A 285,000-nucleotide genomic window follows, 5' to 3' on the forward strand; every position below is an offset into this window, starting at 1 on the left:
AAAGAGTATGTAAATGATTAAATGGAATTTCTGAATGGGTATTTAAAAAATTGTATTTGGATTTATTCATTCAATAAATATGTATTTAGAGCCTAATGTCAGGTGTAGCACTAAGTACTGAGAATAGAAGGATGAATTAAACACAACTCTTTCCTTTAAGGAACTCATGATCTGTGAGAGAAAGGAGCAGATATACAACTAATCATAATGCAACAAGATAGCGTTAAATACAATAAATGCAATAGGCACCATAGAGCAACTGAAAAGGAAGCAATTGGTTTTGCCTTGGAATGATGAGGAAATGTCACGAAAGACATAACAGTTGATGTGGATCTTAAATTCCACAGGCAAAAAGTGGAATGAATATTTTTATTTAAAACAAGAACAACAAGGCTCACTGTTGACTTTTCAGATCAGATCAGTCGCTCAGTCGTGTCTGACTCCCTGCGACCCCATGAATCGCAGCACGCCAGGCCTCCCTGTCCATCACCAACTCCTGGAGTTCACTCAGACTCACGTCCATCGAGTCAGTGATGCCATCCAGCCATCTCATCCTCTGTTGTCCCCTTCTCCTCCTGCCCCTAATCCCTCCCAGCATCAGAGTCTTTTCCAGTGAGTCAACTCTTCACATGAGGTGGCCAAAGTACTGGAGTTTCAGCTTTAACATCATTCCTTCTAAAGGAATCCCAGGGCTGATCTCCTTCAGAATGGACTGGTTGGATCTCCTTGCAGTCCAAGGGACTCTCAAGAGTCTTCTCCAACACCACAGTTCAAAAGCATCAATTCTTTGGCGCTCAGCCTTCTTCACAGTCCGACTCTCACATCCATACATGACCACAGGAAAAACCATAGCCTTGACTAGACGAACCTTTGTTGGCAAAGTAATGTCTCTGCTTTTGAATATGCTATCTAGGTTGGTCATAACTTTCCTTCCAAGGAGTAAGCGTCTTTTAATTTCATGGCTGCAGTCACCATCTGTAGTGATTTTGGAGCCCAGAAAAATAAAGTCTGACACTGTTTCCACTGTTTCCCCATCTATTTCCCATGAAGTGATGGGACCGGATGCCATGATCTTCGTTTTCTGAATGTTGAGCTTTAAGCCAACTTTTTCACTCTCCACTTTCACTTCAAGAGGCTTCTGAGTTCCTCTTCACTTTCTGCCATAAGGGTGGTGTCATCTGCATATCTGAGGTTATTGATATTTCTCCCGGCAATCTTGATTCCAGCTTGTGCTTCTTCCAGCCCAGCTTTTCTCATGATGTACTCTGCATAGAAGTTAAATAAGCAGGGTGACAATATCCAGCCTTGACGTACTCCTTTTCCTATTTGGAACCAGTCTGTTGTTCCATGTCTAGTTCTAACTGTTGTTTCCTGACCTGCATACAAATTTCTCAAGAGGCAGATCAGGTGGTCTGGTATTCCCATCTCTTTCAGAATTTTCCACAGTTTCTTGTGATCCACACAGTCAAAGGCTTTGGCATAGTCAATAAAGCAGAAATAGATGTTTTTCTGGAACTCTCTTGCTTTTTCCATGATCCAGCGGATGTTGGCAATTTGATCTCTGGTTCCTCTGCCTTTTCTAAAACCAGCTTGAACATCAGGAAGTTCATGGTTCACATATTGCTGAAGCCTGACTTGGAGAATTTTGAGCATTACTTTGCTAGCGTGTGAGATGAGTGCAATTGTGCGGTAGTTTGAGCATTCTTTGGCATTGCCTTTCTTTGGGATTGGAATGAAAACTGACCTTTTCCTTTTAGTGCTGTCTAAATCAGACTTAAAGGGCTTCCCCAGTGGCTCAGTGATAAAGAATCCGCCTTCAATGCAAGAGACACAGGTTTGATCTCTGGGTCAGGAAAATCCCCTGCAGAAGGAAATGGCTACCCACTCCAGTATTCTTGCCTGGGAAATCCCATGGACTGAAGAGCCTGGTGAGCTACAGTTCATGGGGGTGCAAAAGAGTTGGACAAACTTACAGACTAAACAACAAGAGCAACAGAACAGATTTAAACAGCTGGGTTGGGAATTATTTGAAAGATAACATGAAAAGTTTGTAGTGTTGGGAGTATGTTTTCAGCAGGGAAGACGACATTCTTCAGGTAATATCACTCAGTTCAGTTCAGTCGCTCAGTCGGGTCCGACTCTTTGTGACCCGGTGAATTGCAGCACGCCAGGCCTCCCTGTCCATCACCAACTCTTGGAGCTTATCCAAACCCGTGTCCATGGAGTCGGTGATGCCATCCAGTCATCTCATCCTCTCTCGTCCCCTTCTCCTCCTGCCCCCAATCCCTCCCAGCATCAGGGTCTTTTCCAAAGACTCAACTGTTCGGATGAGGTGGCCAAAGTATCATTAATTTTACCAAAAAGACTGTGATGTTTTATGTTATTTGTAGACATGCTGTAACATCGGAAATATACTTGCATTGACTTAAGGTAAACTAAATTTCACTTAATGGGCAAAGAAACATCACATATGGTGACAGAGTAATATTATTTTTAAAATACTAAAATTTTCCTTTAATATTTTTTCTCTGATTTATGTGACATAAACAAACTACATAATGGTGTGAAGGACTATAAAGGTTTTATTGCCACTTGTTTGGTATTGCCTGAATAAGTTCTGAGTACCAGTTGTGAGTATCAAACTGCCATAAAACATTTATAACATGCCACTCCACTTTTCATACAGACAAAACTTTAGTGCTCAGAAAAATATTTACAACTTTGCTTTATTTATATAGATTACAGATTTCCAGTCAGAAGTAAGAAAAATAAATGTTGTATGGAATATTTGTTACTTCTCTGCAGGGTCTTAGATTATCTGGCAAATTCCTTCTCCAAAGAAAACCACTTTTCAAAGACGTCCTCAGAAAATGCATACTGGGATTAACATAAAATCGGCAAAGTCACTTGTGTCCACACATTTGAATTCATTTGTAAATAACGACTACTCTCTTCCTCGCTTCCCCACCCCGGGACAGGACTGCAGGCAGCACAGGTGACGAAAGACTTACAAAAAAAGGAATGAATAGGAACAAAAGGATGTAGGCGCCAGGAGGAAAACAGAATCTTCCAGGACAAAATTAATCTCAGAAGGAACAGCAGGTCCAAAACCAGGGATTACTTAAATTTAAATTGCTTTTTGCATGGTGATCAGAGTTAATGTATCAGATTTATTGTCTTCTACGATGCCTGTCTGATTTAACTTTCATGTTAAGCTTATCTTGAGGGACAGATTTCTGTACTAAGCACATAAATAGGTGTTAAACCTGTATTGATTTTTTAAAAGGGTGATGGTCAATCAACTTCACTGTTATTAACTTTTACTTTATGCCTTAAGGACCAAATAGTGGTTTCTATGATTCTTGTTTCACTACACATAAGTTACTAGAAGAAACAACAACTCTCACATACAATAGGAAACCGCAAATAATCTTTAATTCCCCTCCTCCCCCAAACAACCTGGACGCCGGACAGGAAACGTTTGGATAGAGTCCTGCTGAAGTTCCAAGCCTCAAACAAAAAACTTCAACAGTTTGTGCACTCTGAGTTTAAATTTATGGTAATTAAAGTCATCCAGATGGCGGCTGTATTAATCAATGAAGGGGCAGTATTCATCTTGGGACAGAAGATTCTGAAACCCAGAATGAGAAAAATCCCCAAGGTGGGGGTGGGGACAGTTAATTAAGAGCCCCCCAGGGAAAGGTCCTTTCAACGAGGGTTGGAAAAGAATACGTTTGAATTTGAATCTCTTTGAATATAAATCTCCCCTAACAGCAGGAAAAGGGTCCTCTAGCCCAGCAAGCTTTGGGCAGGAAGGGAGTAAACGGAACTGTAAAACAGTCTGCTCAGCTGTTTCTGGTTTGGGACGAGGCGAAGAGAAAGGAGTCGCGATCTGAGAACTGAGTATTTGAGTCACTCAAAATAACTCCAAGGGTCAAATAACGAACTCCAGGCAAAGCGTTGACAAGGCTCCCCCGCCGCAGCACCCCGCGCCGGGTTTCCGCTCAGTTTCCCCCTCCCTCGCGGAGGACGCCCGGCAGGCGCGGCCCCTTCCCACGCGGGGCGCGGCGAGCGCCGACCGCTTCCCCTGGAGCAGCCGGGGGCGGGAAGTCCGCGGCTCGCGGGCTACGGCTGGCGGCCGCCCCTACGATTCCCGGAGCTGGCCTGGGCCGGGCAGGCCTCAAGCCTTCTCCGCCCGGGCTGGGCTTCCAGAGGCGGCGGCGGCGGCAGCAGCGGACGAGGAGGCGGTCTCTGGCCCGCGAGCCGCGAGCGCGGGGCGCCGAGGGGAGGCGGGGCGAGGCCGCGGGGCGGAGGTGGGGGGGGCCGGGAGGTGCATCCTGGGAAATCCACCAACATGGGGCGCAGCCACCGCCGCCGCCGCCGCCGCGAGTCCCGGCCACGGATGCCGCCGCTCCCCTGACGCCCAGCTGGGGCCTCGCGGCGCACCGCGGCCCGGCTCCCCCCGGCACAGACCGGCCAGCGCGCCCTCCGCTCGCTCGCCTGCGGCCATGTGAGGGGGCAGCTCCCTCCGCCGCCGCCGCCTCCTCTTCCTCCCCCCGCCCCCTCCCTCCCCTCCCGCCCCCCTCTCACTGGGCCCTAGAGGAGCCCCCACCGCAGCTCGCCCGCCCTCCGCCGCCCCCACGATGGACAGGAACTACGCGACCTCCGGCTTCGCCGACCCGCCGCCGCCGCCGCCGCCCGCGCCCCCCGCCGCCCCCTCCAGCGCCGCCGCCGCACCACCCCCCGCCCCCGCCTGGGCCTACGAACCCCGAGCCGCGGCCGCCGCCTCCAGCAGCAGCGGCAGCGGCGGTAGCAGCCCCAGCCTCAAGGCCAGGTAGGGAGAGTGGGCGGCGGGGGGTCCTGGCGGGCCCGGAAAAGCCGGGGATGCGTTTGGGGCCTTCGCCCCCGTGCAGCACCCCCCGAGGGTTCGGGTCGGCGGGGAACCCCCCCTGCTCGTCTCGTTGCCCTCACCCTGCCGGGAGAAGCGGCTGCTAATTCCTGTGGGGTGGTTTCGGGGTGGGTGGGGGCGCCCGATGTGGGATTCGCAGCTGGGGAGCGTGGGTAAAAGGGAGGCTTGGGCGGGAGTCGTGGGTCCCCGTCACCTCCGCGTCCTGGGCTTCCACATGGTGAAGTTTGGGTTATTGGCTGAACTCGGCGATCAGGGAAACTCGGGACTCGTGCCGGGTGGCCAAGCGGGCCGCCGAGGAGTTCGGGGCAGTGACATTCCATTGTATTGTGACGGACAATGTGGTCTTGGGGGCCCCGGCGGTGAGCGTGAGGGTGGGGGAGGCGGGAGCGCAAGAGGCGCGGAGCCGAGTCCCTGACATTGGGGGACCTGGGGCGGGGGGGTGGTCTGTGCTGCTGGAGAATCCCGGGGACGTGGGGGCCTGCCAGGGGGCCCCGGGGATGCGAACGCTGCGCCTGGGCTGGGTGACATATGTTCGCAGTGGTGGCCAAGATGAAGCTGTTTTTCTTCCATGCGTTCAAACTTACTCTTGGGTGTCCTCCTCTTAACAACAGCAGGAAGTAAGGAATCTCTCTTTGCCTTCTGTGTTTTGGGGTGACTAAGAGTTGGGAAGAAACCGGAGGGAGGGGGGCGGTCAGTGAAGGCCGTAAAGGTTGAAGAACCGAAGCATGCTTCTCCATCTCGTTTCTGAAGCCCCGGCTCATTATGTAGCGTGGGGTTCAAGAGTTCATCTTTGCTCCAGCATGACCAAGGGAATCTAAAATGTTGACTCTTACTAGATGTTTAAGCTCGCGGGAAATGTGTCGTAGTGCTACTCTGTGAAACGGTCCATTTGAATGATAACTGGAAGGCGTGGTTTGGTTTGGAAGATTTGGGAGCGGGGTGTTTTAAAGCTACCTCTGCCGAACAATGCAGAAATCTGGTAGGTGCAGCTTCTGATTACAAGGACCAGGGAATCCTGGGTTGCTAATGACTTCATCCTCAGCTACCAACAGGAAGCTTCGTGGCTTTATGATCTCATCAAATTTTTTTTATTATTGTCACAACAGAAGTGAACTTTTTTTTTTTTTTTACTTTATATATATTACAGTATTCTAGGTTTTCTTCTTTTGTAGAAGTTGCACGTTCATGATTTGGAAAGTATGTGCGAAGAGTGGTCTTTGTCTTAGATAGTACCTTGGGATGATTGTTGAGAGAATGAGAAAAAATTCGTTCAAGAAAAGGAAAATATGCTTTCATAGAAAATTTAATGTCCTTTGTTTAAAAGAGATGGGGTTAAGAATATAATAATGTGATGTGACAATGTGGAGCTAAATAATTAAATGCTGAGACCTCTCAGAAATAGTCATAACTTTGAACTATATACAGTTTAAGGAGTTCATGAAAAATGTTTGGCACTTTTCCCTTTTATTTATTTATTTTTGGTGGTAATTTGACTTATCATTTTACAAGTAGCTTTTGCATATATACCATAATTTACTAATTAAAGTTACTTTCTCTTCAGTGAACAATGATAGGTGTTTATGCAGCATAGTTTATGTTTTAAATGACAAATGTTTTATTAGGTACATGAAACAAATGCTATCTAGTTATTTCTGTTGTTTCTTTTAGCAGAATACTTCTGAGGCAAGAAACTAAAATCTACTTGTCATATTTTCCAAATGTTATTTATCAAAGTAACAAAGAATGACTTCCCAAACACATTTGAAAACAGTAAGTAGATTTATTTGGAACACATAATCTAAAAGGGATTTATTTTGTTTATTGAAAACGATTGATTCTTAAATGCTCAGCCCCTCCCCTCTTAAAATATATTTTGGGGGTGGAGTTAGCTAAATTATAGCATAGAAAATGCAGGCTTTCCCCCTCCCCCATGAACTTGCTTTGTTAACATCTTGTGTTAGGATCAGGCCATCTGTACAGGGCTACACACACTTCTTAATTGTACCTCATTTTATTCTGTGCGAGTGCTCTCTTCAGTTATATAAAAAATACTGAATCTGAAATATGCCCTGTAAGTCTGTAAGTATTGTGTGTTTTCAGAAGACTATTCATATTTTTTATAACATTTTGAAAAGCTGTTTCATAATTCATGTATCAGTTGAATGTTTTTGTTCCCCCTTGTGGCAGTTTTTCTTGAAGGTGCAAATGAATACTGGTTGTGATGATGTGATGTGGATACTTATCCGCAAGGAGTTAGCCTGTCTGTCACCTTGTTTCCAATAACCTATTCAGAAGCTAACAGATGGTAGTGACGTTCAGTTGTTACTGATATGGGATCTAACATTCTACTTTATGTCTTTACTTGGTCCTAAAATGAAACATTTTCATCAGCTGATAGGAAATAGCACGGTAAACATTTTTTCATGAGTTCCAAAATAACACTTTCTTGATATAATGGCTCCACAAGATACTAGGTATTTCCATTGGTTTAACAATTGAAAAATAAAGAACTAATGGGAAAACTCTAGCATTTCACTTTAAATAGAGTGTATAGAGATTTCTGAATGTTTCTAAAATATTTCTTGCTGGGTACATGGAAATTTCAGGGATAAGACCTGATTGTATATACATTTCCATTTATTTGTCCTCTTAGTTTTAGGGACCAAATGAGCATATATCTTCATCTGTCACCATGTGGTTAGAAATGTTCTTTGTGGGGCTATTTTAGGTACTCTAAATACCTTTACATGTTTTTGGATATAAGATGATCATCAGGAAGCTACAGACCTGCATCTTTTCTCTCCCTGACATTTGTGTCTTTGTACAGAATAGGAAGAGACAGGCCGTTTCATCATAGTTATGATAGATGTTGTGTTGGTATTTGAATATACACCAGAAGATGACTAAACAGAAATATTTTGTTTTAAAATAAAATTATATTTGTTTTGCCTTTTTGACTTGAAACAGTCTTTTTTGCCACCAGTTTTTAGAATTTCCTAAATAAATTATAAATTCATCCTGATTTTAGTGTGAATGTAATGAGTGTGATAGGTTGTCCTTCCAAAAAACAAAACAATGGTTAGTTTCTCCAGAAGTGATCGGCTACTGTATTAAGGACATTTTGTGTACACGCTCACTTCCTTCAATCCTGTCCAACTCTTTGCCACCCTATGGATGATAGCCTGCCAGATGAGGTCCATGGGATTCTCCAGGCAAGAGTACTGGAGTGGGTTGCCATGCCCTCCTCCAGGGGATCTTCTGGACCCAGGGATAGAACCCAGGTTCTCCGCATCGCAGGCAGATTCTTTACCACTGAGCCACCGGGGTAAGCCCAAGGACATTTTGAGTAAGTTTTAAATCTAGCATTTTCCTCAAGGCTTTTGGGATAAGACCTGAAAGATCACAATTTGTAAGGAGTTGAGACAATCGCAAAGTAGTGAAAGGTTATTTGGAACAAACTTCTGTTGTTCGTAATTTCCCATAGAAACAATGTTGTAAGTAATTTGTAATATTGTAAGTAATGTCAGTTACTGACAACTTATTTGTGCTAGCTACTGTTTTAAGTGATCAATGCAAACACTATTTAATCCTCAAAGTAATCTTTTGAGGTAGGCATTGTTTATACCTTCTTTTTTAAGAATTGGAAACTGAGACATAGTGAGATTAATAAACTTACAGCCACATAGCAAGTAAGTAGTGGAGCAGGGATTTAAACCTGGGCATGTTTCATTACTGAACTGGACTACTTGGATAGTCTGATACTGTAATCTGCCTATGTAATGGGTTAATGATCGTTTATAACTGGCCTGGAATCCTGACCATCATTAATATCGTTATTTCAGTGTTCTTTATCATTGTTGTCCATCTTTTTTCCTAATTGAAACATACTTCCTTTCATTTCCATAACACTGTACTTTCTGACTTTCCTCTTTCCTCTCTGGGCTACTGCTTTTTCCTGTTCTTCACTAGTTCTTAACTCTTCTAATCTCCACATATTGTTTCCTTAGGGTTTGGGGTTGATAGGATTTCTTGTCCATTCTGCACTTTGTCCTAGGATATCACATCCATGCCCATGACTTAAAATACCATCTCTAGAGATGCCCATATATACATCTAAAGCCCAAACCTCTCCTGAGCACCTAGTTGCGTATCCATCTACCTCTTCGAGCTTTCATTGGCTACGTAGCAGGAATCATCAGTGATGAGCTCATACTTTCCCCATCCACCCCACCTCTGCTTCTCTAGTGAAGCCTTTCTCAGTCACGCCTCTGTCCATCTAGTTGCTCAGGCCAGAACCCGGGAGTTGTGCGTGCTCTGTCACCAAACCTTGCTGACTTTTGTTTCGTCTCTTAAATAATGTCTTGGAATTGTCTACTTGGTGTTTCTGCTGCTCCAGCCTGATCCAAGCCACTATTATTTTTCTCTTGGATAACTAAATAATCTTAAATCTTTCCTTTCCTTCCTTCAGTTCATTCCTTTATTTTTTTTAAATGAAAGTATAGTTGATTTGGGGTTCCCTGGTGGCTCAGATGGTAGAGAATCCGCCTGCAATGTGGAAGACCTGGGTTCAATCCCTGGGTTGGGAAGATCCCCTGGAGGAGGGCATGGCAACCCACTCCAGTACTCTTGCCTGGAGAATCCCCATGGACAGAGGAGCCTGGCGGGCTCCATGGGGCTGAAAAAAGTCAGATGCAGCCGAGCACCTAAGCACAAGCACGTGGTTGATTTACAGTGTTGTGCCAATCTCTGCTGAATAGCAAAGTGACTCAGTTTTACACATATATACATTCCATTCTTTTTTAAATATTCTTTTCCCTTATGGTTTATCCCAGGAGATTGGATATAGTACCTTGTTATTTATCCATTCTAAATGTAATGGTTTGCATCAACCAACCCCAAATTCCCAGTCCATTCCTCTGCCTCCCTCACTTCAGTTTGTTCTGTTCATAGAATTCAGAGTGATTTTAACTTAATTTAATTTTTGGCTGTGCCGGGTCTTAGTTGTGGCACTTGGGATCTTTCTTGCAGTATTTGGGATCAGTTCCCTCACCAGTTATCAAACCTGACCCCTTGCATTGTAAGCGTGGAGTCTTAACCACTGGACCACCAGGGAAGTCCCAGAGTGGTTTTTAAAAACACAGATCTAGCAGTTTGATCATGTTGTTCCTTTGCTTAGTACCTTTCCACTGCTACTCCTACACCTTAAGGTCAAGGTTTTAAAAATCTGAAATGGGTTGTATATGGTCCTGCATTTACTGGTCCATTTAAAATTGCTTGGGTCATCCTAAATTGCTTTCTACCTAAAGCTCTCCTACACCCTGTCCCTTCCACCTATCTCTCACGCTTTTTCTATCTCCCAACCTGACTTTTTTTTTTTTTTAAGTTTTATGAATGTTGTTTTTTTTTTGCATTTTTTAATTTTATTTTTAAACTTTACAATATTGTATTAGTTTTGCCAAATATCGAAATGAATCCGCCACAGCCAACCTGACTTCTTAAGGTATTTCATGTTAGAAACCTCCTGCCTTTCGACCTCTGCTCCCTGTTGTTCTGTGCAATGGTATATACATACTGTGTTTCAGCAAAATTCTTAGAAATGTAATTACATACCTATATGCTTTTTAGGTGGGGTTTCCCAGGTGGCTCAGTGGTAAAGAATCCACCTGCAGTGCAGGAGACAGAAAGGATGCTAGTATGATCCCTGGGTTGGGAAGATCCCCTGGAGGAGGAAATGGCAACCCACTCCAGTATTCTTGCCTGGAGAATCCCATGGACAGAGGAGCCTGTTGGGCTGCGGTTCATAGGGTCACAAAGAGTTGGAGACAGCGGAAGCCACTGAGCACGCATGTATACTGTTTATGTAATAGATGCCTTCCTTTTTAGAATGGAAGTTCTTTGAGGGACACTGTGTTTTGCCTACTGCTCTCTACCTGATATGTAACTTTTTTGTTGTTTAGTCACTAAGTTGTGTCCGACTCTTTGTGAGCCCATGGGCTGTAGCCCACCAGGGGCCTCTGTCCATGGGATTTCCCAGGCAGAAATACTGGGGTGGGTTGCCATTTCCTTCTCCATAGGATCTTCCCAACCTAGGGAACCTGTGTATCCTGCCTCTCCTGCACTGCAGGTGGATTCTTTACCACTGAGCTGCCAGAGAAGATGGTACTCTAGTGCCTGGCATATGAAAGTTAAAGTGGAATCTCTCAGTCGTGTCTAACTCTTTTCCACCCCATGGACTGTAGCCTACCAGGCTCCTCCGTCCATGGGATTTTCCAGGCAAGAGTACTGGAGTGGGCTGCCATTTCCTTCTCCAGGGGATCTTCCCAACCCGGAGATTGAACCCAGGTCTCCTGCATTGCAGACGGGCGCTTTACCATCTGAGCTAGGTATATAATTGTTGTTTAATATTAATACTTATTTATGGCATGAAAACCAGAACTCTGTTTTAGCATGGGAATTGGAAGCCCTTTGTTCCTTGCTGCTGTCTCTCGTGCCATTCCCCACCTTCCCTGTCTACTCTGTAGTCGGGACCAGAATGAAGGGTTAGGGCATTTGTGATTGTCATTGGTAGGAAGCGTGGAGGTACAGGCTGCTGCTTGCTTTCCTCCTTTCCTTGTTATACTCTCTGGAACAGTGTGAGCACTAATGTGTATATAGCAAAACACAGGATTTTTCTTTTTCATTAAACAAATATTTGTGTGCCCAGTATATGCAAGGCACTGTTGCCTTTATCAAGTATATTTCTGCAGTGAAAGCTTGAGAAGTCCAATGTCAAATTCATTCACTCATTAAAATGTACTGAGCATCTCTGAGTTTCTGTTACTAAGCTAAGTTCTACAGGGTACTGCAGAAATGAAGGAGACACTGTCCTGCCTCTTAAAGAACGTGATCCAATAAATGCAGTGTAACCTTTAAAAACAGTGAATCAGTGTATTGTGTACCTGTAACTTACATTATACATCAACTATACTTCATTAAAAAAAAACACAAACTTGTAATTGAGAAAGGTTACAGGATCATATACTTGCTGCCTCAGATCAGATCAGTCACTCAGTCGTGTCCGACTCTTTGCAACCCCATGAATTGCAGCACACCAGGCCTCCCTGTCCCTCACCAACTCCCGGAGTTCACTCAGACTCACGTCCATCGAGTCAGTGATGCCATCCAGCCATCTCATCCTCTGTCGTCCCCTTCTCCTCCTGCCCCCAATCCCTCCCAGCATCAGAGTCTTTTCCAATGAGTCAACTCTTGCCTGTCTACTTGGCTTTGAAATGCTGAAGTGCCTAAGAAGCTTGGCGTTCCATCCTTCTCTTTCTACTCACCCTTGGTGAAGTTGTCATATATACAAAATTATTTTCAAATCTCTATCTCTAGATTCATATCTATCTATCTCCCTGTCATCTCCATTTGGGTACTGAATAACTATTTCAAATATAATATATCTAAAACCTGATTATCGCCCTAACCCCGCAACCACATTCTCCTTTAATCTTCCCCACCTCTGTAAATAATGCTGCCATTTACTTTGTAGCTCATGCCTAAGAGTTTGGCGCCATCTATGATTCATTTCTTTCATATCCACTCCCTCAGTAAATCCTGCTGGTTTGATCTCCATATGTATGTGCTCCCACATGGACAGTTGCGCTGCCTCCTTGTTTCCACTTTAGCCTTTCTATAATAGAGTTTATTAACAGGCAGAATTAACATTTCAACATAGAAGTCAGGTAATGTCATTACCCTGCTTACAACCTCCTTGTGTTACTCAGGAAAATACAGAGTCCTTATCGTGGCCTCTGAGGTTGTAAGTGATCTGAGCCTTGGCTAATTCTCCAACCTAATCATTCCGCTCCATCTACCATCCTTCAGCCACATGGGCCTTATTTCTGTTCCTGAAACATGCTAAGATTATTTGTGTCTTAGGAATTTCGCACTGGTTGTTCTTTTTATCTGGAGTTTCTTTACAGGTTTTTGCTTCTACTTCTGGACATGTAGGTCTTCACCCAGATGTTACCACCTCAAAAAGATCTTCTCTGACTGCCCTCTGTAGAGTAACTTCTCATCACTGTATTATATCACAGAGTTTTATTTTCTTCATTGTATTATCACTCTCTGAAGTAATTTTTTAGATTTATATATATCACTTGGCTTCCCTGGTAGCACAGCTGGTAAAGAATCCGCCTGCAATGCAGGAGACCTTGGTTTGATTCTTGGATTGGGAGGATCCCCTGGAGGAGGGCATGGCAGTCCACTCTAGTATTCTTGCCTGGAAAATCCCAATGTACAGAGGAGCCTGGTGGGCTACTGTCCATGTAGTAGTCGGACACGACTGAGCGACTAAGCACGTATGTATCACTTATTGCTGCCCTTCCCCATTCCGCTAACCACCACTAGTAGAATGCATGTTCCATGAGAACAGTGAGCTGTCTTATTCACATCTGTTGAAGGCAGTTTAGAGAAATGGTTGATAGGATAAGCTCTTAAGTCAGAATTTGACTTAAGGGGGTTGTGTTTTGACTCCACCACTTGCAGTATGATCTTAAAGAAGTCTCTTAATTGTTCTGTTCCTGAAGTTCCCTGTGTGAAAACAGAAAGTTTTTTTGAAGATTAAATGAGAACACAGAAAAGCGTTTAGAATGGTGTCTGGCATATAGAATAGTGTATAGCATATGAGCATTATTGTCAGCACTCAGAACAATATCTGGCACATTGTCAGTGCATGTAGAACATTCAGTGAATGAAAGAAATGACTATAGTCCTAAGCAGAGTACTTGTTTTTTTTAAAGAGGTATAAAAATGCTTGGGGGACTTCTAGGGAAAAGTTATGTTGAGTTCAAGAGGATTAAGGAAGCATTTTTCAGGTGTATTGCATACAGACTGATCTGAATTTTTGTTAACATTGAGTAAATGGCATAAGGTATTAGCGGAAAGAAGGCAGTTCTGAGAGCAAGTGTTCCAAAGTGGGAGGGAGTAGAAGCTGCTGGATTAGTTAAGGGGAGGTCCTTGAACTGGCATAGCATGACTTCTGTCGCAGGTTACTGGTCAGAGCAGTCCTGGGCGCAGTACAGAGAAGACCTCCTTGGAGAGGTCACCAGAGTAATAATACTCTTCCACAGTGTACTGGTACTAGATTTTCGAGGGCTTTTGATGACAGACAATGGAGTTTAGTCTCTACGGCTCAGTAGGGAGCTTTGAAATTCGGATTTTTAACAGGCATGATGATGATGATAATATCAGCCCCAAAAAAGAGTTTTAATAAGATTAATTTGACAGTCAAGTACAGAATGCTTGAAGTATCATTTCACTAAGATGTGAGGAAAGAGCACATGTAAATGTCCTAAGGCCAGAACAATTCTGGTAATTCCCTTTTCTGACTCAGTCTAACCCTAGATCAGTGGTTGTCAAATTTAAGAGTCCTTCAGAATCACCCAGCGGGCTTGTTGAAATACAAGTTGCTGGATCTAACCCCAGAGTTTTTGAATCAATAAATCTGAGGTGGAGCCCAATAATTTGCATTTCTAACTAGTTCTTAGGTGATGCTAGTGATGTTTATCACCTTATCACCCTCTTCTTGCCATTCTTATCTCTGCTTAAAAATCATCTCTTCACGAAGGTGTTCCCTTACCACAAAATCTCAGTGGCCCCACCCAGTTTGTCTTTTCATACCGTTCATGGGGTTGCCATTCCTTTCTCCAGTGGACCACATTGTGTACGAACTCTCCACTATGGTCCGTCCATCTTGGGTGGCCCTACACAGCATGGCTCATAGTTTCATTGAGTTAGACAAGGCTGGGATTCGTGTGATCAGTTTGTTTAGTTTTCTGTGATTGGGTTTAGTTTGGACATGAAACAACTGACTGGTTCAAGATTGGGAAAGGAGCACATCAAGGCTGTATATGGTCACCCTGCTTATTTAACTTATATGCAGAGTACATCATGAGATATACTGTACTAGATGAAGCACAAGCTGGAATCAGGATTGCTGGGAGAAATATCAATAACCTCAGATATGCAGATGACACCACCCTTATGGCAGAAAGCGAAGAAGAAGAAAAGAGCCTCTTGATGAAAGTGAAAGAGGAGAGTGAAAAAGTTGGCTTAAAATTCAACATTCCATGGCAAATAGATGGGGAAGCAGTGGAAACAGAGATTTTATTTTTGGGGGCTCCAAAATCACTGCAGATGGTGACTGCAGCCACGAAATTAAAAGACACTTGCTCCTTGGAAGAAAAGCTATGACCAACCTAAACAACCTATTAAAAAGCAGAGACGTTACTTTGCCGACAAAGGTCTGTCTAGTCAAAGCTGTGGTTTTTCCAGTAGTCGTGGATGGATGTGAGAGTTGGACTATAAAGAAAGCTGAGTGCCAAAGGATGGATGCTTTTGAACTGTGGTGTTAGAGAAGACTCTTGAGAGTCCTTTGGACTGCAAGGAGATCAAACCAGTCCATCCTAAAGGAGATCAGTCCTGAATATTCATTGGAAGGACTGATGCTGAAGCTGAAACTCTGGTACTTTAGCCACCCGATGGGAAGAACTGACTCATTGGAAAAGACTCTGATGCTGGGAAAAATTGAAGGCAGGAGAAGAAGGGGATGACAGAGGATGAGATGGTTGGATGGCATCACCAACTTGATGGACATGAATTTGAGCAAGCACCGGGAGTTGGTGATGGACAGGGAAGCCTGGTGTGCTGCAGTCCGTGGAGTTGCAAAGAGTCGGACACGACTGAGCGACTAAATTGAACTGAACTGAGCATAAGATATGGGAATTTTAGAGATGTTTACCGAGTGCCTGTCATGGCTTTTGGAGCTTGGAATATATTAGTGAGCAAAACCTAGATCCCTGCCCTGATGACTTTTAAACTGGGTATGTGGAGTGAGACAGATGATAAATAATAAACATAACTGTAAATTTTCTGGTATTTTGGTAAGTGATACGAGAAAACACAGGGTAATGAAGAATGGAAGGTGAATGAGGAAGGCAATGTAGATTTAAATCACAGTCTAATTGAAACAGTGATATTTGGTCGTCTTTTGAAAAGAAGTATTTTACATTGAGAAACAGTACTTCAGTAAGAGAAACAGTACTTCAATAAGAGGTTACCCCCACCCCCACCCCCAGTGATGCAAGTGAGACTACAAGCTTTGTTTAAAAACATATTGCCTACTCTTTTGCTAAACTTACATATAAAATGTCTTCCTTCTTTGTGAAATGTTTATCCTTTGTTGCTGCTGCTGCTGTTCTAAATTTTAGGAACATGCTAGATGACTTATTACCAGGATGTTACACAGTTTCTGAATTTCCCTTGGGCCAGTCTAGCTAGGCTGGACTTTTCCCCTCCTAGGCCTTTCTGCAATTAGGTTTTTTTTTTTTAATTTTTGTTCAGTAGTAAGCATGTGTTCAAAAATGTGTAGAAGTACTGTATAACCTGAAGAGGTAAATAGGAGAGCATGGACCTAGTTTTAGCATATCCATTCATTTTTCTTTCATTTTTTTTTTCTGGAATCATGACCACAGATTCTCCCTTGACCTCTGTCTCTTTTATCTCTGAAAAAAGCACACCATTTTCCCATTGTTCCTTGAACAGCAACAAGAACGCTCTTATCTTGGGGTCTTTGGGCTGTTTCCTGTACTAGGACCACTCTTCGCTCTGATGATCTGTCTATAGGGCTTTCTCCCGCACTTCTTTGGGTTCAAAATGCTGCCTTGTTAGGCCCTCGGTGGCTCCCCTGTCCCCATCTGTACTCCACTTCATCACTGTGTCGCTCAGCACCCTGCTTGAAGTTTCTTCGTAGCACTTGTCAGTCCTTGATAGTAAATATTTCTATACTGTTGTTTATCGTTGACTCCTATCCAGTAACCCTTGGATGTTTCTTGACAATCCAAGTTGAGCTGTTTAGTCCTCCCCCCTTCCCTCTCCCTTCCTGAAAATATCTGTCACCTAATAAGTCTTAAATAGATATTGATCTAATAAAGAGTATAGTTAATGCTGGAATACATTCTGCTTTGAGTTATTATCTAATATCTCAGAGTTTAAATTTGGCCTCCGTAAATGTAAGTTTCTTTAGGGATCCTGACCATGTAACTTACCCTGTGTTTGTAGGACTATAGGATATAACTAAATATAAAATAATGAAATTTTCGTATGACTTAAATGCCGTCATTCTCATTACTGTGTGATCACTGATCCTGTTTAAATAACTTGGGACCAGATTTATCTGACCTAGTGAAGCATGATAAACACAAAAATGTGGATATGCTAAAATACTTTTGCTTGGATCTGCCTAAATTAGATGGCTTAACATTTTTAAACATTTCTTATATTGAGCAAACTGAATGTTGATCTGTTAGAACAGCTGGTACTATCTCCTTTTAAACAGACATTAAGTTATTGAAATCAATTTGGTTTGGCTAAAGCTACATAAATAAGGTTTATTGGACAATGCCAAAGTAAGAGTATGAACCATTTGAAAGGATAGGGTTTAAATAGAACAGTGGCGGTACAAAAAAACAAGAGATGGTCTTTTGCTGTTAGTATCTTTGTATTACTTTTTAACAAGAGCAAGTTTGGGCCCAATGACCTTAACTTACAGCATAGAAGATGATGGCTCCAGACTTGCTATTAAAAGCTAATCTAGGGCTTTCCTGATGGCTCAACGGTAAAGAATCTTCCCGCCAATGCAGGAGATGGGTTCAATCCCTAGTCTGGGAAGATCCCACACTCTGCTGAGCAACTAAACCTGTGTGCCACTACTAGTGAGCCTGTGCTGTAGGGCCTGGGAACTGCGACTGCTGAAACCCATGCACCTTTAGAGCCCGTGCTCTGCAACAAGAGAAGCCACCGCAATGAGAAAACGGCTCGTTACATCTAAAGAATAGCCTCCACTTGCCACAACTAGAGAAAAGCTCGTGCAGCAACAAAGACCCAGCGCATAGCCAAAAAAAAAAAATTATATGTATTTTTTTTTTTAAAGCTAATCTAGTATACCAGCCAATTAGCATAGACCTATTGTGTGTACACCTTTTGTCCACTCAGGGCTTCCCTGATAGCTCAGCTGGTAAAGAATCTGCCTACAATGCAGGAGACCCTGGTTCGATTCCTGGATTGGGAAGATCCGCTGGAGAAGGGATAGGCTACGCATTCCAGTATTCTTAGGCTTCCTTTGTGCCTCAGCTGGTAAAGAATCCGCCTGTATATGGGAGACCTGGGTTGGGAAGATCCCCTGGAGAAGGGAAAGGCAACCCACTCCAGTATTCTGGCCTGGATAATTTCATGGACTGTATAGCCCATCGGGTAACAAAGAGTTGGACACGACTGAAAGTTTTTCACTTTCATTGTGCACCTTGGGTTTCCCTGGTGGCTCAGTAGTAAAGAATCTGCCTGCCAAACAGGAGACATGAGCTCAATACCTGGGTTCAATCCCTGTGTTGGGAAGATCCCCTGGAGAAGGAAATGGCGACCCACTCCAGTATTCTTGCCTAGGAAATCCCGTGGACAGAGGAGCCTAGTGGGCTACAGTCCGTGGGTTCGCAAGAGTCTGACGTGACTTAGCGACTAAACAACAGCAGCAAACAGTTGTGCACCTTATTATGGACATTTAGCATCCTCATAAAGTATACTTAGGAATGAGTTTGTCTGTTATTCAGGTTTAATGAACACGTTTATTAAGAAATTTTAAGTTACTTTAGCTTGTAAATTATGACACTGGAATAACATTTTATGGTATCTTTTTAAATTATTGTTTCAAAATGTATACGTTTTCTCCAGCGTTCATTATAATTTCTTCTTCTGTATTCACCTTTGTTTTGGACCAGGGATCTGTAACTTGAATTAGTAGAAGTTGATTTTTCTCTACTACAAACAGCAGCGGCATTTTTATTATGGAAAATTTTAAACCAAACACATTTTAAAGCTATAATGAATCCATATGTATCCATTAGCCAGCTTCTACAGTTTTAGCACATGATCACTCTCCTTTCATATATGTCCATACCAACTTTGTCTCCCTACTTTGTATTTACTTTGTTTTATTTCAGAGTGAATTTCATGCCTTGTGTCTCTTTCAGCCATATGTATGTTTCTGAAAGATAAAGGCTTGAAAATTTGTAACATAACCATAACATGTAGGATATTTTAAGGCAATATATAAATATTCTTCTTTGGTATCTGAAATCAATCTTAAAATAGTATAAATAATATTGTACAATTGCAGTTGTATAAAATACTAGTGGTTTTATTATAAGTTTTTGGTTAACGGGCTTACAAATTTCGGGAAATTTCCTTAAAAAATGTTGAGCATCTGGAAAATTTCTGATTACTTTTTAGTAAAATTTATAGGGCATGCCTGAAACTAACACAACATTGTAAATCAGCTATACTCCAATAAAAGTTTAAAAATTTATAGCAAAAGAAGAAAAAGTATCGTATCAAAATGAAAGTTAAAAGTTTGGATTTTGATTCTCCTGAAAATCTCTTTCCCTCAAAAATGTTGTTTATGGGGTTCTTGTACTAAACCAAAGATGTACAAATGTTTGTCTACAAAATTGTTCACAAGTGTGAATCATTGTGTGTATCTGTAGAAAGTATATATATACTCTAGAATTAAATGTATATTTTCAGGAAGATTTTCCTTACTTAATGCCAGAAATCCTAGACCATGTTAATATTAGTGAACAAAATTATGATGATTAAGAATTCAGCTCTACTAGTTTCTCAAACACGGAAGAAATTTAACTTGGTAAGGGAAAGACTAGGCCACAAACAATAAGATACAATAAAGAAATTAAAAATATTTCATAGTACTTATATGTTTGAATCATGGAGACATGGATTCTATTGTGTAGTATAAGAAGTAACCAGTTCTGTGTGTTCACTTTCAATAATCCCTTCCTAGCCTGAAATGAGAGGACCCACATGTCATTTTTGTCTGCCTCTTAAATGAATGTTAATTTCTGGACATTACAGATTGTTAATACACTGCAGCAGTTCAAATCACAAAATAATTTGCTTTGACAGATGTTATTTCTTTTAAAAGAAAAACATTCTAGAAAAATATTGGGATTGGAAAAAATTGGACCTGAAATGTTTTCTTTGTTCAAAGGAAAAGTCAGTAATGCAGGTGATGACAGAAATAAAAAAGGAAGATGGGATGGAATATTGGAATTGTGTCCAATCAGGTCTTGGTGACTCTTGTCATCACACAGATAGCCAACCACATGCCACATTACTGTCACATTCAATTTATTTCCCGACTGAACAAAAAGCGGAAGCTCTGAGTAGCCTTGACTTTGGCATCGTCTCTCTTGGGCATCTGTTACAAATGCCAAAGTCTGTCTCTCTTTGTTGTGGATAATATTTGGAACTGGTATATTGGTCTTTGAATATGTTCTACTGCTCCACTAGGCAGGAAATACCATACTACTTATTTCACTTTCTTAGTGAAAAACAGAAATACCTTCTATTTAACAAATGTATCATTTATACAACCTGCAGTTGGATTTTTTTGTAAAAATCATTAACGATGTATATAAAATTAAAACATTTACTTAATTCAAGAAATCATATTTGATTTAACAATAACTGGTACAAAGGGCCAGTTGTACCTCCTTTATACCAGTTATCAGTCAGGGTCCTGCATGAAACATCATTTCTCTTAGATGATTTATTTGAGACCACTTCAGTGGTGAAGGGCTCAATATAGTATGGTGAGGAGTAGAATTAAGGGAACCAAAAAGGGATATTGAGACACTGAGTGAGTAACAGCAGTGTGAAGCCACTTCTAGGCCTATGAAGGGACACCAGTTACTAGAGCCCAGATGGAACTGTAGTTGTGAAACGATGCAGCATGGCTGGAACCACGGTTGTGATACAGGGAGGGAATGGACAGGTAACACGCAGGCTTCTCTCTTCTGCTTTCTAATCTCCTACAGAACCTACGTCTAATGGCCCCTGAAGAGCCAAGGTGATGCAGTATACAGAAATTATGCATGTAATGAGATAGTCTTAAAAAAAATTAAGGCCCAAAGAAGCTGTAAGATGATGAGCTCCAATCATTAGAGATAGTGATTGCAAGCCATTTGACTCCTCCAACACTTTCTAAAAAAAATTAACAGTTTTATTAAGATTTAATTTGCATACCATAAAATTCTCCCACATATTAAGTATACAGTTCAATAATTTTTAGTATATTTATATCACCAATGTCACCACAGTCTAATGTTTGAACATTTTCATTACCCCCAAAAGAAACCTCATTCCCCATTCTCAGCCCGAGTCCTAGGCAACCATTAATTCATTTAATGTCTGTAGATTTGTTTTCCTGGACATTTAGTATAAATGGAATCATAAAATAAGTGTTCTTTTGTGTTTGGCTTCTTTGCGTAAGCATAATGTTTTTGAGAGCCATCCCTGTTATAGCATGTATCGGGACTTAGAAATGCTTATGCTAAGTCGTTTCAGTCGTGTCCGACTCTCTGTGACCCCATAGATGCAGCCCACCAGGCTCCGCTGTCCCTAGGATTCTCCAGGCAGGGATACTGGAGCGGGTTGCCATTTCCTTTTCCAATGCATGAAAGAGAAAAGTGAAAGTGAAGTCGCTCAGTCGTGTCCTACTCTTAGTGACCCCATGGACTGCAGCCTACCAGGCTCCTCTGTCCATGGATTTTCCAGGCAAGAGTACTGGAATGGGGTGCCATTGCCTTCTCCAATAAATGCTTATAATGGAATAATATGCCATTGTTTAGATATAGCTTGCTTCCCAGGTAGCTCTAGTGGCACAGAACCTTCCTGCCAGTGCAGGAGACATAAGAGACGCAGGTTTGATCCCTGGGGCAGGAGGTTCCCCTGGAGAGGGACATGGCAACCCACTCCAGTATTCTTGCCTGGAAAATCCCATGGACAGCGGAGCGTGGCGGGCTACATACAGTCCGTAGGGTTGCAAAGTTTCGGACATGACTAAAGCGGTTTAGCAGACTTTGGGTTGTTCCCTAGTTGATGGGCATTTGGTTGTTGCCACTTTTTGGCCCTTGTGAATATTGCTGCTGTGAACATGTGTGTAGAAGTATTTAAATGAAAACATGTTTCATTTTCCTTGTGCAGGAAAATTCTACCTAGGAATAGAATTGTTGGGTCATGTGACAATGGTGTTCCACATTTTGAGGAGCTCTACCAGCCTTTTCTAAAGTGGATGTGCCATTTTACATTCCAAGCAGCAGCGTATGAGGCTTCTAGTTTCTCCATATCCTTGTCAACATTTGTGATTATACTGTTTTTTTGTTGTTGTTGTTCAATTATAGCCATTACTCTCCTGAAAAGTTTACTATTTTTAACACAGAGTTGTCTCTTCTCACATGATACTCTGCAAAGTCAGGTTCAAAGGAAAAGAGGTATCTTCTATCATCGACCACCTTATTATTTTCACTTTTTTTAAACTAAAGGACATCACAGTGGAATTACTCATCAGTTAGTAGCCAACTTCATTAAGGTCTACATCCCTTAGCACTTGTTTTTAAAGCAGTTTTTAGTGAAACTTGGGGCTACTTATATATAGTAATGTTTGTATGAGAGGGCTGTTATGACGATAAAAGGTCTATTTGAGTTTAAGATTTCCTTTGTTTTCAGTTTCAGTTTGGGAACTGAGGGAAGTTTTGTAGCATGTAGCAGCTAGAGTCACCTTTGAAAAGTGTTATTTCTCACCCCCTTGCTTAAAATCCTTTAGTTGTTTTCCATTGCACTTGAAATGCAATAGAACCCAAACTTTTTATTGTACCGCACAGGCTTGTCGCGTTTGCCCCTGCCTGGGGTCACACAGAGTCGGACACGACTGAAGTGACTTAGCAGCAGCAGCAGCTGTCTCTGCAGTGACTGGGTCTGCTGGCACGCTCGTCTTCCCTCAGTACACGCGAAGCATGTTGGTCTTCTTTCAGCTGCTCTATGTACCTAGCTTGCCCACGTCAGGTCACACACAGCTCTTTTCTCTTCCTGTGGTTTGGCACAAGGCTAGCTTACTGCCTGTCCCCTTTCCATGGAGACTTCTGCTGATTGCTGTGTCCTCCGTAAGTGTCCCACTCACTTCAGTCCTCAGCTCATTTCTCAGGGAGGATGTTCTTTGGGCGATTTCATCCAATTTCGTGACTTCAAAAATACCCAGCTGGTAGTAATACCAATTATTGTCAGCTCAGTTTTCTTTCCTGAGTTCCAAGTGGGAATGTTCACTGGCCCTGTTTTGAGTATTTCCCACATTAACTCTTAGAAACATCCTGTGCTGTGCTTAGTTGCTCAGTCGTGTCTGACTCTTTGTGACCTCAGGGACTATAGCCTGCCAGGCCCCTCTTTCCATGGGAGTTCTCCAGGCAAGAATACTGGAGTGAGTTGCTGTTCCCTCCTTCAGGGGATCTTTCCACTCCAGGGATTGAACCCAGGTCCCCCCATTGCAGGAGGATTCTTTACCGTCTTGAGCTACCGGAAAGCCCAAGAATATTGGAGTGGGTAGCCTATCCCTTCTCCAGGGGATCTTCCCAGCCCAGGAATCAAACTGGGATCTCCTGCATTGCAGGCGGATTCTTTACCAGCTGAGCTATCAGGGAACACCTTACCTCAAATTTAATGCATCCTCAGTCAGACTCCTTCAGATTTGTTCAGCCTTATGAGTGGTTCCCCATCATTCACGGTTCCTTCATCTTCCCCCACAAATTGTTGTTGGCCAAGTCTTGTCAGTTCTATTTTTCAAGAGTTCTTAGATGTCTTAACTATTTCCACTGTTCTTTCTGTCCTTATCACTTTTTAGCTAGATTTCTGCAGTAGGATCTTGGCCTTTCTACTTTTAGGCTTCCTCTGTTCTTCACAGTGCTTCTCAGATTGTCTTTCTAAGAGGGATTCCCTCCTCCTGGTATATGGCAGAATTGAGAGTGTATAGTGTGAAAAAAATCCAGAGATGATGCTGATGAGCATCCCTGATTAAAAACCATTCTTTTAAAATACAAGTGTAATCATTTAGCACTGATTAAAATTCTTCAGATGCTCTTCGTTCCCTTGAAGATAAATGTGAGATTCTTATGTTGACATGTAATATTCTATAGTATGGCTCCTGTCTGACTCATAATCCCCATTCCTAGTACAACCATGCAGAATTACTTAAAGGTCTAATGTATCATCTTATTTACATTTCCAGGTCTTTATATTTGGTGTTGTTTTCTTCCTGAAATACTCTTCTTTCCTTGAGTAATTTCTCTTCTTTCTTTCAGTACTCACGTGTCATTTCCTAGAGGTAAGCCTTATATTATGTAATGTTTGTTCATTTGTTTACTTAATGCCTTTTTATTTGTTTCTTCTAGTGCCTAGCATAATGCTTGGCAGTCATTAAATGTCAGTTGTATAAATGCATACCTCATCTTTTAAGTGCAGTAATGATAGCATTGATAGAACATGATGTGCCAAACACAATATTGTGGTAAATACACACACACACACACACACACACATACATACATACATACATATATATGCTGTGTGTGCTCAGTCATGTCTGATTCTCTGCAGTCCAGTGGGCTGTAACCTGCCAGCCTCCTCTGCCCGTGGGATTCTCCAGGCAATAATCCTGGAGTGGGTTGCCATTTCGTACTCCAGGGGGTCTTCCTGTCTCAGGGATTGAACTCATGTCTTCTATGTCTCTTGCATTGGCAGGTAGATTCTTTGCCACTAGCACCACCTGGGAAGCATATATGTATATATATATATACATATATATATATATATATGCTTCATCACTTACAACCTGGAGAGTAATGAATGTGCATGTTGTTATTCACCATAGTTTACAGTTAAAGAAACAGAGACTATCTGGTTAGCCTCAAGAATTTGTAAAGTACGGATATACAGAGCTGGATTTGAATCCTGTGGCTTATTTGCAAAGCTTGTGTGTGTGTGTTTTACAGCTCTTACCAAGTTGTTTCATGGTTCATTAGTTTATTTTTCAAATTCACAATAAATAACTCCTTAATAAAGACTGATTCTTATGCTTCAGGTTTTTTTTTCTTTTTAAATTCTCAGGGTACAATTAGCTAAAATTAAAAAATACATATTTTATCTGACATATAGGTATGAGTGGGACAGACACGCTAGACAGAGTTCTCCATACACAGGGAACTCAGTGAACTCAGGGTTATCACTCTACTGTTTTGAAGATAGATTTTATACTAAGGAGTACTGTGTGGGGCTCTCCTGGTGGTCCAGTAGTTAAGAATCCACCTTGCAATGCAGGGGACACAAGTTTGATCCCTAGTCCAGGAAGACCTCACATGAGATGAAGCACCTAAGCCCATGCTCCGCAACAAGAGAAGCCATCGTAATGAGAAGCCCATGCACCACAGTAGAGAGTAGCCCCTGCTTACTGCAGCTAGAGAAAGCCTGACACAACAATAAAGACTCAGAACAGCCAAAAATAAATGAATAAAAATTAAAAAAAAATACTGTGTAATAGGTGAAGTAAAAATATTTAGTTTAACTCAGAATATTAGAAATACACAGAACAGGGTCTTCCCTGGTGGTCCAGTGGTTAGGACTCCATGCTTCCAGTGTAGGGAGTGTGGGTTTGATCCCTGGTTGGGGACCTAAGATCCCACATGCTAAAAAACAAACAAAAGGAACACACAGAACATTAGGCTTCATAAATAGGAAAACTAGGATTCCATATGCTTTGCTGAAAGTCTTGACGTATGTTATTTACAGAATCAGTACTGGAATCTGGGCCCCCTAACTTCCAAACCAGGGTTCTTATGTTTCTCAACTGTGAAAAGTTAATACCTAGACTAAAACAATATTTTCCAAGTTAAAAAAAAATCTGTTTTTGTTATATTAGAGTATATATATTTTCAATGACCAGGTTCTTTAACACAGAGAAGAAAGTAATGTGACTACTTAAGGCAAAATCATTCATTCACTCTTAAGTAACTTATTACTTGTGTGCAAGTACTGGCTTGTTTACCTGGGATTTAACATATTTCACGGAACTTTTGCTAATTGATTTTAAAACTTGGAATGTGTTTTATTTCTTAAGTATTATGGACATAAGAGCATGCTACCCAAGGAGAATGTTCTTAATATGGGCTTCAGTAATTAAATCCATTGAGTAGTGGCCTGGTTAGATCTCTGCTTTATATTGAAAACTCTCATACAATGCCTAGAATTAATAGAAGTCTCAAAAGTATTCGAGTTTTTTTAAGAAAGGGTTGATCTACTAGCTTAGTCCTTCATTTTTTATTTTCCAAGCTTTATCAGGATGCCAGGCAATCAGGTCAGGCAATCAGAGGTGATTGAGCTGTAACTTATTGATTTCTTTTCTGAAACTGAACATAGATTGTAATTACTTATGAGTTATCTATGATGTGCCAGATACTATTTTGGGTGCTGGGGTTATAGCAGTGAAGAAAGCAAAGGCCCTGTCCTCATGGAGTTTCATTTTAGTGGCTAATAGGCCAGCTAGTAAATAATGTCAAGTATTTATTAGTGCTCTGGAGAGAAACAAAGCAAGAAAACAGAGTCAGGCAATGTGGAAAGAGGACAGAGGAAGAATGTTGTTTTATATCAGATGGTCAGGGAAGTTTTCTGTGAGGTGAGCTTTGAGCAGAGACCTGAGGGGAAATGAGGTAAAACAGCTTTTTATGTTTAAGGAGGAGCAGCCAGAAGACCTGTGTGACTGGAGTGGAGAATAGATAAAATTGGAGGTTTAAGGGAACAACAGTTAGGTAACTTAGTGCATTGAGAATTATAAGAACTTTGGCTTTTACTAGAATGAGATGGGAAGCCATTGGGCAGATTTAAGCGTAAGAGTTTTCATGTTTGGGCTTTACTTTTTTATTTAAACATTATTGAACTTCCAACACTGTTAGTTCCAGGTATATAACATACTGATACAGTGTTTCTGTACATTCCAAAATAGTTACCATCTGTCACCACACAGAATTAATATATTATTGACTATATTCCTCATGCTCTGCATTTCATCACTATGACTCATTTATTTCATAATTGGGAATTTGTACTTCTTAATCTCCCTCATCTGTTGCACTCATCCCCCCTCAAGATGTACAGATGGCCAACAAACACATGAAAAAATGTTTAATATTACTCATCATCAGGGAAATGCAAATCAAAGCACAGTACAATATCACATTACACCTGTTAGAATGGCCGTTGTCAAAGAAACAACAAATAATAAGTGTTGGATAAGCTGGGGAGGAAGGGCAGCCCTTATATGCTGTTGGTGGGAATGTCAGTTGCAACTACTATGGAAAACAGTATGGAGACTGCTCAAAAGACTAAAAATAGAACTATCATAGGATTTCACTGTTTAAGGGAGTGACTCAGCTGCGAGTGGGGAGTGGGAAAGGTTAGGGCAGAAGCAGAGAGACCAAGTAGGAGATTGTGATTATTCCTTGCCTGTTAAAAAAATGATTGAAATTTGCATGGATATATGGAAATAAAGCAAAACAAAAAACCAACACCAGAACCTCCTGATATTTAAATTATCTTGATCTTTATCTTACTTGTAAAAAGGTTTCCAGATTTGACTACGGCTTACAGCTTTTTCTTAGTGTAGACTGTATTTTTGAGAGCCCTTTTAAAAAAAATTTTTTTTGGCTGTGCCTCTCAGCTTTTGGGATCTTAGTTCGTGACCAGGGATTGAACCCTGGCCCTCAGCAGTGACGGCGTGGAGTCCTAACCACTGGACCACCAGGGAATTCCCTGAGAGCTGTTGTAGAGTTTCAGGTAGTACGGGGTTCCCATATACCCCCTTGCCCAGTTTCCCCTATTATTAACTTCTTATATTTTTATGGTGCATTTATTACAAGTAGTAAACTGATACATTGTTATCAACTAAAATCCATAGTTTGTTCAAGTTTACTTAGTTTTTGGGTAATGTCTTTTTTGGTTCTCCAGGGATACCACTTTACATTTCTTTAACATATCTCAGTAGATACTTCTTTGCCATCATAATTTCTCAGACTTTTCCTTGTGTTGATGACCTTTATATTAATAGTTGTGAGATACTGGTCAAGTATTTCATAAAATGCCCTTCTCTTGGAATTTGCCTAATGTTTTTTCATCATAATCAGAATGGAAGTGTGGGTTTTCCAGAGGGAGATGGCAGAGTAAAGTGTTACTTTCATTACATCCTAGTAAGAGTACGTCTTAACATGATTTATCACTATTGATATTGATCTTTACCAACTGGCTGAGGAAATGTTTGTCAGGCGTCTACACAGTAAAGTTACGGGGTTTGTTTGTTTGTTTGTTTGTTTTTTGGTCCTCTTTTCAGTACTGTCCTCTTTGGAAGAAAATTGCTATGTGCAGCCCATTGCACATAGCACATTGCTGTGTGCAGAGTGTGGAGTTATGGTCTACCTCCTTGAATGTAGAATTGCTGCACAAATTATTTAGTATTCTTCAAGGGAGATTTACATTTTTTCCTCTTTTTATTTATTTAATTTTATCAGCATAGACTCGTAGATATATACCACTTGATTTTCTTTGGTCACAATGTTCCAGCTTTGGTCATTGGGAGCTCTGTCAATTTCCCTCTTTGTCCCTATGACATATCCCCATAAATTTAAGGTTTTTTCCCCCTCTCTCTGTTGTTTGGTCAGGAAGAAAATGCAAGGATGCTCAACATCTTTAGGTAAATGAAAATCAAAACCACAGTGAGGTACCTCTTCACATATACAAGGATGGGTATTATAATAAAAATAAAAAAACAGGCAATAACAAGTATCAGCAAGGGTGTTGAGAAATTGCAACTCATTAAATGTTGTTGGTGGAAATGTTAAATAGTATAGCCAATTTGGTTGCTGCTGTTCCTCAAAATGTGAAACATGGAGTTACCATAAGACCAGAATTCCACTCCTAGGTATATACCCAAGAAAATTAAAATTATCCATCTGGACAAATCTTTAATGAATGTTCGCTGTTGTTGGGTTGCTAGGTTGTGTCTGACTCTTTTCGACTCCATGGACGGCAGCAAGCCAGGCTTCCCTGTCCTTCACCATTTCCCAGAGTTTGCTCAAACTCACGTCCATTGAGTCGATGATGCCATCCAACCATCTCATCCCCTGTCATCCCCTTCTTCCTCCTGCCTTCAGTCTTTCCCAGCATCAGAGTCTTTTGCAGTGAGTCAACTCTTCACATCAGGTGGCCAAAGTATTGGAGCTACAGCATCAGTCCTTCCAGTGATTTCCTTTAGGATTGACTGGTTTGATCTCCTTGAAGTCCAAGGGACTCTCAAGCCAGCGCCTCAGTTTTAAGGGATCAGTTCTTCTGCATGTAGCCTTTTTTATTGTCCAGCTATCACATCCGTACATGACCACAGGAAAAACCATAGCTTTGACTATATAGACCTTTGTTGGCAAAGTAAATATCTCTTCTTTTTAATACACTGTCTAGGTTTGTCATCACAACCTTGTCTAATTCAATGAAACTATGAGCCATGCCATGTAGGGCCTCCCAAGACGGATGGGTTACGGTGGAGAGTTCTGACAAAATGTGGTCCCCTGGAGAAGGGAATGGCAAACCACTTCAGTATTCTTGCCTTGAGAACCCCATGAACAGTATGAAAAGGCAAAAAGATAGGACACTGAAAGATGAACTGCCCGGGTTGGTAGGTGCCCAGTAGTTTACTGGAGAAGAGTGGAGAAATAGCTCCAGAAAGAATGAAGAGGCTGAGTCAAAACAAAAACAACACCCAGTTGTGGATGGGACTGGTGATAGAATTAAAGTCTAGTGCTGTAAAGAACAGTATTGCATAGGAACTTGAAATGTTAGGTCCGTGAATCAAGGTAAATTGGAAGTGGTCAAATAGGAGTTGGCAAGAGTGAACATCGACATTTTAGGAATCAGTGAACTGAAGTGAACTGGAATGGGCAGATTTAATTCAGATGGCCATTATATCTACTGCTGTGGGCAAGAATCCCTTAAAAGAAATGGAGTAGCCCTCACAGTCAACAAAAAGAGTTCGGAATACAGGACTTGGGTGCAGCCTCAAAAACGACAGAATGATCACTGTTCATTTCCAAGGCAAACCATTTGATATCATAGTAATGCAAGTCTATGTTCCAACCACTGATGCTGAAGAAGCTGAAGATCAACGGTTCTGTGAAGACCTACAAGACCTAGAACTAACACCCAAAAAAGATGTCCTTTTCATCATAGGGGATTGGAATGCAAAAGTAGGAAGTCAAGAAATACCTGGAGTAACAAGCAAGTTTGGCCTTGGAGTACAAAATGAAGTAGGGCAAAGGCTAACAGTTTTGCCAAGAGAACACACTGGTCATAGCAAACACCCTCTTCCACCAACACGGAAGAAGATTCTATACATGGTCATCATCAGATGGTCAATACCAAAATCAGATTGATTATATTCTTTGCAGGCAAAGATGGAGAAGCTCTATACAGTCAGCAAAAACAAGACCAGGAGCTGACTATGACTCAGATCATGAGCTCCTTATTGCAAAATTCAGACTTAAATTGAAGAAAGTGGGGAAAGCTCTTAGACCATTTAGGTATGACCTAAATCAAATCCCTTATGATTATACAGTGGAAGTGACAAGTAGATTCAAGAGATTAGATCTGATAGAGTACCTGAAGAACTATGAACGGAGGTTTTTAACATTTTACAGGCGGCAGTGAGCAAAACCATCCCCAAGAAGAAGAAATACAAAAGGCAAAATGGTTGTCTGAGGAGGCCTTACAAATAGCTGAGAGAAGAAGAGAAGTGAAAGGCAAAGGAGAAAAGGAAAGATACATCAATCTGAATTCAGAGTTCCAAAGAATAACAAGGAGAGATAAGGCCTTTTTAAGTAAATAGTGCAAAGAAATAGAGGAAAACAATAGAATGGGAAAGACTAGAGATCTCTTGAAGGAAATTAGAGATACCAAGGGAACATTTAATGCAAAAATGGGCTCAATAAAGGACAGAAATGGTATAGACCTACCAGAAGTAGAAGATATTAAGAAGAGGTTGCAAGAATAGAAAGAAGAATTATACAAAAAAGATCTTCCATGACCCAGATAGCCATGGTGCTGTGATCACTCACCTAGAGTGAGACATCCTGGAGTGCAAAGTCAAATGGGCCTTAGGAAGCATCACTACGAAGAAAGCTAGTGGAGGTTACGGAACTGAACTATTTCAGCTGAACTATTTCAAATCCTAAAAGATGATGCTATTAAAGTGCTGAAACTCTGGTACTTTAGCCACCCGATGGGAAGAACTGACTCATTTGAAAAGACCCTGATGCGGGGAAAGATTGAAGGCAGGAGGAGAAGGGGATGACAGAGGATGAGATGGTTGGGTGGCATCACCAACTTGATGGACATGAGTTTGCACATGCTCCAGGCGTTGGTGATGGGCAGGGAAGCCTGTTGGAGTTCATGGCGTCACAAAGAGTCAGACATGACTGAGCAACTGAACTGAACTGAGGTTTGTCATAGCCTTTCTTCCAAGGAGCAAACGTCTTTTGATTTCATGGCTGCAGTTACCATCCACAGTGGTTTTGGAGCCCAAGAAAATCAAGTTTGTCAGTGTTTCCATTGTTTCCCCATCTGTTTGCCATGAAGTGATGGGTCTGTCTGCCATGATCTCAGTTTTTGAATATTGAGGGGTTTTTTTGTTTTTGTTTTTTTTAGTTCTACCAGTTTGTTGCTAGCAACCCATCTCCCTCCACCCTCATGCATGCATGCTCAAGTCATGTAACCCCATGGACTGCAGCCCACCAGGCTCCTCTGTCCATGGACTTTTCCAGGCAAGAATACTGGAGTGGGTTGCCATTTCCTTCTCCATTGAATGTTGAGTTTTAAGCCAGATTTTTCAGTCTGTTGTTTCACCTTCATCAAGAGGTTATGTAATTCCTCTTCGCTTTCTGCCATTAGGGTGATGTCATCTGCATATCTGAGATTATTGATATTTCTCCCAGCAATCTTGATTCCAGCTTGTGCTTCATCCATCCCGGCATGTCACATGATGTATTCTGCATAGAAGTTAAATAAGCAAGGTGATAATGTACAGCCTTGATGTATTCCTTTCTCAAGTTGGAACCAGTTGTTCATGTTTATCTTGGTGTAATTCATAATAGCCCAAAAGTGGAAACAACCCAATGTCCATCTGTTGATGAATAAACAAAACATAGTACTTGTGCTCTGTGCTAAGTCGCTTCAGTTGTGTATGATTCTTAGTGACCCTATGGACTGTAGTCTCTGTCCATGGGATTCTCTTTGCAGGAGTACTGGAGTGGGTTGCCATTTCCTCTTCAGGGGATTTTCCCCAGCCAGTTATTGGACCTGTGTCTCTTAGGTCTCCTGCATTGGCAGACGGTTTCTTTGCCACTAGCGCCACCTGGGAAGCCCAGTGGAATATTATTCAGCCATTAAACAAAGTACTGATATGTTCATGTTGTAACAGGATGAACCTTGAAAACATGGTGAGTGAGAGAAGCCAGTCACAAAAGACTGTGTATAATATAATATGATTCCATTTATTTGTGATGTTGTGAGTGGGCAAATGCACAGAGACAGGAAAGTTAGTAATTGCCAGGGGCTGGGTAGAGGACGATACACAGGAGGTAATGCTAATGGGACAGGTTTAGTTTTGCAGCACCGAAGTGTTCTAAAGTTGGATTATGGTGATGAGTGAATCACCAGATATTTAACCCCAAGTATTTAAAAGGACTCTGGAAAAAAAAAAATAAATAAAAGAACTGATTTGTTCACTTTAAAAGGGTAACCTTTTATATATCAGTAAAAGTGAAAGCGAAAGTTGCTCAGTCGTGTCTGACTCTTTGCCACTCCATGGACTATACAGTCCATGGAATTCTCCAGGCCAGAATACTGGAGTGGGTAGCCCTTCCCTTCTCCAGGGGATCTTCCCAACCCAGGGATTGAACCCAGGTCTCCTGCATTGCAGGCGAATTCTTTACCAGCTGAGCCACAAGGGAAGCCCATATATCAATAAAGCTGTCATTAAAAAAAAATTAGAACAAAATAACAAAAATGAGATACTTAGGGATTTATACTTTAAAGAATTATACGGTAAATGCTACAAAAAAAATTGTAAGAAAAATTAAAGACCAAAATAAAGAGATATACTCATCGATTAGAAGGCTCAGTACTTTTAAGATGGTAGTTTTCCCCAACTGATGTATAGAGTTCATGTACTGTTTTTTTAAATATTGACAACTGACTCCAAAATTTCTCTGGGAATATATCGCATGGCCAAAATAATTTTGAAAAATAACAAAATTCCAAGATTTGTACAGCCTGAATCATTTATCAGACTGTGTGTTAATGACCTAGGAATAGACACTGATCATTGTAGCACAGTAGTTAAGAACAGAACCACAACTATGGCTAGTTGACTTTTTTGGACATGGGTTCAAATAGGTTCTGTAGGTAGAGAATAATCTTTTTATTTTTTTCTTTTGCTTCACTGTGCAGTATCTGGGATCTTAGTTCCCCAACCAGGGATCAAACCAGTGCCCTCTGCAGTGGAAATGCAGTCTTAACCACTGAATTACAAGAGAAGTACCAAGAATAATCTTTCTGATATGTAGTACTGGCACAACTGCATATCCAAAAAAAAAAAAAAAAAGAATCCCGTGCTGTACCTCATACCATGTGTAAAAATGAACTCCAAATGAATCATAGACCTAAATGGAAAAATTAATACTGTAAGACTTCTTGAAGAAAATATAAGAATACATTTTTGAGATATTAGACTTGGCAAAGATATCTTAGCTATGACATCAAAAGTACAATTCATAAAATAAAAAAATTGTTTTGCTCTTCTACAATTTTAGGAAATTTTAGGAAAATGAAAGCCACAGATTGGGAGATAATGTTTACAAAATATGTTTCTGACCAAGGATTTGGTTCCAGAATATATAGGCAACTCCTAAACTTATTAATAAGAAAACAAACAACCAAAAAAAGTTTGAGAAAAATAAGTTGAGTAGATAGTTTACCAAAGAAGGTTTCTGATACTCATCATTGTTAATTATTAAGGAAATACAAATTGAAATCACAGTGAGGTACCACTGCATACCAATTAGAATAGTAAAAAATTTTTTTAAGGAAAGGAAAACAAAGAACTTACAATACTTAGTGCTGCTGAGGATGCAGAGTAACTACACCAGACATACATCACTGATGGGAATGCAGAAAGGTATAGCCACTGTAGAAAGCAGTTTCTCTAAGGTTAACCAAGTTTCCAAGCAACTCAGCCATTCCCCTCCAGTGGTGAAGTGAAATGAAATGAAAACTTAACATCCAGACTAAAACTTAGGTATATATTTTTAGCAACTTCATTCATAATTGCCAAAGCAGAAAAGAACTCAAAGGTCCTGGAACTGAGGAGTAAATTTAAAACCACCAACAACCTTTGGTACATCTATATCAGGGAGTTATACTCCACAAGAAAAAACAATGAGTTGCTGGAAGTGGGCATGCTCTTTGCCTACAGAATGTCAGCTTTTTCCCTTCCAGTGCTTTGTGCTTTGCTGGGAAATTCTGAGAGTCAAGAGGAAGTCATCTGGGACATTGCCAGACAGCTTGCCCAAATAGCATATGGAATCTGCCCGGGACTCATGGACGACCCGGCTGCACATGTTAGGAATGAGAGCCTGTCAGAGGAGGACAGGAGTATCCATTTGTTCAACAGATACAAAGATTGAGTTATGCAAGATGAGTAGGTTCATCGTTCATGAACAGATCTTCTGTACAACATGGAGCACGTTGTTGACAGCACCACATTGTGCACTTAAGTGGGCGGCTCTCGTGTGAAGTGCTCTTACCACAGTAAAATCAGTTGGTTAGAACTTTAACCTGGAAGAAAACATTCACAGTGCATATATCTAACAATATGGATCCAGACTATATTTTAAAAACATCTTAAAACCCAAGATCGCTAACAACGCAGTTTTTTTAAACAGCCAAAAATTTGGACAGACTTCACCAGAGAAGCTAAAAGAATAGTCACATGAGAAGATGCTCCTCATCATTAGTTATTATGAAAATGCAAATTAAAACACAATGAGATACCACTTTACCTACCTAGAAAGGCTAAAATTAAGAAGACTGAAAAGATCACGTGACAAGGATGTAAAGCAAAAATGTAATGTTGATTAATTACTGATGCTAATGTAAAATGGTACACGTACCTACCTAACGACCCAGTAATTCCATTTCTAGGTATTTAACTTGAAGGAAAACATGCCCCCAAAAGACTCGCATACACATGTTCATAGCAGATTTATTCATAGTAGCATGTAACTAGAAGCAATCGACATGTTCATCTGTAAGTGAACGGATAAACATAATTGTGGTATCTTCAGATAGTTTAATCAAAAGGAATGAACTACTTATGTATGCAACAACATGAGTGAATCTCAAACATTATGCTGAAAACTTTAAAAGCCTTGTACAACAGAGAATAGACTATGATTTGGGACAAGCAAGCCTAAATTTTAGTAACATTAGGCTTCTCGGTGGTTATCTGGGGCCAGGAGTGAGATGAAAAATGGATTGACTGCAAAGGGACATGAGAAGCCTTCTGTTGTGATGGGAATGTTCTACAAGTTGGTTGGGATTATGGTTATACTGGTGTATACATTTATCAACAAATGTGTACACACTGAATTGTACACTTAAAATAGGTGCACTTTATTGTATGTAAATTATATTGTACCTTAATAAGTTGATTTTAAAGTTTAAAATAGATTTTAAATTAATCCTAAAATTGAATCTTCAAACTAAAGCAAAATCTAACTCCTATATATCTAATTAATAACATAGCCATACAAGTAATTTACTTAACTTTTGGATCAATATTCTAACTGTGTATACTTAATGGGACATAATTTTTAGACAAAAATATATTGTGAACAAATACTTGATGGTTTTGTTTTTGGTAAAGGTTGTGTTAAAGTATTTTCAGATAGAGCTAATGAGTAAATCTGTGAGTGTAAACTGGGATTCCGACTGTAGGAAAAGGAAAATACGTGTGAAATGGAGGAAGATGAGGAATGCTATATTGGATTTGAGTTGAAGTTGTCATTATGCACTCATCATTTTAAAAAGACATATATTTCTTAGCTTTGTCCACTTAAGGGGCCTAAAAGCAATGACACCTCAGGCATTGAATATACTTGACACACAGATCTTGGTTTCAAAATCTCATTGCCCACTAAAAGACTTCCAGGAACGGTTGACTTCATGTCTGGTACAGAATTTAAAAAAGCAAGATGAACCTGAAACATCTTGTGCTGGAAGGTAAGAGTGTGTCAGCACCATGGAGGACATGTGAAAAGGAAGCAAGATTGAGGGGACAAATTGAATATCATGATGATGATATATTTTTAAGTATAATACATACACATTGAAAAATATATTAGTATGCATTTATATATTATGTATGTGTTTATATAGATAAGCGAGAGAAAAGGGGGAAATGCTCGTTTTTATAGAAGAATGCTAACTTTTAAATATTGAAAGTACTGTAATTAGAGCACTGCTGTTTCTAATCTCCAGTACAATAATTAAAGATCATGAACAGTTGGTGTCTGAAACCATTAGCTGTTGGGACAAGGTATTGACAGTGGCTTAAAAGTTAACACCTCCCAATTGTATATTAATTTTGAAGAGAAGAAATAACTACATTCAGAGGTCTGACAGCACCTTAACCACTTCAAGTTTAACATCTCCAGTAATGAGACAAACTGAGAGTATATGTGTCCTCATGAGATGCAACGATAATTACAAAGCATCTTTATGTACTTCTCATGAAGAAGCAGTCAGACAAATCTGGTATTTGGGATAGTACAAATACATTTCAAGTACATTCAACTGACTTGGATTCCTCAAAATAAAAAAAACCCATGTCATGAAGTCAAGGCAAAAGGGATCTGGAATTAGGGGCAGAGTGGAGACACTATTCTAAATGTAGAGATATAAACAAATATAATCTTGAATTTTGATTGCATCCTACAAAGAGCTTTAAAATTGTAAACATTTTGATAACTGAGGGAAATTGGAATATGACCTCTGTGTTAATCACATGCAATAGTGACAGCATTAAATTTTCTTCAAGTCTGGTAATGATATTTGGTTATGTAGCTGAATGTCCTATTCCTAGGAGATACCACTGAATTATTTAAGGATACAGTTTCATGACATCTGCAAGCTATTTTCAGGTAGATTAAAAGAAAAGCATATGTGTTGTTTATAAAGATAAAACAAGTATAACAAAATGTTAGCAGTCTTCAAATCTTAAGTGACAGGTATATAGATTATTCCTAGTTCTATTTCAGTTTTTCTGTGGGTTTAAAATATTCAAAATAAAAATCAAGGGGAGAAAAATATCTTATTCTGAATTACTCTCAAAATGTATAAGCTTGAAATTTTCGAGGAGAGTTACTGGGAAATAGTGTTAATTACCAATTCATTTGAACTATCTGATATTCCAGAGAATGTTAGAGGGACTTTAGAGATTATCTTGTCTGGGTCCCTTATTCATACAGGTGAAGAAATGAGTCTGACAGTAATAGAGTCACTTACTGAAATCATATGGTAAGCCAGTAGTGGCTCCTGGACAGTGAATTCAGCTCTCCTATTTTCCAGGATATTTGTTGCTTTTCCCACTGTGCCATGTTATTATCTCTTCCCCTAAAAGGACTTTGTTGGAGATAAAGTTAAATTAAGAAAAATACAATGTATCATTTTTTCTTCCTAGTATGTCTTCAATAATTTCCCCTGCATTTTGACAGTGTTATGAGACCATGTTTGATCTCTTGATATATAGGTCAGGAATTTAGTGAAAGATGTATGCTTCTTTTGATAATTGCCTTCCTAGAATTCTTTTGATCATCTGGTTTGAGCCGTGTGTTTTTTGTCATTTATTTTTTTTATCCTCTAGTTTAAGCTATGAAGAAGGACATCCCTCAAACTCTGAAACAGACCTCCTTCAGAGACAGACTTTTGCAGCCTCTCATCAGCTTCCTGGATATGCTGCCACACCTCAGCCAACTGGTAAAAATTCTGCTGTGAAATATACCCTGAATCTGGGTGCATTTAGTGAATAAGAAGGAAAATCAACTTTCACATGTTGGGTTATGAAAGTGTATAGGACAGAATGGTTCCATGGGAAATGTTAGAATGAAAATGAGATTAAAAGCTTTGTCTTTTACTAATAGGAAATAGTTATATAGTTAATTAGTAGGGAAATCTTTTTTTCCCCCCCGCATCTCTATAGATTTTAAATTATAACTATGCTTAAGCAAATTAATACTTGTTTGCAATTCAAAATGAAGCAGTTTAGGGTTGTAGCACTTTGGGCCTCAAATTTCAGAGATTCCTTTTAAAAATAGCATCAGGAATATCCTTTTATGTTAATATATATTTTTACTTTGGGATACATTTTATCTTCAAATGTAGGTCTTTCTGGAATATTTGATACTAGTGTGAACAATGCCAGCACTAACACAAAAGAATCTTCAGTGATGAATTTTCTCTCTGCTGTTGAATCCCGAACTGCTCAGGCTGCTTCTTCAGGAACTACTCTTTTACCACAATTCAGGGCCCCATCCTGGCAGACAGGTGATTCTTTGTTTTCAGAATTTTTAAGTCCTATAGAAATACTGCTAAAAATTCACTTTTTATAGTCTTGTCATGATGGTAGTGTGGCTGAGAGTGGTGTTAATTATTGATTTTCCAGTGAACTTTAAAACCTGGAATTTTTCACTATTTTAAAGTGGATAAAATTCAAGAAATTGTTACTAGCAGAAATTCAGTTTTAGCACTCTGTTGACAACTAACAAGTTGAAGAAGGTAGGTAATTGTTAAAAGGTAAATCCTAGATACAAAGTTTTTACCTGGCAATTTAAGTAGTCACTTATTTACTTGAGAGAAGAAAAGATTAAATTTCTTTTCCTTATCCCCCATTTTACCTTTATAGAGGTATAATTGACATATAAACTTGTAAGATATTTACAGTGTACATTGTAGTAATTTGGTACATGTTTGCATTGTGGAAGAATTCCTCCATCTGGTTAATTAACACACCTATCACTTTACATGTTTATCTTTTTGGGGGAAGTTGGTGAAAGATTAAGTTCTGTTTTAGTGCCTTCAGACTGGATAGGTGGTAGAGTAAAAAGCAACCTTAGAACTGATTTCGTCATGAGTTAGGAAAGTTATCCTTAAGTGAATGGAATAAGTCATTCTTTAATAAAAGCTAGCACAAATTGATGTTATTATATTATGTGCTTTTCTATTTTATTTTTCTTATTTCATTTTTCTGTTACCCCTTGAAATTGTTTGTGTATATTTTTATTTTTTGCAGGATGACAGATTAGTTTTTTTTTTAAGATTTCATCTTAAAAACTATACTTTTAAGTAATAGCTATTGGAAATATTTTATTATTCTGATGTAGATTCCATTAATACAGCTGTCTTTTCAGTATGTCGGAGAAACTTCTGCTTCTAAAGAAACAATGTGTTAGTATGGCATAAAACAATATTTTTTTTAAAAAATTAAAAAATACAATAGCTTTATTTATTGCTTCTTGGAATAATTTTACATTACATATATTTAGTTAATTCTAAGCATTATTTATTGTTTCAAGAGTAACTAGATGTTTTCTGTCCTTGAGTTGTAATACTCTTGATTGCTGCCTGTCTTCTGGGACCTTAGCTCCTCGATCAGTTAAACCTGGGCCCCAGCAATGAAAGATCGAGTCCAAACTATTGGACCACCAGGGAATTCCCACTTTTTTGACATTTAATGGAAAGAAATGAAAGAAGAATATTTTTGAAAAGGGCCAGAGAACCTTTTCCCCTCTATTTTTTCAAAATGGGGGAAAAAAAAATTTTAATGGAAACTCACTAAAAAAATATGTAAATAGACTTAGAGATTGAACTTACCGTTACAGGGGAAAAGCGTGGCGGCGGTGGGGGTGGATAAATTGGGAATTTGGGATTGGCATGTACACACTGCTGTATTTAAAATAGATAACCAGGAAGGACCTACCATACAGTGCAGGGAATGGTGCTCAATATTCTGAAATAACCTAAATGGGAAAAGAATTTGAAAACGAATAGGTACATGTACAACTGAATCACTTTGCTATACTCCTGAAACTAACACAACATTGCTAATCAGTTTTGCTCCAACATAAAAATTTAAGAAATGGAAACAATTAGGGCTTCCCCGGTGGCTTGGTGGTAAAGAATCTGCCTGCCAATGCAGGAGACATGGGTTTGCTCCCTGATCTGGGAAGATCCCACATGCCGCAGAGCAAATAAGCCCGAGAGCCACGACTGTTGAGCCTGTGCTTTAGAGCCTGGGAGCCACAACTGCTGAAGCCCAGGAACCCTAGAGCCTGTGCTCCACACCGAGAGGAGCCACCACAATGAGAAGCCCACGCACGGCAACTAGAGAGTAGCCCTTGCTCCCCGCAACTAGAGAAAAGCCCACACAGCAACGAAGACCCAGCACAGTCAAAAATAAATAAATTAAGAACAAAAAGAAACAATTAAAAGGTATATACAATGAAAAGTGTTAGTTCCTAACATAGTCCTGCTTTTTAGAGAAGAGTTAATAGTGGTTACTCTTTATTGATACCTTTGTGCATCAAAACTTTTTTTGTATTTTCGCCTAAGCAGTGTTATAGCAGCAGTATTATTAGGATATGCCATAATTATTTTACCAGTCTCCTGTTGATGGACATTTAGGTTGTTTCTACCTGTTATTCACAATAACTGTCCTGAGTATCTTGTTTGAATCTTTGTGTCCACTTATTTCCATAGGGTAAATTTCCATAGATCTAAATTTCTATAGGAGCTTTTGGACCATAAAAGGTATACATGGTTTTACTTTGGCTGTAAGTGGCTAAACTGCTATCCTGAAATGTTAACAATCTCTTCTTGACAGTACTTCATTAATTTCTGATCAGCTTTTTGTATAAGCATGCATCTATTGTTATTGGAAGTTGTTCATAGGAAATCAAAACTTGAAATGCAAGGATTTTTTAAAAATACATGTATTTTGATGAAAGAAACTTTGCAGTGTTAACCTCACTATTAGTTTTAGATATATTTATTACATTAAATGTAGGGAATTTGGTTTCAGTTTTAATGTTATGAACATTTTAGTTTGTTCATTGGTGTTTTGCATGGGAATGTCAGGGTAAAGTAATCACTAGAGATGATATATATATATTTAGTATTTTCGTAAGTTTCAAATGATTTATCTGACTATATGTATAATCTCATGTTTATATAACAATAATAGAAATGAATTGCTGATACCTTTGTAGTTTTGTTTTTGCCTTATAAAAACTAGCTATTTTGAAATGTATTTTTTAGAATCTATGCAGAACTAATTTGTCAGAGTTCTCAGTTTTAAAGAGATTTTGGTGGATTAAAGGTTATGTAAGTTTTACAAGTCTGTATTATGAGAACAGATAGAAGTGTTTGTGCTATAACTGCATAAGTGTATTTGTTTTCTTTTCACAGGTATGCATTCCTCAGCACCAACTGAGCTGTTTGTTACTGGACCTTTGCCAACCACTGGAACGCTTCCATCCCCTGCCCTCCCTGCTTATCAGCATCCTACCACCTTCAGCAATAGAAACTTTGCTACCACCTCACCTTTGGTGCTTCAGGATTCAACTTTTAACACTACATCAAATGGAATTTTAAGTTCTCATGATCCTTTGCTTCAAATCAAGACTTCCCAGGGAACTGTTCCAACTGCTTTGACATTTGAGCGCCTGGGCAGTTCTGCGATAAGTAACAGCATACCACCTCAGTCTTCAACGTACCGCTCAGCTCAAGAGTCTGCACCCCATCTTTTACAACCTCAGTTTAGTTTGTTGCCTTCAGCACTTGGTGGAGCCCAGCAAACTCCTCAAGCCTACGGTTCAACTCTCTTTACTAGTTCTACTGCTTCCATTGAAAGAGCTCTTCTCCGAGAATGTAGTGTTATTAAACACCATCAGCGGCCTTCAGGTACCCAGTCTATTCAGGCACAACTGACTGGTTCACAGCATTCCTTACACAGTTATCTATCAAATGCAAGTGGGGTTAATTTTCAGGAAACAAGCAGGCAGTCATCTTTATCCTGTAGCCCAATTGGAGAGTCTACTCAGGTGAGCAATGGAGGATTGCAACAGAAGCCCTCCCAGGTCTCAGTGGAACTTGCTCAGTCCTATTCATCTGCAATTCCATCGTCAGGGTATCCTACTGCAAAAGTAAAAAGCTGTTCTACAAAACAACCACTAGCATCAACCAAGTCCCCCAAACCTCCAAGTATAATTCCTCCTGTGCAAACACTAAGCTATTCCAAACCTTTACATAACCAGAGTTCTGTAATATCAGGCCAAGCACAAATTTATTCTACAGCGCAGCTACCAAGCCTTTTATCAGTTAGTCAGTCTCAAAACTATGGTTTAGTACAGCCGCATAATGTGCCATCTATTGTTCATTCACAGGTTTATAGGTCCAGCAAAGTTGAGAAGTTGCCATCCTTGTATAAAACATTGACTTTCTCTGGCTCGTCTCAGACTATAACCTCTGAAAATTCAACACTTAATTATTCTTCTAATCAGCAAGAGGTGTTGTCTTCGGTTACAAATGAGAATTACCCTGCTCCAACAAGAGATCCGTCTTCAGATAGCCAGTCTCAGAGTTACGCATCTGGTCATTCTCAGGGTTTATCACCAGTTAGCCAGACACAGGTTAGTTTTTCATCTCAGTCACAAGTTTTGTCAGTTGTTAGTCCTTCAGAAAGCTATGCTTCAGGTCAGTCCCTCACGTTAACAGCCCCTTCTCTTTCCTACTCTTCTGCCTCTCGGGCTCAGAATGTGCCAGATGCTAGTCCAACTCAAAATTTTATTTCTATGCATTCTTCCCAAAATGCTCAGACCCAAGGGTCATCATCTCCCCAGTCCCAAAAGTTTTTGCCTGCTGTCCAGTCATCATCTTTTGCGACCTCAACTCACTGTCAGACCTTACAGAATAACCTACCTTCCCCTGATCCAAAGTCTTATGCTGAAAGAAAACTTGACTCAAGTGTTTATACGTCTTCAAAACAAGAGGAAGATTTTCCAATGCAAGAGTTACAGGTATTACAGCCACAAGTATCTCTTGAGTCATCAACCTCAAGGCTGTCTGATGGGGAAATGAACGTTCCAGAGTCAGCTTATAAGGTATCAAAGGCAGATGACCGATATTCTCAGAGCATAACCAGAAGTAATTCCTGTCTTGAAGATCAGGTGGTTGGTATTGCTCTACAAGGGTCTAAAAAAGAAGAAAACATAGTTGGTTCAATGACACAACTTAACCAACAAATTGGCCAAGTCAATAGTTCTGCAACCCTTGATATTAAGAAGACAACTAATTTAATGCAAACTCCGCAAATACGGTTGAATACTAAAGACCTAAACCAGCAGCATTCTCTTATACAGAAGGTACATGAAGCCAAGGTCCAGGAGCAGCATGATCAAATAATTAATGCCTCATCTCAGATTCAAATTCCAAACAATGCTTTGGGGCATGGCCATCAGGCATCTCTTCCTAATACACAGGTCCTTTTAGATTCTGCCTGTGATCTACAAATTCTTCAGCAGTCAATACTGCAGGCAAGTTTAGGACAAATAAAGACATCTTTACAAGTACAGCGTGTTCAGAGTCCTCAACAAATAGTGCATCCTTTCCTTCAAATGGATGGTCATATTATTCGGAGCAATGGTGAACATTCTCAGCAGCAACTCCATCCTCAAAATTCTGAAATTATGAAAATGGACCTTTCTGACTCTTCAAAACCATTACAGCAGCATCTGACAACAAAGGGCCATTTTAGTGAAACAACTCAACATGATTCAAAGAATCATTTTGTTTCTCTTGGATCAATATGTTTCCCAGAGGCAATGCTCCTCAGTGATGAGAGAAATATTTTATCAAACGTAGATGATATCTTAGCAGCTACAGCAGCAGCTTGTGGGGTCACACCTTCTGATTTCTCCAAGTCAACTTCAAATGAAACCATTCCTGCTGTTGAAGATGGTGATTCTAAATCTCATTTTCAGCAGTCATTGGATGTCGGGCATGTGACATCAGATTTTAACTCCATAGCAGTTACGGTAGGAACGCCACCAAATATAAATGATATTTCCTTAAATGGAAATCAAGTTACTGTAAACCTTTCACCAGTACCTACTCTTCAGTCAAAGATGACTCTTGATCAACAACATGTTGAAGTACCTGGTCAAAATAAAGCTTCTAAAGTAACTTCACCAGTGGTCGGACCAGGTCATGAAGTGCAGGAGCAAAGTTCTGGTCCATTCAAGAAACAGTCTGCAACCAGTCATGAACCTGAAGAAGACAGTGAAGTTGCTGTTGATAGTACATTAAATAATAACAGAAATCAAGAATTCGTTTCTAGTAGTAGAAGCATAAGTGGAGAGAGTGCTACATCGGAGAGCGAATTCGCTTTAGGCGGTGATGACAGTGGTGTGTCGGTGAACTCCTCTAGGAATACACTTGCAGTGTTGGCCATGGCCCAGCCTGGGGAGACAGTCAGTGTCAAGATTGAAGAGGAAAACCAAGATTTAATGCATTTTAACCTCCAGAAGAAGAAAACTAAAGGAAAAGGGCACACTAAAGAGGAAGACAACAGTCATCAGAAACAGCTGAAAAGACCTGCCCAAGGCAAACGCCAGAATCCAAGGGGAACAGATATATATTTGCCATATACTCCCCCTTCCTCAGAAAGCTGCCATGATGGTTATCAGCATCAAGAAAAAATGAGACAGAAGATCAAAGAAGTAGAGGAAAAACAACCAGAAGTCAAAACTGGATTTATTGCCTCTTTCTTAGATTTTCTGAAATCTGGGCCCAAACAGCAGTTTTCCACTCTTGCTGTGAGAATGCCTAACAGGACTAGGCGACCAGGAACACAGACCGTTCGTACATTTTGTCCCCCACCACTTCCAAAGACTGCAGCTGCGACACCCACTCCTTTAGTGTCTGAGGCTGGGGCTAACAGTCCATCAGAAAAACTTGATAATGAACTTAAAAACTTGGAACATTTATCTTCACTTTCTTCTGATGAAGATGATCCTGGGGTATGCAGTCATGATATTTACAAAAGCAGCTCTACTACCTTAAATACTTCAGACGCTACTTCTGATAAAAAGAAGAAAACAGGTAAAGTTTTAAATTTGAAGTTCATAATTATGGCTTTCTGTTTTTTTTTTTCTGGCTCTGGAACAAGTTTTATGCTTTCTTAGCTTGAAGCAAGTCTACGGTTTCTCAAGACAGAATGCTTAGGCAGATATCTTAGACGTATTTTTTAACGTTCCTTGCTTCTAGGAAAGTTCTGAGTTTTAGCCTGGGTAGTTCTGGGTTTTGTTCAGCTTTGTATCACATGCAGCATAGTTTACATGGTGCACTGTCCAGATTTTTCTATTCTGAGACATCTTGAAGTGGCTCATGGATATGGGACATTATATTGAGGGCCATGTTGTTATATATAAACTGGCATATTTTCTTTGTATGCTAATTTTACCTAAAAAATTAACATTTTGCTATTAAATTGGTTATTTTGTGTGCAGCATGCAGATTAATATAATTAAGTCAAAACTTTAAAAATTTTGCACTGGTTTCATACTATATGCCCAGATCCTTAGGTGTGTGTTTCACTTTTCTCTGTAGTTAAGGGAGCATTTTAAGGAACTGTTTTGAGAAGCATTGTCTTATGTAAACAATTGTCAAGCAGTATAGAAGTTATTGTTTTAAAGAACATGCTAAGTAAAAAATCCTCTGTGCCAGGAACTATTAGCAGTATCGTGAGATGTGCTTTGTTATCTTCAATATACAGATGATATAACAGACTAAATGAATTGTCCGGGCCCATACAATTAGTAAATGGCAGAGTTGGAATCCATATTCAGGTTTAAATCATACTCAGGTTTATCTGGTTCTAACACCTGTAATCCTGCCTACTGCTTTTGTATGAATAGAGAGTTAAACCTTGTTTTGTGATGTACTTTTCAGCTTCTCTACAGATTTGACCACCTTTTTAACTAATAAAGTGATATGAAACAGCCGATATCCCAAATAATCTATTAATGTAAATGTCTGCTAATACATTTGTCAGCAAAAGTTTTAAGTCTGCTAAAACATTTCTGAAGAATTCTCATTTTGTTATACAGGGAAATTAGCATACTGGAAAATTATTGCCAAAGTCAGAACATAACAGATGTGGCTAATCACAGTAAGGTTTTACATTCTTCTCCCTCAATTCAGAATACTTTGCAATTACTGTTATGTTCCCTCTTATGTTCTTAGAGCAAATCTTTTATAATCTCTGTTATAAAACATGAATCTAGAACTAGTTTTTTCTAGACGACTCTTACTATCTCATTTTTAGTTAAAACCACCACCATCAACCTGATGCTTATTAATAGATCTTTGAAGTTCTCCCTTTATGCGTTGCCTCCTCTTCTGTGAGGACTCATCATCTCTTGCTTGGGCCTATTGCAACAGATTTCTCATTAGAATCCTTCCCACCAGTCTCTGCACCAGTCCATCTTCCATATTGTAATCACATTTATCTTTATAAAAAAGAAGAGTCAGTTCGTTCAGTCACTCAGTCGTGTCCAACTCTTTGCGACTCCATGAATCACAGCACGCCAGGCATCCCTGTCCATCACAAACTCCCGGAGTTGACTCAGACTCAAGTCCATCGAGTCAGTGATGCCATCTAGCCATCTCATCCTCTGGCGTCCCCTTCTCCTCCTGCCCTCAATCCCTCCCAGCATCAGAGTCTTTTCCAATGAGTCAGCTCTTCGCATGAGGTGGCCAAAGTACTGGAGTTTCAGCTTTAGCATCATTCCCTCCAAAGAAATCCCAGGGCTGATCTCCTTCAGAATGGACTGGTTGGATCTCCTTGCAGTCCAAGGGACTCTCAAGAGTCTTCTCCAACACCACAGTTCAAAAGCATCAATTCTTCGGCGCTCAGCTTTCTTCACAGTCCAACTATCACATCCGTACATGACCACAGGAAAAACCATAGCCTTGACTAGACGGACCTTTGTTGGCAAAGGAATGTCTCTGCTTCTGAATATGCTATCTAGGTTGGTCATAACTTTCCTTCCAAGGAGTAAGCGTCTTTTAATTTCATGGCTGCAATCACCATCTGCAGTGATTTTGGAGCCCAAAAAAATAAAGTCTGACACTGTTTCCACTGTTTCCCCATCTATTTCCCATGAAGTGATGGGACCGGATGCCATGATCTTCATTTTCTGAATGTTGAGCTTTAAGCCAACTTTTTCACTCTCCACTTTTACCTTCATCAAGAGGCGTTTTAGTTCCTCTTCACTTTCTCCCATAAGGGTGGTGTCATCTACGTATATGAGGTTATTGATATTTCTCCCGGCAATCTTGATTCCAGCTTGTGTCTCTTCCAGTCCAGCGTTTCTCATGATATACTCTGCATAGAAGTTAAATAAGCAGGGTGACAATATACAGCCTTGACGTACTCCTTTTCCTATTTGGAACCAGTCTGTTGTTCCATGTCCAGTTCTAACTGTTGCTTACTGACCTGCATACAGATTTCTCAAGAGGCAGGTCAGGTGGTCTGGTATTCCCATCTCTTTCAGAATTTTCCACAGTTTCTTGTGATCCACACAGTCAAAGGCTTTGGCATAGTCAATAAAGCAGAAATAGATGTTTTTCTGGGACTCTCTTGCTTTTTTTAGTTGCTCAGTCGTGTCCAATTCTTTGCGACTCCATGGACTATAGCCCGCCAGGCTCCTCTGCCCATGGAATTCTTAAATCAGTTATTAATTCTCTGCTTTTGAAATACTTCTTGGTGCTCCATGGAAAAAAATTAAAATAATGTGTAAAAATTCTCCCTTTCCACTTTTCACTCTTTGCTCACTCTTGCCACTTCCCCTCTTCTGTGACACATGAGTTTCTCATTGTTCCTTGGACCTGTGAATGCCTTTCAGAATCAAGCTCCTTTTGAACAGGTTTTTCTCTCCCTGGGTCCTCCTCAGTTTTTTAGTCCAGTAGATACTTTTTGTTCTCCTTGAAGACCCTCTTCAAAATCACTTTGTGAAAGTTAAGTCCTGGCAGAATTAGTGCTCATATCCTCTAAATTCCCACAGGTCTTAAATCTTTCTAAAGGGCAAAAGTTTTAAATTTCAACAAGTTCTGACTTATCCGTTTTTCCTTTTATGCTTTGTGCTTTTTGTATCCTAAGAAACCTTTGCCTAACCCGTAGTCACAAAAATTTTCTCTTGATTTCTTCTAGGAATTTTAAAGTTTTGCATTTTGTATTTAGGTCTGCTGCTGCTGCTGCTGCTAAGTCGCTTCAGTCGTGTCTGACTCTGTGCGACCCCATAGACGGCAGCCCGTCAGGCTCCCCTAGGATCCCTTTTAATTGGGGGGATGGTGGTATAAAATGTGAGGTATGGGTTGAAGTTTTGCACATGGACGTCCAGCTTTTCCAACACATTTGTTGAAAAGACAGTCCTTTCTCCATTGATTGCTTTTCACATCTTTGTCAAAAATCAGCTGACCATGTTTGTCTTGTTTTTTAAATTATGTAGGTTTTGGGTCCCTCAGTCATGTCCAACTCTTTGTGACCCCCATGGACTGTACAGTCCATGGAATTCTCCAAGTCAGAATACTGGAATGGGTAGCCTTTCCCTTCTCCAGGGATCTTCCCAACCCAGGGACTGAACCCAGGTCTCCCGTATTGCAGACGGATTCTTTACCAGCTGAGCCAAAGGGAAGCCCACTGACCGTATTTGTATGAATCTATTTCTGGACTCTCAATTCTGTCACACTGATCTACATTTTTATACTTTGATCAGTGTGACACTGTCTTAATTGCCATACCACTGTGTGCTTAATCTTTCAGTTCCGTGGACTGTAGCCTACCAGGGTCCTCTGTCCATGGGGATTCTCCAGGCAAGAATACTGGAGTGGATTGCCATTTCCTTCTACAGAGGATCATCCCAACGCAGGGATTGAACTCGCATTGCAGGTGGTTTCTTTACCATCTGAGTTACCGGGAAACCCTTAATCAATTGCCTCATAATTAATTTGGAGAAGGCAATGGCAACCCACTCCAGTACTCTTGCCTGGAGAATCCCATGGACGGAGGAGCCTGGGGGCTGCTGTCTGTGGAGTCACACAGAGTCGGACACAACTGATGTGATTTAGCAGCAGCACATTATAAAAATTCAGTTAAACTTTATATGTTGATCTTAAATTTGCACAACTGATTTAAATATTTTTTAAATGGGAATTCCTGGGCAGTCCAGATGGTTGGATGGCATCACCTACTCAATGGACATGGGTTTGGGTGGACTCCGGGAGTTGGTGATGGACAGGGAAGCCTGGTGTGCTGTGGTTCATGGGGTCGCAAAGAGTAGTTCATGACTGAGAGACTGAACTGAACTGAACCAGTAGTTAAGACTCCGGCTTCCCCTGCAGGGAGGCAGGGAGCACAGGTTCACCCTCTGGTCAAGTAGCCAAGATCCTGCAGTGCAGCCAAAAAAAAAACAAAACCAATAGATTCTTAAAAAATTAGATTCCATAGGGTTGTCTATGGAGAAAATGATGGCAGAAAAAGCATTTAGTTTCATTGATTTTTCTCCTTTGTTGACAGTTTTATTGATTTCTGCTATTTTCATTAATTCCTTTTTCAGTTTGATTTTAGTTTATTATGCTCTATTTTTGTCTATTTTCATATGGCAGAAGCCTAAATTGTTGGTTTGAGACTTCTCTTCTTTTTTAAAAAAGATTTTTTTGATGAGGATCATTTTTAAAGTCTTTAGAATTTGTTACAAAATTGCTTCTGTTTTATGTTTTGGGTTTTTGGCCCTGAGGCATGTGGGATCTCAGCTCCCCAACTAGGTGTCAAACCCACACCTGTTGTATTGGAAGGTGAAGTCTTAACCACTGGACCGCGAGGGATGTCCCCTCTTATTTTTTTCTGCTGCTGCTGCTACCGCTAAGTCACTTGAGTCGTGTCTGACTCTCTGCGACCCCATAGACGACAGCCTACCAGGCTCCTCTGTCCATGGGGTTTTCCAGGCAATACTACTAGAGTAGGTTGCCATTTCCTTCTCCATTCTTTTCTGCTCTAAGCACTTAATGTTATGAACTTCTCTCTAAGCCCTGCTTAGCTATATCCCACAAACTTTATTTTTATTATTTGCTTTTTTTCTTTCAAGTTTTTCAAATTTCTTTTGGTGCTTTCTTTTTGGTCCATGAGTTATTTAGAATCATATTTCAAATTTTTCAGATATTTGGGGATTTTCCAGACACCTGTCCTTTATTGATTTCTGCTTTGTATAATTTCAGTTCTTTTAAATCTGTTAAGGTTAGCTTTATTGCCCAAAATATGGCTGATTTTGATTAATGTCCCAGTGTACTTTAAAAGAAAATTGCATTTTGCCGTTTTGTGGATTGTTGTATAAATTTCAGTTAAAGCAAGTTGGTTGTTAGTGTTGTTCAGATTTTTTATCTCATTACTGATTATCTGTTTACTTGGTCTGTCAATTACTGAGAGAGCATTTCCCGTGTTTCCAAATATATTTGTGGACTTGTCTGTTTTGTTTTTTGTTTCTATCAGTTACTGCTTTGTGTATTTTGAGCTCTGTTTTTAGATGTGTACAAATTTAGGATCGTTAAGCCTTAGTGAATTGACCCTTTTATCAGTATATAATATCCTTCTTTATCCTTGGTAATAATCCTTATTCTGAAGTCTGCTTTGTTATTATAGCCACTCTAGGTTTCTTTTGATGGGCTGCATATATCTTTTTCCATTCTTTGACCTATCTGTGGCATTATGTTTAATGTGAGTATTTTATAGACAGTACATAGTTCACTTTTGTCATTTTTTAAAACGCTAATCTTGTAATCTCTGTCTTTCAGTTAGTTTGTTTAGACCATTTACATTTAATATAATTATTAATATAGTTCAATCTTTCAATCTTTCATTCTTTGTTTCCTGTTTTCCCTCTTTGTTTTTGTTCCTGTCTCTTTCCTATCTTTAAAAAATTATTTGAACTCTTTACTATTTTAAAATTTATCTCTGGGTTTTTTGTTTTTTTTTTTTTTTTGGCTGTATCTTTTCATGTTATGTTTTTAGTGGTTGACGTACTGATTACAATCCACTTAGTTAATATTTTTACTACAGAAAATGCCGAAACCTAAAAACCATAGAGCTCTCTTTACCTTTGCTCTTATATATATTTGTCCTGGTGAAAGCCCTGATAGAGAAATAATTTTTGCTTACAACCATCATACATACTCTAAATAATTTAATAGGAACAAAATAGTCTATTGTATTTACCCAGATATTTATAATTGCTCTTGTACTTCCTTTATTCCTCATACTCCATGTTTCCCTCTGATATCATTTCCTTTCAGCCCAAAGAAGTATTCCATTTTTAAAACTTTTTCTTTGACTTTCAGTCGTGTAATTATTTCTCTGGATAAGGTTCATCCTGTTTGGAGTTTACTGAGCTTTTTGAATCTGTAAAATGTGTATCTTTTCCCAAATTTGAGAAGTTTGCAGGCATTCTTTTTTGTGCACCAAACTCTCTTTCCTTATTGGACTCCAGTGACATGAAAGTAAAATATTTTTATATTTTTCCTCAGGTTCCTGAGTTTCTGTTTATTTTTTTCAATCTTTTCTTCCTCTCTGTTCTTCAGATTTTATCATTTCTATTGGTCTATCTTCAAGTTCTTTGACTTTTTCACCTTCTCAATTCACTACTGAGTCTACCCAGGGAGTATTTTTTATTTCATATATTTTCAAATATTCTTTTCAACTCTAAAATTTGTATTTGGTTTTTTTTTCTAGTTCCAGTTTCTCTGCCGAGAACTTACATATCTCCATTCATTTCAAAAATATGTTTATCTTACCTCAGGGAGCACGGTTATGATAGCTGTCTTCGAGGCTTTGATAATTTAAACATCTGAGTCACCTTAGAGTGGCATCTGGTCGTTATCTTTCCCCTTTGAAAATTGGTCACATTTTTCTGGTTCTTTATATATTGAGCAATCTTGAATTGTATCCTGCACATTTTGAATACAATACTGTAAGATTCTGGATTTTGTTAAAATCTTCTGGAGAATATTGGTTTGCTTTGTTTTAGCAATCAGTCAGACCTTAAGTTCTGTCTCACCTTTGAGTGGTGGTCTGATGTTAGTTCAATTTTGAAAGCCTTTGCTCTGCTTCTTTGGATCTGACTCAGCAGTTAGTCTGAAACTTGGATGCATGGTAGACTTTGTTACAGTTTAGGTCTCAAAGACTTGGCTGTACTAGTTTGGGTCTCTTCTGCATATTTGCAGTTTAAGCATGAAACTAGGATTTGTGTGGGTTCATGTCCAGAATTAGAGGATACCACTCTTCAATTCTCTCTTCTCTGGGAATTTCCCTACATGCCCAACTCCCAGGGTTTCCTTTCCTAGTCATTTGGACTAGAAAGCTGGAATTTTCCTTGGACTTTGTAAAAACTGCCCATGCTTTACTATGATTCTGTGTAACTGGGACTGCCTCTGGGGCAGTGCAATGAGAGAGGAGGAAAAAAAAGAACAGGTAATTTTCCTACACATTGTCCCTCAGCTTTATTGAGATATAATTGACATACAACATTTTCTACTCTTCATGCCATAGGAGCTCGTGGCCCATCCAGGTTCCTATGGTTCTCCAAAAAGACAGGAGTTTTGTCCAGGTTTATGATGTTGGGTTTACTGCTTCTGTGTTGCAGCTCTGTGACTTTGGTTGCCTTTGGGGCAGGGCTGGGAAAGAGAAAGAGAAGAAAAAAGAAATGGCATAGCCTCCACATACTCTCACCTTGCATGGGTCTCCTTTTCCCAGTCCTCTGTCCAAAAAGAGATTTTCTTGGGAGTTTTGTTATCTGTGTCCTATATAGTTCTGCATAGGGGCCATCCTCTAGACCTGCCAGGTGATGAGAGGAAAGAAAATGAGGAAACATCTTTCTCTATATAAAGATTGTTATTTCAATTTGGCCTTCCCTTCCCAATCTGCCTGTAGTTACCAACTTTTCATAGTTTTCTGATAGTTCCGTTTTATGTTTTCTCCAGCGGTTTTAGTTGTAATAAGTAGATCTAATGGACTTATTTGATCTTAGTTGGCACCAGAAACCTTTCATGAATTTTTAAAAATTTATTGTCTTACAAATTACAGTCGTTATTTCTGATCCTCAAACTGTTCTATAATGGGCCAATAGAAGCCCCTTGAGTGTTTTGATTTTGATTGTGATTACATTGAATTCATAATTAATTTTAAGGGAGAATTGTTATCTTTACTATACTGTCTTCTCATCCACTTATGGAATGTAATGTTGTTCTACTTACTCAGATCTTACGTCTTTTAATATCTTACCATTTTTCCACATAGATAATCTATATTATAGTCTTAATAGTATTTTTTTAGTATTTTAAATACAATTTTCATGATACTGTTCTCTCATTAGTTACTGATAATGTATGGCATTGGTTGATTTTCATGTCTTCAATGCGTTTGGTATTTTTGTTTAAATTTATTTTATCTATTTATTATATTTTTGGTTTTACTGCATCTTTGTTGCTGCGCATGGCTCTCTCTAGTTGCAGTGAGCTGGGGCTGCTCTTAGTTGTGGTACGTGGTCTTCTCAGCGTGGTGGCTTCTCCCTGCAAAGCATGGGCTCTAGGCACATGGGCTTCAGTAGTTGTGGCTCGTGGGCTCTAGAGCAGGGACTCAGTAATTGTGGTGCAGGGGCTTAGTTGCCCCATGGCATGTGGAATCTTCCTGGACCAGGGATTCTTTTCTTATCCTGGGAAGTCTTGGCCTTTTTGTTGAATTTTTATTTTGACAGTTTTTCCACCTGATTCTCTTGCATTTTTAAATAGATAATTGTATCTTCTAAAAATAACGGTAGTTTATCTTTCTCTTTCTGTGGGGGTAATTTATCTTATTGGCTCAGGCCTCTGTTGTTTAATGATGGCAAGCATCCCAGCCTTCTCCTTGATATTTAGTAAAATACATAGTGTTGGAAATTATTTGTCAGTTTCTAATGTACTGTACTCTTTAAGAAAATGTCCTTCTCTTTTGAAGTTCTTAAAGTTATTTTTTTTTCCCATTAACAGTAAGCATTAAATTTTGTCAGATGCTTTTTTGAGTTTCTTCTGAAAAATCTGCCTTCTTTTTTCCCACATTAATCTGTTACTTGATTTCCTAATGCTGAACCTCCTTTTTAAAATTTCTGCCATGAACTCTGCTTGGTCATGATGAATCACTTTAGTCCATTGTAGGATTTAAGTTGCTAGTATTTTGTTTGGGATCTTTACATCTAGATTCATAAATGGGATTAGTGTATAGTGTTTTTGTTCACTTTTGTTTTCAGGAATTTGCTAACCTTATAAATTAAATTAGGAAAGCTTTTATATTTGTTTAAATTTGAAAAAGTTTGCTATATATAACTGGGATTTGGTGGAACTTTCTAAGAATACATCTGGGACTTAACAGTTTTTTCCTGATAGTTTGATCTATCTGGGTCAGTTTATTTATTTATTTTCTAGTAAAATGATTTCTCTAATTTAGATTTTAAAATTTGTTGTTATAAAATTGTACATAGTGTTTCCTCAAAAGTTTTCAGTCTCCTCTGTTCTGCAGTTTATGTTCTCTTTCTTGTTTTGATTATTATTTGAGTCTTTTTCCTTATCAATCTGTGGAACAATTGCCTATTTAATGGTTCTTTTTAAAGAACCAGAGTACTTTTTTTTTTTTTTGCTCCTATCACTTTTTACTCACTTTTTCTTAATTTCTGCTTTTATCAGTTCTTTTTCCTCCTATTCCCTGGGTTGAATAATCTCTCATTGGCCAGTGTATTTTTTGTTGCTTTCTAATGAATGGAATTGAAGTTGTAAGTTCCCCCAGCCCGCCACCACACTGTGGCTTTATTCCTCTGGCTTCTTTGTTATGTTTCTCACTCTCCTTTCTAAACGGTTTGTCATTTTAGTTTTGATTTCCTTTTTAACCCAATAATTATTAAGAATAGTGGATTTTTACCTGTTTCCTAGTAGGTTTTTGGAGTTTTTGTTGTTTTTATTTCTTTATTACTATTAATAATTTATAGCCCTGCTGATAGTCCTTTATTATTAATTTATGGCCCTGTTCTATTGTGGTCAAAGGAATATGGCTTAGGTAATGCCTACATTTTGAAATTTATAGAAATTTTGTTAGTAGCTTCCTAAATGTCAATTTTTATAAATGTCCCCTGAGTATCAAGTGCTAATAGATTTTATTGGTAATATTGTTCAAAGCCTTTATATCTTTATTTTTTGTTTAATATAATAAATGACATTAGGTTATTTAAGAAAAATGTATATATATGTTGCAGGTATAATAAATGATAGATCTGGAATTTGCCTTAAACTATCCCAGCAGGTATAATAGGGGTGACAGAAAAATAAAAGAAGTATATCAAAATGTTTATGATTGTTACAGTTGGGTTATGGTATATGAGGGTTTGTATTCTCTAATTTTATGTATGTTTGAACTTTTTAATAAAATTTTTTTTTAAATCCTCCCTATACTTATTTGTTTTTAGATTGCTTGATCTGTTGATTCCTGAAAAAGGTGTGTTAAAATATCCAACTATGTTTTATTGCTTTTCTAATACTGTTCCCTTGATGTTTTAAACCCATATAATTGGGTGCATAAAATTTTACTACAGTTATATTTCCTTTTATCATAATAAAATCTTTTTCCCATTTCTGTTTTTAATATTGCTATAGTAATCTTATTGTTAGCATTTTTAGTGTATTTTCTATATGTCTGTTCTTTCAGAACTTTTTTTCTTCGGAGATATAACTTACGTGTGTGTGAGTGTGCATGCTCAAGTCACTCAGTCATGTCCAACTCTGCAGCCCCATGGACCAAAGGCCCCCAGGCTCTTCTGTCCTTGGGATTCTCCAGGCAAGAATCCTGGAGTGGGTTGCTATTTCCTTCTCCAGGGGTTCTGCTGGACCCAGGGACTGAACTCGGGTCTCCTTCATTGCAGGCAGATTCTTTACCACTTGAGCTGCCAGGGAAGCCCCTCATAACTTATGTATGAAAATACAATACATATAAGGAAAACACACACAAAAGTTTCATAAATTTGAAAATGTAGATATTAAGACATATTCCGTAACCACAATGCAGTAATTTCACAAAAGAAAAGTGGAAACAAAAAAAGGACAAAAAGATTAAAAAGTAAGTTTTTCTTCCTAAAAGTTCTAAATAACTTCTGATAACTTCTGAATAACTCATGGGTTTAAAAGGAAATTAAAACTGAAATGACAAACCTCTTAGAACAGTGGAGCATTATATTTTGAAACCAGTGGAATGTGCCAAAAGTGAGTGAGGCAAAGAAGAAAGTTTACTGTGTTAAATGCTACTCATTGGAAAGTAAGAAAGTTCAAAAATAGAGTATTAAAGTAGATCCAGGTCATAATCTATAGAACTAAACACTGTCTGACTTGGATGGTAATCACTTCCATGCTTTTCTAATTTTACCACACGTGTCTGTATTTTCTTTGGCTCATTTTAAAACTTCTCATAAAGGACATTATATAGTATTGATAAGTTTTTCCTTTCACTAACTTGGAAGCTATTCTTTCTATAAAATATTTTCCTAACTTTTTTATTATGGAAATTTCAAACACAAAGTTATAAAGACTGATATAATTAAACATGTTTATGCATCATTCACTTTCAATAATCAACAACACATGGTCAGTCTTCATTCTTACCCCCTGATGACTGTGATGAAATATTTCTGTTCTTTTCCTGATTATAATAGGGATTACAGTATGCATTTTCACCTCCTCGAAATCTGTTAGTATCTTATTTTTCTCCTGAACAGCATAAAGACTCTGAGCACTAAAACTCCATTTTATGCTCTCACTTTGCCCCACTCTTTTTATTGGTAGATAACCATGTATTTTAATGTTGTTGTTGTTGTTTTTTCCATTTTGGCCATGACACAGCTTGTTATATCGACCAGGTATTGAATTCAGGCCCATAGCAGTAGAAGAGAGGAGTCCTAACCACTGGAGTGCCAGGGAATTCCCCTGTGTGTTTTAATTCTATCCTGTTTTCTAATTAATACTCAGTAAGAAATAGTTTTTAAAATAGTCAATGATTATTTAGTTTTATTTATACATTTACCCTGGTAGCTCAGCTGGTAAAGAATCTGCCTGCAATGCAGGAGACCTGGGTTCAATCCCCAGGTCGGGAAGATCTCCTGGAGGAGAGCTTGGCAACCTACTGCAGTATTCTTGCCTGGAGAGTCCCCGTGGACAGAGGAGTCTGGCAGGCTGCAGTCCATGGGGTCACACAGAGTGGGACATGACTGAGCGACTAAGCACACACACGTGTACCATATTGCCCTCCGTTCTTTCCTGCACCTCGTGTCTTCTCTTTGGGATGACTTTGCTTATGATTAAAGCGTGTCCATTACAGTTTCCTTTTCTGAGAGTCTGCTGGTGGCAGTATCTCTGTTTTTGTTAGATAGCTATGTGATTTGTTTTGCCATGTAACTTAGAAACAGTATGTTTTTAAAATTCAGTGACATTGGTATAGTAAAATCTCCTTTATTCCTTAATTTATCTATTATTTATAACAACAGTGTTTCCCAGTTTTTATATCAATAAAATGAAGGATAAAAATAAAATTGGTTATGAAACCCATGTCAATATGTAATATTCACCCATGAATTCATAAATTAATAATTTTTAAATCCCACATCCACTCAAAAGATGCATTCTTTTTACGTTTACATTTGTTTTATATATTACACTGGAAAAACATTACTTTGGATCTACTGTACAAGCATTATAATGTTAGAAGTGTTTATAATATAGAGATCCTTCTGGTCACAAGGCATAAAAATTTTTTTTTTCCATTTGTGTACATTTTTGATGGGCTTCCCTCAACATGACTATGTGTTGAAATCATACTTTGGATATATTGGATTACATTTTTGAAGAAGAAAGCATGATACATAGTTACAGTAACATAAAAATATATTAGAACAGGGGACTTACCGGGTGGTCCAGTGGTAAAGAAACCACAGTTTCCTTTAAACGCAGGGGACAGGGGTTCGATCCCTGGTTGGGGAACCAAATCCTACGTGCCTTGGAGAACCTAAGCCTGCTTGCCACAACTGTAGAGTCCTGTGTGCCACCCTTAACATTTTGAGAAGGGGCCAAACTGTTTTCCGAGGTGGCTGTACCATTTTACATTCTCTCCATCAAGGTACAAGGGTTCTAGTTTCTCTCCATGTCTGCTAGTATGTGTTTTCTGTATTTTTAGAGCCATCCTAGTAGGTTAGACTGCGAGACTGCAGTTATCTGCTGAAGTTGCATTGATCTAATGCAACTGACTTACATTGTTGGGTGGCCTTTCGTGTGCTTATCGACAATTTATATATCTTTGGATAAACAGGTCTCACTCACTTTTTAAATTGGGTTATTTGTCTTTCTTTTTGAGATTTAAGAGTTCTTTATATATTCTGGATACTAATATCTGGCAGATGTATGATTTATAAACAGTGTTTCCCATTCTGTAGGTGATCTATCCAGTTTTGTGATGGCATCAGCTGTAGTACAAGTTTTCAATTTTGGTCAAGTCCAACTTTTTCTTTCTTTTGTTACTTGTAAGGTCATGAAGCTAAGAGGTTTATAATTTTAGCTTTCACATTTATGACTATAATCTACTTTCAGTGAATTTTTGTATATGGTATGAGGTAGACATCCAGCTTTATTCTTTATTCCTATCCAGTTGTCCCAGTACCATTTGTCAAAAGGCCTTTTCATGCTTCCCCCATGGAATGGTTTTGGCACCCTTGTTCACTGTAAATATAGAGTTTACTTCTGGAGTTTAATTCTAGTCTTCTGATCTGCATATCTATCCTTTGCTACTATCACACTGCCTTAATTACTAAAGGAGCAATTAAGTTTTGAAATTCAATTACTGTGGTATGATTTGGAATTTCTGAAATGTGAGTCCTCCAAATCTATTCTTCGTTTGCAGGATTATTTTGACTGTTCTGACTCTCTTGCTTTTCCATACGAATTTTAGGAGTAGTTTGTTAGTTTCTGCAAAAAAAAAAAAAATCAGCTAGGATTTTCATAGGGATTTTTGTGCTGATTTTTTTTTTTTTTTGGTCATGCTGCACAGTATGGGGGATCTTAGTTTCCTGACCAGGGATCAAACCTGTATCCCTTGCAGTAGAAGCCTGGTATCTTAACACTGGGCCACCAGGGAAGTCTCTGATTAGCTGTTAAACCAAGCATGCATTCCTGTGATAAAACTCACTTGGTCATGATGTATACTGGAGCGGGTTGCCATTTCCTTCTCCAGGGATCTTCCTGATGCGGGGGTTGAACCCATGTCTCCTACATTTTCTGCTTGGCAGGCGGATTCTTTACCATTGAGCCACCTGGGAAGCCCAAATACTTCTTTTGTATGTTGAAATATATTTGTTCATATTTTGCTAGAGATTTTTGTGTTCGTATTCATAAGGGATAGTGGTCTATAGTTTTTTCATGATGTTTTTGTCTAGTTTAAGTATTGGAATAATACTGGCCTTGAATGAGTTGGAAAGTATTTCCTCTTATCTCTTGGAGTTTATGATGGATTGGTATTAATTCTTAACTGTTGATAGAACCCACCTTTGTACCCATTTTGACCTGTGCTTAGCTTTGTGGGATGTTTTTAATTTCTTTTATTGTTTTGTTGTTGGTCTATTCAGATGTTCTCTTTCTTCTTGAGTTCTTTTGATAGTTTGTGTCTTTCTATGAATTTGTCCCATTCACCTCAGTTATTTGTTAGCATACAGTTTTTCATATTACTTTATGATCCTTCTCATTTAGCTTTCAGTGCTCTTTCAGAGTATTTGAGGGGTGTTGTTTTGTTTCCCACATTCCATTGGCTTTTCTTCTTCTAGGCCTTCACAGCTTTGGCTGACCCTTGTCTTACATCGCTTTTTTGTCTCTGTTCTTTTAGAAATATTTTTGTGCTACTTAAAAGGAACTAGGTGTAAGTTTAGGTTGATGGAGGTTCTCTAATTGTCATCCAGATGTTAAGAAGTTAATAAATGCTCTTTTTTTTATTTTGATTTTTTAATTGGTGGATAATTGCTATACAGGGTTGTATTGGTTTCTGCATACAGCATTCTGCATACTGTTGAATCAGTCACACACACACACACACACACACACACACACATATATATATGTATGTATATGTATATTCATATATCCTCTTCCTCTTGAGCCTTCCTCCATCCTCCCACGTCCTGCCTCTAGGCTGTGGCCCGGTGCAGGCTGGGTTCCCTGTGCCACACGGCAGTGGCCCACTGCTCGCCTGTGTCACACACAGTGGTGCATGTATGTCAGTGCTGCTTTCTCAGCCCATCCGCCCTCTCCTTCCCCCGCTGTGGCCGGGTGCCAGGCTGGCTCCTGTGCCACACGGCAGCGGCCCACTGGTCGCCTGTGTCACACATGGTGTTATGTATGTCAGTGCTGCTTTCTCAGTCCATCCCGGCCTCTCGTTCCCCCGCTGTGTCCACAAGTCCGTTCTCTGCGTCTAACAAGCATTCTTTAATTTCATTGTTTCAAACAGTTTGATGGCAAAAATAATAGTCTCTTTGTAAAATGTGCAGATTTTACTCAAAGCAAATAAATGTTTAATATTTTGTATTGCTAATTTGCATTTGCTTGATCTAGTTTCAGAAGCCACACAGGTGGCGACTGCTAGCACAACTGCCATTGCTCCTGGTACTGCCGCTCCTTCCTCCACCGCTGTGGGTGCAGTTAAGCAAGAAACTCTGTACTCCACTCCATCTGCAGTAAAGACCCCAGAAAACATAAACTCTTCAGAGCCCCCAAAGTCCATCGAACTTGACAGTCTTCCTTCAGACCAGTTTGCCAAAGGACAGGACACTGTTGCCATAGAAGGTTTTACAGATGAGGAAGACCCAGAAAGTGGAGGAGAAGGCCAGTACAGAGAGCGTGATGAGTTTGTGGTAAAGATAGAAGACATAGAGACTTTTAAGGTAATGTGAATGTTCCCAGGTCTAAAGGTCATAGTTTAGGGGGTCCTTGCATCTAATTTAAGTTTTGAAGAATTATGAAGTTTGGAGAAAATGGTTATTTATGTAATTTAAAAATTTAAAGAAAATAATAGGAATATAATGTGAAAGTAGCATTAGACTATTTTTTTGTAATTCCAAATTGTAGAATATTACAATTTCGTGTAAGAAATTTTAGCAGTATTAAGAACACTTATTTTGGAGGTTTTGTTTGCTTGGTTTTTTTTAAATTTTAAATTTATTAAATTTTTTAATAGAAGGATAATTGCTTTACAGAATAGTGTTGGTTTCTGCCAAACATCAACATGAATAAGCCATGTTTGCCTGCTTTAATTTTATTTTTTAATTGCAGTGGAGAGAAATGGCATTAAAAAATACAATGAAGAACATAACATTTAAATTATCCGTATTCCTTCCATTCGCAATTGTCTGTTGTTAGTATTAGCATATTTATTTCTGGTGGTTTTGAATATGTATGTACTGTATGTAATAAAATTGCAGAAACAATGTATCATTAGCGGGAAACTTTCCAATAGCTATAGAAAATGGTAGTGGGCTACTTTGTATATATGTACTCCCTGTTTCTGGAAGAATTTAAGCAGAGACTGAATAGCTGATGTATAAGAATTACTGCGAAAGTTCAGTTAGGTAAAAGATAAAAGGTTGAACTAGGGAGTTCTTTAAGATTCCTTTCAGCTCTCAGAGTCTATAAATCTAGAATATAATGCTAGTTTTTATAAATGTCGTTAATTCTTCTTACAGGAGGCTTTAAAAACAGGAAAAGAACCCCCAGCTATTTGGAAAGTACAAAAAGCTTTATTACAGAAGTTTGTTCCTGAAATTCGAGATGGGCAAAGAGAATTTGCTGCTACAAATAGTGTAAGTAAAATGCTTGTTTATGTTAAGCTTCCTATTTTTTGATAGTGATCTTGGGTAAAATACAGAATGATATAAATTTAAATGTATTGTTTAATGTATTTATATTGAGCATCTATGATATATTAATAAGTAGCGTAAAATTTTAACTATAGAGTATATGATGCTCTGATTTTAAAATAAAATTAATATATAAATACCAACTACTTAAATGGCTTAACTCTTTTTTTTTTAAATAATGGAAAGGAATTAACATTAGTGTGGGAAGAATTCTTATGGACCTAGAAACACTTAAATTGATTATTCTGCCAGTCAAATATCCTGATTTACCAAGAAAACTTACAGAATTATTCCTTTTTACATGAGTAGTTGTTTAATAGCATTGAGAAAGTAAGCCTTTGGCGATTAGCCAAAGAAGACTGCATCTATGTATAGGCTTGCAGTTCAGAATGAGGCTGGGATCATTTGTATCGAGGGTGCAATTAGCCTGGCCTGAGCTGCATTTTGAAGGATGACTTTATGACAGTCTGTCATGACAACAAGGGAATATTTTATGTACAGAATGTACAATTAAGTAATTCAAAGTGCTTCTTTCCTTAGTACCTTGGATATTTTGGAGATGCAAAGAGTAAATACAAAAGGATATATGTGAAGTTCATTGAAAACACTAACAAAAAGGAGTATGTCAGAGTGTGTTCCAAAAAGCCAAGAAATAAGCCTTCACAAACTATCAGGTATTTATTATTTTATGTAATATGTTTGTAATAATTATTGGAAAACTTGTTATTGGTGATATACAAAGAATTACATCAATTAAAGAGACTATTTTTTTCCATTATATACAAGTCTGAAAATCATTGCTTAATGTCATAAGTGATTCCTTTTGAAGTAATGAGACAGGAATTATAAAGCCTGTGGCTACCATGGTGGGGTGGATACCTTTTTCTTCCCTGAGTCCTTTTGGTGTCACCCTAGTATAGTGGAAAATAATCAGATTTACAGTCTAAAGATTTGAATCCATCTCTTTATGACCTAGATTAATATAGCATTTCTAGGGACTTCTCTGATGATCTAGAGGTTAAGATTCCATGCTTCCACTGCAAGGATTGCAGATTTGATCTCTCTCTGGTCAGGTAACTAAGATCCTGCACATGGTACAGCAAAAAAAAAAAAAATCGAAAAAAAGATAACCTTGCTTAGTTCCCTTTTTTTAACCTAAAAGTAAAATGAAAATAACAAAATGTCAAATTTAAAATGAGAAAAAACTGTTTAAGGCCTGTACATTACAACTACATTAGAATTGTCATCATATGTTAATGTGACTCTGGCTTGTCTGGAGCATGAATTTGGAAAACCATGAATTTGGAAGTGATGACCCAGCCATATTCTCTTTAATGATATTCTCAATCTAGTGCTCAGAAGATCTAGTTAATGAAGATTCCAGCTTATTGGACACAGCCACTTTATCTCTATGATGGAATTTATCCTCTCCTTCAAATCTCCAAAACCAGGGCACAGCAAATCTTACTTCGGGGACTCTGGCACAGGTGCACCTGAGAATCCATATCAAAACCTGGCACCACCAGAGCCTGTGAGAGTTCTGATGTTCCAAGCTAGATGTGACTAGAAGTCCATTGGTCGTCTGCAATACAGCCTCATAGTCAGGAAAAATGAATTCATAAAGGGAAAGGAATGGAGGGAGAGAGAGAAATAATAGGGGTTGAATTAATATAGTCCCTTACTAACTGAATATGTTGAATGTCAGTGTTAAAGGGTGTATTTCAAGAGAATTTTGGAGCAGTCACCATTGGCCTTGTGTAGGGCTTAGACTTTATTTTGGAGGTATTGGTGAGGTGATTAAATTTTTTTTCACCAATGTTTCTCGATTTTCTGTTTATTTTTAATTAAATTATTTATATAAAAAATTTTATTCTAAATTTTTATTTAATTATTTACTTTATTTAGCCAAGTTGTGTGTCCTGTGGGATTTTAGTTCTCCAACTAGGGTTTGAACCTGCACCCCCTGCAGTGGAGGTGCAAAGGTCTAACCATTGGACCACCAGGGAAGTCCCTCATTAATTTATTTGAATTAGACAAGATTTCAGTGTGTTAATGAAGTCTGTTTGTAACATTGCAGAACTGTTCAGGCTAAGCCAAGTAACAGCAGTAAAACTTCTGATCCTCCAACACCAAAAACTGCAACAACAAAAGCCCCTTCCATGAAACCCAAAGTTAAACAGCTAAAAGTAAAGGCTGAACCACCACCAAAGAAAAGGAAGAAATGGAAAGAAGAATTTTCATCATCCCAATCTGACTCATCTCCTGAGATCCACTCTAGTAGTAGTGATGATGAGGGTGAGTTCTTCATGAAATGAATACCTTGATAATTTGAGATTTGCTGCATTAATGGAGAGGAGCAATGATGCTGACAATGCAAAATGTATTTATTTTTCCTTAATTAGGTAATTTAGCTACCTCATTAAGTTCTGCTTAGGCATATATTTGCCCATGACTAAGCTAAGTAACTGTGCCTTAGTTTCTCTTTTATAAAGTGAAAAGATTGAAATACGTAGCAGTTATCTAACATACTTTTTGACCTTAGAACCCTTGCACACCATTAGAAACTGTTGAAGACACCAATGAGCATTTATGTAAGCTCTTTATATATTGAAATTAACTTCATTATAAATTAAACCTGAGACAGTTGTAAAACAGAAATGTACCAGGAAAAATCCATCAGCCATCAAACTTACTGTGTAGCATTTACAAGAAATTTTCAGCAGTTCAGTAGTCCAGGGCAGAGGCAGGAAGCTCCTACTGGTGGGCTAAATGTGATCTGCAGCCTATGCTTAATAAAGTTTTATTGGAAAACTGGGAATTATTTACATGTTTTCATAAGTTAGTTTCCCCTTACGGTGACCGATTTGAGTAGTTCTTACAGAGAGCATATGACCATTAAAGTGCCAAATATTTACCATCTGGCCCTTTACAGAAAAATACGCTGACCCCTTATTCTAATAAAGTAGTCAGAAAAACATGAAAGGATGACGGAAGGCTGTGTATGCCATGCTAAAGCTAAAAAGCTTGGGATTCTGTAAACAGAGGGGAATCCTTGGAGGGATTTAAGTAAAAAAACAAATGGTAAAATCTGAATTTTAATTATGAGACATCATCTGTCTGTTCAGTCACTCATTCGTGTCTGACTCTTTGCAGCCTCATGGACTGCAGCATGTCAGGCTTTCCTATCCATCACCAACTCCTAGAGCCTTCGAGAAATTCAAGATGTATTCTTGGCAGAACTTGAATGATGAATTGCGTTTTGGGGGTACTGTTGAGGTTGATGTCTAGGATGGTTTCTGGCATTACAAGTATCATTGCCTGGGAGCTGATCTTAGAGATTACTTGGATAGAAATAGAATTATAATAAAAATTCTTTTGTAGCAGAAGTTTGCTTTAAATGTATTATTTTAAAAAGCTACTATGAAGTTATTTAGAAATGTTTGTAAAGTATCAGAATTTGTAAAGAAATTTAGTGCTTTGAGTATGCATGGAAGGCATTATATATAATTTCACAGTTAGCATTCCTGCTTACTGTTTAGAGTAGAGAAGTTTAAGTTCTGCTTTGCACTGTTATTTATACAGCTTCCTCAGATGACAATCAAGTTGAAAATTTTCTTTCACTGATAATCTGAATTACCACTCGGTGTCACTAGTAGGCAAGCATTATTAGTGCTTCTTAAAAAGAAGGAAATACGATAATAAACATAGTTTTTAGGCTGGTGGTTTTTCAAACTATTTGTTTCAAGACTTCTTTATAATCTTCAAATGTATTGATGATTCCAAAAGACTTTGTGTGTGTATGTGTGTGTGTGTGATTTGTATCTATGTATATCACCAAGTATGAGTTAAAACAGTTTTAAAATATTTTAAATAAACCCATTATTACATAAAAGGGACTTCCCTATAGCTCAGATGGTAAAGAATCTGCCTGCAATGCAGGAGACCTGGGTTTGATTCCTGGCTCAGGAACATCCTTTGGAGAAGGAAATGGCAGTATTTCATTAACACTCCAGTATTCCTACCTGGAGAATTCCATGGACAGAGGAGCCTGGCGGGCTACAGTCCATGGGGTCGAAAAGCATCGGACACGATTAAGTGACTAATACACGTTACATATTAATGTAAGTTTTTTAAACAATTGTGTTTAATTAGAATAGGATTTTCATATTCTGTATTAGGTTTTTTATTAGATGTTATTTTGGTTAAAGTATGTGAAGAAGACCTGGACTCACGTTAGGTATGTAGTTAGGAAAGAGGAGTATTTTGATTACTTTTTCAGATAATCATGGATATTTTTCTCTGATACTCAAAGGATTTTATTTTGTAAACTTGACAAGTGGTAGTTTCTTCAACTTTTCATGCTTGTTACGTTAAAATCTGTTTTACTCTTTGAAGTATCTTTCATCCATGAATAACTTTATAACATTTTTTTGGCCATGTGAAAATAAATATTTGTTAGCTCATTGATATTTTTTTTTTCATTTTTTCCCCACATTTTAAAATGTGGCAAAATATATATAATATAAAACTTGCCACTTTTAACCATTTTTAAGTGTACAATTCAGCAGCATTAATTATATTCACAACTGTTGCACAACCTCACAGCTATTTACAAAACTGCTTAATCACTCTAAATAGAAACTTTGTAACCATTAGGTAATAATTCCCCATTCTCCCTTTCCCCCAGCTGCGGATGATCTCTAATCTATTTTCTGTCTCCATGAATTTGCCTCCTCTTCACGTCTCATATAAGAGTGGCTTATTTCACTTAGCATAATGTTTTTAAAGTTCATCCATGTTATATAACATATGTTAGAACTTTTTTAGTTTTTATGACTGAATGCAATTCCATTATAAGTTTATCCATTGTATGCCCTTATCTTTTTATTCTATTGATAGACACTTGGGTTACTTCCACATTTTGGCTGTTGTAAATAATGCTGCAGTGAACATTGGCATACAAATATCTGTTAAGTTTGTGTCCTGGTTTTCCAATTATTTGTATACCTAAGAGTGGAATTGCTGAGTCATATATTTTATATATTTAGCTTTTTGAGGAACTGCCTAACTGATTTCCACAGTGATTATACTATTTTACATTCCCACTAACAGCACATAGGTTTCCATTTTCTTCACATCCTCACCAACCCTTGTTATATTTTGTGTCATGATTATAGGTATTTTAGTAGGTGTAAAGTGATATCTCATTGTGGTTTTGATTTGTATTTTCCTAATGACCAGTGATGTTGAACATCTTTTCAAGATTTGAAAATATTTTCTCCCATTCTGTAGGTTGATACTTTACTTTTTTTTTTTAAGTATATGTGCTGTAGAGGTGAGCCCTGTATTTCAGTTTTTGATAATGTTCTTTGATGCACAAAATTCAAAATTCTGATGAAGCCAAATTTATCTGTTTTTTTTCATCGCTGTTGTTTTTAGTGTCATATTTGTAATCCATTGCCAAATCCTAGGTCATGAAAATTTATCCCTGCGTTTTCTTCATAAGAGCCTTATGGTTTTAGTTTTTACATTTACATAATAAATTTTTGCAGTATTAAAAATAACATTTTTAATATTACCACTAATTTCATCAATGAAGTCTTGAAATGGTCGTCAGGCTCACAATGGTGGAAATAAGTTTTCCGAAATTCTAATTTTCACTTAGAACCTCAGTTTTTATCATTGGCAGCAAATATTGTCAGCTGTTTTCCTGGTAGTGACAGGTTCACTTCTTTAAGAAAATGTCTGCCAAATACTGAACAGGGGTAGGGTATCTGTTATTTTTTAAGTAAAAATGGTATTCCCGTGGATAGGGTGGCTGGTTGATCAAACAATTGAATGGGTGCTCTTCCTGGAGATGACTGTCATACATCATAGCAGAGGTGCTTTATATATACCTCTCATTTCATCACACAGAGTTTTAAGACATTTACTCAAGAGTAAAGACTTAATACAATTAAATTTTTACTGCTTCTTCAAGGATTATTCTTAAGTGAAATCAGTGTTGGGGTTTTTTTCCTTCAAATTCATGACCGTTAGATGACAGTCATGGCAGAGTACTGGCCACTAGTACAGTTTGGGGTCATTGTCTTGGTTCATGCTAGCAAAGGCCCACAGCAGTTTTACCCAGCATTACTTTTACAAATGTCAACAGAGTGACAAAGGTATATAACATCTTAATGTTATTAGGAAAACAGTTTGACATCAGACACCCCTACACCCCTGAAAGGGTTGTTGGGGAAACCCCAAAGGGTTTGGACCAAACTCTTAAGAACCCCTGTTAAAGGTTGTGATGATGGTTCTACATTTGAATACAAAAGTAAAACTTAAGACTCTCCTCTAATCTTGCAGTTCTTACCATTGAATTTGAGTGAAATTTTTTTATACAGATTGTGTTTACATTAAACATTTTAAAATATGTCTTGACTCTAGACCAGAATTTTATAGTAATTTAAGTGTAGAAATAAAAAGAAGAGATATGTATATGTTAACTCATACATTAGGTATTTTATGGTTTCTTTACTAATTAAATACTAGAAAAACCATCCAATTTTGAAGTAGCATGACCTCACAGTGGATGTCTGGTAGGGCCAGGGGAGGGGAAACAGGTCCCTACAGGACAGATGTTTCCAAATGTTGGGCTGGTGTTGGACTTCAGAGGCACCTGGGAACTTTTTTAAAAGTGTAGCATTTAAGCTTCATTACCACTCCAGATTCATTTTAGTAAGTCCAGCAGTCTGGGTTTTTTTGTTTTGTTTTCAAAGCTCTCCAGTGATTGTGATAGGCACAACCAGCTTTGAGAATCTCTCATTCAAAGTGTTTTTAAAAGCAGAGTGGGAGAACCTTGACTTTGAAGAAGTTTTATCTACAACCATTTATCTTCTTGTAGGTAACTTGCTGTTGGGTAACGTGTTTTTAAGTTGTCAGAAAGGAATATTTAATATTTCCTCTTTTCTCCCTCCCAGAGTTTAATCCTCCAGCTCCTTTTGTCACTCGTTTTTTGAACACAAGAGCAATGAAGGAAACCTTTAAGAGTTACATGGAATTGCTTGTCAGCATTGCTTTGGATCCTGACACAATGCAAGCCTTAGAGAAGAGCAATGGTATAGTCTGCTAAGTAATACTTTCTTGGCAGTACTTTCCAGATCTTTCCCATTCTTCTCTGTTACTTATATGTTTAATATGTGGTTTTTGTGATATATCCTATATGTTGTCAGTAAACTGTTGATATATTGGTTCTATAAATACAGCTTTATATTTCATAGGGTCATAGCTTTTCATGAATTGCTTGAATAGTTGAACAATTTTATATTAAATATATTTTTATTGATTTCTACTCATGAGAATACTCGAGTATTCCTGCCTGGAGAGTTCCATGGACAGAGGAGCCTGGTGGGCTATAGTCCATGGGGTCAAGAAGCGTTGGACATGACTAAGTGACTAACCACCAACTAGTTTCTTTAAATCTTGGACTCTTTTTCATCCTCATAACATTTCACTAAGTATCTATATTATGTGGAAGGTCCAGATTTCAATCAGTTTTTATATTTCTGTTTTCTAATAATTGGAAAGATGAAGCATATAACAGTGGTATAAAGATTAAATTGTATATTCATGTCCAGTAAAAGATACATCACAGAGTAAATATTTTCTAATCAGTTAGTAGTAAAACCATAAATGCCTTGAATTATATTTATTAATATTATTCCTTTTTTACTCTTTCTTTAGTTACTTTTTCTTCTGGTATAGTAGGAATGACATTGACATATGAAATAAGCTGATAATTCATATGTCTAATGTTGCTCACTAATATTTACTCTTCAGCTACTATAGCTTTCACCAGGGACAGTTAAGAGAATGAAAGGATTAATGAGCCAGTTTCCATTATCCTTCTATCAGAATGAGTTGAACAAGTGTAAGATCAAAAAGATAGTAACAATGAATAAATAGTAACAATATACTTCAACAGCAGTGCCTAATGATATAAATTGTTTTATTATTTCCATATATACTTTGACATACATAATTCCCCATAATCCCAGAACAACTTAGCCATTTTTGGAGTAAAGACAATGAGGCTCAAAAAGGTTAAGTGACTTGCTTATTAAGAGCTCACAACTTGCAAGTAGCAGAAAAAGGATGAAATCCAAAGTCTTCTAATTTCTAGTCTTGTTTTTTTGATCATATAATCAGAAACAGTAACAAAGAGCCTGCAAATGTTTTCTCTGTCAATCAGAACTCCTTGCATCATAAAATACACATTTCTTAATAGTGGTCATTTCTGGGTAGTTATATTTTAAATGATTTTTTTCCCTATTTAAAAAAATTTTTTTCTCCATTTAAAATGAAGGGTATAGATTTTAATGGTTATATTTCAAAACAATCCACAAATGTTTAAAACTTGTTTTTGTAAAATGTAAATTTTGAATAGACTTAATCACTGCTAGAAAGATAAAATGAAAGCTATCAGGTATGTTGTGGTGACTTTGAACAGTATTCCTTACTGAGGGCTTTTTCTTCAACTTCAGGAAAGTATTCTTTTACTGGTCTCTGTGCTTGTGTTTATTTTCCAGATGTAAAGAGTCATTTTATTTAGCTATGGAATTAGTAACCAGATTCAGAGGGTTTATATATACATTTTCAGAAAGGTCATTAAAGATAATTAGTATTATAAAATGTTGCTATGCTGATAAATTTTTAGTAACCTAAACTATTTACTACAGCACCAAAAGTAATTAATTAATACTCTGAATGTATTTTTTCTTCTAAAATAACTATTTGGACTCTTTCCTTGTGTATTTGAAAGTGAATTTTGACTCTCTTTTCTTGCCCCCTACTTATCCTTTGCCCCATTGTATAGTGAGTTAAGAATATCATACTCAGTATTTTATTTTAAAATTTTTAATGATAATTTTATGATTTGAAATATTATTATTGTTCACTTGGTAAATGAAGTCTGGAGAGATTAGGCAGTTTGACCATTTGTTCATCAATTCTAATGCTGGGATTAAAACCCAGGACTTCTGTTCTCTCATCATAGTATGCTGCTGCTTTCTCAGTTAGCTATTGTAAACTTTTTTTTAAAGCTAACTTTTAAAAAAAACCTTGTGTGCAGTATTTTTAAATCAGTACTTTACACCATGAATTTAATGTCAGTCTATTAATGTTTTGTGGAAAAGCTGTATTTCTAACAGGTTTTATGTTGATAGTTCATCCCGTTACAACAAATTCTTATCTTGTTTTAGATGAGCTACTTTTGCCTCATATGAAAAAAATAGATAGCATGCTGAATGATAACCGGAAGAGACTTCTTTTGAATCTTCATTTGGATCAGTCATTCAAGGTATTTCCTTCACATGGTTTATTAGCAAACTCAGTGGCAATTATAGTCCTTGACATAACAGGAAAGAATATTTTGGAAGCCATTCTCAGTTTTATAAAGTTGTCCACCCAACAAAAATTTGATTTTTATTCATTGTGAGTCTTGTCTGAACATGTCTTTTTACTTTATTAAGTACATTCTTAACGTTTATCATTTGTTTTTCTTTGCTTAAATTCATTTTTCAGGTTTTCATGTTCATCTTTTGTTGTTTTGTCGCTAAGTGGTGTCTGACTCTTTTGCGACCCCATAGACTGTAACCCACCAGTCTCCTCTGTTCATGGGATTTCCCAGGCAAGAATACTAGAGTGGGTTTGTCATTTCCTTCTCCAGGGGAATCTTCCCAACCCAAGGATCAAACCTGCATCTCCTGCACTGGCAGGTAGATTTTTTACCACTGAGCTGCCTGGGAAGCCCTTATATTCATGTAGTATTCCTTATATATAATATTATAATTTTCAAATGTTTTCAAAAATGCTTCCCTTAAACTACTGTATTCCAATCTTGTTTTTCTTTTAAGCCTTTTTTAAAATTTCCCATTTCATTTACACTTAGAATTGGCCATAGCAGTTATCAAAATTCCCTTTATTTGCGTGGTTTACCCAGTGTCTGATGAAAAATTGATCTTCATATAATGGTAGGAGATATTATACATCTGTTAACATATCTTGGCACTGTAAATTGGTTTTTGGTATTACCAGAAATTCAGTTAAGTCACTCAGTCATGTCCGACTCTTTGCAACCCCATGGACTGCAGCATGCCAGGCTTCCCTGCCCATCACCAACTCCTGGAGCTTGCTCAAACTCATGTCCATCAAGTCCATCTATTATCAGAAATAGAGAACAACAAAAAGCTAATCTAAACTCAGAAAATGTATCATGGAATCTACTGAGTAATCAAAACTTTTTCAACTTTTCTTATTCAAAGTGTAACATGTAGCATCTAGAATCATTTGATTACATCTACACTCAAGAGAAGTGTTTTTTAATACATTTGTATAGCTTTTTTATAAACAGTCTTTATTTTTGGAGCAGTTTTAGGTTCATAGCAAAACTGAACAGGAAGTACAATTTCCATGTATCCCCTGCCCCCACACATGAATAACCCCCCGTTACCATCGTCTCCCACAGAATGGTACAGTGTCCCAACTGACGAACGGACACCGACACATCACGGTGACCCGAAGTCTGTGGTTTGCCTTACAGTTCATTCCTGTGCACCCATCAGTTTGGGCCAAGATACCCACTGTCATAGTACCGTACAGAGTAGTTGCAGTGCCCCCAAATCCTCTGCTTTGTCTTTTCATCCCTTTCCCTCCCCTAACCTCTGGCAATGACTGATCTTTTTACTTCTACTCCATAGTTTTACCTTTTCCAGAATGTCATATAGTTGAAATAATACGGTCTGTAACTTTTTCAGGTTGGCTTCTTTCACTTCCTAATACTCATTTAAGTTTCTGCCATGTCTTTTTCATGGCTTAGTAGCTCATTTCTTTTTAGCCTGAATAATACTCCATTGTCTGAATACCCCACAGTTTATACATTCACCTACTGAAGGGCAACTTGGATGCTTCCTAGTCCTGGCAATTACTGCTGTACAATCTCGTGTGAAGGGTTATGTGCAGACATAAGTTTTCAAGTCCTTTGGGTGATTTGTATAGCTTTCTCACATCCCTGTTTTATCTGAACTTCATGTAAAAGTGAAGATCAGTTTCATTTTAGGTAGGTGAAAATTAATGCTCTGAGATTGATTTAGAGGTTGTAGCCAGTTAGTGTGTGTGGGCTCAGTTGTGTCTGACACTTTGCAACCCCAAGGACTGTAGCCCACCAGGCTCCTCTGTCAATGCGATTTCCCAGGCAAGAATACTAGAGCGGGTTGCCATTTCCTTTTCCAGGGGATCTTCCTGACCCAGGGATTGAACCCACATCTTTCAAGTCTCCTGCATTGGCTGGCAGGCAGGTTCTTTTCCACTAGTGCCACCTGGGAAGACCTATTAGAGGTTGCTGCTGCTGCTGCTGCTAAGTCGCTTCAGTCGTGTCCAACTCTGTGCGACCCCAGAGACGGCAGCCCCCCGGGCTCCCCCATCCCTGGGATTCTCCAGGCAAGAGCACTGGAGTGGGTTGCAGTTTCCTTTTCCAATGCACGAAAGTGAAAAGTGAAAGTGGAGTCGCTCAGTCGTGTCCGACTCTTAGCGACCCCATGGACTGCAGCCAACCAGGCTCCTCCATCCATGGGATTTTCCAGGCGAGAGTACTGGAGTAGGGTGCCATTGCCTTCTCCGGATTAGAGGTTAAATGACACCAAATTCTACTAGTCATCCTATAATCTTCACTGACACACACTTCAGTTCAGTGCACTTCAGTCGCTCAGTCGTGTCCAACTCTTTGCAACCCCATGAATCGCAGCATGCCAGGCCTCCCTGTCCATCACCAACTCCCTGAGTTCACTCAGACTCATGTCCATCGAGTCAGTGATGCCATCTAGCCGTCTCATCCTCTGTCTTCCCCTTCTCCTCCTGCCCCCAATCCCTCCCAGCATCAGAGTCTTTTCCAGTGAGTCAACTCTTCGCATGAGGTGGCCAAACTACTGGAGTTTCAGCTTTAGCATCATTCCTTCCCAGGGCTGATCTCCTTTAGAATGGACTGGTTGGATCTCCTTGTAGTCCAAGGGACTCTCAAGAGTCTTCTCCAACACCACAGTTCAAAAGCATCAATTCTTCTGCACTCAGCCTTCTTCACAGTCCAACTCTCATATCCATACATGACCACTGGAAAAACCATAGCCTTGACTAGACAGACCTTTGTTGGCAAAATAACGTCTCTGATTTTGAATATGCTATCTAGGTTGGTCATAACTTTCCTTCCAAGGAGTAAGCGTCTTTTAATTTCTTGGCTGCAATCACCATCTGCAGTGATTTGGGAGCCCCAAAAAATAAAGTCTGACACTGTTTCCACTGTTTCCCCATCTATTTCCCATGAAGTGATGGGACCGGGTGCCATGATCTTCATTTTATGAATATTGAGCTTTAAGCCAACTTTTTCACTCTCCACTTTCACTTTCATCAAGAGGCTTTTGAGTTCCTCTTCATTTTCTGGCATAAGGGTGGTGTCATCTGCATATCTAAGGTTATTGATATTTCTCCCAGCAATCTTGATTCCAGCTTGTGCTTCTTCCAGCCCAGCGTTTCTCATGATGTACTCTGCATAGAAGTTAAATAAGCAGGGTGACAATATACAGCCTTGACGTACTCCTTTTCCTATTTGGAACCAGTCTGTTGTTCCATGTCCAGTTCTAACTGTTGCTTCCTGACCTGCATAAAGATTTTTCAAGAGGCAGATCAGGTGGTCTGGTATTCCCATCTCTTTCAGAATTTTCCACAGTTTATTGTGATCCACACAGTCAAAGACTTGGGCATAGTCAATAAAGCAGAAATAGATGTTTTTCTGGAACTCTCTTGCTTTTTCCATGATCCAGCGGATGTTGGCAATTTGATCTCTGGTTCCTTTGCCTTTTCTAAAACCAGCTTGCACATCAGGAAGTTCAGGGTTCACATATTGCTGAAGCCTGGCTTGGAGAATTTTGAGCATTACTTTACTAGTGTGTGAGATGAGTGCAATTGTGCGGTAGTTTGAGCATTCTTTGGCATTGCCTTTCTTTGGGATTGGAATGAAAACTGACCTTTTCCAGTCCAGTGGCCACTGCTGAGTTTTCCAAATTTGCTGGCATATTGAGTGCAGCATTTAAACAGCATCATCTTTCAGGATTTGGAATAGCTCAACTGGAATTCTATCACATAAAACATTTTATTTTTAGAAATATTTACTACTGTTTCCCATGATAATTTTGATAATTTTAGGAATTTTAAAGCCTTTTGAAGTTAATAGTGTTTTTTTTCTCTGAACTACATTTATTTCCAATCATCTTGAGCATCTTGTTATTAGAGAAATCATTAAATTTTCTGCTTTCATGTCCATCCCATTGTTTCTAAATTTAGAATCCATTTTTGTCTTTAAGTTCCATTTGTTATAAGGAGTAATTCTGGGTCCAGAATTTTTCAAACCTGAACGTGTTTTATATGGAAAGCACAAAAGTGTATAGTAAAAGCACAAATAATCTAAAAAAGAGATGAAGCTAGAAACTAATAGCCCATTCTGATAGAGAATGCCGAAAGTTCTGTTGTTTCTATAAATGAAACAGTTCACGTCTACACTTTTGCTTTAAAAATTAAGTTACTTGTTTAAGAAATGTACTGTTGAGGGGTCACAGTACTAGGAAGTACTAGTGCTTGGGAACCGATACAAAATTTGGAAAAGAGTGACCTTGAAGGTTGAAACTGTTTATAAACAGTTGAAACTTACAGCTGTTCCTTTCCCTTGACTTGACGCCTAAGAGACAATACTAAAAGGAACACTTTGCCTCATTCAGGAGTCCCCACAGTATCACATGCTGTGCTTAACTCAGGTTATAATGTTGGCTCATGTCCAAGGGGTGGGGAAATAGGTTCTGCGTCTTGATGGGAGGAGCTACCAAGAATTTGTGGCCACGTTTAACACCCATGTATGTTTGTGTATGTATGTAGGTATATATTGTATATATTTACCACACCCCATCAGTAACCCCCACATATATTTTTTGTGTATATATGTATCTGTATGATTATACTTTTATATTAAAAAAATAAATTTTCAATAGCTGGAGGTAGTCAAGCTCATGTTGTTCTAACATCAGTTATTCTTGCTTTATTCTCAAGAATGCCTTGGAAAGTTTCCCTGAACTAACAATAATTACTCGAGACTCTAAAGCAAAAAGTGGGGGATCTGCTATGTCTAAAATCAAAATGAATGGCAAAGCTTATAATAAAAAAACTCTAAGAACTTCTAAAACAACTACTAAGTCTGCACAAGTAAGTATATATTGATTGATTGTAATTACAGATTTTTCACTTGTTAATATATATCCTACTTAAGACATTGAAACAGGCAGATTTTTTTAACTTTAACTTTTTTAAACGATGAAAGTATGATAACATGTTTACAGGAGACTTGGAAAATACAGAACAAGGTTGCATATAGTTCTACTATATATGATAATTATTTTTTAAGTAGATAAATTAAGATTTTTAGTTGGAGTTTCAATATCAAACTCTCAAAAATTAATAGAATCAATATACAGAGAAGTAGAAGAATATAGTAGACCTGAAAAGCACTGTGAACCAATTCAACATAATTAAGATTTATTCAGTTTTCACACAACAGAGGATACAAATTCTATACAAGTTCCTATAGGCTATAAACTAGGAGACACTGACACATATCTAGGGACATAAAACAGGGTGCAAAAATTTCATGGTCTAAAGGTATTGAAATCATACAGTTTCTGTTTTCTTATTACTGTGAAATTATGTTAGAAATCAATATCAAAAGATATTTGAAAATAACCCATGTTTTTTCAAGTGCAGTGTGACATTGACTGAGAGAGATCTTTGACTTAGCCATTGAAAGTCTCAATAAAATTGTACTGAGACAACAGGAATTTGCTGTATGGCTCAGGAAACTCAAACAGCGGCTCTGTATCAAACTAGAGGGGTGGGATGGGGAGAGAGATGGGAGGGAGGTTCAAAGGGGAGGGGATATATGTACACCTATGGCCAATTCATGTTGAGGTTTGACAGAAAACAACAAAATTCTGTAAGGCAATTATCCTTCAATTGCTCAAACTACCGCACAATTGCACTCATCTCATACTCTAGTAAAGTAATGCTCAAAATTCTCCAAGCCAGGCTTCAGCAATATGTGAACCCTGAACTTCCTGATGTGCAAGCTGGTTTTAGAAAAGGTAGAGGAACCAGAGATCAAGTTGCCAACATCCGCTGGATCATGGAAAAAGCAAGAGAGTTCCAGAAAAACATCTATTTCTGCTTTATTGACTATGCCCAAGCCTTTGATTGTGTGGATCACAATAAACTGGAAAATTCTGAAAGAGATGGGAATACCAGACCACCTGACCTGCCTCTTGAGAAATCTTTATGCAGGTCAGGAAGCAACAGTTAGAACTGGACATGGAACAACAGACTGGTTCCAAATAGGAAAAGGAGTACGTCAAGGCTGTATATTGTCACCCTGCTTATTTAACTTCTATGCAGAGTACATCATGAGAAACGCTGGACTGGAAGAAACACAAGCTGGAATCAAGATTGCCGGGAGAAATATCAGTAACCTCAGATAGGCAGATGACACCACCCTTATGGCAGAAAGTGAAGAGGAACTCTCTTGAAGAAGGTGAAAGTGGAGAGTGAAGAAGTTGGCTTAAAGCTCAACATTCAGAAAACGAAGATCATGGCATCTGGTCCCATCACTTCATGGGAAATAGACGGGGAAACAGTGGAAACAGTGTCAGACTTTATTTTTCTGGGCTCCAAAATCACTACAGATGGTGACTGCAGCCATGAAATTAAAAGACGCTTACTCCTTGGAAAGAAAGTTATGACCAACTTAGATAGCATATTGAAAAACAGAGACATTCCTTTGCCAACAAAGGTCCGTCTAGTCAAGGCTATGGTTTTTCCAGTGGTCATGTATGGATGTGAGAGTTGGACTGGGAAGAAAGCTGAGCGCCGAAGAATTGATGCTTTTGAACTGTGGTTATGGAGAAGACTCTTGAGAGTCCCTTGGACTGCAAGGAGATCCAACCAGTCCATTCTGAAGGAGATCAGCCCTGGGATTTCTTTGGAAGGAATGATGCTGAAGCTGAAACTCCAGTACTTTGGCCACCTAATGTGAAGAGTTGACTCATTGGGAAAGACTCTGATGCTGGGAGGGATTGGGGCAGGAGGAGAAGGGGATGACAGAGGATGAGGTGGCTGGATGGCATCACTGACTCGACGGACGTGAGTTTGGGTGAACTCCGGGAGTTGGTGATGGACAGCGAGGCCTGGCGTGCTGCAGCTCACGGGGTCGAAAAGAGTCGGACACGACTGAGCGACTGAACTGAACTGAAAACAAGGAAATATTTTACTCTGTTGTTTTTAAATGTGGAGTGTGTTCAGGAGGAATGAGCACTTTCTTGGTGTAGGGAGCAGGGTCTCATTCTTTGTTTTTCTCCATTGCTTAGCACAGTATCTGGCATATAGTGAGTGCTCGCAAATTTTCTAAATGAGACTGATAATTATTCCATGCTTATATTTTTAATATTTTTGTATATCATTGAATATAAATGCATACAGATAAATGAGTATGCACATATTACATAAGAATCAGTATTCCATATCTGTAAAATTATTAAACTTGGAATTCGTTTATTTTCAAACATAGTCTAAATTATTTGCCATTTCAGAAAGCAGTTTAGCGACATAGCGATTACCCATCAAAAATGTGTTTTGTAGAAACATTCATAAATACATAAAACCATATGCCTTTGCTCATTGTAGAATTGTTTGTAAGAACAATTCCAAATACGTATCACCAGTGTGAGACTGACTATAGAGCTACCCAGATAATGTAATACTGTGTACTTTTTAAAAAGAAGAGAGAGATTCAGTCTTTCAATAAAAAATTTTTTACTTCTTATAGCTTTCCAAATATAGTTCTAAGTATTAAGAATACAACAGTGAAAAATGGTCCGAAATCCTTGCCGTCAATTTGTATGAGGGAGTGAGGGCAGTGCTTAATAAAATTGAAAGATAACCAAGTTTTGTTTAGGTTAAAAAAGTTATGAAAAATAGAATTGTGGAATAATATGTACAGTATGATCTCCTTCCCATTATAAAAATTAGTGTTACTAATATATGTTATGCATGGGGGAAGCATGGAAGAATATATTAAATTCTGTTAACATTGTTTTCCTCTGAAATAAGACATTATAGAGTTCTTTTACCTTGTAAGTCATCTTTTATGTCTACTGTTTAAACTTTTCTATAATGTTTAGCTTTCTGGAAATAGTATACTTATGTGCAGAAAAAAATAATAAAGATTTTAAAATATGATTTAAATTCTAATTTTGAATAAGCATCTTGTCCATTAATACATATTAATACTAGCCATTTAAGTCTTTTAAGATTTCCATTGAGAGTTTTGCTGTAACATTTTCATAAAAGTATTCTTAGTTCAGATGCTCCACAAAATAAATGTGTATAAATTCTTTTCTTTTAATAGGAGTTTGCTGTTGATCCAGAGAAAATACAGTTGTATTCTTTGTATCATTCACTCCATCATTATAAATATCATGTTTATCTGATATGTAAAGATGAGGTAATTACTTTTTTTATCTTCTTAAAAAAGAAATGTATGTTTTCCTGAGGTTTAAGAAGATTGTAGCTACAATATTTTTATATGCAATTTTTAAAGGTTGCATTCCATTTACAGCTACTCCAAAATATTGGCTCTATTCCCTGTGTTATACAGTATATCCTTATGGCCTATCTTGTACCCTTAGTTCATACCTTCCACTCTGACGCCTGTATTGCTCCTCCCCCCTCCCACTGGTAACCACTAGTCTGTTCCCTATATCTGTGAATCTTCTGCTTTTGTTGTTAAATGTACTAATTAGCTGTAGTATTTTTTAATGCCTTAAAGAGAATTGTTAGAAATAATTTTTAAAAATATGTGTCTGTGCTCTCTCTGTTAAATGCTGTGCTCAGATTAATCTGAGGCTCATCGCTTCTCATGGGACCTGTGAGTGGTAATGTTTTTGAGCTGTTATATTCGTTTTACATTGCCATGATAAATGGCACTTTATTGCATTTTCTTCTCTCATAATGTATAATCATCCTGTTTAATTAATTCATTTCAGTCACTGCTTTGAATATCTTTGCTGTCCTCTTTATCACCAGAATGACCTTATCCCAATTAATTGCAGAGAAATGGGTGTTTTGTCCCTTGGCGTGAAGAAATGATAGTTAAAATTTAATTGTATCTTTTCAGTATCATAATTTAAGTTGCTTAGAAATTATGTATGACCATACCACTTGATGGATGGAATATAAGGATTAACCTCAGGGGTTAAATGGTTGTACACAGTAACCTTTTTTGACAAGCATTATCAGTTTTTTAATTTAAAAGGGTTAAGTTGGCTCAAAGCTGTACAATCATGAATTTTATAATGATCTGGTATGGGAAAATGTGCATAAATCTAAAATCTGTCTAGCAAAGGAGAAAGTGAATACGGTCACACAGCATATGTTGGCTATTTTTACGATGCTCTGGAATGCAGGAACTGACCCCAAAATTTGTTATTCCACTTTTAACGCAATTGGACGGAATTGAGAAGGTTTGAACCACTTCTAGCCTTCCTCCTTCCGCACTTGGAGCCGACAATGATAGGATTAGACCACTCAAATTTATTCGAGATAGTCATTCTCTGCAGATGGAATTTTTTTGAAAAATTAGTGTTTGGCAAATTTTTAAATCCTCTTTTCATTCAGGATAGAGAAACAGTGAGCCCTTGTGAAGAGCTTATAAAGTGATAAGTATAAACTAATTTGGTATTTCTTTTCCTTTTAGATTTCTTCCGTGCAGAAAAAAAATGAAGATTTAGGACAGGAAGAAATTGTTCAGCTTTGTATGAAAAATGTTGAATGGGTAGAAGACCTATTTGAAAAATTTGGAGAACTTTTAAATCATGTACAGCAGAAATGTTCCTAACATTGCCACAAAAATTCCATCTATTTTCTGGCACTAATGAGATGGCAGAGGCAGGTGGTCAAAGTGGTGGTCTGGAGACCTCAGATAATTGAATGTCAAGCAGTGGTCTTGTGTAGGCACGCCTGCTTTGACCATGAACTTGCATCATGGCCTCTGCTAAAGGACAGTGGTGCTGCCAAGGAAGTCAGTCCTTTGGAAATGAACCTGAATGTCACCGTGTTTTTATCCTGATGAATGATTTTTCTATTTTGTAAACCATTGGGAAACTGAGTTTTATTTTCAGAAATGTTTTTTGACAAATGATGAAGCATGCACTAAACATAATTTTTCTTTATTGCTAGAGAGATAACACTTAAGTAACTTGATTATTTTTTTCCTGACTCTGACCAGAATGAACACCAGAATGAAAGAAAAGTGGCAGAAAGCGTATGTTTATCTTCATGTCTGACCACAAAACGGAAAGTATTGTACATTATGTAAGCAGATCTGGTGTGATATGACATTCTGTATGAGAATTTCATCAGTTTAAAAATGTAAAATTCCGAAACGGCATTCTCCTTTATGAACTTTTACTCTTAACATGTTCAGGAAACTGGATGTGGAATTGGTGCAATTCTATGACTGCTTTTTGTGTCAAATTATATGGTGATGAAAAAACAATGACATACTATTTTCCCTATCTCAAACGAAAAGTATTTTCCTTTATACCGTTTTTCCTTTGGAAAAATTTTCAATTGTACATTTTATTTCACTAATAGTTGTATTTTTCACAAGGAAAATGTTGTGGTTATAATTATGTTTGATGTATCTGTACTACACTTTTCATTATTTTCAGTAAATCTTATTTAGTTATATGTTGAATTTCTATTGTAAATTTATCTTGAGGTAACGCTCTTTTTTTATACAGATTTACTTCAGTGTTTTCCAGAATATGCATTCAGTACTAGAATTAGTTTAGCTTTATAAATGGGGTTGTGTTAGACACTGCAGTCATTTTCTGATTCATGAAAATAAATTTCTTAGTAAACTAGCACTTGGTTAACTGATTTGTCAAGATTAAAATTAACCACATTCTACATTTTGAAGACTAAAACGTGTAATTAGCCTACATGCAGTGTTAAACACAGCCGACCTGACTCTTAGAACTGGAAGTGGTCGAGTCCTCCTTTTGGTGCCTTTCCAACCTTTATACATGCTATTGTAGCTCTCTTTAGTTGGATAGCTAGTGTTTCTTCCAGTAGTTTAGCCGAGACCGTGAATGTATTAGGTTCAACATGACCTTCTGTTTTTATTTGTGTTTGCCAACAGGATGCCTTATTTGTTTGAGAAAAAATTTTTTACTAGTGTCCTTCTAAGCGATCTTCTTTTTTAGGATTCTAAAGAAGTTGTTAATCATCATACTCGTGTTTATTTTACCACCATTTAGTGCCTTAAGTCCTATCAAAAAAGCAGTGTTACTGCTCAGTGCCCAAGTAAGACATGCTTACGTGGCTATTGCTGTTGTCTTTATTTTGAGTTAACAGGCCAACTTCTTACACTTAAAACCTCAGTAAATTGGCAAAGAATTGAAGGTTGCATGTAACTTGATTTGAGAATCAAAGTAGCATTGGGTGGAAATGGAGTATTTGGGTTAAGCTTACATATTTATTTCTGACGGTTATCTTATTGAAAGCAATAATCCTTAATCTAACAATCCTTATACCTGGTGTTAGACAAGATAATCATAGAAATTCCACTCAAGAATTAAATGTTCCATTTCTGAACATTTAGGCAGCTTATTTTGAAAGCAAAAGTAACTTATTAAATTCATTTTGCCTAACTCCAATAAGAGAGAATCATCACTGAGAGCAGCATAAAATTAATTTCACTAAGTGGAGAAGAGTAGGAAGCAGCCATATTTCTTTCTGATACTGACTCTGGACAGAATTGGTTTCTTTCATTTCCAAAGTGCAGAGTAGCGAACTACATCATCTAATGTAGGATTGTAAGTACACGTCTTTATGTTACTTCCCATAGCTTATGCCTGAATCATTAATGATTTAAACATTTTTAAAAGCCATCCTGCCTTTAGGTAACTCTTGAAGTACAAGTTTGAAATCACTAGCCACATTTCCTTCATCATAAGGCCCGTGGAAAACAGAGAGATTCCTTGTTTCCTGTAGAAAATAATTCCATTTCTTTTTCAACTGCAGTTGCCCTTCAGCTGCTTGCAGTTGTATTCATATTAGAAAACAAGTGTTTTCATTAAACCGGAGGCCAAGTCTATGATACTGCCTGAAGGAAACTCAGTTACTTTGCACCATCTTCTCTCATTTGATCCATATAGCATAGGCAAAGACATCAAACTCAGGCCTTAGTGAAGTGGGACTGTTACTATGACATCCATACACAAGTCCTTTCTTTGTATGAAATTGAACAGATACCTAGCTGGTTAGCATTCACATTCCTTCCCAGGGAGTTTGAAATGTGTAATATAGAAATAAGCTTAGGTCGTAGATAGAGTTCAAGAGAGAAAGCACATGTTGCCACAATCCAGGAAAACGTTTTTAAGAAAGATTGGATTTTCGTACCTACAGAAACCTAGACCCAAGTTACTATTTTTTAAAAAATTGTTTTGTTTTGGTATTTACTCCTAGTTCAGATTAGTGGTTAGAGAAGGGGCCTCCTTATTCCCATTTTCATGACGACCTAGTTTCTACTTAATTGACCTAATGAAGTCATAAATTTATAATGACTTATGAATTATAGTAAACAATAGAAACTACCCACTTTTGTATTATACTATTAAATAGAAAACAATGATGAGATAGGAAAATCTAAATTTAAAATGGCTTAGAAAATATTCAGATTATCTTCAAATTTCTAAATTTCATCTTATTTCTAAAACAAAATTATAGGTAAAAATTATAGGTGACTCATATATCCCTTACGGTTTTTCAAAGTCTCAGTTTCCTTTTAATATATGTATTTATTTTTGTTAAAGCAGCTATTTTCCAACCTGTGACTTTGGAGATACACCCATAAAACTAATATGGCAGCAGGGTTATTGAATCAGCTTTGGGTCCCAGAAGTTGCTTCACATGTGCACGTTGTGAATTTTATTGTATCTATAGAATATAATTTTTGTTTTAAACTGTAGTTCCATCTATTTCTCAGAAATAACTTTTCAAAGAGCGAAAAATTCCAGGATAACTACTTCTGTGTCAGTTACACTTGACACATAACTGCACAAATGAACAATGTACACTGTTAGTTGTACATTAACTTACATGTACGACTTCTGGCATCTGTGTTCACAAATGCATGTTTTCGCAAATCACCGTTATTTATAAGTGACAATAATTGAGGTTAAGGTTACAAAGAAACCTGCATTTGTAGTCCAGAGTTTTAAGTGGTCCATAATACAATGTACGGAAATGTGAAAGACAATTTTGTATATTTGTTTGTTACTAACTCAGATCATTAAAATGAAAACAATTTTTTAAACAACAAAATCAGAATGTTCTGGGGTTTGGTTCTTTTGTTTTTAAGAATTGAAAACTGATGTGTTATTCATGTATCATCGTGTTATAGATTGAGTACACATTATGAAGTCCTAAATAATTAGGTGCAAATGGTAAAGGACCCACCCATCATTTTCTCAAATGATTGACTCAGTATTTGAAGAATTATTCAGCTTCAGCTGACAATATCAGAAAGTACTTAGGATTTTCTGTGTTGAGATTTGACTCTTAGCCTTTCTCCTTCTATAAAGAAGTATAAATTCTGTAATTTCTAAGTTTTATTTGAAAACAATGCATAGCTAAAAGCAATTGCTATTATCCAGATACTTTTAATTATCTATGTAAACTGTTGAGTAGGTAAAAAAGGATTTTGTCTTGACTGATCCTTTACTTTTCAAAATAATAATATTTTGCCTTTACTTTTATGTAAATATTTTAAAATGTTAAGTATTTCAATGAAAAACATTGTCAGCATATTTGCTAGGTTTTAATTAGTTTTGATTATAAAGCACTTTTCATTCCTTGGTTTATTTTACACAGTACAGAAATAAGACTTTATCAAAAAAGTTTTAGATGTGTCTGACTCTTTGCAACTCCATTGACTGCTGCACCCATCTTTTTAAAGATACACTTTATATCTCAGAGAAGCTCTCTTAAACTCAGTTATTTAAGGTCACCTTCTCAAGGAAAATGTGAAAGAGGATACTTCTTTGTACACACAAAAAATGAAGAACATGAAAAATATATTTTAAAAAGATATAAATCACTCTCTACTTAATCTTGACATCAGCCTAAAACATATTCTTAATTTTCAGTATGGGCTGGGTCACAGGATTTCAGCCTTTATGGCATTGTCCCTTTTCGGTGGTATGGCTTTAAGTAAATTCCTAAATTTCAGAGACACTCATGTTTAAATAAAAATCGAAAGACACATTCCTAAGTGAAACAAATTATCTGGATTATTGATCAACTTAGGTTATGTATGTATCTTTCTTAGGTTAGCATGAATAATTTAGAACTGACTGGTTTCAAATGAAAGGAAGATACAATTACCTATTAGCCTATTGTTAAGCCTTATCTATTTTGTGATGTTAATCAGTAGTAAAAAAATTGTAAGAATAGCTTATGTTTTACTTAATTTACCTATGATATATAGTATATTGTTTTCCCTCAAATACAGATTTTATTTTGCTCCTTACAGTGTTTAAGGCAAAAATGAAAATCATTTAAGACAGAGAGTTGAAAATAATGGACATAGTGGAAATATTTTCTTAAATTGCAGCCAAAATTATCTTTCTCCTGTCCTTCCCCTCTTTACAGCCTTTCCATGACTTTTCATTGCCTTTAGCCCAGACTATCACAGTTTACAAAGAACAAACAATTGTTTCCCCATTGTGGCACAGGCTTCAGGAACATGTAGGTTTTTCTTGTTCATGTTCCCTCTGGTAAACTATTCATTTCAATCTTCAGATTTCACTTTAACATCATTTTTGTTTAATCAGAGTAGATTGGGGTTTTTTTTGAAGTATAATTTATTTACAATGTTGTATCAATTTCTGTTTTACAGTAAAGTGACTCAGTTATATATAAATCTACACTTTTTTATATTCTTTTCCATTATAGTTTATCCCAGGATATTGACTGTAGTTCCCTGTGCTATACAGTAGGATGTTGTTGTCCATCAACTCTATATGTAATAGTTTGTATCTCCTGACCGCAAGCTCCTAGTTTCTCCCTCCCCCCTCCCCTCCCCCCTTGGCAATCACAAATCTGTTCTCTATGAGTCCGTTTCTGCCTCATAGGTTCATCTGTGTCATATTTTAGATTACATGTATAAGTCATATCATACGGTATTTGTCTTTCTCTTGACTTGATGTGATAATCTCTGGTTGCATCTTGTTGCTCCAAATGGCATTATTTCATTCTTTTTATGGCTGAGTAGTATTCTGTTGTATATGTACATACCACAACTTCTGCATCCATTCATCTGTTGATGGACGTTTAGGTTGCTTCCATATCCTGGCTGTTGTAAGTATTGCTGCATAAACACTGGGGTGCATGTGTTTTCGAATTATGGCTTCTTCTGGATATATGCCCAGGAATGGGATTGCTGGATCATATGGAACTCTAATTTTACTTTTTAGCCTGTAACAATTTACATTCCTACCAACAGTGTAGGAGGGTTCTCTTTTTTCCACACCCTCTTCAGGATTTACTGTTTGTGGATTTTTCTTGTTTTTTTTTTATTTTTATTGAGGTATATTTGATTTACAGTGTTGTGTTAGTTTCAGGTGTACAGCAAAGTCAATCTATTACTCATATATATATGTATATACACACATATATATTCAGTTCAGTTCAGTTGCTCAGTCGTGTCCAACTCTTTGGGACCCCATAGACTACAACACACCAGGCTTCCCCTGTCCATCACCAACTCCCAGAGCCTACTCAAACTCATGCCCATCGAGTCAGTGATGCCATCCAACCATGTCATCCTCTGTTGTCCCCTTCTCCTCCTGCCTTCAATCTTTCCCAGCATCAGGGTCTTTTCAAATGAGTCAGTTCTTCCCATCAGGTGGCCAAAGTATTGGAGTTTCAGCTTCAGCATCAGTCCTTCCAATGAATATTCAGGGTTGATTTCCTTTAGGACAGACTAGTTGGATCTCCTTGCAGTCCAAGGGACTCTCAAGAGTCTTCTCCAACACCACAGTTCAAAACCATCAATTCTTCAGTGTTCAGCTTCATAGTCCAGCTCTCACATCCATACATGACTACTGGAAAAACCATAGCTTTTTAATATGCTGTCTAGGTCGGTCATAACTTTTCTTCCAAGGAGCAAGCGTCTTTCAATTTCATGTCTGCAGTTACCATCTGCAGTGATTTTGGAGCCCAAGAAAATAAAGTCTGTCATTGTTTCCATTGTTTCTCCATCTGTTTGAAATGGAATGATGGGACTGGATGCCATGATCTTAGTTTTCTGAATGTTGAGTTTTAAGCCAGCTTTTTCACTCTCTTTCACCTTCATCAAGAGGCTCTTTAGTTCTCTTCGCTTTCTGCTGTAAGGGTGGTGTCATCTGCATATCTGAGGTTATTGATATTTCTCAGTAATCTTGATTCCAGCTTGTGCTTCATCCAGCCCAGCAGTTCACATGATGTACTCTGCATATAAGTTAAGTAAGCAGGGTGATAATATACAGCCTTGATGTATTCCTTTCCCAGTTTGGAACCAGTCTGTTGTTCCATGTCCAGTTCTGATGGTTGCTTCTTGACCTGCATACAGATTTCTCAGGAGGCAGGTCAGGTGGTCTGGTATTCCTCATCTCTTGATGGGTTTTGTTGTGCTCTAAGGCTTTGGTGTAATCAATAAAGCAGAAGTAGATGTTTTCCTGAAATTCTCGCTTTTTCAGTGATCCAGTGGATGTTGGCAATTTGATCTCTGGTTCCTCTGCCTTTTCTAAAATCAGCTTGACCATCTGGAAGTTCACGGTTCATGTATTGCTGAAGCCTGGCTTGGAGAATTTTGAGCATTACTTTGCTAGCGTGTGAGATGAGTGCAGTTGTGTGGTAGTTTGAACATTCTTTGCATTGCCCTTCTCTGGGATTAGAATGAAAACTGACCTTTTCCAGTCCTGTGGCCATTGCTGTGTTTTCCAAATTTGCTGGCATATTGAGTACAGCATTTTAACAGCATCATCTTTTTAGGATTTGAAATAGCTCAATTGGAATTCATCACCTCCACTAGCTTTGTTCATAGTGATGCTTCCTAAAGCCCACTTGACTTCGCATTCCAGGATGTCTGGCTTTAGGTGAGTGATCACACGATTGTAGTTGTCTAGGTCATGAAGATCTTTTTTGTATAGTTCTTCTGTGTAATCTTGCCACCTTTTCTTAATGTCTTCCGTTTCTGTTAGGTTCATACCATTTCTGTCCTTTATTGTGCCCATCTCCTATATATATATATATATATATACTTTTTTAGATTCTTTTCCCATATAGGCCATTACAGAGTATTGAATAGAGTTCCGTTTGCTATAAATAAGTCCTTACTAGTTACCTATTTTATATATAGTAATGTCTGTGTGTCAATCCCAGTCTTCCCACTTATCCCTCCTACACCCTTACTCTCCCCAGTAAACATGTTTATTTTCTACATCCATTACTCTGTTTTGCAGATAAGTTCATTTGTAGCTTTTTTTTAGATTCCACATACAAGCAGTATCATATGATATTTGTCTTTGTCTGACTTCATTCAGTATGACACTGTCTAGGTCCATCCATGTTCCTGCAAATGGCACTATTTCATTATTTTTATGGCTAAGTAATATTCCATTGTATATACATATGACATCTTTATCCATTCCTCTGTTGATGGACATTTAGCTTGCATTCATGTCCTGGCTATTGTAAACAGTGCTGCAATGAACACGGGGGTGTATATATCTTCAAATTATGGTTTTCTCCAGATATATGCCCAGGAGTGGGTTTGCTGGATCATATGGTAGCTCTATTTATAGCTTTTTAAGGAATCTCCAAACTATTCTCCACAGTGGCTGTACCGGTTTACATTCCCACCAATAGTGTAAGAGGGTTCCCCTTTCTCCACACCCTCTCCAGTATTTATTGTTTGTAGATTTTTTTATGATGGCCATTCTGACTAGTATGAGGTGATACCTTATTGTAGTTTTGATTTGCATGTCTCTAATAATAAGTGATAGTGAGCATCTTTTCGCCATCTGTATGTCTTCTTTGGAGAAGTGTAATCAGACTAGGTTCTAACACTCGGAACCAGATCATATGCCCTGTGACTCCTCTAATGCAGGGTCCACCGCACTGAGTCGTGGTGCCTGATCCCGTCATCTGATACGAGGGCCCTGTGTGTTGTCTTCATCACTGCCTTCCTAGCATCTAGTGCAGTATTTAGTCTAATTAAATATTTGATGAATAAATAGACACATGAAAGGAAGGTTACCGGGAACATTAAGAAGGTAAAAACAAAGTGTACAAATATGTGCAAGAAAGGTATTCATGATCTTAATAAGCAATAGCAATCGCAACAGCAGAAGAAAATTACAGTACCAAGCATTGGTATAATAGGAAAATTGCTGGTATTTTATGAAAAAGTGAAATGTAGCAGCCATAATTTTCCCCATTTTGCCCTCATGCAGAGAGTCCAAGGATGAGGATTTCATGTTCCTGACTTTTGGGCTTGAGACTCTCCAAGACAGAGTAACTAGGGAACAAAGTCCTGGTAAAAGTAAATGAATATTTCTGTGAGATGTACTCATTGTGAGCAAACACCCCTTGGAAGGAAGGTTCATTACTTGGGGAGGGTCAGGGAAGGCTTCATGGAAGCAATAATGATTAACTGGAGCCTCAGAGTTTGGGAGGACTTTTAAACAGAGCTGGCTGAAGAAGGCATAATAGTTTGTATTCAGGAGAATTATTTTGTTTCAGTTCTGCCACTAAACTAGCTCTATCCTCAGGCGTCAGGTGTCAGGTGAAGCCTAATCTGGATGTTTCCTCATCCTGAAAGTAAGATAAGGAAGTCTTCTAAAGCTGTTACTGTTCTTTGATTCTGGATAGAGAGATGACCCGGGTTCGATCCCTGGGTCAGGAAGATCCCCTGGAGAAGGAAATGGCAACCCATTCCACTATTCTTGCCTGGAGAATTCCATGGACCTAAGAGCTTGGTGGGCTATAGTCCATAGGTCACAAAGAGTTGGACCTGACTGAGCAACTAACACACACACACACACACACACACACACACACACTGTAATGTTGGGAGGAATGCAAAGTGCTTGAGTCTGGCAGCACCAAAAGAGAGAGACAGCAGAATAGTGAGAATGGCCTTACTCCATTATTTAGTCTTGTACCAGCAAGACTTCTATCACAATCATTAAGTAGGTATCTTATACACACACACATCTGGCAGTGCTTCGTTCATCTGGTGACACGAGCATAACACTCGGAGAAGGCAGTGGCACCCACTCCAGTACTCTTGCCTGGAAAATCCCATGGATGGAGGAGCCTGGTAGGCTGCAGTCCATGGGGTTGCTACGAGTCGGACACGACTGAGCGACTTCACTTTCACTTTTCACTTTCATGCATTGGAGAAGGAAATGGCAACCCACTCCAGTGTTCTTGCCTGGAGAATCCCAGGGACAGGGGAGCCTGGTGGGCTGCCATCTATGGGGTCACACAGAGTCAGACACAACTGAAGCGACTTAGCAGCAGCAGCATAATACTACATAGAATCGTGTCTGATGTCACCAGTCAGTTGTGAAGTACTTAAGATCTGTATCCACAGTCTTCATCTTGATCTCTTCAATAGCACAGAGACTTTTCCACAATAGGCACTTAATAGGTATGTGTTGAGTAGATGGGTGACTGTATAAATGAGGATTTCTTTGGAATCAGTTTAACGTGTCTTCAAGTTGACTTCTAAGTAGTTCAAAATGCTATATTGTCAGTGATCCATCCCACTTTCTCTATCTTTAAAAGAAAACATCTCATATAGAACACATCGTTTACATGTCACTGAGTTCTCACTCAGTGCTTCTCAACAGACCAGAGTCCATTCTTTTAATTCTTGTATCTAACTTCATTTACTCTATGAAGGGAAATGGGCTATCATCAGAGAGTAGCTGTCTTTAAGCAGTGAAGCAAAAGAAATTAAAAACACTAGCAACAAAACAGAAAGAACCTGGGTTCAGAATGAATTTTTAAAATTAGCCTTGTTTACACAGACTCTTTACCAATGACTGAGAAAACCGTTAATGAGCCAATCAGCAGAAATTCTTTCCAATGCCAGTTGTTCATTGAGCTCATTATAAGATAATGTTATTTGACTAAAGTAGAAGTCAGGAAGGTAAGGTTTTTCATAGCCAACACTAATGCAAATACATTAACATTACCAAAGGAGTTTGCAAATAATTAGCTGTCAAAAAGATTATGTATTAAAGCACCATTCATGAAGTGCTGTAAACCAAACATTTGCCTTTTTTTTTTAAGTATGCCCGTTCTGATTATGAGGCCTTGCCTGGTGGTTCAGCGGTAAAATAATCTCCCTACCAAGGCAGGAGACACAGGTTCAATCCCTGGGTTGGGAATTGAATCCACTGGAGAATGGAATGGCAACCCACTCCAGTACTCTGGCCTGGGAAATCCCATGGACAGAGGAGCCTGGAAGACTACAGTCCATGAGGTCGCAAGAGTCAGACCTGGCTTCACGATGACCACCACTGCTCATGAATGTGCTGCCATCCGAGTGAGAAAGACGAGAAGCCACTGACTGGAGGCTGAGCATCACTGCATTATTCTTGGGCTGCTGTCACAAAATACCATCGACTGTGTGGCTTAAACAACAGAAACTTATTTTTTCCCAGAACTCCCAGATCAAGGTCCAGCAGTCAGTTGCCAGTGAGGGCTCTCTTCCTGCCTTCTCACTGTATTCTCAAATGGCAGTGAGAGCCATTTGAGGCATTGTGATGGTCTTTTATTCAGGCATGGAAACCAACATGAGTGCCCCTCACTTATGACCTCACTTAACATTAATTACCTCTCAAAGGCTCCATCTCCAAATCCTACCACATTGAGGGTTAAAGCTTCCACATATGAATTTGGAGGGACAGACAGACTGAGTCCATAACAACCACTGATGTATCAATGAAGGGACAGAAAAGATGGAAGCTGGCTCTGCAAATAGTCATCACTGATTGTCTTAAACTTGCCTCTGCTCTAGTAGGAAGCAAGAACACAGTTTGTATACACCCTTCTCTTCTGCTGTAGAATCTTCGGAGGTTCACAATGGAACTCCCTTAGCACAGAGATCAAAGACTTGCGTCACTTGAGTCATATTCTTTGAACTTCACACAGGCAATAATATCCTGTCCATTCCTAAACAAACATTACCTTTCTCCAGTTCTCTTCTTCCACTGTCATTTTATTGCTCCAAACCAGCATCAGCTGTCAGGACTACTACAGTAATCTATGAATTGCTGTTTCCACACCCCCTTCCCATCTTGCTTTCCTTCCATCCATTCTCCACAAAGTAGTTACGTCTCCCCTGTGGAAATCCTTCGGTGATGTTCACTGTGGTTAGGATAAAGGCCAACACTTTACTGGCAACCTCCACTTTCAGACATGATGGAGTAACAGGGACCAGATATAACTCTGCCTTATAAAGGACAAAATTATGAAAATGGTTTTTCAAACATTAAACAATAGGCAGCACAGTGTAGTAATCCTTAGGGAAGGGGAAAAAATAAGTTGAGCCCTCTAATCGTCCTAGCTTACTATCTGGGAAGTTTTTAGGACACTACAGGAACAGTGAACCCAGAGCCTGTAAGTCTCACTAAATTAAAGAGAGAAACTTCAAATGCTGGGGAGACCTAGGCAACTAGAATTTACAGAGTAGAATATACCAGAGGAGAGAAAGCAATCTAATATAGATATAGCATTCCCAAAAGAGAAAGGGAAACAAACAAACAAAAAATAAATGATGGCTAAAGTTTTCCACAATTTAATAAAAATTACAAACCCAGGTGGTGCTAGTGGTAAAGGACCTACCTGCTAATGCAGGAGACATAAGAGACAAGGGTTTGATTCCTGGGTTGGGAAGATAACCTGGAAGAGGGCATGGCAACCCACTCCAGTATTCTTGCCTGGAAAATCCCTTGGACAGAGGAGCCTGGAGGGCTACAGTCCATGGGGTTGCGAAAGGGTCAGACATGACTGAAGCGACTTAGCACGCACACACTCACAAGCCCAAGGGGCTTTCCTGGTGGACCAGTGGTTAAGACTCCATGCTCCCACTCTCAGGAGGGCAAGTTCGATCCCTGGTCAGGGAAATAAGATGCTGCATGCAGCACTGCATGGCAAACAAACAAACAAAAAAAAGCCCAGTATTTAAAAAAAAAAAAATGTAGAAACCTCACATTAAAGCACATCATGATCAAATTTCTTAAAGCCAATGATATATGCTGCTACTGCTGCTGCTAAGTCGCGTCAGTGTCCGACTCTGTGTGACCCCCCCATAGATGGCAACCCACCAGGCTCCTCCATCCCTGGGATTCTCCAGGCAAGAACACTGGAGTGGGTTGCCATTTCCTTCTCCAATGCATGCATGCATGCTAAGTCGCTTCAATCACGTCTGACTCTGCGACCCCATGGACAGCAACCCACCAGGCTCCTCTGTCCACAGGATTCCCCAGGCAAGAATGTTGGAGTGGGTTGCCATTTCCTTCTCCATTGATATGATATATAGACCATCTTAAAAGCAGCCAGAGGGAAAAGACACATTACAAAAGAGAAAGATTGATATGACAGCAAAAATTTTGTCAGAAACAGTGAAGTCAGAAAACTGGAATATTTCTAGAGTATTGAAAGTACTGTCAATGTACAATCCTATACCTAGGGAAAACATCCTTCAAAAATAAAGGTAAACATTTTTTTAGACATACAAAACTTAAAAATTCAACAGCAGAAAACCATCCCTACAGGAAAAGTTAAAGGCAGAAGATAGAAATCTGGAACCATGCAAAGGATTGAAGAACATTGGAAGTGGTAGCTATGTAGCAGAGGGAAAAGAACAGGAGATTTTATTAATTTTAAAGTCAGTTTAAAGGAAAATTATTGAAAACAAAATAACTACAATATATTATGGCATTTTATAACATATATAGAAGTAAAATATATGGTAACCATAGCCCAAAGACTGAGGAGAATGGGAAAATTAAGTATGCTGTTGGAAAGTTCTTATACTATACCTGAAGTGATATAAAATCATTTGAAGTTAGGCTGTGATAAGCTAAGGATATACGTTATAAATCCTAAAGAAATCACATACACATACATATATACTTAATAAACCAATAAAGGAAGGGAGACAGAAAGTACAAAGAACAAATGAGACATATAGAAAACAATGGTAATTGATATGTTCATTCTTTGACCACAATGAAGTTAAAAATAATATCAGAAAAGTATCTGGAAAATTCCATACATTTATAAGCTAAATAGTACACTTTTAAATAACACCTAGTCAAAGAAGTGACAAAATATTTTCAACTAAATTAAAAAGATAACATCAAAATATGTTGAATGTAGCTAATGCAGTGCTTCCAGGAAAACTTACAGCATTTAAAACTAGGAAAACTCTAAAATTGATTATCTAAACCTCCTTCCTTCTAATTAAGAGATTAGAAAAAGAGGAGCAAATCAATCCCAAAGTAAACAGAAAAAAAGGAGCAGAAATTATGAAAGAGAAAATAAATAATAAATCAAGGAAACCAAAACTGAGTTATTTGAAAAATGAAATTGATGAACCTCATGCTGGAATAATCAGAGGACAAAGAGAGCTATTAGCGATAATGGAAATGAGAGTGAAGGCAACTCTACAGTAGAGCGATCCTATAGACATTAAAAAGAGTAAGGAAATGATCATGAATAACTTTATGTCAACAAATTATATAAAGTGGACAAGTTCCTAGAATAGAAACTATCAGCTCATTCAAGAAAAAATAGATAACTTGGAAAATAAATTTTTGTGTATTGTGTTTATGCCCTGTAACCTGACAACTTATTTGTTCTTATTATTTTTAATGGATTTCTTAAGATCTTCTATATAAAAGATCATATCATTCACAGACAGTTTTACTTCTTCCTTTATAGTATTGCTCCCTTTGAACACCTAATACAATGCTGAAAGGCAGACTTCTTGTCTTTTCTCTGATCTTAGGGGAAAGCACCCAGTCTTTTACCTTATAATATGCCGTCAGCTCTCGGGTCACTCCTCAGGAAGTGGTTTGGGGTATGCCCCCAGTCATGCTGAGATAACAGTGGTTTTGATAGAGTCGTTTTCCTGTCTTTCCTGGGACACACCCAGGCGTTACACTTCACTAATTTCCAGCAGATGGTTCTCTTGTTGTTAATTTATGACTGGGCATAAATTGCTGTTCAAATTACTCCAGTCAAGGCTCATTTGAAGGGATAGTTTCTGCCGTCAATGTTTGATATTTGTTCTGACTCCAGGAGGGTTCCTCCTGCTTTTTGTTTGTTTGTTTGTTTTAGCAGTACCCCGTGGCACGTGAGATTCTAGTTCCCTAACCCGGGATTGAACCCACACCTCCTGCAGTGGAAGCACAGAGTCTTAACTACTGAACCCCCAGGGAAGTCCCCCTCCTGCTGTCTTCTTTCGGGTTCTCTTCTGAAAATTCACCAGGCTGCAGTTTAGCATGTATCTTGAATCTCTGTATCCCTGCACTGTCCCTGTGAATACTCTTAGCCTTGGTCTTCTCCGTGGTCTGCTGCTAATAAAGTCGGTTCCTTTAGTAATTATTTTTTTATGACCTCCTTCTACTGCCAGACACTGTCTCTGAGCCAGGCATCTGAAAATGGGTGGGGCATGATATGGCAAGCTGCTCTTTAAATAACACCCTCATTCTAGGAGCTGGGTGTTTGTAGGGGTGTGGAGGGCAGCTGCATGGTGTCCAGTTGGCTTGCCTCTCCTGGCATGGGACTACTGCTTTATAAAACAGGGCAAGGATGCTCAGGATCTCAGTGTTGTCTGAATGTCACACTCAAGGTAGAGCCTACATTCCATGAGTGGGAACTGGGCAGAAGAGAGTCCCTACCCCTCAACCACATTCAACAAGGACTTAGCCTCAAAAGAGGTAGTTAGGGACTTCCCTGCTGGTCCAAGGGTTAAGAATTCTGCCTGCGAACACAGGGGACATGGATTCGATCCCTGATCTGGGAAGATTCCACAGTCCTTCGGGCAACTAAGCCTGTGAGCCACAACTACTGAGCCATGCGCCCTGGAGCCCGTGCTCCATAACAAGAGAAGCCACTGAAATGAGAAAACTGCACCCCACAACGAAGAGTAGCCCCGACTTGTCGCAATTAGAAAAAGCCCACCGGCAGCAATGAAGACTTAGCGCAGACAAAAGCAAATAAATAAAAATTAAAAAAAAAAAAAAAGAGGTAGTTAGGGGCAGGATGAGAAACGCTGATGTTTTGCTCCACCTAGAAAACCCTCCTACTGGAAGCTGCAGGGATAGGGAGCCCTGCAGCTATGGGGAGCACTGTCTCTGCCTTGCTGAGTTGGGAAGGAGGGAGTGGTCTTGGTTCAATACCACAGATTCTTGTTTTTCTTACTCAGTTTTCATACATTTTCTTGAATAGATGTTTCTTCTTTTGTTGTTTGTGTTTTGCACCGTTCCTAGAGGCTTGAGGTGGTTGGGTTTTTAAAAATAATTTTCATCAATTTCGCTGGTGAGTGGGTGAGTGGAGCTCCTCTTACTATCATGGAACCTCCAGCTGCTTAAATTTTTAAAAAGATGTTTTTGTGCAAAAATGCAATGGTCCAGAAGAGTCTTTGTATAATGTTTGCATTTGATTAAAAAAAATAATAATTAAATAGGAATCCCTTAGCAGTCTAGTGCACTATTAGGACTCTGCTCTCACTCCTGTGGACCGAGGTTCGATCCCTGGTCCAGGAAGTAAGATCTTGCATGCTATGCCGTGTGGCCAAAAATAAAAAACAAAAAAAGACAAACTTGTAATATAATATTTAAATATAAATTATATATAATGTATGTATAATACAAATAATTTTTTAAATTTAGATTAGGGTTTTTTGAAGGTATTATATACATGAAATAGTAGGAAATATATTTTTCTTCTATCTTTGTTGTACATTAATCCTTTTTTTGCTCCATTTTTTTCTCATTACATTAATATTTACAAATACTAATCTTAATATTTTTTCTCATTACATTAATATTTACAAATATTAATCTTAATAGAAAAGGGGTTTGTAATTTTTTTTAATTCCTTCAACTGTGAATTAAGCATTACTCCAAATACACATGTTGGCATGGTTAGTTTTTTATTATATATTAAGACTATAGGAAAGTGATTTACTAGCTACATTGTATTCAGTTCCTTAAATAAAAGAAATATTTTGTCACTGGATTTAGAACTGCTTGTTCTGAACTTTGAAGTCACAACCTAATTGTCATCCCTAACTCATTGTTTATCTAGCTATGTATGCTGTTAAGGTCCATGCCCTAAGTGCTGTGAGTGTATTTGTTTTATTAAAATAGATGATTAACTTAGGGGGCATACTAAAATCCCATTAATCATAAACAATTTTTTTGATTAACTGGAAAAAAATATTTATAATTCATTACCTAGTTTATTAAGCACGCACTGTGTGTTAGGTGTTCTGCTTTTGAGATATACATAGCAATAAAAAGTAAGTTGAAGATAAGCCAAGATTTATCATTAACTAGTAGTAGAAGTACAAATTATCTGTTCTGGATACTTGGAACATTCATCCTTGGCCCTTTAAATGACTTGGGCGCATAATATAACACACCATAAAGAAGAATGAGATTCATTAAGTATATACTGTATGCTAAACAATTAGTTTAATAAACATATACTTTAATAATGCTTAACAATCTGATATCTCACTTAATCTTTGTAGCAGAGCTATGAAGCAGATACTATTTTGTAAGCAAGCAAACTAGAGAAATCAAGTAAATAACTCAAAGTTATATGGTGGAGCTAGTATTTAAATGCAAGTCTTGTGACTTCAAAGCTAATTGTCTTTTTAAAACTTTTTATTTTATTTTGGAGTATAGCCAGTTACCAATGTTGTGATAGTTTAAGGCGAACAGCAAAGGGACTCAACCATGCATATACATGTGTCCATTCTCTCCCAAGCTCCCTCCCATCCAAGCTGCTGCATAATATTGCAAAGCTCACTGTCTGAACTGTAAAACCAAGGTCCTAATTCAATACTACCCATGATTGGACAAACTCTTGAACAATAATTCGTTCAAATAGTAAGTACCTAGCACTGAGTGAGTTAATATATGACAGGAAATGTCATTGACAGTAACACAGACATATCCTTGAAGATATATGCTACACTAATAATTACCAAGCTCTTCGTATTAGAAATCTTTTTTAAAATTTTCTTGGCTGCATCTTGTGGCTCCCAGGTTCTTAGTTCCCCGACAAAGGATTAAACCCATGCTTCTGCTGTGGAAGCTCAAAGTTCTAACCACTGGACTGCTAGGGAATTCCCCAATTAGAAATATTATGTAACAAAATAAAGGTGATCAAAATATGGCAGTACATTTGTTGCTGCTCAGTTTTTTAGTCATATCCAACTCTTTGTGACCCCATGGACTGCAGCATGCCAGGCTTCCCTGTCCTTCACTGTCTCACTATCTTATGAGCTCAAACTCATGTCCATTGAATTGGTGATGCCATTCAACCATCTCATCCTCTGTCGTCCCCTTCTCCTCTTGCAATAAATAAATATGTCTTAAGGTCATCTCTCACATATATCACTTATACTGAGTACATGTACTGCAAAGTTTTCACTATGCAATGATGATATGATTTTAAGATGAGTCTTGCAAAGTATTCTTTTTTATTAAGATATAACTCACATATGGAAAATTTATCCTTAAAGCATACAATTCAATAATTTTTAGTATATTCATGGGAATTCCCTGGCAGTCCAATGGCTGATACCTTGCCCTTTCACTGCTGAGTGCCAGGGTTCAATCCCTGATTGGAGAACTAAGATGCCATAAGCCATGTGGCTTGGGCATAAGTAAATAACCAGAATGAGAAGTGAGTTTTTGTAATTAATTAATTCACTTATTCCTGACTGCCTTGGGTCTTTGTTGCTGTGCGGGCTTTCTCCAGTTGCAGTGAGCGGGCTACTCTCTGGTCGCGGTGCTTGGGCTGCTTGCTGTGGTGGCTTCTCATTGCACAGAACGGGCTCTAGGGCTCTCCGGCTCAGTAGTTGCAGCTCACAGGCTCTAGAGAGATGGCTCAGTAGTTGTGGTGCATGGGCTTAGTTGCCCACAACATGTGGGGTCTTCCTGGACCAGAGATCAAACCTGTGTCCCCTGAAGTGGCAGGCAGGTTCTTAATGACAGGACCACCAGAGAAGTCCTGCAAGTGACCATCTTCATTTACTGAAATGTCAGCAACAGTCTTTGTCCACACATCCCTGAAGCAGTGACGATAATTTGATATCTGCAGTATCTTGATATCCCAGGGAAAAAGCAGCTAAGTGGCAACAAATTGAGGGTACTGCTCAAGGCTCTCAGGTACAATTGTAGTCAGCACAAGGTTCCTAAACCTTAAATGTAAGCCTCACTGATGTTCTGTTCTAGCAGTTTCTAAATCTAGCAACATTATGAAATCATTTAGGAAGCTTATTGCCAAATGCAAAAGAGATGGAAAATTTTTGTACGTATCTTACAAGCAATTATTAAATTATATAGTCTTTGGCTTTCCAGGCACCAATTTATAACAGGCTGCTGCCAAATTACAACTGAAAAGGCCAAAGGAACTTAAAAACACGAAAAAAAGTCTGCATCAATAAGTAGATAGGATCCAAATTCTCTGAACTTAAAAAAAAAAAATTCTCAGTATTGAACAAGACTAGACTAAAGACAAACATGCCAGAGATGACAGTCAACTTCCCTTCCAGAAAAACCAGGATGTTGGTATGGTAAGTAAATAGAGGAGAGCTTGGCAGAATCCAACTATCAACCTCTAATTCAGTGGAATAAAGAAGTGGCAGAAAGGGAGTTCTTGGTGGCCCAGCAGTTAGGACTCGGCACTTCCACTGCTGTGGCCCAGTGTCCAACCCCTGCTCAGGGAACTGGGATCCACAAGCCATGAGACTCCACCAAAGGTGGGGGTGGGGGGAAATGGCAGAAAGAAGAATGTCACAAGACTTCAGGGGAGAAGTCCAACTTAAGGCCACACTTAAAAGGCCTTTAAAAGCCACAGGAATTGGAAGGCCTCAAGGCAAGCACACGCATACCAAACATAAGCCAGCAGGTGAGGCGGCATTTCCCCACTTAGGAGCAAGTTGCAGCAGGAAAGACACAGAACACAGCCACACCGACTATACGGAATGGTAGTTGGGCCAAATAAGAAGTTAGAAAGCTGACCTTGGTAGTGTGATTTCACCAGACATGAGAAGGAAACACCCAGGATGTTGGATTATGAGCACAGACATGCAAACTGACACCAAAATCTCTCCTGCTTGACTGGAGAGGATGTACTCAACAATAAGACAGTGTACAGTGTGGAGATCCAAGGAGGCTCTCTTTCCTTTGTTTTTAAGCAAATATTAGAGTTGAATACGGAGAAGGCAATGGCACCCCACTCCAGTACTCTTACCTGGAAAATCCCATGGATGGAGGAGCTTGGTAGGCTGTAGTCCATGGGGTCGCTAGGAGTCGGACACAACTGAGCGAATTCCCTTTCACTTTTCACTTTCATGGATTGGAGAAGGAAATAGCAACCCATTCCACTGTTCTTGCCTGGAGGATCCCAGGGATGGGGGAGCCTGGTGGGCTTCCGTCTATGGGGTCACACAGAGTCGGACACGACTGAAGCGACTTTAGCAGCAGCAGCAGCAGCAGACTTGAATAAATCTCTTTTCTTTCAGGAATGAAAAAATACTGAAAAACTCAAAATGGAACCTATGGGACAATTCTGCAATGTAAATGAGAGAACTGACTAGCAAAGAGCGATCTATTTTTCAATCCTAATCCCCCAAATATTCAGAGTGCTTACTGTGTGCCAAACACTGCTCTAGGCACTTGAGGATATTATGTCAATGGATCTTGTTCACATGGAGCTTATACTGGGGGAGAAAGAAGAGACAGATACCAAACAGAGATTTTTAAAAGTTCAGTTCAGTTCAGTTAAGTCACTCAGTCGTGTCCGACTCTTCGCGACCCCATGAATCACAGCACGCCAGGCCTCCCTGTCCATCACCAACTCCCAGAGTTCACTCAGACTCATGTCCATCAAGTCAGTGATGCCATCCAGCCATCTCATCCTCTGTCGTCCCCTTCTCCTCCTGCCCCCAATCCCTCCCAGCATCAGAGTCTTTTCCAATGAGTCAACTCTTCGCATGAGGTGGCCAAAGTACTGGAGTTTCAGCTTTAGCATCATTCCTTCCAAAGAAATCTCAGGGCTGATCTCCTTCAGAATGGACTGGTTAGATCTCCTTGCAGTCCAAGGGACTCTCAAGAGTCTTCTCCAACACCACAGTTCAAAAGCATCAATTCTTTGGCGCTCAGCCTTCTTCACAGTCCAACTCTCACATCCATACATGACCACTGGAAAAACCATAGCCTTGACTAGACAGACCTTTGTTGGCAAAGTAATGTCTCTGCTTTTGAATATGCTATCTAGGTTGCACATAACTTTCCTTCCAAGGAGTAAGCGTCTTTTAATTTCATGGCTGCAGTCACCATCTGCAGTGATTTTGGAGCCCCCCAAAATAAAGTCTGACACTGTTTCCACTGTTTCCCCATCTATTTGCCATGAAGTGATGGGACCGGATGCCATGATCTTCATTTTCTGAATGTTGAGCTTTAAGCCAACTTTTTCACTCTCCACTTTCACTTTCATCAAGAGGCTTCTGAGTTCCTCTTCACTTTCTGCCATAAGGGTGGTGTCATCTGCATATCTGAGGTTATTGATATTTCTCCCGGAAATCTTGATTCCAGCTTGTGCTTCTTCCAGTCCAGCATTTCTCATGATGTACTCTGCATGTAAGTTAAATAAGCAGGGTGACAATATATAGCCTTGACATACTCCTTTTCCTATTTGGAACCAGTCTGTTGTTCCATGTCCAATTCTTTTTTTTTTTTTTTTCCATGTCCAATTCTAACTGTTGCTTCCTGACCTGCATACAGATTTCTCAAGAGGCAGGTCAGGTGGTCTGGTATTCCCATCTCTTTCAGAATTTCCCATAGTTTATTGTGATCCACACAGTCAAAGGCTTTGGCATAGTCAATAAAGCAGAAATAGATGTTTTTCTGGAACTCTCTTGCTTTTTCCATGATCCAGCGGATGTTGGCAATTTGATCTCTGGTTCCTCTGCCTTTTCTAAAACCAGCTTGAACATCAGGAAGTTCACAGTTCACATGTTGCTGAAGCCTGGCTTGGAGAATTTTGAGCATTACTTTACTAGCGTGTAAGATGAGTGCAATTGTGCAGTAGTTTGACATTCTTTGGCATTGCCTTTCTTTGGGATTGGAATGAAAACTGACCTTTTCCAGTCCTGAGGCCACGGCTTAGTTTTCCAAATTTGCTGGCATATTGGATGCAGCACTTTCACAGCATCATCTTTCAGGATTTGAAATAGCTCAACTGGAATTCCATCACCTCCACTAGCTTTGAGCAAACAAAAAAGTTAGTGTATATATTGGAGGGGCTTCCAAGGTGGCTCAGTGGTAAAGAATGCACCAGTCAATGCAGGAAACACAGGAGATGTGGGTTCAATTCCTGGGTTGGCAAGATCCCCTGAAGAAGGAAATGGCAACCCACTCCAGAATTCTTGCTTGGAAAATTCCATGGACAGAAGAGCCTGGCAGGGTACAGTCCATGGGGTCACAAAGAGTAAGACAAACTGAGTGACTAAGCACAGCATAGTAATCCAGGCAAGAGATGATAATGATTCAGGCCAGAGTAGCAGGAATGGAAGCGATGGGACATGGTCATATTCTGGATATAGTTTGAAAATAGAGCCAACAGATTACCCAAAAAATTGGGTAATAGAGCTATGGTTTTTCCAGTAGTCATTTATGGATGTGAGAGTTGGACTATAAGGAAAGCTGAGCACCGAAGAATTGGTACTTTCTAACTGTGGTGCTGGAGAAGTCTCTTGAGAGTCCCTTGGACTGCAAGGAGATCAAACCAGTCAATCCTAAAGGAAATCAGCCCTGAGTATTCATTGGAAAGACTGACGCTAAAGCTGAAGCTCCAATACTCTGGCCTTGTGATGAGAAGAGCTGACTCATTGGAAAAGCCCCTGGTGCTGGGAAAGATTGAGGGGAAGAGGAGAAAGGAGCGACAGAGGATGAGATGGTTGGATGGCATCATGGACTCAATGGACATGGGTTTGAGCAAACTTCGAGATACTGAAGGATAGGCAAGCCTGGTATACTGCAGTCCATGGGGTCGCAAAGAGTCAGACACTATTTAGCAGCTGAACAACAACAACGATAGTGGTCAAGGATGACTTCAAGATTTTTGGCCTGAGCTACTAGAGAGCTGAGGTTGTTATTAACCTAGCCAGAGAAAGTCTGCACAGAAGAGATTTTGAGTGGAAACATCAGGAGTTTGGTTTTGAACTTCTTAAGTTTGGGATGCTTATTGGACATCCAAGTGGAGGTGTAAAGCTGGCAGCCAGATAAATGAGGCTGCAGTTTTAATGAAATGTTTACAATAGAGATAAAATTTGGGAAGCCTTCAAATAGTTTTTAAAAACAAATACTGGGACTTCCCTGGTGGTCCAGTGGCTGAAACTGGGCTCCAAATGTAGGGAGCCTGGGTTTGATCCCAGGTTGGAGAACTACATCCCGTGTGCTGCAATCAAGAGTTCGAATGCCACACCTAAAGATCAGGAGCTCTGAAACGAAGACTTGGCACAGCCAAATATATAAATAAATATTAAAAAAAATAATAGTACTTCTGAGGTAGGTACTATTAAAAAAATAATAAAACCTGAGACTGGCTGATGGAGTGAATGATAGAGAAGAGGACAAAGGTCTGACAGACCTTAGGACACCTGAACATTATTAGTAGTCAGGGAAAAGAGGGTATCAGAGGAAAGGAGACCGAGGAATAACAAGCAGCGAGACAGGGGAAATATTCAGTGTCGTGGCCTGGAAACCAAGCAGTCAGCTTTAGAAATTGTGTATCAGATCCTTTCTAGAAAACAGAAGGAACAAATCTTTCTGTTTTCTATGCCCTCCTCCTCATTTCCCCAACCACTTGGTCACTGAAAATGGGAGTGAATATGAGAGGGATACAATTCCTAAAACACAAAGAGTCTACTACAGCAAATTGGGGGAGAGTGAGCCTTGGTTAAGAATGAGCCTGAAGTCTGATTTAGCTAAAATTTGAGGTGAAAATTTAAAAATTCCACTTTCCATGTTTTAATAGTGACGTGTTAGTTGCTCAGTTGTGTCCAACTCTTTGAGACCCCGTGGAACCCGCCAGGCTCCTGTGTCCATGGGATTCTCCAGGCAAGAATACTGGAGTAGGTGGCCATGTCCTCCTCCAGGGGGTCTTCCTGACCCAGGAATCAAACCTGGATCTCCCTCATTGCAGTCAGATTCTTTACCATTTGAGCTACCAGGGAAGCCCAAATAATTGTGGAAAATGGCACTAAATTGCTATCTCAATAACAAAGGTTTTTCAAAAACTCCAACAGATTTTTATTCATCATTTTTTTTTTACATTTCTAGTTTCCATTGCTAGAGAAAACAGTAGTGCTGGTTATTTGTTTTGAGGTGATTTGGTGTGGTGTGGTGTGTGTGTTTATACAGGATTGCACCAGAACAGTTCTGTCTCCTATCTCTTAATTGGTTTAGACAAGTTAGACCAAGTGAAGTTTTCCCATATGCCAAACATAATATTGACTTGACACATTAGTATGAAAAATAATCAATAAAAATGAAATAACAAAATCAGTAACAATCATTTTAAAGGGATGGGTGAAATTTCATGTCAGAAACTGTGATACTTCTAGATATGATATGAAAGACATTTTTAATGTTTTTCTTTAACTAGAGGTTCCTAAACATTAAATTTAAAAGCATAAGGCTGACATTTTTAAAACCTGTGTATTTTAATGAGGATAATCATTACTATATAAGACATATTCTGTCTGCCTAATACAACAGACACTGAAAAAAATCTAAGCAGTTAAGATATGCTCTGGACAGTTTTCCTAACTTTGTTAGGCAATCAAGATGTGTGTGCTGAAATAATTAGGCAGTATCACTATAACGGGGCCATAAACAGTAATGTATTTGATAAATGCCATGCATCTGTAGAAAGGAATGTAGTGTGCTCAATTGCTCAGTCCTGCCTAACTCTTTTCGACCCCATGGACTGTAGCCTGCCAGGCTCCTCTGTCCACTGGGGATTCTCCATGCAAGAATACTGGAGTGGTTGCCATGCCCTCCTCCAGGGAATCTTCCCAACCCAGGGATTGCATTGTGGGGAGATTCTTTACCCTCTGAGCTACCAGGGAAGCCCAAGAAAATGAGTGGGTAGTCTATCCCTTCTCCAGGGGAACCTGATTCTTTACCAGCTGAGCTATCCAGGAAGCCCGAGAAGAGAAGGAATATATCAATGTAGCCTGGAAATATCTGTCCAGCAATGAAGGTGGAATTTGAATTAGGCCTCCAAAATGTGTAAAATGTGGACAAGTAAAAAAAGAGCATTTCACCAGATAATTCTTTGAAATGTTATATAAATCACCAAAGTAGTCACTGAGGTCACCTGCCTTTTTCAAAAGATGCAATATTAGTGTTTGTCAAGATTTGTTTTCACAAATAGGATGAGCGTTTTATCTACCACGTAGTGAGGATGGACTTGTGCATTCAGTTACACGGTATGGGGTAGATTACAGCTAATTGCTCTGCTGGGTACCTGAAATCCCTCCTAAATGGTATCTTATCTCTGTGAGCAACAGTCAACAGAGAAATGACAAAGGAAATTTTTTGAACAGTGGCGAGACTGGGTTTTACTGCCACCAGGGGGAGAGAGCTCATAAAAAAGGCCAATCCTGGCACCAGTTTCTAAATCGTAGGAGCCCGTGTCTAACCTACTCAACTGGGGTGCCCAGGGTCGCAGTTTCTCGGCAAGTGTTTTTTGATATAACCATATGTATGTATTCTTCTAAGCATTTTGAAGGAACCACGTGTCGGAGCCTTTTCCAATAAGCTAACTCCCATATAAAAACTATTCTGATTTAATAATCTGTTCACACGGGCACCCTCCTTCTGAAAAGATATTTATGTGTGCCAAAGGTTTAAAATGATTGCTAAATCCCCAAATTTCGGGAGTAAAATGGGGGCGCAAGAATTTGGCAACTAAATTATTGGTCTCAGACCACTCACCCGAGGTACCCCAGCACTGGGTCCCTGGATTTCCTGTTCTCAACTTCCCCTTAACAGCCCCCCATTCCCTTCTTTCCTAGCTCTGTCCCTAACCCACTTGACCCAGAGTTATTTTGGAGGCGGCACCGATTTCTTTGGCAGCCAGCCCCAAGGCAAGCCAGCTGCCCTCCTGGACTGTGAACTCTAGACATTGCTCTCCCAGGCCAGATAAAGATTTGTTCTTTACAGGAAGGGATGCGTGAAAAATTCGAAGCATTTATCATCATGACAGAATTTCAAGCACTTATGTTCCAGACCCAGCAACTAAAATACATGAATTAGCTCGTGTAATCTTCATAAAAATATTCCGTGAAGCGGGTACTGACATTGCCCCCGCATCACAGGTGAGGGCACTGAAGCCCAAGACAGTTAAGCAACAGAGCTAATCCACGGTGGATGCGCCTTTCACCGAAGCTGGCTTGAGCCTGGGCGCGTACGCCAGTCTGCGCGTGGGCTGTGCAGACGGCGGCGAGATGCTGGTTGCATGCGGCCGGCGCGGACTCGCAGGGCTCAGCACACCAAAACGCTTCCCATCTGGCTACCTCCAGGGCGGGGGCGGGGCCCCACCTTTCCCTCGCTGGCCGGGCCGCAGGTTACCGTGGGCCGCGGCCGGCACGTGACCGGCGGCGAGCGGAGCGCGGCGGGGGCGGGGCCTGGCGGGAACCCCGCCCCACCCCGGGCCAGTTAACTGGCTGCTCCAACGCGGGCGCCCACTTCGCGGTGCGGTCGTCTGAGGCGGTCCTGTCCCGGCGGCCTGCGGCCATGGCGACGGTGCGGGAGAAGGCGGCGGCGCTGAACCTGTCGGCTTTCCAGAGTCCGGTGCAGAGGCCTCCCGGTAGGTGCCGAGGACCCGGTCCGAAAACGGTGGGGGCCACAGGGCGGGTGGGGGACGCAGGCTGCGATTCTCGCCCGGGCGGCGACCCTGCCGCGTTACAGCCAGGTCTGCAGCGGCCTCCGCGAGCCCCCGCACTGCGGTGGCTCCTTGGACCCGCGCCCCCGCGGGTGGGCTGCCGCGCCGGAGGCTGCTGTCCTCGCAGCCAGCTTTCTCCTAAGTTCCCCAGACTTGAACTTCGCCGCGCGCGAGTCTGTGCGCCAGCTGCCTGCCGGGCATTCTCAGTAGGTCTCCAAACGGGCTCCACATCGTTACTGGTGACTGTCTGAGCCACACACCGTGCTTCCACGGTGTAGCCAGGGGCCGAAAGCCTCTCTTGCCGGCTTTGTTCCCCAGACTCTTCCTGGGAGGGCTGAGAAGTTTCTGTTAATGTAAGTTTAACTTCTGCCGCCAGGAACTTGGCATAAAAAGCATTTATTAGTTACGCTTTCCGGATAAGGAGTATTAAAATGAACAGAAGTTTTTGATTTTCAGTGGTTGCTTGAGATTAGGGGAGACAAGTGATTTTTGCCAGCTTAATCATGTCTTAGAGGGCAGGTTACTTAGAATGTTAGTATGCTACATCTTGGTTTCTTTAAATATCCAAACAATTGAACGGAATCGGATGATCAGTTAAAATTGCTGATATGTTAAAATTCCGATTCTAGTATACCCTACATCTTAGTAGATAGAGTTAAGGAGTCCAGATAACACTTGGCTTTCTTGTTTTCCTTTTAGAAAAGTTACACTCCGCCCCCGCCCCTCTCTGTAGCTGCTATGCAGGATGCTTATAGGATAAGCGTAAGTTCCCTTGTTATTAAGTCTTTCATTTGAACTTATGAGTCCTCCCTCAAGGTGACAGTGGTCAGTGGATCGACGTGGGTAAAACTGGGTACATCTCAGTGGCCCCACTTTTGTGTTTTACTTAGAATTAGAAATGCTTCTTTTAATTTTCAAAATGCTAATGGTAAATTGTGATAGACAACCACTTCTCATTTGTAGTTTGCTAAGAACTATCTTAATATCGATCTTACTCTCCAATTGAAAGGATTCAAATAAGCATCTGATGGGTACATTCAGAATTTCTCCAGTGTTTACAGTGTGAAGAGAAGGGGAATACTTCATCATTTAGGAGTATAACATCAGCAATACTGGAAACAGTCTTGAGAAATCTTTAGGCTTACTTTCTGAGTGAAATTCCCAAATTTTACGTGATTAAAAGCCTTGTCTTCTCTAACAGCCCAAATACCAATTCTGAGCTTTGGTTGTTAGTGAACAGGTTTTTACGATAAGGGAATATGTATTCAAAATTAAATAGATGACTCTCAGAGGAAAGAGTTGAAATGTTGGTTATCGAATTTGAACCCAAGGAGAGAACCACTATCTTCTGCACACAAGGTGCAGTGGGCAGAGAAGGGCCCACTGGCTTTTCTCATTTGTTTCGCTTGCTGCAGTTGGAACCCTACCTGTTATCCTGTGTTAATCCCCCTTCCACTCTTCAGTAGCCTTGTCACAGTCCTGGTGAGCACGGTAATGGGAGCCTCTGGTTCTTGGTTCCTTGCCATTCTCTTTCTGTGTGCTCTGGCAAGCAGCTTTGGATCTGTTTCTCTACCTATTAATAATGCTTCCATAGTTTAAAGGGGCTGTAACAACCAGGGACCTGATTTATGTAGAAGAAATAAAGTCTGTATGCTAACTTCTAGTAAGTCCTTTGAAGATATTTGTCTTTTAATATAGACGAGCAAAAAAGTGGTATGTACCCTGTTATCCCTTTCTAACTGTAACCTAATTCTTTGAATTCACCTGATATCACTTTTCCAGGGAGCTCAAGTACTTCCCATATGCTGTCTCATTAATCTGTATGAATTAAAGCAAGGGCCAGTGCCTACTTTCGTTGCTAGTCTTCTAAACATATTTTAAAATTGTTCTTTATTTATTTTACATAGTTTGCCTGCAGCCTTCTTTTCAGAGGCAGTCAGTCTTGTGTGACATCTCTAATGCTGTGTCAGAGGAAGACAAAGTTTGGGCCAGCCAAAACCAATACACAGTAAAAAGTGCTGCAATATTGATATTGGTGTATAGGAAGTTTTCCCTACTCAGTCGCAGCTGCCTAGTTTAACACCCAAAGCCCAGCTCTCTACATTTATCTATTTTCATGAGATTTTGGTTAATGTCCAATAAATGTAGTTCTTTTCCTTTGTCTTAATTCTGTGAGTAATGTTTTAAAAGCTCTTTTGAAAAAAAGTAATTCTTAAATACAATTGTCCCAATCCTAAGTGATTTTGGATTTTATATACTTATCTTCTGATGAAGAGTTAAATCTTCTGGTATGAGTCACATTTGTCTTCTCATCTGCTGGTGGTCTTTGATTGACTGCTGTTCAGAGCTTGACATCATCATCCAGGTGGTAGGAATGGGTAAAGGGTAAATGAAGGTGGGTTAGTTCATTCCCTTAGTTCAGAGAAAGGAAGAGGAAGAAAGAGACCCTCCTTTTTTTTCACTTTTTAAATAAATTTACAAATTTTTAGAATAGATCTAGATTTACAAAAAGTCATGAAGTTGGTGCATAGAGTTCCCATATACCCTTCACTCAGATTCCCTTATTATTGGCATGTTACATTAGGGCTTCCCTGGTAGCGCAGTGGTAAAGAATCCACCTGCCAATGCAGGAAGATGAAAGTTCAGCCCCTGGGTCAGGAAGAGCACCTGGAGGAGGAAATGGCAACCTACTCCAGGTATTCTTGCCTGGAGAATCCCATGGACAGAGGAGCCTGACGGGCTATACAGTCCATGGGTTGCGGAGAGTGGGACAGGACTGAGCGTGCACACTGACTATTAACATGCTGTTTTATTAGTATAGTACATTTGTCACAGTTAGTGGACTGGTGTTGATATCCATACTTTTACTCAGCTTTTCTTAGTTTTTGCTGAATATCCTTTTTCAGTTCCAGGGTCCTACCTAGGATGTTATTATATATTACTGTGAATCCATGTCTCCTTTGGCATTTCTAGATTGAGACAGTTTCCTCTTTGATTTTTATACATCTGTTAATTGCTGGATATGTGCTAGCCACTTGACATATGTCTCAGATGACCCACACAATAACTGCTGCTGCTGCTAAGTCACTTCAGTCGTGTCCGACTCTGTGTGACCCCATAGACGGCAGCCCACCAGGCTCCCCTGTCCCTGGGATTCTCCAGGCAAGAACACTAGAGTGGGTTGCCATTTCCTTAAGTAGAATTAGCTATGTTTTGCCCCAGAAAAGTTAGGCAGCTTGCCCGCGATTGCGTTATTAGTAATGATGGAGCCAAGAATAGAACCCAGTTCTCTGGGTCTCTAAAACCCAAGCTGTTGTCTTTCTCTATTCACAGAACCCAGCATTAGGCCTGCTGCATTAATGCAACTTTTCATGTCTAAACAGTATTCACTTAACCGAGGGTTTCTGAGCTTCAGCGTTGTTGACATTTTCCTTGTTGTGGAGGCTGGCCTGTCACTGTGATGTTAAGCAGTGTCCCTGGCCCCTCTACCCACTAAACATCAGTAGCACCTCCCTCTCCTTGGCATATAGCAGCCAAAAATGGCTCCAGACATTGCCAAATGTCCGGGACAGGGGATAAAAATCACCCACTAGGAACCACTGTGTTAACCCTTCTTTAAAATATTTTAATAGTTGGCAATAATCTGCAACTAACAAGTACTGGATAATTTGAACCTTTGTGAACTATAAGGAAATTTGAAAGGAATGGACTTCCCTAGTGGCTCAGGAGATGTGGGTTCCGTCCCTGGGTCAGGAAGATTCCCTGGAGAAGGAAATGGCAACCCACTCCAGTATTCCTGCCTGAGAAATCCAACGGACAGAGGAGGGGGTCTCAAAAGCGTTGGACGTGACTCGGTGACTAAACAACAACAAGGCGCTGGCGCACTGTGTAAGTTTTGTGCAAAATATGCTGAACATAAGCTGTCTGAATTCTTGTGTGTGTGTTGGGGGAGAGGGGGCAGTTTAATGCTCAAAAATGAAAATAAAATCGTTACATACTAATTTTGAAGTAACATGTTTTAGTAACATTGTGTATATATTTACCTTACATTGGGATCCAGTATTGGGATCCAGTTTTATAATGTCTGTTGATCTTCTAAGGAGATCTATTAATCTATTTGAAATGATTATAGAATTGTTTTCACCCTTATATTGGTTCTCACAGCAGGGCCGTAGTTAAAACTAACTACATAGATCATGGCTGATACTCATTACCTGCTTGTAACATATGTGTAAATATAATTCCTTGACCTGTCTGCCTTATAACTTGATTTTTAGGGAATTATTACTATAATAACTTGATTATTTAGCATGCATTTTTTATAAGTAAAGATGATTATTCGTGATATTACAAATACATATCAATTCAGTATTAGAAGTGTAACTTTTTGTGGCTGATAAACTTTTTTGGGTAGATTTCAAATACATGAAAAGGATCGGTCTTTGCCTTTGAAAAATAGTTCTTGTTTTCAAGCAGATAACGATGAACCTGCTTGAAAACTGAATGTTAACTAGCCTAGACTTATGTAGTGCTCACAAGCATGTGTAGTATGTTCTAGACCTAGTTTCAAACAATTTCAGAGCCTCTTGATAGCTTCTCAGAGCTTTTTATCTGACGGGTCAAATTTGTTCCCGTGCTTCGCTTCTTATATTTTGTTTGATGTTAAGTGTCCATATCTAAATGGAAAGTGATGTGTTTTAGTCTCTAAAATCCTATAAATCAGTTTAGACTTGAAACATGCCATGAACATAGTGTTTAACTCTTGTATCAGTAAATGAAGGAGCCATGTTATAAAAGTTACATCTCTTACTCAGAGTTGTTGCAGCTGGTCTCTATAGACTTTGATCATTAGGTTATGATGTCTTTACAACATGCTTAACCAAATGGTAAACAAAGAAGCATCATTGTAGATGGTATGAATTTTAAAAAAGTGTCCAGTTCATATGCAAGTGAAGTTTAAGGAAAAGCTGAAACTTAAATTCTGATTGCTAGACTTACATAAAGCATTCATTTTATACTTCCGGTCTCTTGAATCCTGTTTAGAGGTCTCAGTAATTCTTCTTACTGGGCCATGGTCAGTGATCCCAATGTTCATTTCAGCTCTTAGATGATGATAAATATGAAGTTTCAAACCAGTATGTGGGGGATTTGTGTTCAACTGGTGAAGTCAGCATTTAAAAAAACAGGTTATCCTAGTGTGGGTTTTGGCACATTTACTCATCAAGTCCAGGGTATATTATGTTTTAAAGTATCTGTATGAACATGAGCTAGTTTGGGTCTGTGGGTGGTGATGCTTGAGGGGAAATATCCCAGGATGCAATGGTTGCAAATTAATGGTCAGTGAGAACAGAAAGGACCTGAAAGGATTGAATTGTATTATGCCTGGAGGACTCTGGAAACATTGGATGGCTCACAGGTGCCTACTACCCTGCTCTAACCTGTTCTTTAATCTTTTATACTGTGTTATCCAACCTGCAAGACTTCCTGATTTCCCATATTTAAACAGCAAGTTAATATGGGGAAATATATTCTGTATATCCTGTTTTCCCTGTAAAGATTAGCTATTTTCACGTCATTGAGGCTCTCACCCCCATCAGTTGTCTTATTGATCTCAAATTAATACGTGAGTCAGCTTTATCCCTGAGGATTTGTATGCTTCCTTATAGCTCAACTGTTGTTATATATGTTTCATCTTTAGTATTATTACTAGCCCAGAAGTCTGTTTAGTTGGTACTTAATAGGCAGTCTGAGCTCTGCAAGTTTAAACCTTGCTTATTTTCCTTTCCTGTGTACTGTGGATAGTATATCATAGAATTTATGATACCAATCTTTTTTTTAGGATTAATGACTACTGTTTCTAAATAGCTTGGTTAAGGACTTACAAATCTTAAAGTTGTTTGTTGTTTATTTCATCTCATAGGCTCACTTAAAACTCTTTCAGTTAATCCAAGTCTTCAGTGAAAGGTTAATGCTAAAACTATCTGGTGACTTAATATATTTATATTTACATATTAGGAAATCCTAATGTATATTTAGTAGCATAAAATTGAAGGTAAGTTTAATTCACTGAGCCTCAATTTCTTAAAAATAGGACTATTTTTAACTATTTCAGAGAAGTTTATTAGGATTAAATGAGAGAAGGCAGAGCTTGTTATATTGTAAGTCCTCAGATTTTCAGTTCAGTTCAGTTCAGTCGCTCAGTCGTATCTGACTCTTTGCGACCCCATGAGTCACAGCACGCCAGGCTTCCCTGTCCATCACCAACTCCCAGAGTTCACTCAAACTCATGTCCATTGGGTCAGTGATGCCATCCAGCCATCTCATCCTCTGTCATCCCCTTCTCCTTCTGCCCCCAATCCCTCCCATTATCAGAGTCTTTTCCAATGAGTCAACTCTTGGCATGAGGTAGCCAAAGTATTGGAGTTTCAGCTTTAGCATCAGTCCTTCCAATGAACACCCAGGACTGATCTCCTTTAGGATGGACTGGTTGGATCTCCTTGCAAGAGATCCAAGGGACTCTCAAGAGTCTTCTCCAACACCACAGTTCAAAAGCATCAATTCTTTGACGCTCAGCTTTCTTCACAGCCCAACTCTCACATCCATACATGACCACTGGAAAAACCATAGCCTTGACAAGACGGACCTTTGTTGGCAAAGTAATATCTCTGCTTTTCAATATACTATCTAGGCTGATCATAACTTTCCTTCCAAGGAGTAAGCGTCTTTTAATTTCATGGCTGCAATCACCATCTGCAGTGATTTTGGAGCCCCCAAAAATAAAGTCTGACATTGTTTCCACTGTTTCCCCATCTATTTCCCATGAAGTGATGGGGCCAAATGCCATGATCTTAGTTTTCTGAATGTTGAGCTTTAAGCCAACTTTTTCACTCTCCTCTTTCACTTTCATCAAGAGGCTTTTTAGTTCCTCTTCACTTTCTACCATAAGGGTGGTGTCATCTGCATATCTGAGGTTATTGATATTTCTCCCAGCAATCTTGATTCCAGCTTGTGCTTCTTCCAGCCCAGCGCTTCTCATGATGTACTCTGCATATAAGTTAAATAAGCAGGGTGACAATATACAGCCTTGACGTACTCCTTTTCCTATTTGGAACCAGTCTGTTGTTCCATGTCCAGTTCTGATCATTGCTTCCTGACCTGCATATAGGTTTCTCAAGAGGCAGATCAGGTGGTTCTGGTATTCCCATCTCTTTCAGAATTTTCCAGTTTATTGTGATTCATACAGTCAAAGGCTTTAGCATAGTCAATAAGGCAGAAATCGATGTTTTTCTGGAACTCTCTTGCTTTTTCCATGATCCAGCAGATGTTGGCAATTTGATCTCTGGTTCCCCTGCCTTTTCTAAAACCAGGTTGAACATCTGGAAGTTCACGGTTCATGTACTGCTGAAGCCTCGCTTGGAGAATTTTGAGAATTACTTTACTAGCATGTGAAATAAGTGCAATTGTGCAGTCGTTTGAGCATTCTTTGGCATTGCCTTTCTTTGGGATTGGAATGAAAACTGACCTTTTCCAGTCCTGTGGCCACTGCTGAGCTTTCCAAATTTGCTGGCATATTGAGTGCAGCACTTTCACAGCGTCATCTTTCAGGATTTGAAATAGCTCGACTGGAATTCCATCACCTCCACTAGCTTTGTTCATAGTGATGCTTTCTAAGGCCCACTTGACTTCACATTCCAGGATGTCTGGATCTAGCTGAGTAATCACACCATCATGATTATCTGGGTCGTGAAGCTCTTTTTTGTACAGTTCTTCTGTGTATTCTTGCCACCTCTTCTTAATATCTTGTGCTTCTGTTAGGTCCATACCATTTCTGTCCTTTATCGAGCCCATCTTTGCATGAAATGTTTCCTTGGTATCTCTAATTTTCTTGAAGAGATCTCTAGTCTTTCCCATTCTGTTGTTTTCCTCTTTTTCTTTGCATTGATAGCTGAGGAAGGCTTTCTTACTTCTCCTTGCTATTCTTTGGAACTCTACATTCAGATGTTAGCTAGTGTTAATATAATGAAGATTTGAAAAAAGACTAATGAGCAAATATTTTAAGTTCATTTAAATCTCAGCTATAGTCTCTGGTCTATTAGGAAGTTAAGAATTAGTGAAAAAGTGAAAGTGAAGTTGCTCAGTTGTGTCCGACTCTTTGTGACCCCATGGACTGTAGCCTTCCAGGCTCCTCTGTCCTTGGGATTTTCCAGGCAAGAATACTGGAGTGGGTTGCCATTTCCTTCTCCAGGAGATCTTCCCAACCCAGGAATTGAACTCAGGTTTCCCTCATTGTAGGCAGACGCTTTACCCTCAGAGCCGCCAGGGAAGTTAAGAATATTAAGTGATACTCCTCCTTTTATGTAGTCATAGTGACTGAAAACAGTACAGCCACTCCTAGTTCTGGATACCAGGGAAATGACCAGGACGTATTTTGAGATTCCATCCAGTGTGTGATTCTGGCTCTACTCAATAGAGACTAACTGTAGTGCATGCATGCATGTTAAGTCACTTCAGTCATTGCCAACTCTTTGCAACCCTGTAGGCTGTAGCCTGTCAGGCTCCTCTGTCCATGGGGATTCTCTAAGCAAGAATGCTGGAGTGGATTGCCATGCCCTCCTCCAGGGGATCTTCCCCACCCAGGGACTGAACTCACGTCTCTTATGTCTCCTACATTGGCAGGCAGGTTCTTCACTAGCACCACCTGGGAAGCCCAACTAACCGCAGTTCCAGTAGTAAATTTAGTTTCAACTTGATTTCTCTAGTCGAATCTCCCTAATTCAGCTTTTAAAACTACTCACATATTTGGAAAATTGCCATCAATTACTTCCTTCTTTGTTTAGTAATACATTATGAAGTATCTGGAATTTTTTAATGTCTTGATAATTTAAAAGATTCTTGCTGATAATTTTAAACTAGCATCATAATAATGGGTAGACAGTAAAATTGAATGTGAAAAACTGAAAGGTGCTCAGTTGTGTCCGACTCTTTGCAACCCCATGTTGCAGTCGGACACTGGGTAGCCTTTCCCTCTCCAGGGGATCTTCCCAACCCAGGGATCGAACCAGGGTCTCCTGCATTGCAGGCGGATTCTTGACCAGCTGAGCCACCAGGGAAGCCCATAGTAAAATTACCCATCTATTTTTGATATTGGAAATAATACAAACACATAATAAAGGGTTTTTTGTGTTTGTGTGTGTCTCTTAGTAATTTTTATGGTCAGTCAGTGCAGTTGCTCAGTCATGTCTGATTCTTTGCAGCCCCATGTACTGAAGCACACATGCCTCCCTGTCCATCACCAACTCCCGGAGTTTACTCAAACTCATGTTCATTGAGTTGGTGATGCCATCCAACCATCTCATCCTCTGTTGTCCCCTTCTCCTCCCTCCTTCAGTCTTTCCCAGCATCAGGGTCTTCTCAGATGAGTCAGCTTTTCGCATCAGGTGGCCAAAGTATTGGAGTTTCAGCTTCAACATCAGTCTTTCCAGTGAATATTCAGGACTGATTTCCTTTAGGATAGACTGGTTGGATCTTCTTGCAGTCCAAGGGACTCTCAAGAGTTTTATCCAACACCAGTGTTCAAAAGCATCAGTCCTTCGGCACTCAACTTTCCTTATAGTCCAACTCTCACATCCATACATGACTACTGGAAAAACCGTAGCCTTGACTAGATGGACCTTTGTTGGCAAAGTAACGTCTCTGCTTTTTAATATGCTGTCTAGGTTGATCATAACTTTCCTTCCAAGGAGTAAGTGTCTTTTAATTTCATGGCTGCAGTCACCATCTTCAGTGATTTTGGAACCCCCCCAAAAAAAAATCTGCCACTGTTTCCACTGTTTCTCCATCTATTTGCCATGAAGTAATGGAAATTAAAAGACGCTTACTCCTTGGAAGGAAAGTTATGACCAACCTAGATAGCATATTGAAAAGCAGAGACATTACTTTGCCAACAAAGGTCCGTCTATTCAAGGCTATGGTTTTTCTTGTGGTCATGTATAGATGTGAGAGTTGGACTGTGAAGAAGGCTGAGTGCTGAAGAATTGATGCTTTTGAACTGTGGTGTTGGAGAAGACTCTTGAGAGTCCCTTGGACTGCAAGGAGATCCAAACAGTCCATTCTGAAGGAGATCAGCCCTGGGATTTCTTTGGAAGGAATGATGGTAAAGCTGAAACTCCAGTACTTTGGCCACCTCATGTGAAGAGTTGACTCATTGGAAAAGACTCTGATGCTGGGAGGGATTGGGAGCAGGAGGAGAAGGGGACGACAGAGGATGAGATGGCTGGATCGCATCACTGACTCAATGGACGTGAGTCTGAGTGAACTCCTGGAGCTGGTGATGGACAGGGAGGCCTGGCGTGCTGCGATTCATGGGGTCGCAAAGAGTCGGACACGACTGAGCGACTGAACTGAACTGAGTGGAACCGGATGCCATAATCTTTGTTTTCTGAATGTTGAGCTTTAAGCCAACTTTTTCACTCTCTTCTTTCACTTTCATCAAGAGGCTCTTTGATGAAATAGTATGAAACATGAATAGTATGAAAAGGCAGAAAGATAGGACACTGAAAGATGAACTCTCCAGGTCAGTAGGTGCCCAGTATGCTACTGGAGATCAGTGAAGAAATAACTCCAGAAAGAATGAAGAGACGGAGCCAAAGGAAAAACAGCACCCAATTGTGTATGTGACTGCTGATGGAAGCAAGGTCTGATGCTGTAAAGGGCAATATTGCATAGGAACCTGGAATGTTAGGTCCATGAATCAAAGCAAATTGGAAGTGATCAAACAGGAGATGGCAAGAGTGAACGTTGACATTTTAGGAATTAGCGAACTAAAATGGACTAGAATGGGTGAATTTAACTCAGATGACAATTGTATCTATTACTGTGGGCAAGAATCCCATAGAAGAAATGGAGTAGCCATCCTAGTCAACAGAAGAGTCCAAAATGCAGTACTTGGATACAGTCTCAAAAACAACAGAATGATCTCTGTTCATTTCCAAGGCAAACCATTCAATATCATGGAATCCAAGTCTATGCCCCGACCAGTAATCCTGAAGAAGCTGAAGTTGAACGGTTCTATGAAGACCTACAAGACCTTCTAGAACTAACACCCAAAAAAGATGTCCTTTTCATTATAGGGGATTGGAATGCAAAAATAGGAAGTCAAGAAACACCTGGAATAACAGGCAACTTTGGCTGTTGGAGTACAGAATGAAGCAGGTCAAAAGCTAATAGAGTTTTGCCAAGAGAACCCACTGGTCATAGCAAACACCCTCTTCCAACAACACAAGAGAAGACTCTACACAGGTACATCACCAGATGGTCAACACCAAAATCAGATTGACTATATTCTTTGCAGCCAAAGATGGAGAAGCTCTATACAGTTGGCAAAAACAAGACCAGGAGCTGACTGTGGCTCAGATCATGAGCTCCTTATTGTCAAATTCAGACTTAAATTGAGGAAAGTAGGGAAAACCACTAGACCATTCAGGTATGACCTAAATCAAATCCCTTAGGATTATACAGTGGAAGTGAGAAATAGATTTAAGGGACTAGATCTGATAAGAGTGCTTGATGAACTATGGGTGGAGGTTCATGACATTGTACAGGAGACAGGAAGCAAGACCATCCCCATGCAAAAGAAATGCAAAAAAGCAAAATAGCTGTCTGGGGAGGCCTTACAAATAGCTGTGAAAAGAAGAGAAGCAAAAAGCAAAGGAGAAAAGGAAAGATATAGCCATTTGAATGCAGAGTTCCAAAGAATAGCAAGGAGAGATAAGAAAGCCTTCCTCAGCTATCAATGCAAAGAAATAGAGGAAAACAACAGAATGGGAAAGACTAGAGATCTCTTCAAGAAAATTAGAGATACCAAGGAAACATTTCATGCAAAGATGGGCTCAATAAAGGACAGAAATGGTATGGACCTAACAGAAGCAGAAGATATTAGAAGAGATGCCAAGAATACACAGAAGAACTGTACAAAAAAGACCTTCATGACCCAGATAATCACGATGGTGTGATTACTCACCTAGAGCCAGATATCCTGGAATGTGAAGTCAAGTGGGCTTTAGAAAGCATCACTACGAACAAAGCTAGTGGAGGTGCTGGAATTCCAGTCGAGCTATTTCAAATTCTAAAACATGATGCTGTGAAAGTGTTGCACTCAATATGCCAGCATATTTGGAAAACTCAGCAGTGGCCTCAGGACTGGAAAAGGTCAGTTTTCATTCCAGTCCCAAAGAAAGGCAATGCCAAAGAATGCTCAAACTACCTCACAATTGCACTCATCTCACACACTAGTAAAGTAATGCTCAAAATTCTCCAGGCCAGGCTTCAGCAGTACATGAACCATGAACTTCCAGATATTCAAGCTGGTTTTAGAAAAGGCATAGAAATTGCCAACATCTGCTGGATCATAGAAAAGGCAAGAGAGTTCCAGAAAAACATCGATTTCTGCTTTATTGACTATGCTAAAGCCTTTGACTTTGTGGATCACAATAAATTGTGGAAAATTCTTATAGAGATGGGAATACCAGACCACCTGACCTGCCTCTTGAGAAATCTGTATGCAGGTCAGGAAGCAACAGTTAGAACTGGACATGGAACAATAGACTGGTTCCAAATAGGAAAAGGAGTATTTATGGTAGATACAAAATTATCTACCATAATTGGTATGGTAGATAATTTTGGCTATGGCTCACTGCAGTCCTTATGTTTATTTCAACACAAAAGATGAATTTCAAATGACCCACTTAAAATTTATGACTCGTGCACTGAGTTGAGGTTTTTTCCCCAGGCATACCACAAAGTTTATGGGATTTTAGTTCCCCAGTCAGGGATTGAAACCTGGCCCCCCACAGTGGATGTGTGGAGTCCTAACCTCTAGAATGCCAAGGGAATTCCCAGGTGGAGTTTTAATATGCCTCAGAAACGTACCTTTGCTTTCATCTTACACATTCTATCTAACAAAGGAAGGTTGTTTCAAGTAGGAATTTCTTTAATGATAATTCCCCTTCTTCCTTTCTGTTGTGCTGTTGCATGTTGCTTTTCTTTTCTAGACTACTCTAAGGGAAATGAGTCTCCCTGGTAGCCCAGATGGTTGAGAGTCTGCCTGTGATGCAGGAGACCTGAGTTCGATCCCTGGGTTGGGAGAATTCCCTGCAGAGGAGGGCATGGCAGCCCGCTCCAGTATTCTTGCCTGGAGAATCCCATGGACAGAGAGCCTGGTGGGCTATGGTCCATGGCGTTGCAAAGAGTCAGACATGATTGAGGCAACTTAGGATGCTCACACAAGGGAAGTAATCAGTTTTCAATTTCAGTCCAGGTTCGATGCACGATACTGGATGCTTGGGGCTAGTGCACTGGGACGACCCAGAGGGATGGTATGGGGAGGGAGGAGGGAGGAGGGTTCAGGATGGGGAACACATGTATACCTGTGGTGGATTCATTTTGATATTGGGCAAAACTAATATAATTATGTAAAGTTTAAAAAAAAAAAAAAAAGGTATACTGTGTTTCCATAAAAGGAAAGAGCAAGCCAGATAGGCAGCAAGCTGATGATTAGCTAGATTAATTCCATTAGCTTGCTAAAACTTAAGGTCCATTTTCTTTTCATTATTTCTCCTTTTCTTCTTCGTAGCTATGTCAAATATCAATTTATTAAAGTGAGGAAACATATAAATATTTGAAAGCATGTTTTCTTTCTTTTCTATTTGGCTAAATCCTTACTTTATTTCTGTGCTTCTCCTATCTTTGCAATAGTCTCTAAGCTCCTGTTGAGCAGGAACCAAACTGTTAGTTTACAAAGCACTTAATTCATGAGCATGCATAATAAGAAGCTTTTAAAAATTAGTTTATTCCAACAAGCATTATGTGTGAATGTATATCTATAACTATACATCTGTCTGTCTAGTTATCTATCTGACTAGTAAATGCTTTGAAATCATATAGACCATGAACTAAATCCCAGCACCACCATTACAATATAATGTTCAGAAGTTATACTTAACCTCTGTATATCTGTTTTCCATTTCACAAATATGGCAATGTCTGCTTCATAGAGTTGCTAAGATTAGATCATCTGTGTAAGGCATTTAATAGAGTTCCTTAATTGGTAACTGCCACAAGGTCTTATTTGATCTGCACCGCTCACTCCCATTTTCACTCTTCTCTGATCTCACTTCTGTTCTTTTCCTTGGTCACCTGAGTAGGTTGTGGTGGCCTCTCTCCTGTTCTCAGCAGAGCACCTCCCTCCTCCTCAAGGCCTTTGCTCTTTCTGTTTTCTCGGCTTTCCCCTCAGATAACTGCACAGCTTGCCCCCTGATTTTACTCAGGCTTCTGCCAAGGGATCACCTTGTCAGAGAGGTCTTTCCTGACCTCCCATCTAAAATAGCATTCTCTCTCTTACCTGGCTTTACTTACCTTCTTGGCACTGATCTAACATATATGTGTTGTGGATATCTTCCCACAAAGTGTGTTTAAGTCCTTAAGAACAGGGACTTTATTTTGCCCATTCTTTTATCCTAACACATAGAACAGTGTTTAGCGTATAGTAGGCAGTAACTTTTTAATTAATTGCTACTAATAATTTCATATTTCAATAACAAGCTGCCCTCATAATTGTTCCTTATTAATAGCTTTGGAGATTGCTACTTTTTACTTAAGGCTTGCTTAGACCTTATTACAAATGAGCCAGGTGAGTCTGTGATTTTTCCCATTTCAGGTTTCAGTGTAGCCCAGAAGCCATTTGGAGCCACATATGTTTGGAGCAGCATTATAAACACTCTTCAAACACAGGTGGAGGTGAAAAAACGAAGGCACCATTTAAAAAGACACAATGACTGCTTTGTTGGTTCAGAAGCTGTGGATGTCATTTTTTCTCACCTAATGCAGAATAAATATTTTGGTGATGTAGATATTCCGCGGGCCAAAGTGGTAAGAGTTTGTCAGGCACTTATGGACTACAAAGTATTTGAAGCAGTTCCAACCAAAGTCTTCGGAAAAGACAAAAAACCCACATTTGAAGATAGTAGCTGCAGCCTTTATAGATTCACAACGACACCTAACCAAGACAGTCAGTTAGGGAAAGAAAACAAAGTATGTTCACCTTCCAGGTGAGTATATGTTAGATTTTCATTTAATATTGGCAGGAAGAGGCACCTTGTTAGCATAATCAGTCTCAGGATATTGGCAGAGGGGATGTTTACAGGATTTTGTCTACTTTTTAGTGAGATGCTGACTATCTTTTGAAATAGTAAATTAGGCTAAAATCTGGGTCTGTGGGTAAATTTGATAGAGTGAACTTTTATTTGATATCTCCTAGAATTCTTATTGGAAGTCATCAACAAATTTTGATTTTCCTGCTTCAAGTTACAATTATAGTATAAAGAATATTAGAGAGTTTATACACAAAGTGGTATGGAAGACAAACAGGTGGGTTGTCACTAGAATCCAGGAAGTAGCAGCTGTGAAATATGAAAGGAGCCAGAATGCAGAAAATTTATAGGACATGTTAGGGAGTTTGCATGTGATCACACAGATGTCAGGGAGGCCATAGAAAGACTCAAAGTATGATGAGATTGACCTTCAGAAAGGTCATCCTGGCAGCTATATGGACAGCCTAATGGGGAGAGCTAGGTAGGAATCTGTTGCAATACTGTGATCTACAGATGAGGAGGAAGTAGGCAGCAGTGGTGGAGGAGGAGGAACCATTTAAAGGGAGACAACATTGTAGAACCCAGTGACTGAAATGGATATAGGTCATAAGTGCATAGTTAACGTAGTTATTTGTCATGAAATAAAACTTTTCCCTTTTATTCCCCTCAGCTTAATGGTGAGGAGGTGACTGTGTAATTGAAGCTCTTAAAGTTCAGATCTGACCCAAAGTCAGACGTATAGTGTATTGACTTTGAAGTGTTTTTTAATTCTATATGTAAAACATGATAAAACGTACTTCTCTGTATATGAAGGAAGTGGGACAGGTAGGGCATGGTCAGTACTTTCCAAATGGAGATCCCTGTGCTTTATCTGAAACCTTTGGAACAGATGCTTATCGAAATTTGGAACTTTGGAGATTTTAGAAAGCTAATAATATACATATATCATTTACTAGATAACACTCCTAGACACAGGAGACATAGGTTTGATATCTGGGCCAGGAAGATCCCCTGGAGTAGGAAGTGGCAACCCACTACAGTTTTCTTGCCTGGAGAATTCCATAGACAGAAAACCCTGGCAGACTATAGTCCATGGGGTTGCTCAGACACAGCTGAGCATGCATGCAGATAACACTCCTAGAGGGATCTGGGACAGCATCTGGTAATCAAACACATTAATATTTCTGCAGTGAAAACGTTCATATTCACTGGGATAGATATAAAGGCTATGAAAATCTCAAAACAGGTTTTGTCACTGTATGAATTCTGAATAGACAACTTTGAATTTTTCAAAGCTTTTTGGGTTTCAGAATTGTGAGTAGGGGATTGTAGATCCATATTTGATGAGCACTGTCTACCAGAGAATGCCCTGGAAATAGAGATCACTAATAAAAATGATAAGCATAATTAAGTTTGACTATGTCTGATTGTGTTTTAAAATTGGAGACACAGTTTTAGTCATTGAATCACTTTAAGTGCTCAAAGGAGAATTTATTTAGAGTATATATTCAGGCTTGAGAAAGAAGGTGGCATGTCTTATATTTTATCCTCCTCTTAGAATTTGAATTTGTTATGCTTTTGCTGTGGAATACATAAACTGTCTAGACACTCTTAGCTCTCAAATGCAAAAATATTTCTGTGGGCTTACTAATAAAAATTTATGAAATAAATTTGTTGTAGATATGCAGATACATTATTTAAGTCCTCTGACATCAGATCGACAAGTTTAGAGGCTCTGTGGGAAAACCTGAGTTTAAAGCCTGCCGACTCTCCTCGTGTAAATATCTCTGCAACCTTGTCTCCACAAGGTAAGCTCAAGATGATACAGGAAGGAATAGAAGACTAACTTCAAATAAAGTTATTTAAATTTTTTCAGTCTTAACCTTTATTAGAATTTAGATATTCAGAGCACAGAGAAAGAGCACACTGTGTATTAAAGCTGTTTATATTAAGTTTTAACAGAGGTCTATTATCTTTAACAAATAGATCAGTGTTGCAATTCTGAACACTGACTTTTGTCCTATCAGCTGGCAGAGGTTCAAATCTGAAATGATTTGCATGCAGATTTTTAAAAAAATTTATTTAAAATCTGTTCTCTAGCTTTCTCTAAGATTTTATTAGAGTCAGTAAAAAATTGGAAAATTATATTAAAACATTAACAGGATTCTTATGTTCTTCTTTGTCTATGGCCGTGGAATGTGGTTTTAAGGACGGATTTCCACCTTCCCTCCCCCATCCCACTTGTGGAAACCCTGAGTGGAATAATCTGCAGCCAATAGTTTCAGACGAGTTTTCAGACTGAATGACTCATTCTTTCTTCCTCGGTCCTTATTAACATGTTATATGACTTGATCTCTTATCAAGCCATATTGCTTTTTACAGTACAAGAATGAAAAGAATTCCTGTTGTCCAAAGTCTGTTCTCCTACACTTTACAACAAATCTTGAATTGTTGTTCCTTTGTTATAAGAAACCACTTCATAAAACTGACTTTCTCTTTTGTTTTCTTTTTCCACAAATTTATTAGCTTAGACCTGCCTAGGCAGATACTGTGGTGAGCCTGTAGTAACTGCTGTTAACTTTCCCCTTGTCATTTTCCCTGTGCAGTTATTAATGAAGTGTGGCAAGAAGAAACAATAGGGCGACTGCTCCAGCTTATAGACCTTCCTCTCCTTGACTCCCTCCTCAAACGGCAAGAGATGATACCTAAAGTTAGTCAGCCTAAGAGGCAGCTTGACTTGGTCAACAACAGGAACTATCTGGATCGAGGGATTCTCAAGGCTTACAGTGATTCTCAGTATGTGGAAAAACCTGTAATAATTTGAGTGTATTTGTAGGAAGATAATTAGTTTTAAGATAATCTTTTGAATTCTTCTGTCCATACAATCAGATATGCTTTGTCAGTTGATATTATCATTGTTGGGAAAAATGAAGAACAAAATTACCTTGGTCAAAATTAATGAGATTTAAATGTCATTATTTATCATATTCATTTTTTTTCAACATATATCTTACTTGCATATCAAGTGAAGAAAATGATTATGCTCCACCTTCTTTGTTAAAATATAGGTCTGTCTAGTCTCTTAGAGCTGTCTGGTCTTACATTTCTAGTACTTCACCAGTTCTACATTCTAATGAACTATTAATATAGTTGAATGTCAAAAGGTAGCTTAAAACCTTACGTGAAAAAAATAATCCCAACATAAGAATTTAAATTACATTTATACAATTTAAATTAATAGGTGAAGGTATTTTATAATGACCTTAAATTTTAAGTACAGAATCAGAAATTGACCTTAAAAGATCATCTGTCTACATCTTAAGATGAAGCTGATGACCACAGGAGGTGACCTGACCTGGGTGGTGGCAGAATTAGTTGTCCTGAGTCCACAGCAGTGGAAGATATGATTTTTTTTTTAAACTATTTGTTGTTGTTCAGTTGATAAGTTGTGTCTGACTCTTTGCGACCCCGTGGACTGCAGCATGCCAGGCTCCCCTGTCCTTCACTGTCTCCTGGAGTTTGCTCAGATTCATGTCCATTGAGTCGGTGATGCCATCCAACCATCTCATCCTCTGCTGCCCCATTCTCCTTTAGCCTTCCATCTCTCCCAGCTTCAGGGTCTTTCCAGTGAGTCAGCTCTTCACATTAGGTGGCCAAAATATTGGAGCTTCAGCATCAGTCCTTGCAATGAATATTCAAGGTTGATTTCCTTTAGGATTGACTTGTTGGATCTCCTTGCAGTCCAAGGGACTCCTAAGAGTCTTCTCCAGCACCACAGTTCGAAAGCATCAGTTTGGTGCTCAGCCTTCTTTATGGTCGAGTTCTCACATCCATACATGACTACTGGAAAAACCATAGCTTTGACTATATGGACCTTTTATTGGCAAAGTGCTGTCTCTGCTTTTTAATACACTGTCTAGATTTGTCATAGCTTTTCTTCCAAGAAGCAAGCGTCTTTTAATTTCATGGCTGTAGTCACTGTCTACAGTGGTTTTGGAGCCCAAGAAAATAAAATCTGTCACTGTTTCAATTTTTCCCCCATCTGTTTTCCACAAAGTGATGGGACTGGATGCCATGATCTTAGTTTTTTAAACGTTGAGTTTCAAGCCAGCTTTTTCACTCTCCTCTTTCACCTTCATTAAGAGGCTCTTTAGTTCCTCTTCCCTTTCTACCATTAGAGTGCTAGCATCTGCCTATCTGAGGTTGCTGATATTTCTCCCAGCAGTCTTGATTCCAGCTTGTGATTCATCTAGGCCAGCATTTTTCATGATGTACTCTGCATGTAAGTTAAATAAGTAGGGTGACAATACACTGCCTTGTCATACTCCTTTCCCAATTTTGAACTAGTCAGTTGTTCCATGTCCAGTTCTGTTGCTTCTTGATGCACATGCAGTTTTCCCAGGAGACCGGTAAAGTGGTCTGGTACACCCATCTCTTTAAGAATTTCCCACAGTTTCTTGTGATCCACACAGTAAAAGGCTTTAGCGTAGTCAATGAAGCAGATGTTTTTCTGCAGTTCTCTAGCTTTCTCCAGGATCCATTGAATGCTGGCAATTTGATCTTTGGTTCCTCTGCCTTTTCTAAACCCAGCTTGTATATCCAAAAGTTCTTGGTTCATGTACTGCTGATGCCCGTATTAACAAATTGAATGTTAAAAGTTAGTCATTCTATTTCTTAAAATGTAGCAATTTTCTTAAGTTACCCAACTGGGATTTTATTAGAAATGGCTAATTAATATTTAATTATTTTGAAACCCTAACTTGTCTTCCTCTATTCTCTTCTAGCCAGAGTCAGAGATGATAGATCATACCCAGAGCTTTGAAGTAAACCACAGTATATGAGAAAAATGCTGGTTTAGGAATCAGATCTGGGATCTAGTCCTTCCTGGGACCCTGAGCCAGTAATTTAAGAGTTTCTGGACCTCAATAGTAAATTTAAGGAGTGGAATTTGAATTCTGATGTCCTTTTCAGGCCTGTATTATAGTGGATAGCTTCTGTTTTTGCTTTAAAAAAGAGTGAAGACATATTAAAATCAACTTTTTATCTGTGATACATGACCTAGCTATAGAATTATACATATCCATTATACAAGCTGTAAAGAATTATACATATCTTTGGCTTCCCAGGTGGCTCAGTGGTAAAGAATCCACCTGCCAAGCAGGAGACATGGGTTTGATCCCCAGGTCAGGAAGATCTCCTGGAGCAGGAAATGGCAACCCATTCCAGTATTCTTGCCTGGAAAATCCCATCCAACCCTGGCGGGCTACAGTCCATGGGGTCACAAACAATCAAACATGACTTAGGGACTAAACAGCAAATAGCAGCCCCAAAGGTGTATAGAGATTCATCTTAGTGGGAAACTTGAAACAGCTAGTAAATCAGGTATGGGTTTATTGGTTATCCTTTGCTTTTTAAAATAATTCTTTTCTCTCATAGGGAAGATGAGTGGCTCTCTTCAGCAATTGATTGCTTGGAATACCTTCCAGACCAGATGGTGGTAGACATAAGCAGAAACTTTCCTGAGCAACCAGATAGAATAGACTTAGTGAAAGAACTTCTGTTTGATGCCATTAGCAAATATTACAGTAGTAGGGAACCTCTGTTAAATCACTTATCTGATGTTCATAATGGAATTGCAGAACTCCTAGGTAAGTAAGATGTTACTGAATACTAAAATTTCTCTTTGGAGGGAACAGGACAAAGTTTCTTGTCCCAAAATTAACCAAAATGATATTACTTCAGGCTGGGAATGGATCTAGACTAATCCATGGAAAGTATGTTTTTCCCAAAACTTCCATGGTTCATTTGGAAAGCAGCTTTACTGAGCTCTGAAGTCATGCAGGGACTTCTGGTCGCTACAGGTGAATGCTGCTCTCATTCACTGGAAACTTAATAAGCATAGAGCAGCAGTTCTCTTTTTCAGAAAGTGTTACCAGCACTGTCACCATTCTCCAGTCATCCTCTTCACAGTGGCAGACACTCTGCTTTGTCCCTGTGCCAGTGAGGCAGACTGTTCCACGTGGTTTGTTGAAAACAAGTTGCAGATTTCAAAGAATCCTGTTTTTCTCAGAGTTGGCTATATCAGTACTGTATACATAGTGTACCCTTGAAATGTCATGAATTATTGGAAAACATGGGCTGAGAATTTATTTACAAAGTCACATTAGATTTAATATCCTAAGATTTGTGAATGACAAGGACTTAGGACTTGCCAGTTTGAGTATAGGCTTTCTTGATGGTATTGGTCATTCATTTTAATTCCTAGTCTCTTTGTTTTGCTGTTGAACATAATTTTGGATAAGTTTACTGATTAGCTTAAGTTTTAGCTTGACTTTTGTTCCCTTTGATATAGTTGTGTCTGGTCAAAATTAAAGCATTTTTTTCCTTTTGGCAAAAGTGAATGGGAAGACTGAAATAGCATTAGAAGCTACTCAGCTCTTTCTAAAGCTTTTGGATTCCCAAAATAGAGAAGAATTTAGAAGACTGCTGTATTTCATGGCTGTTGCAGCACATCCTTCTGAATTTAAATTACAGCAAGAAGTAAGTCTTTTGTCTAAATGTTAATTGTATTCAGTATCTGTGATACTTACAGGACATATTATTCCATTATCAGCATCAAGTATGTGGAAATGGACAGTAGCTATTAATATTTAACATTGCTTTTTATATTACATTTATTCTTAAAAATAAATTCTATTGGGTATATATTCTTTTACAGAGTGACAACCGAATGGTTGTGAAAAGGATGTTCTCAAAAGCTATTGTTCACAATAAAAATTTATCCAAAGGCAAAACTGACCTTCTGGTGCTCTTTTTAATGGATCATCAAAGAGATGTTTTTAAGGTAAAACTCTGAACGTAAAGTTGAACTTATGTAATAGATCACTAACTTAAAATGCATAATGTTCCATGTGCCTTCTTTTTTTTTTTTGTAAGATTCCTGGAACTCTACATAAAATTGTCAGTATTAAGCTCATGGACATTCAGAAAGGAAGAGATCCAAACAGAGACGCAGGTAATCTGAGAAATACTCCTTCCATGTCTCACGAGGATAAGTAGTTGCATTTTAGCTTCAGCTAGACTCTAACTCATCTTCTCAGAGCTATTCAGACTTAGCAGAGAGCCTTTTTATGTCAGAAAAGCAACCTGACAGGGTTAGAAAGTCAGCAGTGCTTAGCACCTTTACATGCATTTTATAAAGTGGGGGAAGAAAAAAAAATATATATATATACAAGTGGTTTTTTTCTTGTTAAATCTGAGGACTAGATCCATTAACTGAACTTTTTACTTTTAAACTTTAAGGATATATTTATTGCCAGAGAATTGATCGAAGTGATTATTCTGACCATACAAGGAAGACAACCAAGGATGAGCTGTTGAATTTACTAAAAAATATTGATGAGGATTCAAAACTTTCCACCAAAGAGAAGAAAAAATTGTTAGGTCAGTTCTATAAGTGTCACCCAGACGTGTTTATTGAGTATTTTGGGGACTGAGTTTCCAGTATCTGTATATAACTTGTGCATTTTAAGAATAAATTATGTATCCTAAAGATTCAATCATATTGTAATATTAGATGTTCCTCTAAGTATGAAACTGTACTTAATAAAACATTTTTTGTATAACCTTTTGTGAAACTGAGTATTAGGTGGTGTATTGCTGTTAAGTATTGACCTCTCTCAGGTGAGTTGATTTATAATTATTGTGCACAATACTTTATAGAACATCCTGGGAATTTAAATGATGGGACATTGCAGCGTTTATAAAATAAAGTATTAAACAGTTAGGATGTCTGTAATTACAAGTTAATAGGAGTGTGGTTTGTACCTTGAAAGGTATATTTCTTGAAGATACAAGATAGAAATTTAGGCTATGCTAAAATGAATTTGTCAGTTACCATAAACTGTAGACAAGTCAGAAATTGAACTGTCCTAATGCTTTTGACAACTTCAGCATCTTTTAAAGCTTATTGTGTATAATTTCAAACATACATAAATATGGGGAGAATAGAATAATGAGCCCTTCATGTATTCATCATCCAGTTTCAACAGTTGTCAACTCATGGCCAGTCTTGTTTATTCTGGGCTCCCACCTCAGCAGATTTCATACATGCTATCACTTCATCTATAAGATTTCAGTATATATGACTAAAAGATAAGGACATTAAAAACATAACCCCAGTATCATTATTATACACACACAAAGTCACAATTCCTTAATATCTTCAAAAATGCAGTCAGTGTTCACAGTTTCTGATCTCAAATGACGGTGACATTTACGTAGGGATCCCAACAGAGTTCATACATTGCAATTGGTTAATGTGCTTCTTAAATCTTTATAGGTTTTTCTCTTTGTCTCTCCTCCCTTCTTTTCTCTCTGTTTGTTATTCAGTAAACCTGGTCGGCTGTTCTTGAGTTCCCCACAATCTGGATTTAGCTGACTGCAAGCCTGTACTATCCTTTATCATGTTCCTCTGTGTCCTTCATTCCTTGTAAATTAGTCATTAGAACTAATGTCTCAACAACTTTTTATTCAGTTAATAGTTATTTTGGAACAACTGCACTGCACTGACACAATACACTTGTGAAGTAGACATGCAGTATAATACTTGTAACGTATAATACAGTTTTAAATTTATGCATCTTTACAATAATAAAACCAAAAGATTAAAATGAGACTGAATTTTAAATTCACAGTTTTAATGAGGGGTAGGAAAACTAAAATGATGTACCAAATATGCTAGCATGTCAGTCTTTTGTTTTCAAAGATATACTGGCTAGTCTTTTTTTTTTTTTTAATTTATTTTATTTTTTAACTTTACAATATTGTATTGGTTTTGCCATATATCAAAATGAATCTGCCACAGGTATACATGTGTTCTGGCTAGTCTTTAAAAAGGAAAAAGTTGAGGACTCATCTATAGTACGTAATATAATTCTAATAAAGTAAGGAATAGTTGTGTCAGGTGGGTTCTTTTGTGATGTGTATTTTGCTTTGTTGCATAGGCAGGAAAGGAAGGCAGCTCTCTACAGTGAAGTGAAAGAGAAAACAGTTCATGATTTGAGTGAGGAAGTTTTTAGAAACAAACTACTTAAAATGTGGTGAGACCACAGCTGACGGAGCAACAGTGTGTGTACTTCCTGATTTGCAACTTTTATTTTGCACATAATGGAATAAACATCATTATTTGGCAACAAAACTAACAGCTCTCCTTCAGGGGAAGACAGAATTTTTTAGTTATATTCATGGTCCTAGAAGCAGCAGCATTCTAATACAATGTTAATTTCATGGACAATCTAGTAAAACCACAGTTTACCTCAAACTTCATAAGCGTAAAGTTTTAAGAAAATTGGTCATGTTTATGGTAAGCCCTGATCTGAAGGGCTTCCCTTGCTCAGCTGGTAAAGAATCTGCCTGCAATGTGGGGAACCTGGGTTTGATCCCTGGGTTGGAAGATCCCCTGGAGAAGGGAACAGCTAATTTAGAGACTATGGTATATTGGAAGGACTGATGCTGAAGTTCCAATACTTTGGCCACTTGATGTGAAGAGCTGACTCATTGAAAAAGACCCTGATGCTGGGAAAGATCAAAGGCAAAAGGAGAAGGGGTGGCAGAGGATGCAATGATTATATAGCATTACCGACTAATGGACATGAATTGAGCAAACTCTGGGAGATAGTGGAGGACAGAGAGGCCTGGCATGGTGCTGTCCAAGGGGTCATAGAGAGTCACCTTAGCAACTTAACATCAACACCAAAAAGTATATTCGTCTAGACTCTGAAGTGAGAACTGAATGTTTTCTTCCTAAATCTTAGTTCCAGTTAATATCTTATGGCACCCCCCTCCCCCCTCAAAGTGAATCCTCTTCTGAGAACTGTGTTTCAGGAAAAATTCTTACTTTAACGTAGGAATAACTGCCCATGTGTGATCTATTTAGAAGTGGCATTTGAAAGCAACTCCTAATTCCACTCCAGCTTGTTTTGTTCTAGTTATTTAACAAGTTTATAGGCTTCAGGTAAGAGGCTTGATTGTTACCTTCATTTTAAGGCACACATGTTTGATGTTCATTCTTAAAGCATTTTTCAAAAGAACAGATAAAAGTTATGAACTTTTACTTTTGAAGATAGACCCCTCACAACGATTTCTATTCGTGTAGTTTGCTGTCTTACTATACAGGCTGAGAAAAGCATGGTTTTCTTGGATCAGCAACTGTTCAGGGCTGCGACAGCCACGGCCCGGGCACCTGAGACAAAGGGGAAGGAGGCTTCAGAACAAGCTTGTCTTAACACGGTGTGTTTACTTTCTAGAATACATATGGCACATAAAATGCTGAGTGCTGTGTTTCTGAGCTCTCTAAACCGAGTTGAACCCTCGTGAGACGTCTTTGCCTCCTTGCCTTCCATCTTTTCAGGGCGAAGATCTCGCTCTTGCCGTCGACACAGTAGCGACCGCTTAGATAAAAGAGATGACTCAAACCAAATCGAATCTGTGCCGTTAAAATGAAATTTGGCCATCCCGGTGGTGGGCATGACTTTTTTTTTTTAACAACCAAAAACGAGGGGAGGGGAACAAATAACGTGGCTGTAAACCATGATGTAATATTTAAATTTGAAAACCAGGACGGGGAAGGCTTTGCACCGAAACAGCCAATCCTTTCGCCTTCCTCGACTGCCTCCGCGCCGCCTGCCCCGCAGCCCGTTTTTCCGTACAGAAACATGGCGCCGCCCTTCTCTGGGGCGGGGGCCTCCCGGCTCCGAGTCACAGCCCACTGGGCCCCCGCAGCTGGCACCCGGCCGCACCTCCCGCCTTTCCGTAAGGGAACATGGCGACGCCCTACGTGGGACAGGCGCCTCCCGGCTGAGCGCTTCCTCCCGCTACCCGACACTGAGGAGCCGCCGCGCTGGCCGCTACCCACCCGAGCCCGGCGGGGAGGACCGCTCGCAGCGCAGCGAGGGATGCGGCCTCCGGGGGGCAGAGGTTGAACCGGCCCTTCCCGCCGCGCATCCTCCCCGCCTCCGCCGCCGCCAGATCCCCGGCCGAGCGGCAGGAGGGAAGACGCCCACTCCGGAGCAGGTGAGGGAAGCGGATGCGCAGGCTGGCAGCCCTGCGGAGCCCGCACGCCAGGGACGAGATCGAGATTGCAGACGCTGCTTCGCCGTTTTCCGTCGACCGGGGCCCAGTGATGTCGGGTGGAGGCGAGGAAGAGGCAGACACAGCGGGCAGGTTGAGGCTTAGCGCGGCCTTTGTCCCGCCCCTCGAGGCCACCCTCCAGGCGCGCCTCGCTAGCTCCCGGCCCGGCCACTCCCTCTCAGGCCCAAACAGTTGTTTACAACGGAATCCGGACGCTGGGCGTGCGTGGCGCCGAGTGCTGGGGAAAGGGTTTCTCGCCGGCGTTGGACAGAGCTTCTTGCTGTTGCTGAAAGACCCTTTCTCCTGGGGAGACTCTTGAGAGCAGCTTGGGCTCGGCGTGAGGCTCAGACAGTCTTCACGGCAAGTGCGAGGATCCTCCTACCCTCGGTTCCCTTTTTAGGCATGGCAGGAGTTGGGGATTGAATGAATGAGCACACTGCATGCAGTTAAATGGTTCCTCGCTGCGTCCTATATAGCCCTCTAATTATAGTTACCATTTTTGGAAGCCGGTTGTGCACCAGCTGTCGTTATGCACGTCCTGTCATTGACACTTCCCCCAAACCCAGGAGGTAGGTAGCTGCGTTTTACAGATGAGGAAACGGAAGTTAACACAGCTAATAAAGAGCCAGAATTGGAACCCAGGTATGTCTGAGACTAACGCCCAGCCCTCCCGCATAAACTGACTTTAAATAGATGACAGCTATCAGTAAATACTTAATGGGTATCTGTTCGGGGGATATATGTGTGGAGCATATGTGGGGAATGTGGTTGGTCTGGCCTGTAAGAAGTTAAAAATGTAGGTGAAGAGTTTTGTTTTGGGTTTTTTTTTTTATTAAGAAGAACTAGCAATTTTACGATCTAATCCTAACTCATCGCTCCTTTGTCACCTGCTGCTTGTTCTGCGTATTTTCATTTGCCTTTGCTCCTGCCCTTTAAGTGAAACGCCGCCCTTTTCACCTTCTCTTCCTCCAGATGTTTTGTGTTTGATTTTTTTTTTTTGGCTGTACCCGAATGGCTTTTTAGTTCCCCAACAAAGTCCCCTTGCAGTGGAAGTGCCTAGTCCTTAATTACTGGACCGCCAGGGAATTCCCTCCAAATGTTTTTTAATTGAGTGAAATCCTACTCTTTTCAAAAAGACAGGCTCAAATATCACCTTTTCTGGAAGGTTATCCCAACCTCCTTCCGGGAAGAATTAGTTTCTCCTGCTTAGTGATTTCATAATGCCATTAAGGCTTAAGTTTAACTGTATTTCCTTGTAAGAATGTCTCTCGACCATGCCTTTTCATCGTTCTATTCCTATTTAAATTTGCATATTTTGAGTTGTCTTTAAGGCAATGATGAATGCCAGATGTCTAACATCCATCCCTATAGGCGTTCAGAGAAAGGAGCAAACACTGGTGAGGTTGGGCAAGTGACCTGTGAAGGGATAGGTCTTGAACCAAATCTTAGAAAGATGGGTTAGTTTACTAAACTGAATATTAAAAGACCTGGAAATTGCATTTTCTCCTTATTGCACAGAATGAGTTACTTCATCCTCAGCTCATTCCCAACATGTGAAGAGGATAAAATTAGAAGTGTTTTTGTTTGTCCTTTCATAGAAGATGCTGGTAATGTTACCTTTTGGTTCTTGGAGCATTTCCAGAGCCAGACAGGATTTAGGACAGAGGAGATGGGTGTCTGGAGTGGGATGCTGGAAGGTTAAAAAGGAATGACATTAAAGCAACCTTCATATTAATAATACAGGCCTGAAAATGTCAGTTCCAGTAACTTCTTTTTGTTTAATGGGTTTATCTGATGTTCAGATAATTATATCAAGTGATTCTTCTAATGTGCAGAAAGGAGTCTGCCAAACCTCCTGAAAATGGTCAACATTTCTTTTGATCCTTGGATTACCTTCCAGGTGTGTAATAAAGTCTAATTAGTGCTTATGAAAATATTTTGTGGTCTTCAAGTGCTACTAGTACAGATGCTAATTATTTTCAGTATTATAAATGCAGAAAACATTGTGTCTTTCTTTTCCTTTACTAGGAAGCCCATTAGGAATAAAGAACTCAATAAAAAAAATTAGGGGAAAAAAACTTGATAGGAAACATTTATAGTAAATAAGGCCTTTATTCTAGGCCTTTATTAACTAGCCCAAACCAACATGTTAAGCGTTAGTCCTCTTCTAATCAGCACCTAAGACAGTTAACACCCCAACCAACCATATACATTATGGTGGTTTGCAACTTCCTACTTTACTCACCATCTTTTCCTGCTGACTGGCAAGGGATTAATAAAAATATTTGCCCCACACATTTTTCTTAAATGCTGCATGAGATTGTGCCTTCTATTTGTCATCCCCGGGTGTCTTATCCACATAATAGGATTGGGGAACCAACATCTCAGTCCAGTGTATATTTACTTTGAACGCTGGTGAAAAGCATTATTTTCAGAGTCTTCCTTTCAGCTCTCAGGTATGAAAGAATTTAAGAATTAAATCACTGATGGATTAAAATACAAGCAGGCAGTTTATAGTGTTAAGGCCATGTTCTCGTGACATGGTACTCAAATTGGGACAAAATATTCGAAGTTGTTACTCTCTGAAGTATAGGTCCATGAATTTGATAGTTACAAGTGTCATTTACAAGTGATCTGTTTAATCATGGAAGTAGAATATTACAGTGGGATAAGGATAAGATCTTAGCAAGCCCATTTATTTTACAGGTGAGAAATCTGAAACCCAAAGAGATTAAATCATTTGCTTAGAGTCACACTGCCAGTTAGTGTCAGAGCAAGAACATTTTGGTTCATTTTTTTTTTTTCCCTCTAGGAAAGTGAATGAACTTAATTGAGAATGTCTGAAAACCTTGACAAGTCCAATATAAACGAAGCAGGAAAATCAAAATCAAGTGATTCTGAGCAAGGCCTTGAAGATGCTGTGGAAGTTTCTGATGAAGCTTTACAGAAAAAAATCAAGTCGGGCTCTCCAAGCACCCAAAGAGTGCAAAGACCTCACTGTAAGCACATTTGACTTTGGTTAGAAGCCTTATCTTCATTGTTTTTGGATGATATTTTTATTATCCTTCCTTGTACATGTGGCCTTGAGCTAGGTTCTAATAGTATGATAGAATTGCCAATAATTAGCATTTAAGTATAGCAACCGTTTTACAATTAACAGCCCAGTCACTTATGGATTTTCAATTGCATGAGAAACTCACATTTTAGAATAATGTTCAGAATATTGCTGTTTTCCTCCAGCCTCAGTGACATTCCAATTTATCTGAAATGCTCTGAGAAACAGGGTGGAGTGAAAATTGCAGCTTTAATTAAGAGTGTTTTGAAAGGTTCTAGCCAGGTCTGTGCTTGTGCAGGTTAAAAAAAAAAGTTTTTGACTGTGAGTTCACCACACCCTAACTTCACTGCCTGGGGGCATCGTTCCCACAAGGATGAGGGGATTCAGTGTACTAACTGTGTGTGGTGAAGTCACTTCAGATCCCTGGCAGGAAGCAGGCCTTGCCAATGAGAGGATGGCAATTTCCGCAAGTATTCCCAGCAGATGCTCCAACTCATGTCTTTTATTAGGAATACTCAGGGTTTTTGAAGTGAGTCCAAAAATGAAAGTTTTAAGAGGGATTGTCATGGTCTAAGAATGTCAGTGTTGATATTATCTCTTTAAAGTACAAATGATCAGTAATCCTTCATGTTTGCAAAAAGTACAGACATTTGGGAGTTTAAGGTATGTTTCTATTAAAATGGTAAAAGCCCCTCCCAGGTAATTTATTAGTCAACATGGTATTCTTAAAGCAGACATTGGTGGACCCCATTTTATTGTAATTTATCATCGAATAGATTTTGATAAATATACTACTAGGTCACATTGTATTCAGGGAAGAAAACATGCTGTTAATAACAGTCTAATGTGGTTGTGTTACACCTTGTCTCCAACGTATAGTTAGAAAGTTTCATCTGTTTTCTCATTTTTAAAAGGAGGAAAATATGCTTATCTCATAGGGTCATTGTAAAGACTAAATGAATTCATATAAAGCTCTTACAACAGTGTCTTCATATAATAAATGCTTGATAAACACTAGTTGTTAGTACTACTGCTACTAACATACTGCATTTATTTATTATTAAAAAATTCTTTGGCCATGTCATGTGACTTGTGGGATCTTAGTTCCCCAAACAGGGACCCGACAGCCTTGGCAGTGAAAGTGCAGAGCCTAACCACTGGACCACCAGGAAAATCCCTTCATCTGTTGCATTTTAAGATACCCAGGAGATGGCTGTAATATGGTGTTGATGGCCAGTATGGTAGTGTTATCACTTATAGTTTCTGGTAAAGAAGTACCTTTGGATTAGAATCTTCAGTTCTTTGATTAATGGCCTTGCCTATGGCATCTTGTCAGTCTGATGGCATGATTCCAAATTAATGTCAAGCCAGCACTAGACTGTATTAGTTGACATTGTATGTAGTTATGTCCTTAAGGCAGCTTATCCTGAGACCTATGATCAAGTGTTGGGGAATCCAGGAAGAGTCAAAAAGGTGTATCAACGTATCTGTGTATATATATTTTTCTAGAAAGGTCAGAAAAGCTTTCTTTAAATTCTCACAGTTCCATATCAAAATGAGGTTTAAAATCAATGACTAACTATATTGTTTCTGGCTTTCTTGCCCTTTTTTCCTTGAAATAATAGGTAGGAATAGAGCTACGGACTCCAGTGGTAAAACTGCCACCCCGGAGTTTGGGGACCAGGTCAGGAGGCATCACTGCTTGCAGAGAGCATAAAAAAGAATTTATAAAATATGAAATTAGTTATCTGCAGACATTTCTCCCAAACTGTGTAAATGTATAGCTAATGAGTTGAAAGTAACTCTAAAATCACATCTTTGTGTTCAGTGGCTCAATCATGACCAACTCTTTGTGACCCCATAGACTGCAGCACGCCAGGCTTCCCTGTCCTTCACCATCTCGCGGAGCTTACTCAAATTCATGTCCATTGAGTCAGTGATGCCATCCAACCATCTCGTCCTCTGTCGTTCCCTTCTCCTCCTGCCTTCAATCTTTCCCTGCATCACATCTGGGGTTCTACAAATTAAAAGCAAAAAGATAGCCTTTAGACTTGCAAAGTAAAATACAGAGTAATGTTTGAATGATAGAAATACTGTTGGTAACTGTGATGCTGTAATTTATAATGGGAAATATGTTTGGTTACTGGCTCAGAACTTCTAAACTACTTGAATCTCCTGAGTGATGAGAGCTAGAAAGATGTCTTTTGTTACTCTAATGAGGCACAGCCTAACCTAAGGGGACTCAATCTTGAGATTAGAGGGTCGGAACTTTGAATCCTACCCATCCTTCCCTCCCACCTCTGGGGAGGAGGGAGGAGCTAGAGGTTGTACAGTTGCCAGTGGCCATTTATTTTATCAAGTTTGCCTATGTAGTGAAGCCGAGAGAAAACTCCAGAAGGACGGGGTTCCGAGAGCTTCTGGGCTAGTGAGGCCATGGAGGCACTGGAGGAGTGGCGCCCCGCCTCCCCATACCTTGCCCTGTGCTTCTCTTCTATTTGGCTGTTTCTGAGTTACATCCTTTTATAATAAACCAGTAATCTAGTAAGTAAAATGTTTCTTTGAGTTCTGTGAGCTGTTCCAGCAAATTAATCGAATAAAAGGGGGTGAGGGGTTGTTGGAACTTCCCATCCACAGCCAGTCTGTCAGAAGCACAGGTGACACCCTGGAGTTGGGACTGTCCTCTGAAAGTAAGCGGCGGGGGGTGGGGGGGAGGCGGGGCGGGGGGCGGAGTCTTGTGGGACTGTGTCCTTAACCTGTGGAATCTGATACTATCTCCAGGTAGGTAGTGTCAGAATTGCAGCACACTTGTCTGGTATCCGAGAATTGCTTGGTGGTGTGGGGAGAACACCCTCACCCGCTTACCCTGCACGTATAACGTTTAATAGCTGATACAGAATATAAAAAAGGAAAAATGGCTGGCCTTGTCAGAATTAGTTGGCACTGATCTGAGGCGGTTATTTGGTTCTAAAAAAATTAATTCTTTAAACATAGAGATCCTTAGAGTAAGGATCAGTCAACTGTAACTTAATGTTTCCCATAAGTTTCTCTACTTCCAAATACTTTATTTATTTATTTGTGGGAAAAGGGAGGATTTATTATTTGCAGCAAGTAAGGAGAATACCAGGGATCTTTTCCGAAGCAATTTCTCCCTCAACAGCAAAACTAGGGAAATTTTAAGCCAAGGGTACCTCATATTCATGAAGGGGCTTGACCAGAGACTTCTGCATGGAATTGGGATAAAGGTTGCCAGAGCTGAAGCCCCTGATGATTGAAGCCAGGAGGGTCAGAAAAGGTCACCATGGTGACATTCCCTCAGTTCTAACCAGACTTCCATCTCAGCAGATAGTTACCCTCCTCCACCTGGGTTGGGGGCCTTAGTTCCTACAGAACTCAAAGATATCAGATATTGGATCATAATGTTTATCTTACAGAATTACTGAGATTTGCTCAAGGGCAAGCATTGTGGCCAGGCTTAAATCACAAAGTGGCTTAGGTCAAAATGGCTTCTTATATCAAGAGAATCGTGCCTGGTTCTTTTTCTCTGGGACCACCTACCCTATCTGCTTACAGTACTTTTGTTGTTATTGTTGCTGTTTAGTCACTGAGTCATGACTCTCTTGTGACCCCTTGGACTATAGCCCACCAGGTTCCTCTGTCCATGACATTTTCCAGGCAAGAATTCGGGAGTGGGTTGCCATTCCGTTCTCCAGGGGATCTTCCCAACCCAGGAATTGAACCCAGGTCTCCTGCATTGTAGGCAGATTCTTTACCATCTGAGCCACCAGGGAAGCCCTAGAGTGGGTTGCCATTTCCTTGTCTAAGAGTCTTCCTGACCTAGGGATCAAACCTGCATCTCCTGCATTGGCAGGCAGATTCTTGACCGCTGAGCCACTAGGGAAGCCCTGCAGTACTGTGTGACTTTGCAAATATCCTGTTTCTGCTTAAACTTCAACTCACTGATTTTAGCCTTTACCAGTGGATCTGTCTTGCACCAATATTACCCTTTTATTCTAATGGTGATTTTTTGAAAATTGAAGTATAGTTGATTTATTAATACAATATTATGTTAGTTTCAGGTGTCCAGCTAGTGATTCAGTTATATATATATATATGTTTCAGGTTATTTTCCTTGATAGTTATTACAAGGTATTAAATATAGTTCCCTGTGCTAAATAGTGAATCCTTGTTGCTTGTATAGTAGTTTGTATCTGTTAATTCCATATGTGTTGTATGTTAATTGCTTCAGTCTTGTCTGACTCTTTGTAACCCCATGGACTGTAGCCCCACCAGGCTCCTCTGTCCGTGGAATTCTCCAGGCAAGAATACTGGAGTCAGTTGCCATTCCCTTCTCCAGGGGATCTTCCCTACCCAGGGACTGAACTCTCAAAACAAAAATAAAAACAAAAAACCCAACAAACCCACCCCACAACCCTATGATTAGCATGCAATGAATAACCTATACATGTAATATACCCTGGTCATGTCTTAGAATTGCATCTTTCTTGATCAAACACCCTCCATTAATCAGTCTAATTTTTAAGTAGCCTTTAACTTGGACAGGTCCTGAAAACTTTCTTCTTCCTGGTTGTCTCATGGTCTCAGCACTTGGTACAAGCTGTTTTGTCCCACATAGGCCCAAAACAATGAAGATTCACTTGCCTGTAACTGGAAAGAATCTCAGTCTTTTCTAGAACATCCCTCAGTCTTATCTTCTTTTTCCATATTAGGAAACAGTGAGCCTTAAACATTTAAGTGACTTGTTCAAGGCTTACACTGCACAGTCTGGAGAGAGCTGAATTTCTTCCTGACTTGCTCTGTCCACTGCATTTCATGACTAGGTAGTGTATTAACTGCCTTATTTATCAATTACCTAATTTATCAATTACCCAAATGCCTAAAATTGTTGAAAAAAATATGTAGTAAACTTATGAGAGAACATGATATGTTTCTGTGATTTTCATAAATTTAAGATGGTCAGACATTTGAATATTTTTGCAAAACCAAGGTTTAAACAAAACTTGGAAGCCCTGGTGACAGTCTGTGAATTTCTTTATAAAAGTAAAAGAACTCAGTGGAGTTCTGATACTGAGTATATCACAGTGAAAGCTCCATCTTCTGATAAGTGGCAACAGAAAACACTATCTTGAAGAAATTTACTAACAATGTGTGTGTGTGTGTATATATATAGAGAAAGAGAGAGAGAGCGTGCACATGCGCATATCCTTACTGAGTGCCTTACAATTTTCAATCAACTTTATTGAGGTATAATCTATATATAATAAAATTCACCAATTCTAAGTGATGAGTTTTGATAATACATGTACAGTTTTGTCACTACGACCACAATCATGAGCTGCTAGAATATTTCTATCACTTCTCAATATTCTCTTGTGTCCCTTTGCAGTGAATCTTCCCACTCCCCCAGTGCCAGCTCTTAGCAGCCCTAATCTGCTTTCTGTCGCTGTAATGTTGCCATTTTTACAGTTTCATAGAAACAGACTCTCCTGTATGTACTTTTTTGTATCTGACCCTCCCAGGGGCGGTATTTTTCAGACTCATCTGTGTTGTTGCACGTGTCAGTACTTTGTTCCTTTTTTATTGCTGAGTAGTGTTCCCTGGTGAGGTCGTGCGACAATTGTTTATCCATTTTGTGGTTTATGGACATTTTGACGGTTATGAGCTTTTGAGTACAGATCTTTAAATGGCCATAATGTTCTCCACTTTCTTGGGTTAACACCTATGAGCAAGGTTGCTAGATCAGGTGATAAGTGTATGTTTTAGTTTATGAGAAACCAAGAGCCTCTTTTCCAAAGTGGCTGTACCATTTGGCATCCCTACCACTTATGTATGAGAGTGCAGTTATTCCACATCTGTGCCAACACTTGGTAGAATTAGTCTCTTTAATTTTGGTTCATTTAGTAGGTGTGGATAGTGGTATCTGTCTGGTTTTGATTTGCATTTCCTTTATGATTAATGATGATCGTAATGATGTTGACCATTCATGCTCTGACTGGCCATTTGTTTATCTGCTTCGTAGAAATGTTCAAATCTTTTGCCATTTGGTACTGGTTGTCTCCTATTATTTAGTTGTAAAAGTTCTTTATATATTCTGGTTACAAGTCCTTTATCCAATATTTGTTTCATAAATATTTTCTTCCATCTGTGGCATGCCTTTTCATTTTCTTAATATAGTCTTTCACAGAGCAAAAGTTTTAACTTTTGTGTTTAATTTATAAATTTTCTTTTGTATTTTGAGCTTTTTGTATCTTATCTATTTTGCCTATTCCAAGATCGCAAAGATTTTGGCCTGTGTTTTCTCCTAGAAGTTGTATAGTCTTAGTTTTTATATTTAGCTGTGAAACTCATTTTGAGTTAGTTTTTATTTATCATTTGAGGTAAGGGTCAAGGGTAATTTTTTTACAAATAGATTTCTGATTGTTTCAGCACAATTTGATGAAAAAACTAATCTCCCCTTATTGACCACAAATATATATATGTACTTCCCTGGTGGCTCAGATGGTAAAGAATCTGCCTGCAGTGCAGGAAACCTGGGTTCGATCCCTGGATCCAGAAGATTCCCTGGAGAAGTGAATGGCTACCCACTCCAGTATTCTTGCCTGGAAAATCCCATGGACAGAGGAGCTTGGCTGGCTATAGTCCATGGGTGGCAAAAGAGTCAGATACAACTGAGGGAATAACACTTTCACTTTCCATACATATGTATGTGTGTGTCCCAGTCTAGTTTGGGATCCTCTGCTCTCTTCAGTTCATCTGAATATCTTGTGTCATGCCAGGCGCACACAGTCTTTTTTGCTTTTTTTCTTTAACGTCTTGCGGCATATGGCATTTTAGTTCCCCGACCAGGGATGGAACCTGTTTCCCTTGCAATGAAAGTATGCAGTCCCAACCACTGGACCACCAGGGAATTCCCACATGCTGTCTTAATTATTATTGCTTTTCTTTAAATCAGTCAGTATAAGGCCTCCAAATTTCTTTTCCAAAATAGTTTGACCTGTCTAGGTCCGGTACATTTCCATCCAAGTTTAAGAGTCCATTTGGCAATTTCAACAAAAACCTTGCTGGGATTTTGACTGGAATTTCATTTTATCAGTAGATCAATTTGGTAGAAATTGACAGCTAAGTAATACTGAGAATTGAAAAGATCTGTTGGGCCTTGATTTTGGATATTCATTGCATTTTACTGATATCCACAAACTCAATTTTATTTATTATTTTTATTACTATTCTCTGAAAATGCTGAAAAGAATTTTGTGAAGTTTTTCAACTTCCCCTTACATGACTAAAAAAAGATTTTTACCAGACAGGATATGACCAGCTCTTAGATTTGATTCCTTTTTCTGGTGAGCAAATGAAAAAAGGGAAAGAAGGGAGAAAATAACTTTTCAGTGACCTAGCAAGATTTTTACAGCTGTTAAACCATGTGGAAACCAGTGCCATTTTAAGCCCAGATTTATCACCATTGTGTAAAATTAATATAATCATCCTCCAGGCCAGTGCTCTCAGAGTATGGTTTCAGTATCAGGTGGAATCTTCCAAGAAATGTAGTTCTCCAGCCCCGCCCCAGACAGGCTAAATCAGAAACCTGGAGGGGGGCCAGCATAAGCTCTCTCCCTGATTTTAAGTTAAAGATCCTCTGTCATGGGCTTAAAAAAAAAAAAAAAAAAAATAGCTTTATTAAGGTATAATTGATATACCAAAAACACACATGTAGTAATCACTGACTTTTTAAGCATAGGAATTTCCCTGTGTTCCTTGGCTTAGAACACCTGAGGAGATTTATGAGTTTTGTTTTTTTTCTCCCCCCTGGAATTTAAGTCTCAAACTTTATCAAAAGAAAGAGAAGAACAGAAAGCCATTATGAGGGTATTGCCACAGGTGATACAGAAATAAAACTCACTGGACCTGGCTAACAGTGGTGGAAAGGGAGAAATCAAACATAACTGAGGTTTTTGGTTCGTTGGGCCTGCATTCCAGAAATTCTTGTGTCACACGGACTCTGATTTGTTCATCTGTCGATCTCTGAATTCTTATATTGCCCTAGTATCCCAGAAGTAGTTTTAGCATTGTTTAAACAGCCCCTGGCACCCTAAAGTACTCACTGCTGTTTTTATTTGGGGAGATTCATTCATGGCACCAGGGGCTTCCCTGGTGGCTCAGACGGTAAAGCGCCTGTCTGCAATGCAGGAGATCCCTGGGTCAGGAAGATCCCCTGGAGAAGGAAATGGCAACCCACTCCATTACTCTTGCCTGGAAAATTCCATGGATGGAGGAGCCTGGTGGGCTACAGTTCATGGGGTCACAAAGAGTCGGACACGACTGAGCGACTTCACTTCATTTGTGGCACAGTGTTAATGATGGAGTGAAAAGTAAACTGCTAATGGGAACAAAAGAGGAGATCTTAAATCTGGTGTCTTTTTTTCTATTTAGGGTGGACAGGAGGTTTAGGGATTAGAAAATAAATTCTCAGCTTGTTGGGAAAGTGATAATCAGTAACTTTAAAAAGTTTTTCTAAGTTTTCATTTATTGTAATCATTTGCCATTGACCAGTTTTACCAAGGGGGGAAAAATGTTTTGAGTATTGTAAATGATCTCTGCTTTTAGGATTCTAGGTTAAAAGAAAAAAATGAATATGAAATAGGTACAATTCTCTTGTTTGAAATAGCCAGAATATTTTCATAAGTAGAGGCATAACTGAAATTATTAGCTGTTAGCTAGTAGGAGAAACACTGCTTTCTAAAATTAATAAAAATTTTAGGAGAAAATCCTAATTTAGAGGAGCAAACCTCTTACACCAGACTTTTGTTACAGCTAGTCCTCCTCGATTCGTGACAGTAGAAGAACTTCTAGAGACAGCGAAAGGAGTCACTAACATGGCCCTAGCCCATGAGATTGTTATAAATGGAGACTTTCAGATTAAACCCGTTGAGTTACCAGAAGACAGGTAAGGTGGTTACTGAGTTATCTTGTTTAGTAGGACATTGCCATTTCCCAGTTCTGGAAATATTTTCTTCACTTGATGTATATATTCTAAAATATTTTTCCTTTTGTATGTTGCTAAAAAATATTCCTTATCCTTGGAGTTATCAGAGTTTGAAAGTGTATCTCAGGACCACTGATTCTTGACAATGTAAATAAAAGGTCTGGAGGTCTTCCATGTTAGTGTCTCCCCCGTCATAGCATTTAGCTGCCTCCTTTTGTGTGTTCATAGTACTGTTTCCTTCATTTCTTCTTTGTAACTGTCACATTGTACTGTAGTTGTTGGTTTACTGTCTTTCGTTACCAGATTGTAAACTCCTCAGAGACAAGGACTGTACTTTATTCTCTATCCCTACCTAGCACCTGGCCCATATTGTGTTGAATCTGAAATTCTATTGATTGTAAGATACACTGTTAAAAGATGGGTTGTCTCAAGAAGGAAAAAAAAACATTTCCTATTATAATTGTGAAAGTACCATGAAAAACTTGGGTTTCTGTTGACAGAGCAGTGACTGCTGAGTCAGCAAGCTACAGTGTCTCCCACGTGAGGCTTCTAAATAGGACTTTACAAATGTTTCTTGTATGTTCTGCAAGGATAGCACTTTTTCATGTTCCTAGTGAAGAATTACTTGTTTTGCTCTCATGACATAAAGACTGGCTTTCCTGAAATAATATATATAAATTGTTATAATCTGGTACCTAATTAAACAGTTGTCCCATATGTCACATGAGAATAGGGTAATTTTAGGAAAAAAACTTCAAGTTTAAAGTCTTAAACTACTTAATCATAAACATCTTAGGAAATTTTCTGATATCAGGGAACTTAAATGAACAGATCTGAGCTTTCCAGTGTTATTTTTATCATATGGCACTGGTATAGGCTGTTAATTGGACTAATACCACCTATCAAACCAGAAGAAAGTTATTCTCTCCATTGAAAAAATACTTATTAAGAAAGGTACTTATTGAAATAAATCACTAACTAAAAATAAGGTATGTGATTGGTTTAAGTATGTCTGGGAACTCTTTCCTTCATCCAAATAATTTAAAAAATTTCTCACTCTAAACCCATAGAATTTGTGCTTTTGAGAGTGATTTGAGACAATATTTGCTTTTTTTCCATTTGCCTCCAGCTTGGAGAAGAGAGTAAAGGATATTGTCCATAAAGCTTTTTGGGATTGCTTGAGTGTCCAGCTAAGTGAAGTCCCCCCAACGTATGACCGGGCCATCAAGCTTGTTGGTGAGATCAAAGAGGTGAGGCAAAGAGCAAGTCGTGGTGCTTTCCTGGTGTGTTAGGGGTTTTTAAGCCCACCTCTCTGTGTTAGTGTACCAGAAGGCTTTAAAGAAATTGAAGGATGAAGATTTTAAATTGCATGCTGAAATGTGGGTTTAGTGTATTTGTGGCTTACTGCCCTTTAAAAACTTTCAAACAAGCTATGATAACCTAGGGCATTACTCTTATAAATGAAAAAAGGTTCAGGTTTTTAAAAGCAGAATTACTTAAAGAAAAAAAGTTATTTTATAAAATATGATGATTTATAAAAATCTTAACAGATATAAACACCTTCAATATATAAAGACCAGAAAAGTGACTCAGACTTTGGGATAAAGAAAGTGACTCAGACTTTGGGATAAAGACTTTGGGATATGAAGTGGTGGGTAGAACTGTTTTTACAATATCGTTAGCAACAGTTTCTCAAAGAAGTAATATGTCTGGAAATTACTATTTGTCATGGGTTCACAGGCTCACATTAATTAATGTGGTGGGTTTTTTTTTTTTTCACTTTTAACAGTTTTTTTCTTCCTATGTCCAGTTGATTTCTTCCTTAGAGCTTAAATGGAAGCTTAAATAGCTAGTCTAAATGATTTGTAAACATGTTTTCCTATAGATTTGTTGAATAAGAGCTTAAAATATGTGCACCATTACACTAACAGTTGGTAAGCCCTTTTTTGGGTAATTGTAAATTCCTTTACATATGATAAAAAATGCCATCTGCCTAGGAGGCTTTGATGAGTTTGGCTGTGCTCTCTTGTAGACTCTCCTGTCTTTCTTGCTGCCTGGTCACACTAGACTGAGAAACCAGATAACAGAAGTCTTGGACCTGGATCTGATAAAGCAGGAGGCCGAGAACGGGGCCCTGGACATTTCTAAGCTGGCAGAATTCATTATTGGCATGATGGGGACACTGTGTGCGCCTGTGCGAGATGAGGAAGTGAAGAAACTAAAGGACATTAAGGAGATCGTGCCCCTTTTCAGGTGGGTATTGTGCTAATCAACTTCAGGGCACCTAAAACACGTAGCCTGTTTTCAGAGTCAGACTTCCTCAAGTGTAAGTATTCATGCCTTAAAAAAAAAAAGATTAAAAACAGACATTTTGTTGTGCCTATGTCAGCAGCGCATATCCGAAAATGGGAACAATACAGATCCCTTGGCAAGGATGACTTGCAAATCTGTGAAGTGTTCCATATTTTTTAAAATAATGATTATAATTAAAGAAGAAAGGAGGGAGGGAAAAAAGGAAGTGAAGAGAAGGGGAAAGCTTGAAGGAAAAGAGGAAAAGACAGTGAACTTGAGACTCTGGGTGAGGTTATAGTGTGTATACTCTTTAAATGACCGAAGGCAAATCAAGGCAAAGACTGATCATTAGCATATATTTTTAAAAAGTTAAAATTTAAATCTGTTTTTTACTAAAATCAATATAAATCCAATAGAACAAAAACACATGGAATATTATTTAAAAAGCAAACATTTTGTAAACTACAGAACAGTAGAAAGGAAAAAATTCACCCATAATTTGATCACACAAAGGCACAATCACTATTGTCATATTGATATATAAATTTTTTTAGTTTTTTTGCCTCAGCATTTTATTTTAAAAAATTAGAAATCTACAGAAAAATTGCAACACTTATATAACACTTACACAGATCCACCGGTTTTTAACATTTAGTCAGTGTGCTCCATCATACACTGAGGATGTATGCACGTATGTGTGTATTTTTCCATGAACCTTCTGACGGTTAATGTCAGATGTTATATTTCACCCTTAACTATTTCAGCAAGTACTTCCTGAGATTGTGGATATTCTCTCACATGATCAGAATACAACCAGGATATTTAAGAAATTTAACATTAAAATAATCCTATTAACTTTCAGTCCATATTAATTTCCTTTAGTCTTTTGACTGTGTATTTCTAAATATATATGCTGCTGCTACTGCTAAGTCGCTTCAGTCGTGGCCGACTCTGTGTGACCCCATAGACGGCAGCCCACCAGGCTCCCCCGTCCCTGGGATTCTCCAGGCAAGAACACTGGAGTGGGTTGCCATTTCCTTCTCCAGTGCATGAAAGTGAAAAGTGAAAGTGAAGTCGCTCAGTCTGTCCGACTCTTTGCGACCCCATGGACTGCAGCCTACCAGGCTCCTCCATCCATGGGATTTTCCAGGCAAGAGTACTGGAGTGGGGTGCCATTGCCTTCTCCAAAATATATCCAAGGTATGCCTTCTGGGGTGTCTATGGGGGGCATGTCCAGTTACAAGTTACCCCCAGCAACAACAAAAAAAGTTTCCCCACTTGAGGAAATACCAAGTATGGTATCCCATCCAGTATTTGTAGTTCATTATTCCTTTCTGTCCACAGGCAATTTACCAGCCAGAGGTTATTTTCCCCATAAGCAGTGTTGCCTAGTAGTTGTTGGGGGTAACTTGTAACTGGACATGCCCCCCATAGACACCCTAAAAGGCATACCTTGGAGTTGTTATGAGCTTTTAAGCTGGGGGGGGGGCTCCCACATTTCTGAGCTGTCTGCTCGTGGTTGATATTGTAACTCTTCTTGCAAAGGAGTGCTTGGTGTCACCCTGTTGGCAAGCTGTGTGGATAGATGGTGTCAGACCTGTGGTTTACAGTTGTCTTGTGAGTCTGTTCAGCTGAACCAAAGAAGACCTTCCAGTGGGCATTGCAAGCCTAACTTTTTTTCATTAGTATTACACCCTAATTATTTCATTTATTTTTTCACTGAAAGTGTCATTGAGATAATTGTATATTCACATGGAGTTGTAAGAAATAATGCAGTGCACTCTATCCCACCTCTCCCAAGGGTGACATTTCACAAAACTATCATCCTCAGTGTGTTGATCCTGATACAGTCCACTGATCTCATTGAGATTTCCTATATACACATGTATGTGTTTATGTATAGTAATTTTTATACAATTTTATCACCTGAGTTTGCATATCCACCACCACATTCAAGATACTAAATAGTTCTGACACTCCAAGGATCTCTTGCATTGCCCTTTTATAACCAACTATATCACTTGTTTAAACTCCTCATAAGTATTTTCAGTGGCTGCAAAGCATCCTTTTTCATAGATATTATTAACTGTTTCTCTGTTAAGATATACAATTAGATCTTGTATAGTTATTTAGTACTTAACCCTGTAGAGAAAATATCTCTGCACAAAACGTTTTTCTGTATTTTAGGTTATTTTGTAAAGATAGATTCTTAAAATGACATTACTGTGTCAGAGGATGTGAACAGTTTTAAGACTCATTGCATGTTAGCAGGTTCCTTTTCAAAAGTTTTATAAGCAAAAAAAGTTTCATTTCTAGCTTTCTTGACATCATCATGCTATCAATATTCATTACCTAGAAAAACACCCGGCATTGTAAGGTTATCTCAAGGTTTAGATAGAAAATGTTTAAAAGACTGCCTCAAGATAGTTATTGATTTGTTCATTCATTCAACAAGCTCTTACTGAGTACCTCTTATGTGCTAGGCATGGTGTTAGTAGAAATAAGATAGTCAGTAAGAGCCCATAATCTAGGCTTCCCTGGTGACTCAGATGGTAAAGAATCTTACCTGAAATGCAGGAGACCCAGGTTCAATCCCTGGGTCAGGAAGATCCCCTTGAGAAGGGAATGGCAACCCACTCCAGTATTCTTGCCTGGAGAATCCCATGGACAGACTAGCCTGGCAGGCTACAGTCCATGGGGACGCAAAGAGTCGGACATGACTGAGCAACTCAACTTTCACTTTTAAGAGCCATAATCTAGCCAAGTTAAATGCGGAATTCCTTGGAAGAGATCCTCTGGGGAAGTAGCTTGTAGCAAACTCAGATTCCTGCTGGAAGGAGAAGGGCCTGGGGAAACCGGGTGTACACACCTTACTGAAGGAGGCTGCAGTGGCTGCTTAGCGCCAACCGGTGTAGCTGAGATGGAATGTGGGCCCGGGTTGCCAGATCTTTTGATTTTTCAAGAGAAACTAGAAATCCCAGCCTTTAAAAACACTGTGAGCACAAAACTTGTGGGTCACTTCCAGTCAGTGGTCTGCCAGCTGGCACTTTCCAGTAGTCCTTGGGTTCCTGTAGGTGAATTCAGGGGCCTATTGGGAATGCTCAAAGGAGAGGCACAAGGCCCTCCAGAAAGTGGGCTGCCCCGTATACTTGGGAGTGGGACAGAGTGGTGGCGGGGAGAGGCCCCGAATTGTTCCTCAGACCATGTATCCTGTCCCATACGTGATCATCTTGTGTGTGGGTGAGTTCATTCTGTTGTATGATGTCCTGTCAGCCCCAGAGGGCGTCAGGAGACCCTGAGGATGTTTGATCTGACTCTTCCCTCTGTGTAGGGCCACACCGAAACTCCACCTTGGTTCTTCCCCACCTTCTGCAGGTGGTCGCGAGGCAGCAGTGCTGCAGGTATGGGGGGGCATGCTGTGGAAGGCATCTTTGGTATCATGTCAGTTTTGCCCATTGGGTACTTTCAGAGCACAAACTCACAATTATGCTGCCAAAGCCAGAGCATAAAACCTGCCCTGGAATTCAGAGACTAGGGCAGGGGAAGAGAAAGGAGAGAGTTAATTGTCTTTCTCTCCTAGGAAAGGAAAATAACCTGTAAGCTTGGAGACCCCGTGGTGAGCTCTGTGCTCTTAACCTCGGTCTGGGGCCATGGTCTGGGGCCATTCTTCCTCTGCTGCCGTGAGGGCTGACCCAGAGCCAAGGAATGAGCTCTGGGCCAGACAGGCAGTGGGGAAAGTGATGTTTGCCTAGGGGCATGGGTGAGATCAGAGAGCAGCTTAAAAATTTGCAGTCCTTTCTTCTAAATTTGTTTTTCTTAATCTGCTTTCTCATGGCTTCTCCAACTTTTCTTGCTGCCCTTTCCAGGATGAAAAAACTACCTCAAATCAGCTCACTTCATTTTTTTTTTTTTTAACAGCAGTATTGACTTTGCAGTTGCCTAGTGCTAAATCCTCTTATCTCTTCCAGGGCGATTTTTTCAGTGTTGGACCTAATGAAGGTGGACATGGCGAACTTTGCTGTCAGTAGCATTAGGCCGCATCTCATGCAGCAGTCGATTGAGTATGAAAGGAAGCAGTTTCAGGAGTTCTTGGAGAAGCAGCCAAGTATGTTTAGTGTTTTGTGGTACTTATTTGTTGTCTGTGTTTTTTTCATTTTAGTCACTGTAGGTTGTTGCAAAATGATATTTTCAAAACAAAATGAAAATTTAATATGGGAATACGTGCGTGCGTGCTAAGTTACTTCAGTCATATCCTACTCTTTGTGACCCTATGGACTGTAGCCCGCCAGGCTTCTCTGTCCATAGGATTCTTCAGGCAAGAATACTGGAGTGGGTTGCCATGCCCTCCTCCAGGGGATCTTCCAGACCCATGGATCGAACCAGCATCTCTTATGTCTCCTGCATTGGCGGGTGAGTTCTTTACCATTGAGCCACCTGGGAAGCCCAGTATGGAAGTACAGTAGTCTCATTTGAAGACAGAAAAACAAGACGTTAGGCCTTGATAACTTAGTTGACAAGCAAGAGAACTGTAAGTAGATGAGGAGAATAGAAATTTAAAAGAACAATGAAGTCCTAAATTAAATGAATTTTTAACGAAAACATCAATTTGAGGTAAATTGTTTACTTGGCCTTGATTTTTAAAATGTGACAAACTTCTTAGGACTGTTTAGCTCACATTTCTTTTCTCTATGAGGTACATCAAGAAATTTCGCTTTGTTGTGTGTATAGATCTTCTGGTTTCATAATCAGAAAAGGTTTCATTTTTATGAATGTCTCAGATGATTGCTGGGAACGGTTAACTTTGGAGCCAAACTATGTTGCATTGCTAGGGTCCTTTTTTTGGTCTCTGCCTTGGCAGCAGATGGTCTCAGTGAATTGCGGTCTTCAGTTCCAATTTATTACGCGTTCCTTTTAGCCTGTAAATTTGCTGGTCACAGATGAAAATGGCAGTCTCTGGATAGATTGTGTAGTCTGATCAAAGTTGTTAATTCAGTGCCCCTGCTTGAATTGACTATGTACCGGCTTTGCCACAGATGACCTCACAGTAAGCCTAGGAGGTAGACACTATTTTTTAAACCAATTTTACAGATGTGGAAATAGGTTTTGAGGGATTTTTGACCAGAACTTATGACCACAGGGATTTCCCTGGTGGTCCAGTGGTTAAGAATCCGCCTGTCCATACAGGGGACACAGGTTCACTTCCCCGTAGGGGAATATTACACATCCCATAGGGCAATTAAGCCCACTCACCACAACTTTTGAAGTCTGTGCTCCACAACAAGAGAAGCCATCTTAGTGGGAAGCCCTCACACTGCAACTAGGGAACGCCTGCGAGTACAAAATTGACCCACTCAGCTCTTTTTCTCAACCAGTATTGTCCTGCGCCTCAGGAGACAGCAGGGTTACAGTTTACAGGCTGAAGAGCCTTAGAGTAAGGGTCAGGTGCCGGCAGCCGGTCAGAGTCACTCGCAGCATGAAAGCCGAGGTTTCCCAGAGCTGGTGGCCTATAGAATGCTGCCTCCAGAGGCTAAAGGGAGAGCGAAGCCCAGAACCGAGAGCTCGGCGTGATCAGCGTGTGGGCAGGACCAGAGGTGTGTCCGGCTGCAGCCGTGAAGAGCGGACTCCAGCCGTGCCCTCGACTGCCCGCTTGGTGGCAAGGCGGCCTCCACTGATGGGGCTGCAGCCCACTCGTGTCCTGTCAGAGGGTTTTTTTTGCTCAGACAATGTGGACAGAAGCTTCATCTTCTTGCTCTTGTGTCCCTCAGAATCCCGGGTATCTACTCAGCTTAGAAGAGTAGGAAAGCATGCCGGCAGATGGGAGACAACAAGGTCCCCCCGCTGGGGTGGGGGTGTCCCCCCAAATGCCATGCAGTATGTACCAAACAGGTGACAGGACTTACCCCAGCGAGGCTGACCGGAAACCAGATTGATAGGAGGCTGAGATCTAGACAAGGACAAGCCTCATTTTCAGTGTGGAGGGTACTTTACACTGGGAACTCTAGCCAGCATCTCCCCCCATCTGTCCCTGGGCAGGAATTTTCACATCTCACTGAGCTGGACTTACCAGAGCTTCCAGCCGCGTGTCATGCATGAGTGGCTGGGGTGGGAGAGAAAAGAGCAAAAGTCTGCCGAAGATCTGAGGTGGCAAGACCAGGGTGGTGCGCTGCGCCCGCCGTCACGGTCAGCCCTCACAGCCGCCTCTGGGGTGGCGCTGGTGCGTGCATACTAAGTTGCGTGTCGTGTCTGACTCTGTGCGACCCCGTGGACTGTATTTTCCAGGCAGGAATACTGGAGTGGGTTGCCATGCCCTCCTCCAGGGATGCCATGCCCTTCCCGACCCAGGGATCGAGCCCGTGTCTCTTATGTCTCCTGCGTTGGCAGGCAGGTTCGCTACCACTAATGGCACCGGTGCCAGACCTTTGATTATGTTAAGAACCTTGACAGTCAGACAGACTACGACGAACCTAAGGTTACTCAACTGGTAATTGCCGGTCCTGTGATGTAAACCGAGGTCTGTTTGATGCCAAAGTCCATGTTCTGTACTTTACCACACTTCCAGGATGATCTTCCCTAAAGTAATTCTGGGAAGTGTCTGAGAGTGTTCAGTAATGTTCCAAGTCTTGCTTTTTCACAGATTCCCTGGACTTTGTCACCCAGTGGCTGCAGGAAGCCACAGATGACCTTATGAGTCAGAAGTATAAAAACGCGCTGCCAGCTGCGGGAGGGGCCGCCGGCTCTGGGGACGGTCCCCAGCTGGATCCCGTGGCCGTGCAGAATTACGCGTACCTGAAGCTTCTGAAGTGGGACCACCTCCACCGGCCTTTCCCTGAAGTAGGTGCTCCAGGGCAAGCTGACTGCTCATTTCTCTCTTGTACTGCTGAACTTCTGAAGAATAGTTACAACTCACATAGAGAAAGTTGTTCGTTTGTAAACCGTATAATTCCTGGGTTTTTAGTACATTCACAGAGCTGAGCTTCCATTACCACTGTTTCATTTCGGAGCATTGTCATCACCGGAAAGAAAACCCTGGACCCATTAGCGGTCACTGTTCTTCCCCCTTTCTCCCCTCACCCCTTGGCAACCTACTCTCTGTCTCGATGGATTTGGCCTATTCTGGACTTTTTGTTTAAATGGAATCGTACAATATTGGCCGTTCATGTCTAGCTTCTTAGCATAAAATTCATCCATGTTGTAGCATGTATCAGTACTTCATTCCTTTTTTTCAAAATTGTGGTAAAATATATGTAAAGTTTACCCCCTCCCCACGTCTTTTTTCTTTGACTGAACCCTTTGGCCTGTGGGATCTTAGTTCCCTGAACCAAGGATGGAACCCCCCCGCTGCCTTGGAAGGCAGAGTCTTAAACTACTGGGGAAAGTCCCTCCCATCTTTACGTGTGCAGTTCTGGGCATTAGGTGCATTCACATGACTGGAGCCATCACCTCCACCCATTTACAGAGCAAGCTGAAACTGCGCTCTTTAAGCACTCCTCGTTGCTGTCCCCTCCCGTCTCCTCTGTGTTTCTGGATCTGACTGCTCGGTGCTGCATATGAGTGAAATCACACAGTGCTTTGTCCTTTTATGTCTTGCTTATTTCACTTAGTATACTATCTTCAAGGTTCCTCCACGATGTTGCCTGTGTCCGCACTTCTTTCTGAGTCTGAATCTCTTCCATTGTGTGGCTCGCCCCATTTTGCCTCATTCATCAGTTGATGGACACTTAAGTTGTCTCCACTTTTAGGCTCTTGTGAACTGTGCTGCTCTGAATATTTGTGTACAAGTTTTTGTGTAGACATGTGTTCCCGCTTCCCTTAGGTATGTATCTAGGATTAGAACTGCTGGGTCACGTGGTGACTCTTTGGCGCTGCCAGACCGTTCTCCAGAGTATCTGCCTCGTTTTGTAATCCCTCCAAGAGTGTGTGTAGCTGCTAATTTGTGCTGCAGAGCGTCTGTCCTGTTTTTACTCATCCTGAAGAAAACCCTAACTCAGCGATGTTGCTTTTCAGTTTTATCTAAAGAAACTGCTTCTCCTTCCATGCAGAGCCATGGTTTTTTTTTTTTTTTTTTTCTTTGTATGTTTTTTAGAATAAGTGCTTCTAACAGCCAGAATCCCTTAAGGAGATGACTAACTAGGGATTCCCCAGCAAATAGGTGGTTTGGTGTCTAGACTCCCTTTCTTTTTTGAGGGCACTCAGGCTTCTTATCTCTAGCCTTCTCTGCTACTTCTCTAATTTTCTTTCTCAGTTCCTTATTTTTCCTTTTAAGATGTTGTGAGCCTGAGTTTTCACCTCTTGCCTCTGAGTTCCCTGTTTCGTGCCAGACCAAGCTCTAAAGAGGGTGTTGAACTGGGGGTGGGGGAGGCTCCTTCCTGAAGAGTCACAGGCTCTCTCGTCTCTCCTGTAGATGTTTTGCTTGAAAAATTGCTGTGGGGAAAACGGTGTTTTCACTGGGGATAGGTATCCACTCTCAGAATTGATCCTTGGAAATTTTTTTTCCCCCCATAGGTAAGAAGTGGATTTATTTAAAGAGAAACACACTCCCCAGACAGAGTATGGGCCATCTTGGAAGGCCAGAGCAGCCCAGAAATATGGTGTGATAGTTTTTAAGGGCTGGGTAATCACATTGGTTAATGAATGGGAGGATTTACATCCTAAACCCAAGTACTACATACTGCTAGGAGGCTTCAAAGCAAGGACGCTGCTGCCATGTAACAAAGTGAAGTCAAAACAGGGACTGGTAAAGCCTCTCTGTTTGACAGTAGAGGAGTATCAGCCTTCAGAGATGGTTTTTACTTCGCAGAGAGGATTCTGGGCTAAGATTCCACATTGTTAACGTCCTGATTTGGTGCAGTAGTTTCTTATAGCAATACCGGTCCTTAAACTTTATTTGGTTAATCTATAAAAACTCAGATTGGATGTCGTATCCCCCCAAACTCTTCATTGCCCTTTCCCTCACCCCACACAGGGGACTTTGGCCCGGCCAGACCCAGGCCTGTCCGTAACATGGGGACACCGTCAGAAGTTCACTCACTGACTGCTTTCCATGTGGCTTTGGGTTACCTGTCATTCCTGCTTTTCCTATTGACAGTCTTTCTCTTTTTTTATTCACTCCCCATTTCTTGAGAGCCTCCCTTGTGCTGGATGCAGAGGGGGATATTGAGGTGAAGAAATACATCTCCCCCCTCCTTCCCTCCGGTGCCCTGGATAGAGTGGATTTATTGAGTTCTGGCTCTGCCAGCTGCTTTATATACATGGTCTTTTTTCATCTTTATTTATTTATTTTTTACTTTTATTGAAGTATAGTTGATTTACAGTATTGTATTAGTTTCAGGCAAAGTGAATCAGTTATACATACACATGTATCTACTCTTTTTTTTACATTCTTTCCCCATGTAGGTCATTACGGAGTATTGAATAATTAATTCCCTGTGCTATACAGTAGGTCCTTATTAGTTACCTATTTTATATATACTAGCGTGTACATGTCAATCCCAATCTCCGAACTTGTCCCGCTCCCCTTTTTTCATCTTTAAAACAGCCCCATGGAGGAGGAATCCCCATTTTGCATAGTTGTGGGGGCTGTGGCCACACCGCCCTCTGCTGGTCACAGCTTGAACCTGCAGCTCAGGATGATTTCTGTTGTATTCATCGCAGACAGTTTTGATGGACCATTCTCGCTTCCAAGAGTTCCAGCTCCAGCTGGAGCAGCTGACCGTCCTGGGGGCCGTGTTGCTGGTCACGTTCAGCATGGCAGCCCCAGGGATCGCCAGCCGGGCTGACTTCGCTGAGAAACTCAAGATGATTGTAAAGATTCTGCTCACAGACATGCATCTGCCGTAAGTGGCCAAGAGCTGTGGGGGAGGGTCTTCAATGGATGGTGCGAGGCAGAGGGTGGCAGGGAGCAGGCTTGGGTGGGGGGGGTCTGCAGTGTGAGACAGAATCAGGGCCACTCACGAGGGACCGAGGAAATCTGGCTCTCCAGTGCCCTACAGAATTTATTCAGGGTCACACGGTCAAAGTTAGAGTCAACTCTAGGGTTGCTGAACAAGGCTCTGGGACAGTGGCTTTCAAATGTTTGTGACCAGGACGCCTAGTAAAGAAATCCATCTTCCATGGCAACAGTGCACACTTGAACATTCATGTAACTAAAATAAAAACTTCAAAAGTGAAACTTACCCAGCTGTGCTTAATACTTCCTGGTATTTCTATTATATTCTTGCTCCATTAAAAAAAAAATATTGGTTGTTATCCAATGTTACCCTACGTTCACCACCTAACAGTTTTGCCAACACAGCCCTGGGGAAAGGTCAAACAAAAACCAAGTTGCAGTCTTCCAGTGTGTGTGAATGTGATTGACGTTTTCTGCCCTTTGCACACTCCTCATAGACGTTCTGTGCTGAGTGTGAATGGGTTATTTATCAACCAGCAGCAGTCCTTGCTTGTGTGAGGGCAGCGGCTGTGAGTGCTCCTGCAGTGAAGTCAGGTTAGGTGATTTGTGTGGTTTCCACCTTTCAGAATGGTTCTAAATAAAGCTGCTAATGGTAAAGAACCCTCCCGCCAGTGCAGGTAGGCAGAAGAGATGTGGGTTCAATCCCTGGGTCGGGAAGATCCCCTGGAAAAGGGCATGGCAACCCTCTCCAGAATTCTTGCCTGGAGAATCCCATGGACAGAGGAGCCTGGCAGGCTATAGTCCGTAGGGTCACACAGAGTCGGACACGACTGAAGCAATTAAGCACACACAAATAAAACTGTATCTAACGAGGTTCAACTTAGAGGATTCTTCAGGTGGAATGTCCACAAACCTCCTCCTCCTCACAAAGTGGAGAAACTGGCTGCTGAGTTTGCACACAGCCTGAGTGTGTTCAGTGCCACGAGGGGTGTATACATGAGTCCTGACCTGGCCCTCAACAGTCTTGACTCCTGCAGGGTGTTTGCTGAGGCGAGGCCTGGCCTGAGGCCCTTGCACAGGTGTAGCCCTGGGCTGTCGCCTAAGTTCCCCACCAGTAAAACTGCTCTGTCATAGCTCCTGAGGAGTGGGTCCTGTCTGGTGCTCCCTCAGAAGGCCAGCCCCGGTGTGTCCACCCTGGCCCCAGCGTCGAGTCCCAGGGCTCGGACGTTTGCTCTAGATCCAGGAGAGAGGTGATTGCCCTCTTAGAAAACACCCACCACCACGAGGGCTCCCTCCAGAGATGTCAGGGGAGCCCGGGAGCTCTAGGAAATCGAGGTGTGAATTTTAAATTTAAGGTTTCAGTTCTGTTTATTCTTTGAAAGTATTTAATACACTGTCTCAAAAGCCAAACAGATAAAGTGGTGTCCAGTGAAAAGTTTGTCTCCTGCTACCACATTTCTGGTTGTTGGTGTTGCTCCAGAGGTGTCCAGGGTAGGCCTCGGTCAGTTCCAGCCTTATTTCACCACACAGATGTGAGCAAGAAGTTGGGTTTTAGATTGTTAGACCAGGTATAACCTGAGCCCTCCCCTCGCCTTTCTGTAAGAGAGAAGCTCCCCGAGTTGGGTGGACACGGTCTGAGAGGCTTGGGGCAGGGAAGGGTCACAGTTTCCCCCTGAACCGGCCAGTCCACAAATGGGTCGCGGGGGCTGGGGCTGAGGGGACTGTGCACTCGGTTCACGGACCCTCCCTTCCCTGCTTCTCCTTCCCTTCTCTGCTCAAGCTCCTTCCACCTGGAGGACGCCCTGACTGCTGTCGGGGAGAAGGTCTGCCTGGAGGTGAGCAGCTGCCTTTCCCTGTGCGGCCTCAGCCCCCTCACCACAGACAAGGAGGCCGTGCTCAAGGGTCAGATCCAGGCCGTGGCCAGTCCTGACAACCCCATCCGCAGGATCGTGGGTACGTCTTGGGGGGAGTCGGGGCCAGGGATGTGCCTGTGATGGGCTGGCGGACATTGTGGAGAGGAGAGGGATTAATCACCTCCGTGTGGTGAGGGCGACCCCAAGTTCTGATAAGCGGCCGGCAGCCAGCACTGTCCTGAGGGCTCTGGCTTTGGAATCCTGGGTCTTGGTTCAGAACCCTGCTCCAGCACCGTGAGGTAGTGGGAAATATCTGTGTTGGTCTCCTCCTGGTTCCTGGCACAGAGCTCCTGGGACTCTGGTGGTTTCCTCCGTGAGAAGAGCTCTGGGAGCACCTTTTATTCGAATATTTAGTCTTTCCCCGGCTCCTGATCCGGAGTTCCTGCAGCCTTTGGAATTTCCTGGGTCTGGGGAGCGTCTTTTGTTCTGAAGAGGTGACTCTTTGGACTCCTGGAGGGGCTGACTCTTTGGACTCTCTCTTGGGGGCTGGTCCCCCAACAGGCCAAGCCATGATTGGAAGTTTGGAACTTTCAGCCCTACCCTCTGTTCTCCAGAGAGAGAGGAGAAGGACTGGAAATGCCTGCAAGATGAGCCCTTCATGAAAATCCCAGAAGTACAGGGTGTGGAGAGCTTCTGGGTGTGTGAACACAACCGTGTAGTGGGGCGGGTGGTGCGTGCACCCCTGCTGCACGAGAACAGAGGCTCTGGCCCTCGGAATTCTCCCCGCCTCGCCTCATGAGTGTCTTCACTGTTCACTTGTATCCTTTATCAGAGCCTTTATTATATAATATAAACCGGTGAAACCTCCCTGAGTTCTGTGAGCTGCTCTAGCAGATTACAAATCCACGGAAAAGATGCCATGTGAACCTCCGATGTGTAGTCAAGTCAGACAGAAGTGGCGGGTGACCTGGGGACCTACTCCTGTTTGGTGTCTGACGTGGGCATCAGTCTTGTGGGCCTGAGCCCTTAACCTGTGGGAACAGAGGCTATGTCCAGGTGGTGTCAGAACTGAGTAAGATTGTGGGACACCCAGCTGGGGTCACAAACAATTGCTTGGTGGTGGGAACCCCTCTCCCCCAGATCTGGAGTCAGAAGTGTTTTGAGGGGCTTCCATGGTGGCTCAGATGGTAAAGAAGTCTGCAGTGCAGGAGACCCAAGTTTGATCCCTGGGTTGGGAAGATCCTCTGGAGGAGGGCATGGCAACCCACTCCAGTATTCTTGCCTGGAGAATGCTCATGGACCGAGGAGCCTGGCGAGCTGCAGTTCATGAGGTCGCGCAGAGTCAAGCGACTTAGCACGTGTGCCTGGTGGTCCAGTGGTTAAGACTGCACACTTCCAGTGCTTCCACCGCTCGGGGCACAGGTTTGATCCCGGGTTGGGGAACTAAGGTCCCACATACCACAAGGCGCGGCCAAAAGGAAAAGAAACACAAAACAAAACCCAGAAGTTTTTTAGACGTTGTAATGGGGCAAGGGTGAGGAGAAGCACAGCTGTAGGTCGAGACTAAGATGGGTTTTCTTTGCAAGTACTTACTGTGTAGCTTGAGGAAGTGATATGATACTTGAGATTCTTCGTCTCTAAAAAGGGAGTAATACCAGCACCTCTAGGGTTGCTGAGAGGACTGCAGGTGATCATGTTAAATATAAGTAAGGTCCTTCCTGCCGAACCTGGCAGCACATAGTGAGGACTCTGCAACAAGTCGCAGTTATTAAAAATATTACTGCTATATGAGCTGTTCCTTTCCATCATCACTGTTTGATTCTGTTCACTGGTTGATCAAGGAACACATCTAATATTTAATTTTTAGGATTATTGTTATTTGATTGTGAAGTCCTTCCCCAACTTCTTTATGAAATCAGATAGCTGTTCCTCTTATAAATAATGGAAAGTTAGCAGGCTTCAGGCAAAAGCAGAGTGATTCATGGTTATCAGATTCTGAGTAGAGGCTGAACCAGCGATGTGGGTGTGCTTCTAATACTATCACTTGGTTTTCTTTATTCCTAGGTAATATTTTATGATGGAGAAGGAAACGGCAACCCACTCCAGTAGTCTTGCCTGGAAAATTCCATGGACAGAGGATCCTGGTGGGCTATAGTGCATGGGGTCGTGAAGAGTTGGCCGCTACTGAACAACTGAGCAAAATATTTTATGAAAAGAAAGAAAGTCCCTCAGTCATGTCTGACTCTTTGCGACCCCGTGGCCTGCCAGGTCCATAGTATTCTCCAGGCAAAAATACTGGAGTGGGTTGCCATTCCCTTCTCCGGGGCATCTTCCTGACCCAGGGGTTGAACCCAGGTCTCCCGAGTTGACAGGCGGATTCTTTACCATCTGAGCTACCAGGGAAGCCCTGCCAAAACAAGAATGCTGTCAGAAGTGGGATTTATAAAAAGAGAGTTACATGAATCAGTGTTTTTTTAAAATATTAGATTTTTCCACCCCAGGCCTGCCTTAGTTACAGTTTCATCTTTGGATTCCTCAGGGGGAGCCTCCTGATGTTGCAGGGCCCTCAGACCCTCAAGATCATTGTCGTCAAGTGGGGTGTGGATGCGGGAAAGGGCTGTGAGGAGACTGCTGGCTACCAGGCTGCTCCCTTGGTTCTGCCAGCTAAGTTGTTTAGTCACAGCCAGTGGCGGTGTGTTACTGGCACCCAAAGAGTGTAAGTCAGTCACACCTGAGAAGGTTCCCTGGTTGAGGGGGGCGTGAAGTTTGAAAACGCTTATTCGATATAAATGCCCTTGTTGTTTTTGTGATAAAATCTGCAAGGTTGCGGCTTGCACACACTCTTTTTTGGCAGCTGAGGCTGCACAGGAGGGTACAGCACCATCATAGGGGTGAGGGTGGGGGGCTAAGAAAGCAAACGAAGTGATTCCAGGGAGTAGGACAAGCTGCCCACAGCTCCGTGAGCGTCACTGTGGGCTGTGGAGGAGGAGGCTCAGGCGTCTCTCATGGGCTTTGTGGGAAAAACTAGATCACAGGTTAGGAGTGCTGGAATCGTCTTTCTTTCTCCTCTTTTTGGAACTTGTATTTCTTGCTTTGCTTTTCCTCCCACTTTTTTTTTTTTTTTTTTATGTATTTCCTCCCACTTTTCATGTGATCTTCAACAGTGGCTAATGTTGGTCTCATTGCACCCTGCTCCTCTGAGAGCAGAGCCTGTCAGCACCCTAGACACCCTTAATCGTCCATGCGTTTATCCTTGCTTTCCAAGTATGTAATTTGGGACATTGCCTGGAGGCCGGGTCTCATGGCAGGCCCTGGGTGCCAGGGAGAGAGCGACAGACAAGAGGAGCGTGGTCCCACCCCGTGGAGGAAACATTACCAAAGAGATGAATGTTCAGAAGTGGGAGGTGCCCCACTTCCCTTTGAGAAAGGGAAGACTTTCTCAAAAAGGTGATGTTTAGGCTAAAAACTGAAGCATAAACAGAAGTTTGTGAAGTCGCCCTAACTAGGAAACAAACATCTGCTTTCTCTTCAATCACAGATTCCCGAATCCTGACCTTCTTAGACGCCTACCTTGCCTCAAGTCATCAGAAGCCATCGCCCATAGCCCCTGGGGGATTGGGTCCGATTCAAAAAGAGCTGGAGGAAGTTGCCGTTAAATTCGTGCGCCTGGTCAACTATAACAAGATGGTGTTCAGTCCCTACTATGACGCCATCCTCAGTAAGACCCTCGCCAGATCCTAACACGTATAGTCCCTGTAGCAGCAGTATTACTTGCTCAACCTGTTCTCAGCTGTGATGTGGCTTTGGAAAATGGCTATTTAGTACATTTCTGTTTAATAGCACAGATTCCAAAAGGAAGAATATTGTGTATCAATGTTGAGAAGACTTGTTGGAAAATGCACTGAATTCTCTTTTGGGGGTTTGTATTTATGAGCGCAAGTTTACATCAGAGAGGCTGTTGTCCTGAGTTTCATAGGCAGCACTCAGCTTTTAACAGGACTGTCCTGTGTATATCACGGTTGTAGCTGCCTGTCTCTCCCTCAAGTCTGGGACTGCTCTTCTGCCATCTGGGTTGTTTTTCTTTTAGACACCCGAGAGTATCTGCCAGCTACCCCAGAGTGAGAAGCCAAGCCGTGGTGCATTTAGACGCGCCCCTCTCTTGCACAGCCCACCCCTCCTCCCTCCAGGTATTTAAGTTAGAACTTTATAAATCTTACTGCCTCCCGTCTGCCCCCCTCGACCCCCAGTTATTTATTGCTTTCTCCCCTCCTGGCCCAGCCAGAGCCCTGGAATCCTTTCATTCTGGAGGAGTTATTAATACTTGATTTAAAAAAGCTTTCTCTTTTGTACAAAATTACTTCTGAACCTGGATGATAGTGTTTATGGGATGTAGAGAAAGGAAAATTCTTTGATTTTTATGTCTTGAAAGTTGAGGAATCTTTAAAAAAAATATGCTAGTGTAATATAAAAGAAGACAGATATCGGAAGTTTTTACTGAAAAGTTCACCCTGATACAACACCTTGAGGTATTGACTGAATTCGAATTCCAGAATTGGATTTAAGTGTTTTCAGATAAAATAGCATAAGCTCACTTACTTCTCAGGTAATGAAGTTATAGGAAATCTCTGATTTTCGAGCAGTATTTATCTAGGAACTTGAGTGACCAGAGTTCCTGACATACCCTGTGGCTGAAAGGGTAGCTTGGGGTCTCATAGATGACCTGTTTTGTTAAAGAATAAATGTGTATCTTAGGGATGTTATGTGAGAAACCGAACTGTGAAGTCATTGGGGTGATCCCCAGCTGCCAGAACCACAGGGGTGGCGTCAGGCAAGGAATCCCTTCATTCAAGCCCATAAGGGTGGGGGTGGAGCTGAGGACAGGGTTGGGGAAACATCCACCCTGTGGACCATCTAGTGATACCAGGTTCCAGAGGAGCTACTGGTTATACTGGGAGGGATGTGATTTCTCCATCTATTTGCTTCAGACTGCACTCTTAATATTTTTACTTGCAGTCAGAAATGTAAGCTGGGTTCCATGGTCAGACGTCATATTAATAAAGTTTAGTCTCAAGGACAAATCCTCCCTGGTTTCCTGGGAAGAGGTTAAAAGCTCAGTAAGTAGAACTTTTAAAGAACAAAACCACATCCTCTGTAGCGCGTTCAGTGAAGTCACCTCTGGAATTGTTCCTGGAGGTCAGGCTGCCGTGGCAGCTGCGCTCACTGGTCGTAGAGAATGAGGTTCAGTGGGCAGGGCGGGGGGGCACTCTGGCTTGCTTCCACCTCAGTGTTCAGGGGTTCCCCACCCCATCCAAGGATGTAGGAAAGGGGTGTAACCCCCCGATGCAGGGCGAGTCACCACCTCCTGTAGCCATTTTCCCTAAATCTCCAGAGTTCTTCATTCTGCTTCTTTTGCAAGAATTAACTCTTAGTAGATTTTTTTCCCCCTCATGGGTTCCTACATGGATAGAGTGATGTTTGGACAGTTTGAAATCTTGATGCCCATGTAACAGGGAGCTTCACAGACTCCTGTGGCCCCCACTACCTCAGTGTCCCCTGGTGGAATTCTACAAGAGCCAGAATGAAGACAGTAAAGTTCAGAATCATGATATTCATATTGAATCGTTTTGCTGTTGCTCTTTGAAGATATGTGAGCTAGTTTTTCTTCCTGGAATCTCATAGGATTATCACTAAGGGCTAGGAAGATTTGTTTATTTAGTCACTCAGGAAATGTTTGCTAAGCATCTACTTAGAGCTCCCCCAATCCAGGGTATTCTGTCCCTCCAAGACAAAATACCTTTGGCATATAAATTATCCTTCAGAATTGAACTGGTTTTATATATATACTGCATGCTGGTTGGATTTGACATGGTTTCCTGCCCAAAAGGGTTTGTGGAAAACATATCTTTCTGGAAGTGCTAAGTTTATTTGGCAATAGTACTTCACTACAAGTGGGTAGAACTGAGGGCCTTGAGAGCTGGGTTGCGATCAGCAGGTCAGCTTGATTTCTCTGATAGTTTCCTAAATGAATGAGTGAGTGAATAAAGGTCTAGAAGTCAGCTGTCAGTTGATGAGGTGACTAGTGGGTGGCGTCTCACTGTATGAAGTTTTCTTTTTTTAATCTCGTTAATTCTAAAGCAAGCTGTAAAATGTGATTGTTCATGTAATGTAACCCTATAATCCACTTCAGGTAAGAGTTACACTGATATATCTTACTGATTAATGCAGTGGACAGGTATATAGAAACTTTTTCTCTATGAAGAAAAGTTATTAAAAAGTTTGACTCAATAGGCATAAAACGTGCACATTACTGGCTGACAGTTCTGAATGGCTTATTTAGCAGTTCTGTTTTTGTGGCTTATTTTAATTTCTCCAAAGTCTTAAGATTCCTGGGAAGAGAGCAGCCTCATTTCCTGCTGAATTTCAAGGGAGTGAATAGGTGTTTGCTGTTTGACTTCCAGTGATCTTTTGACTTGCCTTGACTTGTATGTAAAGCACTTGTATTTCTTTTGAGGCAGAACGGTAGAGTGGGAGGACTGAGAGCTGTCAGGAAACCAGAGCTCTAATCCCATTTCTGTCATGTGATTAGCTGGAGCAAATCGGGACCCATTTCAGTACCCATAGAATGAATGGACTAGAAAAGGGCCTTTCAAGTCTGACATTCTGTGATGAATTTGACTGGAATAACTGAAGTAGACTGCGGTCAGATTGTGCAGAGAGATCTGACTTAGAGGAAGATCTGGGTTGAGTCGTTCCTCTGTTGCCTTCTTGCAAGGAAGGCTCTGTGACTTTGGGCCATTCTTCCTTAGGCTTTGTAAAACAAGAATACTAATTCACACTTCCTGTGAGGATTAAATTTGATAATGGATATTAGAATGCTTTGTACACACAAAAGAACTATAAATGGCTTTATTAGCAACAAAGGAGAGTATTGTAACCTTTTTGCCTGTAGGTGATGACAGATTTGACTGCAGGTGCCCAGCCTCCTTCAGTCAAGCACGTTTTACAGGCCTGTAGGGAAGGTTTTCCTCCTGTCCTGTCCCAAGACTGTTATTTTCTTTTATCATCTCTTCTGTACCAGAGCTGCAATCTTACTTCTCTTATATGCTGCCACTCACCTGCACTCCAGTGATTTCTCACTTCCACCTCCGCATTATTTGAAGTAAATGAATGGATGACTGAATGGTAGTGGATGATAGGCTATGAAACTCATATTAAAAGGCACTATCTCATTGAAAACCTAAATAAAGAATTACAGTGATGTTTGCAATTGTGTATTTATATTGGGTTTTATATACCTATTTTAATGGTTTGCCTTTTTATTCATTTTTCAAAGCACCTTCATGGGACGGGGAAAGGGGAAACTTTTAAGCCTGAAATCCTCTATTAACCTACTGAATGTTCACTGATACTTTCAGAAAAAGCTCGAGTCCTAGAAATGTGTCAGAAACTTCAGCAGGCAGAATTTTACCTAAAACTGCCTTTAGTGTGGATTTCTGTCTTACCTATGTTGCCTTCTGAACTAACATATAGTTTAGAAGGCCCGATCTGATGGAATGTAATTTAGAAATCAGTTGTGTCTGACGTTGGTATCAATAGTCAGACTTCACCATTTTTCTATTTGTTTTATCTGAACTAAGCCTAGCTTCCCTGGTGGCTCAGGTGGTAAAGAACCTGCCTGCAATGCAGGAGACATGGGTTTGATCCCTGGGTAGGGAGAAGGAAATGGCAACTCACTCCAGTATTCTAACCTAGGAAAATCCCATGGACAGAGAGCCTGGCACGGGCTACATGGGATACATGGGGTCACACAGAGTCAGACGTGACTTAGTGACTAAACAACACCCCATCTGAGCTAAACATTGAGAGCCTTTAAGTGCAACTTTTGACTTAAAGCAGCCTTAAAATCAAAGTAACACTTTTTTTCCTTTCTCATTCTCATTGCCTCTGCTTTCTGAAGTACTGCTTGCTGTGGGCTCACAGTAGAAATTTGGTCACATCTTGGACAGGGAAGAAAATTTAGTACATGGAATTGTTTTTTTTAACTTTTATTCCCAGAGCTGATAAGCTAACTTCTGTTAAATATTTAAAGTTTTACCTAAATCAGTAATATGGTAACTGAGTTTTGTTAACTTGGCATGAATTAACCATTCAAGAATTCTGAAATTTGTATTAAATAAAATATAACTGCACTTGCTGAACATCACAGTCAAGTTAAAAACTACCAACTTTAATGAAGTTTGCTTTGGGAATTGAAATGTAAAAATCAAAATTTATGAACATGGTGATTTTAATTTTACTATCATATAAATCAACTCTTAGTTTTACATATTAAGTATATGTCAGTAGAGGATTATAAAATTACCAAATAAATTCATAATTATCCCCCAAGGTCAACATGCTGACAAAAATGGTTTTATATTTTTGTTCTTTTCCAGTAGTACATTTGATCACTTTTATATTTACTAGGTAGCTATAACCTTTTACTTTATGTGGCTACATAGATAAAACCTCTTGTTTGAAATTTAGTGCTAACAGCCAGAGTTTGACTGATTTTTGTTTAGGAAGGATTTATGGTCCTTAAATTTCATCCAGTTCTAGAATTGTGGGGAGATGCTATCGTTGTTTTTATGAAGAGGAAAGATATGAATATCTTTTGGTAATTTCTCTGCATCCAGCAATATGGATATATGAGTCCTTGGACATGTAGGGCTGGCTATATATACCCCAGGAGTCTGCACACAGAGTTCCAAAAGTGAGTTCAGATTTCTAACATCATGCTACTTGATGTTAGATGAAGGAATTATCAAACATTCACACAGAATCATACTAAAAACCAAAAGTGCATATATTTAGACAGAACATTAAGTTCTACATATATATATAGAATATTAAGAAAATGTTTTCTTCTTAACAAGAAATAATCTGTTTGAAGTTTAAATGTCATATAATTTCTAGGGGAAAAAATCTTAGAAATAAATGCAGTAGGAGCAATTATAATACATATAAATGGCCTTAACAGTCCTTAGTCCCCAGAGAAGGCAATGGCAGCCCACTCCAGTGTTCTTGCCTGGAGAATCCCAGGGACAGAGGAGCCTGTTGGGCTGCCGTCTATGGGGTCGCACAGAGTCGGACACGACTGATGCGACTCAGCAGCAGCAGCAGCAGCAGCAGCAGCAGCAGTCCTCAGTAGCACTTTTCACCAAGGTAGGTAGGGGTGTGTATGTGTGTTTTGTTACAATGTTTAAAAAAAAAAAAAAAAAGGATCATTTTCCTTGCATAATCATATGGCTTTGTTTGCTCATATGGAAACACTCTTACAGACCATTACAGGTATTTGAAATCAGTTGTCTTCAATACACTACCCAACGATAGCACTCTAGCAGATTCCATATCTGTATTTTAAAGTCTGCTATGTGGTACTACTTGTGCCTTTCAGATTGTATTGTTGATAACTATGATATTAAAAAGAAAACCCACACAGCTTAAAAATGATACTTAACAAAATCTGCGATAGAGCTGACTTTGTTTTAAGGAAATTTTAGTCAGCTTTATTGGTAAAATACTGGAGACACACTTGTGATCAACTTCGGTAAGTATAACCTTGCTACATGTAAGTTTATATAAGAAACTGATAGAACTTTTCTTCATTTGTAGAAATATTTGAAGCTGAAATTTAATCACACTTGAATTCAAATTCTAAACTGTGTACCCAATATGTAAGATTCTCTTTTTATAGCCTTACTACTTTTCCTCTTGGTTTTTTCTTTTTTTTTTTGTCCTTATTTTTAGCCTTCATTCTGAATCACAATCCTCAGGGCTCAACTTGTTTTTGGTCTAGTTTTCTAAAAATGAGCCTAGAGGAGGTAATGCTCCTAACAAAGAGCAAAACAATTCTTCTGACTTATTTTTTAAGGATAAATTTTTGCTCACTGTAATCAGTTTTTGGTTGCTTGGCCACAGTTTTCTTTGATCGGTAAGAAGTGGATTTCTTCAGCGCGAAACACACTCCACACTCTGAGTGTGGACCGTTGGCGAGGGCTAGTGCAGCCAGCCAGTAGTTTTTCTTTAATCAACACTGAAATACATGTGAGAGCAAGACAGTGAGTGATTACAGGAATGCCACACTTATTTCACTTTTAAGAGAGACGAAAGATAAAATATCGCAGTCTCCCTCAGATTTAATTCGGGGAAAATGCATTCATATTTGAGGATTTCTAAAATGTTTAATTTACCTCTTAAAAATGGATCCCTCATGTTTTCCAATAGTAGCAAAAAAGACCAGGAAAGGACAATAGTTGTATATATGGTAAATACAAGATGACTTGTATTGTTGACGTTTATTTGTAAACTGTGTTGGCTGAACAACATGAGCTGCTATTTCAGATGTGAACGAAAGCAGCAGCAGGAGACATGACTTTTTTTGAGATCCTTTTATTTTTTAAAGGATTGTTTTAAAATGTTAAACTACAAAACCGATTCCGTACATTCTGCCATAAATAAAACGAACAATAAGGCAGGACTCTACATAAGCAAACCAAAACAGCTGTTTTCAGAAAATGTGATAAAATGCTTTACAATCATAAGCCATCCAGTTTTTAAAATAAAACTGTTGAAAACCCACAAGTCTTCAAGTGGTACATACAAGACACCCTTGAAGCAGGAACAAAATGTGGTTCTGCCACTTAGTACTGTTCTCACACTTTTGAAAACCTAGTTCTGCTTAGAGCATAGGTCTATTCCAAATCCTAAAATTCATGTAGGTTGCTTGGTTGTTCTTGAGAACCATATGATAGAGGCACCAATGACAATACAACTTTGTTTCCAAGAACTTTGTAACAAAGCATTGTCTCTTTTAAACATATGACTTAGAGGCAAAAGGATAAGAGTTTTCTTGAGGCGGGTGCTACACCTGCCTCACCGGATTCGCTTCTGCTGCCTTGCCCTGTAAATGTCATGAACAGGGGGAACCACAGCTCCCTTTTCCTCATCTTCATCTGAATCCTCGTTGGGCCTTTTGACAGCCTTCGTGAGCACTGCATTACTTTCCACTGGGCCGTTGCCTTCTACCGCTAGCTCTGGGGCTCCTCCAGTAATGATCCTCACAGCTTCTTCAACTGCTGTTGAAGCAAAACAAAAGGACTATTGGAGGGTGTTTCCAAGCGTGCTACTGTGTCATTCCCTTTGTTACACAGCAGAAACTAACACAACATTGTTAAGTACCTATAGCCCAATTAAAAAAAAAAGTATGCTGTGAAGGAAAACATATGTACTACTTTGAATACTTTATCATTTTGTAGCGTCCTATTAGCAAATTCTTAGATAGTACTACTGACACTAAATAAAGACAAAAAACTACGGTTAAAATTAATAAAGTTTTCATAAGCAAAATCTGATAGTGCATGTTCACATGAAGAGAAAAGATAAGCTTTTTATGATATTTTTCTTAGCAGAATTAGAACATGAACTGGCCTCTCTGTACCAAAGAGGGTTTGGACCCCTGTGAGGTGTCACTGTACTGCTGCAAGGTGGCTAGCTGGTTTTGGAAGCTTCCATGGCGATCTCTCCTGTCTTGGAGACAATAATGTGAATTCCACTCTAAAAATGGAGCCTCAATCACTTACTATTTGGTATCTTGCATCTTCGGAAAATTTCCATTAGTTCGTCCACTTGTACAAAAGGACCCTGTTTTGACACAAAGAAAACTTAATCCCCAATAATCTGACAAGTTAAAATAGCCCCACTTTGTATTTCCCAGGATAAAAAAATACATAATTACTATATTTACCCATAGAGCAAGTATCTGTCATGAAAATGGTGAACAAACCTGGAAACAAATAGGAGGAGGGAGAAGTTTCATTAAAACAACTGCTGCAGGTGGCACTGGGAACACTCCACCGGGGACAGGGTGCAAGCCCGGAGCTGTAAGGGAAAGGAATGGAGGAATGGGACGGAAGAATTTCTATACGTGTAATAACTAGCACAAGTAATTTGTACATTAATTACTATGTACAAAGAGTCTATGTTGCTTAAAAACATCTTAAAATGTTGTTAGTGTTTTATATGTTTGACCAAACTCAAGTGGGTGAGACAGTGAAAGCAGTCTCAACCTCATGGCCCCTGGGGGCAGAAAGTAAACAAGAGACTGCGTAAGATGATCCAGACCCTGAGTTCGTCAGTTTTTGTCAAAGATCATGTCTAAGCCTCACAAGTCATTTTTTCAGCAAGCCCATTTAAAGTCAGTTATACAGTAACATATTTTATTGTAAGGGCCTTGTTCAAATAGAATTCAGAGACTACTACATATTAGTAACTATAAACAATACCAAATATCGCCAAAGTAAGTTTCCAGCTGTGCAGGTAACCTGTATGTAGCGGCGTTTCAGAAAACTCTCTTAAGGATCACTGCCAAATGCGTTACTGCAATCTGGATCAGTGAGGTTTTTTGTTTAAGACATTTTAGACTCATCTTGATTCAAAGATTATATAGCCAAATCACTTGTCATTATTGACCCTGAGTCTAATTATTAACCTACAATGGAAAGGTCACATTAATTTGCCCCCTCCAACCCCCACACACCTCTGGATTTAAACCAACAAACAAACTGAGGGCTCAGTACTGGATCTAAAGTCATGGCTTACGTGCTAAATGTCGTGGCTGAAATGGAATCATCTGCTGAGTGTCTGGTTTAGGGTATTCTGGTTTTCTATCCACTTCATCTTTCAGAACAGGCACTATAGAAGGAGCTACAACTGGGTCTGGAATTATAGCTGCTAGCTTAGCACGGGAGACATCCTGAAAATGCAGAACAGAAGAATCCTAAACCTGAAAAAGGGACTTACAGAGTAGAACTGTGCAATTCTACACTCCTGAGGATACACTAAATAACTGGGTTAAAACCATAGCGAGAATGGAGAAAGAAAAGTGAGAACTTCCATGACAGTGAAGACTGACAAGTGTTAAGAGTCATTAGACTCAGTGCCACCAGGTGGGACATTTGTAGGATCCTTTTGTAGGTAATACATACCGGGTAGATGTATATACCTGGTAGGTAATAAATACCAGGTAGAGGTGGGGTAATTTGGAAGAAAATCTGCAGTTTTAGATATTTTCTGATATTTCCTTTCCACTAAAACCGAACATCATCCATCAGGTTCTTTCTAAGTGAAGAAGCTGATTAAGTAAGGTGCTCTTTCATGAAACCTAACAAAGCTTATCACCTACGTTAGTTCATAAGATTTTGCTAATGAAATGAAAAATTATTCCCAACATACTGTTACAGGGGAGAAGGAATGTTTGTTGAATAACCACTGTTTGTCAATTTTTGCCGTTCATTCACTCTTTGAGGAGGTAGATACGATCACCTCCATTTTACAGAAGGGACTAACGCTCAAAGAGAGGTTCTGCAGAGGTTCTGCTATCTCCAAGGTTATATGGCTAAGAAGCAGACAGAGGAGTTGAGAGCACAGGCCTCTCTGACCTCACACCCATTCTGTCTTCTTTTCAGTGTCCCAGCAATGTCTGCCAGGGCTGAGAGCAACTCTGAGAGAGCCTCTTTTGCCAGCATTAAGGGATATAAGAGAATCTCATGTTCTCAAAACTTGCTCATATGCAGTTGGTGGCAAATCTAAATGAGAACACCCACTGAGAATTGCTTTTTTTCCTCTCTTTCCCACTCTCTCACTTATGTGCCACACACGAAAGCATAATGATCCTTCCCAAATACACAGAATATAAACAGAAATACAAGATGGAAAATTCACGAAGATACTTTCATTAACTTCCTTAATTTCCATTTTCAACTTGGCAAAGTTGAAACAGTCTAAAGATTCCACATAACAGTCTTAAAAATGCCTTTGGCTTTTCATTAACAATTTGTTAAACCAGGAGCAGAATCCCCTCATCCCTGAGCAGTAACCCTAGTTCAGCATAGGAATATGGGGCTGGCACACAACTGGAGCTTCCATTAATGTAAAGGTCTGAAGTTTATTTTAATCTGGTTCAGACACAAGACCAGTGAGACTCTGGCTAAAAGAGGGCAGTGAGGAAATGAAGAATGATGGTGAGGAACATCCTAATGCTGGCTGGCTTAAGGAGACCAATCAATCCAGGACTCTTATGGATATAGCTTCCCCTTGGATTTTCATCTGGTCTTTGTTCACCTGACACAGAAAAATCAAGCACTGATAGAGCAATGGTTTCTCACCAAGGGCTATTTCTAGGCTATTAATCTTTCCTTTTGGCCTGAATGAGTTCAGGTTCCAGGTCTGTTTTCTTAATGATGCAGTAGTCCAAATAGAGGAGTTCCATTCCTAGATAAGCTGTTGGGTTGAGCAAAAAGTTTGTTCCAGTTTTGTTCCAGAACTGGAACGAAATTTTTGGCCGATTAAATAATTTCCTAAAGGCGTCCACTGAAGGAGCCCTGTTTAAAGATACAAACACTTCAAAGAAATTTATGGATTTACAAAGCTATAAAGTTTCTTCATTATATCTACAACATATATAGCAGGAATTACATTTGGTTTAAGATCTCCTATCAAAACACACTCCTTAGTTTTAAGAACTGTTAGAGAAAAACTAACAAGTGACATTCAGATTGTCCACCTGCCCACAAAATGTAAGAAATAAGGCATTGACAATTTCAGGGAAAGAATGAAAGTTTGTTAAATCTCATTTTAATTCTCATTTTGTTCAGTACTGTTGATAATATTTCACAAACCCAAGGAAAATCCCTGAACTTTTTGTATTCTGCAAATCTATAATAAAACTAGACTAATTTCAATTTCAGAATTTACTTTAAAGTTTGTCCATGAACTCTTCTAAAACGTTGGGAAAGTACAGACATCACACACATCGTAAGCCCAAGTACATACCTTATACCCAAGTGCTTTTAGTTCACTTGCAGAGCAAGGATATAGATCCATGAACTTGTATCTGTCTACCAGTAAAGCTGTTTCTTTGCCTTCATACTCTTCTTTGAATGCTGTAAACCGTCTTTTCTCCACTTTGAGTATACTAGCTAGATCACCAATATTACTTTCAAAAGCTAGAAATCGGGCCCAGATTTCTCTGTAAGAAAATAAATATAATCAATACTTCACCATCCTGGGTTTGGGACTTACAAAAATCTTCCAGTTCCCTTCCTCCCCCTTTTTTAAATTATAAGAATCTATTTTTTTTTATTATAAAGATTTCTAAACTTCAAAACATAGAGTAGTATAATGAATACCTATATTCCATTACCTAGATTCAGTCGTCATTAATATTTTGCTATATTTGCTTCCCCAAATATTTGCTATATTTGTTTTCACTTAAGTATCTGAAAGTGATCATAACTCAACATCTGAAAGTCATCATAACCTTTCACCCTAAATACTTTCATATTTAAGGGTTTTTTGTTTTTTCTTATTTAGCCTACTTCCTATCATTTGTGGTCAATGAGACATTTATCCTAGAGACAGTAAACCGACTCTAGGTGGGGAAGAGTTGAAAAGGAACCTAGATTTCCAATTACTCCTGAATGATATGACTTCACCATTTTGTAGTGGCATGAATTAAAATGTAGACTACATTCTTTGTGCAATGTATGAATAAAAATACATTTCAAAATCTAACATGATTGTTCTCTATTTTTTCCCAGTAATAGGGATCACTGGGGACAAATTAGTGCCTCACCACTGTTCTAACAGCCAAAATTAATTCTCTGAGACTCTACTTAAAATGTTACTAAGCACTTCTGTACTAAAGTAATACAGTGACTTCCTATTTTATGCTAGGTAGGGGACTATTGCAAAACTTCTATACTGGTAGACATTATTGCTACTCAACAAGAAAGTAAGAACTGGGAAAGTTAGGAAACCTGCCCAAGGTATAGCTGACTGAGTTGGAGTTTGAACCCAAGACTCCAAAGCCTTCCTGCTTTCACTGCACCACTAGACCATGTTGTTCCTCTGGTATAAGGGACAGAGTCAAAACCATAAATCAGGGATGGAACCTGTCAAACAAACTTTCATTTTGTAAGAGTCTTTGCTCTTGAAAAAGAGATACAAAAATTTCAGAACTCTGCCCTAATTTGTTCATATCAATTTATAGGGATATAGAGAAAGATATATTAAAATATTTAATAACAAATTGTTAAGGCATCTCTCAAAATAATCCTAGTCAGTATGCAAAAAAAAATTTTTAACAAATCTTAAACAGGTATGAAAATATTGCAGGCAGCCATTTGTAAATGAAACTTCAAAAGAGAAGGGAAATTTCTACTGAAACTTAAGACTCACAACAAGCAAACATTCATCCCATAGACTACAGTTCAAGTATTAAAGCTGCCATTAGAACCTGACCGGTAAGTTTTCACAATGGCTTACCCAGATTTCTCAGGAGGAAGACTTCCAGATGTTAAAACTCGTTCAAACAAAACTCGAGTATTATTGTCCTCTAGGATATTAAAGAAAATTTTAAATATTAAAAAAATTTAGTTCTATAATTTAACAAAGCATTATCTCATTGTATCCTCACAAAAATCTTACGCAGAGGGGTCTAAGTATTATCACAACCAGAATTTATATGTGAGGAAGCTTGAGGTTCAAAAAGATGAAGTAAATTGATTCAGCTCATTGTTAACTGAGTAATGGACCTGCAACTAGAAGCCAGACCACACTAAACAAAAGGTACTGAGTAGGTGGGTGGGGTGGTAGATGAACATGGATGATTTCAGAAGATAATAATGCTGACATTGGGCTTCCCTGGTGGCTCAGCAATAAAGAATCCACCTGCAATGCAGGAGATGTGGGTTCAATCCCTGGGTTGGGAAGATTTCCTGGAGAAGGAAATGGCAACCCACTCCAGTATTCTTGGCTGGAGAATTCCATGAACAGAGGAGCCTGGAGGGCTACAGTCCATGGACTCACAAAAGTCAGACACGACGAGGTGACTTAACAACAACAAAGCTGACATCAGATTCCATCCTCAATTTTACAGTAAAAAACATTATACACACTAGTAACTATTCTAAAAAATGAAGCAAAATAATATAAAACTGGTGAGGACATTCATTTCATACAAGAAATTTCTTTTTAAGTAAATGCTCCACCGACTTACTTTCTGGAGTTAAGTCCTCTTCCAGAGAGTAGAATCACTAAGTTGAAATACAAAGTCATGTTTTAAGTTTTATTCTTTTCTACTAAGCATCTGGTCCCATCACTTCATGGGGAATAGATGGGGAAACAGTGGAAACAGTGTCAGACTTTTATTTTTGGGGGCTCCAAAATCACTGCAGATGGTGACTGCAGCCATGAAATTAAAAGACGCTTACTCCTTGGAAGGAAAGTTATGACCAACCTAGATAGCATGTTGAAAAGCAGAGACACTACTTTGCCAACAAAGGTCCGTCTAGTCAAGGCTATGGTTTTTCCAGTGGTCATGTATGGATGTGAGAGTTGGACTGTGAAGAAAGCTGAGCGCCGAAGAATTGATGCTTTTGAACTGTGGTGTTGGAGAAGACTCTTGAGAGTCCCTTGGACTGCAAGGAGATCCAACCAGTCCACCCTAAAGGAGATCAGTCCTGAATGTTCATTGGAAGGACTGATGCTGAAGCTGAAACTCCAGTACTTTGGCCACCTCATGCGAAGAGTTGACTCATTGGAAAAGACTCTGATGCTGGGAGGGATTGGGGGCAAGAGGAAAAGGGGACGACAGAGGATGAGATGGCTGGATGGCATCACCGACTCGATGGACGTGAGTTTGAGTGAACTCTGGGAGATGGTGATGGACGGGGAGGCCTGGCATGCTGTGATTCATGGGGTCACAAAGAGTTGGACACGACTGAGCGACTGAACTTAACTGAACTATGTAGGTAGACAGAATGTTATATTTTTCTAAAATATTAAAATCATTAATATACACCTGTGATATCTAAGTTTAACATCTAATTATTTACATGACACATAATTTTTTATATTTCTTTCTTAAATCAGTTTTTATACCAGATCATTTTTAGTCAAGAAATTACATATCCTGGATTGTGGTGTGGTTAAGTTGACTAAATGAGATACATACATACATATACGAATTCTCTAGTCTTGTGCCTGGTCTAAGGTAGGAACCCAATAAAGGATTGCCATTATTATTATTACAACAAAATAGAAAAATAAAGATAAAGATGCTCATAAACACAATGTTTCTTTTTGAAATCTCTTCCCCAGTAGCCTCAGGGCATTTTACTCTACTACTTGGGCATCTTTAAGTTTTCGTGGCTTGAGACTTGTGGCTTTATTCCTACTACTGTTGGGAATGTGCTGCAGAATTAAAGACCATTCTGCAGAGGGAAAAATTCCAGGAACATAATATCAAAGAATGACATTGATGGTTTAATATTAACCATTACAGATCTAGACTCTACTTACCATTGAGGTGAGAAAGATAGTCAATATAGGCCAGGACATATTCTGGAATGTCTCCATATTTCTTTAGCCCCAGCTCAAAAATCTTAAAGGCAACAGATTTGTCCTAGAAGTAAAGAAAGCAAAGTACTGATTTCCATCAGATAAGATACTCAAAGAATATTAAAACTAAATTTAAATATGACTAAGTACATTAAGATTAAAATGGATATTAAAATCATGTAAAAACTGCAGCACTAAATACCATTCAGGGGATTTAGATTCAGAAATATGGAGTTTAATAAGGTATAAATTAGCAGGCAGAGGGGATATGAACAATGCTCCATGTAATTTTACACAGATACACTTAGGTCTCCTTTATGATACAGAAGAATTAAAGTTTAATAATAGAAACTAGGACTGCCTTTCTTTTAATTAATTTATCTCAGATAAAGGAAATTACTCTATCTTTGTATCTTATTTCAGGACTTGCCTTACTACAGTAATACTCCATGAGTGCTGCAGTGACATAGACATGGTGGCGGGTTCTGGTGTCTTCTCTTGCTTTTTTAAATATCATTCTTCCAGATTTGATCCCTTCAGCTCTTCTTGCGAATTTCATATATTGGATATATACCTATGCAAAAAAAGCATTTGTTTTCTATAGATTAGGTAGAATGTGATGCCTGTGGGATCTAATACAGGCTCACCATACTTCTATACTAACATGTTTTGCTGTATAAGAAAGCAATTTGAATACCTGAGAAATTGAAAAGTATCAATAAGATTATAGATATTGCAGTATTTAAATCCGTAAGCAATTTTTTTCTGGTATTAAAGATGCATGCAAATTAATTTTTTAAAATTGAGATATAATTCACATAGCACAAAATTCACCCTTTAAATGTAAAATTCTGTGATTTTTAGTAAAGTCACAAGGTCTTATAATCATTACAATCATCTAATTCCAAACATGCTAATTAAACCCTAAGGAATAAAAGTGAAAATACTAGAAAATACTAGAATTTCTTGATTTATTGCTTTAAAAACCCACTACTCTATTTTCTAAAGAACATATAATGTAACTTCATTGATAACTGAATCATTTTATACTTTGCACTAACAGAGTACCTAACACATAATGAATATGCAATATTTATTCGATGAACAAAGGTCTCTGGACTATACACAGGGTGACTGTTGAGTAGGCTCCTGACTGGCCCAGTTTTGATGATGCCAAACCTCGTTGCCCAGATGAATGAACTATGAGTTACTTGAGGAATGAAATTTAACTTATTTGTCATTATACTGCTGGAATCTAGCACAGTGTATAGCACAGATGCAGGCTGCTAAACGAATTTTTAAAAGATGACTAAATGCAAGCAGTGGAACCCCAAGGTAGACAGACAAAAAAGGAATGGATCTGTAGTTGACGTGAGGCAGAGGGTCTAGAGCCCCATGCGTTGGCCTGTCCACTTCTCCTCCAACTGAAAGAGTTCCACTGCACTTTTGCAAAAATAGTGGCTTTGAAAACCACTGTTATAGAGTAGAATTCAGGATAAAGTGAGTTCCTGTCTAACTGCTTCCCAGAATGTTGGTTTCTCTTGCCTCTATTTACTTAAAAAGAAATATTTATTAAGCAACAATTACATAGCATTCAAACTATGCTCACGAGGAAGGTGTTAGAAAAAGCCCCACTGTAGCTGTTTCATACTTCTGGACTTTAAAAAAAAATAGAGCAGAGAGTACCTCAGTAATTGTCAGGGACTGGGAGACAGGGAAGGGTTGTCAGATGAGGGAAATTCTGTGGGGTGATTTAAGTGTTTTATATTTTAATTGTGATGGTTGTCCCATGACTATGTTATTAGTCAAGATTCACAGAACTAACAATTCAACAAAACAGTAAATTTTACTTTATATAGATTAAAAAACTTTTTTATAAAAGCAGACTGCAAAGGTGGGAAAGAGATTTATAAAGTTACTTACCAAGGTGGGATCAATATCCTCAATTGCCAGAAGTCTGTTATATATACTGTGAACTTTCTCATACTTCATGCGACTCTAAGATGGTAGAGAAGAAGTGGATATAAATATATACTCATAAACAAGCAGGATTTGAGCTCTGAGGAATCCAGAGGCTGCATCCCACAAAGGCACCTGCTTTGAGCATAAATATATAATGAGCTAAGGACTAATAACGGTTCATTTTGCATTATCTCTGTCTTCAAAAAGAAACATGCCTGGCGAAGCAGCTAGGAAAAAAAATTCAGTGCTGCAGTAAAAAAATACCAATTATAAGAAAGTTCTAAATATTTTAACTTACCTCTTCATAATCTGCATATGCAAAATAAAGAAGCATATTCTTCTTTAATAAAGTGCTTATGGCTCTTTCATATATATTAGCAGCTTCATCACTAAATAATTTGGCATTATTCATATCCTAGGAGAGAAAAAAGAAAGCTCACTTACAGTAATTTTAAGGTAGCTGAAAGAGAATAAAACACAGACTCATCATATGTATATACCTATGGACATACATGCATTTCTGGATTCTTAAAAAATTCCAAAGACTTCTTCCATTATTTCAACATAAAAAAGAATTATCTAAGTGCTCTAAGTGATTCATCACTTTAATGCATTAAAAAAGAGCCGCTATGTTTTCATTCTAAGCTAGTCTAATCACAGGGTCACTAAGATTCATAGTGACATAAGATTCAAGTTTCAATTCTTACACATTATTACCAAAATTCAGTGTTATACTTTTAGTAAATTATTGCTATATCAAAACCATGAAAAGACCAAAAAGGGGGGAAAAAATGAACACTCACCCCCTTCTCTGCTAACAGTTTGCTTGATTGCTCAAGGTACTGGGCAGCTTCATACCAAATATCAGGGTGATGGCCCAGCACCAGCAGGCACTGTTCATAAGCAAACATGACTAAGAGAAGACATTTGCAACATTTAATTAGAATAAACATTATTTATAAAACTGTCCATATAAGTATCACAACTAAATTTTCAGGCTAAGACAGGCCCCTCAATAATGAATGATAATTAGAAATAAAAAACTTCAGTGATTATTATCATCCACCCAAACCCATTCATTTACCATTTATTAAACTAATATTTATTGAGTATCAACTATATGCTGCTGCTGCTAAGTCACTTCAGTCATGTCCGACTCTGTGCGACCCCATAGACGGCAGCCCACCAGGCTCCACAGTCCCTGGGATTCTCCAGGTAAGATCACTGGAGTGGGTTGCCATTTCCTTCTCCAATGCATGAAAGTGAAAAGTGAAAGTGAAGTCGCTCAGTCGTGTCGATCCTCAGCGACCCCATGGACTGCAGCCTTCCAGGCTCCTCCATCCATGGGATTTTCCAGGCAAGAGTACTGGAGTAGGGTGCCATCGCCTTCTCCGAACTATATGCTAAGGAATGTGAAAGACACTGTGAATATACCAGTAACTAAGACTTCCTATATTCAAGAAGTCTGCAATATTTTGGGAAGATTGATATTAAGAAAACAATTGTGAAAATAAGCACGATGAGGAAAGTACAGTGTAATCTTAACTTACAGCAGCAGGACTTAACATAGTTTAGAGACTTAAGAAAGGCTTCACTAAGGAACTGACATCTAAGCGAAACCTGAAGAAGGGATAGAATCTGGTCAGATGAGAGTGTAAGGAGAGGCAGGAAGGACAGGAGCAGATACAAAAATGGTGCAGGCAAAGGAAACAGTACTTGCTAGGTTAAGAGAACAAGGCAAGATTGCGGAGTCTTTTTAAGTTCCAAAGTCTCGTGCTAGCAGTGGCAGAGTAGTCTGTATAAGACTAACTCTCGTAGGGAAAAAAAAATCATCAACAATACAAACAGCAACAATTTGAAGGCACCAGAGAATGACCAAAAGAAAAAGAAATCAGAGAGGCCTGAGCACTAAAAAACTTGAATTTTTAAAAATTGTAGACATGTATTTAATATGCTATTCCCCTCAAATACACAGCCCTGTGTGTATAGTTCTGGGATAGCTAGAGCTCAAGTCAAATGCTGAAGTTTTACCAGCTTGAGGTAAGTGACATGGAGCTCTGGGTTAGAAAAGCAACCGGAAATTAAGGGGGAAAAATCCCCCAAAAGAGAACAACAGAAGGTGGAGGCTGAAAATCTGGACATAAATGCCCTCAAATTTTTAACTGACTCTAAAATAGACATCCACAGGAAAAAATACAAAGAGCCCGAGCAGAAATAAGAGCTGAAAGAGCTGGAGTGATATCTCATCAGCTGCCCACTGTAATGGAGACCATGTTTGGATTCTGACTCCCATCAGGTTAAGGGATTCTGAGTAAACACCTTGAACTTTCCATTGTCTTAAGAGTAAAGACTATATCCCAGGACTAAGAGATTTACCATGAGATAAAGGCCACTAACACAGGCTCATCCTAACACTGTAAAACCAAGCCTCCACAAAGTCGAGATCTGCCAGTAATTTAACTCCCTGCTAAAATAAAACCCAACGTTCTTCAGAGGAAGATAACAGAATCTAGTCTTTACTATATATCATTTACATGTCCAGAAATTTTTTTTTAAATGTCCAGACTTCTGACAAAACAAAAAATGTGACCTACAGTCAAGAGGAAAAGAAATCAAACCCTCAATGGCAGACAAGGTTTTGTAACTATTTTAAATATATTCAAGGACAGAAAGAGAAAGATGGTAATGGCCATGGAATCTCAACAGAAAAAAGAAAACTGTAATACATATAAAAATTCCTAGAATGGAAATTTATGGAACTGAAAAGTAGAATATTTGAAATGAAGAATTCACCAAACGGGCTCACCAGCATACTGTATATGATAAAATAAAGGCCAGTGAACATGGAGACATCTATAGAAATTATTGAGTCTGAGAAACATAAGAGGAAAAAAGCCTGGGGATAAAAAAAAAACAGCCTTGGTAACCTATAGGATAATATCAAGTGGCCTAACATGCATATAATTGGAGTCTCAGGAGACCTAATCTTGTTACCTCTTTTAGTTATCAGGGTCTGATCTTCTGTGCGTAGAGGGTTGCTCTTTTCCCACTGGATGTACTTCTTCCACATATCCACCTGCTGAGCTTCCTGAGGAGTATTCTGAGGAGGCACTGACGGAGCATTGCGGTCCAAACCTTTCATTACTGTCTCATATTCCTAGACAATAAGCATTTAGAATTCTGTGGTAAGCTGAAGAACAACTCATATATGGAATGGAGTTGATCAGTTTGGAATATTTTGTTCAAAATGCCTTTCCCCTCCCCAAATACTACTTTGTTCAGTTCAGTTCAGTCGCTCAGTCGTGGCCAACTCTTTGTGACCCCATCAATCGCAGCATGCCAGGCCTCCCTGTCCATCACCAACTCCCGGAGTTCACCCAAACTCATGAGCATCGAGTCGGTGATGCCATCCAGCCATCTCATCCTTTGTCGTCCCCTTCTCCTCCTGCCCCCAATCCCTCCCAGCATCATTGACTTTTCTAATGAGTCAACTCTTCACATGAGGTGGCCAAAGTATTGGAGTTCAGGTTTAGCATCAGTCCTTCCAAAGAACACCCAGGGCCGATCTCCTTTAGAATGGACTGGTTGGATCTCCTTGCAGTCCAAGGGACTCTCAAGAGTCTTCTCCAACACCACAGTTCAAAAGCATCAATTCTTCGGCGCTCAGCTTTCTTCACAGTCCAACTCTCACATCCATACATGACCACAGGAAAAACCATAGCCTTGATTAGACGGACCTTTGTTGGCAAAGTAGTGTCTCTGCTTTTGAATATGCTATCTAGGTTGGTCATAACTGTCCTTCCAAGGAGTAAGCGTCTTTTAATTTCATGGCTGCAATCACCATCTGCAGTGATTTTGGAGCCCCCAAAAATAAAGTCTGACACTGTTTCCACTGTTTCCCCATCTATTTCCCATGAAGTGATGGGACCAGATGCCATGATCTTAGTTACTACTTTGTTAATATAAGCTAAAAACTATTTAAGAGCAGGGAGAAAGATAAAGATTAATTACCCAAGAACAGGTTCCCAGGACAAGGTGAACAGAACAGCCCTGGGCCCTCTCTGTAGGTGATACAGAAAGTCATTCTCAGGACAGAGAGGTTGACAGATCAACATGACTAACGATCTGGTGGCATCATTACTGCCATCTCTGGAGAAACTTTAAAACTTCAATAGTTCATAGTATTAGGCTATTTTCCCTAACTTCTAACAGTTTCACTGAGTGGAAAGGAATGTACCCAAGACAAAACTCTGTCCCCGAGAGCAATGGCATTAGACCAGACAGTAGTACAGTATTCAGATATGTATGAGCAGACAGGAGGGATGGATAACAACTACTTGATTAATTCTATGTAGAACTTTGTCTCTATAACCTCTGTTTCTCTCTTTTAAAAAATAATTTCTTCCAAACTTGATTTATTCTATTTTATCCTTTCACAAGTCCGTAAACAGGTATTTCACTTTAAATATCAAATACATCATCTGTTCAGACAATGTAATTAACTGTTATTAGTGAAGATTGCCAATGATTGAACATATTGAGTGATACCAGATGGGAAAAGCCCCTGTGTAAATAACATACTCATAACAAACATTATAGTAAGCGGCCTGATGGAATTCCATACCTTTGCTACCCGCCTAGCATTCATGTAATCTCTACTCCGATCTTCAATCATTTTTTTAGCTAAATGAATATTGATACCCTAAGAGAAAAAAAAGAAAATGTACATTATTTAAAAATTAAATATATTTTAATATTAGGATAATATGGTTTATTCGTTTGCTAAGTAACTTTCAATTATTTATTTTGAGAGGTTTTTTGGTTAGTAAAATAAAGGTTTGATCACTTTATATGCTTAAGAAAACAAGGAGGACCTGCCTATATGTTATGAGAATGGCAGTAAGCTTCAAAGATAGGGAATGATTTGGAAAGGGTCAATTATTTCACATAAAATTTTACTAATAAAGAATGATGTACAGATTCAGCTGGGTGAATAGCCATGACTTAGTTCTAAAAGCCTTTTTCTAACTAGGTCTGCATAACTTCATTCATGTCTAGTAGTTCTCAAAGAGTAGTCCAAAGATTCCTGTTCCCCAAGATCTTTCTGAGGGTCCGTAAGATCAAAACAATTTTCATATATCACTGAGACATGATTTGCTCCTTTCACAAATATACAGTGGAGTTTTTCAGAAGTTATATTGACATTCAATATGATACCAGATAGAATGTAGAAGCAGATATGAAAATCTGTCCTCTACTAAGCTAGCTACCAGAGAGATTTGCAAAAATATGAAATAATGCCACATTTCTCAGAGTTTTTTCTTATTTTGGGGAAATACAAGTTTAATACTATTTATGTTAAAAATATAAGGAGTCTATAACTATAAACTTTAAATGAATTAATAAATATCTTGAAATTTTCTCAGCTTTAATTCCAACATAAGTATTCATAGGTAAAAGCCACATTGAATTTAAAAGTTCTTTGGGGGCTTCCTAGGTGGCTCAATAGTGAAGAATCTGCCTCACAATGGAGACACTGGTTCGATTCCTGATCCGGGAAGAACCCACATTCCTCAAAGCAATTAAACCCATGCGCTACAACTATTAACCCTGTGCTCCAGAGCTGGGGAACTGCAACTTCTGAGCCCACCCGCCCTTGAGCCTGCACTCTGCCACGAGAGAAGTCACTGCAATGAGAAGCCTGAGCGTAGCCTCTGCTTGCTGCAACTAGAGAAAAGCCTGTGCAGGAACAAAGACACAGCACAGCCAAAAATTAATCAATAAAATACTAATAAATCACTTCCTATGAAACAAAGATGTTGGACCACAGTCCCACATCTCGCAATTGCAAGGCAATAATCACATCACTGTAACTAGGTGACAGGTGCACTGCAACTCATCCCGACACTGGAAAAGGAACTCCAAAAGGAACTCTTTCATAAGAGCCAGTGGCAACAGGTATGTGTATGACTGTGTGGGTGTAGTTTAGCACTGAATAAAAATGGTTTTGTAAGAATTATAATTCTCCTACAGTATTCTCTAAAAAATAACTCAACAGTAATATGAGACTCTCAAAACATGAGGAATGGTCCTTTCATTACAATCAACATGAAAACAAACGTATGCAGCACTGATATCCAGGTACCTAACGTTAGAAAGGCTACAAACCCACAACGCATGGAAATTAAAATCACTTTGTCATAATAATAAACTACTCTCTCCTAATTTACCTCTTCATACTTGTTATAGTCTCTCCACAGCTGTTCAATGTTGATCATTGGATTAACACAACCTCGTTGATAAACTCTTCGAACAGCTGTTATTCTCTGATTTTCTGCATAAGATCCAACAGCTTCCCTGGTATTGGATGAGAAATGCCATCAATTATATTGTAGCTAAATCAGTGTTCACACAGAAAATAAAACTATGTAAATACTTACACGCCTTTTAAGAAGTTGATGTAATCCACCCAAATCTAAGAAATAAAAGAAAATGTTAGTATTTTTCTTACTAGTTTCAAATTTATTAAGTGTATGTATTAGAAAATTTTAACTCTACCTGGTAAGACATAATTTCCATTCCAATTTTATCCAGTGCAAAGTCATATGCTTGAGCCATCTTTTCTCTGAAATAAATGTGAAAGATGTTTTTTAATAACAGAAAAACTGTTATTAAAATATATCTATAATTTCTGAAATAAATGTGAAAGATACATTTTAATAACAGAAAAACCGTTATTAAAATGTATCTATAACTAAAACATAATCATAACTTCCGTTCAAAGGATCAGAACATTTAAATCTTTTATAAAAACAAAATGAATGACATCTTTGCAAGTATACAGTGTTCTTTTGTGTTTAGCTTGTTAATGTCATTAATTTACATACTTTGTTTCTTTTACCTACTATTTGTGTCTTTTACCTACTACTTGTAAGCTTATCAAAGATAGGGGCCATGTTTTATATAATTTTATAACCTTCAAACTGACTCTTATATGTAGAGATTCAAATGGGGAAATATCTGATTCATTGATTAAGAAGGTAAGTTATGGCTGAAGATCTATTAGCTCTGAAGTAAAATTTAGGGAGAAAGAACTTGTTCAATATAAGACTAAGGAAGAAAAGAAAACAAAGAATTCTGGTTCTAGAAATAATCTGCCTATTTGTTACATACAAAAAGAGCATCTGAGAAGGTCCATTATTTATATTCAACAAAGATAGATAAGTGAGGGTGCGTCCTAGTGAGGAGGTCAATTACACAATACCACTGTCAAAGGTGCCTTCGAATAGTTAAAAAGCACATCACAAATGTAACCTGCCAAGAGTGCTGCCAGGACAAGAAGCAGCCTTTTATTAAGTTGACAACAAGCCTCTGAACAAAATGGTCTGGAGCTGCGAAAGTACAGTGTTTCAATATAGAAGAGGGGCTTGGATGATTCAACTCTCCAGAATAAATCTAATGCCAGTGATTTTCTTTAAAGCGGTTTTCCCCACGTTTTACTAACTTCTCAGAGAATCCTGATTTTTCAAATCCTTAAATTTCTTCATCCTCTGGAGTTAAGAGTTGCGAGAGGAGATGACTAAATTAGGACATGACTTGCATCCTTAAGATCCTGATTTAACTTACTTGTAACTTGGTAGTTTACCCTTGGTTTCTCGGACATATGAAAGATAACACTTCCATAAATCAATGTGCAAAACCTTCATAAGGCATCTCTGAAATAGCTGTAAATACAGTAAAATATGAGAATCCATAGTTAAATAAATTTCCTATGTACACAGTTGAAATGAAACATTAAAGAAACAAATTCAGCTCCTTTCATGAATTTAGATTCTTACAAATAAATGACAAATAACAACTCCGTCTATTTTGTTTAATCAAAATCATTCTCATAATTTTGGTCAGGAGAATATAATTACTTTCCTTTCCAAAATTTTATTATGAACATTTTCAAGCACACGAATGGGCTGAATAAGTACAATGAACTCCTATATAATCACTTTGTTGTTATGTTGCTAAGTCAAGTCCAGCTCCATGGCCTGTAGCCTGCCAGGCTCCTCTGTTGATGGGATTTCCCAATCAAGATTTCTGGAGTGGGCTGCCATTTCCTTCTCCAGGAGATCGTCCCGACACAGGGACTGAACTTGCATCTCTTCCACCTCCTGCACTGGCAGGCAGATTCTTTACCACTGAGCCACCTGGGAAGCTCATATAATCACTAGCTAGATTCAGTAATTATTAACATTTTACTATTTGCCTCACAAATGTTAAGTCCTAAGTTAAACTTCAGCATAAAATTCAAAGTGTATTTAAGAGGACTCACCTTTTCTACCTTGTCATAATTTTTAGCTTTAATCTGCAGAGAAACAGAAGAAAAAAAAATAGAATTAACACTATTCTTTTTAGAGTATTAAAACACTATCTCTGAGTGTTTTGATTAAGCTTGTAAATTCACTTCTATACTTTCCTATTAATTCTGCCTTTCAAAAATAACAAATAATAGAAGTCTGAATCCAACATGGATAACATGCATTGTAAATATGCCTTACATAAATTAATTTTACATGTAAAAATGTTATACATTCAATATGTTGAAATTTTGTGAACTAAAAATTTTGTAAAACAGTCACAAGATGAATAAAGAAATACAAACAAGGCATATTTGAATAGAGCTTTGAATAGATCTACTAAAGACAAAACTTGTACTTTCCCTGAAGGACTACGACTAAAACAACCTGAGTACGGTAGCAAAAAAGATTTGCTAATTTTGACCACACAAATTTTGATCACTCTGTCAACCTGCTATACTGGGGATACCACAGTGAACAAATCATGCATAGTCTGGCTTACAATTTTACAGGGGAAACAAGCGCCAAGGGGAGGGAACTACAGGGTGCTATGGGAGCATTTAAGAGGCGAATAAAACTCAGGCTTGCTGCTGCTGCTGCTAAGTCGCTTCAGTCGTGTCTGACTGTGTGCGACCCCATAGACAGCAGCCCACCAGGCTCCCCTGTCCCTCGGATTCTCCAGGCAAGAACGCTGGAAAACTCAGGCTTGGGGGACTGCAAAAGATTTTCTAGAAGTTAAGATGTTAGGAATGAGGTGTCAGGTCAGAATGGCTATCATCAAAAAGTCTACAAATAATAAATGCTGGAGAGCATATTGAGAAAAGGGAAACCTCCTACACTGTTGGTGGGAATGTAAATTGGTGTGGCCACTATGCAGAACAGTATGGAGGTCCCTTAAAAAACTAAAAATAGAGCTACCATATGATCTAGCAATCATAATCTTGGGCATATATTTGGAAAAAATGAAAACTCTAATTTGAAAAGATGCATACACACTAATGTTCACAGCAGCACTATTAACAACAGCCAAGATACGAAAGCAACCCAAGTGCCTATCAACAAATGATTGGCTTAAGAAGATGTGGTGTGTGACACACACACACACACACACACACAAATTACTTAGACATGAAAAAGAATGAAATATGGCCATTTGCAGCAACATGGATAGACCGAATAAGTCAAAGATGAATATTATATGTCACTGACATGTAGCATCTAAAAAAATAATACAAATGAATCTATACACAAAACAGAAACAGACTCAGAGGCATAGAAAATAAACTTATGATTACCAAAGGGGAAAGGGAAGAGAAGATGAATAAATTAGGAGTATGGGATCAACAAATCACTATACATAAAACAGATAAGCAACAGGGATTTACCGTATAGCACAGGGAACTATACTCAACATCTTATAATCTAATATGGAAAATAATCTGAAATATACGCTCACAGACACAACTGAATCACATTGCTATGTAGTTGAAACTAACACAAAACTGTAAATCAATTATACTTTAATTAAAAGAAAAAGAATGAGTTGTTAGACTGATAAAGGGAGGATTTATTCCAGGTAGGAGGAGTAACATGTGTGAAGACAAGGGTTAAATACTATTAGATTTCCCTTTGAATATTTTCATTAGATGGTAGGTGGGGTTAGTTGTTCAATTCTGATAAATCAGCAAATCTTTGTATCAGCCTGATACATGAATAATTTGGTTAGTGAAATCGGCTTGTGGTCCTTTCCAATTAGTAGTATGTATAAATTTTCCCACTGCTTTCTAGCTTAAGGTACTACAGATCAGAACTCTGGTGACAGGCTCTTCTTTTGCTGATTTCTTGCTCTTGCTCTCTGGAACTTGTAAGATTTCACCCTTCATCTTCAGAGATCATAAATTGTAACAGGATTTGCTTAAACAGTCTTTGTTCTTTGAGGCAGTTAGTCAAAGCTCTGGGGTCAGATCTCTTGGGTTCACTTTCTGACTGTAATAGTTAAACCTTTTTTTCCTTATCTGAATTAGGGGGGATAATAGCACCTATTTTGTAGGGCTGTTGTAAGGATTCAACACGTTAATAAATGTAAAGCCCTTAAAACACTGCCTAGAAGAATGGGAACTTAGTCATTGACATGACATTTTTATTATTTTTAAAAATATTTATTTGCATGTGCCAGGTCTGTTTAGTTGCGGCATAATAACTCTAAGTTTTGCATGTGGGACCTAGTTCCCTGATCAGAAATGGAACTCAGTGCCGCCCTGCCCCCCCCACTGCATTGGGAACACAGGATCTTAGCCACTGAACTACCAGGAAAGTCCCATTATTTATTATTACCATGAATTCTGCTTGGGACTCAACAGGCCCCTTGAAGCTAGAATCATGCCTTTTTCAGCTCAAGGCTGTCTTTTTTAAATTACTGCCTCTCTTCAATGTTCCTTTTTTTTTTTCCTTCTTGAACTATTATACACATTAGTTCTCCTTCTGTCCTCAAAATCTGTTATTTTTATCCTTTCTTTGCCTTTGGCTTTAGGTTTAAAAATATTTCTTCCACTAGATTCTCCAGGCCACAAATTTAAGTCTCCGTGTTATCATTTTCCTCCATTTGATCTATTGTTGTAGTTAGTTCAAAAATTAGCAATTTTAGCTCCAAAGATTTTTGTGTTTTTTAAATACTGCACTTTCAATCTCATTGTGTTCCTATTCTTTTTTTCAAGTTATTGTCTCTCTCCTCCAAAAGCTCTTTTTGTTGGGGGCCTGTCCCAACAACCTGTGTTCCTCTCTTGTTGCTGGATCCTTAGACATGGCAGTTATGTTTCCCTCTATTCCCCGAGCCCCGAGTTGGCAGTCCCGTGTAGTAGTTGACCCTCTACCACAACAGCTGTGCAGCAGGTGTAGACAGCAAGTTGGCTGACGGTAGTCTTTTGACAAAAAAAGCAGAGAAGTCTTTACACAAGAGTAAGGAGGACTCAGCTTGCCAATTCAGCTCCTTTTTGGTTTCCTGGAGGCCAGGCTGATGTCAACATCTCTCTGGGGCAGAAAGACAGTGGAAGGGTGCCAAGTATTTCTGAGTCAGTTTCTTATTCCTTGTCTTAGGCGCTCCACCAGCCCTGTCTTTCAAGACTTCTGTAGAAACTGAGGTTTCCTTTTATCCAACTGCTTGCCTCCGTACAAATAAATAAGTTGAGAGTGGGAATGAAGTAAGATGAATTCAAGTCACCAGACTTCCAGATGTAGATGGCAGATTAGATAGTTCTTACAACTGGCCAAGAAAACCAAAACTACTCATTGGGAAAACTGGCAAAGAATCTGAATAGGCAATTCTCAGAAGAGAAAATGTTAAAATTAATATGGCATCACACACAAATTTCCAAAATATGAAATACAAATTAAAATAATAAATATCACTTTATACTTGTCAGAACTGTAAAAGCTTCAGAGGGTATTAACACTACCAAAGCAATGAGAATTAGTGACTTCATCCATTGCTGGAGCAAATATTGTTATGCCCTTTATAGAAAACCACTGGGAAAAGCTACTCAAATAAAAATTATACAACTTTTAACACAGCAATTTTACTTCTGGGACCTACCCCATAGAAATAAAAACACCAGGATGAAAATGGGTTTATACAGTTATTTCTGCAAACTTTGCAGCAGCAAAATCGTTAACAAAATAAATGTCCCCCAAAACGGAAGTGGTCTAATATTAATAAATCATGGTGCATCCACATCATGGAGCTTTGTATGTCCATATAAAACAAATTAGGGCTATAACAAGTAAATTTGGGGGAATGTCCACAAGATTTTATTGGATGAAAAAAAGATTAAAATGTGTATAATATAATCCATTCTTGTAAAAAAAAGCTAATATGATCATGGTAGGTAGAGTTCTATGGGTGGAGGGAGGAATAGAGACAAGAAAAAAAGAGACTGTATTTCATGTATATGATTTCATTTATGTATTTGAGTAAAAACTGTCTATCAGTTCAGTTCAGTTCATTCGCTCAGTCGTGTCCTACTCTTTGCGACCCCATGAATCGCAGCACGCCAGGCCTCCCTGTCCATCACCATTTCCCGGAGTTCACTCAGACTCACAAAAATGTAAACAAAAATTCTTAAATTTTTTCTTACATAAATTGATCTTGTATCTTTCATTCATCAATTATTTATTACTTCAATTAGTGTAAGTTCAAAATACATATGTACAAAAAGACACTTCTAATATAGGAAGACTCTATGGCCTTGAATACATTGCTACTGATTGTCATTCATTTAATTCAATCAAATATTCTTTGACAGCCACCCTGTACATAGAGCCTACACTGGTAGCATTACCATTAGCAGGTATCTCACTTTTAAAACATCATTCAATCTTTAAAAATACCACTCTACTTTGGAGAAGCAGTGTGGTAAAATGAAAAGAATGTGATCACCCTTTATCAAGGGTGATAAATCTCTCCCATCATCAGAGTTTTCATTTTTAAACAAATAATGCCTACTAAGAATGGTTTTCCAAGGACTGAAAAGATCTAGACATTCTAGATACTCATAATAAATGATACCAATTAACAAAATTACAAAGGAATATAAACTTTTCATTACATCTTCTTTGAATAGAGCTATGTAAACCAAATGGCCAGAAAGAGCAATGCTGTTATTATAATTGGTCTCATTTGAGAAAAAGGAAAGGTTATGTGGACGATCATATTCAAATTCCATTACTGGTGAAACTAGTACAAGAACATGTGAATATCACTTTGGTCATTCTACTACTAGTCTATTTTTCTTTTTCGAAAGATTACTGTTTACTAGATTTATATGAAAACATCTTATCTTTAAGTTAAATATTTAAAAATATATTTAGCATAATTAGGTACTTTTGTATAGGAACCTACCTGATAAAGTTAGGTTTAAATTTTAAAAAACTCTTGATAGTTCTTTGAGTTTTGTTTTGACATCAGAAATTCTCAGATCTTTCTGTCATTAACCATAGAAAATGCTTCCATTTAGGACAGAAAAACAGAACAGATATTTTTCCATAGAGGAAATGCAAATGACCAACAGGTACATGAAAAGATGCTTAGCATCCTCAGGGAAATGCAAATCAAAACTATGTAGTTTTTGCCTCATACCTGTCAGAATGGTTATCACCAAAAAGAACACAAGTAACACATGTTGGCTGGCGAGGATGTGGAGGAAAGGGAACCTTCATAACTGATTGTGGCGATGTAAATTGGTACAACCACTGTGGAAAACAGTATGGAGGTTTCTCAAAACCAAAATAGGAATTCCACTCCTGGGTATATATCCCGAACAACTAAAATCATTAATTCAAAAAGATACATGCACCCCAATGTTCAGAGTAGCATTATCCACAATTTCTAAGATATGGACGCAAACTAAGTATCCATCAACAGAATGGATAAGGAAGATGTGGTATTAATACACACGATGGAATACGAGTCGGTCATGAAAAAGGACGAAATGTTGTTATTTACAGCAACATGGACGGACTGGAAGGGTATTATACTAACTGTATTAAGACAGAGAAAGATAAATGCTGTATATTACTTACATGTGGAACCTAAAAAATACAATAAGCCAGTGAATATAACAAAAAAGAAGCAGACTCACAAATATAGAGGACAAATTAGTGGTTACCAATAAGGAGAAGGAACAGGGAAGGAGCAATATAGGAGTAGGGGGTTCAGAGGTAAGAACTATTAGGTACAAAATAAGCTACAAGGATATATGTACAACATGGGGAAATATAGGCAGTACTTTATAACAATTATGAATGGAGTATATTAATAAAAATTGTGAGTCACTATACTGTACACCTGTAACTTATATAACATTGTACAGCGGCTATACTTCAATAAAATAAAAGCCTCCATTTAAAGCCCTTTATAGATATGTACACAATTTTGCCAAGTTTCCTAGAACATGCTCACATCTTATCTATACTATTAAAAAGTAATGCTGCCTAAGTTTAAAAAATAGGGAATTCCCTGGTTGTCCAGTGCAGAGTGCACAGGTTCCGACCCTGGTCAGGGAACTAAGATTCTGCACTGCATGCTGCAGCCATAAACAAAAAATTACGTTTAGTCTTCAGTTCTCTAACTTGCAAATGGTCATCGGAGGTTTCTGTTTTTCAAACAGGAATCCTAATTTATTCTAATGAAAAAAAAATTTTTAAGTGGTTGGAAATATACCCAAAAATGAACAATTTATCTGTTCGTGTGATGGAATGACTGTTTCTTTCAAAGCTTCTAATAACATGGCCATTTTATTTTTGTAATTGAAAATAATTATTCCAAGAAAAAATAAGCATAATGTAATACTTATATTTTTATATCACTACTATTTATAATCAAAATGTCATACAACTGCAATATTACTTTTTTGGTGAATCATTTGAAATATCAAAATATGAAAAGTTAAGGTGGAGGGAAAGAACTACATTTGAAAAATTGTCAACTGGCAATTCCCTCGAAGTCCAGTGGTTAGGACTCTGCACCCTTACTGCTGAAGACTTGGGTTTAATTCCTGGCAAGGCCAAAAAAAATTATTTCCTCAAAAAATTTTTTTTCTTACAATATAGCTTGGGGAAAAAAACCCCACCAAATTCTGTAACATCAGAACTTTTTAATGTTATTTTTAAGTTTTTCAATTATAATAATAAGTAACTAACTATATAAATGTTTCAAAAACACATTTGACTAGTAAACTTAACTGGCAAGACTACTCTATAGCGGAAAGTAAGCAAAACAATCTAAAGAAAAAAGTAAGTCTCTATACATTGTGTTGAGGTTTTCATAAAATAACTGTTTTTTAAGACTCTACTGGTCCACACAGCAGAGGTGGAGTCTGGCCCCATCTCAAGTAAGATCACATGGCAGTTGCTTAAATAAATGTGATGAATAGCCAAATTAATTGTAAATCCACACTCTTAATTTGTTCTCTACATCTTTTCTACTCTAAAGCACAGCACATGCACTTTTGTGGAATTTAAACAACCAATTTGAGTTGCAGAAGCTGCCTCATTCTGTTTGTCTTAATTTTCCAAAAAGTTCAGCCCCAATCCTGAAACCTGAAAGAAATGGAATCCTAAATATAAACCCTGTCCTTCATTAATTTACTTTTTCACCACACTTCTGCTGTTTTCAATCCCTTGTACCCTGGAAATGATGTCTTAGATGGTTACAAAATGTAAGCAGATTTCAAGAATTTGGGAAACACTGAAGAATGTCTAAGATTAAACAACGGATTTTAAAGTTGCCAGAGTAGCCGCAGAACATTCTCCTTCCCACCACCCAGTCCCAACCTTAAGCTAAAGACATCAGGAAAGGAGTATCAGCCAGCAAATCCATTTTTATACAAGAAATTGTATGTCTATGTGACAGGCTCTTTTCTAGCTCTACAGATAACAGTGGTGGGCTAAACTAAGTTTTATAGTTCATAGAGTTGTTTTAGTAAGGGAGTCACAAATAGTTTAAAATGTTTGCTTTGCTTATCTGTGCTTCCTAATTTTTCCTACAATATATTGTACTATTTCTATAACCTTCCTATTAAATGTAGCTATAAATGTATGCCTACATGCACATATACATAGATTTACTTTTAACAGATTGTTGAAAACCTTGTTGTTCCATAAATTTTTAGTTCCTCCAGGCTCTTAAAATGTGCACATTAAGTAACATTTGTTAAATACAAGTGTAAAGTATAAACCACTTACAGTCTCAGTATGATTGACATTAAAAATGTGCTAAGCAAAAATATTATTATCTTCAGTTCTGGATTAAATTTATGTCCATTTGATTCTTTAATTCTCTAACCAAATTAGGTATTAATCTTCCACTTTTCTGAAACAATAAAAAGTATTTGTAACATGTTTAGGATTTACCAAGTAGATATGGGGATATGGACCTGAACTCAAAAAGTTTATAATCTAGTTATAATCATAGTATTATTGGAAAGATAGGACCAAGTTTAAATTATTTTCTATTGGTACCATGTCTTATAAACCCAGAGGAATAGGAGTTCCATGCAAATTAGTTACCAAGGAAAGTTTTACTGTGCAGACAGAATCCTGGCCATTGATGAGAAACAAATTTCTCAAAGTTAATGAAATAACATGAGTTTCTCAAGTTTTCTGTGGAACAGCGCAAACATTCACACAAGAAAGAACAGATACTAGGAAAACAGGTTGGCTAACTGTGGTGGAGGTCCATTATAGGGGGCCTGAAACACCAAGCAGAGTTTAAACTTGATACTAAATTACTGATTCTTTCATCAGTTGCATGATCCAGCGATACTTTTATCACCCAATGATACAAGTACATAAGCTATGGCTCATGGTGGAGGTGGGAGTGACGGGTAAAGGTAGGAAGCTTTTGGTGCCATGGAATAAGGCAAGCTGGCACCTACATAAAACTTTAAAAGCAATGATGGGTATTTAAAATACCAAATGGAAATATGCCCACAGTATATTATTTTTAAAAAGAAGCAGAATTTTAAAAACAGGCACACATTTGGTATGTTTATCCAATCTACTTATTCTCCCCATCCCACTTCCTGTGTCTCTATCTAGAGTGCAACACGGATGAGCAGGAGAAATGCACACAAAATTGTTGGCCAAAACTGTTACCACTGGGAGAAGAGAGACCATTTTTCTTAGTTATTTCTGTGACAGATTTTATTTACATAAAACAATTTCACAGCAATAGAGGTAGGTGTTTTTTAAAAGAAAAGAAAGAAAACCATAGCTGATTGGGGTAGTAAATCTCTCTTCTGAATATTTCCTTTGTGTTTTCCTTTGGTTATAAATATCTTTATTTACAAGTCATTTTTAAATGCTCTCAAATTCTCATTCACGCTTACAAAGCTAAAAAAAAAAATTATTAATTGCCAGGAAATCAGGCAAAATCAATTTCAACCAAAATAGTCAAAGGTAAAACTTTGACCTGAAATTGATTTTGCCCCAATTTATAGGGCATCTGTCTATAATTCTCACTTGACATTTATAGACTCATCCTTTTCACTTAATGTCTGAAACTCTTTGCTTCCAGTAAACATTTTGTAAACACCATGGCAAGTCATTACTTTTCAAAAATAATCTACAAATTCTGAGTAAGGAAAACAGAGCAGGGTATTTCACTTTTGGAGAAAAGTGAGTAATTTGTCTAAAGTATCAAAACATCACCTAGTTAATCTTCATGGCTCCATGTTTTTGCTACTCTAACCCCACTACACCACCTACCCCACAGCCCCTCATCACTGATGTACGACATAGATTTTCTTTCTAAATGGTAAAATTGAGAATGGGAAATATGTACAATGATTTGGGATCCTTAGGCTACCAGAAATGTCAAAAAACCAACTTTATAAGCCACTAATCTCAAAAACAGAATAAATTCTGTACTGTGCAACCAGGGAGGTCCTCAAGCAAGTGTGCTGATCCACTTCCCTCAAAAGCCTAGTATCAGTTTCTTTCTTGCACATCCGTTTAGTCTTCTCTAGCCTGTTAGCTTCATTTTCAGCTTTTATGAATTTTTTTTCTTAACAAAATGAAAATCCTTCCAGGCAACTTAAACTATTATTCAGTAATATAATTTCTCTAAGATTTCTACATGAACTTCATACATGGCCTTAGAAAATATCTCACTTCACTCTCATTTTGCTGAGTTACTCTCCCATTAGTACAGTCACACAACTTTTTAACATGTGGTGAAATTTTTAGAGTAGAAAACCATTTACTCTTTACAATTCTTTCATCTTTCACCAATACTCCTCACTGCATATAAATTGAGACCTGTTATTTTTAAGAGTTAATTATCATTGGACAAAAGCCTTATTTTAGTCACTCTTCTGATCATTCTAGTCTTATAAATCACAACACTTTCCCATTTTGACAGATTCCTATCAGAATATCAATTCCTTGTGTAATTTTCAGTGCATCAAAGGTCCTTCTATACATTTCTTTGTTACAAACGCTATACATATTTTTATTACTGCTGAGCCAATGTACACTAGAAACCTATAATCATGGGTAATATTTCATCTAGCTTTTCTTAAAATCACTTTTTAAAATAGGATTGAGCTTCTACAACGAAGTGGATATAAATCCAGTGCATGACAATTCTCTACTTTTTGAGCAACTTGCCTATGATTCCAGTATTCCCCTATTTACAGGGCATTCATTCCTCAAACTAAAACATTATTTTTTTTTTCAATGCTACTATTCAAATACACTTTAGATCGGAAGTTAAAATTACTGTCTATAACTTTCCTTCTGATCCCTTTTTATCACTTAATCCAAGAAATTAAAATCTACACTTGTACGTATGATCCAATTTCAGTTTTCTCAATCTTCTATGCATAGTTTATTTCTATCTTGTTAATGAAATAAGCTAATTTCATGTTCCTTTTAAAAAAATACTTATTAAATAATCTCCTAATCATCTTCTCACCATAAGTGTGTACACTGATTAAATCCTTTATCTATTCTCACACAAACTGTAATTAGTCATTTTTACTGAAATTCTGAAGCAGTTTAAAAAATGACCTGGCTAAACTTTTGAAAGATCATGTAAGAAATCTTTGATAGTGAAATATCAATTCCAAGAGGTAAGTCTAAAGATATTACAAATGTATAAAGATATTTAAGTAAAACTATATTTATTTTAGTTCCTCATAAAGGGAACAATATGGATACACAACTATAAAGGACGGGTTATAAAGCATGTCTAAAACAGACTGGTTATAAAGCATGTCTAAAACAAACTACTTTGCCGTATTTGGAAGCAATTTTGTATAATAAATAAAACGTGCTATCATGTAAAGACATGTTACAAAAAAGTAAGATTTTATAGACAGCTATATCTAGAAAGGCTAAGTGGTAAAAGATAGTGGGAATATGGATGTTTCTTCCCTTTATGCTTACATTTTTCTAGTTTTCCTGCAATAAACATATTATCCTTTTAAATAATGAATGTTTTATTTTCCTTTTTAAACAACCGTAAGTTCTGCTTTCCTTTCACCTCTCTTAACTCCATTCATTTGACACTATTTCATTATGCTTGCCTTTTAAAATGGAAATATTTAATTTCAAAAATTTTATTCATCTACATATTTAGCTTCAGTGGCAATAGTTTATAAAAGCCTACTATAATAACTGCATTTTTCAATACTCCATTTAGGTATAATTCCACTGACTCATTTGAAAACAAGTCAACATCATTTTTAAAAAATCCCACAAACACACTTACTTTTATCAGTTTATTTCACAGCACCTAAAATAGTGCCTAACATATAGCAGACATTCAATAAATAGTTGCTAAATGAATGTGGATAAAAATCTAGCACTGACAGCATATTCATTCACAGTTAACTTGTGGAATTAACATTATACTATCTTAAATATCAATGCAAATGTAAAAATGTAAGACATATAACTTTTATGGATAGCTTATTAAAAGTTCTTTAATTCTTGTCAAAACATTAACTAAAAAACCTTTCATTAAAAAGGTTTAAAAAGAATGCTAAGAATTATACTGTCAGACAATTCAGAATGAAATAACAATTGGAAAGGATTGATTAAAACTCTAATATTAATTTTGAAGACAAACTTTCACATGGTTTAGATAATTCCATGCACACACTCAAATCAACTTTATTTTCCATTAATTCTTTTGAATGAAAACATGGTTTCTTTTTCCCAAATAATACTGCTTTAAATAGCTACTTAAAAGTTGGAATTCTGGAAGTGGAGGTTTAAATAGGTAGGCACAGCCAACAAATTATCTTCATGAAAAGCAAAGAAAAAACTCAGGTAAAAAATATTACACTCCAGAAGAATCAGTAAGATTGAGACATGAATCTTCTTCCTCTATGACAAACATGCTCCAAAACTAAAACTTTGGCTCTATTTCAGTGGGTTAAGTCCTACTTTGAAATGTTAAATACTACTTCCAGAATGTTTTATTAATCGAATAGGTATTTAAGTTTTAAAACTTCTTTTTTCCTTACTTTGTAAGTTCCTAAGTACCGTTATTTAAAGACTTATCAAGAAAGCATCCACTATTTTCTCTGGAATTTGTCTTATAGTTTGAACAAATTCCAGAGAAAATAGTTTGTTTCACATTTTATCTCCTCCATATATGTTTGTGATGACATTTTCCAAAGTGATACCACATAAAGAATTAAGTTCAAATTCTATATGGAATACTGTCATTAAGGTTTTAGTAGACAAGACTGCAATAAAGAGTACACTGGAATTCCCTCCTTGTGCTGTGACAGAAATGCAAAGAAAGTTGAAGGGGAAAAGAACCTCAAGAGCAAGACAAGTGAGAAGATAATGTCACTTTAGTTTGTAAATGAAGTCTCAAGGAAGGCTACTATAATCTAATACATGGCCATTCTTTCTAATGGATCCTAATACACAGATCTAATTTCATCCAGGCTTTCTTTATGAGACTGGTTAGTGGGGATGTCAGATTATTTAAAGCTGTGACATGTAAAAATCAGAAGGTAATTTTAAAATTTTCTAATGCTATTTCTCAAAGAAGTTGAGCTCCGTCCGGGCAGTCCTTTCCCAATCATTCCCTAAACCTAAGGGAAGACAGTAAGGACAGGGACAAACCATTGCTCTCTCCTCCTCCTCCCTCATCATCCCACAGTATGCACCCAATAAACTAAAGGTTGGATTTTCAGATTGTTACAGTTGAGATACACTGCTGGATAGCCAGGCATGCATGTTGGAAAATCAGATTTTTATGAAGTATTTAGCTGACCACTGGGAAAACAAGTTTAAAAATATTTACTGTTTTAAAAAAAAATTAGTACAAATAAAATCCTTACACATAAAACTCACTTCAAAGGGAGCTCTACAATACTAGAACGATGGCTTCATGATTTTGATGCCTGACATTATTGAATAGCACAAGAAAATCTGTACTGTGAATCAAGACTTTTCTCCAAAAATACTGTATAAGCAAATCAATTTAAGGGAAAAATATATAACTAGCAACAGAAACATACCCTTATAAAATCTACTTAAAACTACTATTATTACATAAGCGTATTCAAGCCTGCTCGTATCTTTCTAAAGCTGAATTGCAAGAATGTTAGAAGTTCAAGACATGTATGAGAAAAATAATTTGCAACTTTAAGATTTTAGTAGGAAATTATAGATTTGATGAACTAGATGAAAACTGAAGCACAAAACAATTGAAAGACAATTATTTAAAGCAAGTCATGAACACCAAAGTAACAAATAAAAATACGGTCTTTCACATCAGAGAGCATATTTATCATTCATTCCAGTCTGACATTGAGAAAAACATAAGCAATAGAGATAACATACAATTTAAATGTCATATTAAAATTATCTAAATTTATAAATAGCAAATCATGCTAAAGTTAAACTTTCCTTAAGTCCCGTAATGTAAAATGTTCCTGACAAATAACAAACAAAACAAACATGGAATAAGGATATTAAGTTTCAGAAAAAGAAATCTTAAGGGACTTTAAATTTATAAAAACAGATTCAGTTTCACACATAAAAGGAATACAAATCAAAACCAAACTGATAATTGTTTACATATGAATACCGGCAAAAGTTTAAAGTATAATATATTGAATTAAAATGTGAGGAAAGAAAAAAGAAGTGAGGAAGTGAACTCTTTCAATATCAAGGATTAATAGGATTTTAAATTATTACTTCAGTGGAAGACAATTTGGTTAAAAAACCCCCTCAAACTCTTCAATCTAGCAATTCCTTATCTAGAAATAAATTCACTGATATATTTACACAGAAATGACATGCACATATATTCAACACAGTAACATTTCTAGTAAAACAAGTTTGGGAGGAACCTAAATGTTCTTCAGTAGAAGACAGGTTAAACTAAATATGGAATAAGGATTTGTGATAAAAAAGAAAATTTACTTTGTTAAGTAAAAAAGAAAAAAAGGTGTAAAAGAAAACCTAAGGGGCAACTGTTCGTGTAAAAGGAGAGGAAAAAAATCAGCTAAATACTTTTCCACTAGGGGGAATTGGGTGACTCAAGGTTGGGCAGATAAAAAAACTTTTCCCTGCAGGTCACTTTTATAACATGGGTTTTTAAACCACATTTTAAAATACACAAACATGCTATTTTAAAACTTTTTAGATAGTATGATAATTTGGGGGGGCTTCTCTCATGTTTAAACATACTTCTGTATTTAACCATCAATTCTTAAAATATTTCAAATACTCTAAAAATGTGTAAAGTAGAACATTACACGTACATATATTATATTATTATTAAACTATTTAATTAACAATATTTTTTCAGGCAAAGGAGTTTTGAAACTTCTAAATACCTAAAAGAATTTAAGCATTTTTAAAAGAAATCAACTTTAACACAAACTGATAAATCAAACCACAGAAATACAACCATAAATTTATTTACTCAGGTGATTTTCAAGCCTAAAAATGGATGTCAACAAATGGAAAAACACACTGATGTCATTCAAGATTAGTGTTTAATAAAGTATTTGTAACATTTAATAATAAATTAAAGAAATATAGATGGGTAAAAATTTTACTCAAAGTCAACATTTACTTCAACAAACTGTTGGATGCCACAATCTGTAAACTTCTGGCACTAAACCAATCATTTACTGAGTTCATAAATTAAAATAAAAATAAAATTCATAATCATTTCCCTCTAAAAAATGCAAGTAAAAATATATCATGAATTATAATTCTAACAAAAGTTCTTTCATATATGAGAATTTTCACTAGAAAAGAGTAACTGCAGCAGAGAGTTGATCAAGAAAAATACTGAGTAATTTGATGGATAATGACAGGAATATTCTTAAAAAATAATATATGTAAAATTTTAGTTTGAGGAAGTTATATACTATAATGGGAAATGGCAAAAAATACATATGTAGTCTCTAAACTTCTGAGATGACTCATGCTCTGCCTGTAAAGTGTTTCTAACTAAATTCATTTCTTAAAAAAATACATATGTAGCTTTGACAATGACATTAACCTTGCCAAGAATGTCTTTCTTCACCCTCATCAAGATTTTTCTCCTTGGTATAGAATTTTGACAGGTTTTTCTAAGTAAATTGAAGAGGCAATTCCCTTGTTTTCTGGCTTCTACTGTTGTCAGGAAATTGTCAACATGTTACTCCCTTGAAGGCCATTTGTCCTTTTGTTTCCAGTCGTTTCTACGATGAGTTGATTTTTTTCCCTGTAGTTTCATTTGTCTACATGGGAATTTTTTTTTTTAATCCTGTTTGGGATTCATTAAGCTTCCTAGATCTGCTGAATTCTTGCATCATCCTGAAATAAGTTAAGCGTTTATCTCTTCCAACTGAGCTTCTGCTCAGTATTTCTCCTCTACTTCTTGAACTTCATTTACACATTTTCTCTATCCTTTGTGACCCGAATCCTTTCTTATTTTCTGTCAGTTTCTTTAAACTCCAGTCTGGATTTCTTGAATTTTCCAATTCTCTCTTCATCTGTGTTTAATCTGTTATTAATCTAATTCCATTTTAATTCTAGTCTTTTAAGTCTTTGTAGATCTGTTTCTGCTGTACATGGTTTCCTCACATGGTTAGTTTTTAACAAGTGAACGCCTTTTCCTTGGAAAAATATTCAAGATTTTCTTCTGTGGCTTAGGATGAAGGTGCATTCCTCCAAAAAAAAAAGTCTGAATGAGATTATCAGGCACCTAGGAGCATAATTCAGGTTAAATCCCCGTTACAATCATGGTTCAAAAGCTTTTTAAACTATCCAAGTGATGTTTGTTTGGACCACAAATCCATGCAAGGCCCAACTTGTTGAAATGTCTCAGGCCTGGAATTCCCATTCTGCTCTGCTCAGGAGCACAGCAACTTTCCCTAATCTCCCAGGGTTAATATGGCAACATAGATTTATTTCTGGTTCAGTGTCATCCTGAGTATTTTCTGCACATAGCTTTAGAGGAAGAGGATGTTTTGTTGGGCAGGCCTTGGGCTTTGACTTTTTGCTACCTGAACTCCTAGAAGCATTTGAAATTGAAGCTCAAGTTCTCCCAGTTTGACAAATGCTCTCGGGGTAAAAAACTTTAGGAACTCTGCTAATCTCCCAGTGTTCCTACATTGTTTGTTTTCCAATTAGGTTTTGGCTTCTTTACTACATTGTTATTCAAGATGCTTTGTAAGAGTATTTATTTGAGTAACCAAACTCATCATATTGCCCATATCTTCTTCAATGTATTTTATTAACATCTGGCTTCAAAAATATCAGGAAAAAATTTTGTATGAAAACTATCCAGAAAAGCAATAAAAAACTTTAAAATTCAATGTTCATTCATATACCAAATTTCAAAGGTTAAAAAAATCAGTTCAGTATACCGAATATATTTCCTCTCATGTATTAGGATAACTCTCAAATAAGTATAATTCAGTTCTCTGAAATATCTTATAAACCAGCAATTTGAGTTTACCACTAATGTTTGCCATGCCAAAGTGAAGTCTGGGTGAAAGTTACAAAGACAAGAAGTAAAATGATAATATTTAGCACAGAAGTCTACTGTTTTTAAAGGCAAAGGCTGGAGTAATTCATCCTTTTATACTTGTTTTTAAAAATAAATCTATGTAAGGTTAAGTTTACGGATTAAGTTAAAACACACTTTCTATATTTTTAAATATCTAGATGTCTTAAATGAACTTCAACCCCCAGATGTTGGCACTACGCACGTATACAACATTAGTCAGAGAAAACGTGTGGGTAAGAGTTAAAATGTTTATGCTTTACTAATTTGACAAACAACCTGTGAAATCTGATAAATCAACTTGTGAATACTCAAGTTTTTATCTCATACACACACATACAAATGTCTGATAAGTTTTACTTCAATATATACACCTAAGCTTTTCTTATAACCAGTCAGGAATTTATTTTCTGTATCAGGTTTTAAAGGAAAGCATTTCAGAATTACAAGCAAACAGTTTTTAATTTTAAAGGTACTTCAGAAGCCTCTGTACATCAGTAATGCCCTTTGGTAATTCTTTAAAATTGAATAATTCTTTAAAAACCTTTCCTTTAGGACATACATCAAGACAGAATAATTCTCAATGTCAATGATGCTTATTCTAAAATACTTAAAACAGCTGAAGGCATTAGACAACTCAAAATGATACTTTGTCTTTTTAGAAAAACTGTAAAGACATTTTTAAAACCTATGTTAATAGTAAAAATATTGGTCATGCATAATTTGATGAAAAATGTTATAAATGGCTATCAAACTCTAATTCTTAGAAATTAAAAATTCAAGTTGAAAAATAATACTAAACTTAATTTTATTTCCTACTGGGGATTTTTCACCTGACAAATACTTAAGAGTGCCACTAAATTCTAGATTCCTGAAACATACCAATATACAAAATAACAAATTTAATAAGGAAACTGTTCAGTATACTAGGAGATAAGCATTATAGGTGGAAAAAAATAGAGGAAAGACTTTTGAGGAGTTGGGAACAACAGTGGCGATTTAAAAAGGTGGCAAGAGCAAATCTCATTGAGAAGAAAACACTTTTATAAAAATTTGAAGAAAGCAAAGGATTTTGCCAAGCAACTATCTGGATAAATATCTTCAGAGCAGATAAAACAGCTAATGTTTTGAGGTGGGAATGTGTTAAGAATATTTAAGAAGGCCAGAGAGACTGAAGAAGAGACTTTATTATGTGAATTATCATACAGTAAGCACAAAATTTTTTACTTAAGTGGAAATCCTGGTATTCATTCATTTTCTAATAATTATTTACTCAACTTATCTGACTCTATGACTAAGAAATAACTGATTGTTCAACATATAAAAATGTTTTTACAGATTAAAAAAAAAACTATATCCAATTTCTACTTGAAACAGAACCCTGATTATTCTGTTTTTGAAGATTCCAGAAGTAGCCAAACCCAATCAAGAACCAGAATTCAATAATTCAGTGATCCAAATTCACTATAATTCTCAATTACTGCTATAAAAACTGTATTACATGTAATACCAATGTCTAATATATACATTACATTATTGTATCAATACAATTCTTACTAGTACTTCCCTCCTCATATTAAACATACTGCCATAATCTACCCTCCCTAGATTTTTAGACTTTGTGAAAATATGAAAATCAGTGAATAAAATAAATTTACACTTTTTTCTCGAGTTTGAATCCCAGTTTTTGTGCTTTCACTGAATTTTACAGTTTTAAGTATTCCAGAAATATTCAGAAGATATCAGAACCTTAGCTTCAGGTTTTATTCAAAACCAAGTTTCAATCCTTGATACAATGAACAATACAAATGCTAAGTGGTATTAAAAACTTTGTGTCCCTTTGCTGTAACTCTCACTTTGAGTACCCACTTGCATACTAACTTATGTATTTAACCAAATAAAAGGACAGTGTTCTACACATTTCATTAATAAAATTCATATAACGTGTGATAATTTTCTTCTGTGCAGAGATCAATTTAAACTGTTATTGGATAAACCAGAAATATTGGCAATGTGGTATCCTACCATTTAGTAAAAGATTTTATTCACAGCTAAAATTTCTCCAGGAACCAGCTTTTTCAAAGTAGCTATTCAAGTTTTGTCTTCCTATAAAAAAATTACCAATTTTCTTCCTTTGAAAAAGTTTTTTGCCTCCTTCAAAATGAATACACTGGTCAATTAATGTCACATTTTACATGTGAAGACACATGTAATCTTCATATAGAAGATTATAGAGAATGAAAGGTTTCATAGCTCCTTAAGACTCAAATACCAAGTAAATATTAGTGAAACCAAAAGAATTTCTAATCAACAGGCAACTTTCTTTGAAAACTGTACAGGAAACTTCCAGTCATTTAACTTTTAAGTTTCTGTAAACATCTGAGTTTTTTAAAAGGCTCAGAACTAGAAATATTATCATAACTTAAGGTTTTCCTAGAGCAAAATTACATTCACATTTTAGTCATCATGAAATTTCAGATGTCCATACTTATAAGATAATCATACTCTTTCTCCAGCTTCATTTCCTAACAGCTTAGCTGCAATTCTAAATTAACTACTGAGCTGCTGTTTTCGCAATTAAGAAAAATTTCATGAGACAGTCACAAGTCATCTGCTTACAATACTTCAAAGGACTAGAAGCAAAACAGCTTAAAAACTATCAAGCTGTTTCAATTTCTCAGATTGAGCATGTTTTTCTCCCCTTGTTTAGACTAGTGCTTCTTTCTGCCAAGGATTCTGTGCTTTTGAGATTTCCATTTAAAAAGTCTTGTTCTTCTAGATTTCCTTGACTCACCCTCACATACACCCCCACTTCTCATCAGAGCACCTATGGGGCGTGCCAAGCTAAGTTTGTTTACTATGCACACCTTTACTATGCTATGGACACCATACGTTTGTGAAAATAGACAGATGGTGTGGGGCCTGAAAATAAACTATCTGACTTTTTTCAGAATCCATAAATTCAACAGGAGAAAACCAAAATTGAAAGAGACACATGTATCCCATTGTTCATTGCAGCACTATTTACAATAGCTAGAACATGGAAGCAACCTAGATGTTCATCGACAAATGAATGGATAAAAAAATTGTGGTATATATACACAATGGAATACTACTCAGCCATAAATTCAACAGTCAATTTTGCTACAGAAAAAGTGTTTAACACTTTGGGCAATTTTATCTGAATATAATCCAGGCAAATATATTGATAGGTAGGTATCCGTAAGTCTTCAATCTACCAACTGTTGTAGGATGCTTTGAAGGACTTGACATGTAAAACTACTTGACAAAACAGCTTGCTAACAGAATTCTGCATATCTTAATCTGCACAGAATCTTCCAGAAGCTACTTAGAACAGCTAAACTCTTTTATAAGGTAATTTAAATTTTGATATAACTTTATAATGGTTTATATAGAATCAGCTGGACTGTATTAGGAAGATTCATGAAAATATTTCAGTTTTGGGGAGGTACTCAAAAGCGTTTCTTAAATTTCTAAGTCTGGTTAAACCACAAGTTCCAAATAACCGGAAACGCTGATCTTCAATAAACGTGATTTTTCTCATTAATAAAGGAATTAACTAACACTTTCACTTTTTCTTTAAAAAAAGGTGGATATTGTGCCCCCTGACTTCAATCTTCCATTTTTTTCATGAAACTTTGCTTCATGATTTCAAATATTTTAAAGTAAGATCTCCAAAAAATGAAAAAAACAAGTACATTGTCCTCTCAGAAAACTTTTACAAAACTTCTATGGGAAGAAAAGTATGAATACAATTCATTAAGCAGACTGAACTGTAATATACTTAACCTAAAATCTAAACTCTGGCCTTGATTTGAGAAAATTCCATCCTAATAAAACTCCTAACTGCTAAATCAGAAATGAAAGGTAAACTTTCTTGTTCTCACATTAATGCTGAATTAATGCAGAATTGCTAATTGCAGCTTCTGTGTTTGAAATTTCTTTCTACTTTTTGAAATTAGAACCAAGTACATAGTGCAGAAATCTAAAAATCGTGAAGGGTAAAAATAGAACTTTGCGAAGTAGAATTTTAGAACTAAGATTTTATACAAACCATAAGCTGTGGTTATATATTATTGTACTATGCCATTTTCCAAAGTATTTGTAGCAATTTTATGTCGTTTTGTGTAGCTATACAATTTTTTTTCAAAGAATGCAAGAAAAATGTGAGCAAAGAGGAGTCAGTTATGAACCTCCTATTTAGCTATTTCTACAACTGTATTTTAGGTCCTTTGTTAGTATAGTGTGATTAGTAAGTAGGAGCCCAGACTTATGAAATAGGTTATCTGAGTAGAATGTCCCCAGCTTTCCTATTTACCTCTGAGTAGCTTAAACTTTAGTAATGCTGATCTTAGGAAAGCTACTTAAGAATTCTTCAGAAAAGCTGAACATCTGGAAAAAACAGAGGATAATACTTACCTACTTTAAAAGGTAAATTGTGATTAGTCAGATATCTCCTATCAAGTACTTTTACAGTGCCTGGAATATATTAAAGGCCTAATTATTCTTAGTTATTATTGTTTTGGTAAGTAATCAGAATAAAGGAAAAAAATCACTATCAGTAAGATAGCAATTAAAAATCAACAATGGATTTTCTAGAATATATTTCACCTCCAAAAATATCCTTTTTTTTCCTTAAATGTCCATAGACTGTCATTTTTCTATGCAATTTAGTAGTTTTGTACATCAACACTTAAAATGTAATATAATTTAAAAACATCTTAGTGCTCACTTCAGCAGCACATATACTAAAAAGAAAAAACAAACCATTTGCTTACTTTTAAGAATTCATGTACAATTCTATTAAGAATTCATGTACAATCCTATGCATATTTTGGGTAAGATCCACAAAAATTTTAACTGATTGTAAATATATTTAAATTTGGAATAAAATAACTCATAGTAATAAAAATATAAAAAATCCCCCATCCCACTCTCTAATATCAGGATAGTTATGAAGACATCTCTTGTCTAAAATAGCTAATGGGGACGTTTCCGTTTACAATTTACACATTATTGGAAACAGTACTTGAATTCACACTCAAGGAAGGGGAAAGGAAAAGAGTGGGAAATAGTATGAAATCTGTTAAAATTAAGAAGAAGATACAGCAGAAAAAGGACCACTATAAGAAGAAGATAAAAAACAGAATTTCATCCATCATAGAAACAGGGAATTTTACAAAGAGTATGAGACAGTTGGAAAAATATAAACACGAGCTGGGTATGAAATTATATTAGAACACTGTTCCTTTTCAGTGGGATAATGAAATTGTGGTTATGTAGGACAATACTGCGTATGTCGAGAAGGGAAAAGTACATATTGCAAAATATAACATTGAGGTAAGGCAGAGGGTATATAAATATTTACCATAATATACTATTCTTTCAACTTATTTTAAAATTTCCATAATAAAAAATTGGAAAGGGCAAACAGAAAAATTAATGGCTTCCAAAAGGTCACATTAATTTGAAGAGCTAACAGCAGCAAATCATAGGTCACCAGGTTCTAAATTCTGTGTCATCAGTATTCTTCCATACTATCCTCTATAGACTAAAATTTACAAATTCCTTGCATTTTTTTAAATAAATTACTTAAATATCTTTTCCATACTAGCAAAAATTATCAGATCACTGTTTTAATAATAATGAGGAGAATTCTGACATGCCCCTTAAGATCCATGGCAAATAACTAGCCCAATTATAAAATACTAAATCATAGACATATAAGTTCTTTCAACTTGCAATGTCTGTTCTTTAAGTGTAAATCTCATGACTCTTCCGTGAACTTGGGGAAACTCAAATTTACAACAGAGAAAATATCACTTCTTCTGGGAAAATACCACTTCCATGTTTTATGACCTGTTAATAGAGAAATTATTTCCTTTACAGTGTTAACTTTATACTTGAAACAACAGAGAATTTAAGCAAATACTTGAAAAACATGGTATTTTCAAACCTAAGTATTTATCTAGATTTTTGACTTTTTTAACCTGTAAAGTCAAAGATCTCATGACTTCTAAAACATATACAAATTCTTACTTGAAATAATTTGCCATTTGATCAATTAAGTAAATCAATAACAGTATTTCCTAAAGCCTACAAATTGTTTTGAAAACACAAAACCAGTTAAGTTTCTATATGAGCAGGGAAGCAAAGTTTTTAACCTCCCCTGATGATTTGTGATAGAATTTAAAAGCATTACTGACAGAGTATATGATCTACATTTAGAAAACTTGCTATAACCATAATATGCACAAATTTGGTAAGTCATCATCTTTTCTAACTGCAAGTATCAGTAAACTGATCAAAAGGGAAAACAACTGAGGGCAAGGAGAAGCCAGTACTTTCCAAGTTTTCAAATAAAAATAAGCTGAAATTTGCATAATTAAGTACATATTTATATTCAGTAATACATATACTGAAAAGCCCTAGAAAAACATGACTGATTCAAGCAATAACTGTTAAGAGTTCAAATGGAGTGGGCAGTTGTTGAGAAACAGGATCTTTACAGAGTCTCAAAATATCTCCCCATTATTTTATTAGTTATAAAAGTAAAAATAGTAAATACACGGTCAAGGAAAAGGTCAACACTGATATCACCAGTAAGAGGTAAATGAACATCATGTGCCTCTGATGAGGACACACAAGCACCTGCAGCTTTTCAGGTGCAGTGAACAAAACCTGAATTTAATTAAGGAATAAAAAACTTAAGACAGAATTGTTCAACATCCAAGGAGACTGGAGAAGAATGACACCTATATACAATGATCTTGGATTAGATTTTGATTAAAAAGACTGCTATAAAGGACGTTACTAGAACAATAATTAAAGTAGAAAGTGGACCACAGACTAAACTTCTACGTTTGTGTACGTATGAGAGTATCTTTGCTATTAGCAAATGTAAAGTATTGTCATGATGTATGCAACCCAATCCCTTATGGTTCAGGAAAACCAGAACTGATAGTTATTTAAAACTGACATTAGTTATTTAAAAAAGCTGCTGTAAGCACTGTTTACAATAGCCAAGACGTGGAAGCAATCTAAATGTCCACAACAGAGGAATGGATAGATGTGGTACCTATATACAGTGGAATATTACTCAGCCATGAAAAGAATGAAACGCCATTTGCAGCAACATGGATGGACCTGTAGTCATACTGAATGAAGTCAAACAGAGGAGAAACATCCTATGAAATCCCTTATATGTGGAATCTAAAAAGAAGTGATATAAATGAACTTACAAAACAGAAACAGATTCACAGACTTGGCGAACAAACTTATGGATATCAAGGGGAAGGGATAGTTCAGGAATTTGGGATGGACACATACACGCTGCTGTATTTAAAATGGATAACCAACAAGAAGAATCTACTGTATAGAACATGAAATTCTGCTCAATGTTATATGACAGCTTGAATGGGAGGAGAGTTTGAGGTAGAATGGATACAGTAAATGTACGGCTGAGTCCCTTTGCTGTCTACCTGAAACTATCACAATATTGTTAATCAGCTATACCACAATACAAAACTTTTTTTTTTTTAAAGGCTGCAGTAATCCTTTCAAGCCACAGTTTAAGCGGCCATCTCTTAACACATGGAGACTTCCTTAAAAGCCGATTCTTGAGTTTGGCACTTAGGTGATTATACTGTGTTTTTAAAAAAAGAAAGTTCATGGAGTTAGAAAATCAGGCTTCAAAACCCAGAAATAAAAGAAAAAAACAAAAACCTGAACAAGTTTAGTAATGCAACCCTAAATCTGACCACAGATATAATAGTCACACTGCCAAAAATACTACAAGAATGGATATCTCTAAGATTACTTCTTGACAGATAATATACTGACTGATAAGTCACAACATGACATAGTCAAAAGAAAATGACTTTATACCCAGACAAATATATTAAGTATTCTGCTAGGTGTGAAATATACTCATATAGCAATATGATTCAATTACTGCCCTCTAAAGAAAGCCTCAGTTACCAAAACTGGCTGCCAGAAACAGCTAACAATAACAGATCCCACATGGCCATTCTTTGGAGATTGAGTCAGTAATGCAGGTGTGGTAAATGCAAAGCCTGAATGGTTTAAAAGTTTCCCAGGTAATCCTAAAATTGTGTTGTTCGCACACTTTGGCTCAAATGGGTAACAATCTCGATTTAATTTACTCATGTATGAAAAGGGGCTAAGCTAATTCATCTTCTAGCTCTAAATCTGATTGAAATGTAACCTCCATCTTGACTTTAAATATGTAATATAGAGCCAGTTTGTTGGATTAAAGAATTTTCAACAAAATCATCAATATGCAAGTCATTACCTTTTCTTTAAACTCAGTTATGAAAAAGTAAGTTATGGAAAATGTCATCATAATACCATTCCCCTTGTTAATATGTGAGGTGATATATGTTAACTAAACACTGTGGTAATCATTTCACAATACATACATGTATCAAATCATTTTATTTTTATGTCTTAGACTTATAAAATGTTGTATGTCAATTATATCTCAACTGAAAGAAAAAAAAGACCATTTCACATATAATCTTTAGACAGAGACTTACAACAGTGTTATCTGCATATGCCAGAGCTAAAACTTTGTATTTTTTTAAAAAGGTTGTAACAAACATGTTCTGTAATATGAATCAAAGTATTAGGGAGATTAAAAATAGCTTTGGGACTTCATCTTTGGATATTTTTACAAAAATATTTCATACCGTCCTTGACATCAGATGGTTTTCAGAACTATCACTTAACATTTCCAAATACAAAATTTTTCTTTGGAGGTTTCCTAGCATATAAAATGGTAAAACTTACCCCAGGTTATGCTTCCCTGAGTTTTGAAAAGTCGTTTAGTTTCTCAACAGGTTGTAATCATAGCAAATATTCACCATTTTGTTGAATTTGCTGTAGAGTCTGAATACATGGAGGAAAACTTTATACAGAATTCAGTTTATTATACCATTATATTAATCAACTACTTGTTTTCTGCTCCAAAGTTGCTAAGAGCAAAATTGCTTACTAATAAAAATTAAAGTTTAAAAAGTTATTTACAAGCAAATAAATGCATTCTCGTCCACATTCAGAAGTGTAGTTTTCATAGATATCACTATCATTATTTCAGACATCTTCATTTCTTGGAAATGCCTTGAGCCATACTCATTCATTTAAAAGGAACAGCTGTTTTTAAGTTGAAAGCACATATTAAACAAAATATAAAACAACAAACCTGTTAGAAAACACTTGAGCCTTTATGCGGTCTTGTCTTTTAAGAGGAAGACAATTAATTGCCACCAGGTTCCCTTATGCTCAGAAGTTAGAACCAAAATCGATTAATTCTGCTTCCAAATACAGGGGTTTCTAACTCCCTATTATTGTAAAGGTCTTAGATTCATTTGTGTTTATTCATAGTTGCCACGTGTTGGAGCATATCTTTAATATCTTTTGTGATAGGGGTGGAGGTTGTATTCCAAATAAATACTCTAACGTCTTACTGATTATAATCCCCAGTAATCAGAAAAAAAAAAAAAAAAACACACAACACCCAATTAAGTATCAAATATTGTACATTAAGTGTTGTTATTCCATAAATGCTCAAGAAATTTAGGATAAACCACTATCCACAGGGAAACCTCAAACTGCATGATCCAATAGCCCTTTGTTTCACAACAAATTTTGTAATGTTTGAATTTAAACAAAACCTGGTTAGAAATGCCTTTTCCAGGTTTTCAGAATACACTATAACTCTTATGAGATACACAGAAATAGAATATAAGAAAGTCTGGTTAAAAATTGAGTCTTTGGCGGGGGGGGGGAAATGATCCTTTTTCCCCAGATTTTTTAATCAGTGATTGCAATGATTATCAATTTGTTTTACAAAGTTAAAAAAATATAAAAATGATCAGGTTGATTAGTACAAAATTTTGCCTGAAAATAAATGGCTACATTTCACATAATAAACTATCTTGAAGATATAAAGAATAGAACCTAAGATTTTTTTTTAAGAGAAATTTTGTTACATAAATTAACTATGTCCTTTTGCAAATAGATTATGCAATGCCTGGGGTGAAAAGAAAAGGCTCCAAGGGAAAAAATGTATAGATCATGTTAGTAGAAGTGACAACACCTAAATATCTATGCTACTATAATGCCAGAAAAATGAATGGGGTATTTCAGTAAGACCTAAAATAGAAGTTCGCTACTTAAAATAGTAAATGTAAATACTTCCTTTGTTTTAAAAACAGTATGTAATTATTCATATCACTTTCAGGTATTTGATCATCAGTTCAGTTGTTTGCCAATAGTTTGTTTTCTTTTACACTCCTACACTACATTTAAACATGCATGTAAGAAACTACAGATTTAAAAAACATATTGCATTTTAGAGGACACTCTGAATAATCACACAGACATGGACCAACATTTATTACAAACAAGAAAAGAGCAGATCTATAAGAAAAGAGTACAGATTTTTTTAAAAAGAAGACTGCAAGCTGAAGTATAGAAAAGAAGTTGTGATCTATAATTTTCCCTGCATTTAAAAATCACATTGCTCAACATGTACAAAACATTATAACACAGTAGTTTAAACTGCTACTTAGAGGAATTAAAACAGTATAGACAGTGGAGAAGTTTATTTCAATTTAGGTCACCCATGATCCATCCTGAGTTCACTTCGATTTTCCAAGAAGAAAGGTATTTTTAAAGGTCATTTTTCCCAAGTAGAAAGGTTATTTTGAAAAACTGAAGTATGTACTTCACATCCCATTATAAGAAAAGGATTCACATCAAAATAGTTTTAATAAAAGGCAATCAATTCTCTATATACTTTTATTAAACAATTACAGCTTTCACAGACAGCAAGACACAATGTTGCTATTATCAGCAGTATTAACCTTCTTCATTTCTCTTTCAGCTAACAATTAAAAAATCATCCTAAGAAAATTTCTTATGAATGTGGCTCAATTAAAAACAAATTACTGCTAACACCAAGATATTGTAACTTACATGCTGTCACACTGATTACCTAGCTATATGAAAAGCTACAGTAACCAAAAGGGGGAAACAGAAAAACTATATATTTTTTCAATTCACTAATACTTAGTGACCATTCTAAAAAGGGGTTCATTATGAGCAAGCACTTAGGCTCTAAATGGATATCCCTTAACTTTAGTGTTTAAAAACTCTCATTTTTTAAACTCTAAAATATACTGCAGTGCAGATTTTAGACATCTGTCAACTAGAGATGTATTAAGATGTTTCCTTTGCTATTTTCATACCTTAACAATTAAGACTTTATACTTATAACTATATCACTTAAGAAGAGTCATATTGTTCGCTTCTATGATATTGCTAGACCACATAAAGTAGCATTTTGGAATTCAAGAGGAAAGTAATTCTATGAACTGGAGGCAAAATATGATCTCCTACACAATATATACAATACTAAAATAATTTGGCCTAATTTTGAAATTAGGTATGTATTATATATAGGTATATTAAATATATAGATGGTGGTCCTACATGTCCTTTCATTAGAACAAGAGAATTTTACCTTCAATAAGCAAAAAAAAAAAAAAAGTAGGTAATGAATTAAGGATGACATTTTAAAGTTCAAATTTTACAAAAGTATCTAAGTATTGCTAAATGCTCACTGATATGAGAAAAGATATACTGGCAAATATTAAAAATACCAGACAGTGTTATTAACTTCTTTACTAAAAATTATTTATAATGTGCTCCCATTTCCAATTGATATTCCAAGTTTAAAAGCAACCCTCTGACTCCCCAAATCCCCAAAACACCACTCCCCCTTGCCACTTTGTTCCTAAGCAGGATTTTCAAGAAGTTTCTCTGGGGAAGAAAAGTATCTCATTTTAAAAGATGTATGTACTTTCTATTAGAAAAGAACTAAATGTATTTGGACTCGCACAATAAATAAAAGAAACTTTACAATTTTCCCACCATGAAGTACTGAGTTACAACAAATGTCTTAACAAAACTTTATTTTCTTGAGAGTGCATACAGGATGTTATGCAAACACTGTTAGTAGTTCCTTTAATGTGAAGACATTCTTATTATTACTTCAGATTTTAATGCATCATAAATAGGCTATGTGTCTTCTTCAGAAATATTAAAGGCTACATTGAGTGATTAGGCCAAAAAAAACTTTAGCCCCTCACAGACTAAACAAAGTACATATGTGAAAATAAAAAAGAACACATTAGGAAAGAGAAAAACATTGCTCAGCATATGCATTTTTAAAATTTGCATTCAATGTAACATCTTAATTCCTAAACCAGAAATAAAAATTTAATGAAATACACATATATATTCTGTACCATTTTTTTTAATCAAAAGACGTTTTACACATACATTCATATTTGTGTGTCCAGGTGTGTGAAACTTCAAACATTACCAACTAAATAAATGTCAGACAACTGCTAACAGCTCTGAAATAGTATGTGAAATGAGCCAATTATTTAGACAACTTCAGCCCTTTGGAATAACATCTGGTCTGTCTTAGAATTTAGTTTTTATTTTTAGCTAGGAAGTGGAAGAAATAGACTCACTGCGCTTTATGCTTACAGAATGAATATCTAACAGCTAATTTCAGTTTAAATTATACCATAATAAAATGAATGAATTATAATTGAATATCTGAGGAACTGAAAGAAATTTCTAAAACTCAGAACATACTATTTCATTATACCATGTACCAATTATGTTAATTTCTGATGAGTTTGCAGAATATCTGCATATAAGCTAATATGTAAAGTCAAACTGGAATGAAGACCAAGTATATGTAGATGATCCTGGCTTCAGCATACTTCAGACAGTTTTATTCACTCACCTGGTGAATTTCATGCCAGTATACTCTGATGATTAGAAATACTAAGGAAGGAAATGGTCCAAGAGGATTGGTGATAAAACCTTAAGGACATGGTCTTGGTCCAAAATCACAACCAGACTCCACATAAGATACAATCTCTCTCACACATACAAACACACAAACACACATACCACATACACAATCACACAGAAAAACTTCAACACACACACACACACACAATGTTCCTGCTATTGTCCAGTAATTCCCCCACTCCCAACATAATACAATATAAACTATAACACAAATACAGTGAGTACACTGTAGCCTCAATTTAAATCTGCAGTTAGTTAGGTCCATTCTGAGGGACACATCACAGGTGACACTGTGCTGTGTTGAAGTCTGTTCAGTACTGCTGACTAAAGCCCTTTGATTTGTCCAAAACAGACCCACATACTATAAAATTTCAGTTATTGTGAAAATGTTATGACGAGGCTGCAGTGTACTTGATTATGTTGAGAATTTATATTATAAATTAATATTCAAATAAGAATACCTCATAAGTATAAATAAGTTATAAAAAGAAATGGATATCAATTTTCAGCTTAATGTGGATTATCAGCTATTCATATCTCACCCCCTCTCATTAATGTATCACCACAAAAATGATTATTTGGTGCCAACTGTTATCAATACATTAACATTTTATTATCATCTTGATTGCTAATTCTGATCTTCAAAAGTGAACATTTCCGTTCTAATCATAAACAAGAATGGGGCCTTTACTCTTTAAAATAAAAATGCCTGACTTCAAATTTCAAGACAGTTATAAAGAAAAAAAAACAAAATAAAAACAAAAAAAAACCCAATCAAAGTATCATTGGGTAAATTATGATTACATAGGTTTGAGTTCATATTAACTTATTACTGTATAATGTAAACTTTATCCTACAGAAAAACTTTAAAAATTACTGAAGTGCTTACATTTATTGACAAACCATGCATTTTCACAAAACTAAAATCCAAAATAATTTTTTACCTCAAGGTTTCATTTCACCAGAGACACTCAAAACACCCTATGAAACTAAAATAACATTTCGTATTTCCTTATAATACCAGATTCATTTGTAAATAGGAATAAAAAGAAAAATGAGTTCTAAATAAATGACACAGGAGGCAATAAATTGACACATGACAAGTAAATAAAAGGCTAAAGCACTCCAATACCATTGAAACTGTTTTAATGTTGTTGCAACTCCAAAATGCAACAATCATCAGCTTGTAAAGACCCAAATTTCAAAAATTCATTTTAATTACTCCTTCATACCTATTTTACAAAATAAAGGCAGAAGACATTTTAAATCCTCCTTGTCCTACTTGTGCTATCTATGTTCCTAATTTGTTTTCTATCACTACAGTGTATGTTGCAATTCCCATCAAATGCTATATAAGAAAAAATAAAATAAAATATTAACCTCTGCTTCAATGTACAGTTTCCAGAATCTGCCAGAACTGGGGAACTGGGCAACAAGGCGTTCATAAGTCTTCCGTGCTTTGTCTATAGGTTGATTCTAAAATTGAAAACCAATAAACAGCATTTACAATGTTAGGATTATGAAAATATTATTTACTGCAGAACCAAGTAGTGTGATTGGACCCATAGAGAAGGAAATGTAATCCTATATCACTAAACCTGTGCCTCTCGAATGAGAATGCTCCAAGCGTCAAGGTCATAAGGATTCTCTTCTAATTTCTTTTCGGCTTTCTTCACCTTCTCTGGGACATACTCAGCTGCCTAGGGGGAAGAAAAATAATGAACTCAAGTTACTGTTTTAAAAATCTCAGGACTAATTTAATCCAAGAACAACATATTAGTTCCCAGATGCAGTATCACAATAAGAAGCATGAAAACGTCCTCTTATAAAAGCCTTCATTTTCTGTAATCTAAATCACTTGCATAATAACAAATTCAAATGGACACATACCTAAAAATTAAAACATTTTTAAATTTAAATAAACCCATCTCTTTTTTTATGAAATAAAACACGGCAGCAGTTCTCCAACTTTTTAGACTTGGACCCCTTTTATACTCTAAAAAGTGAGTACACCAAAGAGTTTTCGTTTATGTAGGTTATTTCAGTATTTACCACGTTAGAAATTAAAACGGAGACAAAGTTAGATATTTATTCACATACAAATAATAATAAAAGTATTTACATATTAACATAAATAAAATTTAATGAAAAATAACTTTAAAAATTCATTTAGATGATTATCCTTGTGACATATATTTGCAAATCTGTGTATAATAAATATGGTGGGCTTTAAAGTGCAGCTGGATTTTCACATATGCTTCTGAACTCAACCTACTGCCATATCAAATCATGTAAAAATTCCACTGTACACTCATGAGAATTAAAAGTGAAATAGGCAAATAATGTCTTAAATCTATTATGAAACAGTATGAACTCACAGATCAAAGTCTTAGGAACCCACAAGGTCCCTGGACCAACATTAAGAAACACTGCTATACAGAATTCATCCTGAATCACAATGAAAAAGCATGAAATGACATGAAAACTTTATTTTGACGTAAAAGTTTTAAAAGCATGATTTACAAACTGTATATACAGCAAACTATATGAAACTGTACTTACAACTGTATACAAAAACTATTAAAGAAATCTACAATGAAAGAGACTGAAAAGACTGTAATTGTAAAATAGTAGTCATGTCTGGGTGATGTGTGGTAGATGGACAGCTGACTTCCCCCCCTTTCTCAGTATTTTCTAAACTCTTTAATAAAAGGTGGTTTTATTTTTATTATAGAAATACAATCTTAAAGCCAATACCTAAAAAAGTAGCCAGGACCCATGGCACACATACAAGCATTACTTTTCAAACTGTTGTTCACAATATTATTTTGTACCACAAAAAGAAACGGATACGAAATACGCCAGATAAATTTGCATGAAGTTTTGTTCTGCCTTTGTGGGAGGACTTCCTGAAATCGTAATACAGCAATGCTGTGCTGTGCTGTCATGTCCAACTCTTTGCAACCCCATGGACTACAGCCCGCCAAGGACCTCTGTCCATGGGGATTCTCTAGGCAAGACTACTGGATTGGGTTACCATGCCCTCCTCCAGGGGATCTTCCTAACCCAGGGATCGAACCCAGGTCTCCCACATTGCAGGTGGATTCTTTTACCATCTTAGCCACCACGGAAGCCCAATGTAGCAATAAATATTAGTAATATTCAAGAGAGGGAAGCATTGCCTCTAACATCTCTTCCCCCCTCACCTTCTTCAGTGGCACTTAATATATCACCAAGCAATTCTGTTGAATTACCAGTTGGGGAAAAAATTTTTAAGTCATGTGTTTAGGTGGGAAAAACTACCTGGAAGAAGTATACTTTCCTTTGGAATAAATCAAGTTTCCACCACTGATAAGTACACATTTAGAAAGGAAAATGTGTTTTAAAAGACTAATGTGATTTTCTATCAAAATTATGATGTCCTACTAATACACAAGAGCTTTCAGAAGCTTGCTCAAGAAACTAAAACTGGAAAAGTTTAATAAAGGAAAACCACTGGCCCCACTCATATACTAAACATGATACAGAATAAAAGAGTTCTGCAATGGTGATCAACCAATCACCGGATCAGGATGGTTCAGAAAGAGGATACATGGAAAATTAGCAAATAAAGGTGTTATTTGAAATCAGAATGTTGGGTTATTCAATGCATGATGCTAGAATAACTATCTTAGAACTGCAAAGTCAATAAAAGATGAATCCCAATTTTAACCATTCTATCAAATTAATTTCAGACAAATCAAAAACATTAAAAACAAAAACACAAGAAAGAACCATCAGAAAATGTACTGAAATTTATCTTTGTGTGGGAATGCTCTTTAAAAGCCTTTGAAAAGAGTAAACTTAATTTGTAAAGTTTATTTACATTTGTCCAGGGGGAAAGTATCACAATGAAAGTGAAAAGATGAACTTGAAAAAAATATCCCCAGCACATATGGCAAAATATTAAATTTATTAATATAACATCTAGTCACTAAAACATCAAAAACTAAAGAACAAAATGGGCAAAGTATTCAAACAGCTCATAGAAAAAGAACACTGAACTTTAAACACTGAAAACAAAACAAATATAAGCCATATAAAATATCAAAGGTATTTTATAATTAACACTGCACTGGCAAAGATATTATCAAATCAAATCAGTCCATCCTAAAGGAAATCAGTCCTGAATATTAATTAGAAGGACTGATGCTGAAGCTAAAACTCCAATACTTTGGCCACCTGACGCAAAGAACTGACTCACTGGAAAAGACCCCGATGCTGGGGAAGACTGAAGGCAGGAGTAGAAAGGGACGACAGAATAAGGTGGTTGGATGGTATCACCGACTTGATGGACATGAGTCTGAGCAAGCTCCAGGAGTTGGTAATGGACAGGGAAGCCTGGCGTGCTTCCGTCCATGGGGTCACAGAGAGTCAGACACGACTTAAGTGACTCAACTGACTGACTGAACTGGTCAAGATATGTATAAACAGACATTCTCAAACTGTTGGCAGGAGCAAGCAGTAATACTGACCAAAAGGTAACATGAATATCTGACCCTGCATTCCAGTTCTACTTATCCTACTCTGCTAAGTCACGTTAGTGGTGTCCAACTCTGTGCGACCCCATAGACGGCAGCCCACCAGGCTCCTCTGTCCCTGGGATTCTCCAGGCAAGAACACTGGAGTTGGGTTGCCATTTCCTTCTCCAGTGTGTGAAAGTGAAGTCGCTCAGTCGTGTCCGAGTCTTCGCAACCCCATGGACTGTACCCTACCAGGCTCCTCTGTCTACGGGATTTCCCAGGCAAGAGTACTGGACTGGGGTGCCATTGCCTTCTCCTTATCCTACTCTACATGTATACAAAGATATGCACAGAATACTCAGCTATGTGGCTGTTTGTTGCTGTGCAAGACTAGGAATGATTTAAATAATCAAAAAAAAGAAACTGGTTAAATAAATTATGGAATTTGCAACCACCAAAAGAACAAACAAGGCAGGTCTATAAACAGCAACATGGGACATAATAGCCAGTTAAAAAAAAAGTAGGTGTGGCTGGGGAGATACACGCACACCACATACAAGTGTACTTTACACATCGTATACATACTCTTCTGCTGTTTGAAGTTTTACTGTTCACCTGAAAAATATTTCCTCAGTGCCTATTATGTGCATTGTTTAAGGGGCATCTGGGATACAAAACAAAGACTTTCAGTTTACTTCTTGACAAAACAAATTTTAAAAATATTTTAAAATAAATGAGGGTTTGTAAGATATGAATCATAAAATATTAATGATATTAATGATAAAATAAGTAAATATGATACTTTAAATTACAACCTAAAAATCAGCTAAGCTAATCAAAGCTACTAAAAATAACAATTAGTATTTCAAAGCAGTCTGATGGGAGGCCAAATCATTCAAATTCACGTCTTCAAAATTAACCTACCAAATTAGATAATGTATACTCTACTTATATGCAGAGTACATCATGTGAAATGCCTGGCTGATGAATCACAAGCTGGAATCAAGACTGCCAAGAGAAATATCAACAATCTCAGATATGCAGATGATACCACTCTAAGGGCAGAGTATGAAGAAGAACTAAAGAGCTTCTTGATAAGGGTGAAAGTGGAGAATGAAAAAGCTGGCTTAAAACTCAACATTCAAAAAACTAAGATCATGGCATCCAGTCCTAACACTTCATGGCAAATAGAAGGGGAAAAGTGGAAGCGGTGGCAGATTTTATTTTTGGGGGCTCCAAAATCATTGTTGACAGAGACTGCAGCCATGAAATTAAAAGACACCTGGTTCCTTGGAAGAAAAGCTACGACGAACTAGAGAGCATATTAAAAAGCAGAGACAACACTTTGTCAACAAAGATCCACATAGTTAAAGCTATGGTTTTTCCAAAAGTCATGTACAGATATGAGAGTTGGACCATAAAGAAGGCTGAGCACCAAGGAATTGATGCTTTTGAACTGTGGTGCTGGAGAAGACTCTTTAGAGGCCCCTGAGTAGCAAGGAAATCAAACCAGTCAATCCTAAAGGAAATCAACCCTGAATACTCACTGAAAGGACTGATGTTAAAGTTGAAGCTCCAACACTTTCGTTACTTGATGCAAAGAGCCAATTCACTGGAAAAGACTCTGATACTGGGAAAGATTGAAGGCAAACAGAGAAGAGGGAAGCAGATGAAATGGTTGGATAGCATCACCAACTCAATGAACATGAATTTGACCAAACTCTGGGAAATACTGAAGGACAGGCAAGTCTGGAGTGCTGCAGTTCATGGGGTTGCAAAGAGTTGGACACAACTTAGTGATTGAACAACAACACATACCATAATCTGCAGAACAGAGAAACTCAGAAGATGGCATCTAATATCTGACCAGCATAACTGCAGCAAGGATAAAAGTCTCCTTATGAAATAAAATAAGCCATTCATTTAGTGATTCTCAACCCTGGCAGCACATCAGAATCACCTTGGGTAAAGAGCATTTAAAAAGATACTCAAGTCTCACTCTGGATCATTTGAAATAAAATCTCTAGGAATGAGCCTGAACTGTCACTGTTTTTAAAAAAACTCTTCAGGTCCAATTCAAGAGACATAAGGGATGCAGGTTTGATCCCTGGGTTGGGAAGATTCCCTGGAGAAGGGAATGGCAGCCCAGTCCAGTATTCTTGCCTGGAGAATCCCATGGACAGATGGAGCCTGGCAAGCTGCAGTCCACAGAGTTCGAAAGAGCCAGACATGACAGCATCAAGTGGCACACAGCACCAGGTGGTCGCAATGTGCAGCTGAGTTGAAAGTAAGGGCTCTGGCTCAGTGGTAAAGAATCCACCTGCCAATGCAGGAGACGGGCAACCCACTCCAGTATTCTTGCCTGGTAAACCCTTTGGACAGAGAGACTGGTGGGCTACAGTCCAGGAGGTCACAAGAGTCAGACACGATTTAGCAACTAAACAACAACAAGCAGTTCCAAACTTTTTTTTTTTTTTTGGTACCACTGTACCTTCTTGCCACTGATGTCCGTGGGAACTTTCACAGGATAATGTTCTCAAATATACAAAATAAACTATGTAGGATTCAATTATACTGAAATATAATTATCTAAATATCTTAAAGTTTTACACAGTAACAAACACTTATCACATGAAATCTAGTGAGTCTACTGATGAGTGCTAATAGCACTGTGAATCCTTCTGTCCCAGTCACACAGCTGTTGCTAACAGTACTAGCATGGTTTCTTGCCCACATTCATAATAGAAGGCTTGATTTCAGTTAAAATTAGTGAAAATAGTTTTATTTTGTCCATTCAAGTTCATGGAACACCAAAAATTGTATCAATAGACACCTGGAGGAAGGAGTTACCATGGACTAAGAAGCCCAAGGAAAGGATGATGGATCAAATGTAAAACAAAACATTTATTGACCATCTACTATGTTAGGCACTAATCACCACTCCTTGTTAAATAACCAATAATCCCATTCTATAATAAAAAATATAATTAAATTACATGAATCTGCCCAAAGTCCAGTTAAATCTGGCAGAATTATGAATCAGCTCTTTGCAGAATCTTTTACAATGGTAAATGTTTTCCTCCGGACAAGAATGTAGTCAAATGTTTGTAAAAGAATCTATATATATAATTCTCTATCAACTGAATTAATAGAAGATAACTGAAACGGCCCAGTATCCTCTAGTAGTTAAAGGCCACATTTCTCACAATAAGAAGTCATTCATTGTCACAGATATGAACCAGTTGGGTAACCAAAGAGTGTAACATTTTTGTTTTGTGGTCTGGCTACTGTATTTGCTGTTGAGCAAATGAAAATGGAAGTTTTCTAGAATCAACAAGTAGACTGAGGCTTCATAAAGAACAGAGTTGTATTACTGGGTTGGCCAAAAAGTTCACTTGTCATTTTCCACAACACCTTACAGAAAAACTTGTTCTGGCCAACCCAATATTATTTTCTGAATCTGTTGCCAGATCAGAGAAATAGGTCACTTTAAGAAAACTTGTCTCAAGTTTCTAGTGCCCATTTGTAATGGAATGAGGTCAGAACTCTGTTTAGTTATAGCCAAACAGCCATCTCATGTTTACATGTCCCAAAAACAACTATAAAGAAACTATCAAAATCCAGCTTGTCTTTGGAATACCTGTAATTCTATTATCATCCTATAGGGGGATGTTAATGGGGAATAGGATGGGCCCCAAATCAAATGAGCAGAACAAAGGCTGGACTAGTTCAGTTCCCAATGCATGCACATTTAATGATACTAGTAGGACATTGGGAGCTGCTTTGATTTGCACAATTTTAAAAATCAGAAACATTATAAGACTGTAAGGAGTATACAGATACACATCAACATATACTATTTCAAATGGGTACAAAAATCAGAAAAACTTGTGAAGCAGATGACAGACTTTTTTTGTAGAAGGCAAAAATGCTGCTGAGGAACTACCTGAGTGTGTGTTCTATGAACAATTTTTCTAGTCGTAGAGTATTGCTAAAATACCAACTTCTCTCTGAAGAATTCCCCCATGGACAACTGACTTAAAGGATGGAGGTAGGATACATTATACATGTTTGACTTTTTAATAATAGCTTTATTGAGACAATCAAATTCCATACAATTCACCCATTTAAAATGTAAAATTCAATGCTTAAATTTAGTATATTCACTATCACAATAAATTTTAGAACATTTTTACCACCCTAAATAAAAACCCATACCCATTAACTGGCATTCCCATTTCCCAATCCGTCTAGGCCTATGCAACCACCAATCTGTTTCCATAAATGTGTAGGCATTTCATGTAAATAACACAATGTGTTTTGTTTCTGACTTTCACTTTGCATGTTTTCAAACTTCATGTCTTCATATCAGTACTTTCCAGTGCCAAATATTGAACTGAATGGATATCCCACATTTTACTAAACAGTCGATGGACATTTGGATTATTTCTAGTTTTTGAGTGGAGCTCCTTTTGTATTTTCTTTTTACTTAGGTGTATACCACTCCAGTACTCTTGCCTGGCAAATCCCATGGACGGAGGAGCCTTGTGGGCTGCAGTTCATGGGGTCGCTAAGAGTAGGACACGACTGAGCGACTTTACTTTCCCTTTTCACTTTCATGCACTGGAGAAGGAAATGGCAACCCACCCCAGTGTTTTTGCCTGGAGAATCCCAGAGACAGGGGAGCCTGATGGGCTGCCGTCTGTGGGGTCGCACAGGGTTGGACACAACTGAAGCAACTTAGCATACCCAGAAGTAAAACTGTTATGCCATAAAGCAAACTATGTAACACTCTGAAGAAGTGTCAGACTGTTTTCCAAAGTGACTGAACCATTTTACAGTTCCACCAGTAAAAGGGCTCCAATTTTTCTTACATTCTGACCAACACTTGGTATTATCTACCTTTTTGATAATTTTAAATGACAGTAGAGTGGTATCTCATTGTAGTTTTGATCTTTATTTCACTGGTAGTTAGTGAAGTTCAACACTTTTCATGTTTTTATTGGCTATTTGTATATAGTTAATGTCCTTCCAGATACCTTGCCCATTTTATTTTTTTTGTTATTGCATTGCAAGTGTTTTTACATATTATAGCTATTAGTTAATTATTGGATATATAGTTTACAAAAATTTTCTACCCTTCAGTTGGTTGTCTTTTTACCTTCTTTTTGCTATGGGAAGCTAACTCAGAGAAACAGAACTTACAATATTGTCTCACAGGTTCCATGCATTATTTCAATGGTTCTCAAACTTCTTATAGAGAATCACTTTGCAGTCTTACAACTGAGGAACTAGAGACACTTTATAAAATGTGGGTCAAATCTATCAATATTATATTAGAAATTAAAACTGCAAAAATTTTAATGTTAATTCATTTAAAAATAAATTTCTAATTTTAGTTAAAAATATTTTCCAGGACAACAACAAATTAGTGAAAATGATGTCACTGTTTTACATTTTTGTGATCTCTTTAACATCTGGCTTCTGCTTTCAATCTGCTGCAATATATCATTTTTGATGAAGACCAAAAAATACAATTATGTAGTCTGAAAAAGAAGAAGCATTTTTAATAATCTTTTCTTACAATTGTCATGTGTCATGGATATGCCACATAGCTTCTGGGAAAGTGAGGCTGCAAACCACCGTCTATACAATAGTTTAATTTATATTAGGTGGTTGTCAATAGGGTGGGGTGTGGAGAAGTGACAGACATTTATATTAATGATTTTAAATGTATCAGTCAGCTCAGTTCAGTCACTCAGTTGTGTGCAACTCTTTGTGACCTCATGGACTGCAGCATGCCAGGCCTCCCTGTCCATCACCAACTCCCAGAGTTTACTCAAACTCATGTCCACTGAGTCAGTGATGTGTATAATCTAACTTAATTTCTTCTTTCCATTTCCACCAGGGAAGTAAAACTTGGGACAGGAAAAAAAAAAAAGTACTTCACTTTCTTCAAATAGCTATTTTTGTGATATATGGAGAGAGTGTTATGCTGGAGGTCATATGTAAATTAAATTCAAATAGAAGTCAGTGAAAATTTAAACCAAGTGATAAAAATCAAAAGTATGTAGAGAGGGATATAGTAAGTTAAAGAATGTAAAGCTACATCAGCTTTTTGACCAAGAGTTTCGATGATCTTTGCAACAGAACTAGCAGAGTCACAAAACTAGTTTTATAATGAGTATTTTCCATTCATGAGTGACTAAATATAGTAGGGACTACCAGACCACCTGACCTGCCTCTTGAGAAACCTATATGCAGGTCAGGAAGCAACAGTTAGAACTGGACATGAAACAACAGACTGGTTCCAAATAGGAAAAGGAGTATGTCAAGGCTGTATATTGTTACCCTGCTTATTTAACTTCTATGCAGAGTACATCATGAGAAACGCTGGGCTGGAAGAAGCACAAGCTGGAATCAAGATTGCTGGAAGAAATATCAATAACCTCAGATATGTAGATGACATCACCCTTATGGCAGAAAGTGAAGAGGAACTAAAAAGCCTCTTGATGAAAGTCAAAGAGGAGAGTGAAAAAGTTGGCTTAAAGCTCAACATTCAGAAAACGAAGATCATGGCATCTGGTCCCATCACTTCATGGCAGGTAGATGGGGAAACAGTGGAAACAGTGTCAGCCTTTATTTTTGGGGGCCCCAAAGTCACTGCAGATGGTGATTGCAGTCATGAAATTAAAAGACGCTTACTCCTTGGAAACAAAGTTATGACCAACCTAGACAGCATATTCAAAAGCAGAGACATTACTTTGCCAACAAAGGTCCATCTAGTCAAGGCTATGGTTTTTCCAGTGGTCATGTATGGATGTGAGAGTTGGACTGTGAAGAAAGCTGAGCGCAGAAGAATTGATGCTTTTGAACTGTGGTGTTGGAGAAGACTCTTGAGAGTCCCTTGGACTGGCAAGGAGATCCAACCAGTCTATACTAAAGGAGATTGAAACTCCAATACTTTGTTTGGCCACCTCATGCAAAGAGTTGACTCATTGGAAAAGATCCTGAGGCTGGGAGGGATTGGGGGCAGGAGAAGGGGACGACAGAGGATGAGATGGCTGGAATGCATCATCGACTCGATGGACATGAGTCTGAGTGAACTCTGGGAGTTGGTGATGGACAGGGAGGCCTGGCATGCTGCAATTCATGGGGTCACAAAGAGTTGGACACAACTGAGCGAATGAACTAGTAACTGATAAATATAGTAGGGAGAGAAAAATCAGTTAAATACTATCAAAGGCCTCAGTTCAGTTCAGTTGCTTGACTAGACGGACCTTTGTTGGCAAAGTATATCTCTGCTTTTGAATATGCTGTCTAGGTTGGTCATAACTTTCCTTCCAAGGAGTAAGCGTCTTTTAATTTCATGGCAGCAATCACCATCTGCAGTGACTTTGGAGCCCCCAAATATAAAGTCTGACATTGTTTCCACTGTTTCCCCATCTATCTGCCATGAAGTGATGGGACCAGATGCCATGATCTTTGTTTTCTGAATGTTGAGCTTTAAGCCAACTTTTTCACTCTCCTCTTTCACTTTCATCAAGAGGCTTTTTAGTTCCTCTTCACTTTCTGCCATAAGGGTGGTGTCATCTGCATATCTGAGGTTATTGATATTTCTTCAGCAATCTCGATTCCAGCTTGTGCTTCTTCCAGCCCAGCGTTTCTCATGATGTACTCTGCATAGAAGTTAAATAAGCAGGGTGACGATATACAGCCTTGACGTACTCCTTTTCCTATTTGGAACCAGTCTGTTGTTTCATGTCCAGTTCTAACTGTTGCTTCCTGACCTGCATACAGGCTTCTCTAAGAGGTAGGTCAGGTGGTCTGGTATTCCCATCTCTTTCAGAATTTTCCACAGTTGACTGTGATCCAGACAGTCAAAGACTTTGGTGTAGTCAATAAAGCAGAAATAGATGTTTTTCTGGAACTCTCTTTGCTTTTTCCATGATCCAGCAGATGTTGGCAATTTGATCTCTGTTTCCTCTGCCTTTTCTAAAACCAGCTTGAACATCTGGAAGTTCATGGTTCACATACTGCTGAAGCCTGGCTTGGATAATTTTGAGCATTACTTTACTAGCGTGTGAGATGAGTGCAATTGTGCAGTCGTTTGAGCATTCTTTGGCATTGCCTTTCTTTGGGATTGGAATGAAAACTGACCTTTTCCAGTCCTGTGGCCACTGCTGAGTTTTCCAGATTTGCTGGCATATTGAGTGCAGCACTTTCACAGCATCATCTTTCAGGATTTGGAATAGCTCACTTGGAATTCCATCACCTCCACTAGCTTTGTTTGTAGTGATGCTTTCTAAGGCCCACTTGACTTCACGTTCCAGGATGTCTGGCTCTAGGTGAGTGATCACACCATCATGATTATCTGGGTCGTGAAGATCTTTTTTGTACAGTTCTTCTGTGTATTCTTGCCACCTCTTCTTAATATCTTGTGCTTCTGTTAGGTCCATACCATTTCTGTCCTTTATCGAGCCCATCTTTGCATGAAATGTTCCCTTGGTATCTCTAATTTTCTTGAAGAGATCTCTAGTCTTTCCCCTTCTGTTGTTTTCCTCTATTTCTTTGCATTGATCGCTGAAGAAGGCTTTTAATCTCTCCTTGCTATTCTTCGGAACTCTGCATTCAGATGCTTATAACTTTCCTTTTCTCCTTTGCTTCTCGCTTCTCTTCACAGCTATTTGTAAGGCCTCCTCAGACAGCCATTTTGCTTGTTTGCATTTCTTTTCCATGGGGATGGTCTTGATCCCTGTCTCCTGTACAATGTCACAAGCCTCTGTCCATAATTCATCAGGTACTCTGTCTATCAGATCTAGTCCCTTAAATCTATTTCTCACTTCTACTGTATAATCAGAAGGGATTTAGGTCATACCTGAATGGTCTAGTGGTTTTCCCTACTTTCTTCAATTTAAGTCTGAATTTGGCAATAAGGAGTTCATGATCTGAGCCACAGCCAGCTCCCGGTCTTGTTTTTGCTGACTGTATAGAGCTTCTCCATCTTTGGCTGCAAAGAATATAATCAACCTGATTTTGGTGTTGACCATCTGGTGATGTCCATGTGTATAATCTGCAACGTTTTTCTCCATTTATTTTATCAATGTATTCAAAACCAACTTTGAAGGTCCAAGTATCTTCAATCCCTAACCTAAGTGGTTTACAAACTCATTTACTTAAATATTACTGTGATACTCATTTCCAATGAAGATTTTCAGCCTTACCTACAGAATCTATTACAACATATCTAAAATTGAGGTACAGGCAATAATGAAGCACCTAAGTGAATATGATACAATGGACCACTGACTCCATGTTGAGAACCACCACCTAATCCATCTGTTCTATAAATACGTGTTTCCCCAAATGTTGTTTCCTCAAAAATAAAGCAGAATCAGACCCAAGTCATTCCTTTTGTTGTTGTTGTTAAAATATTAAGAAAACTGCAAATACTAAATGTTTCAACTCGTAAGTTTCTCTTGGTAGTCTTTTTCCAAAATCAAAACTAGACTAGAGTAGTACTCTGCAAGACTATTCAAGAAGTAACTAAGCCAATTCATATGCCTAAGGCATCCAGAACTAAGGTGACATTAGTACTGGATGCCAGCCTAGTCCTATGTTCCTTTACCAGTGCGACAAAACTACTAGATGTTTTCAGTGAACAAATCTGAATATATATCCTGCATATAATCCCTTCAAATCTTTCAAAAACTTAAATCTACTAAACGTACAACCATTTCAAAAACTTAGAATAAGCAGGCTAACAGTTATTGGTCTAAATAATTATACTTATCATACTTGCTTCTTACATTTGTTTATTCATTCGCTAGGAAACAAACAGCTTCGAAGTATTTGTTTTATACATAAAAATCTTAATCTTTTAGAATGTGAAAAACGCAGCTTCTTTTGATCAGGAGGGACCAAAATATTAATTTATTTGATAAGCTAAGTGAAACACTAGAAAGACAACAATTAAGAATACTTTTACCTTTCGGGTTTTAATAAAAATTTACTGCCTATTATAAACTATCCATTAATCTAAAATTAGGTTAAACATTTGCCCAACTAAAATCTCTTTTAAAATCAATCTCACACCATTACCAACTATTCATTAAAAACAAGAAGACTCAAATTCACAACTAGGTCTTGTCTAAAAAAGAATAAAGATTTAGAGATAATGGCAGAAAAGTCGAAAACTATGAATTGTTTTTTGCAATCATCCACTTAATAGATACAAACATCTGAATAGATTTTACCATTCTGGAAGGCCTATCTAGGATGCAAATTTTTGTGTTCCTAAGGAAGAGAGAATGCAGTCTCGTCTAACACAACCTCCCTCTGTTGTACTTTTCAGGAAAACCAGTACTGTAAACACAGATCTATCTCTCTTAGGAACAATTACTGCCAGATATAGTATCCTCTATAGTAAATTTCCTCAAGAAATATTAACAATAAGATCAAATCAACCTTGCCTGTCCAAAACTGTTACACTAAGTATCACTTAAAACAGGACAGGGGAAAGTTAGAAAAGGCTATTACAGAAAGATTTTGTTAAAAACAGATAAAAATAATTGTATCCAAAGAAAAGACTATCATATAACGTATATTCTTGGCTTTTTCACTTCCTCTTCTAACCTTCACACACATCCCACTTAGGTTTAAAATAGGCACTATTTCCTTTTAACCACTACTAGATACTAATCGTTACTCAACAAAATAAGTCAGGTTTCAACAGTTTTATCTTTCTTTCCTAATTAATAAGTACAAAATAGAACACATATTTCTCATATTTTCTATATCTTCCTAAACTTATTTTTCACCAAAAGCAAAACACTTCTATGGCCCTGAATTCTCCTCTTTGTTAAGAACTTTATTAGCCATTAATTTGAGCTTCTTCAAGTCACATAATTCTTCCCCCCACCCCTCCAAAGTAAAGATCATTCTCTTTATACTTCAGGCCTTCCTAACTCTAGGACAGGCTATGAATTGTTTGAAAACTGAAATCTTATTTCTGAAAGACAAAAGTGTAGAATCAGAAGTTTAGGGACTTAAAGCTTCATCGGAATTGACTTGGCCAAATACATTTCTCCCTTCCTCTTTTTCTGTTGGTCAACAAAACTTTAGAAACCATTCACTCTTATGCCCAAAATACTTTATTTTGTATTATCAGTAATTATAAGCACCTATCTTCCCAAGAAGATACAATTCTATAAAATTTTCTAACATATAGCATATGGCCTGAGTGCAAAAATTTATCCATTTCACCTTTAATTACCAAAACAGTGATCTAGGTTTTTAAGGTGAATAAGGCAACCCTTTGAATTCTAAACTCAGTGAACGAACTCGAAATAGCCTATTAAATGCTGTAGAGGTGGCGCACAAGGTAAAATGATGTGAAGAATGAGATCAAAAGTTGAATCAAGCAATTAGAAAAAAGTGTACAAGATAAAAATAGAGCCATAATTCCACGGGGGAACCAGATGTGCTTTTGTCAGGGGGGAAATCTATATGCATGTGGTTCTGTCATGACTAAACTGGCAAAAACAGTAAACACGAGGCTCCAGAATATCCACCAACACTGCAAAGTAATTTAAACAGCACTCTAAATGTAAAACAGAACATCCTTACAAGAGTTAAAAAAAAACCACACACAATAAACCTCACTCTTGATTTTGCTTGTCTACAATCATTTCCCTCTTTCAAAGAGCACAAATCCAGAGATTCAGTACCAAGAAATGACCATCTATATTTTTGAATACATTTCAAATTATGAATTTGAATTATGAATACATAATTTTGAATAACAAATGTAAAATATTATCAGGTTTACTGAACAAATTATCATTTTTTTTGAGTTTCAATGCTAAACAGCTAAAAGAAATCTACAATTCATATCTCGAAGGAGGGAAACCCCTTGGCATCTTTCCAAAGCAAATCCACCATTCAGAGTGGTTTTGATCTTCTTCTCATTATTCAAGTTTTGTTTAGTCTTTTTTTCCCCCTTGTCCATCATCACTCAATTTTCCCAAATTTTCACTGACTGTTGCCTTACACATCAAGCAAGCTAGCTGATTCATATTTTTGATCATGTCACCCTTCAAGGTATTAACCACTGTTCCAGTTAAAAGTTGAATAATATCATATCTGGGATTTGCTTCAAAGTAATGGAGGTGGGGGGCTTCCCAGGTGGCTCAGTGGTAAAGAATCTACCTGCCAAGTAGGAAATGCGGTTTCGATCCCTGGGTTGGAAGATCCCCAGAATAAGGAAATGGCAACTCACTCCAGTCTTCTTGCCTGGGAAATCCCAAGGACAGAGAAGAGTGGCAGGCTACAATCTATGGGATTGCAAAAGAGTCAGACATGACTTATTGACTAAATAACAACAACAAATGGAGGTGGGAAGAGTAAGTGAAAGTATGGAGAAAACAGGTTTAGCTGTGGCAAAGCTCTGTAATAGAAGCATCATATACTATTCTTTTTTTCTTGCATGTTTGAAATATATCTTTAAAAAATTCAAAAGATTATATGAAGATAATTCTTTGTTGGTCATCAGATGTCAAAAAATGTCTTACAGACTGATGGAAAAAATATATAGGATACAGGAAGCACCATAAAAGTTAGGACAAGTTAAGCATTAAAAAAAAAAAGTTATAGCTGAATTTAACATAGTAAATTCAGAAAACACCATAAATCCACAGCAATATTCAATCTTTAAAAAGGAGGGGAAAAGAAAACAGGAATTTCTTCTTTGAGGAAAAGTATGAGCCAGTAAGTAGAGACAGAATAGAATTTTTTTTTAAAAAATCACAATTTGCCATTTCCAAGGAAATAACTTATTTATTCAAGGATTATCAATTGACAATAAATAACTAGATACAAGGTTATTGAGGAACACAGTTATCGACCCACAGATTACTAACTGCAAAGGGGGAAATAATCCTTTACAATGAAAAGACCCAGCAGTCATTACCCTAACCAAGTGAACAAACTTAAACCATTGCTGACAGAGGAATAACCTAGCATGAAGTGCTTTTTGATGTGATGCTGTATTATACACAAAAATATTTAACCTGAGTATTATCAAAGCTCTGAGTTTAGACAGAACTGTTACTTTCCAGGAAATACAGAAGATGAAAGAACAAGTTAAATGATACCTCACACACACACATCAAATAAACCCAGACAGAAAATGAGAAGTTCTACAAGAGAACTGTTCTGGATTCTTCAAATAGACAATAAATATCCTAGGCGACAAAAAATAGAGGGACTATTCAAGAGACATAATCAAATGATGCAAATAACCTACATTATAGATTCTGATTTTTAAAATAATAAAACCCTCTGAATCACACTGCCTTCTGGAGAAACTGAGGAAATCTGAATATGAACTAATTTTTAGAAGTAATACGGTATTACTATTAATTTTCTTAGATGGGAAATGGTATAATAGTTATAAAATAGCATTAAGGTCTTTATACTGTATAAGAGAAGCTGAAATAAGGGGGGCTGAATATGTGTTGACTTACTTTCAAATAAACATGTACAAGATATAAAGCAAATATGGCAAACACTCAACAACTGTGGATTCTAGGTGAAGACCTGTACTATAGGCATTCACTGCACTTATGTCCTAAACTTGGCACATAAAACTAATGGGTGAAACTTTTTTCAAAAAATTACCACTGTCTCTCCCACTTAAAACACCACAGTTCTCAGTTGAAAAGGTCATGGCACCATTTCAGTGTGTTTACAATTTTAGATAAATTTAAGAATTAACAATGAATTCGTGAAACTTTCAACGAAAACCTTAATACATTACTCCTCCTCCACTTGCAGTTAACAAAACATGAACCCAGAAAAAGGGTAGTATATGTAAACACATATGACGTAACAATTTAAAGACTGCAAATCTGGGGCATTCTAACAGGATGTAAAATGTAAATACTGAAAATTTCAGGACAGAAATTTGTCGACAAGCAAACACAAAATTCAGTTTATCCAAACTTGAACGACAATAAAATTTATAGTCACTCTATTCTATTCAGTAGAAACATTTCAATTTTGCCTCATCTCTGTCAGCCTCCAAGAACACTTCCCACTCCACAAGCCGGGCACTTGAAAAACGGAAACGTAAGTGTATTTCGTTGCTATGGCAATGGGAAATTTCAAGAACTCGAACTTGAAATCTGCAGTCTATCTAGCCTCCATTTTAAAAACCATTTACCTAAACATACTAAACATAAATCGAAAAAAAAAAAAAAACCTGACATCTTTCATAAAATATCAGTTTCCTCTTTCAAACTAAAAGGTAAAGACTATCCTACAAAATTCTGAATAAAAAGCAAAAGGAACAGATCATTTAACAAAAACCCTGAATTTTTTAATACTTATATGTCACATATCCAGTACTAAAACAGCTGTTTTTATTTACAGTGTCCATATCGAACTTCTCATTTCTGATATATCAAACTCTACAATTATCTGTGTCGTTGGAAAAACGAAAATGAAATACTAAGGGAGGGAGCGGGAGAAAGCCACAGAATTCCCAACTTGGCATAACGATCCACTCCTAAACTGCTTCCTCCCTCATTCGCTCTGGCGAGAATCTATTTCTTCAGATCAGTTTCATCTCAAATTATTTCTCAAACTAGTAACCAGTTTTTGAGTACAGTGTATATCGGAAAGACGGTTGGAGAGAAAGAACACTTTCAAGTTTTTCGAAAACAGCGAGTACACGTTAAAATAATCCATTCCTAACCCCTAAACACCAAAATGGTATTAAAGGAAAGAATCTCACCGGCTAAGTCCCATAAACCTAAACAGGACGAAGTAGTTTCCCAGCTATTGTCTAAATCAAATATTTGTTCATATTAACCTCTAAGACAGAGAAGCCAAAAAAGTTTCAAATCTCAGTCAGATCTCGCTCCCCATTCCCACGTACTTCTGTACCCAGCCCTTGGGATTCATTAAACCCCTGATTCCTTCCTCAAGCGAATATGGCTGGAGTACTCGGACGAACAGAGACGTGGAGAGAAGAGGTCGCCACGAGGCCCCACCACTCTCCTTCCTCACCTGCTCCGTGGCTCCGTCTCCTGACATGGCCTCAGCCGATTAGAATTACGAACTGGCCCGCGATGCCAAGCTAGAAAAGAAAAATTAAACTAAAAACCACCCCAAACCAGTAAAGTTGCCCCCTGCCCTGCGGAGCCAGACGGCCAACACGAATCGCCACCGCCCACTCAGATATGAATTAAAATGGCTCCGTCCCGGCCGGCCGAGTAGGGGATGTGGCTTCTGCATTAACTTCCGGGGCAGTGGGCAGAGCTAAGAGCGCAAACTCCTAGGTTACTCAACCGCGCAGAAGCAGAAAGACCCCAGGGGGCGGGTCTAGTGCCTGTACTGACGTCACAGCCCTGCACTAGCGAGGCTCTTCTCGAGAGAGCTGCAACCGGCTGGGAGGCGGGAAACTGTTTCTCTTGGAGGCTTCTACGCCTTTTGCAATTTAATTATCAACCTGCGGAGCCGGGCTCTTACCTGTTAAAGCCTGAAATCGGTTCAGTTCAGGCAAACTGGCCATCTTATGGATCAGTGCTTAGTGTTAAATTTCTTGTTGTTCGTCGCTCAGTCACGTCCGATTCTTTGCGACCCTGCAGCAAGCCAGGCTTCCCTGTTCCTCACTATCATCCGGAGCTTGTTCAAACTCATGTCCAATGAGTCGATATTTTAGAGATGAGGAATCTATAGAGTTTTCTATGGTCTCAGCTAAGGTGCTTCACACTTTTCCCGGTATGAGGGGAACAGATCAAGCCAATGTTTATTTATGCACTACTCATGTGTCAAAGATTTGAAGTCTGTAAGGGCTGGGTTTAAGCTTGCCACCCCATCATGGTTTTTGGTTAATAGCAGTGAGGCTCTAGAATCAGACATGGAACAACTGATTGGTTCAAAATTCGGAAAGGAGTACATCAAGGCTGTATACTGTCACCCTGCTTATTTAATGTCTATGCAAAGTGTTGTTCAGTCACTCAGTCGTGTTCTTCTCTTTGCGACCCCATGGACTACATCATGCCAGGCTTCCCCGTCTTTCACCATCTCCCAGAGCGTGAATACGTCTTGTGAAATGCTATCTTGCAAAATGCTGGGCTGGATGAATCACAAGCTGGAATCAAGATTGCTGGGGAAAATATCAACAACCTCAGATACGCACATGATACCACTTTAATGGTAGAAAGTGAGGAGGAACTAAAGAGCCTCTTGATAAAGGTGAAAGAGTGAGAAAGCTGGCTTAAAACTCAACATTCAAAAGTCTAGGATCATGACATACAGTCCCATCACTTCATGGCAAATAGAAGGGGGAAATGTGCAAGCTATCAGATTTCATTTTGTTGGGTACCAAAATCACTGAGGACGGTGACTAGAGTCATGAAATTAAAAGACACTTGCTCCTTGGAAGACTAGCTATGACAAACCTAGACAGTGTATTAAAAAGCAGAGACATCACTTTGTCAACAAAGGTCCGTATAGTCAAAGCTATGGCTTTTCTGGTAGTTGTGTATGGATGTGAGAGTTGGACCATAAAGAAGGCTGAGCGCAGAAGAATTGATGCTTTCAAACTGTGGTGCTGGAGAAGACTCTTGACAGTCCCTTGTATAGCAAGGAGATCAAACCAATCAATTCTAAAGGAAATCAACCCTGAATATTCATTGGAAGAACTGATGCTGAAGGTAAGGCTCCAGTACTTTGGCCACCTGATGCAAAAAGCTGATTCATTGGAAAAGACCCTGATCCTGGGAAAATTTAAGGGCAAGAGGAAAAGGGGCCAACAGAGGATGAGATGGTTGGATGGCATTACTGACTCAGTGGACATGAGTTTGAGCAAACTTGGGGAGATAATGATGGATAGAGAAGCCTGGTGCTGCAGTTCATGAGATCACAAAGAGTCGAACATGAGTTAGTGGCTGAACAACAACAACTGGAGCTAGACCATTACTTTTTTTAATTCATTTACTTTAATTGGAGGCTAATTACTTTACAATATTGTAGTGGGTTTTGCCATACATTGACATGAATCAGACGTGGGTGTACATGTGTTCCCCATCCTAAACCCCTCTCCCACCTCCCCATCCCATCCCTCAGGGTCATTCCAGTACACCAGCCCTGAGCACCTTGTCTCATGCATCGAACCTGCACTGGTGATCTGTTTCACATATGATAATACACATGTTTCAATGCTATTCTCTCAAATCATTCCACCTTCGTCTTCTCCCACAGAGTCCAAAAGACTGCATTAATGTGAATCCTGGTTTCATCTCTTGCTAGATGGGTAATCTTGGTGAGTGACCATGGTCAATAAAACATCTCTGTCCCTCAGTTTCCTTGCCTACAAATAGGAATGACAGTAATACCTGCATTGTTTTTTTAGACGGAAGGGCATGTGGATCTTAGTTCCCTGACCAGGGAAGGAACCTGAGCCCTGGGAAGTGAAAGCATGGAGTCCTAACTGCTGGACCATCAGGGGATTCCTAGTACCTGCAATTCCAATAAGTTATACATGATAAAGTGCTTGGAACTGTACTTGACGTAGTCCAGGATTAAGTGAGAGCAAGTCTTCGGAACTCTTTCCCATTCACAGATCATCATAAGACTTATTCCATGCTCTTGGCTATGGTGCCATATGGCCCAAAGTAAAATGCTCAGCCTTTCTCATACACTCCTTGTTCTTTTCAGTCTCCTCTGCCACTGCTCTTGTTTCCACATCTGCCCTTTTCACAGCCTGAACTCTAACTCTTCAGAGTAAACACATGAGCACAGGGTGTGTATTAGAGATATTTATTGCACCATCCAGCTATAGAGGACTAGTTTTCTACGATAAACTCTCTGTCTCTTTTATCTTCTATATCTCCATTATCCTATGTTCTAAGACCCCTAGTAGATACTTGAAACTGGATAGTAGCAAACCCTATATATTCTATTTTTTCCTGTACAAGTATATCTATGTTATCATAGTTTAATTTATAAATTATGAATAGTAAAAGATTAAGAATAATAAAGCAATCATAACACTGTGATAAATGTTGTATGAATTGCATTCATTCACCTACTTGTGCACTTATTCTCTTTCAAAATATATGCTTGTACAAAGTAAATGCCTTTTCCACCTTAACTAAGCACCTATCACATACTGTGGCCATAAACTTTGCAGTTTGAGGTACAACAGTAAAAGTAGAATGAATTTATTTTTCCTTCTTCACAATTTCACAGATACAGGATTTGTTCTTACCATGGATCTTAGCAACCTCAGCACACAATATTTTTCCTTCCTTTAATAAGGCAAGAACTTTCACATTTTCATTTAAAGAAAGCACATTACAACTTCTTCTGGCATATGCAAATTGCAGGCCTCACTACTCTTGCGTTTGGGGGCCATTCTTAAGTAAAATAAGGGTTAACTGAACACAAGCACTGAGATACCCCCTCAATCAATCTGATAACAAAAAGGGAGGGCTAAGTGGCACCATGGAGAAGGCAATGGCACTCCACTCCAGTACTCTTGCCTGGAAAATCCCATGGACGGAGGAGCCTGGTAGGCTGCAGTCCATGGGGTCGCTAAGAGTCGGACATGACTGAGCGACTTCACTTTCACTTTTCACTTTCATGCATTGGAGAAGGAAATGGCAACCCACTCCAGTGTTCTTGCCTGGAGAATCCCAGGGACGGGGGAGCCTGGTGGGCTGTCATCTCTGGGGTTGCACAGAGTCGGACATGACTGAAGCGACTTAGCAGCAAGTGTCACCAAATTTCATCATGCTGCTCAGAATGATGCAGGACTTAAAACTCAAGAATTCTTTTTGGAATTTTCCATTTAATATATTCAGACCAAGATTGATTACAGGTAACTGAAACTGTGGATGGACTGGGGAAGGGGAGGCAGAGACTACTGTACATCATAAGACGTCTCTACAATGGAATGTCATGTAGCTAGTAAACTGATGCTAAGGTACAGTTACTGACAGAGACATCCATGATATTGTAAAGTGAAGAAACAATACAAAAATAGTGTATGTATGTATATGTATATATACATATATATATGTATATATACACATACAGGAAGATCCCCTGGAGGAGGGGATGGCAACCCACTCCAGTATGCTTGCCTGGAAAATTCCATGGACAGAGAATGAGCTACAGTCCATAGCCTCGCAGAGAGTTGGACATGACTGAATCGACTTAACACACACATATATACACATATGTACGTGTACAGTCAATCTTCCATATCTGTGGATCCTGTATCCTTAGAGTTAACCAACTGTGGATTGAAAATATTCTTTTAAAAAATCCTGAAACTTCCAAAGAGCCAAACTTGAATTTGCTGCTGCTCACAACAATTTACGTAGAATTTACATTGTCTTTACAACTACTTACAGAGCATTTACATTGTATTAGGTATTATAAGTAATCTAGAAGTGATGTAAAGGATGTTCATAGGTTAAATGCAAATAGTATAACATTTTATATAAAACACTTTGAACATCCACAGATTTTGGTGTCTGTTGGATGCAGGAGGGTGGACCCACTGTATATATAGTGCCTCAAAGCATTAACAGTAGTTACAGTAAGTCCCCTACAGATGAAGCTTTAAGTTTTGAACTTTCATAGATGCGAGTGCACACAGAGAAAGGATGGAGACAAGAGGAAGAAGTAACTGAAGAACCGAAGAGATTCCCAATGCAGGAAGTAGCAAGGGGATTTTCTTTATTTGAGGAGGCCTGTTAGTTTTGGAGGCACAGGACCCAGACATGATTGGCCATGGCATTTAAGCTGGGTAAGAAGGAGAAATGAGGGCGCCAAAAGTGAACAACAGTAGCATCTCTAGATTTGAGGACCTCTGGTGGCATTAAAGAGTCCTCTAGAATGGGAATTCCCTGGTGCTCCAGTGGTTAGGACTCCATGCTTTCACTGCTAATGTGTCATGTGGCCAAATTGAATAAATAAATAAAATAAAGGGTCTCTAGATAGAAGGAGGACTGAGCTAGAAAGATAGAAGGTGGTGATCAAAGAACTGAAATGCAAAAAAATGAGATTACAGGGAATCTGTAGTTTTCCATGATGACAAAATCTAGGGTGTGACCATAGAAGTGAATGCCTAAAAAATAAATAAATAAATAAATAAGAAGTGAATGGCTGAGGTAGATTTGAGGACAAGGTCATTAGAGATGTGTTCAAAAAATTGCAAAGTGTTGGTGTGGGAAGTTTTCTCTAGGCATACATTGAACAAGAACTAACAAAGGAGCTATACTAATAAGTCAGGAACTAAAATCTTTGAGAAATAGGAAGAACATATTTCCAAATGTTAATAACAATATTCAGTTCAGTTCAGTTCATTTGCTCAGTCATGTCCGACTGTTAGTGACCCCATGGACTGCAGCACACCAGGCTTCCCTGTCCATCACCAGCTCCCGGAACTTACTCAAACTCATGTCCATAGACTCAGTGATGCCATATTACTACTGTTAAACACTCTAAGGAAGGAAGTATAGAGTTTTTCCGTTAGAGGTTCTTAAACTTTTGGTTTCAAGATCATTGTAAACTCTTAAAAATTATTGAAGACCATATAGAAATAAAAACTGATAAAATGTCAAAATATGTATTAAGTAAATTAAAAATAATATCATTACAAGTAAACATACATGTTGTACATTCATGAAAAATAACTGTATTTTCCAAAACAAAAAATTAGTGAGAAGAATGGCATTTTGCAAATTTCCTTAATGTCTGGTTTAATAGAAACAGCTGGATTCTCAACCTGTTTCTGAATTTAATACATTCACATGTCATTTAGCCTCTGGAAAACTTCCCTGTATGCTCATCAGAGAATGAGAGTGAAAAATGACTTACACATTATTGTGATATATTTTGATCTTGTGGATACCCTGAAAGATCTAGACATGCCTGTAGCAAGATATGGTAGCTTCTAGGCCTATCTCAAAAAGCCCCACTTGCTCAGAGCTCCCCTTCAAGCTAGATAATCTCAGCACACACTAGCCTCAACATTAATCAAAATGTTACTGGTATTTTCGCTGTAGTGTTTTCATATATGTTATCTTAATTTTTATTTTTTAAGCAATGAGAGGAATTTTTTCGCTCACCAAGGAAAATTTGAACAGCCAAATTATGTGAAAAAGCAAGGAAATCTGAAATTGAGGAAAAAGTGGTATCAGGGGCGTAGTCACAGGATTGTCTCCATCTTCTTTTTCTTGGTATATTGATATCATCCTTGCGGCTGACTGGCTTTCTCTTTGTATGATGGTGTTAGAGGCTATATAAATACACCACTCAGTTGTTCTTGAGCTGGCCTTGAGAATGGGCCTGAGAGACGTGCAGCTGCAGAGAGCTTCATTGACCAAGGGTCCCAGCTGCTGAAATCCACTGAAGCTATGCTTTTCATGAGCTGCTCCCAGCCAGGGAGCAAGAACACACAGAAGAGCTATACCAAAAATGTCTATTAAGACCTGGATAATCACAATGATGTGGTCACTTCCTTAGAGTCAGACATCCTGGAGTGTGAAGTCATATGGGCCTTAGGAAGCATTACTATGAACAAAGCTAGTGGAGGTGATGGAATTCCAGCTGAGCTATTTCAAATTCTAAAAGATGATGCTGTGAAAGTGCTGCACTCAGAAATCAGCAAATTTGGAAAACACATTAGTGGCCACAGGACTAGAAAAGATCAGTTTTAATTCCAGCTGCAAAGAAGGGCAATGCTAAGGAGTGTTCAAAAGAATAAGTGAAGTGAAAGTTGCTTAGTCATGTCCAACTCTTTGCGACCACATGAACTATACAGTCCGTAGAATTCTCCAGGCCAGAATACTGGAATGGGTAGCCTTTCCCTTCTCCAGGGGTCTTCCCAATCCAGAGATCAAACCCAGGTCTCCCGCATTCCAAGTGGATTCTTTATCAACTGAGCCACAAGAGAAGCCCAAGAATGTTCAAACTACCTCACAATTGTTCTCATTTCACATGATAGCAAGGTAATGCTCAAAACCCTTCAAGCTAGGCTTCAGCAGTATGTGAACTGAGAAATTCCACATACGCAGGCTTGATTTAGAAAAGGCAGAAGAATCAGAGGAGATCAAATCGCCAACATTTGTTGGATCATAGAGAAAGCAAGGGAAGTCCAAAAAAAAACATCTGCTTCTTCTTCATTGACTATGCTAAAGCCTTTGACTGTGTGGATCACAACAAACTGGAAAATTCTTAAAGGGATGGGAATACCAGACCACCTTATCTGTCTCCTGAAAAAGCTGCATGCAGGGCAAGAAGCAACAATTAGAACCGGACGTAGAACAGCAGACTGGTTCAAAATTGGAAAAGGAGTACGACAAGATTGTATACTGTCACTGTGTTTATTTAACTTATATGTATAGTGAATCATGTGAAATGCTAGGCTCGATGAAGCACAAACTGGAATCAAGATTGCTGGGGAAAATATCAACAATCTCAGACATTCATATACCACTTTGAAGGCAGAAAGTTGAAGAGGAACTAAAAGAACCTCTTGATGAAGGTGAAAGATGAAAGTGAAAAAAGATGGTTTAAAACTCAACATCAAAAAACTAAGATCATGGCATCAGGTCCCATCACTTCATGGCAAATAGATGGGGAAATAATGGAAACAGTGACAGACTTTAATTTGAGGGCTCTAAAATCACTGCAGATGGCGATTGCAGCCATGAAATTAAGATGCTTGCTCCTTGGAAGAAAAGTTATGACCAACCTAGACAGCATATTAAAAGGCAGAGACATTACTTTGCCAATAAAGGTCCATCTAGTCAAAGCTATGATTTTTCCAGTAGTAATATATGGATGTGAGAGTTGGATTATAAAGAAAGCTGAGTGCTGAAGAACTGATGCTTTTGAACTGTGGTATTGGAGAAGGCTCTTGAGAGTCCCTTGGACTGCAAGGATATCCAATCAGTCCATCCTACTGGAAATCACTCCTGAATATTCATTGCAAGGACTGATGCTGAAGCTGAAACTCCAGTACTTTAGCCACCTGATGTGAAGAGCTGACTCACTGGAGAACACCCTGATGCTGGGAAAAATTGAAGGCAAAAGGAGAAGGCAGTGTCAGAGAATGAAATGATTAGATAGCATCAATGGACATGAGTTTGAGTAAACTCCGGGAGACAGTGAAGGACAGGAAAGCCTGGCGTGCTGCAGTCCATGGGGTTGCAAACAGTCAGACATAACTGAGTGACTGAACAACATTAGCAGCCTAGCCAGGAACTGAGAGTGTTAGGGATTCAAATGAGGGCCCATTCCTGGAAAACCAGAACCTCTTGATGACCGATTTTGAAGACTTTCCAACAGCTTATTAAATCTTTCTTTGGCTACATGGTAATCTAGGTTGCTACTTTCATCTGTCTTTTACCTGGAGTCAGACTTGCACTGCAGTTGGACGATCCTCCTAGCCTTCTCTGTCTCCTTTCCCCTCTTCTCTCACTGGTAACTTGCCTAATAAAGTCCTTGAACATTTAATCCTGTTTAGTTTCTGCTTCTTGGAGGACTAGACTAACAGACTCCTTTAAGGGAGTCTGCTGTTGGGGAGCAGGGTTACTGAAATGCCTGGATGTACCCCTTGTTTTTATAAATTTCAAATATTGATCCTGGCAGCCTCCAGTTACCTCAGGCTGCCTGTCTAAGTAATCCAGGTGTAATCAATTATTATTTTTATTCATGCTTGGTTACAAAGTGACCCTTTATAAGGGTCAAAGTCTGCTCTCAACTTTTTTTTTTTCTCAACTAATCCTCTTAGTTTAAGCATGTAACTTCGCAGAAGGCTAAGTCCTTTTAGAAAAGCACAGATTTCATTATAGCAGAAATATGTGTACGTGCAAATGTTCTTATCCCTCCCCTCTTTATTTCATGGTTTTGCTCTTTGCGTTTGTTGTTTGTATTGCAGATAATCTCCACATTAACACATCAGATCAGATCAGTTGCTCAGTCGTGTCTGACTCTTTGCAACTCCATGAATCGCAGCACACCAGGCCTCCCTGTCCATCACCAACTGAGTTCACTCAGACTCACATCCATAGAGTCAGTGATGCCATCCAGCCATCTCATCCTCTGTCGTCCCCTTCTCCTCCTGCCCCCAATCCCTCCCAGCATCAGGGTCTTTTCCAATGAGTCAGCTCTTCGCATGAGGTGGCCAAAGTACTGGAGTTTCAGCTTCAGCATCAGTCCTTCCAAAGAAATCCCAGGGCTGATCTTCAGAATGGACTGGTTGGATCTTCTTGCAGTCCAAGGGACTCTCAAGAGTCTTCTCCAACATCACAGTTCAAAAGCATCAATTCTTCAGCACTCAGCCTTCTTCACAGTCCAACTCTCACATCCGTACAAGACCACAGGAAAAACCATAGCCTTGACTAGACGAAACTTTGTTGGCAAAGTAATGTCTCTGCTTCTCAATATGCTATCTAGGTTGGTCATAACTTTCCTTCCAAGGAGTAAGCGTCTTTTAATTTCATGACTGCAGTCACCATCTGCAGTGATTTTGGAGCCCAGAAAAATAAAGTCTGACACTGTTTCCACTGTTTCCCTATCTATTTCCCATGAAGTGATGGGACTGGATGCCATGATCTTTGTTTTCTGAATGTTGAGCTTTAAGCCAACTTTTTCACTCTCCTCTTTCACTTTCATCAAGAGGCTTTTTAGTTCCTCCTCACTTTCTGCCATATGGGTGGTGTCATCTGCATATCTGAGGTTATTGATATTTCTCCTGGCAATCTTGATTCCAGCTTGTGTTTCTTCCAGTCCAACGTTTCTCATGATGTACTCTGCATATAAGTTAAATAAGCAAGGTGACAATATACAGCCTTGACGTACTCCTTTTCCTATTTGGAACCAGTCTGTTGTTCCATGTCCAGTTCTAACTGATGCTTCCTGATCTGCATACAAATTTCTCAAGAGGCAGATCAGGTGGTCTGGTTGCCGGGGTCCAGCCCCAGCTGATCCAGGGTATTCGAAGGAGAGACGGCGTAGGCAACCTATTTATTTAAATATTTATCAAAGATATAAAGAGTAATAGAATGAGGATAGCTCAGTGAGGAAATTCAGTGGAGAAAAGAGGCTGAGTAGCTTGGTTTATGCGGGAGACCAGTAAAACTTCAAGACAAGAAGTTTGCACCACTTACGTAGGCCGCAGGCATCCTTCCGTTCTCCCGAAGGAGAGGAGACACTGAGGCCTCCCCGGTCGGATCTTAGAAGCTCAGGCATAATTAGTAAGGATGGCGGGTTCTGCGCTCCAGATGGAGACTCAGCCAGAATTTGAGAGAGAGAGCGACATGGGGAGACCAAGTTTCAGTGAACAAGGCCCACACTTTATTTTCCAAAGTAGTTTTTATACCTTAAGTTGTGCGTAGAGGATAATGGGGGAAGGGGTGGAGTCATGCAAGGACAGCAGTTCCTGATCCTAATCGAAGCCAGGCTTTCAAACTTATCATATGCAAAAGTTTAGGTGATTTACATCATCTTCTGGCCCGGAGGCCTGTTAACATTTTAATAAACTTATTTTTCTCTAAAGGTGATTATTCTAAAGTCAGGCGCCAGCCTCCAAAAAGCATTGGATAGTTGCATTCCTATAGGGCAAAGGTGAGGTGGGCTCAATCAAGAAAAGAATTAACTTAAGGGTCCAAGGTTACAAACACTGAGGCTACTACTTACATTTCTATACACCCATTATATCAATCAATACACTGCCAAGGACACAGTAGGTAAGGAGTATGGAGACTTAGCAGCAAACATTGGCCCAATAAGTGAAAAACCCTTCACCAATACAATTTCTAATCAATCTTTTAACTACTCAAAGGAATCTGTGTTTAGACAGTTTAGAACGTCTCCTGCCTCTCACAGTTGGGAGGCTCTGAATAATCACATGTGGCCGGAAAAACTATTCAGGCAGGCTAGAGGATTTCCAAAGGAGTTTGTAGGTTGAAACACTGTCACACCCAGGAATTATTAACTGGAACTGTAAGCTAACTCTTTTTTCAGAGAGAGGTAGTGGGGGACAGCCCCCCGTAAAGTCAGAGGTGTAGATGAGAGCACAAAGCAGAAAGTAGGCAGACTCTGGTTTTGGGGGTAGATGCTCGAGAATTTCCAGGGGGACTCCTGAGGCTCAATCCCGCCTTTGCGTATGCCGAGCCTCCTTCCTCATGACCTTTGCCATGGGCGGAGTTCCTCACGCTGGCTCCCGGCAGTGATAGAATTCTAGTTGAGCTATTCCAGATCTTGAAAGATTATGCTGTGGATAGTGCTGCACTCAATATACAATATGCACTCAATATGCAATATGCCGGCTCCCGGCATCTGGTATTCCCATCTCTTTCAGAATTTTTCACAGTTTATTGTGATTCACACAGTCAAAGGCTTTGGCATAGTCAATAAAGCAGAAATAGATGTTTTTCTGGAACTCTCTTGCTTTTTCCATGATCCAGCGGATGTTGACAATTTGATCTCTGGTTCCTCTGCCTTTTCTAAAACCAGCTTGAACATCAGGAAGTTCACAGTTCACATATTGCTGAACCCTGGCTTGGAGAATTTTGAGCATTACCGTACTAGTGTGTGAGATGAGTGCAATTGTGCAGTCGTTTGAGCATTCTTTGGCATTGCCTTTCTTTGGGATTGGAATGAAAACTGACCTTTTCCAGTCCTGTGGCCACTGCTGAGTTTTCCAAATTTGCTGGCATATTGAATGCAGCACTTTCACAGCATCATCTTTGAGGATTTGGAATAGCTCAACTGGAATTCTATCACCTCCACTAGCTTTATTCGTAGTGATGCTTTCTAAGGCCCACTTGACTTCACACTCCAGGATGTCTGGCTCTGGGTGAGTGATCACACCATCGTGATTATCTGGGTCGTGAAGATCTTTTTTATACAGTTCTTCTGTACATTAACACTACATTAACATTAACACATAGAGATCTTCAATCATTTTTATCATTGCGAAGGACTCCATTGTATGCATGTACCATAGCTTGTTCAACTTGTTCCCTATTGATAGACAGGAGGGTTGTTCCAATCCTTTGCTATTACAAATAGTGCTACAATAAGTAAAAACGTGCATATATTGTTTCTATTTGTGGCAGCATCTTCAGCACAATTTTAAGAAATGGAATTGATGAGTCAATTGGTAAATACATTTGTCATTTTGGTAGACATGAGATATTTCTAATGTTGGCTTGTACCATTTTGCACTCTTACTGTCAATATCTGAGTGCTCCTTTCCTCACAGTCCTGCTATAGGATATGTTGTCAAACTTTTGTATTTGTGACAATTCTAATAAATGAGGCATGGTGTCACAGTGAAGTTTTGTTTTGCATTTCCTTTATTACACATGAAGTTGAGAAGATTTTCTTATGTTAAAAACCATTTTTACTTTCCTATGAACTCTATTCCTGGCATTTGCCCATTATTCTATTGGGTGTTCATTCCTTTCTTTGTGATTTCTAAGATCTCTTCACATAGTAAGGAGGTCAGTCCTCTGCGGTTTAAGTTGCACATATTTGCCCTCCGCAAGGTGTTCTTACATGATACTTTACCAGATCAACTGAGCCAGAAATGATCTCTGCTTCTAAAATTCTTAGAAGTGCCTCATTAGCTCAGTATTGTCAGTCTCATAAAATCCTTAGAACATTTCTTTGTATTGCCCTGTGTTGTATTTCCATTCATATTTTCTCTCTTCTGCTAGATTATATCCACTCTCTAACAGAGTACTTTTGAATGAATTAAGCAGTTTATTTTAGCTAATGCTTGAAATGTGTAAATCATCGACTAGAGTTCGGGAATTTGTCCTGTATTATAGTTGTTATTTAACATTTGTAGAATTTATTTAGTTCAGTCCTTTCATTAACTCTCAACATCCTTTTAGAGCTAAAAATTATTCTGATACCAAAACTGTACAAAGTTGGCACTTACAACAAGTGTATGATGTGTATGCTCAGTTGTATCAGATTCTTTGTGACCCCATGGACTGTAATGTAGCCGATCACTCTCCTCTGTCCATGGGATTTTCCAGGTGAGAATCTGGAGTGGGTTGCCATTTCTTTCTCCAAGGGATCATCCCAACCCAGGGATTAAACCATGTCTCCTGTGTTTCTTGCTTTGACAGGTGATTTTTTACCACAGCGCCATCTGGGAAACCATATAACAAATACTAAGGCAAATTTTACTTATAAACAAAATAAAATTGGAAAAATACAAACTCAAAATTAACCAAATAAAAGAAAAAAAATTGAAAACAGCACCAAGCTTAAAAGAAAATATAAAATATCAGATAGTTTGATTTATCCATAAACATGAAATAATATTAGCAAATCTATTAATGAAGATGTTGTTATAACAATTGAAAAAGAATCATTATTTTCTGATATTTGTTTAAAATATTTGATAAAATTTCACACATATTAATGATTTAAGAAAAAGAGTCTCTAACAAACTAGGAGTAGAAGGAAACTTCCATATTTAATAAACAATATTTCCCATAAATCTACAGCTACTTAATGCCAAACAAAGTATAAATATTGGAAAGTAATCTCTGAATATTTTCATAGAATATGATTTTCTACCTAGAAAATACAAGTAAATCAACTGATAAACTATTAGAAATAATAAAATCCAGTAAGGTGGTCCAATTAAAAATAATCTTACAAAAATGAATAGTTTCCTATACTCCATTAGCAATGAACTAGAAAAATATAGGAAATTCCCTGGCAGTTGAGGGGCTAGGACTGGTCCAGTTTCCACTACAGCGGGCACAGTTTCAAACCCTGTTAGGGAACTAAGATCCCGCAAACAAAACCAAAAAAAGAAATCATAAATGAAAATATATTCTGACAACAGCAAGAAGAACCATAAGACATCCAGAAGAAGTATTTCCACTGCAATGATTAGTACTCTGGTGTTTCCACTGCAGAGGGCATAGGTTCAAACCCTGTCAAGCAACTACGATTCCTCAAGCATGGACAAAAAAATCATAAATGAAAAGATATTCTGACAATAGCAAGAAGAACCATAAAACATCCAGAAACACCTATGACCTCCCACTTGCCAAATTCAATGTTCAGCCTAAGTCCTTTTCATCTTATTCAGTGTATAAGCAGTATTTGACAAAGCTAATTATTCTGGGGTTTTTTTGGACATTTTCATCACTTCGACATTTAGGATACAAGTTTATTCCTTTTGCCACTACCTCAATGGCCACAATTATGTAAATATAACACTTCAGTACAAATGTTGTAATACCTTCTTACTAAGACTTTTGCCACTTGCAATGTTTCCATGAATCCCCCAGGTGGCAGACAAATGCAATTTCCCCTTCATTTGGTAAGAACATTACTTCCTTATTACAAATCAGTTAGAAATATTAATCAAAATTCTAGCATATTGTTCAATCATACCTACTGTATGATTAAGGAACTAATTTCTTATAACTCACATAAATACTTTATTAGAAACATTAATGGCAACTGTAAAATTGCCAAGCAATCATTGTAATTAGACACTCTGATAAATATATATTCCAACTGATCCATCACCCTAAATACTTAGAAATGTATCTGCTGGCTATGAAAGTCAAGCTCCTTTGTTTGGGATCTGAAAAAATTAAGTATCACTGATAATAATCCAAAAGCTCTATTACCCAGCTGATTGGAGTTTTTAAAACTTCTTGGATTTTTCTACAGTTATTTCTAATTTTAAACTCCTATCTACTAAAATTGGTCATAAAAGGCTGGGTATATGTGATACTTGATTATAATACACTCACTTGCTATAAATATATTAATCATATCCCATTTCCTCACCCTCATAGCTCTACTGTCCTAATGTTTTAGTCTGCTATGTACATTTTGATCTATTTTACAAAAAGGTTAACAGGCACGTGATTACAGCTATGTAGAGAGATGGGCAAATATTTTAAAAGCTTGTGTGAGAAGGACACAAATATATCTGGAATTTTGTTTTTAAAAAGACATGTTACCACTTCCAAGCAATGCATTGTTCATGTGCATAATGAAACTGACTTGAATGACTATTGACTCATCTTGAATTAGAACGTTAATTAAACTCATCTCTTACACATGTCCTAAATTTAGTCAGACTCTACAGCTTGAGTTTAAAATGATTTCAAAAGTAAAAAAGATAGAGATCAGTTCAGTTATCAGTTCAGTCGCTCAGTCGTGTCTGATTCTTTGAGACCCCATGAACTGCAGTACGCCAGACCTCCCTGTTCATCACCAACTCCCGGAGTCCACCTAAACCCATGTCCATTGTGTCGGTGATGCCATCCAACCATCTCATCCTCTGTCGTCCCCTTCTCCTCCTGCCCTCAATCTTTCCCAGCATCAGGGTCTTTTCAAATGAGTCAGCTCTCCGCATCAGGTGGCCAAAGTTTTGGAGTTTCAGCTTCAACATCAGTCCCTCCAATGTATACCCAGGACTGATCTGCTTTAGGATGGACTGGTTGGATCTTCTTGCAGTCCAAGGGACTCTCAAGAGTCTTCTCCAACACCACAGTTCAAAAGCATCAATTCTTCAGCGCTCAGCTTTCTTTATAGTCCAACTCTCACATGATAATCAGTTTCAAAAAACATCTGCTACTGCTGCTAAGTCGCTTCAGTCGTGTCTAACTCTGTGCAACCCCATAGATGGCAGCCCACCAGGCTCCCCCGTCCCTGGGATTCTCCAGGCAAGAACACTGGAGTGGGTTGCCATGTCTTTCTCCACAAAAAACATCTAGGCATTGTTAAATTCATTGTTCTAAATATTTTAAAAACCTTCTTAAATTAGTCAAACACTAGAACAACAATGTTGGCAAAAACTGGGGGAGGAGAGTAATTATAATCTCACCACTTTGAAAAACATATTTTATTTCGCATTGTCCCTTTTTGTATTTAATCATATGCAAATATTTCTTCCCTTTTGGTACACTTTGGGTATACTGTACAGTTTTGATTACTGCGGAGGGCTATTTTTTGTTTTTAAAAATGGAGGGCCTGATAATCTAGAGAGGTGGATGGGAGAATTGGAAGGAGGTTCAAGAGGGAGGGGACATATGTATCATATGGTTGATTCACATTGCCATACCATAGAAACTAACACAACATTGGTTTCTTTACAGCACAACATGTTTTGGTTGAAAATTTCTTTTTGACATTGTAAAGCAGTTTTCCTCTAATTAAAAATAAATTTTAGGGAGAACAAGGTGGTGGAGGAGTAGGTGGACGTGGAGTACATCTCTCTCCACGGATACACCTTCAGACACAGACGTGCATGCAGAACACCAGCTGAGAGCCAACAGGAGTACCTGACCAGAGGAAAAGAATATATAGAACCTCACAAAACTCAGTAATGAAGGAACTAGGGGGGAAAACAGGAGTGTTAGTAGGACTGGACCTGCCCTTGGTGGGTGGGGGAACTGAAGCAGAGGTCTGATCCCCACATCAGGGCAATTGTCTGGGTCAGAGGAGAAACATTTAAGGCTGAGAGTAAAACGGCTGATCTGTGGCAGCCTACATGGAAAGAGAATCAGACAGTCCTTGCTGCAGCCATACATACCCTGGGCAGGGATACAGGTCCACTGGAAGGTGCAGCGGCTGGGAGCTGGAGTTTAGGGATTGTGGAGCAACCCCAGGGCAAGGGCTGCTGTTGAATGCAGAGAGATGCAGGACTGAGGGGATGTGAGGGAAGAGATCGTGATGGGAAATGCCTGTGGAGGAAAGCCACGCAGCCATGGAAGCAAGGCAATACTTATGAGTCACAGGTAGGGGGTGGAGCCATCACCATAGCCTCTCTTTCCCCACAACCCAGCATCCGCAGCTGAATAGAGAGACTGGCACATCAAACGCCCAATGCACTGCACTACAGAGTAGGATCCCACCCAGGGTGCCCCTTTAAGTGCCTGAAGTGCTTATCTACAGAGTAGGACCTCAGCCAGGGGGACCTCTCTATGTGCCTGATGCGCCAAACAACAGAGAAGGACCCCAGTGCCTGAATGCATGGACCTCCAGAGAAAGACTGGTGAAAGAGGCCTTCTGATCGCCAGCTACAAGAGGCTCGAAAAAACACTCTGATAGGGCCATAACTCCTGTGGCGGAGACAGTCCATGTCACTCCACACTTGGTGCTGCCAGGGTCCCTGAAAGCCAAGCAGCTGTGCCACTTTTATGCTCAACTCTCACTGGGGTAGAGCTGCCACAGGCAAAAGAAGTCTTGCATCTATGCACGCAGGTTTGCTTCAGTAGTGTTTGACTCTGCGACCCTGTAGACTGTAGCCTGCCAGTTTTCTCTGTCAGGGAGAAGGGTTCTCCAGGTAAGAATATTGAAGTGTATTGGCCAGTACTGGTTGTCATACCTTCTAGAGCACTGTATTTCCTGCTGCCCTCGCCACCAACTCCCCTGGGTACCTGGTGCTGTCAGAACCCATGCAACCCAAGCAGCTGCACCACCTCCACACCTGGCCCTCACAGGGGCAAATCCAAGTCCTCCAAGGCAGCCTCAGGAGCAAACCCCAGTGGACGGATGACCCACAGGCAAGGTGGAAGTAAAACCACAATTGAAACCAAGGGGCAGTGTGGCTAAGGAAGAAGACTCAAAACCTTCCTACCAGCTGTACAAGCTGCAGATTAAGTCCACATGATTCTCTTTGTTCGCCGGGCCAATCAACTGTACTGTTTTTTGTTGGACTGTTTTGACTTTGCTTGTGGGTGTATATGTATATGTGTATATTCCATTATTTTAATTATTATTTGCCTGATTTTGTAACTGCCATTTGTCTGGGGTTCATCTTTGGCTTCTCATTTTTTAATATTTGTTTTAATCTCACTTAATGTCATAACAAACCACTTGTGGAGTCTTAATTCTTGACCGGAGATCAAGCCCTGAGCCTTTGGAGGGGGAGCATTGACTCCAAGACCCTAGACTACCAGAGAACTAACCCTAGGGAGTATCAAATAATGAGAATTCACACAAAGGAAACCACTTGAATACAAGACCTGGCATCATCCAACCACCAGTAGCACGCTTGCAGGCCGCCTCATATAAGCAACAAACAACAAAAACACAAACCCAATCATCAGCAGACAGGATTAGAAACTCATTCAGCCTTGCCCATCAGAGGAAAAACAAACAAAAAAAACTCAGCACAAATCTCACCCTATATGAAGCTGGACCAACCGTAGGAGGGCAGAAACCAAAAGGAAGAAAGAATTCAGTCTTGAAGCCTGTGAAAAGGAGACCTCAAACACAATAACTTAAAAACAAAAAATGAAAAGGCAGAGAAATATTACACAAATGAAGGAACAAACTAGAAACACAGAAGTCCAAATAAATGAAGAGGAAATAGGCAAACTACCTGAAAAAAACTCAGAATAATGATAGTAAAGATGATCAAAAACATTGAAAACAAAATGGAGAAAATACAAGAAGTAATTAACAAAGATCTAGAGGAATTAAAGAATAAACATACAAAGACATACTTACTGAACATAATTACATACAAGATAACATAATTACTGAAATTAAAAATACTCTCAGTTCAGTTCAGTTCAGTCACTCAGTCGTGTCCGACTCTTTGCGACCCCATGAATCGCAGCACACAAGGCCTCCCTGTCCATCACCAACTCCTGGAGTTCACTCAGACTCATGTCCATCGAGTCAGTGATGCCATCCAGCCATCTCATCCTCTGTCATCCCTTCTCCTGCTCCCAATCCCTCCCAGCATCAGAATCTTTTCCAATGAGTCAACTCTTCGCGTGAGGTGGCCAAAGTACTGGAGTTTCAGCTTTAGCATCAGTCCTTCCAATGAACACCTAGGTCTGATCTCCTTTAGAATGGACTGGTTGGATCTCCTTGCAGTCCAAGGGACTCTCAAGAGTCTTCTCCAATACCACAGTTCAAAAGCATCAATTCTTCGGCACTCAGCTTTCTTCACAGTCCAACTCTCACATTCATACGTGACCACTGGAAAAACCGCCTATCCTTCTAAAACTCTTTAAAAAAAATGCAGAGGAAGGAACACTTCTAAACTCATTCTATGAGGCCACCATCACCCTAATACCAAAACCAGACAAAGACAACACACAAAAAGAAAACTACAGGCCAATATCACTGATGAACATAGATGCAAAAATCCTCAACAAAATTTTAGCAAACAGAATTCAGCAACACATCAAGAAGCTCATACACCATGATCAAGTTGGGTTTATTCCAGGGATGCAAGGATTCTTCAATATATGGAAATCAATCAATGTGATACATCATATTAACAAATTGAAACATAAAAACCATCTATCATCTCAATAGATGCAGAAAAAGCCTTTGACAAAATTCAGCACCCATTTATGATTCAAACTCTTCAAAAAATGGACATAGAAGAAATTTACGTCAACATAGTAAAGGCTATATATGATAAGCAAACATTCTCCATGGTGAAAAACTGAAAGCATTCCCCCTAAGATCAGGAACAAGACAAGGATGTCCACTTTCACCACTATTATTCAACATAGTTCTGGAAGTCCTAGCTACAGCAATCACAGAAGAAAAAGAAATAAAAGGAATCCAGATGAGAAAAGAAGTAAAGCTCTCACTGTTTGCAGATGACATGATACTGTACATAGAAAACCCTAAAGATAATATTAAAAAATTACTAGAGCTAATCAGTGAATTTAGCAGAGTGCCAGGATACAAAATCAATACACAGAAACCACTTGTGTTTCTTTCTATATACTAACAATGAAAAATCAGAAAGAGAAATAAAGGAATCAATCCTATTCACCATTGCAACAAAAAGAATTAAATATCTAGGAATAAATTTACCTAAAGAGACAAAAGAACTGTACACAGAAAATTATAAGACACTAATGAAAGAAATCAAAGATGACTTAAACAGATGGAGAGATATTCCCTGTTTCTGGGTGGGAAGAATCAATATTGTGAAAATGACTATACTACCAAATGCAGTATACAGATTCAATGCAATCCCTATCAAATTACCAATGGCATTTTTCACAGGACTAGAACAAAAGATTTCACAATTCATATGGAAACACAAAAGACCCTGAGTAGCCAAAGCAGTCTTGAGAAAGAAGAATGGAGCTGGAGGAATCACCCTTCCTGACTTCAGATTATACTACAAAGCTACAGTCATCAAGACAGTATGGTACTGGCACAAAAGCAGAAATATAGACCAATGGAACAAGGTAGAAAGTCCAGAAATAAACCAATGCACCTACGGGTACCTTATTTTTGACAAAGGAGGCAAGAATATACAATGGGGGAGAAGACAGCCTCTCCAATTAATGGTGCTGGGAAAACTGGACAGCTACATGTGAAAGAATGAAATTAGAACACTTCCTAACACCATACACAAAGATAAACTCAAAATGGATTAAAAACCTAAATATAAGACCAGAAACTATAAAACTCTTAGAGGAAAACATAGGCAGTGTACTCTATGACATAAATCAAAGCAAGATCCTCTATGACCCACCTCCTCAGTTCAGTTCAGTTCAGTTCAGTCGCTCAGTCATGTCCAACTCTTTGTGACCCCATGAACTGCAGCACGTGAGGCCTCCCTGTCCATCACCAACTCCCAGAGTCCATCTAAACCCATATCCATCAAGTTGGTGATGCCATCCAACCATCTCATCCTCTATTGTCCCCTTCTCCTCCTGCCCCCAATCCCTCCCAGCATCAGAGTCTTTTCCAATGAGTTAACTCTTCGCATGAGGTAGCCAAAGTATTGGAGCTTCAGCTTCAGCTTCAGCATCATTCCTTCCAATGAACACCCAGGACTGATCTCCTTTAGGATGGACTGGTTGGATCTCCTTGCAGTCCAAGGGACTCTCAAGAGTCTTCTCCAACACCACAGTTCAAAAGCATCAATTCTTTGGCGCTCAGCTTCCTTCACAATCCAACTCTCACATCCATACATGACCACTGGAAAAACCATAGCCTTGACTAGACGGACCTTTGTTGGCAAAGTAATGTCTCTGCTTTTGAATATGCTATCTAGGTTGGTCATAACTTTCCTTCCAAGGCGTAAGCGTCTTTTGATTTCATGGCTGCAATCACCATCTGCAGTGATTTTGGAGCCCCCAAAAATAAAGTCTGACACTGTTTCCACTGTTTCCCCATCTATTTCCCATGAAGTGATGGGACCAGATGCCAAGATCTTAGACCCACCTCCTGCTGCTGCTGCTGCTAAGTTGCTTCAGTCGTGTCCGACTCTGTGCGATCCCATAGACGGAAGCCCACTAGGTTCTCCCGTCTCTGGGATTCTCCAGGCAAGAACACTGGAGTGTGTTGCCATTTCCTTCTCCAATGCATGAAAGTGAAAAGTGAAAGTGAAGTCGCTCAGTCATGTCCGACTCTTAGCGACCCCATGGACTACAGCCTACCAGGCTCCTTTATCCATGGGATTTTCCAGGCAAGAGTACTGGAGTGGGGTGCCATTGCCTTCTCTGCCATCTCCTAGAGTAATGAAAATAAAAACAAGTGGGAGGGACCTAATTAAACTAAAGAGCTTTTGCATAGCAAAGGAAACTATAAGCAAGGTGAAAAGACAACCCTCAGAATGGGAGAAAATAATAGCAAATGAAACAACTGACAAAGGATTAATTTCCAAAATACATAAGCAGCTCGGACAACTCAATGCTAGAAAATCAAACAACCCAATCAAAAAGTGGGAAAAAGACCTAAACAGACATTTCTCCAAAGAAGACATACAGATGGCTAACAAACACATGAAAAGATGCTCAACATTGCTCATTACTAGAGAAATGCAAGTCAAACTACAATAAGATATCACCTCACACTGGTCAGAATGGCCATCATCAAAAAGTCTACAAACAATAAATGCTGGAGAGGGTGTGGAGAAAAGGGATTGCTCTTGCAATGTTGGTAGGAATGTAAATTGATACAGCCACTATAGAAGACGGTATGGAGATTCCTTAAAAAACTAGGAATAAAACCACCATATGACACAGCAATCCCACTCCTAGGCATGTACCCTGAGGAAACCAAAATTGAAAAAGACACATGTATCCCATTGTTCATTGCAGCACTATTTACAATAGCTAGAACATGGAAGCAACCCAGATGTCCATCAACAGATAAATGGATAAGGATGTTGTGGAACATGTACACAATGGAATATTGCTCAGCCATAAAAAGGAATGCATTTGAGTCAGGTCTGATGAGGTGGGTGAACCTAGAACCTATCACAGAGTGAAGTGAGTCCCAAAGAGAAAGATAAATATTGTATTCTAATGCATATATATGGAATCTAGAAAAATGGTACTGAAGAATTTATTTACAGGGCAGCAATGGAGAAACAGACATAGAGAATAGACTTATGGACATGGGGAGAGGGGAGGAGAGGGTGAGATACATGGAAACTCACATTACCAAATGTAAAATAGATATCCAACGTGAATTTGCTGTATGGCTCAGGGAACTCAAACAGGGGCTCTATATCAATCTAGAGGGGTGGGATGGGGTGGAAGATGGGAGGGAGGTTCAAAAGGGAGGGGATATATGTATGTATACCTATGGTTGATTCATGTTGAGTTTTGACAGAAAACAACAAAATTCTGTAAAGCAATTACCTTCAATAAAAAAATTAATTAATAAAAATAAATTGCTTAATTTATAAAAAAGAAACCTGTTGGGACAAGATCAGAATGAAGGCAAATTATGAAATGGAGAGAGCCTTGCTTAATGGATGTTGAATACACACAGTTACTATTATTTTCATTTTTTCAAAGGAATATGTGTACATGTTTAAAACAAAATAGACCAGAGCTGCTTATTAGACAATAAAAACCTCTCACCTCAAAAAACATAAAAAGTGAAGCCTGTATGAAGTGGTTTAACAAAGACTTTCTACTACCTCCTACTGTCTCTTAAAAGAAGAAGCTAAATGCTTTTGTCAGGAATAGGCACCAGGGTCAGAATCTACCCAATACGAATCTACCCAATAGATATACTCCACACTGATGAATTAAACAACCCAATGACAGGTACCCAACCTGAAATTCTGAAGCTGAAAGAAGAGGGACACCAGAAGAGAGAGAGAAAGACCATGTGGACACGTGTGACCAGTCCTGGAATTGTCTCGATTATGAAATGGCTTAACAATTTTAAACCACTGGTGTCCTCACAGTTAACCTTGTTTGTCCTTAAGGCTGAAAGAGCTTCTTTTTTTCTTTACAAACTAAAATGGGACACAACCACATTCTGATAAATTATCAATTTGTGTCCTCTTTCCCCTTCTTTTTCTGCTCACTCACCTTTTATGTGTGCTTGTTCACCAAATGATTCATCTGAAATAAAAGAACAGATTTTACCATCTCCAAAAGCAACTTAATATGGCATAAAAATAGAGAGTATTTTAGAACTTGGCTTCCAAGGTTTCATTATTATCCTTTATTCTGGAAATTGTATGAAAGATGTTTTTATTTTCTAGAAGAAAAATCTACAATATCCATAAATTTACATTATCTAAAATGCCACATCTATTTTGAGGACATGAATTTGTCCCACAAAAGACTCTCAGTAAGTATGTATGCCTTATAAACTTTGCACAGTAGTACAATACTACCACTATACTTTGTGCTGATTTTTTCATCCAAAGACTCTTCTAAATGCCTCTCATGAGGCAACAAATACTTAGACTCTCTGATGGTCATTTCATTGTTTACTGGTAATAGTACACAGAAGGATGGAATGTGCTATCCCTGGCATGAAGGGTTCTGTTAGAAGTTTAAAGAATAAAATGTCCTCATACTTCAGTGATTACAGAGAAAGCACTTGTGGAAAAGAGAGAGAGCAAAATTCCAAGAGGTATGTATTTATTATCTCCATGCTGGTTATTTGGAACTTGTTGTCAATGAGGTCATAGTTTTGATCCCAATGTGGCTCATTTATCCTTGCTAGCTTCCTTAATCAGAGGCTGCACCCCTAGCTCCAGCCAACTGCTTGACAAATGTCTCTTTTTGATCTAAAGAATTCCTGAAAAAAGAGTAAAATAATTTGTGTAAAGCCACTGGTATAACTGGAAAAAATAATTTAAAATGCTTTTCCAATTGACTGGATTAATTAAGCTATCTCTAGATGGTAGTCATTTAGAAAGGCACTTCCTATATGTGTGCTGTGCTTAGTCGCTCAGTTGTGTCCGACTCTTTGTGATCCTATGGACCGTGGCCCGCCAGGCTCCTCCGTCCATGGGATTCTCCAGGCAAGAATACTGAAATGGGTTGCCATGCACTCCTCCCGGGGATCTTCTCAACCCAGGGATCAAACCCAGGTCACCTGCACTGCTGGAGGAGTCTTTATTGTCTTAGCTACACAGACAATTCCTAAATGATTTTAAATGAACAATTAATTGATTCATCTTAATGGAGATGGAGGATTTCCCTGGTGGCTCAGATGATAAAGAGTCTGCCTACAATGCAGGAGACCCTGTTGGATCCCTGGGTCAGGAAGATCCCCTGGAGAAGGAAATGGCAACTCATTCCAGTACTCTTGCCTGGAGAATCCCATGGATGGAGGAGCCTGGTGGGCTACAGTCCATGGAGTTGTAAAGAGTCGGACACGACTGAGTGACTTCACTTTCCCTATCTTTCCATGGAGATGGGCTTTCCTTAATGTGTTTCTTGTGTACCAGTCAATGTACAAATGAAATCATTTATTATTTTTAAAAAATTTATAACTGAAAGTTATATGTAAATAACTTTATTATATATAAAAATAACTTGATGGTATTATATATAAATACTATATGAGATAGGGTATTTGTCTCTCTCTCTCTGACTTATTCATTTAGCATAATGCCCTGGAGGTCTATCTGTGTTGCCTCAATGGCATATTTATTTCTTTTTTTTTTAATGACATTAATGTTCCACAATATTTCACATCTTCTTCATCCATTCCTCCATTAATGGGCATGGCTTGTTTCCACTTGGCAACTGTAGATAATGCTTCAGTGAACAGGGGAGTGCTGATATCTTTTTGAGTTAGTGTTTTTGTTTGCTTCAAATAAATACCCACTTCAAATAAAAAACTGCTTCATATGGTAGTTCTTTTAATGTTTTAAAAACTTTTGGCCACACCACGAAGCATGCAGGATCCTAGTTCCCTGACTAGGAATTGAACCCAACCCCCCACCACCTACATTGGAAGCTGGGAGTCTTAATCACTGGACAGCCAGGGAAGTCCCATTGTAGTTCTTTTTTAAAAGGCTTTACATTCCCACCAACAGTACACAAATATTCTCTTCTCTCCATATTTTTTAAAATAATAAATGACTCCATTTGTACATTAATTGGTACACAAGAAACACATTTAGGAAACCCCATCTAACCCTAATCAATTAATTGTTTATTCAAAATCATTTAGGAATTATCTGTGTGGCTCAGATGGTAAAGAATCTGCCAGTAATGTGGGAGACCTGGGTTTGATCCCTGGGTTGAGAAGATCCCCTGGAGAAGGGCATGGCAACCCACTCCAGTATTCTCTTGTCTTTTCAAACAGCCATTCTAATAGGTATGAGGTGATATCTCTTTGTGGCTTTGATTTGCATTTCTTGATGATTACTGATGTTAAGCACATTTTCATGTACACATTGGTCATTTGTGTGTCTTCTTTGGAAAAACATCTATTCAGATCCTCTGCCTATTTTTTAGTCCTATTGTTTGTTTTTTTTTGCTTCTGAGTTGTATGAGTTCTTTATGTATTTTAGATATTAACCCCATATCAAATCATAATTTTTGAATATTTTCTTTTATTCTATAGAGAGGATATCTATATCTATCCTAAAGATAGGTATAGTCTGACTTAGTCTGCTCTGACAAGGTTTGTTAACAGTTGGAAGGTCAGAAGATGTTGGTTTTTTATAAAAAGGACAGTTTAGTTTCTCTGAAATCCTGTTATGTGTTAAACCACTTTCTCAGAGTTTTAGGTCACGGAGGGAGTTGTATCAACATATAATATACTTTCCAATTAGAGAATTAGGAAAGTATGCATGCATGAGGTTTTCTTAAAGAAATAGCCAAAGAACCATCTACAATCAAGGACTCAAGGCTGTAAGTAGATTGGAATTTTTCTCCTAGTCTCCTGGTAGACTAATTTGACCCTGTTTTCTTTTCATCTTTTCTTATAGACTACATATGACTCTAGGATTAATGTTCAAGGAAAGTAAAAGGAATAAGGGCTACTTGGAGAAATTGTTGATTTCAAGCTGGGGCAGGGAAAGACAAGCTGAGTTTAGGATATCTCATTGTATTAGAAAGGAAGGAAGGGACTTTCCAGTTGGTTCAGTGGTAAAGAATCCTCCTGCCAAGCAGGAGACTCAGGTTTGATCCCTGAGTCAGAAAGATCTCCTGGAGAAGGAAATGGCAACCCACTCCCGTATTCTTGCTTGGGAAATCCCATGCACAGAGGAGCCTGGTGGGGCTACAGTTCATGGGGTTGCAAAAGAGTAGGATATGACTTAGCGACTAAACAAACACATATACACAAGAAGAGGGAGGGGACCTATGGCTGATTCATGTTGATGTATGGCAGAAACTAACGCAATATTGTAAGGCTATTATCCTCCAATTAAAAAAAAAAAGAAGTAAGCAAGTATAGAAAAACTGATGGGGACGCAGGAATCAGCTTGAGGCGGGTCCCACTGGTCAAATATTAATCAAGTTGGGCATTGAAGTACATAATAATAGGAATGGGCTATCACTCATTGATTAACAAAAAAGAACTTACGAGTCCATGTTATTACAGAAAAATATCACCGTTTTATAGCTCCCATAGTCATAATTGATTTATACAAGAGTCATCAAAAAACGCTAAAACTCTTATGTAAAAGACTCCTGGGGAACAGAATGCTCATCCAATATCCAAGTATCACTCTACAGAATCCTGTTGGAGACATTCAAAAGGAACTTAGTCAAATGAACAAAGTTAACATCTATAATAAAGCAAACTAACATTAAGACTCCCTCAGGTTTGATCATTGTTTAGAAGTACTCACAGAACTCAAAAAAGCTGTGATCACAGTTACAGTTTATGATGCAAAAGGATAGAGACTAAATTCAGCAGAGTGAAAAGGAGCACAGAACCAAGTCTAGGAGGAACCGGGAGTATGGCTTCTGGTTGTCCTCTCTTAGTCCAGTGGATAGCACTTAATTCTCTCAGTAACCATGTGTGACAATATGTATGAAGGGTTGCAAACCGAAGAAGCTGACCCAAGCCTGGGTGTCCCAGGTTTTCTTGGGAGTCAGTCACATAGACATGCAGCATATAAAAACAGGTACAGTCACCAGATATCAAATTGTTAGCATAAATTATCTGATCAAACAGATATGGGATGGTCCAAGTTCGAGAGCATACAAAAATATTATTTTTAGGCCAGACTTTTAAGGGCTCAGAGGTTATCTCCCTGGAGGACATAAGGGTCCAACCAGTCCTTTCTTTGGAAGGTGTGGAGTTTGAGCAATCAAGCCTGCTGAGTTAACCCTTTAATGCGTACCACCTGATAGGGAATCTGCCTGAAAAGACCTGGGTTTGAACCCTGGGTCAGGGAAGATTCCCTGAAGAAGGAAATGGCAACCCATTCCAGTATTCTGGCCTGGAAAACTCTGTGGACTGAAGAGCCTGGCAGGCTACAGTCCATGGGGTCAAAAAGACTGGGCAACTAATACTTTCCTGATAGGGAAAGGACACAAATCAACAATGCAGTATCGTGATAAGGTTTTAACCTAGATCTAGTCATGATGGAGAAGGCAATGGCACCCACTCCAGTACTCTTGCCTGGAAAATCCCATGGATGGAGGAGCCTGGAAGGCTGCAGTCCATGGGTCGCTGAGGGTCGGACATGATTGAGAGACTTCACTTTCACTTTTCACTTTCATGCATTGGAGAGGGAAATAGCAACCCAATCCAGTGTTCTTGCCTGGAGAATCCCAGGGACGGGGGAGCCTGGTGGGCTGCCATCTATGGGGTCGCACAGAGTCGGACACGACTAAAGCGACTTAGCAGCAGCAGCAGCAGTCATGAGGATATCCAGGGTGATTGGCATTTGGCAAAACAACTGTTCTAACTTTTAAAGAATGTCAGTGTTACAAAAGACAAAAAGCAAACAAAAAAGATGAACTGTTCTAGGTTAAAGGAGACCAAAGAGATATCACAATTAAACACCATATGTGATCCTTCATTGAATGTCCTTGATCAAAACAAGACAAACAGAAACAGGTATAAAAGACATTGTGACAATTGTGGACATTTGAATATGGACTGTTTAGTAAATACTAATATGGTATTATTTAACTTATATGCAGAGTACATCATGAGAAACGCTGGGCTGGAAGAAGCACAAGATGAAATCAAGATTGCTGGGAGAAATATCAATAACCTGATATGCAGATGACACCACCTTTCTGGCAGAAAGTGAAGAAGAACTAAAGAGCCTCTTGATGAAAGTGAAAGAGGAGAGTGAAAAAGTTGGCTTAAAACTCAACGTTCAGAAAACTAAGACCATGACATCCAGTCCCATCACTTCATGGCAGATAGATGGGGAAACAGTGGAAACAGTGAGAGACTTTATTTTTGGGGGCTCCAAAGTCACTGCAGATGATGACTGCAGACACGAAATTAAAAGGCGGTTGCTCCTTGGAAGAAAGTTATGACCAACCTAGACAGCATATTAAAAAACAGAGACATTACTTTGCCAACAAACGTCCATCTAGTCAAAGCTATCATTTTCCCAGTAGTCATGTATGGATGTGAGAGTTGAACTACAAAGAAAGCTGAGCACCAAAGAATTGATGCTTTTGAATTGTGGTACTGGGGAAGACTCTTGAGAGTCTCTTGGACAGCATGTAGATCCAACCAATCCATCCTAAAGGAAATCAGTCCTGAATATTCATTGGAAGTTCTGATGCTGAAGCTGAAACTCCAGTACTTTGGCCACCTGATGCGAAGAACCAACTCATTGGAAGAGACCATGATTCTAGGAAAGATTGAAGGCAGGAAGAGAAGGAGACAATTGAGGATTGAGATGGTTGGATGGCATCACTGACTCAATGGACACAAGTTTGAGTAAGCTCCAGGAGTTGGTGAAGGACAGGAAAGCCTGGCGTGCTGCAGTCCATGGGGTCGCAAAGAGTCGGACATGACTGAGCGACTGAATTGAACTGATTTAGGAGTAATGTGTCATGATGTATGCCACTAACATGTAAATAGTTTAGTACAATAAGTATAGTTATGTATGTAAATGTTTGTACATATGTACTTATGTATATATACATATATGCATACATGTTAGTGTGTGTGTGTGGGAAAGACACAGCAAGAGAAAGAAAAGCTATATATAACAAAATGTTGATATTAACTAAATCTAGGATAAACATTCCATTTATACTTCCTACAACATTTCTGTTTTTTAAATTTTACAGAACAAAAAGCTGGAAAAAAATAATTCTATAAACCTTTGGGGCAGGAATAAAAACTGTTACAGAAAGAATTTTACCAGGTTAAGTTAGCTGTAGCTTTGGGGTTTCTCCCCTTGATATTTATTTATTTATTTTATTGTGGTAAAAAAAATGCCACATTAAATTTACCATCTTAACCATTTTTAATTATAGAGTTCAATAGTTTTAACGCATATATATGGAATTTAGAAAGATGGTAACAATAACCCTGTATGTGAGACAGCAAAAGAGACACAGATATATAGAACAGTCTTTTGGACTCTGTGGGAGAGGGGGAGGGTGGGATGATTTGGGAGAATGGCATTGAAACATGTATATTATCATATGTGAAGCGAATCGCCAGTCCAGGTTCAATGCATGATACAGGATGCTCAGGGCTGGTGCACTGGAATGACCCAGAGCGATGGGATAGGGAAGGAGGTGGGAGAGGGGTTCAGGATGGGGAACACATGTACACCCGCGGCAGATTCATGTCAATGTATGGCAAAATCAATACAATATTGTAAAGTAGTTAGCCTCCAGTTAAAATAAATAAATTTATATTAAAAAATAGAGTTCAATAGTTTTAAATATATTCATTAAGTGCAACAAATTTCTTCTAGAACTCTTTCATCTTATAAAACTGAAACCTTGGATCCATTAAGCACTAATTTCCCTCTTTCTTTTCCCCAGCCCTTGCCAACAACCTTTCTACTTTCTGTGATTTTAGATACCTCGTATAAGTGGAATCATATCGTATTTCTGTGACTGGCTTGTTTCACTGCATACTGTCCTTGAGGTTCATCCATGTTGTTGTATACTGTAGGATTGCTTTGTTTTTTAAGGCTGGATGATATTCCATTGTATGTATGTATCACATTTTCTTTATGCATTTATCCATTGATGGACATTTGGGTTATTTCTACCTCTTCACTACTGTGAATAATGTTGCAATGAACATAGGTGTGCAAATACCTCTTTGAGGTCATGTTTTTGAATTCTTTTTAGTATATATCCAGAAGTAGGAATGATAGATTACATGGTAATTATTTTGGTTTTGATTTGCCTGTCTTACGACTAGTAATGTTAAGTATCTTTTCATATGTTTGTTGGTCACTTGTATATTTTCTTTGTTTGGGTTAATTCTTTTTATTATTGTTGAGTTGTAAGAGTTCTTTATATCTCTCTTATCAGGTGCGTGATTTGCAAGTATTTTCTCCCTTTCTTTAAGTTGATTTTTCACTCTGTTGACTGTTTCCTTTGAGGCACAGAAGTTTAAAATTTTGTTGTAGTTCCAGTTTGTCTCTTTTGCTTTTGTTACCTGTGTTTTTGGTGTCATATCCAAGAAATCATTGTTAAATCCAATGTCCTGAAGCTTTTCTCCTTTGTTTTCGTCTAGAAGTTTTATAGTGTTAGGTTTTAGATTTAGATCTTTAATCTATTTTGAGTTAACTTTTGTATGTGGTATAAGGTAAGGGTCCCACTTCATTACTTTGCATTGGATATCCAGTTAGCTATTGGTTTTTAAACTTCTTTTTATTGTGTGACTGGCAAAGATCTTATTTTAACAGCATAATACGTTGATTAGTGAGGGCATGATAGTGGTGGTTTTTTTTTTTTTTGGTTTCACTTGATGATAGGAAAAGTTATCTTAGTTTGATTACATGAAAGCTATGTGCAAATTTTCTCTATAGATATATTTAACTACATAAGCAAGAAGTACATTCTTATACATTTTATTAATGTGTAAAAGGAAAAAAAAATTGAGGAATTCTCGTGGTACTCAGCAAGCCATAATATAGAAAAGTCAGTTGAATAGAAAGAACAATAACAACAGGAAGAAAGTAATGTATTAGTTAATTTGCTTTCCAAAACTTAAACTGTAAAAAAGGGGGTCTTGCTTAGAAAAGCAACATTGAAAACAAACTCATATGCCACTCATTGTGCTAAGCGATTCTCTGGGGAAAAAAAAAAAAAAACAGAGGAATGTCTTAAGTAATATGATAGTGGAAGATGGGACAGAACAAGAGGTATTTGGATTAATTGAATTAATTAAGAATATAGTGTTCTACACATGCATAAACATAGATCAGTAGCAGATTTAGGGGAGCACTATTAGACTGCACCTGTTGGAGTCCTCAGTGAATCCAGCCCTTGTTTGAGGCTTCCAGTTGGAGCTGGCAGTTGTTGTAGGGATTAAATTATTTAAAGCCTTCAGCTGGCTAGTGTAGGCAAGCAGTGGCTTAGAAAACACTTAATCTATTTTTTAAAATCTGTTCCTAAGTTTGTTTTGCTTAGACTGTAAGACTACATGCACCACCCACCTGCCACATTCTGGAAACCTTTTGTCAGAGTGGGGAAATTTATCCTAGAAGAAGAGATCTTAAGGGACTAGCTCTATTTTAATACAGCATACTTTTACTGAAGCATAATTTGTAATAAATATTTTGTTAAGCAACTAAAAAGGTATTGTTTAACAATGTATTTTCAAATTGTTATCACCGATTTACTTATTTCAACAGTTATCTTTTAAAGTTTTATTTTTAATTATAGTTAGAGGGGCTTCTGGTATAAAAAATATATGGATCCTTTTAATAGGAACATTTTAAAAAGGCAACTCCATGTGTATTGAGTAATTTGGTAGACTATTTCAATATATGTAACTTCTTTTTAGAAAACTAGTATTACTTAGTAAACCATACTGTGCCTTGAAGTAACCTAACAAGAAATTTGTATAAAATCTTCTGGATAACTCTAAAGCAGGGGATAATGGCAAATCTACTTACATGTAATTAATGTTACTTAGAGGCCCAGACTATTCTTTCACCTGCAAATATCTTCTGTCCTACTAGGAATATTTAGTCTGATTTATGTCCCTGTCATTCGAATCTGTTGGATGCATGATAGATTAAATTAATATATTTCCAAAATAAAGAACTATGTCTTTGACATCATTTACTGCCTAAAGTTCTTTCTTGGCTGCTTCTAAAATAAAACTGCTATTTTTCCAAATTGTGAGATGCAAAATAAAATAACTATGGTGGCCACATACTCGTTTTCCTAAAATTTATGTGTTAGAGTTTATGAAGCAAAAATAGAAACAAAACCCTATGTAATAGGAATAAAATGTTGAATACAAAAGCTAAATTTTTAAAGTTACAGGTCTCAAGATCCCTTATTTGTAAAGCTAAGAAATTTCATCACCTTGTTTCTTTTCCTCCTTAGGACCTTTCATTACTTTAGAAGCTTATTTTGGGCATAGACAAGATTTTTAGCTATGTAGCTGAGGAAGAAAATCAATTTAAAATAAATTGTCTCTTAAATATAAAAAATAAAGATCCAGCTATTCTAGCACAGTTTTTTTTTTTTTTACTTTTTCTTTCTTTCTTTTTTTTTAAAATTTTATTTTATTTTTTAACTTTACAATATTGTATTAGTTTTGCCAAATATTGAAATGAATCAGCCACAGGTATACCCGCGTTCCCCATCCTGAACCCTCCTCCCTCCTCCCTCCCCTACCCTCCCTCTGGGTCGTCCCAGTGCACCAGCCCCAAGCATCCAGTACCGTCTAGCACAGTTTTTTACTTGACTGCAAGTATACCACCCCCCGCCTCCTCCCGCAAAGTGAGCTATGATTTCACACTAAATGGTAGCAGCCTTTGGCCTGGGCCAATCAAACCAAATGATCTAAATATTCATACCAGAAACATTACCATGATTTTTATTTAACTAATTTTATTCATTTGGCAGAATTTCATAGATTCTCCAGTTTAGTTGCTTTAAAGATGTTATCATTGGGCACTATCCCAGGACTCCGTGGGCAAGGCTGCTAGGAGTCAGCTATATTCCCACTTCCAGGCCACCCCCCTTGGAGTCTCTTGCTTTCAGCAGGCTCCCTGGGGATTCAGCACTCATTCCTCTACTACTGACAGCTGTCACCACCTGCTCTATTTCCTGGGGTTCCTCCCCCACCCCATCCCACCTAAGGCTGACTGTTGTCTGACCCAGTTTCTTTAGCTTCCCCCCTTCCTTTCTGTCTCTGAAAATAAGTGTGAAGCCTGTTTAAAAACTCAGAACACAAAATACCAGGGCAGGACCTACAATCCAGCTGTCCTTGTCTTTGTCATAAACACATCCTTTGTGGAAGACCCATCAACTGTGAGGAGCCTTACTTCCCCTTAGAAACCATAAAGAATAAAACCAGTGTGTTTATTTAACTTTTCTTCAATCTACTTCCCTTTTCAGCTGGTACTACTTCTCCTAGAGTGGCTGCTTACCACATTCATGATGATTGTTGGCATGAAATAAACAAAATCCCGAGCTGCTGTCGAATGGGGTCAGAGCAAGCAGGCAGTCCTCACTTTGCTACCCTGACCTGCTACACCCATGTACACCAGGTACAGTCATCAGCATGGCCTCTGTAGGCATCTGAAATTTTCCTTCCCACCTTAGATGTCTCTCAACTGAATGCTTATCAAGATTAGCCAAAAAAGAAAAAAAAAAAAAATCAGCCAATCATGTAAATTTCAAATGTTTATTTTGAAAGAGTTCTGTTTGGAGTTCAGGAGTAATAGGTTGGAACCTTGATTTCCCATACATTAGATGGGCAAACATACCCCTCTCCACATGAGTTTAACTCTTTAACTCTTTGACTCTTCTCACCACAACCATCTCAGAGGCCACTGGTAACTCTCTGTGGCCAGTACCTAAATTCTCAGTTGGGTAAGGATTCAAGATCTCTCTCTTTTAGTCTGTTTGGTACCATCTCACATATTAGCTCTCCTCCAGTCCCAAGCTGTACAAAAGAATTATACAAAAAAGATCTTTATGACCCAGATAATCATGATGGTGTGATCACTCACCTAGAGCCAGACATCCTGGAATGTGAAGTCAAGTGGGCCTTAGGAAGCATCACTACAAACAAAGCTAGTGGAGGTGATGGAATTCCAGTTGAGCTATTTCAAATCCTGAAAGATGACGCTGTGAAAGTGCTGCACTCAATATGCCAGCAAATTTGGAAAACTCAGCAGTGGCCACAGGACTGGAAAAAGTCAGTTTCATTCCAATCCCAAAGAAAGCAAAGCTAAAGAATGCTCAAACTACCACACAATTGCACTCATCTCACATGCTAGTAAAGTAATGCTCAAAATTCTCCAAGCCAGGCTTCAGTAATACGCGAACCATGAACTTTCAGATGTTCAAGCTGGTTTTAGAAAAGGCAAAGGAACCAGAGATCAAATTGCCAACATTTGCTGGATCATTGAAAAAGCAAGAGAGTTCCAGAAAAACATCTACTTCTGCTTTATTGACTATGCCAAAGCCTTTGACTGTGTGGATCACAATAAACTGTGGAAAATTCTGAAAGAGATGGGAATACCAGACCACCTGACCTGCCTCTTGAGAAACCTATATGCAGGTCAGGAAGCAACAGTTAGAACTGGACATGGAACAACAGACTGGTTCCAAATAGGAAAAGGAGTACGTCAAGGCTGTATATCGTCACCCTGCTTATTTAACATGTATGCAGAGTACATCATGAGAAACGTTGGGCTGGAAGAAGCACAAACTGGAATCAAGATTGCTGGAAGAAATATCAATAACCTCAGATATGCAGATGACACCACCCATATGGCAGAAAGTGAAGAGGAACTAAAGAGCCTCTTGATGAAAGTGAAAGAGGAGAGTGAAAAAGTTGGCTTAAAGCTCAACATTCAGAAAACTAAGATCATGGCATCCTGTCCCATCACTTCATGGCAGATAGATAGGGAAACAGTGGAAACAGTGTCAGACTTTATTTTTGGGGACTCCAAAATCACTGCAGATGGTGATTGCAGCCATGAAATTAAAAGACACTTACTCCTTGGAAGGAAAGTTATGACCAACCTAGATAGCATATTGAAAAGCAGAGACATTACTTTGCCAACAAATGTCCGTCTAGTCAAGGCTATGGTTTTTCCAGTGTTCATGTATAGATGTGAGAGTTGGACTGTGAAGAAAGCTGAGTGCCGAAGAACTGATGCTTTTGAACTGTGGTGTTGGAGAAGACTCTTGAGAGTCCCTTGGACTGCAAGGAGATCCAACCAGTCCATCCTAAAGCAGACCAGTCCTGGGTGTTCATTGGAAGGAACAATGCTAAAGCTGAAACTCCAATACTTTGGCCACCTCATGCGAAGGGTTGACTCATTGGAAAAGACTCTGATGCTGGAAGGGATTAGGGGCAGGAGGAGAAGGGGACGACAGAAGATGAGATGGCTGGATGGCATCACCGACTCGGTGGACATGAGTTTAAGTGAACTCCGGGAGTTGGCGATGGACAGGGAGGCGTGGCGTGCTGCAATTCATGGGGTCGAAAAGAGTCAGACACGACTGAGCGACTGAACTGAACAGGGAAATTAGATTAAATCCTTTCCAGAGCAGAGGCCGTGTTGTATCTCTCTTATCCATAGGAACAGAATAGTGTCCTTTGTGTAGTGTCACTTGTCATCATATTTTGTTGTTATTGATGATAGTTTTGAAGGCTACTTCTGCTTTAAGAAGCACCCTGTAAGTCTTCATGTCTGCAGTGATGTGACCGATTTATTGTCAGCCTACAGGGGGACAACGTGGTGTAGTGCCTACCATCATGAATTCTGGAGCCAGACTCTCTGCATTCCAATCCTTGCTCTATCACTTTCCAGCTATGTGAACTTGACCAAGTCATTGAGCTTCTCTAGACCTCCATCTCCTTATCTATAAATTAGGCATAATGACAATACTTATTCCCTAGTGTTGTTACGCAGATTAAATGACTTAACCGTAGTGGTGGACTTAGAATAGTGTCCTGAATTTATAACATAGTAGCACAGAAAGTGGAAGTATAAGTCGCTCAGTCATGTCCGACTCTTTGCGCCTCCATGGATGATATAGTCCATGGAATTCTCGGAGTGGGTAGCCTTTCCCTTCTCCAGGGGATCTTCCCAACCCAGGGATGGAACCCAGGTCTCTCATATTGCAGGAGGATTCTTTACCCTTGAGCCACTGCTGCTGCTGCTGCTGCTGCTAAGTCGCTTCAGTCGTGTCCGACTCTGTGCGACCCCATAGATGGCAGCCCACTAGGCTCCCCCATCCCTGGGATTCTCCAGGCAAGAACACTGGAGTGGGTTGCCATTTCCTTCTCCAATGCATGAAAGCTAAAAGTGACTAGGGAAGCCCAATAGCACAGAATTAACACACAAAAAAGTGATTTTTAAAATAAACAATTGGTCTGCTTTTACCCTCCTGCTACTGCTGCTAAGTCGCTTCAGTCGTGTCCGACTCTTAGGTATCATTAAAATAATACAATTTGGAATAGGTAGAAAATTGTGTGTGTGTGTGTATGGCTCAACCAGGTTCCAGAATGCTTTTAATTTAACTATAATTGCTTTTCTTACTATTGAATGCTTTCAGTCTCGGCTTCCAATCACTAATGACAGTCATCCAGTGGATAATCAATATTATGTAGATTACTCTAAAGGTTAGCGATGAGGGTCTTTAAAAAAAAAATTTCCGGAAAAACAGAAATATCTTTCACATAAAATAAAGAGATGCTTAGGAAGTATGTTTATTTAAATATGGTAGAGAGCAGAGACAGTTAAGGTGCTTGTTTTAAATTTTTTCTACATTTTTCATTACACATTAAGACTTACTAATACGTTGACAACACCCTAAAAAGGAATGATTAAAATAAATCACTGTGCATCCTTTTAAAAATGGCCTACTATGCAGCTGTTTAAAAGAATGCAGTAAATTTATACATACTAATAGGGAACAGCCACCCAGCTACATAAAAAAAGAAGGCATAGAACAGTATGTATGGTATGCACACATATGCTTTTGAAAAATCCTATTAAATGGGTCACACTCAAGATAAAAGTAGAAAGCAACCTTACTTTTCCCCTTAACTATCCTTTTAAACCTGGGACGAAATCCCATTCAAGATCATAATTTGTTTGGCCACCCTTAGGAAAAAAAAGTCACTTGAACCTTTTTATTTTCAATAATAGTTTCATTGCTATAATTAAATTGATCAGTGAACTAACTGAAACTCCAAACCCCTCTGTAACTTAGAACTTATCCTTCCTACAGCTCAGTTGGCTGTGGGCCTGAGGAGTGGGCAGGTGAGAGGGTTCCTGCCTCCTCCATCTTCTGCCTCTACTGCCTCTGGCCTGCTTCTCTAAGTTTTTCTGACTCGTCAGGGTTAAAAGAAGAGGGAGAAGTTAAGGATGTAAAAAGTCACACTTGACTGGCAAACAGGTCATTTTAGGTGTGGCCTTCTAGGAGGAGCAGATGTCGGTTGTGATTCTTTTTAAAAAAAAAAATTATGTATTTATTGTTTGGCTCTGAGTCTTAGTTGCAGCACACCATTTATTCGAGTTTAGTTGCCACTTGTGGGTTTTTGGGGCCTCCCTCATAGCTCAGTTGGTAAAGAATCCGCCTGCAACGCGGGAGACCCCGGTTCAGTTCCTGGGTAGGGAAGATCTCCTGGAGAAGGGATAGGCTACCCACTCCAGTATTCTTGGGCTTCCCCTGTGGTTCAGCTGGTAAAGAATCCGCCTGCAATGTGGGAGACCTGGGTTTGATCCCTGGGTCAAAGGTAAGGGGAAACATGAAACATCATTCTCCCAATCCCCCTGGACATGACACAGTCCTCTCCAAAGAAAATCCCCCTCAGGTCACTTCAGCTTCAAGTCTTTTATACCCTCAAAACTGGTTAAAGTTTGGAAAGCTAGCTTTTGATTCTCAACTTTATAAGTCCCATTTGGAAGGTGCCACTCTCTTGGGAATGTGAATGTATGTGGTAGTTACTGTTTTCTCTCAACCTTTGAGGCTGCAGCTGAAACTAAGAAAGTGTCTCATTATAACATCCTACTTAACTTACAAATCCACAGAATATCTCTTTAAGGATACCCAAGAGACAATTGCTTGCCTCCAGGGGACTGATGGACTTGGGGAGAGAGGTATAGAGAAAGACACGTCACTATATGCTCTCGTAGTACCGTTAACATTTTCCACCATGTACATTTGTTACCTATTCCACATATATATAATAATCTTATCCCAAGATGCTTCCTTTTGTACAGTCGGAACAAAAACACACTAAAAAACGGTTGTTTTTTAAAAGAAAAATTATAACTCAAGTGAAAAATTGATGTAATTATATAGATTGCCAAACCAAGAAAGGCAATTTATCTTTAATTCTTTAAGTATATCTGTTTTGTGTTTTGTTTTGTTTGGACTAAATTATATTGTTTAAGTTCCTTACTGCTTATTTCTGCCTTCCTGCTGCCACCAAAATGATAAATTATGGTTGATTCAGTTGTATTTGGGCTTCCCTGATAGCTCAGTTGGAAAAGAATCCGCCTGCAATGCAGAAGACCCTGGTTTGATTCCTGGGTCAGGAAGATCCGCTGAAGAAGGGATCGGCTACCCACTCCAGTATTCTTGGGCTTTCCTGGTGGCTTAGCTGGTAAAGAATCCTCCTGCAATGCGGGAGACCTGGGTTCGATCCCTGAGTTGGGAAGATCCCCTGGAGGAGGGAAAGGCTACCCACTCCAGTATTCTGGACTGGAGAATTCCATGGATACAGTCCATGGGGTTGCAAAGAATCAGACATGACTGAGTGACTTTTACTTTCACTTTCAGTTGTACTTCTGTTCAACATTCGAGTTTGAGGCATGGAAATGTAAAATTGGAAAGAAACTCAAAAAGTATTCTTGGACTGTTACTGAGGTCACAAATGAAAGTTAAGGCCCCCATAGTAAATTATCAACAGAAACATACTTCAGTAAGCCTCTGGAGCAACTGGAAGCCTGCCTGTTTTTTGTTGTGCGCATGCATGCACACACGCTTGTGTGTGTGTGTTGTATTCTTCTTTTTTATTTTAGAGCAAGTGTTGAAGATATATGAGAGTCTTAGATAATCAGTGATAGCGGTTGTTCCTGAGTTGTTCTACCCTTAGGGTAGGACTCAGTACTTCCCTTTCTATCTCAAAAGAAAATCTAGTCTACAAGGCAATAGAAGGAAGATTTTGCAGACAAAATGGATTGGAGGGTTGCATCATATTACACACAGTAAAACTTAATAAAAATCACCATCAACTAGTTTTGTTTTTTTCCCCCAAGTTCATCTCCAGACCTTCTCGCCCTTCTCAGTCTTTTTTTTTCAGGCAGCCTTGTTAGGGGCACCTGGTTATAATCTGCTTTAGGGCCCCTGGAATCATCCTTCCAAACCTTGTAAATCTCTTCATTTTCTCTTGCAGGGCAATTCAGGTTTCTTCACACCTAAAATCCTGTTCATCCAATAATGAACTTCCATTAGAAGAAAGCCAGTAATAAAATTTTACAATCTTCCTTGTCTTAAAACGATTTTTTTTTTCCTTGTCATCTTGCAAGAAAGCAACAATAAGTCACACAGAATCAGGTTTCTACAGCTGAGGACATTGGATGTCACAAAACCCCATATTATTAGAGGTACGGGTGCTAAGTCACTTCAGTCATGTCTGACTCTTTGCATAGCCCACCATGGTCCTCTGTCTGTGGGGATTCTCCAGGCGAGAATACTGGAGTAGATTGCCATGCTCTTCTCCAGGGGATCTTCCCTATTCAGGGATCCAACCTGCATCTCTCCTGTCTCCTGCATTGGCAGGCAGGGGTCTTGACCACTAGCGCCACCTGGGAATTAGAGGTATAAAGCCCCCGATTTCACAGATGAAAAAACTGCTATCTAGAATGAGATCCATGGAAGACTGATAGTTCTCCAAAATCTGTTTCCTCATCTTCCAAAGTAGTAAATTTAAAGCTCAGTGTGGCCACATGACTAGATTCTTGCCAACAGAATGGGAGCAGAGGTAACTTGTGCAGCTCCCAAATCACAAACACATCATGCTCTTCTAAATGTGGTCCTTGGGTTAACATCATCAGCATCAGAGCTTACTAGAAAGAACGTTAGTGCAAGCCCGTTCCCAGTGTACTTCATCAGAGTCTGAAATTTTACAAGATGCCCAAGATACTCACATTTATTTTAAAGTTTGGGAAGAATCACACAGAAGATAATGGATCTACAAGATGGAAGGAGTCGGAGTCCCTGATTTTTAGAAGCAGAACTCCCCAACTACCACTAACGCACCCCCATTTTTTTTTATTGTGGGTGGAATACACAAAACAGAACTTACCATTTTAACTATTTTAAAGTGTACAGTTCAAGGGTATTAATATTCATGTTGTTGTGCAACGATTATCTCTAGAACACTTCATTTGCAAAACTGAAACTCTAGACTTCCCCATTCTCCCTTTCCCCAGTTCCTGGCAAGCACCATTGTACTTTAGGCTGGATTCACCTACTTTGGAGTTATTAAGAGAGAGAGAAAAAAACTTCTAACTTATTTAAGCCACTATGTTTGGGGCTGTGCTGCTCAGATTCCCTTCCTTCAGGACTAAGAGACTTAGTTCCTCAGCTGCTAAGGGTATTGGCAGACAATAGCCTTAGCTGAGCCACTCTCCAGAAGTTACCCTTGGCTGGAGGGAGATACTTCACCCAAGGTCTTACCAAGGTCAGCTATTCCAGATCCGATGGATGCAGTTCGGGATAACTCAGAAAAGTTGTTCTAGCTATGAAGGTTCCTTGAGTTACTGTGATTGAATAACAGCTCATCTTTCCCCTCTCCTAATTCTACTTCCTTTACTCTGTGGATTTATTTGGAAGCATTCATGAGATCAACCCTGTGAGGGAGTAATACAAGAGCTCTCAGACAGACCTGAGCCTCTGCCACTTGCTAGCACTTGGTCATTAAAGTCAGTACTTCTGCTCTCTGAGTTTTAATTTCTTCACATGTAAATAGGGATCATAATAACAGTACCTGTTTTGTAGGCTCGGTGTAAAGATTAAATGATATAATTTTAAAAATTATCCTTTAATGTAGTTTTTTTTGGTTTTCCTTGGGAGGGTTATACAGCGGAGCCTGGTGGGCTGCCGTCTATGGGGTCGCACAGAGTTGGACACAACTGAAGTGACTTAGCAGCAGCAGTCCACTTTATAATCAGAAACAGCTTGTCAGTCTCTCGGAAATTGGTTTGTGTTCTTTTGTCTTCTTGGTCTCATGAAGTTGGTGAGATCTTAGTGCCCAGAACAGGGATCAAATCTAGGCGCTCTGCAGTGAAATCGCAGAGTCCTTACCATTGAACCACTGCTAAGTCGAGTCAGTCGTGTCCGACTCTGTGTGACCCCATAGACGGCAGCCCACCAGGCTTGTCCGTTCCTGGGATTCTCCAGGTAAGAACACTGGAGTGGGCTGCCTTTTCCTTCTCCAATGCATGAAAGTGAAAAGAGAAAGTGAAGTTGCTCAGTCGTGTCTGCCCAAATGACACAATGTTTAATGTGTAAAGTAAAACCCTGGTACATAACCAGCCTTGACAATATTAACTGGCATTACCCTTATTTCTGCATGGGTTCTGGCATCTAAGGAGTCACCCTTTCTGTACCTCTCTTTATCCCCAGCCTTGGCGCCTTATTCAGACTAGGCAACCCTGATTCCCGGGAGTCCATTTCAATCCAATTACTCAAGCTGGAAGCCTTGGCTGGCAAATGGAAGAGAGAACACTATGATTCACCCTCGTGTATGTGCCACATAGAGATTCCCCCGAGCCTCACAGGTGTTCGACAGGCACACATAGCATCTGCACACAGGACTGTATAAAATGAGGACCGTTCGTTCGTGCCTCAAGTGTCATTATCACTACGTTATTAGAAGGCAGGTTTTCTTTGAAGGTAGTAGTGCTGAAAGGGTTATCCCTGTTTTACCAATACAAATGCATCACAACACCTCCTTTGTTATCCGGAAATAAAATGCATTCATACAATAACTCATTCACATGTGTAATTTTAAAAAATGAAGGTCCTAAGTTGAACATAAAAGAAAAATGAGGGGAAAGTGTTTTATAACAAAATATGTATTTCAGTGTATCTATACTTGGGCATGACAACATTATGAGACAATGAGGCTGTGGAATATTTGCACCTGTGCCTAGAATTTTGATGTCATATTAATAGCTATAAATGCAGGTGATGTTATATTAATAGCCATAATTGCTACAATTGTATTGAACTAGTGACTTGAATAGTGGGAGAAATGTGATTGTTAGTGATTTTTTTCTGAAAAGATGAAATGTTCTCTGTGAAACTCCAAATGAAACAAAATACAGCCTTCCCCCATTTTACCTAAAGGGTGTGTTTCTAGAAAATTCAGTGTGTATTAGAGCTGGGGGGAAACTTTGTATTTATATGGCAAACTAACATTGGTTCTAGGCTCAGGTAATTATGAGCAGACTTTTCACTATAATCTGGAGAGATATAAAAAGTTGTGAGGGATCCAGGATAATACTTTGAAGTGGACATCACCCCTGGCAACTGTCCATTAAATCCCAGCCATGCTTCTAATCATTATGAATGTAAAGATGAAGTCAAAATGTCCCTGGAGAAGCTCCACCTGCTTTGAGAACCTTTAAAGAAAGGTTTAAAGAAAATGCTGTTATTATGCATATTTTTGTAATGTCAGAGCAAGAGCACTGAAAACTTCCCCTAAATTTTGCCCTCAGTATAATAATTATTCTACACCATGCATCACCGCTTCGTGCTTCCCGGGAGGCGCTAGTAGAGAATCCACCTGCCAATGCAGGAGACGTGGGTTTGATACCTGGGTCAGGAAGATCCTCTGGAATAGGAAACAGCAATCCAGTCCAGTATTCTTGCCTGGAACATTTCATGGACAGAGGAGACAGGCAGGCTACAGTCCACGGGGCCACAGAGAGGCAGACACAACTGAGTGACTGACCATACACACACACACATACACACACATACACACATCACTACTTTACAAATGAGGAAACAGGCCCATAGAAATTAAGCTACTTGACCTAGATCACACAGCCAAAGGGGCACATTTGAACAGTTCCAGCTCTTGGTCTCACCCCACCCTGCTCACTGCACCCCCCTCCCCCACTAGGAATGCATTAGAAAATTTGCATCTTTGGCTCAGGGCCCCATAATGAAATTGCTAGAACTTCAGTCTCTCCCCTCACCTTCATTCCCTCCTAAAATCCCTCCTAAATTCTGTTCCAGGGGCTCTGCTGAGCTGATGTTTGCCTCTCATCATTCACTGTTCCTGCCTCATTTCCATGTCCACTGGCTGCTGTTAGGTCTTCTCCCGGAGAGAGGACGGAGAAGGCAGAAGGGTTGTCCCCTCCCACATCCTCCATGACTAGGTTGCAAAGCAGAGTGGACTCTGTTTCTTGTTCCCTGCAGGGTTTCAAGGAGGCAGCAGCTATTTTATTTGTTTTGGTCTTTATTTTAGGTGCCTGTCCCTGGAGTCTGATGTGCTTACCTGAGGCTGGCTTAGAGGCTCTGTGTTCCCCCTCCCCAATATCGTCCTTTGCTTCTGTATCCCAACCCTGCTAGTAGCCTCCACTTCTCTTTCCCTACTAGGGACTCCTTACTTCAATTATTTGACTGTATAGGAACTTAAAAAGGGGAGTGGACATTATCCAGCAGCTCCTTAGGGTGATCTCAGCTCTGGTGGCATATTAACTTTGTGCTTCATCAACTGGCGTTGGCCGCCCACAGCAGTAATATCCCTCAAAATATGCAGTGATGTGATGGAGAAGCAATAGGGCAAAAAGGGAGTATATTTTAGAACCCTCAATTTTTCTAAATGTTAAGTGATCTAAAATATCTCAAATTCATATTAAATGTGGAGGTATCATAGAATAAAATACAAAATATTCTTGAATGTTTGGGATAAAGTTTGTGACTTAGATTTCTAGTTCCTAGATATTCTGTATGCCTCTCCTTTCCCCTACCCCTTCCCTTCTCCATCCCAACCTCAGACTATCAGAGCTACATATTCACTTTCCTCTATCTTAGCAATAAAAGCTGGGACAGCGTTGGCTTAAGACATCTCCTATAGTGTAATCAGATGTTTACGGTAACAATCTGTTGTTTGTCCCAACTCTTCCATTCTCACCCCCAAGTATGTACATTCTCAGACAATGCCTTGCATTGCCATTCATTTTAGGGTGCCCTGCTATGTACCCCAGGGCAGGGTCTGACCTTATTTTATATTTGTATCATTTGTTTGTATCATGCATGCATGCTAAGTCGTTTCATTTGTGTCTGACTCTGCGACCCTATGGACTGGGGTGGGGTGCCATGCCATCTTCCGAGGAATCTTTCCAATTCAGGGATTGAACCCACATATCTTATGTCTCCTGCGTTGGCAAGTAAGTTCTTTACCACTAGCACCACCTGGGAAGCCCTTGTTTGTACAATATTGAAACCAAATATAGTGCTGGCATTTAATAAGTACTCAGTAAGTATTAGTTAAATGTATGAATGAAAGAGTGAATGGCATAATCTACCTCCCCATTAATTAAATGCAAATTAAAACAATGGGTGCCAGATACTACCACTTTTTTGGCAAATACTTTTGAGAGGATTAAATACAATTTTAGTATGGTAGAAGTATTACAGGTCTTCAGTGTAAGGTACTCTACAGGCACTCTACAGCGCTCAGCAGTCCTGAACGGGAAGGAAGAACAGCCTGCTTAAATTCACATGAGATTATATGTAGTGAGACTGTACTGTATTGCTGAGGGGCAATTTGGTGACATGTGCCAATATTTTTGTGCTCTTGAGTCAATGTCTTATCTTAGGGAAAAGATGCTGCTGCTGCTGCTAAGTTGAGTCAGTCGTGTCCGACTCTGCGACCCCATAGACGGAAGCCCACCAGGCTCTCTGTCCCTGGGATTCTCCAGGCAAGAGCACTGGAGTGGGTTGCCATTTCCTTCTCCAATGCGTGAAAGTGAAAGGTGAAAGTGAAGTCGCTCAGTCGTGTCCGACTCTCAGCGACCCCATGGACCGCAGCCTAGCAGGCTCCTCCGTCCATGGGATTTTCCAGGCAAGAGTACTGGAGTGGGGTGCCATCGCCTTCTCCAAAACTTCACTATGCTATGCTATGCTAAGTCACTTCAGTCGTGTCCGATTCTGTGCGACCCCGTAGATGGCAGCCCACCAGGCTCCCCCGTCCCTGGGATTCTCCAGGCAAGAACACTCAGATATATGTAAAAAGATTTGTTGATGACAGCATTATTTAACTTGGAAACAAGTATACAAAATATGGTACTGATTAAGTTAATTGTGGCATATTCACACAATGGGTTATTATAAAATCATAAAATAATATTTTCAAAGAATATTTAATGACATAAGAAAAGTTTCCATAATGTATGTGTGGGTGGGGAAAAATTTTATCTCTGGAGGAAAAAGAAGGATTTGAAGGTAGATAACGAATGGTTTTTATATTTTGTTCTGTATATTTCTCTTGTTTTGGTCTGTACCATCTTAGTTCCTCCTCTAAGGATTGAACCTGAGCTGCGGCAGTGAAAATGCTGAGTCCCAACCCCTGGATCACCAGGGAACTCCCTGTATATATCTTTATTGTTTGCATATTTTACAATAAGGATGAAGTCATTTAATAATTGTAAAAAGGTATTTTTAAAAAGACGAAAACATTTAAAGCAATAAAGATATTTTTGAAAACAAAGAAATCAATGAAATAGCTTTAAGAGAGGAGATAAGATTTAGAAAAAAAGTAATAAGGAGCTCTGAAGACCAAAAGATCTAATAATATAGGTTTGACAGGGTTAGGAACTAAATGTCTTTTTCACTTTCTTAAGTGACTTCTAAAAGATGAATATATTTATAGAGTACATTTGAATATGCATATGAAGTACATTTTGGTGTGTATGTGTTTATTTTGGAGCCTATTCACTTATAATACTCATGAGTTCACAGTATTTTCTCACCATTTCAACAAACAAAGCTTTTTGTGAACAAGAAGCTGGTGGCACTAAATATCTAATATTTAATAATCAAGATACATATTGTTCTATAAAAAATGTGATAGACTTTTAATGGTGTCACACTATATCAGTTAGAAGACTTTTGGCTGTAGCTAACAGAATAACTAATTACAGATTAGAAAAGGTCAAGGAACCAGAGATCAAATTTCCAACATTTGTTGGATCATAGAAAAAGCAAGGGAATTCCAGAAAAATATCTACTTCTGCTTCATGACTACGCTAAAACCTTTGACTGTGTAGATCACAACAAACTGTGGAAAATTCTTAGATCCGAATACCATATCACCTTACCTGTTTCCTAAGAAACCTGTATGCAGGGCAAGTCGCAACAGTTAGAAATGGGCATGGAACAATGGACTGGTTCAAAATTGGTAAAGGAGTATGACAAGGCTGTATATTGTCACTCTGCTTATTTAACTTATAAGCAGAGTACATCATGTGAAATTCTGGGCTGAATGAATCACAAGCTGGATTCAAGATTGCTGAGAGAAATATCAACAGCCTCAGATATGCAGATGATACCACTCTAATGGCAGAAAGCAAAGAGGCACTGAAGAGCTTCTTGATGAGGGTGAAAAAGTTGGCTTAAAACTCAACATTCAAAAGAGTTCATGGCATCCAGTCCCATCATTTCATGGCAAATAGATGGGGAAACAATGGAAACAGTGACAGATTTTATTTTCTCAGGCTCTAAAATCACTGCAGATTGGGATTGCAGACATGAAATTAAAAGACCCCTGCTCCTTGGAAGAAAAGCTACAATAAACCTAGACAGTGTATTAAAAAGTCAAGACATCACTTTGTCAACAAAGGTCCATATAGTCAAAGCTATGACTTTTCCACTTGTCATGTATGGATGTGAGAGTTGGACCATGAAGAAGGCTGAGGGACAAAGAATTGATGTTTTCAAACTGTGGTGCTGGAGAAGACTCTTACGAGTCCCTTGG

The 285,000-nt window shown here is 38.7% G+C and overlaps 6 protein-coding genes across 22 annotated transcripts; 3 read left to right on the plus strand and 3 right to left on the minus strand.

The window, feature by feature from the left end:
• Positions 1-3,417: 3,417 nt before the first annotated feature.
• Positions 3,418-5,956, minus strand: LOC132342354 (uncharacterized). The gene is made up of 2 exons (XM_059875158.1): positions 4,972-5,956; positions 3,418-3,631 (listed from the first exon to the last, which is right to left on the minus strand). Exons 1-2 carry the CDS (start codon positions 5,668-5,670, stop codon positions 3,590-3,592), a joined length of 741 nt encoding a protein of 246 aa, XP_059731141.1. The 5' UTR covers positions 5,671-5,956; the 3' UTR covers positions 3,418-3,589.
• Positions 4,602-84,564, plus strand: QSER1 (glutamine and serine rich 1). Of its 7 annotated transcripts, none has more exons than XM_059874880.1 (14): positions 4,604-4,834; positions 37,857-37,969; positions 38,375-38,536; positions 41,456-42,090; positions 42,433-45,148; positions 60,752-61,080; positions 61,879-61,995; positions 62,593-62,726; positions 64,130-64,347; positions 69,018-69,155; positions 71,298-71,395; positions 76,183-76,335; positions 79,583-79,678; positions 80,930-84,564. In XM_059874880.1, the coding sequence occupies exons 1-14, from the start codon at positions 4,644-4,646 to the stop codon at positions 81,068-81,070; spliced, it is 5,241 nt and encodes a 1,746-aa protein (XP_059730863.1). In that variant the 5' UTR covers positions 4,604-4,643; the 3' UTR covers positions 81,071-84,564.
• Positions 84,565-107,307: 22,743 nt separating this feature from the next.
• Positions 107,308-130,276, plus strand: DEPDC7 (DEP domain containing 7). 3 transcript variants are annotated; one of them, XM_015474806.3, is made up of 10 exons: positions 107,308-107,430; positions 108,205-108,267; positions 122,219-122,609; positions 124,332-124,459; positions 125,258-125,447; positions 128,088-128,299; positions 129,049-129,191; positions 129,370-129,495; positions 129,588-129,666; positions 129,954-130,276. In XM_015474806.3, exons 3-10 carry the CDS (start codon positions 122,383-122,385, stop codon positions 130,145-130,147), a joined length of 1,299 nt encoding a protein of 432 aa, XP_015330292.2. In that variant the 5' UTR covers positions 107,308-107,430; positions 108,205-108,267; positions 122,219-122,382; the 3' UTR covers positions 130,148-130,276.
• Positions 130,277-130,710: 434 nt separating this feature from the next.
• On the minus strand, positions 130,711-135,067 carry LOC132342274 (uncharacterized). The gene is made up of 3 exons (XM_059875029.1): positions 135,026-135,067; positions 133,567-134,159; positions 130,711-132,894 (listed from the first exon to the last, which is right to left on the minus strand). The coding sequence occupies exons 1-3, from the start codon at positions 135,065-135,067 to the stop codon at positions 132,753-132,755; spliced, it is 777 nt and encodes a 258-aa protein (XP_059731012.1). The 3' UTR covers positions 130,711-132,752.
• On the plus strand, positions 133,678-167,135 carry TCP11L1 (t-complex 11 like 1). Of its 9 annotated transcripts, none has more exons than XR_009490573.1 (11): positions 133,678-133,724; positions 136,594-136,780; positions 145,666-145,798; positions 146,967-147,087; positions 147,870-148,090; positions 152,098-152,234; positions 154,764-154,960; positions 157,781-157,962; positions 159,796-159,968; positions 160,483-163,315; positions 163,407-163,493. XR_009490573.1 is itself a non-coding variant. In XM_005216274.4 (11 exons), exons 3-11 carry the CDS (start codon positions 136,618-136,620, stop codon positions 163,607-163,609), a joined length of 1,530 nt encoding a protein of 509 aa, XP_005216331.1. In that variant the 5' UTR covers positions 134,152-134,423; positions 135,617-135,681; positions 136,594-136,617; the 3' UTR covers positions 163,610-167,135. The 9 variants fall into 9 exon arrangements, 8 of the variants coding, with proteins under 8 accessions (XP_005216330.1, XP_015330281.1, XP_005216335.1 ...); XM_005216274.4 differs by lacking the exons at positions 133,678-133,724; positions 160,483-163,315 and adding exons at positions 134,152-134,423; positions 135,617-135,681 and having other exon boundaries at positions 163,407-167,135; XM_005216273.5 differs by lacking the exon at positions 160,483-163,315 and having other exon boundaries at positions 163,407-167,135.
• A 3,148-nt stretch (positions 167,136-170,283) lies between these two features.
• On the minus strand, positions 170,284-237,716 carry CSTF3 (cleavage stimulation factor subunit 3). Its single transcript, NM_001099700.1, has 21 exons — positions 237,667-237,716; positions 219,691-219,792; positions 219,473-219,568; positions 188,595-188,627; positions 187,898-187,995; positions 186,830-186,896; positions 186,712-186,746; positions 186,502-186,628; positions 184,896-184,973; positions 183,266-183,428; positions 181,075-181,184; positions 180,570-180,686; positions 180,233-180,307; positions 178,740-178,883; positions 178,271-178,373; positions 176,234-176,303; positions 174,740-174,935; positions 172,508-172,661; positions 171,693-171,787; positions 171,490-171,550; positions 170,284-170,985 (listed from the first exon to the last, which is right to left on the minus strand). Exons 1-21 carry the CDS (start codon positions 237,691-237,693, stop codon positions 170,783-170,785), a joined length of 2,154 nt encoding a protein of 717 aa, NP_001093170.1. The 5' UTR covers positions 237,694-237,716; the 3' UTR covers positions 170,284-170,782.
• Positions 237,717-285,000: the final 47,284 nt, after the last annotated feature.

This window comes from Bos taurus, chromosome 15, assembly GCF_002263795.3.
Source record: "Bos taurus isolate L1 Dominette 01449 registration number 42190680 breed Hereford chromosome 15, ARS-UCD2.0, whole genome shotgun sequence".
NCBI classification, from domain to species: domain Eukaryota; kingdom Metazoa; phylum Chordata; class Mammalia; order Artiodactyla; family Bovidae; genus Bos; species Bos taurus.

Excerpts from the sequence above, each read along its gene's own strand:
- LOC132342274 (XM_059875029.1), bottom strand. The coding sequence starts at position 135,067 with ATGAAAAGGCATGGTCGAGAGACATTCTTACAAGGAAATACA. Across the intron at positions 134,160-135,025 it reads CATTCTTACAAGGAAATACA|GAGGATCCTCGCACTTGCCG; the intron begins GTTAAACTTAAG and ends AACCGAGGGTAG. Across the intron at positions 132,895-133,566 it reads GTCCTCCCCGCCGGGCTCGG|GTGCCCGGGCCGTGGCTGTC; the intron begins GTGGGTAGCGGC and ends CCTTTGTCTCAG.
- QSER1 (XM_010812730.4), top strand. The coding sequence starts at position 4,644 with ATGGACAGGAACTACGCGACCTCCGGCTTCGCCGACCCGCCGCCGCCG. Across the intron at positions 61,081-61,878 it reads AAGACATAGAGACTTTTAAG|GAGGCTTTAAAAACAGGAAA; the intron begins GTAATGTGAATG and ends TTCTTCTTACAG. Across the intron at positions 62,727-64,129 it reads AAGCCTTCACAAACTATCAG|AACTGTTCAGGCTAAGCCAA; the intron begins GTATTTATTATT and ends GTAACATTGCAG.
- TCP11L1 (XM_005216273.5), top strand. The coding sequence starts at position 136,618 with ATGTCTGAAAACCTTGACAAGTCCAATATAAACGAAGCAGGAAAATCA. Across the intron at positions 136,781-145,665 it reads AAGAGTGCAAAGACCTCACT|CTAGTCCTCCTCGATTCGTG; the intron begins GTAAGCACATTT and ends CTTTTGTTACAG. Across the intron at positions 145,799-146,966 it reads GTTGAGTTACCAGAAGACAG|CTTGGAGAAGAGAGTAAAGG; the intron begins GTAAGGTGGTTA and ends ATTTGCCTCCAG.
- CSTF3 (NM_001099700.1), bottom strand. The coding sequence starts at position 237,693 with ATGTCAGGAGACGGAGCCACGGAGCAG. Across the intron at positions 186,747-186,829 it reads TGGAAATTATGTCTTACCAG|ATTTGGGTGGATTACATCAA; the intron begins GTAGAGTTAAAA and ends TTTATTTCTTAG. Across the intron at positions 172,662-174,739 it reads TAAAAGCACTTGGGTATAAG|GATGTCTCCCGTGCTAAGCT; the intron begins GTATGTACTTGG and ends CTGCATTTTCAG.
- LOC132342354 (XM_059875158.1), bottom strand. The coding sequence starts at position 5,670 with ATGAGCCGGGGCTTCAGAAACGAGATGGAGAAGCATGCTTCGGTTCTT. Across the intron at positions 3,632-4,971 it reads CAGCCGCTTCTCCCGGCAGG|AATCTTCTGTCCCAAGATGA; the intron begins GTGAGGGCAACG and ends TCTGGGTTTCAG.
- DEPDC7 (XM_015474806.3), top strand. The coding sequence starts at position 122,383 with ATGCAGAATAAATATTTTGGTGATGTAGATATTCCGCGGGCCAAAGTG. Across the intron at positions 125,448-128,087 it reads AAGGCTTACAGTGATTCTCA|GGAAGATGAGTGGCTCTCTT; the intron begins GTATGTGGAAAA and ends TTTCTCTCATAG. Across the intron at positions 129,496-129,587 it reads ATCAAAGAGATGTTTTTAAG|ATTCCTGGAACTCTACATAA; the intron begins GTAAAACTCTGA and ends TTTTTTTGTAAG.